The sequence below is a fragment of the Rhamphochromis longiceps genome, linkage group LG12 (genome assembly GCF_057381845.1).
Source record: "Rhamphochromis longiceps isolate RC_006_pf linkage group LG12, R_longiceps_female_GT1.1, whole genome shotgun sequence".
Classification (NCBI taxonomy): Eukaryota; Metazoa; Chordata; class Actinopteri; order Cichliformes; family Cichlidae; genus Rhamphochromis; species Rhamphochromis longiceps.
In genome coordinates this window covers 40,461,367-40,705,159 of record NC_140568.1, presented here as the reverse complement: position 1 = coordinate 40,705,159, position 243,793 = coordinate 40,461,367, and the positions used below count along the sequence as shown (strand labels likewise).

General features: G+C 39.0%; 8 protein-coding genes across 15 annotated transcripts; 6 read left to right on the top strand and 2 right to left on the bottom strand.

Annotated features, from left to right (window-relative positions):
- Positions 1–1,252: 1,252 nt before the first annotated feature.
- Positions 1,253–127,504, bottom strand: prdm6 (PR domain containing 6). Of its 6 annotated transcripts, none has more exons than XM_085426354.1 (9): positions 127,084–127,504; positions 124,816–125,558; positions 112,838–112,986; positions 111,913–112,071; positions 88,352–88,479; positions 40,336–40,460; positions 30,080–30,455; positions 12,355–12,531; positions 1,253–5,002 (listed from the first exon to the last, which is right to left on the bottom strand). In XM_085426354.1, exons 2-9 carry the CDS (start codon positions 125,540–125,542, stop codon positions 4,888–4,890), a joined length of 1,956 nt encoding a protein of 651 aa, XP_085282480.1. In that variant the 5' UTR covers positions 125,543–125,558; positions 127,084–127,504; the 3' UTR covers positions 1,253–4,887. The 6 variants fall into 6 exon arrangements, with proteins under 6 accessions (XP_085282480.1, XP_085282484.1, XP_085282479.1 ...); XM_085426358.1 differs by having other exon boundaries at positions 12,345–12,531; positions 124,816–125,555; XM_085426353.1 differs by having other exon boundaries at positions 124,816–125,555.
- LOC146657972 (GTPase IMAP family member 8-like) lies at positions 45,177–51,454 on the top strand. Of its 2 annotated transcripts, XM_085426350.1 has the most exons (4): positions 45,177–45,588; positions 46,078–46,152; positions 46,895–46,948; positions 47,411–51,454. In XM_085426350.1, exons 3-4 carry the CDS (start codon positions 46,939–46,941, stop codon positions 50,242–50,244), a joined length of 2,844 nt encoding a protein of 947 aa, XP_085282476.1. In that variant the 5' UTR covers positions 45,177–45,588; positions 46,078–46,152; positions 46,895–46,938; the 3' UTR covers positions 50,245–51,454. The 2 variants fall into 2 exon arrangements, with proteins under 2 accessions (XP_085282476.1, XP_085282477.1); XM_085426351.1 differs by lacking the exon at positions 45,177–45,588 and having other exon boundaries at positions 45,995–46,152.
- LOC146657971 (GTPase IMAP family member 8-like) lies at positions 53,114–60,643 on the top strand. Its single transcript, XM_085426349.1, has 3 exons — positions 53,114–53,214; positions 54,132–54,193; positions 55,377–60,643. Exons 2-3 carry the CDS (start codon positions 54,181–54,183, stop codon positions 58,379–58,381), a joined length of 3,018 nt encoding a protein of 1,005 aa, XP_085282475.1. The 5' UTR covers positions 53,114–53,214; positions 54,132–54,180; the 3' UTR covers positions 58,382–60,643.
- LOC146657970 (GTPase IMAP family member 9-like) lies at positions 68,502–69,287 on the top strand. Its single transcript, XM_085425220.1, has one exon. The coding sequence runs from the start codon at positions 68,502–68,504 to the stop codon at positions 69,285–69,287; it is 786 nt and encodes a 261-aa protein (XP_085281346.1).
- LOC146657969 (GTPase IMAP family member 8-like) lies at positions 81,405–84,584 on the top strand. The gene is made up of 2 exons (XM_085426352.1): positions 81,405–81,429; positions 81,760–84,584. The coding sequence occupies exons 1-2, from the start codon at positions 81,405–81,407 to the stop codon at positions 84,582–84,584; spliced, it is 2,850 nt and encodes a 949-aa protein (XP_085282478.1).
- An 8,130-nt stretch (positions 127,505–135,634) lies between the features above and the next one.
- Positions 135,635–144,061, top strand: ppic (peptidylprolyl isomerase C). The gene is made up of 6 exons (XM_085426348.1): positions 135,635–135,875; positions 137,750–137,863; positions 139,309–139,402; positions 139,510–139,577; positions 139,695–139,811; positions 142,496–144,061. The coding sequence occupies exons 1-6, from the start codon at positions 135,771–135,773 to the stop codon at positions 142,622–142,624; spliced, it is 627 nt and encodes a 208-aa protein (XP_085282474.1). The 5' UTR covers positions 135,635–135,770; the 3' UTR covers positions 142,625–144,061.
- A 61,167-nt stretch (positions 144,062–205,228) lies between these two features.
- On the bottom strand, positions 205,229–231,701 carry snx2 (sorting nexin 2). Its single transcript, XM_085426347.1, has 15 exons — positions 231,496–231,701; positions 226,896–226,995; positions 226,446–226,606; positions 224,587–224,653; positions 223,845–223,888; positions 223,355–223,496; positions 222,214–222,292; positions 219,271–219,346; positions 216,142–216,255; positions 215,354–215,447; positions 214,911–215,116; positions 214,342–214,485; positions 206,749–206,829; positions 206,584–206,655; positions 205,229–205,986 (listed from the first exon to the last, which is right to left on the bottom strand). Exons 1-15 carry the CDS (start codon positions 231,592–231,594, stop codon positions 205,936–205,938), a joined length of 1,530 nt encoding a protein of 509 aa, XP_085282473.1. The 5' UTR covers positions 231,595–231,701; the 3' UTR covers positions 205,229–205,935.
- A 900-nt stretch (positions 231,702–232,601) lies between these two features.
- rnf214 (ring finger protein 214) lies at positions 232,602–238,408 on the top strand. Of its 2 annotated transcripts, XM_085426344.1 has the most exons (7): positions 232,602–232,728; positions 232,824–232,954; positions 233,424–233,653; positions 234,207–234,340; positions 236,417–236,645; positions 236,738–236,947; positions 237,280–238,408. In XM_085426344.1, exons 2-7 carry the CDS (start codon positions 232,825–232,827, stop codon positions 238,102–238,104), a joined length of 1,758 nt encoding a protein of 585 aa, XP_085282470.1. In that variant the 5' UTR covers positions 232,602–232,728; position 232,824; the 3' UTR covers positions 238,105–238,408. The 2 variants fall into 2 exon arrangements, with proteins under 2 accessions (XP_085282470.1, XP_085282471.1); XM_085426345.1 differs by having other exon boundaries at positions 232,626–232,954.
- The last annotated feature ends 5,385 nt before the right edge of the window (positions 238,409–243,793 follow it).

The window sequence follows — 243,793 nt, the reverse complement described above, 5'->3', positions numbered from 1 at the left end:
GTTTGTTTTTCTTCCTTCACACTAACTGCTTCTAATTAAAACTATCGCTGCCATAATCTCATTACGTGTAATCTAATCTTGACTCACTCATGTGTTTGTCAGACATTTAGAAAGTGGGGGGAAAAAAACTCCTCAAACTTCTCGTTGTGGGATCATTTGTTTGGCTTCAGAGTTTGGATCAGTTTCCCACGGTGAAAAAAAAAATCCCTGTGAGTGATGTCTGAAGGCTCGCCTTGTGTTTGTTTTGGTAAAATTTTGTTGAATCCTCACAGGAATAATTTCAGAAATCAGACTGGAAAGTTTGAAAATGCAGCTTGCAGACTGACAGAGAGGAGGTCAAGGCAGGGCTGTGTGTGTCACACATTATTAGCAGTAAGTAGAGGCAGCTGGTGATTGAGGGATGGACCATCCTGTGTGACAAGAAGATAAAATATTTAAGCCGTGTGAAGGTGAAAAACTTCAGAAATTATTTAAAAATGGAATTTGGGAACAGGGATCATTTTAATCTGATTAATATCCGATTCTCGTCTGATCAGCACCTCTGTGACCACTTAAAGGTTTGACAGTAACAACTGACAGCACCAATACATGAAGGGTAAACACCAAAGACTGTATATAAAAGATGGCTGGGGTCTTCGTGATGTAACCATTTTCTTTCTAGATACATTTTGAAGGTTCAATGTTACCATCATGACCACTGATCATGCCGTTTTTGGGAGCCATACGTGATCATATTTGTTAGATACAGTAAAAAACTTTTCAGCTAATGATAGCAAGCTAATAACACCTTCAGTCATTTTTTTTACATTGCTAAAGCTACTTTCATAAACATAATTTAAATTTAATTAATGGAAAAGAGAATTTTCCCCATCAAGGACAAACTTTTTGGACTCCTTCACAAGTAAATCATATCATCTGTAAATATAATGTAGCAGCAATAAATCCAGATGGATGAGTTATAAAAAAGACAACAAAGAAATTCTATAACGATGATGTTACAAGAGGCTAAAATCATTTTTGTACCAGACCAGTTATTTCTGCTCTATAACAGGACATTTGGAGAGACTCACTTCTGGAAAGAGCCTTAAGCCAAGTCGGCTCACAGTAGTAATATTTTCTGTGCAGAGATGAAAGCGCTGTCAATTTTTGTTGTAAACAAGACAAATTTCAAGCTCAACAAATTGCCGCGGACATAAAAGTGGTTACATTTTTCTGTCATCCCCAGAAAGTTAATGTAGTGCAGGTGATTTCAGCAAACAATGTAAGACAATAAGATCACAGAGAGCATCATGGGTAAGAATCAAAAGTGGATGTCAGCTTTATTTTCCTCTGGAACAACGTCTTTTTGCTATTTGATCTCATTTTGTCAATCTTTTTAAAAAATGGGAATGGGAGGAGGGAGGGGAGCTGAGGGAATCATGCAAACAAGATTGAGCTGAAATTGGAGACTTTCTGTTTGACATTACAGAGCAAATGATCATCATCATCATCATCATCAGAGGCCCCAAGTAAGTTTCACTTTCTGTTCAGGTCATCATCAGAGTTTAACACTGAAAATGTCAGAAGTAGGACTTAGAACACAGAAGGTAAATCTTTATATTGCCTAAATTATTATTAGAATACTTACCTATTTAATTAGAAACATCTGTTGGAGCTACATTTTTCTCAGGTTATAGTGTTAAAGTCTGGCTTCTGGATTCTGAACAAGAAGTGAGCTTGGTCAAAGTTTCACTTTAGTCCCAACTGATCCACAGTTTGCATCTTTCTATATACATCGTTGGATCAAGCTGCGTTCTGAGTAAAGAGATATTTCTCTCAGGTGCAAAACTGTTTTACTTTTAAGAACACAAACGAGTCTGTAAGAGTTTGAGGGGCACCTCTGTCCAGATGCTCGACTGCCCAAACATCTGGATTTATTATCTTTATTGCAGAGGCTGGAGGCTGCCAGTTGCTAGGTGAAGTTGGATGCTAACAGGGTGCTGCACCAAATCCTCCTCATTGCTTTGGTCACTAGCAGGTTGCTTCTGTTGCCTGCAGTTTGCACAGAAGATGTGTCTGTAAAAACAGTTGCCAATCAATAGTGAAAGAAATAGAACCATTCACCTGCAAAAATAACAGTTTTCACCTTTGGAAATATGCCGTGTCGGCACTAATTTCATGGTTTTTTTACTAGTTTCTGGTTTGCATCACACCTTTTGGTTTTCTGCACAATTTACAGCTGAGAGCAGTAACCTGATAGAGGTCAGAGGAATCCCAAGGACGTGTTTGGTGTAGCAATGTCCACCAACCAGTGTGGGGTTTTTCTCTGGTAACCTGTGGTTTCCAGGTGGATTCTCACTGGTTTGTAGGCCTGTGTGACTTTAGCGATGATTCTGTCGTCAGCCTTCACCAACTGGTTGGGGAATAAACATTTTTCCAATTTCTCCAGGCCTGTGTGAGGTCTAAAGGTGCTCCTGACCTCTCTGAGACACGCATGTGATAAAAAATAAAATAGTTTCCCTGCAGTGAAACATCTGTTTGAGTTTTGGTTTGGACAGCAGAGTTACATCCACTCGGCCGGTCTTTGGAAAGAGAAGCTACAGTTTTCAGATTATTAACATTATTAAAGCTTTTTTAACGCTCAGGCACAAAAACCTATTTGGTGTTCATCTGGTATTAAATGTGCTTTTTACCCTCAGTCGTTTTAATAGAAAGTGAATCGTTATGACACAGGACTATTTACACAGCTGAGATCTGAGTGGATTCAAACTTGCATTGCGTAGCAAATATACTCTACCAGACAACATGATAAACTATTCTTCAAAACCCAAAATTTGTTAACATGTTTGTGCCTCATCTGAGATAAAAAAAAAAACAAACAAAAAAACCCATGAACTTAAGAAATGTTTAGCATACGAAAAAGAAATTAAACACATGCTGTCAACTTCATATTGAAACTTTTTAAAAAATTATTATTTCATCAAGAAAAAAGAAATTTCAATCATCGCATCCATCATCTCTGCACTATTTCCCTCTTTTCTTCATCATCTCTAATATTAAATTATAAACATTTTAAAACAAAAGTGCCTGAAGCATGATATGAGGAAAAAGATAAATATAATTTGTTTCCTTTGTCCTTTCTTTTTTTTTGTCTGTTTTTTGTTTTGTTTTTGTTTTTTTACAGTACATACTCTTTGTATGGTGTTCATTTTGTGATGTAAAACTCGAGCGTCATCCTCAGACGTTCGAGTCGTTGCTCACTGTTTGCTTTGGTCGCGCCCTCCTTTGGCATCACTGTTGCAAAAAGAAAAAAAGAAGTAAAGCTACAGACAGACCATTAGTCTTAATATTTTTGGTATTTCATTGTTATTGTCCCGGTTTCAGGAAAGAGTTTTCTTTGGAGGGAACCCTGTTGTGGATTCCAAAACGTCCCCAATAAATATTCAAAAGTTTGTTAGTCCGACTCCTCCGTCTGAATCTCTGCTGAGAAAAAAAAGAAGGAAAGAAAAGAGATCTTTGGTTTGGTTGAATCAGGAGTTTCTCCAGCAGGATGAATGTGGCTTGAATGCTGCTCCTCTCCAGAATTCTCAGTCAGTCAAGTCAAAAGTGTAAACAGTCAGACAAACGTTCCCACCAAGACAGATAAATCTGAAAAAAGTCTTAAGTAAAGACCCCCATCCACACAGAAACATCGGGAAAGCATGAAATCTGTTCCCTCTCTTCTTGTGTGCTTTAATAAAGAGCATTCAGTTTGTTTGCAGAGACATGTGACCTCTACTGTGTGTTTTCAGAAACACTGGACATATCCTGATATAAATCTGGTGACAGTTAAAATAACTGTTTTTTTAATGGTCACCTGACACTGCATCACTCAGGAGAGAGAGAGGCCCAAAAATGAGCCCAAATAAAAAGCAATAGTTAGTATTTATTAGGGGACCAACACATTTAACTCCCTCTGCTGGCATCAGCTAAGACCTCCAGGGAAAACCATCCTGATCCAGAATCAGCTACAAAGTGAGGATCTGACATTAGGAGCTGGTTATTTATCATACACTGACTCTTCTTCCCATCATCAAAAAAAAGTCTGCAATGGTCACGGCAGACAGCGCCAGCTCCCTGAGCCAGAGGTGTTTTTCCTGTTTAAAGGGAGTTTTTCCTTCCCACTGTTGCCTTTCTCATAGGGATCATCTGATTGTTGGGGTGTTCTCTGTATTATTTTAGGATCTGTACCTTACAATATAAAGCGCTTTGATGCAACTTTTGTTATGATTTGGTGCTAAATAAATAAAACTGAACTGAATTAAAAAGCCGTATCGTGTCCGTTAAAATGGGCTGATCTATTGGAAGCTAACAATGACTGGTGGAGAGTTTGGACATAAATGCCACAACCAGCAGCTTTTCTCTGTGTGTTTGCAAGTTTTTTACTTCAACCGCAGTCAGGTGGGTCAACACGACTGAAAAGTTACAACAACCATGACACTTCCTCTCATGTTGTTTGGTTTAGAGCTTGTTGGAAAGCTGTTATTGCATTACTGTGGTAACTTAAGGTGTTGTCATCAACTTAAAAGCAAGGAAAGGTGAAACAAATGTGATCGTAAATAAGACCAAAGTGATTCTCACACTACACTGAAATGATACTTGCCCAAAAAAATTTACCATACATTCACATTTTGTTGTTTATCCCTGGAAACTCCTGGAATTTGCAAACTTTATTTTTAATCCACACATTTAATTTAGTGCAGGTTGGAGTGATGCTCCTCAGGAGCTTTATTTCTGGAAAACTAAATTAGAATTAATATGAAGTGAGCGTCTTGGTGTGGATGGAGGTCCAAAACTGAAGAAAGAGTCACATTTTCATATTGAACTGTCTTAATGTGGACGTGGTCTCAGTCGGGAAACAGTCGGGGGTTAATCCACCTCGATGGACTCGCTGGTCTCGTTCACGGGTTTGCACTCGTTGGGAAGTCGCTGATGGCGGCTGAGCTGAGTGGCCTGTGTGAAGCTGCGGTCGCAACGCTCGCACCTGACGCACAAACAGAAAGACGCACAAAAGACAGCGATTAGAGGAGTCTGCACGTAGAGAAGCCTGAACAGAGCTGAGGAGAAATACACTTTAAAAGGCAAAACCTTAACATCTGCTGACGCACATGTACACAATCACGCGCACGCACACACCTCCCTGTTAACCCTAATATCCAGTGACAGTATAAAGTGTGTGTGAGGCCCAGCGGAGCAGCAAGCTGTAATTGTTGCCCTGATCCTCACAACCTGACCGACAAATTACACACAGTCCACCTGTCAATAATCTATCAGGCGGGCTGAGGAGGGTATTCCCATCTCACACACTTTAACACACACTCAGATATATCCAGGCCCGATAAGGCAGTGTCACTGTCACTTTCAATAGAAGTAGAGAAGAGAGGGAGCTTTTAGTGTGCGCTGGAGGGGGGTTAGGGGGCAATTTAAATGTATATGAATGTGTGTGTGTGGGGGGAGGCTCTTCAAAGAGAAAGCTGTGTGGAGATATTGGACTTAACAGCCCTGAAACAAGACTAACGTGCTCTCGGATAGATAGATAGGTTGAAGGGGAGGGAGGTGGTGTTAGACACAGGAGGAGAAACAGTGTGGACTGGACAGCGGTCGTTAGGAAGCTCTTTAACCAGAGCTTTTCCTCATTAAACCTCATAAACACGACACAGTTTTCTGATACAGCTTCTGCCACTACATTCATCACAGGGCCTGACTTTCTGTCTCGTACATAAGGTGATCACTGCCATAAACCGGCAGCAGGATTATTGGATGCAGGGTTGCTCAACTATAGCAAAAAACACTCATTATTTAGGTCAATATTTATAATAATAAAGTTATTTATTCCTTAAGCTTTGTGCATTTGCTGAACTTTTTAAAAGAGTATTTATCTGAGATTGCATATAAAAGATGGATGTAGCCACAGTGAAGTCAGCCGGTGTGTTTGTGTTGAAGTCAGTTCACATGTGGACAGCTAAGACACTTGTAAGCTGGATGGGTGCAGCGCACAAAGCAACAGCATCAGCATTATTCCCTCCGAAATGTTACTAAACCCACAAACTCTGTCATGATGTCTGGTTCAGTGGCTTGAGTTTTTTGAGGGAAGACAGCTTGTTGACTGCTGCCTGTGTCAAGATCCTTTCAATTCAAGTTGCCACAAGCTTCAGTGAAATCCAGGTTAAAAAAGAAGAAGAAGAAAAACTAAAGAAAAACCTTATTGAGCCCATACAGTTATTAAAGCTTTCTCCTTCTGTGAAGGTGGACATTTTAAAAAGGAAGTCTTTAATGATTATCTCACTTATGGCCTCAGCTTCAAGTGAAGTATATCTCAATTTCCGAACGGGGAATGCAGGGACGATATGGGTGTTCAACCATCTAGCGTTGACACCATTAATGTGGTGGAAAGTTGCAGAGACAGTCATCAACTGCCAAGAAGAGCAGGACAGGTTAACTGAACTGATGTCTGACGACGGGTCACATTTGTAGCTTTTTGGATTTGGTGGTTTTATGGTCGCTCTAATTAAAATCAAATGTTTTTAAATGTGTTATTTAAACGGTGTAATTTTAGCTAATGTTGCTGATCTGACTGACCACTGTAAACCAAATTTCATCCTAACATTTTGAATAGATTACTGTCAAACATGTTGCTCCTGGGCGAACCTAAACCTTAAGGTCTCAGAGAGAAGCATTTACCATGAAGGATCATGTACTTTGCATTCAGTTTTATTCCAAAACGTCTGCAACAGCTGAGACCTGAACTGGTTCTCCCCATTTTTTTGACACATTTTGTAAAAGCAGCTCTAGATTGAAAGTACATTAAAACAATGAAGCTTGTGAAACACGTTTTCAGTGGGTTCCACCTATGTTAATCTGCTTGGGTCCCTGTAATGTAAATTTCAGCATCAGTCAGAGCGTGCAGCGGTCTGCACAGACATCCACCCGCTTGCCTGTTTTCAGGTGTCCAGACAACGCTGCAGCGACTTCTGCCTTCTCATTACTTTGTCTGTCACTCTTAAATAACCAGTTTCTTTAAAAAAAAATAAACACAAACTTCTGTTTAAGCTTCACCAAAATTAGTTTGACAGAAACTGTTAGCTCGCCCCATCACATCACAGGATATGAATGTTTTTCTGTGATCACATGAATTTAAAGAAGTCCTGTATGTTTATATATATATTACATATACGTGTGTGCGTGAGGACCAGACTTTGAGCTGATGGATCTGAAATTATTCTCATTTTCTAAATTTTCTTGCAGCACAAGAAAAAGAAAACAGACCCCCGACTGCTCTGCCATTAAGGTGGATGTTCCTGCTGTCATTCGTCTGTGAATTTACAAAACCACAACAGCTACGGACTTCAAAGCTCCTCTGAAGCTTCTCTGTCACAGCGACTTATCCAGGCACGAAGACGGCTGTCCTGCACAACAAAGAGCAGAGCTGAAACGAGGCAGCTGCAGTCCGCTGGCTATCGACCAGCGGGCGTCTGTTAGCGGCCGCCGCCTCCATTTCTCAGCAGGGAAAAATAATGTTGAGTTGTTGTCCTGACAAAATGACAGAGGCCGCTTTAATCACTTTCCCTCAAGGATCAGTGAAGTTTCAGCTCACCTCTTATCTTAATCTCATCTGTACGGATGTGGATCGAATGCGAGATAAACAAGTACAGACTGTGTTCAGTCACAGACTGATAGAAGCTGAAGGGCTAGAAGAAGTACAGACGAAGTCTTCATTTACAACAACGTTCAGCACCGAGACCGAGCAGTTCAGACAAACTCTGACCACACCTTTACTTCAAAATCAAAGGCTGTGTTTGTGGGAAACGTGCAACTCTGGTTAGTAAGATCTCTTTCCTGAGGGAATATTTTTGAAAATAAATCATGATCTAACCATGCATTCATGTGGTGTTGGATTAACTGGAAAAGAGAATTTCCCACTGGGGAAAATCCACATGAACACCACCTTAAAGTTGGAAAACTAACTGGGAAAGTCCGAGAAATTGTTGTTGAGCTTTTGCAGTCACACATTAAAACATGGCGGATGAAAGACAATGTTTTGTTGAGTGCAAGAAACTTTTTCAATTATTGGCGCAAAACGCTCAAAACTTGTTTGGGCAGCACCATCGAAATGAAATTTCACGAACTGGTCTTTAAGGTGTCGCGGATAAATACAACAAAATAAAATGATACGACCAAGACAAAAACTGTGGTATTTTATAAATATAATGATAAACGCGAAATTCACTGTGTAATTGTGTAACTTTATTAGCAGCGTCCTCCTGAAATGCGCCAACAACACTGAGAGTAACATCCTCCTCTCTGCCCCTTAATGGTCGCTGTGGTAACGCGTAAATATTTCTTTCAAAATAAGACACACAAAGCGCATGAAAATATATAGGAAATTTATTCATAACACACGGGAAAAGACCCAGGGAAACTGAGTTAACGATAAAAACCCTGAAAATCACAAATTTCAAACCCGAGGCTGAACTCTCGCGTCCCGGAACCAAATAACTCGTCCAGGGCCCGGGTGTTGGGGACTGCTGCTCTGTGTCACGGTCCTGAGTCTGGCGACTCATTGTTTATGTTCTTGTTTATTATTATTCTTTGATTGAGTTAGTTTCCGCTTATACTTTAGTAATTTTTAGATCTCAGGTTTTGTTACTGTCCTTCTCTTGTGTTCCATGTGTCACATCAAGTCATGTCAAGTGTTATTGTCCGTTTTTTCCCCAGTCTCCATATTCATGCACCTCCCGTGTCAGTAATGTCTCCGTGTCGCAGTTTGTTATTGTCTCTGTGCTCCATGTTCTCTCTGTCTTCCCTGTCAGCCGTGTCTCCTTGTCAAGTCTGCGTTCCCGTGCCTGTGTTCAGTATTTCCTGTTTTACTTTGACAGTCTGGTGTTCAGTGTTTTCAGCTTTGCTTCCGCCCTTTCTCGTTTGGTCAGATTAGCCCCAGCTGTATCTCACTCCTGTTTCCCATTCCCTCGTTACTCCCTGGTGTATTTAAGCCCTGTGTTTTCCTCTGTCCGTTGTCACGTCACGTTACCCGTTTAAAGTGCTTTATAAATAATATTAAATTGAATTGGATAGCTATCTAGTTTCCAGTTTAGATTAGTTTCTGTGAGTTTTGGGTTTTGTTTGATTTTTGCTACAGTGCAATAAAGCTGCTTTTTTATTTCATCTGCATTTGGGTCCTTCATCCTGCCTGCCACACAGCGCTGCATGACAAATAGATTCAACAAATGTTTAAAGAAACATTGAAAAAATGTTTAGTTTTCCTAATTTATTACAAGAGGTAATGACTCTACCAGCATCCACTACACAAAAGCATAATCTCTGTGTGCTGGCTATAGAAATAGGCATTTGTTAGTCCTAAAGCATAGTACATATTAGTGTTTTGGGTTTTTTGTCAGTGTTCGCTCACTCTGAATGCTGTCTCTATGAAGCTTCACAGTAATAGAATCATAAATATAATGTACTAAGTCAAACAACTTTCTGTGGTCTCCAGGATGACATTTAAAGCTAAGACGTTGCTTCTCTGAACAAAATACAGAAGAACAAAAAGCGGAGCAGAGAAAACAGCAGCACGCTTTGACAGCCTGCACAGTCCAGTGAGCATCAGCACCGAAAAGCTGCCGACCACACAGAATCGCGGCCTCCGTCTCCTCAGTGGGAAAATAAAGTTGAGCGTTTTCCTCCTGACAAAGTGACAGTGGCAGCTTTAATCTATCCGCTGCACCGTCCGAAAGGAGATAACTCCCCGAGGCCATCGATCCGCTAAAGATTTCTGACGCACGTCCGTGATTGTCTTTGTCCCGCTCTGCCTCCACCGAGACTCTGAAGTGCTGATGAAAAGGTTCGGGGGTTTCCTCTGATTGCTTATTAAGAATGCTGATTTGGTTTAACTGAATTTAATCGCCACCGCTTGTCGTTTCACTTTTTACACCATGATCTCTTGTTCCTCCTTGCTCTCTCTCACTCATCCTTCTCGCCTCTTCGCTCTCCACGTCAATGATGACTTTGGATTTCTCTGATTGCTTATTAAGAAGGTTAATTTGATTCTACCCCCGTGTTCCCCCGATGCCAGTCCTTTAGATTTTGCACAACTCAAACATCTTATTTTGCTTTCTTCACTTTCTTTTATGTCTCTTACTCTTTGGCCCTTCTGGCCTCCACTTGAATGCTGACCTCTTGGTCCACTGGAGGAATCCTTATTGTCCTCTGTTGCTGATTAGATGACAGGATGACAACAACAGCATCCAGAAGCCTCGAATTGCAGCGTGGCATGCCCTCTAATTATATTAGCCTTAACCAGCAGAAGAAAATGGAAATGAGTGTGGGGAGATTCATTACCGGGCTGTTAACAGATCCTGTATTTACACTGGACAATCTGCTGATGCCCTCTGATTTACAATGAGGAACAAACAAGAGAATTTCCTCATAGTTTAACGTTACAGGCAGCCAACAGTAAAGCATCAAAGGTCAGAGGTCACAGCAGACATGATGGAAGTGAATGGAAGCAAATATTATCACGAATAATGAATAATAGAAAAGTGATTGAGAAAGTAGTAAGGGATAAAAAAGCAGTTTGCAAATGACTCTTATTATGATTTTGGTTTTTAGGACCAGAGCTAAATTTAGAGCTGAAGACCAAAAAGAAAAATGTAGACAACAAATCAACTGGTTTCTAAACTTCTGAAGCGTTTGGTAGTTTCAGTGAAAATGTGTTAGCCACCATCACGTTTGATTTTTGGAGGCAGAAGTGATGCGTTTGGATGGAGTGCTAACTTACCAGCTAACGCTAACTAGTTTGGTGAGCAAGCTGGATGTAAGTGTGTAATGCACAGACTAATAGCGGCGTATTAGTGCTTCTTATTAGTGCATCAAAACTGGGGCATGGACTTCTTAGATGGTCTTTTCTCATTTTTAAACTCCAGTGTCTCCTTCACATACCTTTAGATCAGGGGAGGGGAACTCAAGCCCTCAAGGGCCGGTGTTCTGCAGGTTTTAGACGTGTCCTTGATCCAAATGGCTCCCTTGAAAAAGAGGTCTTTGATCTCAACGGGACATTCCTGGTTAAATAAAGGTTAAATAAATAAAAAATGGCTAAATTAGCTCCTCAACATGTCTTGAAGTTCTCCAGAGGCCTGGTAATGAACTAATCATTTGATTCAGGTGTGTTGACCCAAGGTGAGATCTAAAGCCTGCAGGACACCGGCCCTTGAGGCCTGGATTTCCTCACCCCTGCTTTAGTTGGTCAGTCCTGGTATGTTAACAGCTGCCAAAGTAAAACTGTGACTCAGTTGGAATATTTACCTGTAGATAATCTGAATGGCCACTCTAGAACCTGCAGCACCATTGGAGGACGTGTTGATGTGTCTCTCCAATATTCATGAACAAGAACCTGAGTTCCCGCTGCTTTAGTGCATATTATTTATTAATTTATTTACTAAAGCATATCTGTGTACATCTGTTGACAACAATGAAATCCCAACCCATTTACTACCATTTTATATTTTTTTTCTTTTGTGCAAGCTAAAACCTTCAGGACTTCAAGCCCTCGGTGGCTCACTTTAGTTTTCTTATGGTGACGTAATTAGCAATGCTAATGAGAGAAAGCGTTGGTTTCAGGAGTGCTTGGGGAAATTGATTTAGCATCCAGACAAAGCAGATGTGACACTCTTTAAAAACATATTAATCATTTTATGATTCTACAAATTTGATGTCAATGACATGAAATCATTCCATTGATCTGTATCAGACTCATATGGGAATATACACCATAATTGCTTTTATTACTGATTTAAAAACCTGAATAATTTACAAGCTGGTGTAACAAAATATTTAGATTCACAGTTTAGTACCTGCTATTAGAGAAGTTCAGTCAGAGCTTTATTTGTTCTAAATCGTTCTCTGCTGTACCAACATGGGTCGCTGTTGATAATTACCAGTTTATGGGAACATCAGTTGCCATCCACATTAAAAACAATCCATGGTGCCTTTGACATTTTGAGCGGTTTAGCGGATCCCTGAGCGTTATATTGTCCTCTGTACAGTTTATTCAATGACCTCAAAGACATAATTATGAGAGACACAGAAAGACAGAGACAGCGCTCAAAGTTATGGAAGTGAAATTACTGGTGTCAAAAGTATAATTTTCAGGAGAGGAAAAACTTATTTGGGACAAAGTCACCCAATATATCTAAAGGTGAGACTTGCTTCTACAATAATTTTGGTGGTGACAGTTAAGAGCAAGTCGAGTGGTATTAGCTGGGTTGTTTGTCGCAACAGGTGGCAGGTGGGGGCAAGGTGGGTGGATTTTATGGGTGTTTGGGGGTACTCACTGTTACTTACTTGAACGGCTTCTCTCCTGTGTGTGTGCGGATGTGGTTGTTGAGCGTCGTGGCGCCAGCGAAGGCCCGGCCGCAGTATCCACATTTGAAAGGTCGGTCGCTGGAGTGCGTCACTACATGGTTCCTCAACTCTGAAGGCTGAGAGAAGGACTGGGAGCAGTGGCCACACTGGTATGGTCTGAGGACAAAGACAGTCGGATGAAAGAAGAAAACAGAAGGTGTGTGCGTGCGGGAATGGCTTAAATTCACTGCCTTAAATTTGCATTCTTTCTAACAGTCAGCAGGGGGCACCATTTGTAGTTGCAAAAAGAGGACTGCTACTAGTGCTCACTTTATCGAAAATGAATTTAGAATATTATTGTAAAAGGCGAGATTTTAAACTAGTGATTGAGGTGAGGTCATAGAGGATGTGAGCTGAAGCTTCATTTTCTCATAGACTTCTACACATTCACATCCTCTTCAGTTACCTGAGATGTCTCCCCCTACTGGCCATGATGTTACTTACCCGTAGGTCTATTGGTAAGATCATATTTTATTTTGTTAGCTCTGTTACTTTGTGACTCTTGTGCTCCATGTATTAATTTACCACGACATGAAAATTCATCAAAAAAAGAATTATTTCTTCATCTTCCCCATGAAGATTCTTCATTTTTATGGGTTTGTTCCACCTTTTCTGTTGTTCTTCCATTATCACAAAGAAACAATGATGCACAGATGAATTTTTCTGGGTGCTTGTAACTGGAGTGGAGCAACGTGAATTAACACAAAATGAAAATTTGGAGACATTTTGTTTACATACAGAAAAACATGAGCCTGCACACATTACAGCTCACTAAAAAGCAATATATATGGTCTATAAACACACGCAAACAGGGGGCGGGGGAAGTCGGACACTGCTCCGGTAACCATGGCAGCCTGACCCTCATCAACAATGCAGGCCTAGATCATGACTGGACCATTTATCATGGTGTGTGTGTGTGTGTGTGTGTGTGTGTGTGTGTGTGTGTGTGTGTGTGTGTGTGTGTGTGTAGAATAGCAGTTACAGAGAATGAGATAGAGACAGTAAGAGAACAAGAAAAGAAGAGATATATTAGGTTATTGTGTGTCAGTGTGTGTGTGTGTGTGTGTTTGGCCCAAATGGGAGTTAAACAAACAACCAAACAGAAGCTGTGTGTCTGCTAATAGAGTGTCCTGCTTCCATACAGCAGCAGATCTAATCTCACACTCCTTCCATTCGCTGAGCCGAACACGCAGCCAGCTGTGAACATTATCGAGGTATTTTGTTTTCACTTACAGGACACTTCAGCCTCTGCTCATATCTTGCATCTCCTCTCTTTTCCCCCATGATCATTTTCAGGCTCTGTGTGCAAACCTCTGTTTCCCACATACAGACTTTACTTAGGCAGCCCGCCCAAGCATATATGTTGATGCTTTTCTTTATTATCTTTTTGAGAGGATAATTTAGTACTGCTCAACCCTCTGCTAAACAAACTCACCCCGGCTCTTTTCTTCACGTTTTCCTTACAGGCTGTCTCACTGGCCACATTGCTATCTGTGTAGGTTTCTTGATATCATTTAGCTACGTCTTCAGAGAGGATCATCGTCCACCTCCCTGATGGCAGCAGTCCCTTCATCTGATCTGAAAACTTACTGAAGTGGAGAGTCAGTCTAACCAGAACACAGCAGCTGATTATATTGGTCCAATATATACATTTATCTGTAAGTATTTTGAAATGTCACTATTTACAGAGCAGAGACTTGTAGCAGTAGTATTTCACATGCCTTTTTTCTTCCACAGTTTGGTTTGCACATTGCATTCCAGTTTTATGGACTGCTTGTTTAAAATCACTAAAATTGCAGAGTGAGACCTGAAACAAAATCAAGCTTCGAGGCACTCCATGGCTTTGACACAGCACCACAGGAGGATGTGTGGTTAAAGTACATAGAAAGTCAGTTAGTGCCGTGTATCAGTCAGTGTGCATTGATGAGCCGGGAGCTCTGAGGTGATTAGCTGCTGTGTGTCTTCTGTCAGTCACATTAACGACCTCAGGAGTACACTGAGGATCCCGTTTTTAAAGCTACTTTAAAGACAGGGATCAGGGACGCTCTGGTGATTACCATTGGTACTTTATCTGCTACAGTCACACTTTAGCTAAGCATGGATATTATCATTAATTACTTTAATGAGTGTTATGGCTACTTTTACTCATTGTAATTGTAATCAGCATTATTATTGCGTCAAACGCAGGTGGGGCTCCTCTGTGTTTCATTTGCTGGTTCTTCCCATGTGTGGATTTTCTCCAGGAGCCTGGGAGACATTCAGGCCCAGGATATAAAAGAACCAGAGCTGGAGCCTATCCCAGCTGTCATAGCAACCTCTCACCCCACGAGAGCAGGGTTCACCTTGGACATGTTGCATGCTCACATTCACACCTACGGCCAGAGATGGGCAGTAAAACGTTAAAGGTAATGCGTTACTGTAATCTGATTACTTTTTTCATGTAACAAGTAAAGTAAGGGATTACTGTTGCAAAAAGGTAATTAGATTACTGTTACTTTCCCTAATATGGAGTGCGGGAGAGAGTACGACCATGCAGTGTTTAAAGCTTGGAAGCATTTACATCACTTTGAGTTTGATTCCATGAAAAGCGACAAAAACATCAGCGTCCAATGTACTCTGCGTGGGAAGAAAATTTCTTTCTACAGCGAAAAATTAAACTTCTAATCTGAGCAGGCACCTAGCACGCCGCCACGGGAATGTGAAATTTACAGAGAAACCCCCGGATCTCCCCCACTGACATGACTGCTGCGGCACTGGGCAAACCTCCACCTGCCTCACAGGACTCAGTGCTGCTGGATCTTTGAATGTGTGTTTTACTTGCATCTATTTGAAAGAGTGAGTGTAAACACAAAACACTTGATTTTATATGATGGATTATGCAGAAAAAAATTGAATTGGGCTGAAAGGTCTATTCTTTATTATGTATTTAGGTTGTGTGGCATGTTTTTGAAAAGTAACTAAGTAATAAAGTAACAAATTACTTTTGAAAATAAATAATCAGCAAAGTAATGGGATTACTTTCATTGAGAAGTAATCAATAATTAGTAACTAATTACCATTTTCAAGTAACTTGACCAACACTGCCTACGGCCAGTTTAAAATCACCAGTTAATCAGGCAATCATGGAATACACTGCAGAAGGATTTGCAGCTCTCTCAGCTGATTTCGCTGAGAGGTCTCCTTCTTCGGTGGTTTCTTTCTTCCTCTTTTTCTCAAATTTATGGATTAATGAAGTTTAGACCTCTCTGAGACACACTTTGATTTCTTGTCTTTACCATCTTTATCTCTCCGTAGTCCAAAAACATCTCATCAGACTTGTATATCCATCCATCCATCCATCCATCCATCCATCCATCCATCTTCGACCACTTATTCGGGGCAGCAGTCTAAGCAGTGAACCCCAGACTGCCCTCGCCCCCTCCACGTCTTCCAGCTCATTCAGGGAGCACACCAAGTTTATCCAAGACAGCTCAGAGACATAACCTCTCTGGTGAGTCCTGGGGCTGCCCCTGGTTCTCCTCCCAGTAGGACATGCCTGAAAGACCTCACCTATGAGGCACTAAAATCGGTTGGCTCAACCACCTTAAGTGGCTCCTTTCAGTGGAGGAGCAGTATCTCTGAAGGAGATCCCCTTCATGATTTCCTCCTGGTAGGATCTCCCAAGGCAAATTGGACCTGGATGAGGGGCCAGACAAAGAGAAATTCTGACAACCGCTATGATGACTAAAAAAACCCCCCCAAAAATCAAGGGTCCAGTTTACACTGTCCAGACAAGGTCACCAGAGGTAGAGGCTGAAGGTGCGAGCCTCTGGTGGCCCGGTCCAACTAGGCTTAGCCTGAAAACCTACATGAATATATAGAAGCCGCCAGGGGGGCTTGAAAAATGTTTAGTCATGAAGGAAATGGAAAAATGATATAGTTTTTTCTGTTTTTCTTTTCATATGGGTCACTTGGTTCTGTATTACTGTGTAAGCTGTTAAACTGACAGGATAAACTCCCATGTGCTGCCTGAAAATAAAGCGATTTTCATTCTGAAACTAATAAGACAAAACTCTGACATCAGTTCCTTACAAATGGGTAAATACCCCAGAACTAGAATAAAACAAATAGACCAACATCTTCACCACTCTAATAAATCACAAACACCCACAATACCCTGAGACGATGTAGACACACACACACACACACACACACACACACACACACACACACACACACACACACACACAGGAAAGTAATAAGAGTAAAATAGTGTAATATAAAATCGAAAAATTCTCACTTGCAGTTTTCCACATAAAAGGCGTCTCGCCGTGGGGGTCGGTTCATTTATCAGCCGGCCGGTCTATAAGTTCACGCCTCAGTGGGCCGCACCACTATTTATTAGGTGGGTTTTCTATGAAGAGCTGCATTGATTGTGAATAGTTTAAGTTGATGAATGTGTGGATATTATTTATTAAGGCAGCAGGCCGGGAGATTAATGCCCGGTTATTGTTTATTACAGGGAGGAGTGGAGGAGGAGGAGGTGAAGCATAAACACCTCTATCATGCACATAAACACACATGGACACACAGGTATGTGCATATGCAACCAAAATATGGGAACAGACAGGCAAATGCAAATACGATCATTCATGCATAAATTACCGCACATACTGTACGGTCTGGGTTTTATACCAGAAACACTGAACTTCTTTACCATGAAACACAGGGGTGTGCGGATAACACAGAGAGGGGAAAAAAGCTTTAGGAAACTTTAGTTTTTAACAGATTTCACTGGTGAATGTGACACTGAGCACTGAAATGAAATACAGATAATATTTCAAAATATCAAGGTTTTTCCTGGCTTTTAATGGGCGTGCTGAAAACCAGACTAGGTCTGCCTATAGCTAAAACAAGTAGTCTGTGTTTCCACGTTTAAAAGGACCCTTTTCCTCTCAATTTCATAATGAAATGTAGCTAGCAAGCTTTCTACTCTTGTTCTATGACAGCTGAAGTAATTAAGAAAAGTGATAGATTGACATTTTTTGCATGCGGGATAAATCCTAATTAACTCCCCAAATAAGTTCCTAGAGGACTGTTGCTGAAACGGCACATTAAATTTGTTTCGAAGGGGAAACAAATTTCAAACAAATTGTTTTACATTTTAGAATAAACTCATATTTTGATGGAAAAATAGGTTCTAGACAAAACTGAGAGTCATTCTAAAACCATTTTAAACCCAAAGTCAAAAAGCATGGGGAGAAAATATTCTCACAAAATAGGGTTGAACTCATCTTTATGACTCAGTGACTCAGATCATGTTCATATTATCAAAACAAAGCACTAGATGTCAAACATATGACACATCATCTCCATTTTAGGGATGCTCCTTGTGACTATTTTACTAGCAAACAGGATTTTAAAAAAGTCTAAAAGTAAGAAAACACTAACTAGGAGAACAGAGGAGAAGTGGAAAGTGTATCATGGGGTCTACAGCAGCATAACTAAGTGAGGCTCAGGGTCAGCCGATCAAGCTCTAACTATATGCTTTATGACAAAGGAAATCTTAAACGAAGACAAGGTCTGTCTCTTGAATCAAAACTGGGAGCTGTACAGGAGTCTGATAGCTGAATCCCTGCCTCCCATTCTACTTTACGAAACTCTAGAAACTGTTATGTGATGGCTATGTGCAGGCAGGAAAAGGACCTAAAGTGCAGACTCCGGAGACAGAAAGTAACTCAAAACAGCTTTAATGCTGAACTCAAAAGGGTACCAAAACTAAGACTACAAAATACACCTACACAGCTAGATAAGGGTAGATCGCGACAATGACAAACTGAAACACAGGGCTTAAATACATAGAGGGAGCAATCAGGGAATGGACAACAGGAGGGAAACACTTCTGGGGCAAATCAGAACTGACGAGACAAGGAAGCGTAAACTGATCACACTGAGGTAAGACAGAGACCTTCAAACTAAAACAGGAAACACAGACTGAACAAAGACACAGACTCACATGCAGGCACTACAACAGAGGGAACAGAGACGTGGGACCAGGGCAGACACAGACACTGACTGGACACGGGGGATATAGCGGACAGGGGAGACAGCAACTAAGGATTACACAGAGACAAACCATAAGACATGACTCTAACAAAAACCCAAAGACTAGAAATTATAAATAATATAATGAACTCAAAAACCCTGGGTCAACGACCCAGGCATCCTAACAGAAACCACAAGTAAGCCTGCAGTCTGAGGCTGATATGTCTACTTGGATATACTATCATAACATCATAGATGGAGCCTAATAATTATGTGACAAGAAGGATTTAAAATTTGGTAACAAAACACATTTTAAATGTTGCAAATGCCTGAGAAGTCCAACCTTTATAAACAGTCTATGTACACAGTTGGACATGCTTTTTACAAATATGAGAGATTTTGACTGCAATTTTCACAACTTTTATGTTTTCCAAATAGTGTTCATTATAATTTGTCAGAAGCTTAAGCTCATGTGTCAAAAAAATAGACACACTGGAGAGCATTTCACATTTATGATGAAAAATTCCTTATTTTACTGTCAAATTAATGAATTAATTTGGTATTAATTCTTGTAAGAAGTTGTTATTTCAGTCTTTTCTTCATCTTTGTTACAGCTGATCTCATGAACCTCTCCCCGTTTCTCTTTTTATTGCTACAAACGAAGCTGCTCCATTTGGACTGCTGGCTAACTGTATCACGTCTCTCTCGGTGGCCGTTAGCATCAAGTCGTTACTCAGTCCGATTGTGTCGACAGCACAGACAGCCAAATATGTCTAAAATCAACAACGCAACAAGGTAATAAAAACACCAAATGGACAAGTTAATAATGCTTAGTTTGGATACTCGATTAGCTGCTGTGTTTTTCACGCTTAGCTTAGCCTGTGTGTGTATGTGAGATCTGTAAAATTAGCCATTTTCAACACATCCGTGTAATACGGTTCAGGACAATAAACCTCGTGTCAGCTTTCAACACAACATGTGGTAGGAACAACAGAGTCAGAGTCAACATGTCGCTGTGTCCACACCTTTAACACATGAGCTGATGAAAGAGGCAGCGTGTGTGAGAGACCGACTGCATGCCGACCAGACCTCACTACTGAGACTACATGGGAATGAAACGTTCTGGCTCGCATACATGTTTTCATAGCATCAGAGAGAGGTCAGAGGTCAAGAAGGTGGACAGGCGAATGGAAAGTAAGAGCGTTGCTGATCAGATCTCTCGTAGACTGGAGAGAAAAACATTTAAACGGTGTGTGGTGAAGTGGGAACTTCACACGATGACAAAAACATGCAAATGACTGCTCTACTGCAAGACCGCAGGCAGTGAAATTATGGGCTTAAATTGTGGTTATAAATATTGTGAACTGAGTTTTGTAACCTTGTAAACAAAAATATCTGAAAATTTTACGTTTGTGCATCTATTTGTATGTTTGTAAAAAATATTTACACAAGTTGCTTTTTTTTTGTTAAGGTCCAGATACAAACCAAAGAACTACGTGTAAAACTCTGCGCTCACGTTCGCTCGCTTGCGTGTGAAATACTCATGACCACAATTTGAGCCCAGACGAAAAGTCTGTCCATCATATTGCTTGTACAGATTACTATGAAGCAAGGGCCTGTGGGTTAGAGTTTTCCCTTGTGACTTCAAAATAAAAGCCTGGGTAAATATAATCACTAAGACTCTAGACAACCTGAGGTTTGCAGTAGCGGTGGAAAAAACTTACAAAAACACTATTTGAAAGTCTATTTTCTAATCAGTTTGTAACATTTTCTTTGTCAATTTTAAAAAAAAATGTACAGATGTTGTAACATCTGTAAAAATTGTAGGATTATCAGCAAACAGTAAACACCACTGTGCTAAAAGTTGCAGTATGATCAGTGGCCATTTAAGGCTCCAAAAGTGAGTTCATCCAAAAAAACAAACAAAACCAAACACAATGCATCATTAGCATTACCAGGGGTGCAGCTGGTCTGACTGACAGGTGGATGTTCTGCTCTGACTGTAGGTTTCACCTCCATTAATTGGAGTCACTGAACTGGACCTTTTCACCATGTCTCTGCTGCTGCTCCTGCTGCTTTTGGACCTTCTTCAATAGAATTACCTTAGAGTTTGTGCTGTTTTATAGCAGGTATGCATTTGTGAGTTGCACTCATGCAGTTTCTGGATGCAGACTAACAAAGTGAGCGTGACAAGTGTTAGCTTGTAAGATTATTTTTACAGAAGGACAAACATATCTGCTTCTAGATTTAATAAAAACAATATTTAACCACTACATTTCTGACAGCATCACATTCATATTTTTATGTGTTTGGGGGTTAAATCGGTTGCTTGCAGATGATGTTTTCATTTTCTGAGCTTTTAATTTGATTTAGGACCTCAGTGACTCAGTGAATATGTGTGTGTGTGTTTATTTGCAGCGTGCAGTGATGCAGAGTGAAGTGTGTCGATTGACCCGCATGGACTCAGTCTAATCCATATGGAGTTATATCTGTGCTGTGAGGACGTCTCCTCTGTCTGCCTCATATGAAGACATTATTCCCTTGAGACCAGCAGCTATAAATCACTGCTCCCACATCGTCAATACAGAATCAATGGCCCTCTGAACACACATAAAAATATGTATGTATGTGAGTGGAGCACGGACATCCTAGCACAAACAAAATCACTGGAAGACAACCGTGAACACACACAACTCCTTTTTCTTTTATGTGCTGTTTTTTATCCTCCAGTATCCATGTCTTTTTGTTTCTCTCTGTCTTTTATTTTTCTTTCAAACCTTATTGACTGATCTATTAGAGCAGAAAGTTCACATAATGTCCTCTCATCAGCTAGCTGTACTCATCAAACCAACCTCATAAAGAAAACTAAGCAAACAGCCAATATTGTGTCATTGTAGATAATGCCTTTTGTGTGTTTTGTCTGTTTTAGTGTGTATGTGGTCAGGGAGTACTGAACATACATTATGGGTATTGTAGTTCAAAAGGAAAACATAGTTATTAAGAAGATCTACTGATGGGTCCCAAACAACACTGGGTGATTTTACCAATTTACCATTTTCTGTTTATACTCAATGATGGATTTCCCGCCATTGTAATATCTGCAGTAAATGTCAGCTTTGAATGTGCATTTTGCAACTTTTTTCACTGATGCATTTATGATCACGCCCTGAATGAACAGACCAATTTTATGTTAAAGACTCAGGATTGACGTGTATGAGTGTTTGCTATGTCTCAGCAATCCGGTCTTTAAGTCTGACGTCATTAGCCGTGTCTGGGCCCAAACTCCGCTGCAGGTCCATAAGTCAACGATCACTGCAGGATCGCTGAGAGTTGGAAAACTGTCTAAATTCTTTCATCTGTAATAAAATGATCAGTGTGGCTGCTCTACCAGGTGTAACAATTAAGTTTAACATCCAGGCATCCATGGAAATCGAATTTATTATCTCTCTGTAGTTAGAAGTTAGCAGGGAGGTGGCTCGCTAGTTTCCATCTAAATATAATATACCATGTCCTGACTGAAGGATTTCTGAAACAAATGAATTAGTGAATGTTTGAGTGGATATGCTAATTGTTTAGCTTCACTTTGACCAGTTAACATGATACATAAAACTAACCTATGTATATGCCATCATTTGCTTTCTAGTGTTTGCTCTCCAAAGCTAGCTGTAACTTAGCTATACAATATGAAGCTGGCACTAGAAGCTTTGTCACATCCAGTGATGGGAATAACGGCGTTACTAACGGCGTTACTTTTTTCAGTAACAAGTTATCTAACTAATTACTATTTCTATCGTTACAACGCCATTACCGTTACTAACAAGAAAATGCGGTGCGTGCGGTCGCGTTACTATTTTTCAACAAACAGACAGTTGAAGCTGTCTTCTGCTTACTGCATCTTATATCAGTTGCATGGAAGTAGCTGTAAGTAATCTGGGCGCTACAGCTTTAAGCAGCTGCGCGCGCTCCCATGGACGGTAATCACTTTCTGCCCGTCGATCACTTTTTGGCACAACACCTGGAGTAAGTGCAAAACAATCACATGAGTGCTGCTGTTTGGCTGAAGAAGAATAAAGTAGTCGTCGTAAGCCAATCACTTCAAGACGCCAAAGCAACAAGGTGATATATACCAGTTTTTAAATTGTGGTGATAGGCCACGTAAAACCAGAGTCATGATAAACAATATATACGCGGCGTTTTTCCTGAATAGTTTTGTCACGTTTACTGTCTAAAGACAGCGCTAGCAAGCACTCTCTGCTTATGACCAAAAAATAAATAAACAAATCAAAAAACCCTTTCGTGTTGGTGGAAAAATGCACCATGTCGACCAATCAAAAATGATATGGCAACATGACATTTGGTTGTTTAGGAAGACGGGGAAGTTTTAGGAGTAACTGTGTGTGTGACAGAGAGAGAGCCGAAAAAGAGAGAGAGCGAGTTTTGAGATGTGAGAGATTTGTGACGTTTACTGTGTTTGTAGTGTGTAGTTAATGTGTTGTCTTGTGTAGTTAGTGTGTAGTGTTGTGGATAGTTTTGTGTTGTGTGTCAAAACAATGAGATGACTGCTGTCTTCAGGTAGAGAACAGGAGTAATACACCTGCTGTCAGACCTGCAGGTATGTGATTTTCTCCTTTATAGTGGACAGAAATAATTTTTTTGGAGTGGCACAAATAATTTGTTTGGCATCTTATTTAATGCAGAAGACCTGATTGTTATGTAAATAGTTAGGGTAAAAGGTAAACGGCTGCAAATAACTTTGTTTGCAAAACTTGTGCATAGGATTTTAAAATTGACAATTTATATTTGCATTTAAAGTTATGAAATATGATTCAATAAACATGTTTGTGGTTGTTACAGTAAAAAATATTACTTTTTCTACTCGGATTTTATGTTTTTTGTCTGATTTTAGGTCAATTGAGTTAATACAGTAAGTCAAAATGAAAACATAATTGTAAATTCAGACACGTGAGGTTGTGCTGAAAAGAATGACATCAATTTTTAACACCAGTTTGTAAAGATATGACCAATTATACCCTGGACCCCAGAAGGTTAAACATTTTTTTTTAAAGTAACACAATAGTTACTTTTCAAGTAATTAATTACTTTTAGAATCTTGTAACTCAGTTACTAACTCAGTTACTTTTTTGAAGAAGTAACTAGTAAGAATAATTAATTACTTTTTCAAAGTAACTTGCCCAACGCTGGTCACATCCAAGCTAATGCTATTGTCATTATTCAGGTAGTATTCAACATAGTGATACATGACAGAGCAACTTAATTGTGCAAGGCAGTCTTGTGCATGTCTCAGCAATGTTTTTGTCAATGCCAGCTGACAAATGTGAGCAGCGGTTTACTGACTGCAGTTCACTTAACAGCAGTTCACTTAACAGCCACGGGTTTCATTTATATGATGGTCTGAGGGTACACTGAGCTTTCTGCTTCGGTTTTCAGAAATGGTGGCTGAAAATGTCCCAGGCCTCTAAGCACTGTAATATGACCAAACTACATTAAACAAATAAAAGCGATTACGGATAAGCACATGGGAACATTGGTGCATTTTAAACTGGAAAAAGTAAAACCACCTGAGACTTGAGGGTCTAAAATTTGCTCCAGTGTGCTCTGCCAGCCCACAGAGCTTTACTTACTGATACTAAACAAAACTCACTCGCATGCAGATGCAAAACAAAGTAGGTGTTTATTATAATGGCAAACATGACAGATAAAAATAGACTTTGAAGAAATTTCTACAAGCCCGTCCATCACAGTGATGAATCATTATCCTGCGGCTACACATTGAAAAGAGAAAAAAGCTATTTTTCAACACATCTGTATGTCCAGCAGGGACAACACACATCTGTGTTAGTGTTAAATGCAAATATGTCTTCACTGCCGGGTGATAAATCTCCTAAATGTCAACTGTTTAGTAACACAAAGAAACAGCCTCGTTATAGCCTGGCATGCAAACATTTTGAGTTAATTGTGTTTTGAGAATTTTCTCAGCTCACAGAGCAGCAAGTGAGACCCAGCTGAAAACATGAACAAGTGTGTTGGTTTTAACACTGATAAATCCATTACACTTCTGTAAAACATCTCTGAGCATTCAGATTCTTCAAGAGACAACTAAGGTTTAAATGTGTAACCAGTTACAGTGCAGTCCAGAGGTTTTATATTTATATTTAATTCACAGAGAAACACTTTCAGATGTTAATTACCACCACTGGTCCCCCCCCCCCCCCCCCAATGCTCCCAGTGAGCTATGGTTTACTCCGCTAAGATACAGGAGTGCAAGATATAATTAATTAACTCCATCACATGTCCCTCACCATCTAGCATTTTGACCGTTAGCTGGAGACAGTAATACTTGTTTTGCTTACAACAAGCTGGAGAAGCAACTGCCAAGTTGATTAGTTCTAACCAGAACGTGAGGCAAGCAGAGAACTGGTTTGATGCTGCAGAGCAGAGCAAGGACTATTTACACCAAGATAGTGGAGGTGGAGTCTGTGCATAGGATGACGAGCTTAGTGGAATGGTAGCTGATTATTGCTCCATTTTGTATTGGGACTAAGTTTATACATGGTATTATTCTATAATAACTATTTATTCAAAATGTGTACTACTCAAACAATGTTAGTGTTGGGAAGAGTTTAATTAGATCATTAGAGAAGGGTGATTGGACAAAACAGCAGAAGCTTAATGCAGTGAAAAGTGACAGATGAAGCTCCAAGAATTAAGGCCAAACACAGGCTGATATATTAATGAAGAATAGTCTACCAGAGTGCTAATATAAAGTCAGTGGCAGGTTTCTCAAACTGTGGGGCAGGCCCCTCTAACAGGACTTTAAATCATTGCAAATTGGGTTTGGCTGACCAGGAACAGAGTGAAACTCAGTTGAATAGATGAATTTGTGGGGGTAAAATTTCAAAAGATTACAAATAGATTGTTAATGCTTTGGTGATCTTTATTTTACTAAAATTGAATATTTTTATTTTTGATTGGCAAAAATTTTAGCTATTGGGTATGCTGGTTGGGTATCCCAGAAAAATGTTATCTGTAAAATCAGCACATTTACGTCAAAAATATTTGAAACGCTTATGTTTTTAGCATTAAATTAAAAAATATAAAATTGTAATCCTAAAAAATGGTAAGACAAAATAACACATCTTGGATTATTTTGGGGTTAAGCTAAATGAAGCCACCAAAAAAGGAGGAGCTGGGGTGGAGGTGGGTTGGTTAAGGCTAAATTTTGTATTTTAAGTAGGCTATATTGGATATGTCAACAATTATCAGATGAGCCATCAGTTGACCTGGACTGCCATTTGATCAACATTAACATCAAATATAATATATAAAAATACATAAATAAAAATCAAATCAAGTGGGAGTTAGGGTTTGCCATATATACTTGTACATATGATAAACACGATGATTAAAAATGAAATATTGCTATCATATTTATATTTTTCCTTTGGGATGCATGTCGGTGTAAAACAGACATAACAGGTGCTAAAAAAATTCACTACTTGATTAGCCTGTAACACCCAACCCATCAAAAAATAGCCTGAAAATTCTTATTTTTTTGGAACTGAGATGTTTATTAACCCTTATAACAAAATTCACAAAAGCTTTATTGCTATATCATGTTGTTAATGATATATTTATTATATATTTTTTGTATCACATTTGATACATTGGGCGTCTTTGGCAAGTTTTTGTTAACAACAATGTTAATTTTAGACAAAAAAAAAGAGTTTTGTACATAACATTTTGGAATTATGACAAGCATCAATCATGTTGATGAGCTAGAGGTCTCAGAAACTCATGTATCAAATATGATGCAAAAGCATCATAGGGTTAATAATCAAGTGGAGAATATATAATATCATGATGTCCCTCCCCAGTGGTATTATAATCAAGGAAAAAAAATATTTAACACGATTAATGTCTAGGAAAACTTCTCGCTCTATCAGTTATCTCGGTTCAGGGTTTTTCGGCTTTTCCACTGAGAAACATTAAACCTTAGAACATTTAAATGCCTCAATGCTCTCATTATTGTAGCGCTTACGTGAGTAATGGAGAATTTTAAATGTTTAACTGGGCTGCTGGAAAGCTGGAGAAATCAGGCCAAACCACCAACAAGGGATTGTTAGATGCCAGAAACAAATGACAGAAATTAAAATTTAATTCCTCCATAAAGTCGGGCTCTGTGATGATACACTTTCAATCGGCTGTAAACCTTCTGTCCTCCGATATACAAGCGTGATTGTGTCCATATACAAATACAGGCCTTACTCATAAACAACATCAGCCACCAGAATGAGACCTGAATTGTGAACTGTGGAGATCAAAGTGCTTAGCAAAAATATCCAACTTTCCCTAAAAGCACTAATGACTCCTTTAAACACCAGTGCGGTAAACACATCAATCATAAAAGGAGTGGTTATTAATTTAGTCCATTGCTGTGGTTTACACTGCACTGCTTTTGTAATATGTCAAGGCTATAAGTGGAAACGCAGGCCATTTATGATCTGATTTTTTTCCTGATTCATCACTCATTGCCATCACAAAACTTAAACAGTATCCTGTATCTCGACACCAGTTTAAAGCTGAATCGAAAGCACTTCCAAGGCCTCGCTGACATAAACAAACTGCTCCTCTGATGATGGATTCTGTTGAAATGACACACAGAGGGGAAAAAAAATGACAGAGAAGAAGAAAAAGTTCAGAAAAAGAAACAGTCAGCAGAAAAAAAACAAATCGGAAAGAGATGGAGCTCAGAGGAGGTGTGCAGTGTTTTTTCTTTCCCTTTTTTTAGGCTGATATAAAGAGCCATCAGTCTTCAGCTCCAAATGTTCCCATCAAGTAAACATCAATAAATATGTATGAAGGGGGAGAGGGAGGCCAGGAGAAAGTGAGGGAAGCTGTTAGAAATCAAAGTGAGAGATGAGCTTTTATTACTAGTGAAACCATACTGGAAGAAGAAACTAAACCTTACAATACTGGTAGTAGAATCTAAAGACTCAAATCTGCAGAGGAAAAACAGAAATCTGTAACTTACCCATCAAATATGCATCTGTCATTGGTGGCTTTGTCAACATCAAAGTCAACTCTGTTGTCATTACATCAATACTGATAATTTGCTTTTTTTTTTGAGGCAACGAGTTTCCATAATTTTTAAAAGTTAAAACCAACTATCAAATTTAACAGTGTTTGAATGTTGTTAGGGCAGTACAGCTGTTGCACCAGATGGTGGATTTAAAACAGGGACCTTCTTGCTGTGAGCTGCAATGATCAGCACTGTGTTGTCTCCCAACAAGAAGGTCCCGGGTTAAATTCCAACATCTGGCCAGAGGTGTTCTGTGTGTTTAGGTTGTTTCCAGGTACTTCGGCTCCTCTCCGTAGACCAAAGATATGCAGTTAGTGGAGTTAAACTATGATTCTAAATTGGCTGTAGGTGTGAATGTCAGTATGAATGGCTGTCTGTTTCTCTGTGTTGGCCCTGTAGGTTGTACCCCAACTCATGGTCTATGATAGCTGGGATAGGCTCCAGTCCCCCTGCAACCCTGAATTGAATAAGTGGACAAAAATGGATGGATGCTGTTAAACTTCATTTCAGAAGCTAACATTTTAATCAAATCGATATTTAATTGAACATTTTATTCTTCCCTACAACTTACCTTAACCCTACAACACTAACATGAGTTTTGTAACACTATCACTTTCAGCCGTTAGTGTTCTACGTTTAATCTTGGATATTTGATGTCAATGAAAAATTTCACACATGGGGTATATTGAGTGCTTGTTTACACTTTAAAGACCTTTACAGGATGTAAGAAACTAATACCAGTTTTGCATTATCAGCATGTCATGACTTGTAGGGATAGTGGTAGTTCATAGAGCGCATTTTTGTGAAACACCTGGCCAAACAGAGCCCACAGTGATACACTATGATGACTTATGAGTTGGTGTCCAACAGAAGCTTTTCTGATTTTCTTTACTTTCTATTATCACAACTTCATTCATATTATGAACTTAAATATAAAAGATAAGAGATGAGATAAGATAAGCTTCATTGTACTCATAAGCACAAACATGCAACGGAACTGGAAGCACTGCTGAAATCATTCTACTTGAATGAAAGAGTAATAAAATATAAAAATAAAGTAATAAATACATAGCTAATAATCCTAATGACAGCAGCTTTGACAATGGCACAGGTAGAAAGCAGAATAGATGATATCTAGAGGTATTTTAGCTATTGCACTTGTTCAGTGAATGCTTAGAGTTTAATTTGGGTGTTGAATAGCCTGATGGCCCAAGAAGCTATTCTTTAGTCTTCTGGTACTGCTTTTAGAAGGTGGCAAACTAAAGAGTTGATGGCCAGGGTGAGAGTGAACCTCTTAAACATACAGATTGACAACTCTTGTCCTTTGTACAATGAAGAATGGTGCAGCAGAAAAACATAAATTTCATCATTTGATGCATATAATAGTCTGGTTAGGTGCAACTTTAAGAAAAAGATTAGTGCTTATGTTGGGGCATGACTTTGCCTCATGGGCATACTGGTATAATTCCAGTTCACCTGAACGGTACAGTATGGCCTTGGAGGTCCAGGACTGTTTCTGTTTGGCTTGTTCAGCTGAATTTTATCTGCTCCTCTGTCCCATAAAACCTTCCTATTGACAGGCAGCTCCCCATCGACTCTCCCTCCCTCCTCCATATCCAGCCCACATTTTTCTTCCCTATGAGTATTAGTTTATTGAATAAGTGGCATCTGTTTTCCTGGCCCCGTCACCGTAAGGCGAGGTATTTCTCAGTGACGCACAGCGCTGATTTATACGCCGCTCTGACTCTCCCCACAAAAATAAAGCTAAGCAAAAAATTTCCAATACATCCTGTGTCCCCCTTTTGCACACACATACACACACTCCACGCATGCTGTATATAATTAACTTGGCAGATGTTATACACACTCAAACACTTTTACACACTCTTCACTCTCATCCCCAAACTCCCACTTTCTGTCACACACAAATAGTGCCATGATGGAACAATGAGAGTCATAAATCACAGCAAACGCATCAGATTTGCTGGCTTCCTCTGGGAAAACAGCAACAACTATCTGACACTTTGTCACTTTGAGGGTCATATTTTTTTCTTTTTACACAAAGTATTGTACACTATAATACAAAAGACATTGATGTGGTGAAGTGTCATCTTTGTGCCAAAAAAGTATTTCTTTTCAAGCTGCCAGTAGGTACAGACCAAAATCTCGAAGCCAAATTCTTGACTGAAAATGGCGTTTCTGGACATATGAGCACTTGGCACTTGCTACCTATGTTGATTATACACGTTATCTCTAGATCGTGCTTTGTTTACAGTTAAAATCATCGCCTTTATTCATTTAAAACTCATTTTAAATTATGCCGAAGTCCTTCTACCTTCTTTAAGGGCTTTGGTACAACACAGTTGCTTACAATGTTGATTGTAAGCTATCAAAAGATTTTGATCCCCTGAGGTTTCAGACATAAAGAAAAGTTTTTGGAGTCATTCTCAAACCAACACTGTGTCCCTTTAGTGTCAGTTTATCCTGCATTACAACAGCCTTGAGACAAACTGTCAAGTACCTAAAACCACTGTGTCTTACCGGTCAGGATTTTGCGGACACACATGCATCTGGAGCAGGATCCTCTGGGTGAAGGTCTTGAAGCACTGGCCACATTTCCACAGGTGCCAGTCGCTGAACTCACTGCTAAGCTGGCTGGTGGATGTGGGACTTGCCAGGACTCTCTGGTTCTTTGACCCCAACTGGCCAAAACTGGAGTCCGACTGAACCCCAACCTTATCCAACAGGGAGAAACTCCGAGGGCAGGGGGAGTGGGGGAAGACCATGGAGCGCATGAGGGTGGAGGACGGAGTGGAGGACGATGAAGAGGATGAGGAAGAGGGTTTGCCGTTTTTGCTGAAGGACTGGAGGGATTCCTGCCTCGTCATGGCCTCCACCACTGTGGCTGGGACATTTACTGGACACAAGAAAAACAGAAATGATTTGGTTTTAAGTAGAAAAAAAGAGAGTCCAACAACTGCCAACAACTGAGGAAAATGATGTAAGTTAATGTTGATGAAGATGTTCTTTAAAATTTTGACTTGGAGGAATAGCTGGAAGGCACTCAGAAGACTAGCAATGCTAACATGGACTGTTAAAGTTTTCAAAACTGCAGCACAGGATCAAACAAGAGTGCAAGACTGGAAAAATATTCTTGGCCTGAACACAAACAAATGGATGAAACCATTTATTCTTTCAGGTGGCCCTTAATGATATCTGTCCCTATAGGTTGGATTGTTGTCAGTGGGCTGGGCTTAATAGATAAAAGTATGGTTTAGCTGTTTTGATGGGAGGAAAGGAAAGGAAAGCCAGAACTTTATTGTCCTAACTGAGACCAGAGCTGGCTGACCAGCCCGGGGCAAACTGCAGCTCCTGGTATCAATGAATGGAATTATGGGAATTATGTTAGTACAGCGACTCACTGTTTTCCTCTCAGGGAAGACAGAAAGCTGCAAAAGCTATGTTTCAGGGTCAAAAAATGGACCTCCAGCATGATGCTACTACAGATGAGTTTTAATTTACAGAACTACTAACATTTCTACTTTAAACTTTGCTTTCATTCCAGAAACTCAAACATTCTAAAATGTTCCCTTCACTAGTTCACTGTTAAATCCAGAATTAAATTTACCAGTCCTTTTCATATAAAAAGTTAGCCCCCATCATATCTGAAAGATCTCATAGTCTTATACTGTCCCAATAAAGCATTTTGTTCTCAGACTGCAGCCTTACTTTTGGTACCTAGAGTTTTTAATAGAAGAATGCGACAACAAGCTATCATGAAGTTCTCCCAAAGAACCATCTCCAAGTTTAAATTTAGGAGACAGACACCTTCTTTACTTTAGAGATTATACTCAAAACTTTCCTTTTTAAGAAGGCTTACTGTTAGTGCTGGTTGAGTTGATATTGAAGCATCCTTTAGTTGTGCTCCTATAGACTCAAACTGCTGTGGGACTTCCCATAATACACACCCTTCCTTTTTCACTGCGCCTACAGAGCAGAGGTGAGCAACTTATTTATTGTTTTATAGAATTCAATTCAATTCAAGGTGTAGAAACCCACACAGATTTAGATAAAATAAGCAAAGGGCCCTAGAGTGATATTGCTAGCACTAGCATGCTAATAATTGCAACCATGGTTGCAGGTTACGATGAAAATAATACATTCTATGCAAATGTTGGCATTTTTTGGTTACACTACATAAGTGTGTCACTTGAATTGAGATTCCTTACTATAACAAGGCCTCTTCTTGATTTTGTGGGGTTTGATGGTTTTACCTTTACCTTATGCTGGTCAGATTGACCAGACTCGTGGGCCAGTTCTGGTCATTGGAGCTTTTTTTCTGATGTGGTTGGGCCCTTATGTTACAGTACAAAATGACTGCTTTGACATGACTGCTATATGGTGCTATATAAATAACACTGAATTGAATTGAATATAGTAAGTGCTTCAGAGAAAAAAAATGAACACAGGAGCTGGCATAATAAATCCATTAGACCGATAGGAAAACAGATTCTGGATAAAGTGTTGCTGGTGAATACAACAGTCAACTACAATGAGATTAACAGGAAAAAACACATTATATAAAAGTGTGTAAATTAGATTTTGGTTGATGCCAGCTGTCCTCACTTGACCCAGAAGTCAGCTGTGTTCTGTTTTGTGGTCAGACCAACTGACAGACCTGGAGTCCATAACCCTTCATCATGTTTGAAATTGCATTAAGAGGGTTGATTTACTTTAACTCACTGTGGAGGGTTTTGCTTTTCATTCTGTAAAACTGGTTTGCTTGGGAAAACTTGGCATGCAGACTGGGAGGAAGGAAAACTATTGGACAAGTTGTTTTACATCCTTAAACTTAACCAGACAAACCAGTAGATGCTCATAACGTGTTATTTAAGAAGACAAATAGCTTATTTTGTGACTTCTTTAGTTAGACTCATTTGGGTAATTTGTGAGTCCATTTTGTTATTATTATTCTTGGGTACATTTTTCCTTCTCTACCCACACACTAATGCATAAACAACAGTTCTGGCTTTCTTAGTTTTTCTGAATTTCTTCGCATCATTTCGATTGCATCATTTTACATGAGTAAACACCCCTCTCTCTGAGATCTGCTGCTTCAGTCGTCATAACCATTTTCCATCCCTCATCAGCTCACCTCTGCCATCAGGCCACCAGGCTCGATTGATCCTCTAATAACCTGATGAGGAGATAATTACACCATTTGTAAGTTGCAACCAACATTGCATATACAAAAAATGCAGGTCAATACGGTTTGGATTGCGTATGAAATGCATCATCAAAATGAGAGAATTATGCAGATGCAGCTGGCAACATTGCAGAGTTTGTATTTTCTTTCTTTATGAGGGGTGTGTTCTCTCCTACATGCCCCTCATAAAGATACAAATGGAGGAGATGCTGGTCTTCATCGCACAGAACAGAGTTTTAAAAGCAACTTCTGACACCTAAACTTGGAGTTTCATCTTCCTCTGTATTGTCTGCCTATCCATCAGTTCTGTGTATTCATTCAAACATTTTTCCATGTCATCTTCATTACGAGAATCATCTGAGGCCCTCTCCTCATCCTGTCCTCTTTTCCCTTTTTGTATCTCTCTCTTTGTCATTCAGTTTTACAATATATATGTTACAGCCATCAAAATGTATTATATCTAGAAGTTCCCCAAAAATAAAAAATAAAAATAAAAATCATGAGACTCATCTGTCAAAGGAGTTGGTGTTATCTGTTTGTAAATGTAAATGCAATCTATTTGTGGAACTATGGTGCTTAACAGTGATATAGTTGCTCTATTAAAGGATGAACTGATGTGTTCATATTCTTAGATAACAAATTAGACCACCTTATTTTGCAAACCTTCACCAGTCTATTTGAGATGGATTCCAGTCACTCCAAGTAAGAGCCCAATTGTTTGGAGACAATATCCCTTCCACCAAGGGCCTATCCAATTACCATACGTTACGGTTGTTCCACGATCAACCTTCGGGTCACCAGAACTACTTGCTCTTGGTAATTGGCAACAACAACAGCAAAAAAAAGTAAGAACACTGAGCAACCATTGTTGATTGTGATCAAACTATGAAAGGACTCTTTATTTTGATGACAAGAGTTTCACTTCCTGCACACCATTTAGATTGTCCAAGTTGTCCAGCGCCTCCAGGATGGCATAATTAGAGCCAACATCATATGTGCCATTGTAAGTAGGTATTGCTGTGTCTCTCAGCATAGTGTCAAGACTTAGGAGGATTGACAACAAATTGCAGTCAATCTGTCTGTATTAATCAGTGGAAGGACAATTATTTATTTATTATTTGTTAAACTTTCACCAATGTATTTGAGTGTAAATACAGTCAAGTCTGAGTCCGACTGTGATTGTTTGGGGACAGGCTGCCTGCTATCGGCGAGGCATCTGAGAAGGATTGCACTCCACAGACCATTGCCCTCTCCTTATCCGTCTCAACTGACTTTTCTCTGGTTTTGTTTTTTAATCAGTGTCCTTCTCATGACTAGTAACATGAGACAGTGACTGGAGGCCATTCAGGTCCTCCAATAGTTAAGCTCCTCCAGGGTAACCACACGTGCTGCCACAAGAAGATATGTTATGTCTCCCAGCATAGTCTACAGAATGAGGAGATACCAGGAGATGGACTGTCAACATGTGGATAGTTGGACATGGTCATAGAATTGAATATTCTCAGCAGAAGGACAGTTATCTGTTCCTTTGTGGAAGGAGGAACAGGCGGAGCACTGCTACAGCCCTACAAAATGACCTCTGGGGGCTACTTGACTTCATTAGGGTGTCATGAGAGACCAACATCCACGGATTTACATGAAATAAGTTAAAAATAATAAGAATATGCGTCAGTCTTGTACATTTATATCATACTGAATTAGCAGGAAGTTTGACTCTTGAGAGGCCACCGTTCGTCTCAGAGTGTCTTCCTCTCTTTACAGGAATGAAGTACAGTTCTGATTATGTTGCCAAATCTTTGCTGGGTAATCAATAACCATAACGTTACAGCCATTATAAAGTTTCATAAAATCAATGGAGGCAATTATAAGACTGGTAATAATAATACGTCACATAAAGAAGAGAAGTATGGAGGAGTTTACTGCAGAGGTGGACAAAATCAAAATCATTCTTCCCTCTCCTTTCTTTTCTTCAATCTTTTGCCTCTTTGACTCCTCCACTTTCCCTCTCATTTCATCCATTTTCCTGTTTTTTCCCATCATTTCTCACAGTTCTAGAGGATAAAGGGAAGTTGAAAAAACTAAATAAAGAGCAGGAGCAAAGAAAAGAAAGATAAAGCAGAGTCTTTCTGAGATGTTTCCTCGTCTGCTGGTGCATATGTTGCTGTGGAGCGTCAAGCCGACAGGCTGTGATTGGATGGAACATGTATGAGTAAACAACCATGGGGTGTGTGTGTTTTCTTTGTTGTGTGGTTTGGATCTTGATTCATCTTTAATGTATCTGTGAGTGCTTGAGCTCTGCACATAAGCAAGAGTATAGAGAAATGTGTGTTTAATGTTATGTGCGTGTTTCCTGTTGTTTGTCGTTTGCCTTTGTGTATATGACTTTACTTTAAGGGGTCCTATGATGTTTTTATTTATTTTCTGTACTACTGTTACATACTGTGGTGAATGCTCATATTTAACATGGCCAGAGTTCCAAATAGTGATCAGTAGCAGGTGTAACGCATTGCAAAGTAACACGTTACTGTAATCATACTACATTTTACAAAAATTCAGTTAACATACTAAATTCAGAAATCACAATACAGTTAAAATTATGTTATTACTTGATTTACAAAGGGTCTTCAGTTATCTGCACTGCAGCTGGAAATAATGAAAGAAAAAAACGTCACATGCATTTTCCTTCCTGCACACTTCACCTACAAACAGCTGATTTCAGTTTGTGTGCAGGGAGGAGGAAAACAGTGGATCAGTGTGCCGCTTTTTTGAGGAGAGGGGATATGGACATCCTTTTTATTTTTACTACATGAAAGAATAAGTGCGTAATAGTAAAATTAGGACAGAAATAACTACATTATACTGCTAACACAACACTGCCTCTCTGCAAGAATATGCACAGATAGCATGCTAGCACAGAGCTAGCCAAGAACCCAGAGTGATGTTATAGCTGAGTGTATGTCGACCCGTCCAGAGCACCAGTCCAGAGCCTGATCTTCAGCAGGTAAATAAGGCAGTGATGAGCAGCCAGGCTTGCAGCGTGTAGCCTCCAATTCTGCCTGTGCATGCTTTGAAAGTAGAGTCACTGTGGAAGATCGGTTTGAAGTCTCTTCGGATTGTTGTCAGCTTTGCATTTTTGTTGGTTTTATGTTCATACGGAAACAGCAACAGAACGACTGTATGTGTGTCCTACTGTAGCCTCAGGTTTATATAACGACCTGATAATTGTGCGGCAGTGCATTTCAGGTCATGTTATGGAATAGCACGAAAGTAACATAATGCGTTCTTTCTCTAACATATAATTAAGTAATATGCTGCACTGGTTTCAGGAAAAGTAACCAGTAGTGTCTAATCCAAGACTTGTTTTGTAGCAATAAGCCCAACACTGATAACGAGGACAGAGAATGTGTGAGTCAGTCAACTCAGATTGCTCTAAACAGTTTTAGACAGTTTTTTTCCTGCTCTTTGATATGTATTACATCAATAAGAGGGGATGTCCTTATATGGTCACCACTTTTAAGAGTTTGAACACTATTGTACCCAAACACAGCAGATAGAGCTACAGGACAATGTGACTGCACTGGACATTTCCCAGTCTTATTGTGTTCAGGCAGCCTTTGGAGCACTAATAAAGGTCAAAACTTTAAATGTCTGTTCCACTGAGGACAGCCTACTGTCTCCAGTGCAGTGTTTTGACGTCACAGTCATCCTTTGTGGGTACAATTACAAGATAACAATGCCACAGAAACTAACTGCTCCAATGCAGTTAGAAGCAAAATGTCTTTAATTTGGAGCAGAACTGCTGCTTTTCATGTTTGCACAAAAGAAGCTTAATCTAATTTCATTTAATTTTCATGTGAACAAACTTTTTTAACTGCAGGGTGGAACAAAAGCAAATCCTCCGGTATTTGTTTGTGCGATGCCAGGGTGTGTATGTGTGTGTATGAATGTGTGTTTGGTACATCTGGACTGCTGAGGACCAGATGCCTTCACATGAATAGAAACCATTCAAAGGTCTCAATTGTCATCCCGTAAATGCTGACAGTAAATGGTCCATGTCAACTGTGAACACACAGGAGGATTTTTAAAATTTTTATCCACTTCATTTATACTAATTAAGTCACTCTAATTAACAGAAACATATTTCTGTATAACACAATTTAACAACGTTGCTGACTATGTTTTTCAGACTGTTCATAGAGCTGAATTAACACCTCATCTCTAAATCTGATACTATTTCAATAAAACCTGAACAAATATATTTAGCGAGTTTTCAGACCCCCTTAGCGACTTTTTTGTCTAAAAAGCGACTAGCGACAAATCTGGCAACTTTTTCTGGTGTTATTGGAGACTTATGACTTTTGACGTGAAAGCACGTGTCGCTCTTACTGTCAACAAGCAGAGGGTGCTACTGTGGGCAGTTTGTTAACAATGTTATAGTTAAAAATATTCTTCTTTTACTGTTACTTTTTGTGGATCACAAGGTTTAAAACTACTTAAACACACACACACACAAAGATTGCTTATTTTGGGTCACTTTTGCCAGTACCAAGCCTGGATAAAGGAGGAGGGTTGGAATTGTGACATTAAAAAAAATAATTGCTGAAAGAAATTTAATTTTAGTTCTAAATATATTCGAAATGCATTTAGCGTGTTCTTTACTGGCTTTATGTCTCTTCCACGATGTTATTTCTCTCTCTCCTAAAGCTTCAGTTGCAATTACATAAGCATGACCAATTATGCAAATTAGGTGATGACATCATTTTGTGACTTCTAGCTACTTTTAGGACAGCCAATAGCGATTTTCCTTCCTGAGGAGTTGGCAACACTGCCTTTGCCTACCAATCAGGCTTAAACTTCTCTATGTGTTTGTTAAAATGTCTTATATATTATCAGAACTGATTTAAAAGACCAGCCTGAACAGATGGCCAGAACAATAAAAGTCAGGTTGTTTGGCTGAGGCTCCCTAAAGCCTGTGTTACTCGGTTGCAGACACGAAAAGCTGGAGACCTGATAGTGGAGTGGGGTCTGCTTGAAAAGTCTCCACGAACTAGTCCACATAGTCATAAAAAGAACAACAGTCAGGCTCGTGGATGTCCATCAGTCTAAAATTCGCTTCACATTTTTCACTCAGTTGTTCACAAAGTGGGATGAAACGTTCATATCTTCAGTGCACAATTCCTCCTTCAATCAGTGCTTTGTATTTGTCTCTGTCCCTCCTCTCCCCAGTCTTCTGTCTTTAGTTTCTTTCTTTCTCCCCCCTCTGTCTCTTCTCTATCCATTCTCTCTTTTTCTCTGTCACTAATTTGTTTTTGTTTACATCTCCTCCAGTTTTCTGCTCAGTCAGCCTGTTTATATCTGTTCCATTTAAACATTTTTTTCTCCTGTGGATTTGACAGAGCAAGCCCCTGCAGGGGGATAAAAACAAACTTTGACCAAAAAACCACACAAAAAACCAAACATGAAAAAAGATTTTTAATCTGTGGAATCTAAATTGAATTGAATTGAATTAGAGGCTCGTCTTTCACAGAGTCGCAGTGAAATGAGATCGTGCTGCTGATTGCAAATTAGAGACGTTTAGCCACAAACTGGTTTTACAGATGGAACAAGTCTTTTACATGCCATCGTTCATCATGGCGGGACTGTGGCAGCAAACTGCAAACGCACACAGTTGCATTACTTGTGTTTACAAAGACCTAAGCTGCCTATGCATTATTTTTAATTTCACCTAATTTAATCAAAACTCAGACATGAAACCTTTTAAGTATTTTAGTAAAATGCATGAAATAACTGGCTAGTATTTGCCCAAAAAAAGCACCTATAAAATAGGGATGGGTGTTGAAGTTTTTCTTGACTTTATTATAATCGTCGATTTTGCTCTTTGATCAATTCTCGTATTAATTCCTGAGCAGTTTCGTGCGTTTGTAGGAAAAGTAGATCTGTAGAAACAGAAACGAGGCTTGAATATGATTCAGCAGGGTTTTTCCTGGCCCACAATGGGCATTTGTGGACTAAGCATGACTCTTGCATACAGTAAAGGATCTGAGTCACTGTTACCTTCTTGATAAACATCTGTTCCAATGAGTTCAAAAGGATAGCGCCTAGGGGGGAATGATCCAAAAGATACTGAAACGATGACAAAAACCCAATACTGTAACAATATTTATGCTTTTTCCTGATAATATGGCGATAATATTAATACATGCACCTGTGCTTTGAGTGAATAAAACCTATAAAAATGGATGGTAAGGATTTCTTCATAACACTGTCAGGGAGAGGGGATTTTTCACAGTTCTAACAAAAAAAAATCCTGAAAAGGTGTGCAACAGCTCCTTTGGTATGAGTTTAACATCATTGTTTTGCAATGTTCAGCGTTCAGGGAAACACCTACACTGATAAAAAACACTGATAAGCTTGGAGACAGACAATTATGAAAGAGTGGACTATGTGGAACAGGTTCTCAACTCGTCCTGGTTCTCATGTTTTTGTGCAAAAATTCCTCACAGCGTTTTCTTATCTCATGGGGGAGAGGTGAACTTTTGATAAAATGGTGTTCTGCTGCTGCTAAAAACACAAGATTTGGACAACAAGTATATTTAAATTACAATATATAACCTTTACTCTGAAGGCAAACACCCTCCATTTTGGGAGACCACTCTTCCACTTTTCTCAGTTTCACTGCTACTCGCCAAGTGGTTTGAAGTAGTTGTTGCGTAGGTGCAGATCAGTCAGAGCCCCTGCCTGACTGAAGGTCGTGGGTTCGACTCTACTGAACGGCTACCCTGAGGTACCCCTGAGCAAAGTACCGTCCCTACACACTGCTCGTTGAACCCAACCTGCTCTGGAGTAGAGAGAGCTTTAGAAACGTGTGGGTTTTCAAAGAAGAAAACAATGAGAAGTCTTGATGGAAAACATCCTCAGTTTCATTTGACTTAAGGACAGGAAAATAGGCAAGTGTGTCAACACTAACCCACAGTGTGGCCACATTTTAGCAAATAAAAGACCTGCCCCAGTCCTGTTTTGGCTGGCTTGGTTTTTCAGACAAATAAATCCCCTTTTTTTTCTTTCTTTCTTTCTTTTTTTTTTTTTAAAGAAAATGCATTTGTATCATTGTTTTTGTGGCAGGCCAAAAGATTTCCTCCAGTTTAAATACTGTCAGTAATAAAAGCTAAGGAATGGCCAAAGAAAACAGCTGATTTTAAATGCAGGCAGGCCAGTTTTCAGGGCAGAGGTTTGGCTTATGTTTGGACGTGTCAGACATTTAGATATCATAGTCAAATTTACATCCGAGTCCATTTTTAGTGCTTCAGTTTAACATAGGGCAGCTGAAGAAGGTGAACCTATTGCTTCCTAGGAAACAGATGACCTTTAAACACATTTTCTTAACTATGTAAATAATGTTGTACTTCAACAAATTTGGAAGGTGTGACCTAACAAAGTTTGGACAGAAAAACACATTCAGTAAATGTCTTTTTGTTTCGTTTGCCTAAATTTAAGGCTTATATTAAAAAAATGTTTATCAATCTCACTATACGTATATGTACATATACATACACTAGACAGGTCAACTTAGATTATTGAGACATTTTCTCACAGTTTTCATCCTGGGCGATGCACTGCAGCGGGATACCGAAGAACGAGGTGTAGGAGTCGTTGTACCAAACCAGCAGCTCTGTTCCTCTGGGGATATCCATACATGCTCTGTAGAAGATGCAGGATCTACAATACAGACACAGGCATGTTTAGTTTGAAAAGTGCATCAAAAGTAAACTTCACCACTCTCTCAGGTCATGTTGTCACTTTTAAATTACAATGCAGGGTAGACATTTAGTGCAGTTTATTTATTTATTTATCCCAACATGTAGTGATATTTCTTGGGAGTTGCAGGGAGTGCATAATTCAGGCATTCATCCTGAAAAAATAAGGTGTTTTACTTGAGAAGAGCTGAAGGAAAACCAAAATATTCTCTAGCTGAATCGAAGTTAAGAAATAAACACTAAATAGATAAATGCAACCATTTTGATATATAAACAAATTCATTCATTGGCAAACCTGAGAACTGATTTGTGGATAAAGTGTGATGTTTCAAAAATATATAATTGAGCTTTGCAAGAAAATTACAATTTAGAAAAATAACTACAAACAAATAAAACTATAAAAACTTTAAAGTTATGAACACACAAAAAACACACCAAACTATATGCAAATGAACACACATATCCACATTATATGCATTAGAATATTGAGGTCAATAGTGGTTCAGTTAAAAAAAACAAACAAGCAAACAAAAAACTTTCAGAGTAATAATGCTGAACAAAAGTGAAAAGCATTAATGTTAATCTATCCCTCTGTGGATCGGCGCCCTACAGGTTACAGATCAGGTCACTGAGGTCGTCCTCCCAGCAGCTCCTCTCTGTCCCAACCTCACATATAAAAACTAAAGGCGTGCAGGCTTTCTGTTATTGCCAAAGCCTCTGGAATAGTCTGCAATTACACAAAGTCCACAAAGACTCGCCTATTGCTGTTTACTTGCTGTCGAGTCTGAGGTGTCTCATCATTTTTCTCAAGTTGAGTATTGTTTCTACAGACTTTTTATTCACTGATTTTTTTAAATTAATATAATTTTAACATTGCCAGCAATCACTGCAAAGATTTTTTTCAATCTATACGTGTTTTTCTGCACCATAGAGCACAGCTTATCTGCAGTGTGTCTCTTTGCAATATGGGACTCAAGCGACCTCCAACGTCCTATAGGTTGCTGAACACAGGTTTCAACAAAGGGTGCGGTTAAATCCATGACTTCTTGCAAAAGCAACATCAGTATATTTATGGCAGAATGTTTAGATTTCTGCCTTAAAACGTGGCTGGAATCCGAATGTGATCATTCAGAGTAAATTTCTGTGTGTGTGGACAGCAACAGGTTTGTCATTTTTCCCGGTTAATCACAATATCATCACAAACAGATTGGACGTAACTGCCAACTTGACCACATGTAGTCACAACGTGATAGCAGACTGATGCTGTAAAGATGTGGTCGCAGACCTTTCCATAACTTTGGTTGTGCAGAAGTCTTCAAGCAGTGGTGTGACTCTAGCATTAACTGTGTGCTGACTCTGGAGAGTGAAGGCCATTGTATGTACCTGGCTAAGAGGAACCCACCCTGAGGAGAGGTTTATATAGACTGCAGAGGTTTATATATAAAAACATACAGAGACAGCCACAGACCATTAAGTGTAAAGCACATCTTAAACATATTTTTCTTTTATAGGTACAGACCGCTGGACTTCTGGAAGGAAATAACTTAATTTTCCCTGCAAGGAGCCATGTAATTTTACTCTTTACCTAGAAGTGAAGCAGCACCAAAGCTCTCTAAAACAATAAAGAAAAGACATCGAAGATAAGCGCATGCCTGATTTATAGATGTGTGGATAACAACTTTGATGAAAATGTTGAACAAACTGTCCTTAAACCCTACTTCGGATAAAAACAGTCCTGGAAACAAGATGGTGTGAGGTGGTTGGTGACTCTTTCCAGGTCTGATTTTACAAAAGCTTCCCATCTGATAACAGCTTAATTTCACATCGGACCAAATCCGAATGATTTATGGGAAATATCTGGTGTCTCTCACTCTGTTCAGACCAACTAATCACCATTATATTGTTCAAACATGCAGCCACTGGGCTGTCGGTTCCCGGGTCACACCACCGCTAAAACAAACACCTCATCCACCCAAAAACATCTTTGTAACAACATGAGCGAAATCCACATTCAAAACCACATTTTCATACCCAGACTATTTTAAAACACTTTCCCACATGTTTTTCTCCCACCGGGGCCGTACAGTGTCAGACAGACCAGATTGTAACAGAGGTCACAGGTTCAACTCCCTCACGACTCCCTTGTTTTTTGTTTTTTTTTTGCCAAAGTGCCTTTGAGCCAGAAAACCTAGTCTGTGCAAACAGCTTGTGACAACCACTTAAAGTGAAATCAAATTACATTTAATACAAACCATAACTCCTTTTTCTTTTTTTAAATTTCCATTCGAAGTGCACCAAGTTCCTCAGTATAAGAAATGTTCAATTAATAAAATTTGACTTGATGTTTCAAAAACACCTCAACACTGAACCTGCTCATCCAAGAAACACTCAATACTAATAATGTATTTATTTATTTTAGATTGATTTTGTATCTTCAAGGAGACATCAGTTCTCCTGAAAGTATCTATAGAAAGATATACAATCAGAATTTAGGCAACTTTATTTTTTCTGGTCAAGTGACTCTCTGGGGAAGAAAGGGTTGAACAAACAGAGAGAGTTGGAGAATTTAAGGAGGACAAACGTTAAAGCAGAAAAACACACACACAAAAAAGTTAAAGATGATACAAAGCAAAATCAGACAGACAGGAGAGGGAGGTGGGAGTCAGCCAGTGACATTATGCTTAATTAATTAAGTTACGAAACATAAAACTAACAAGGGAGGAAATGGAAGAAAATGTAAAAATCAAACATAGAGACAAACAAATTAAAAGGAGGACTTAGAAATACAGAAATATGAGTTACATTTGCACTTAACATTGGGGGAGACAAAAATAACAGAAAACAGAAGCATCATAAATCTCTTTAAAATGGTCTTCCTCTCAGATTCATCAGTTTAAAAGATTTATATGATTTTTACAACATAAGATACTGAAACACACTGATGGCAACAATAACATCTAGAGCTCCCATGATCACCATGCATTCCTGCAAAAGTTGCACAATTTGAATGCATGATAACACTCAGCACAGCAATACTTTATTTTGGTTTAATAGTAGTTGATAATGACCCTGGCTCCGCCCCCCAAAGACACAGCTGTAGTAGTCTAATTTGTAAAAAACAAAATAAAATACAAATACTACTAAGTAAGTATTTCAAAGACGCCTATCAAGTGGCAAGATGTGTGTTTAGAAAGATTTTTATAGGACTACACTAATTAAATTCACTTCGGTTTATTAACAGTGCACACCTTTCCCATTGTCTACCGTGAAGTCCTGGCAAACTATTGCAGATAATTGCTATTATCAACTGACACTGAGGGACTGAAATGGACCTTCCAGGTTACGTGAGTACTAAAAGATCTGCTTATGTAAATGTTCATGACTATGATAACAGGAATGAGGCATTTCCCTCTTGTAATGTGTTATAATGTCAGAGAGGAGTTAATGAAGCCAGACAAGTCCTGAAGATCTGCGTTTAAGAATGTGTGTGTTTTATTAATTCTTTCCACACAGTGACAGGAGTAAGGTGTTTTTGGATCCATGTGAAAACACAGCTAGGAGGGACTGGGTTATAAATCAAACACACCCAATGACCTCCCCGGAAAAAAAGGAGAAAGAGGGGTGCACAAATATGCAGAAGCTTGTATGCATTAAAACAAATGTATGTATTGAAAACATGCGTATTGAACACATGCCACTACTTTCAGGTGGGGCTGTGTTATAAATCAAACACGCCCAACAGGCTGCGGTATGAAAAATAAAAACCCCTGCTGCCTTACAGCAGCCGACAGAGTTCAAAACGATTCGTCTGGCAGATCAGTGGGGCAGCGTCGTCAAGCGTCTGATCTTCTTCTGTTGTCTGTTTTCATAGAAAGCAAAGGTAAAAGCTTTATAATCAGGTTTTCAATAATAACACATGCCCGTCCATGTGCGCGGTTCAGGATTATAAATCACACAACTCCAACACCTCACAAGGAGTGCGTATGTGTCTTCATTTGCTTGAATGTGTTAAACCATTCGAGCTGACAAAATGTCATAAAGTCATGACTTCAGACTGAGTCTAAAGGATCAAAGACCGACTTGTAACTCGAGAATCTCGAGCACGAACATAAATGCAGGAATCCTGCTCTGTTGCCTCATCAGTCTTTTCAGATAAAAGCCTGTTTGTCTTAGAAGAGGATCATTTGAAAGCATCTCCAGGAACTCAACAGGGAAGTGAACTCATGTCCTGACACACCTTTTTTTAAAAATAGATAGAGGTTATTAAATGTGTAGTTTGATAATGTGGATGTGTCTTAGCTTGGATCAGTATTACCAGTTTTTCCAGCCCTGCACCATGCAAGCCCATTAAGGTAATTTTAGACTCTGCTGTGTTTTTAATGGGAGGGCCCTAAAGTTGGAGTTTCACTTCAGTCTAGTTTTTCTGATGGGAATCTAGCTAAACCCAATATATTACTATAAACAGAGACATTTTAAGAGACAGGCATGGTGCTCAATTATACATGACTTTTCTGAAAGAGCAACACTGGTGGTAGAAGAATAATGCCCAGTAGAAATTAGATTTGACTGGTAATTCTGCACACAAAGTGTTTAGATTTTCATGACCAAGATCAAGTTAAAGTTATTTTAGATAATGCTTTAAAACAGATGTCCAAATAAGTGTCTTTTCAGGATTTCTGCTCAATGGCAAGACTTTCTTATAACATACAGTAGACATGTTAAATTTACAACTTTCACTACATGTTTTTTCAGTTCCCCGTCACAGCTGTTAGCATAATTGCACGTTAGCATTAGACTTTTGAATCTATCAGGAAGATGTTTTAGTCACCTGACCCAAGGCTCTTTATAATACTGTGTCAGTAAAGTATTAGATAATAGAATGTATTGCTGTAAACATAATTGAAACTGAGTGGCTGATGGGAACCCTGCAGGGTGTCAGGTTTCTGTTGTCAGGCTGAACAATGAAAACATTTCATACTTTTTGGAATTTGGCAGGCGTTTGTCAGTGCATGTATCCTGCCGTTTAGGTCTCACACAAACTCTTCCTTGACATTATTCTATTTTGAAGCAGCTCTCCTATCTGGTATCTGGTAAGTATAAAACAGAATATCTGTGTGTTTAAATGCATATTGTTTGTGTATATCTGCAATCCAAATCTTGTTTAGTCATTCGTAACTTTCAACAACTGGAAAGAAAGTGTGTGGTAAAGCACTTAAGTGGGGTCAAATAAATACCTGCTGCATATTTAGTGACAAAAACAACGTAACTTACATAGGTCTATGGTGATGTCATTAGCATGTTTAGAAGTAATGATTATTTTCCAATAGAAATGTACAAAACTCTGGAAAATACATTTGTAAATCCAGTTTGTATTTCTGTCTATATTCTATTTCTACAGAGGGGTTAGTTCATAGATTAGTAAGACCTTTAAGCACTATTTACAAATGTAATGCATATTTGTAAATTTTTGAATATTTTTGCAAATTTAGCATTATCAAACATGAAACTTTAGTAAAATTCTAATAGAAAAAAAGTTGTTTCTTTTTTCATTATTTTCATCCTGGTTTCCTTGAAAACAGACAAACCGACATGACGGTGACTTCAACCAAAAATATGACAGAATGATGTTCCAGTAAAATATACCACAGCCTCAGGTAAGTGCAGCAGATTTTTACTTTGCAAAGCAAAATCAGTATTCAGCACGAAAGCTGTAATTCAGAATTTTTGTCTGAATTATAAATTAAATATTTGTTTGTTATCACAACTTCTGTCAAGTTAAAGTTTGCAGAAACTAAAAAGGTTGATACTCGTGCACTTGTTGAGTGTAATGATTTTGAATTATTTCATGTATGTGTTCAATGTAGCTTGCCATCACCAGTGTGTGAATGTGTGTGAATGGGTGAATGACTGGATGTGTAAAGCGCTTTGGGATCCTTAGGGACTAGTAAAGCGCTATATAAATATAGGCCATTTACCATTTTTTAAGTTATATGTTTATTGTATTTTATAGTATGGCTTGGTGCATGGTACTTGATACTTTGGCTACTATTATTCACTATTCCTATACTGGTCAGGTGAATAATGCCATTCTATATTTGGCGACATCTATGTTTAAATTCTATACATTCACCAGCCTCCAACTGTCACACAAAAGAATCTTGAATGGTTAAACATGTGAACATCTTATTCTTAAATACATTTGTTTATGAAACAGTTTATGATTTTTTGGAGAAACGAATTCTTCTCCTTATACTAACATTCACTTCTGAACATTTGTGCTTCTAGTAGAAAAATATTTTAGCTATATTGTTTGCAGTAATGAAACAATGAATTAATTTTGCTTTTAATCTGAACTGAACTCTTCATAATTGTATTTAATTTTTTCAAATTTAACAGACACTGAACTGAACTTCTGTGTGGTGGAGTTTTGTTTGCACAAGATGGCAACTGGTAGGTCCAGATGATGTTTGTGTGCAAGAATAATATAGGTCACATAAAGAAGAATAAAGGCAGCACACACACACACACACACACACCTGTGAGTTGGAGAGAAAATCGAGAAAATGTACACCTCTAACCTTGGCCTGTGTTACCATAAAATACGACAAGAGGTTCATGTCATTCTTGGGCTTTTCTTTACCGTATAATATGAAGTTCCTTGAGGAGACAACTGTTTTGATTTGGCGCCTAATCAACAAAATCAAATTGAATTAAACTGAATAAAGAGCAGACAAATGATCTACAATAGTGTATTCTGCAGCGCACAAAGCATTACTCTTTCCTGGGATAATAGCAATCCTGTTCTAATCTTGATATTAATAGAGAAGGGTTGATAATTTCCTGTCATAAAATTGCAGCAATATGTAATGCCTTTGTTTTCTTTTTTTTGTCCTCTGTTTTTGTCTTTTACAGTATCTGAACTCAGAATTGTGATTCTTGGAAAAAACAATGACGATAAGACAACGCTGAGCACTTTCATCAGTGAAAGATATGACTGTCCTTATCAAAAGAAAAACAAGCAGTTTACTGAAATTAAAGGAGAGTGGAGGAGAACTCCATTCACTTTATTGAAAACATCAAATATCTTCATTGTGCCTGCAGAAAGAGTGCGATATGAGATAAAAATGTGTATCGCACACTGCCAACCTGGACCAAATGTTCTGTTGCTCCTAGTAAATCCTTTGGATTTCACCGAGGACGATAGACAAAAAATGAAGTTCATCGTGAGTTTCTTTGGACGAGATGCTTTTAAACACTCATTGGTCATCACAACATGTAATGACAGGGGAGGGAATTCCTCAGTGAACCAACTCGTCCAAGACTGCAGACAAAGACAGCACAAAATCAGGCTTGATGAAAAATATTTTCTTGAACACGATCTTCAAGAACTGATGAAACAAATGGAGAAAATAGTAAGTGATAACAGGGGGTATTTAACTTTTACTGAAGACGCTGATCCCATTGTGGTGCCTACAACTACAAAATCCCCTCTAAACCTGATTCTGTGCGGGAGAAATGAAAGCTTGAAAACTTCAGCTGTTAATGCCATTCTGGGACAAAGAAAATGTATTCCATCTAAGAGCTCATCAGAGTTGACCAAACACCAGGCAGAGGTTTGTGGCCGTCGTGTTTCTGTGCTGGAGCTGCCTACTTTGCACGGAAAACCTAAAGAGACGGCGATGAATGAATCGTGCAAGTGTGTCGACCTCTGTGAACCTGAGGGTGTCCATGCCTTCATGCTGGTCCTTCCACTGGACCATCCTACTGATGAAGATAAGAAAGAACTGGAAGCCATCAAGAATACTTTCAAGAGTGTGATCGATAAGTTCACTGTCTTGCTTTTTATTGTTGAAAATCCAAATCTTGACCAGTCTTCAGCAGTGGAGAAGATTCTAACAGACAACAAAGACATCCAAGAGCTCTATAGGCGCTGCGGTAAACAACACATCGTTTTTGACATAAAGGATAAGCATCAAGTCACTGATTTGTTGCGTACTGTGGAAACAATGAGAACTGTCGGTTGCAGAAGCTTCACAAAAGATATGTTTCCAAAACCTCCACTGAAACCAGTTTCAAGACATGTATCCCTTTTAAAGCCAGAAAATTATAGACATCGCTGGACACCACCTATTAGGATGGTGCAAAGCAGAGAGCCTCTCAGGATGGTGCTGATTGGGAAAACTGGTTCTGGGAAGAGTGCCACTGGAAACACCATGCTGGGCAAACAGTGCTTTTATTCAAAAGTCTGTCTGAAGTCTGTGACAAGTGTTTGTCAGAAAGAAACAGGAGTGATTGACGGGCGCCCTGTCGTTGTGGTTGACACGCCCGGCTTGTTTGACACGATTTTGTCCAATAAAGAAGTTGAACAAGAGCTTGTTAAATGTATCAGCTTACTGGCTCCTGGACCTCATGTGTTCTTACTGGTGGTGCAGATTGGTCGCTTTACAAAGGAAGAAAAAGATACCGTGGAGCTCATCCAAAACTTTTTCGGTAAGAAGACAAAGGATTTCATTATTGTCATATTCACCAGAGGAGATGATCTTCGAGGTCAAACATTTGAGAGTTATATAAAAGAAGACAGCGAAGGATTCCTAAAACAACTGTCAGCTGATTGTGAAGGGCGATACCATGTCTTCAATAACAATGATCATAACAATCGTTCTCAAGTCAGTCACCTTCTGACCAAAATTGAAATGATGGTGAGGAAGAATGGTGGTGGCTACTACACCTCAGAAATGTTTCAAGAAGCAGAGGCAGCAATACAGATGGAAATGCAGAAGATCATGAAAGACAAAGCAAGAAAGATAGAGAGTGAAAAGAGGGATCTTATAAGAAAATATGAGGAGGAAATGCAAGTGAAGAGGAACAAGTTAACACACCTAACAGCCAAATTTGAAGAAGAAATAAAAGCAAACCAAGCCCAGGTAGCCAAAAAAATGGAGGGTTGCATTAAGAACCAACAGGAAAATATGAATAGAGAAAGAAAAAAGAGAGAAGAAGAACAAAGGACTAAGAAATTGGAGGAGAAGGACCAAATTTATAAGTGGGATAAAGAAGATGAAGCTCTGCAGAAAGAAATACAAAGACGAGTGATTCCTGATGGGATTTTATTACAGAACAGAGAAATAATAAGAAAAGAAAGAAAGGCTTGGGAAGAGGAAAGAAGAGCATGGTGGGATAAACAATGTTTAGAGGAGGAAGAGAGATTTTGGGAGGAACAGAGACAACTTAAAAAGCTCAGAGAGGAAGCTATGCAGGAACTAGAGAGATATGAAATCAAAAGAAGACAAGAGGAACGAATCGGAAGAGAACAAGAGGAAAGACAACTGAAAGAAAACTATAGGAAGGAACTGGGAGAAATGATGAGGAAACATGAAGAGGAGGCCAGAAAACAAGCTGAAGAATGCAATGAATTCAGACAGAGATTTAACCAGGATTTATCAGCTGAGATGGAAAAATATAGAAATGAAACAGAAGATTTGAGGCAGAGTCAACAAAACCAAAATGACTTCATGATAATGCAGCTCAGGAGAAAAAAGGCCTATGACAAAGACTTCGACAAGCTGCAGAAAAGACAACAAATTCAAATGACTAACCTAAAATTATCAAGTTTGCACTTTGACAGTAAAGAGCAGCTAAACAAGCAAATTGATGAGCTGAAAAAAGCGCATCAAGAGGAGATAAATGAGTGGATTCAGGAACATGTGAAGAAAGCCACACAAAATAGCGCTTGTAGCATTTTATGAGAAGTTTTGCGTTTCAGTGTTGTTCAGTTTTTCAGCGTTAGATGTATTATATGTAAAGTCTGTATAAATAAAGTGATCACCATAGCTAATGGGTTTTGCACATGCAGGTCAGAGTAGCTGTAAAAGACAGCCAGGGTGGCAAGTTTCACTTTGTAGACATTTTTGGATTTCTTTTCTTTTTTGCCATTCGACACAGGTCAAATGAAGTTTACTAAAAAGCATTTACTCTGTTAATATATATGTATTCTTTTTTTTAAAAGACAATTGGAAAAGGAAGATGCAGAATTGCTGACAAAGCACATTTATTTTTATTTCACAGGGAGCCTTTTATCCTTGAAAATTGTCACTCCGGTGATAAATTTATGTACAAAAATAGGCAAAGACTGCAACAACACTTTTGAAAAAAAAATATTGTTCTTATTTTCTTATATTTTCTCTTATATTCATGTTATTAATCACCATGGACGATCTGATATCTTCCTGTTGGTGTTGTTTCCACATCATCATAATAAATGTTGTTCCATGTTCAACATTGCAAGTGACCAATCACATTGTTGTGACGTCGCCCTTTTGTGCCTTTGAAAAATCTACTTCACTTGCGAGAAGAGAAACCGCTTCTGTCCGCCGATCCAGGAACTTGAATTCTTTGCATTTCAGGATACTTTTCTTCAATAAACGGTAAGCATTATACATATTGTCCTTACAGAGGCGGTTTCTCTTCTCTTCTCGTTTTTTTCAAGGTCGCGGATGACCTCAGGAGAAGGTGATTGGTCACTTGCAATTTTGAACCCGGAACAACATTATTTATGATGACGAGGGAACAACACCAACATGAGGATATCAGATCGTCCAATCACCACACTGGCAGAGAAAGCATGTCTTACACTGCAGTGCCAATCAGCTGGAGATTGCTACCGGTCACTTTGTTAAATTCGTCATAAAGAGGTGAAAATAAATAAGTAATGGTGCTGCACAGAAAACCACTTTGTGATTATTGATTTTACTTTTTAGCTGGTGTTTCTAGTTGAGCTCTGCACCAAAGGACAGCTACGACGAGGACGGAACATGTATGTGTGTCAGCTCTGTTGACTGTCAACATACAAACTTTACTTCAGTGTGTTATTACACTGACCTCTTCTTTTTGGCACACTCCTTATAAATGTTCTGGTTGCTTGTTTTGTTGTCTGTTATTATCAGCTTATTATTCATATGTAAATCTTCACTTTAAATCTCAATAGAATATGCTACACAAATTAAGCTTGACTGATTGAGAAAAAAAATCTTTACAGAAGTGAACATATTGAAATAAACTAATAAAAGGTGACTGACCTGTAGGACCACCTATTCTTTAGCTTGCATTGACTTGTATTATAAATTATGTGAATGGAATCAAACTAAAGTCTAAATAAACATGAGAGTCTAGTTTGAGACTTTTCTCCAATTGGCTCTTCATTACAGTAGGTCAGAGTTTTACTGCATCCTTGTATATTTTTACTGCACAGTAACTTTATATACTGCCAGGTAGGTTTGTGTATCACAAAGAAAAATAATTTATTAGCCGATTTGACATTAATGGATGAATATGATCTTATACCTAAATAATAACTAACTGTAGGAGACTAAAAGAAGAAAAAAGTACTATGTTACATTCCACCACTTCTTTCCATTCTGATAACGCAGAACATTGTCAGATTGAAAGGAAAGGGTTGGGCAGGTGCATAGTTTGACAAGGTGTTTCATGTTTCAGGCGTCATTACTGAAGAGAGAGAGAGAGAGAGAGAGAGAGGGGGGGGGGGGGGGGGGCAGGTTGGGTGCTGCCAAAGTTTGTTTTTCCTTCAGGTAACCACACCACTTTACTTGTTGAGTCAAAATCGAAACAAAACAAATCATGCTACAGATGTCACTAGCAAACAGGAAATGTCACCTGAACATGCATATTTTTTTTCTTTTTTTGCTTTGGTGCAAAATTTCTGTAAGCCAACAGGAAATGCTGAGAACAAGTCCAACAACTAACGACATGCTGCAGAAACCTACAAATCACTGACAGTGACACCCAGGAAGACGAGTCTGTGTTTCAAATGCATTTTGATATATATCCTTAATGGATAATAATAAAATACCTTAGGTCAGTGGGAAGGGTTAAACCCTTAAAACTCTTTTATTTGAACTGAAGTACACTCAAAAAACTGGTACAATATGAGTGCATACTTGGGATACATGGGATTATTATTTTGTTCCAGTTACACACAGATAAATGGCCTGCCTGCATTTGTATAGCGCTTTATTTAGTCCCTAAGGACCCCAAAGTGCTTTACACTACATTCAGTCATCCACCCATTCACACACACATTCACACACAGGTGATGGCAAGCTACATTGTAGCCACAGCTGCCCTGGGGCGCACTGACAGAGGCGAGGCTGCCGGACACTGGCGCCACCGGCCCTCTGACCCAAATTAATTGTATATGGCAACCTGTTTAGGTTTCTACTAATTAAATATAAATTGGTGTATGAAGTCTCAGCTTCAGTATCAGTAATTTTTTGCCCATTTGAAGCTGTGCTTTTAGAAATAGTTTCACAACAGCAGCATCATATCTTGACTGTTTGCATGCTTCAGATTTAATCCCAACACTTCATTCTCATTTCACGTGGGCTAAAGTTATGAACATCCTCCTGTGGACAGGTTATACTAGTTTTTACTGCCACACTTTGTTTGTTTAGAGCCCCTAACATTTGCCTTATGGTTGTGGAAGAACTTGAAAAAATAAGTGTAGAGAGAACAAGTAAAGTCACAGTCATAAAAATCCAGTATCTGTTTCCTTGACGTACCACAGTTGTCAGTCATCGTTATAGGTTAAGTCACCTGTCTGTCATAATAAGCACAGCTCCGCCTTAGTGAAGTACGTGAGCTGCTTTCCTTTTAGGGTGCTACCTTCATTATTAGCTTTGACACCATGAGGAAGTCGTCTGGTGAGTACTTACATTAAAGTATATTTAACAAAAATTTAAAATACATGGACGTATGTGGAGTTCAAATTGTTATCCTTAAACTGTAAAGAGACCAAAACAACAACAACAACCTTTTAATTGTATTTTTGCTTAGGTATATCAAAAGTAGTATTACCACATGCTCTGACAAAGGGACAATTTCAGTGCAGCATGTTTAAGTATGTCAATGTAATTCGACTCAAAATGTAATTCAGATATTTAGGTTATTTATGCTGAAGCCATTTAAGTCAGAGATTATTCATTGAACTGTATTCATCATATACATGTACTAATGCTTAATTATTACATTTGCCAAGATACCACAGAAATATAGTTTTATGCCAGAACACTTTATGTATTATCTAAGAATACATTTTACATTATTTAAACACTTGTTAGCTTCTTCTTGTGTGACAAAGTCAGCTGATTTAAAGAAAAAACTGCCCCATCCAAACGAACAAAAGGAGAGATACCTTAGACACACCCTGTTAAATGAGTCTAATAAGTCAGTGAGCAGATACAGAAGGACCTCTAATTCAAACTCTAATCAAATTAATGTCTTTAGTTCATGGTTCTGAAAAGCTCATTGTAGAAAACACTCCCATAAATACCACAGGTAGACACTCCTGTTTCATAAGGTTGTATCTGCTGAGTGTATATATACACATATATATATATATATACACACATATATATATATACACACATATATATATATACACACACATATATATATATATATATATACATATATATACACACACACACATATATATATATATATATATATATATATATATATATATATATATATATATATATATATATATATATATATATATATAGTGTCACAAGTTCATTGTTAATCCCTTGTTGTTGCTTTCATTTAACCCCAACAGATTCCAACATTTTGTCCAGCTGAAGTTTCCAGGTCAAAAAGGTGAAAACATGGCAGCACGTGGTGAGTTCAGCAGATGGCCAAAAATATCCCTGCATTCAGGATGGTTGCTATTTGAGAAAGTAAATACAAGCTAGCAACACTTAAAGATGTTTAAGTAACAGATCCATGAGTTTGAATATTTATTAAACACTGAAAGACTTCCCAAAAGAGTTGAAAGACTTTGACATCTTTCATTCCACACATTATCCAAGTAGCAAGTTCACTGTAAAGTCATTCACCAGGAATGTGAGCTTACAGGTATTTTTGGACCACCAAAAGACACTTTACTGTGTGTGTGTGTGTGTGTGTGTGTGTGTGTGTGTGTGTGTGTGTGTGTGTGTGTGTGTGTGTGTGTGTGTGTGTGTGTGTGTGTGTGTGTGTGCATTGTGTTTAGCAGCTCTTTTTTCCCTGATGATCCTTGTTTTTTTTTTCACCAGAACCCTCTGAACTTTTCAATTCTGTTTTATTTATATAGCAATAAATTATAACAACAATGTCCTAATAGCGCCTTATATTGTAAGGTAAAGACAGAGAAACAGAGAAACCAAACAAGCAGATGACCCGCTATGAGCAAACACTTGGGTGTCAGTGGGAAGGAAAAACTGCCTTACAATACAAAGAAACTGCCAAAAGAACTGGCTCAGGGAGGGGCAGCCATCTGCCATGACTGGGTGGGGGTGAGTGGAGGAAGACAGGACAAAGACATGTTGTGGAAGAGAGTCCGAGATCAATAATAACTAATGATTACAATATAGAGTGGTGGCAACCTTACTGTCCCACAGAGCAATAGGTATCTATGGAGTGTTATCCATGGGTTAAATTTGATCATCAATTAAATCTTTGTAAACCTAGTAACGGTCATTGAAACAAGGGTTGTGTTTACTGTACAGAAAAAAAACAATCACGTATTGCTGTTATTTAGACATCTGCAAACGCATCTTTTCAACATCTTATCACCGTGCTTTTGCCATGTTGGGATTTTTCATGACTAGCTGCAATTAATTAAAAAATGAAAACCTTAAAGTGACACCAAATGCAGATACAGACTTAACAAATGCAAGCTTTTGTATGACAGGAAGACCCCTATCATTAAACAGCTTCACTAGATCAATGCAAGACAAAAACACAAAATTAAAAGACAACTATGACACTAAGCAAATTGGAACAACATGGCATTTAATGTGTTTTTTGTGTTTTTCTACAGCATCTCAATTCAGGATTGTCATATTTGGGAAGAATGATAATGAAAAGACTGCACTAAGCAACTTCATCACAGGGAAAAAGAATCCTATTCGTCTAACATTACCGAAGAAATCTATAGTCCAAGGAGAATGGAGAAAAATACCTGTAACAGTGGCAAAAACCACAGACCTCTTCAGTCTGCCTGTGGAAAGAGTGAAACTTGAAATGAAGATGTGTGTGGCCCGTTGCCCCCCTGGACCAAATGTTCTCCTGCTCGTACTCAATCCTTCTGATTTCACTGAGGATGACAGACGCACTCTGAAGTCTATCCTGTGCTTGTTTGGTGGTGAAGCCCTTAAATACTCTATGGTCATCACAACACAAAAGGGTGAAGCAAAGAATACAGCAATAGATCAGTTTATCCAGAACTGCAGAAAGATGCATTACACACTGGACTTTGACAAAAAAGACTTCCGTGACTCAGATCGTGAAACACTGATGGGAGAGATGGAAAGAATTGTGGCTTACAACAGAGGAGGACATTTGAACTATACAGAGACTGCTGACTTACTTGAAGAACCACAAGAAGAATCTGGACATGGGACTGAAGAGCCTCAAATTCCCAATCAAAACTCTTCTTTGAATTTGGAACTGTTTGACAGACCTCGAGTTGATAAGGAAAACCTGCAAAGTCCACGTTTAATTCCTCCTTTAAACCCAGAACTGAATGTAAACCCTCAGGCCAGTATGGAAGTACCTCAAAGACAAAAACTAAAATCTTTGAATTTGGTGCTGTTTGGGAGATTTGGAGTTGGCAAAACTTCAGCTGCAAATGCCATCCTGGGAGAAAGAAAAGTAGAATCTGAATCATCTCAGTGTATTAAAAATGAGGCTGCGGTGTGCGGTCGTCTGGTTTCACTGGTGGAGCTGCCTGCTCTCTGTGGAAAACCTCAGGAGGAAACAAAGAAGGAAGCATTCAAGAGTATTTCCCTCTGTGATCCAGAGGGTGTCCATGCCTTCATCTTGGTTCTACCGCTGGATCCTCCAACCAGTGAAGACAAGAAAGAGGTGAAGACTATCAAAGATACACTGACATCCCAAATTGACAACTACACCATGATTCTTTTTACTGTGGAGTCAGATCCTACACACCCAGATGTTGTTAACTATGTAAAAACTAATAGAGAAATCCAAGAACTTGTTCAGAGCTTTTTTGGCCGATACATTGTCTTCAACATCAATGACCAAGAGCAGATCCCTCAGTTATTGGATGCTGTAGAAAAGATGAAAGGTGAGGCATCAACAGGCTTCAAAATAACAATGATTCCAAGACCTCGCCGAAGGTTTCCACTGCCCGGATTGAAACGTGAAGTAATGTCTGAACTGAATAAGAAGATACATTTTGAAATAAATATGAAAAAAGAACAAATTCCGAAAAAAGAACAAATTCCAAAAAACAGACAGATTCCACAAAAAGAAATTCAGAATCATCTCAGAATCGTGTTGATTGGTAAGACTGGAAGTGGAAAAAGTGCCACTGCAAACAGTATATTGGGAAGGGACTTCTTCCACTCGAAAGCCAGTATGAAATCAGTAACCAAGCTCTGCCAAAAAGAAACAACAGAGATTAATGGGCACCCTGTTGTTGTGGTGGACACACCTGGTTTATTCGACACAAGTCTGTCCAACGATGATGTTAAACAGGAACTCGTGAAATGCGTCACAATGTTGGCTCCCGGACCTCATGTGTTCTTACTCGTCCTGCAGGTCGGTCGTTTTACAGAGGAAGAAAAAAAAACTGTGGAGCTCATCCAAAACTTTTTTGGCAAGAATTCAAATGACTTCATCATTATCTTATTCACCAGAGGAGATGACCTAAAAAATCAAACAGTTGAGAGTTATATAGAAGAAGACAGCGAAGGATTCCTAAAAAAACTGACAGCTGATTGTGGAGGACGATACCATGTGTTCAATAACAATGATCGAAGTAACCGCTCTCAAGTCAGTCAGCTGCTCACCAAGATTGAGTCAATGGTGAAGAAAAATGGTGGCGGCTACTACACCTCAGAAATGTTCAAAGAGGCAGAGGCAGCAATTCAGAAGGAAATGCAGAAGATTATGAAGAAGAAAGAAGAAGAGATAGAAAGACAGAAGAAGGACCTTGAGAAAGAACATGAAAAGAAACTCCAAGAGGCACAGCTAAAAATTGAACAAGAAAGAGCTGCAAGAGAAAAAGCATTGCAAGAGAAGGAAGAACTCATTAAGAAAGAGGAAGAGGAGAAGAAAAGGATGGAGGAAAAGAGAGCAGAAGAGGAAAAAGAGAGGAAACGGAGGGAAGAAATTCAGCAACAACAGTGGGTACAGAAAGAGAAAGAAATTAAATCAAAACCGGAAGAAGCTACATATGCAAACCAAAGGAACGAAGAAATACAAAAAGAAATAGAGGCTTGGGAGAACGAACAAAAAGAGTGGGAGAAAAAACGACTTCGAGAAGAACAACTGAGACTGAACGAGCAAGCACGACTGGAAAAACTCAGAGCTGAATATGAGCAAGAAAAAAAAGAACATGAATGCAGAAGAAAAGAAGAGGATCGACTCAGAAAAGAACAGGAGGAAAAAGAATGGAGAGAATTGCAACAAAACTTAGAAAAGCAAGTGGAGGAGATGAGGAGGAAAAATCAAGAGGAAGCCAGAAAACAAGCAGAGGAGTTCAATGAATTCAGACAGAGATACACCACTGACTTTGCAGTTGTGGTAGCAAAGCATGAAAGGGAAGTTGAGAATATGAAACTAAAGCAACAAAAAACCAACGATTTAATGATTCAACAGCTGCGCAGGAACAAGGCATATCAAAAGGACTTTGACCTAATGAAGATGAGACAAGAAGAAGAAATGAGCGAGCTCAAACGGTATAGTCCAGAACCAAAACAAATTGATGAACTACAGAAAGCTCACGACGAAGAAATAAATGAGTGGATCCAGGAACACGTGAGGAAAGCCACAGAAAAAAACTGTTCCATCTTATGACTTTTTACATTGATATGCTGATATGATGACACTTTAGTGATGATTACTTGGATGTGAGCAACATTTGAAGTTATCACATCAATGAGTGTTTAATGGAGGCCATTTCCTTTGAAAGAAAAGAAAAAGAAAACAAGTTTCCATATGTACGTTTCTACATATAAACATAGTCATTGTCAGTGTCCTACATTAAAACCTCATGATGAATATAAATTTCCTAATTGCCAAGAAATGGTTTGCAGTAGAGATGAAAACGGCCTTTGACATATTTTTTTTCTTGTGTAAGCATATAAAGAAAACCACTCACTATGGAACACACAAGGATGAGCAATATGTAAAAAGATTTAATGTAGGCACTGTGCTTTTAGCTTTGACCAATAATTAAGTCGTTTGGTTTGTTTCTGGTTGGACTAACATTACATCACATATGACTTAATTTCCTTTTTGTGCTTACGGTAAAGCACTCCTGTGCTGCTAGAAAGTTCTATAGCTATCCGGTCGTAAAGTCTGACGTCACTAGTTGTGTCTGGGTCTAAACTCCGCTGCAGGTCCATATATCAAACGATCACTATGGCATTACTGAGAGTTGAAAAACTGTCTAAAGTCTTTCATCTTTAATAAAATGATCAGCGTTCTGCTCTACCAGGTGTAACAATTGAGTTTAACATCCAGGCATCCATGAAAACGGAATTTATGACATTTAACGGAGTTAGAAGTTTGCAGGAAGTTAGCTCGCTAGCTTCTATCTAAATACAATATAGCATGTCCTGACTGCGGGGTTTTGGAAACAAATTAAAACGTACAGCTCTGTTATCACTTCCAACATAAATGAAGACAGAAAACTAAAGAGCAGTGACGTTTGTAGGGTTACTGAAGTTTGGCTAGCTGGTATATAATGATGTGCTACGTGACCGCTAGCGACACAGCTATGTTAGCATAATATAAACAAGCTAACTTTTTTTCCACTCGATAAAAGTTAACGTGAGTGTTCTCGGTGGTCAGGAACAAATGTAATCGCATGGCAGGATGCTGTAAAAGGACCAAAAAACTTCAGCCAGGAGAAGAAGTGAGATAATCCATCCACAATACGAGGTTAGTCATTCATATACTGCTGCATGGGCTGGGCTGTAGTTACATCCTAAGGTTTTAAAAACTGAGCTTAAATAAATGATTAGTGGTAATAAAAGCCGAGGGAGGTCAACAGTGATCACTGACTGTTTTAGGAGCTTTTTGAGATTAAATAGAAGAAAATACATAATATTAAACATGTTAACAACACAAAAGCCATATTAAACGCAGACTACTTTAGGCCCGGAAGTAGGATTCGTCACGTCATCACTTAACGACAGGATAGAGCTGTAGGCGAACACAGTCACTGTTTCAGTACATTTCAGTCTCCAGGGAAAGGAATAGGCTTAAGTTGGGAACACTTGTGTTACATGTGACTTACTTAAGCCAGATTTTGAACATATCATACTGGTACAATTCTCTTCTCTGATTTTAGGTAAAGTTTGTGGACAGTTTAGGGGTTAGCACTATACTGCATACTCAGTATAACTGAGAAACAACCTAAATGTATAATTAGATTTAGGTTGTTCCTTTTGTTTAGTGACTACTTAATATGTTAGCAATTGAGTTTACATCAAAAACAGACTATAGGCATTGTTCTTTACATCACTTAAAATAACCAATGGACAAGCAGAGTTATAAAATTAAGCCTCATTTTGAATTTCAGTATCAATAATAACTGTTTTTAGTGTAATTTTGATATTTATATCAAGAAATGTAGCTTATTTACCAAATTAGGTCTGAGGAATACGTGAAAACAAATTAAGAAAGCTTAATAAAAATGTTTCTTTTTACAATTTTCATGAACTTTTATTGAAATATCTTGCAAAAAAAATGTTTCTCTTTTTCACTTATTAAATTATTCAGTTAGTGATGGATTCATAGGAATGTCATACAAAGACAAAGCCCAGCCCCCTGAATCATGTGAATTGCTTTTCTTGTGGTCGCTGTCATTTACATGCACATCTGACATACTTCTTCTGGTGAGTACTTGCATGAAAGTCAATTTTTAAAAAGTCTACAAGTACATTATTGATAGCTATCAGGTGCATTAAATGTGGTATTTTATATATTTATATAGCAATTTTGGTGAGAAATTGCGACATGTTAATTTATGTCAGTGTAAAGCAGTTTTGTTCTTTTTGCTTTGACCTTTGATGGTGACTACGACACGTCTGAGATTCAAAAGGAAATCCAAAAGATTATGAAGGAGAAGGAAGAAGAGATAGAAAGACAGAAGAATGAACTTATTAAGAAAAAGGATGAGGAAAAGAGAGCACAATAGCAATGGGAACAAAATAAAGAGGAAAATAAATACAAATTGCAAATAAAAAACAAAAAGAGTGGGAGGAAAAAAGCCTTCAAGATGAGCAACTGAGACTGGAGGAGCAAGTACGGCAGAAAAAGCTCAATCAATTTTGAGCAGGAAAAAACAGAGCAGAAGAATATAGACTCAGAAAAGAACAGGGGAATAAGAATGGAAAATATTGCAAGAAAACTAAGAAGAAGAATTGGAGGAGAAGAGGAGGAAAAATCAAGTGGAAGCCAGAAAACAAGAAGAGGAGCTCAGTGAATTCAGACAGAGATACATCACTGACTTTGCAGTTTTGGTACCAAAGCATGAAAGAGAACTTGAGAATATAATTCTGAGGCAACAACAACAAAAAAGATAAATAGATAGTTTTTATGTATTTGTACTGACATTTGCTTGCAGTGGAAGTCACCTGACTTCACCACATAAAAATAAACATATCAACACAAGCAGACAATATGCAGACATTTTCACTCTCTTTGGCCACACCAATTTAGTAACCTCTGTGTTGCTAATGTTTGGAGATGTGAAAACCTTGAAGAATAAAAGATCGATCCTGTTTTTGTGAACAAGGTGGGACAATAGTAATATACATATGAAGGAGACAAATGGATTCTTCACATGACATATTATTTGCTTTACTCCATATACAGGCCCTATAAATGCTTTCCATGCTTGATAATGCAATTCCGAGCAACTTACTAGCTTATTGTTACAATCATTTTAATGGCCCTTTTCTGTGCCTCAGAGACATCTTCCAATCAACAAATAACACAGAAAGTCAACTACAAGGCTCTCACATGAATTGGGCCTTCTAAAGATAAAGCACAACCCTTAATGCCAGACCCAACAGTGGCAGAATCAAAATATTATTTTCTATGGGGTTTATGTCTTTGGAAAATCAAGATCCACCACACCAGTGCTCTGCTCAAAGGACTCACACACACCACTCCAGCCTCAAATGAAGAGACACTAATTACTTTCACCTGTGCTTATAAAGGGAAGAAAAACAACTCAAACCTGCCCACAAGGAGTGGAGCTTGGTTTGAGTTGTTTTGTTGGGTGGAGCCTAATTGGAGTTGTTGGGTGGAGCCTAATTGTGAAAGGTTCACCTTTCACCTTTCACAATTAGGAATCAAGTATGGGTTTTTGTGACAGGCTGGTAGTAACAAAGTGCCTAAAGATGTACAGGTAAGACACAGCTTACAGGGTTGGGGAACACCCAAACTGTATGTACTCTTAGCTTCAGGAATTCTGCTTTTAAGGTTCACCTACAGAGTGTGCTATGATAAACTGCGGCTTGTACTGCACACTCACTTCTAACCTAACTCCCACCCCACAGCTGCATTTCTGTTTAATCCAGCAGTGATTACAATTACTTTGTTATCTTGGTGCATGCTCAATCATCCAGGTAAGGAAAATCCCAGAAAGTTGATTCTGTTCTTCTGCCCATAGCTTTTTCAGTGGGAGTGTCCCAGTTAAACATCCAGATGAACAGAATCAACTTTCTGGGAATTAGTTTGGTATGTTTTGTTTCTTTTTGTGCAACATTTCTCATCTGCATTTCTCCAGCATCTGAGTTGATTTGTCTATTGATATTAGTCATGGTTAATTAGTTTGCTTAAAACTTAAGCTGGGGGAAAAACTGACCAAGTACAGTTATAAAATGAAACCGCACAGAATGTGTACACTACACTATATGGTTCTACTTATTGTAATTTGCCAGTTACAAATATTTATCCAAAATACTGACATGACATAAATTATTAATTTTATCAATTTCAGTAGAATTCTCAGTGCAGAGGCTGATATTGTAATAAAATATGTTTTATTTGACCTGCTTTATTACCTAGGCTTGGTCTACTCACGCCAATACCATCTCCATTTTAATTTGTCTACCACCAGTTGGCAGCAAAGTCCTAATATTACAGGACTCAGTAGGAATGGTAATAATTGATGTGGCAGAATTGGTTTATTCACAAGAATCACTGCCCATAAAAACAGAAGTGGGGTCAACGGGAAAGAGTGCATAACAATGTTGGGAGCTATAGTAAGATAAAAGTTAGTGTTCCTAACACAGTGAATATAAAATGTGCTTGATTTTAAGTTTAAGTTTATTCCCATAAAATGTGAATGCAAAGTAAAAAAAACAAAAACAAAAAACTAAGGTTAATTTCCTTTATAGAATCTTGATATAGTTTGTTACTTCTTTAATTTGTGCAGTGTGAAAAAATATCCAGCACTTACCCCCGACAACCTAAAGCTAAATAAAAGCTTTATAATAGGTGGTTACACCCATTAAAAAGTCCTTCTACAAGCAAGTGTTGCCACGTGGCAGCTATAACTGTAATTTTAATGACCACTGGGACATAGATTTACACCACAACTTCAGAATACCAAGAATGCTACATATCTCATTTTTGCTATTAAGGATTTCGATAAAATTATATTCTCAAACTTTTTTGTGTGATGCGTCACTCTTTTTTCTATGAGTCTATGAGCTTTATTGGCTCAATTGCCCACTTTGTGTTATAATGGCAAACTGCTTGTAAAGCATCACGTGGTTTTGACATCTAAATGGTAATTTTTAAAGTCAAGGCATTCAGTACATATGGTGGACTGTTTGTGGGTGTTGCACTGATGTGCATAAAGGAATGTGATAAGACTGAGTTTCATTTTTACGATTTGTCCGCTGGTCTGACAACTCACAGAGATGAAAGACAAATGTTTAGTGATCTGATAATATTACTTATCTAGTAGCAAAAGGGTAACTTTGTTCAGTGCTGGCATTAAATAAGAGATAGGACGTAGTGACTCACAAGGAAGTAGTCAACACATTCATTATAAATTTTATCTCAAGGCTAATACCTGAAAGACTCAGCTGAGATATTCAGGATATTAGTGATAGGATATTAGTCCTGGGTGATTAAAGGAAGAAAAGAGTACTTCACAAGTTTAAAAGCATGAACACACTAAAAATAAAACCATTGGTAAAACAAATTAATGGACATTCGGGTGACATGGTTATATATTGTCCTAACAAATATCGCAAATAAGTAGTCGAGTGGTTACATGTTTGCAAAAACATCATTTGCAACAAAATGTAAGCTCAAATGAATTAATTTATAATTATTTTTGTTTTCTAAATGACAGACTGCATGATAATATCACAATGTCACTCACAGGGCATCAGTAATGAGCAATATGTCAGTAATGTTGTTTCTCAGTCAACCATAGCCATTTCATTGCTGTAATAGCTGAACAGAGCACTCCTTTCAAACTCTCCTGATAAAGGTTTGTTCAGCTGACCTGTTTTCAGTTTGGGTTTTTAGTTCCACTGTTGAACTTTGACAATATCATTTTCATCTTGTGAACCTTTTAATTACTGTACCAGCTGCAACAAGTCCTAAGTAGGCCTGTAACTTCAAACACTGCTCATATACTCAGATGTTCTCCAATCCACGTCCAATAAACAAGAGTGGTATAAAATATCATAAATGAATTCGGGTCAATTCGTATAATCCAAAAGTTTTTGAACACTCTCAACAACATGACATAAAAGAAAAATGGAACTGAAGAGGAAACACTATTAAGACAAAAGTACTGGGCCACCTAAATATTATACCTACATACCAACTGCTGTTAATTTCACAAGTTTACTTTATGTGATCTGCTACTTTGTGGCTGAGTTACTGTAGTTGCTTCCACTTTACCATTTATAATACCACTTATAACTGATTGTGGGATATCTAGGAGGGCATACATTTTACATAAACTAAATTGTTGATGTCTTTAGAACAACCCTATTCCTTAACCCTAGACTACTTTTCAACAATGTTTGTGAAGACTGCTTGATGCTTGAAGTGCTTAATTCCATACACGCATGGCAACATAATGAAAAACACCTAAATTCAAAGATTAAATGATATGACACCAATGCTTTTAATATTATAGTGTATATTACACCCATAAATCCAAGTAATATAATGTGCATTAACTGTAAATTACTTTTGGCCGTTTATTTATTATTTAATACCAAATAATTCTAGCAGGACTTTCCAACTCATATGGGTCAAATTATATTTAACTAGGAAACAGCTGTAGTAGTAAAAGTATGAACTAAATCAAACGCTGATACACATAGATTTACAAAGTATCATTTAGTTAAAAGAATGGTTTGCTGAATTAAATGGCAGGGCTGTATCAATTTAGAAACCAAAACCAGTTCAAATTTCTGTAGTATCTTATCACAGTTAAATCATGGCACCCAGATGGGGGTGGGATGCCAGGTTAAAGCATGTTTTTATAATGATACTGTAGCTGGTTCTGAGGTCTGGCTCTGTGTGTGTTTGGCTGCAAACTGGATACTTCTGAAGCACTGGTGGAGAAGAGGTCACCGCAGATTATTTTGTAGACCCTCTGCAGTTCCTGCTGAACGGGGAGTGAAACCCCTTCTCTCACAGACTGACCGACTGATTCAGCTTTGCTTTACATTCATCGGGTTTTGTATCAATTCAGTTCATCCGACAGTAAAACCATCTATCTGAATGTGTTCTATTCTAGTGTTCTGAGGCAAATTTGACCTTCACAAGTATTTGCTCCCTAAAATCCTAAAAGTTTATCGATTTTCTGTAAATATAAACCAAATTAAATGGTTGCTGTTTTGACACACTAGTGTAGATTCAGTTGAAAACACAAAAAATACAGGACATTAACCACATTTGAGATGTTTTAGAAAAAGAACATTTTTAGAACACCTTTCTTAGAACTCCTTTGATCTTACAGCGTGCATGGTATTTTACAGATGGACCAAAATCTACAGATTTCAGTTTTCTTCCCTTCAGTTAGACAAGTTAAGCCCCTTTCTTTTGGCCCATGGTTTGCTCATTGCCCTGGGTAGCAAGTGAAGCACTCTCAATAATATTTTAGTAAGCTAGCTGTAAGCCAGAATGGCCACGTGACTCGAGCTGATACTCATCAAACAGGAAACAGTCATCAGTGATTGGAGTCTTAGATAAGACCTTTACATGTCCTGTATGTTTTAGTTGATCAAAATAAGACTCATCCAAAAAATTTATTAGCATGCTAAAATGGATTAAGTATAAAATTATGAAACCATGCCTATGACTGATAGCTGACCTGTATCACCTTTTTTTAGGAAGGAAGATGTTTTGAAGACTCACTCGGTGGATGGAGCCTTTATGATAGACTTCAACTGATAGAAAAATTCTTTATGCTAAGATGCAACAGAGCATAAACAATGCAGAGAATGCTCTAACTCTATCAGATAGAGCCTTTACATTGCTGTCATACTTGTACAGGGCAACACCTCCCAATTCTGTTAATAAAAGGTACTTTCGAGTGACCTGATTCAGTTTGGATCTGCAAAGGCACATTTAAAACCGCTGAGGACGATCAGCAGTTTCACCCGGTAAGTACATTCACAAAGAGTAAAGGCAATGAATATAAAAACCTATAACTGCATCTGTTCTCGGTTTTGTAGGTCATGGTAGACTCAAGTCCTTAATAAAATCTGTAATTGTGCTACAAAAAGAGTGTGGTCTTAAATAGATTAGTCACAACTGTGTATATTAATTAAGTGTATGACAGCAATGCAGGTAAGTTAAAGTACCGCATTTTGTATATATTCATATTATACTTTGGGGTGAATGTTCTACAACATGATACGAGCAATACCAGACATGTCAGTTTTTAAATCCTACGTACAAAGAAGCTGACTTTAATTCTCCAAGCTGAATTTACATATAAGGTTCACCAGTATGAATAAATAATTTAGACTTACTTTATTTATTTTCATAATTCAACTTTAGTTGGAAGCCTTTTGATACCAAACTGTTCTGATGATTGTTTGCATTTTTTAAACATCCATTTTTTTTATACAACTGCCAGTTCTGCCTTATAATATTATTGCACTCACTGACAGACCTTTACCACACCACTATACTGCACTATACTACATATACAACACATTCTCAGGTCTTGTCAAAACTTTTTGACTTCTCATAACCATAGGGAAAACAATGTAATGACACTGCAATTGTTAAATAAAACATATATTTTGTACTCCAGTACCCGAGCCATTATTATCAAATCTGATAAGGAGAATATTTGTAGCCATGCTATCCACAGGCTGATCCTATAGTGGCAATGATATTGCACTTATTCTACCTGCTCCTGTGGCATCATATCCACCACACGATAGAGCCCACTGGAGTTTTAAGGTTTCTTCTAAAGGTCCATGTATTCAGATTCTTTTTGTCTGATGGTTTATTATTAGATGACAACTTTCTCTTCCTTTTTCTTTCATCCAACAGACACCAACCAATTTCTCATATTTCTATCACAGTGGCACTATGGCATCACAACCTCTTTCATCACGCGGTGAGTCTGGCGAGATTTATCAGAACATAACACAGATAGCAAGACAGAAAGAATGCAAGTATCTGAGCATGACGAGGACAGCTAAAATCCAGGTTAAGCCCAGTGCTAGGCAAAAGTCACAAGAAAATAAGGATGCGTTAGGGAGGATAAAGGTGACAAAGAAAATTATTAACAAAACCAGAAGCCACGTTTACTCCCGTTAACACACTTAGAATGACAGTTAGAAACACTAGTTATGTTGGCAGTAGGGACAGTTATGACTTTACCCAAACCCAGGGCTGGACTGGTAATCTTGCATACGCATAAGTTTCGTCAGGAAGAAGTGGCGGAGAGGTGGAGCTGGAAAACAAAATGAAAACAATAAAAAGAAACTAAAAATAGGTGCAGCTAATTGTAGTACTAGCAAGAACTAGTAACAAAGCTTTATGGAGAAGTGAGGAAGAAATCAAGGAATGTGAAATTCACAGGGTAAGACAACAATGAAGGGACATAATGGGATTAAAAAATGCTAGGACCAATTTTCTGACCCAGTCCAACCCTGACAAAAACACATATGCATTTTATGTATTATGAACATCCGAATCTAGAAACTTTGAAGCTGTTTGACACTTATCCCGAACATGTTACACGTTTCTAATTTACAAACTAAAGGACAATTACTACAGCTATAAAAAGCATCAACTCTCCCCACATTTCTTAAATGTGCCCCCTTGTGCATTAGTGAGACATACAAGCAGCTTTAGCACATTATCATTTGATGCACCAAAAATGTAAAAAGGCTGGTGTTCACACCTTCACAGTGGTTTTGGGGAGAAGGATAAGAGAGTTTAAAAAGATTATTTGAGCACTTCCCAGTAAAGAGTAGATATTTTTTTTACAAATAATTAAAAAACATTAAAGTTAAAAAAGAATAAAAGAAATAAAAGATATAAATATGTATGCATGTGCTGGAAAACATGTAATAATTTTTTTTGTTGATTTACAGCATATGAACTTCGGATTCTAGTTTTTGGAAAGACTCAAAGTAAAAAATCAATTCTAACCAACTTCATCACTGGGAAAAAAGATTTGACTGGGGATCTTCTGCAAAAGGTGTCCCCATCCACTACAGTCACTCAAGGACAGTATAGGAAAACACGCCTAACAATAGTGAAAACTTCAGATGTCTTCAGTTTAGCTGGAGAGAAGGTGAAGCATGAAATGAAGAAGTGTGTGGCTCTTTGCCCCCCTGGACCAAATGTTCTCCTCGTGTTGATAAAGCCTTCTGAATTCAGTGAAGAAGACAGACAAAAACTAAAGCTCATCCTAAGATTCTTTGGTCAAGATGCTTTTAAATATGCAATGGTCATTTTGACACATAGTGAGGAGAAAAAAACTTCAGCTGTGGATCAACTCATACAGGACTGTAGACAAAGGCAGCAGAGAATCAACTTTGACAAAAAAGATCTGCCAAAAAAGGATCTTCAAGAACTCATGGAAAAGATGGAGAGCATAGTGAATGAAAACAGAGGAGGCTATCTAAACAGAGGTGAAGAAGCTGACACCACAACTTTTAAACCGCCTCTTAACCTGGTATTGTGTGGGACATATGAAGTTCTGAAGAGTTCAGCAGCCAATGCCATTGTAGGAAAACACCAGTTTGGTAAACCTGCTGCCTCCTCAAAATGTGTTAAGAAGGAGACACAGGTGTGTGGACGTTTAGTGTCCCTGGTAGAGATGCCTGCTTTGTATGGAAAATCTCCTGAGGCAATAAAGAGCTGCAAAAAACAATGTGTTTCTCTCTGGAATCCCGAAGGTGTCCATGCCTTTATCCTGGTCCTTCCTGTGGGACCCCTCAGTGACGAAAACAAGCGAGAGTTAGAGATCATCCAGAATGAATTTGGATCTCAGGTCATCGACTTCACCATGATTCTTTTTGCAGTGGAATCAGATCCCACAGATCCAGTTGTTGTCAACTTTGTTAGTGAAAACAGAAACATCCAGGAGCTCTGTCAGAAGTGCGGAGGACGAAACATCATCTTCAACATCAAAGACAAGCAGCAGGTCTCTGAGGTGTTGCACACTGTGGAGAAGATGACAGCTATGGGATCTAAGTGCTTCACAAGACAAATGCTTGTTAAGCCTTGATTGATTAAACTCAAAGAGATGATAGTGGACTACAGGAGGTCTAACAAAGACAACTCTATCTTTATCAAAGGTTCTGATGTTGAGGAGGTAACACGTTTTAAGTTTCTTCATAAATTGTTGAAGACCTGACGTGGTCTTTATTTAATTCCTGTTAGATAAAGGCCCAGCAATCCCTCCACTTATTGAGCAGGTTAAAAAGGCCAGCTGTCTCTCTTGTCAATTTACTGTATTATACAAAGCATTATAACATCTTGGATATCAGACTCTATCCAGTGAAAACAGTTGTGCGACCTACAGACATCTACATAAAATGCTGTATCCAGCATGCACATAACAACACCCATGACCTCACTCATGTGCGCATGCGCCAACCAGCGTGCAGCCTGTTACAGTCGCTCCTGCTTTTCTCTTAGTTTAGCTCTTTTTTCTTACGTATTCTTTTTTTTTTTTTCTGACTTGTATTTTCCTCCGTTTTCTATCTCTTACTCAATCATGTGGATTGAGAGAGTTTTTGTTCTTCTGGTGGCCGTGGAACTGTTACTTTTATCATGGAACGGGACCGCGGCACATCTCCTACACGCACGGACTGTTTACTCCAGAGATCAGCTGATCGCCCTGATGCCGGCCGGCTCGCTGGCCAGGCCCGCAGAAGTGCCCGCAGAAGTACCAGCTGAAATTTGGAGGAAAACACATCGGGGATGCAGAGGTCAAGGACAGAAGAGAAGAAAAAAGGTGACGGTGAGACAGCGGAGGCTCGAAGTGAGGAGGAGGTTTAAACCGTGTCTGCCGTCTATCGTGATGGGAAATGTGCGATCGTTGGCAAGTAAAATCGACGAGCTCTCAGCACTGGTACGGAGTCAGAGGGAATACCGAGAGTGTAGCCTGATGTGTTTCACCGAATCATGGCTGCACCAGGTCATTCCCGATGAGAATGCTTCCGTGGAAGGCTTCCACACTGTTCGGGCGGACAGGGACAGCATCGCTAGCGGTAAGCGTAAAGGAGGTGGGCTTGCTGTTTTAGTTAACAACCGGTGGTGTAACCCTGCCAACATAACAATCAAAGAAAGGATTTGTTGCCCGGACACTGAACTGTGTGCTGTTGGACTCAGGCCGTATTATTTACCCAGGGAATTCTCTCACGTCATCTTGGTGGCTGTTTATGTACCCCCCTCTGCTAACCCCACAGCTGCATGTGACACTATCCACTCTGCCATAGCTCGGCTACAGACTCAGCACCCGAGTGCCTTTATTGTGATCTCGGGTGACTTCAACCATGTATCACTGGACAATACACTACCAACATTCAAACAATATGTGGACTGTCCCACCAGGGGAGAGAAAACTTTAGACTTACTGTATGCTAACGTCAAGGATGCATACAGCTCCTCCTCCCTCCCCCCACTTGGTAGGTCAGATCATAACCTGATTCACCTCACCCCCCGCTATGTGCCAATTGTGAGGAGGGAACCTGTGACCACCAGGACTGTTAGGAGGTGGTCAGAGGAGGCAATAGCGGAACTACAGGGCTGTTTCGAGGTGACCGACTGGGAAACACTCTGTGAGCCTCACGCCAAGGACATCAATGGGCTTACTGAGTGTATCACAGACTACATAACTTTCTGCACCGACTCCATTGTTCCAGCTCAGACTGTTCATTGTTACCCAAATAACAAGCCGTGGGTGACTAAGGACATCAAAGCCCTCCTCAACAACAAGAAGAGGGCTTTCAGAGGGGGCAACAAAGAGGAGGTGAGGAAGGTCCAGGTGTTACTAAAGGACAAGATCAGAGAGGCTAAGGACAATTACAGGAGGAAGCTGGAGTGGAAACTCCAGCAGAACAGCATGAGAGAGGTGTGGAGGGGCATGAAGACCATCACTGGATTCAGGCCAACCAACAGCAGGGGAGCTGAGGGAGGTGAGAATAGAGCCGACGAGTTGAATCTGTTTTTCAATAGATTCGACACCACAGTGTCTGCTCCCACCCCCACAACCTCACCTGCAGTCAGCCTGGAATCCAGAGCCACACCACTGTGCCAGCCTCTCTCTTCACATGTTGCCTCCTGTGAGATTCCTGACACCCCTCCCCCACCCATCACCTTCACTCAATACCAGGTTGAGATGCAAATGAGGAGACTTCACTCAGGCAAGTCTGCTGGACCAGACGGAGTGAGTCCCCTTGTCCTCAAGGCCTGTGCCCCCCAGCTGTGTGGAGTCTTTCATAAACTGTTTAATCTGAGTCTGCAGAGGGTCCCGGTGATGTGGAAGACATCATGCCTCGTCCCTGTACCAAAGACGCCTCGTCCCAGTGGCCCCCAGGATTACAGGCCCGTGGCACTGACCTCCCACATCATGAAGACCCTGGAAAGGCTCATCCTGGACCAGCTGCGACCCATAGTAAGACCACATCTGGATCCCCTTCAGTTCGCTTATCAGCCTCGTCTCGGAACAGAGGACGCCATCATCTACCTGCTCAATCGTGTCTACACCCATCTGGACCAGCCGGCGAGCACTGTGAGGGTCATGTTTTTTGACTTTTCCAGTGCTTTCAACACCATCAGGCCGACCCTCCTGGGTGATAAGTTAGCAGCGATGCAGGTGGATGCTTCTCTGGTGTCCTGGATTGTTGATTACCTGACAGGAAGACCACAATATGTACGTCTCCCACAGTGTGTGTCTGACAAGGTGATTAGCAACACAGGGGCACCACAGGGGACTGTCCTCTCCCCCTTCCTCTTCACCCTCTACACCACAGACTTCAGCCACTGCACAGAGACCTGCCATCTTCAGAAGTTTTCTGATGACTCTGCGGTGGTTGGATGCATCAGCAGGGATGATGAGACAGAGTACCGGGCTGTGGTCGACTCCTTTGTCACGTGGTGTGAGCAGAATCATCTGCAGCTCAACGTGGCAAAGACCAAGGAACTGATCGTGGACTTCAGGAAGACCAGGAAACACTTGACCCCTGTTTCAATCCAGGGGGTCAGTGTTGACATTGTGGAGGACTATAAATACCTTGGAGTACACATTGACAATAAACTGGACTGGGCTAAAAACACCACAGCACTTTACAGGAAGGGCCAGAGTCGTCTATTTTTTGAGGCGACTGAGGTCCTTCAACATCTGCCAGAAAATGCTGAGGATTTTCTATGAGTCTGTGGTGGCCAGTGCGATCCTCTATGCTGTTGCATGCTGGGGGAGCAGGCTGAGGGTCGCAGATGCCAACAGACTTAATAAACTGATCCGTAAGGCCAGCAATGTTGTGGGGATGGAGCTGGACTCCCTCAAGGTGGTGTCGGAGAGGCGGATGCTGTCCAAGATAAAGACAATGTTGGATAACACCTCCCACCCACTCCATGACATGCTGGTCAGTCACAGGAGCTCGTTCAGTGAGAGACTGAGATTACCGAAAAGCACCACTGAACGACACAGGAAATCATTCCTGCCTGTGGCCATCTCCCTGTACAACGCATCCACTTAACACACTGTTTGCTGCTACAACTACACATGTTTCTTTTCCAAATATTTATTTATAAGTGACTTATGTATGTATGTATGTATATATATGTATATATTGTACTATTCTTAGTTAGCGTATTGTCTGTCTTGTCTTAATGTTGGTTTAAAATGGAGCACTGTAACAAAAAATAATTTCCCCCAGGGATCAATAAAGTATTCTGATTCTGATTCTGATTCACCCTAGCAAAAGACAGTTTGAACCCCTGCCAATTTGGAAATGGTACTAGTGTCTCAGGGCTTGCACTACAAGTAACAGGTTTTTTTTTCACTCAGGATTGCAAATCTCTTAGACTGTGTTTCTGACCATATGTTCCTAAGCATTTTATTGATGTTTTGTATTAATGTTCAATAATGTTATTAAATGGACAGTCATGCACTGTATAACACACAATCACTGAAACGGGAACTGCCACATACTGACAGTTTATCAGCAGTAATAGACTGCTTATAATTCACTAATCTGCTGCCATTTTACAGCACACCCTGGACATCTTGCCCTACCAATGCAGGGATGAAACAGAGACTGATAACCATTCATGCTCCACGTTCACAGCTATGGGCAGTCACCAGTTAACCTAAATCCATCCATACCTTTGGGCTGTGGGAGGAAGCTCGAGTACCTGGAGAAAGCCTACGCAGACTTGCAGAGAACATGCAAACTCCACACAGAAAAGATAAATGATTAATATGCTATTTCTATTACCGTTTGCCTATTTCGCTCTTAAAAAATAAATAAATTTTTAAAAAAAGCTCATGTAACATGGGATAAGTATACTTTACATGTTAAGAGACCAAGAAAAGAGGGACCAGTCATTCCCCTAAATAGCCCATTGAACTTGGGTGCACAAATCAAACAATGCTGCACACTCTCTGCTTAAGACTCAGTTTGTACCTGATCCTTGTCACTGGTAGTTGCCAGTAGCAGCCACCCACATGTAACCGCACTCTGTCAACATATTCTGATAGTCTTGATATATAGAACATCCTGTGGTAAGCGAATATCTTGGTGTGCAAAAACTCTCACGTTAATGGAAGCTCTAGGCTGTACTCAACATCAGACCTTTGACTTCTATGCAGAAAAAGTGATCCAGATTGTAATGTAACTTCCCAAGTGCTTGTTTTGGATTATATGTAGATTAAACAATACTAACTACTGTCTAGAGTTTTAACATATACAGTAAAGAGAATACTATACAGTGTTTTGCCTGTGGAAGAGAGAAGTAAATAGCCCATCTTTTTTGTGTACCAGCAGATACTGGTACGCTGCTACAATATAACTGCAAGAACAAGCTCCACAACTCAACTTTGCAAAGAATTCTGAGTCAATGTTTAGGCAATACATTTTTTATGAGCCTTCTGATGCTCTGAATTTGGCTAATTTCTCTTTTAATCACTGACGATGGCAGAAAGGATGAAAGTGCATTATGTTTTGTTTCTTTTGTCATAATTTTCCCAGCATTCATATTTCTGTGTTTACTGTCCCTGTTAACATTTTTTTGTGTCTAGCATATGTCTATTGGCCATTTCCTGTTTACTGTGTTAGCTTTTCTTATCCTGTCTGGTTTTTACTTCTTGTCATTCTTAGTATCTTCACTTGTGTTGATTACTTTTGCCCGTGTCTTTTTCCCCACCTGTTTCACAGTGAACAAAGTCAGGTCTACATCATTGCCCAAGTTAGCCATTTGTTTTCTCTGTTTGTTTTTTCCATGTGGAAATTGCAGATTATCCTGCCAATTTGGAGCAGCATTTTTTGTTTCTCTCTCTCTTTTTTTTTTAAAGTTTGTATCCTGAATTTTCAACACCCCAGATTTGGATCATCTCTCTTGCAGCATCCTGACATGCACTTTGTCAAACATAAAGTCACAGACTACCGCTCTTAAAGTGGCAGACCATGAGATTCACTACAAAGCTAGAATAGTGAAACTGACATGGTAGGGAGAGTTACACTGCAAGGCAGCACTTCAAAATTCTTTAAAAAAAAAAAAATCATCTATGATGTGTTGGCTAAATACAGATTTGGTTGTTTCTCTATTGTAAATGAAGTTTAAAGGTAAATGAATGGTTAACTGGTATTTCTACTGCTGACTTTTTTTGAATAAATTACTGTAATGTGTAATGTGATAAGCATTTTTAAGTGTTGAGAGAGCAAACTAGTAATGATGGCTATTTTGCCCTAACAGAGCCCACTTAAACTTGGGTGCAAACATCAAACAATCAAAAACAAAAATACTCAGAAATGCCAATGAGTTGCCACAGTAGAAAGCCACTCCACAGTCTGTCAACATATTGTGATACTTTTGATAGATAGAACATCCTGTGGTAAGTGAACATCCTGTTGTGCAAAATCTGCAAGTCGTCTGCAAGTAATTTACTACATAAAATGAATAATGTGAGCTAAAACTTAAACGAAAAACACCAGCCCTTGAGCCTGACCTTTGTAAACATTTTCCTGATGGGGTAATGGGCTCAGTCAATCATTTAAGATTATACTGAATATATTATTAAGTCCATTTTCATTTATTAAACATTTTTAAAATACAGACATTCAAGAATTAGCAGAGAATCCTTTTATTGTTGTTGATGCTGTAATTATGAATTTCCATTTTAAAATATTTATAAATGGAAAATTATTTTTTCTAACTGCTGTGTATTACTGTGATACTATTCAATGAAAGGATTTTTATTTTATCTTAAAAGATTTTGGATTTTAGTAAAAAAAAACAAACACTGAGATTAGATCACCTTAGACAACCTTCTTGAATAGTTAAGAGGCAGGATATTTGTACAGACACAGTTTCATTTCCAATTCAACCGAAACTAGCTGACAGAAAATTCTTTTAAGAGCTCCAAGCAAGACGTTCTCACAGATCTGGTGAGTACACCTAACAAAGAACATTTAGCACTATATGCAACAGATCCAATGCTTATACAATATGACTGAACTGAGAATTAAATAGTATTCAGTGACTGAGACAATGCATAATACATAGTGCATTAACATAAGAAATATTAAAATCCACATGAGAAGTGAGGGGAAAACCATATCTTACACTTTAACGTTTTTGCTAAATTATTTGTCCGCTACAGAGGACATAAATAAATGGGTTGGGTCTCAGAAGGCTATAAATTAAATTTATTACGATCAAAAAGCAAGTATAATAGTAACAAATAATGGCTGGTGTTTATATTTTGTTAACATTTAAATCTAACAAATTGGTTGTTTGTTTTTTTAAGAACACATCTGTTGGAGGTGTAATAGAATCGTTTTGAATTCATTTTGAAAGAATTTATCCATCTTACGCAAATAAATAGCACTTGGAAAAAAGTTCAATTTATGGCACAATTTGTAACTTTGTGTGAGTAAGAAAAAATGTTCTCTCCCTGTCACATAGTGATCAGTGGTTCATCCCTGGTAAAGGCAAAAAAAAAAAGCATAATTGTGAGTATTATATGTATATGAGTTAGAGAACCAGCCCTGTTGCAAGACACTTCAATGATAAACATCCAAATTCACCATTATGTTTTTAGGCATTGAAGCCATTAAACTAAACCACAGAGGTGGTAATATTAATTTTATCCGGAAAAAAAGCGAAGCATTTTGGATATTTTGGATATAGAGTCTGCACCCCAGAGGTATGAATGAGGATTTTTCGAATCAATGAGTTTTTGTGAACTGAACCTTTTTTATTTTTTATGTTTTTATTCTAATTTTATCAGTTAAATTATTCACGCATGGGTAATGTTTATTTAATTAATTTTATTTATTTTTTCAGCAAAAGAAGGAGTAGCATTCTAGACATATTTTCTTAAGTCTACATTTTAAGTCTACTTTTTAGAGATTTTACATTTTAGAGACATAAATTAGGACCTTTTAACAAATGTGTTCCCATGTGATGATGTCCTCTTGTTTTTTAATTCAACTGCTAGACATACTTCCTTTTATTATCAGATACTGCCCTTTGTCCCTTTTTTTTGTATATTCATAGTATTCTTTTTATGTATTTCACACATCTGTTATTTTGAGACAGGTGGGGATTATGTCTCCACCCCCCGTCCTCATCATTAATGATCTAGTCCAGTATTTACTTGGGTGTGACTTAACCAGTTATATAACCTGTTATATGTCAGCTGATCTATCTATGAAGTTTTGATTGGTTAATTTGAATTTTTTTCTGTTTCCTGTCTTGTATTCAAGCAATTTTCTACATTCCTTCTTTTTAAGATTATTAATTTGGTCACTTTCAAAGTTTTTGATATCTCTCTGATTTTGTTTTATTTTGTTCTTGCAACCTTCATCACCATCTGGGCAGCTGGGCAGGGATAGCTCAGTAGGTAGAGTGGTTGCCCCATGATCGGAAGGTCGGGGGTTCGATTCCCCTTAACAGCTACCCTGAGGTACCCCTGAGCAAGGTACCGTCCCTACACACTGCTCCCCGGGCGCCCAATGGCTGCCCACTGCTTCACTGAGTGAATGGGTTAAATGCAGAGAGCAATTTCCCCACGGGGCTCAATAAAGTACAATAATGTACACACTTTCTTCTTCTTCTTCTTCTTCATCTCTTTGGACCTTCTATTGAGACCAAATACAATAATAGGATTATTTTTTTAAAAAACCCTCCCCGCTCGCCCCTGCAGCTAGTCTGTCCTTCAAGCTCGGGTCCTCTACCAGAGGCCTGGAAGCTTGAGGGTCCTGCGCAGTATCTTAGCTGTTCCCAGGACTGCGCTCTTCTGGACAGAGATTTCCAATGTTGTTCCTGGAATCTGCTGGAGCCACTCGCCTAGTTTGGGAGTCACCGCACCTAGTGCTCCGATTACCACGGGGACCACTGTTATCTTCACCCTCCACATTTTCTCGAGCTCTTCTCTGAGCCCTTGGTATTTCTCGAGCTTCTCGTGTTCCTTCTTCCTGATGTTGCTGTCATTTGGAACCGCTACATCTATCACTACGGCCGTCTTCTTCTGTTTGTCTACCACCACCATTTTGTCCGTCTGTATCTGGAAGTCCCACAGGATCTTAGCTCGGTCATTCTCCACCACCCTAAGGGGCGTCTCCCATTTTGACCTCGGGACTTCCTGGCCATATTCGGCACAGTGTTTCTGTATACTATACCGGCCACTTGGTCATGGCGTTCCATGTATGCCTTGCCTGCTAGCATTTTACACCCAGCTGCTGGATTGTCTCATGGGTGTCTTTACATAGCCTGCACCTGGGGTCTTGCCTGGTGTGATAGACCCCAGCCTCTCAGAGCTTGTTCCTGTGCTGCCATGATAAATGCCTCTGTGCTGTCTTTCAGTCCAGCTTTGTCCAGCCACTGGTAGGATTTCTGGATATCAGCTACCTCCGCTATCTGCCGGTGGTATATACCATGCAGCAATGTTCCCTCTAATTTTTCATGTGTCTGAGCGAACACACAAACTCCCTGAGCGGTCCCTTGGACCACTGTGAGCAACAGTAGACATCACGCCAGCACTGAATCCATCCAAGTTACATGGTTTATTAAAATATTAAAATTACAGCATTTACATTTATGTTAGACTACAGGGTGGGCCATTTATATGGATACACCGTAATAACATGGGAATGTTTGGTGATATCAAAGTCCTGTTTGTGGCACATTAGTATATGTGAGGGGGCAAACTCCTCAAGATGGTTAACTTCTCAAACTCCTCAAAGTTACGTTGAAACCAAGCACACCATTGTTTTTCTTGTGACATTACCAATAAGTTTGATGTGTCACATGGCCCTCTTCCTATTGAAAAAAAAAAAAGTTGTATCCAAGATGGCCGACTTCTAAATGGCCACCATGGTCACCACCCATCTTGAGGAATTTGCCCCCTCACATATACTAATGTGCCACAAACAGGACTTTAATATCACCAACCATTCCCATGTTATTACGGTGTATCCATATAAATGGCCCACCCTGTACTTTTAATTAAGTGCTTTAGCCCACTTACAATGAAAATTTAAAAAAAAATCTTGCTCATGACCTGTGTAGTATGTTAACACAATTGGAAGTAAAAATAACTTGAACTCCAATTTTGAAAACACAACTTTTTTTTTTTTTTTTTTAAATAAAGCTCTGACTTGTTTTAGGAGTATGAGTCTGTGGTCTGGGAGAGAGTCCTGTAACTCTCTGTCTGCAAAATACAGTAAATAATGACCAATGTTGGGCAGTTAATTACATAGTTACTGAGTTATGCAAACAAAGTTTTTTGCAGCTGTTTATTTAAAAATGCAGCCAAGGCGTTTTTTTTAAATAAAATTTCAAACTATTTACAGAACAATCAGCTGTTCTGCATCAAATTTGATGCCACACAAATTATTTGTGCCACTCCAAAAAATAATTTCTGTCCACTATGAGATAAAGGAGAACAACAGCCTGATACCTGCAGGCCTGACAACAGGAGAGGTATCACTGCTGTAACACCTGTACCATTCAGCAGTTGCCTCATTGTTCTGACACACACAACAAAACTATTGACTAGACTACACATTAACTACACAAGATTTGCGCTAAACGTCGAAAATCTCTCACATCTCAAAACACCACCGTCACTCCTAAAACTTCCCCCTTCCTAAACAACTAAATGCCCTGTTGCCATATCATTTTTTGATTGGTCGACATGGTACATTTTTCGACCAATAGGAAAGGGTGGGGTTTTTTTGGTTTTGTTTTTGCTCACAGGTGGAGAGTGCTTTCGAGCGTTTTCCTTATAAAATACCATTTTTACCGTTTCTTCCCGCAGTAAATATAAACAATGATAGTATTCAGGAAGAAAACCAAACATTGCAGATATTTTTATCACAACTCTGGTTTTACGTGGCCTATCAACACAATTTAAAAACTGGTATGAAGTCCACACTTTTTCCGTCAATTGTTCCGTCTGTCCTGCTCACATCTCCAATGGTTGTACACGTTGTCATTAACGTGGATTCACTCCACATCAGCCATGCGGCTTTGCTAGTTAAAACACCGCTGTCGGCACATAAGGACGCTGTCATAGCCTGTCAACGACGTTGATTAGCTGCGTATATACGAATGTGAATCGCATTATTGGCTGGACTATGGGATAAGGTTGCATCATTCTAATCCCATACGGGAGCAGCCAGTCACTTACTGACTAACACTGCAAAACAGAATATTTAAAGTATTTATTTGAATTTCAATTCAGGTTAGATTTTTTTGTGCGCAACGCAGATTTTCTGTGTGCAGAGACCGTGCCAGCTGTGCGCAATTGCGCACACACGCAGCTTAGGGGGAACATTGCCATGCAGGGGCCTGTCCTTTCATGATGGTGCCTCCCCTTCTTCCTCATTCTTGGTTTTCTGCTGCCTGAGGTATTCAGTGAGCACGCGGTCGGTTGGGGCCATCTTGCTGATGTATTCGTGAATGTTTGTTGTCTCATCCTGGACTGTGGTGCTGACACTCACCAGTCCCCAGCCCCCTTCCTTCTGCTTAGCATACAGCCTCAGGGTGCCGGACTTGGGGTGAAACCCTCCATGCATGGTCAGGAGCTTCCTTGTCTTGATGTCAGTTGCTTCTATCTCCTCCTTTGGCCAGCTTATTATCCCAGCCAGGTACCTGATCACGGGCAGGGCGTAGGTATTGCTAGCCCAGATCTTGTTCTTACCATTCAGCTGACTTCTCAGGACTTGCCTGGCCCTGTGCAGGTACTTGGTCTTTGCAGCTTTCCTAGCGACCTCTTCATGGTTCCCATTTGCCTGTGGAATCCACAGGTACTTGTAGCTGTCCTCTATGTCTGCAATGTTGCCTTCTGGTAGTTGGATCCCCTCAGTTATGACTACCTCCCCTCTCTTTGTTATCATCCGACTACATTTCTCCAGTCCTAATGACATTCCGATATCATTGCTGTATATCCTGGTGGTGTGGATCCGTGAATCGATGTCTCGTTCACTCTTGGCATACAGCTTGATGTCATCCATGTACAGGAGGTGGCTGACAATTGCTCCATTCTGTAGTTGGTATCCGTAGCCAGTCTTGTCAATGATCGCACTGAGGGGATTCAGGCCTATGCAGAACAGCAGTGGGGACAGAGCATCTCCTTGGTAGATCCCGCACTTGATGGCAGCTTGTGCTATGGGCTTGGAGTTGGCCTCTAGTTGGCCGCTAACTATATACATATATATGTGTGTGTGTGTATATATGTATTTTCAGGTCAGGTATTCCTCATCTTCCTCTTGTCAATACCCTTACACATTCTCTATTAGTTTCATTTCAAGTGACTGTTCTGGAAAATCAAACACAGCAATAACATGGTCAATTATTTAAGATAAGATAACCTTTATTAGTTTATTTGACCCACATGTGGGATATTTGAAATGTGTTGTTTGATAGTAGTTTTAGCCCTGTGAGAAAGTCCTAAGCCCTGCTGGAAAAGGAAATCCGAATCTGAGCTTGTCAGCAGATGACACAAACGTCTTTAAAATCTCCTGGTAGAAGGCTGCATTGACTTTGGATTTGATAAAATGCAGTGGACACATTTGTGTTTCAGTGTTATAACTTTTCTTTTTTTTTCCTTCCCTAAAATTCAACAGACACCTGCATATTCTGCTGCTGAACTGAACAAAATAAAATCATGGCAGGATCAGCATATAGGTCTGGTAAGTGCACAAAATATATATATTTTTGGGGTTGTTTGTTTTTTAAGTTAAAGAAACTTATTCAAATTTATTCATATTAGTCATAAATAAAATAATACCTAAAATGCTCCTTTTTGAGTTTTACAGCAGCTGCTAAATTTTTTTGTGACAAATTAACTGAATATTTTTCAGAGAGTGATCCACCATGAATATGAACTTGAAAATATTTGTTTAGCGCTCTGAAGTCTATTTCAATTTAAACAATGATTTAAAAAAAAAAAAAAAAAAATTAATAAAAGAAAATTGATTTGTAACAGTGTTTAATCATAATGTTTCTTGTGTCCACTTCAGCATCCGAACTCAGGATTGTGATATTTGGAAAAAACCAACATGAAAAGGCAACTTTAAGTAACTTGATCACTGGTAAAAGAGATTCTCATCCTCTAAAAATATTCAAGAAATCCATTGCTCAAGGACAATGGGGAAAAATGCCCACAACAGTGGTGAAAACCTCAGACATCTTCAGTCTTCCTGTGGAAAAAGTCAGACATGAGATGAAGATGTGTGTGGCACGTTGTCACCCTGGGCCAAATGTCCTGCTGCTGTTAGTGAAACCTTCAGATTTCACAAAGGAAGACAGACAAACGCTGAAGTTCATCTTGAGTTTGTTTGGTCCAGATGCGCTTAAATATTCAATGGTCATCATAACACAAAAGGATGAAGAAAAGAATGTGGCAGTCGATCAATTTATCCAGGACTGCGGACAAAGACAACATAAATTCAACTTTGACAAAAAAAACATTGACTTTGATTTTGAAATACTGATGGAAAAGATCAGTCAAATTGTGACTGCCAACAGAGGAGGACATCTAAATTTTTCTGAAAGCGCAGAGCACCTTGAAATACCTGAAATGCCAAAATCAAAAAATTTAGCACTATTTGGGAAATGGGAAGATGGGATTGAAGAATCTGAGAAACCAAAGCCTCCTGTGAAGTTAGTAATTTGTGAGAGACCTAAAATTCTAAATCTGAAACCTATGAATTTGGTACTGTGTGGGAGGTTTAGAGTTGGGAAGGCATCAACTGCCAGTGCCATTTTGGGAGACAAAAAAATAGAATCTAATTCATCAGCGTGTGATAAAAATGAGGCAAAGGTGTGTGGTCGACTGGTTTCAGTAGTGGAACTGCCTGCTCTCCATGGAAAATCTCAGGAGGAAGCAGTTAGTGAAGCAATCAAGACAGTTTCTCTCTGTGATCCTGAGGGTGTCCACGCTTTCATCCTAGTTCAACCCTTGGATCACCTTACTGATGAAGACAAGAGTGAGGTGGAGACCTTCAAACAAATAATGAGCTCTAAAGTCAAGGACTTTACAATGGTTCTTTTTACTGTGGAGACCGATCCTACACACCCAGGTATTGTTCACTTTTTAAAAATGAACACAGAGATCAAAGAGCTCTGCGAGAGTTTCAGTGGCCGATATGTTATCCTCAACATCAAGGACAGACAGCAGATCCCTCAGTTATTGGATGCTGTGGAAGAGATGAAAACACCATTTAAAGGCTTCAAAAAAGAAATTATTGAAAACCCTTTCATGCAAAAAAGCGCAGGAGATAAATCCAAAATGGGAGAGTCAAGATTTGAAAAAAAGAGCCAGGACTGTCTCAGGATTGTGATGATTGGGAAAACTGGAAGTGGAAAGAGTGCCACTGGAAACACTATTTTGGGAAAAGAACACTTCCATTCGAAACCCAGTGCGAAATCAGTGACCGTGGATTGCAAAAAAGTAACAGGAGAGATTGATGGGCGCTCTGTTGCTGTGGTGGACACACCTGGTTTATATGACACGAAGCTGTCCAATGATAAAATTAAACAGGAACTCAGGAAATGTCTCACAATGATGGCTCCTGGACCTCATGCGTTCTTACTTGTCTTGCAGATTGGTCGCTTTACGGAGGAGGAAAGAAAAACTGTGGAGCTCATCAAAGATGCTTTTGGCAAGAATTCAAATGATTTCATCATTATCTTATTCACCAGAGGAGATGACCTAAAAAATCAAACAATTGAGAGTTATATAGAAGAAGACAGCGAAGGATCCCTTAAAAAGCTGACAGCTGATTGTGGAGGACGATACCATGTGTTCAATAACAGTGATCCAAGTAACCGCTCTCAAGTTAGTCAGCTGCTCATCAAGATTGAGTCAATGGTGAAGAAAAATGGTGGCGGCTACTACAATTTAGAAATGTTCAAACAGACAGAGGCAGCAATTCAGAAGGAAATGCAGAAGATTATGAAGAAGAAAGAAGAAGAGTTACTGAAAAATAATCAAGAACTTGAAAGAAAATATGAAGAGAAAATCGAAGAGAAGCGAAAAATTGAACAAGAAAGAGCAGCAAAAGAGAAAGCATTAAAAGAGAAAATTGAATTAATTAAGAAAGAGGAGGAGGAGAACAAAATGATAGAGGAAAAGAGGGCAGAAGAGGAAAGAGAGAGGAAACAGAGGGAAGAAATTCAGCAACACCCGTGGAAACAAAAGGGGAAGAAAATTCAATCTGAATCAAAAGAAAAGACAATTACGGGCCAAAATTTGATACAAAATTCAGAGAACATCAGAAAAGAAAGTGAGGTTTGGGGAAAAGAACCAAAAGAGTGGCAGAAGAAACGACTTCAAGATGGCCAACACAGATTGAAGGAGCAAACACGACTGAAAAGGCTCAGAGAAGAATATGAACAGGAAAAGAAAGAATATCAAATCCGAAAAGAACAGGAGGAAAAAGAATGGCAAGAATTACATGAAAACTTTCAAAAGCAAGTGGAGGAAATGATGAAGAAAAATCAAGAGGAAGCCAGAAAACAAACAGAGGGATTTAATGAATTAAGACAGAGATTAACAGCTGACTTTGCAGTTGCGGTAGCTACACAAGAAAGAGAATTTGAAAATATGAAGCTAAAACAACAAAAAACCAATGACTTCATGATTCAACAGCTGTGCCGAAAAAAGGAAAATAAGAAGGACTTGGATCAAATGAATAAGCGACAAGAAAAAGAAATAAATGAGCTTAAACGTTCTTGTCAAGCCGTAAAACAAATTGATGAACTGCAGAAACAACATGAGGACGAAATAGATAAGTGGATCCAGGAACATGTGGAGAAACAACAATTTTGTAAAGTTTTATAAAACATTTTCTGACAGCAGATTTTAAATGGGAGCAAATGTGTTTTAGTTTGATATTTCCCTATAAATTGTCAATATAATATTTTCATTTTTTCTAATTTTGAGAAAGATTAAAATTGTTAATTCTCTATGTATTCAACTACCATTAAAGTTACAACTTTCTCTCTATTAATTTGGACAAGAATTTTAAAAATGACATCCTGGAGGTAATAACAAGATGGTTGCCAAGTGACAAGACTTACCTCCAATAAGCCTTGGCAGTTGATAAAGACAACTGAGTTATTTTATGAGTTAATACTTTCTGAGGCAGCTGTCCACAAAGATAACCTGTTTCTTATGTGGCCCCTTGGGAAAATTAATTGCCGACACCTTCAGGAATGTCATACTGTTATTGCTTCAAAATAAGAAGTAATACGCTTCCATTATAATAGTTGTAGATTTTATAATGTCAGGCATAGGAGGAATCTTGCAAAGATGCCCAAATTATTTGAAATCAGTTTTGCTGAGACTGATAGTGACAGTGTCCAAACAATTATTAGCTTAGTGCAGCTAAGGCCAGCTGCATCAAAGATACCAAACCACACCAGACCATATGGTCATTCATCAGAAACTTTATTATTTGCATCTTGTAATAATACAAAAATTATTTTCTAAGGAAAGAATGTACATATTTCTTGCTATTCTAGCTCGAATCCTTGATGTATAGTGTGCCAGTGTATAGCAGAACTGTCTTAACAATTTTCCAGTTGCTACTGCATCATAATACATTTGAAGCATACCTTAGAAGCAAGTGCTGAACTTCAGACAGTATAGCTAAATGAGCATTCTATTGTTTTAAACATGTTACATGTAAAGAGGCAAGGTGTTCTAAGAGATCTTTGTAAAATCCTATTTCTTTTTTTCTCCATTTTCATTATATACACTTAGCAGAAGTTTAATAATAAACCAAGTGCACTTTTATTCTTAGGTGAAGTTCAAATTACAAACCCGTAACCTGAAATTCATTGGTATATTACAATATACCGATGTCATTACATCTCTGTGTAAAGTGTGAAAATGTTTGGGGGTTTTTTTACCTAGTATTTACGATTATCAGCAGGTTTTTCATAATAAGTTCAAAGGGATGTCTCATCTGCACTCCTGCATTTGAATCGCACGGTATGGGGTTTGATTAGAAACAACTGCAAGACAGTCATTGTGAAAAAAAAAATGTAAATGATAGATTCCCTGTAAACAGAATAAAAAATGGCACCATACTAATTCAACTGTGGTTGTGGTTTTTTTTATAATGTAATGCTAGTGCATAAAGCTTGCCATTTCGTAATCAATTTTCATCTCTAAAAATTGGGAAAGAGAAGAAAAAACCCAAAAGCTTAATTCTCTTAGATCTCTACTCTACTGGACAAGAAAAAGAAAGATGGATAGAGATGTATCAAAAATGGAGAAATAAAAAAGTATATGCAAAAGTTTAACCTTAGTTTTCTACAACTAAAAGAAACCAACAACTCCTGCAGCTAGAAAACACTAGGATATAAATAATTACATTGTACATATTATTAAGGAAATTTCTGTTGACTTTAATAAATTAATATATACATGCTAAAATACATGAATAAATGAAAAGGAGTGAAAACCTCAGACATTACCAGTAGATAAAGTTAAAAACCACATGAAGAAATTTGTGGTTTATTGTCTTCGCTGGACCAAAGGTTTGGCTGTAGTGATGTGAAACCTAATTTCAGGGCAATACGCTTGTGTCCATTTTGGTGTAGATCATTTTAAATACTGCACTGCTGGCAAAGACAAGGAATCAACTAAACCAATCATCAAAACCAGCACACCCAATCTTAGTCTACATTAGACTAAAACATGCCCTATCATGATACTATATGTGGCTCTGAATCTGAACTTTGCAGCTGAAACTCTCATTCATGTCTTCATTAACTCCTGCCTGGACTGCTGCAATGCAAAGCCCTGGACATGTTCTATGTTCAGGACACAGCTGTCAGAATTGTTACCCACAGCAAGTCCTAACAACCTACAAAATGTAACTACAAAGTCTCCTGGTCTTCTGTATCTCCTACAAAATCCTTCTCCTCTTCTACAAATCCTGACACACCCCTGCTCCCCAGTACTTACTGGATCTCCCCTACACTGCATCTTAGACTCTAAGATTTTAACTAAGTCACCCATTCTCCATCCCATACATAAGACAGGTCTTTTGGGGCAAAGCCTTTAGTGCTGCCCACTCCCTGAAACATGCTCCCGTGACCTGTTCATTGAGAAATTTGGCCTTTGACTATTTTCTTTTTCTTTTTTGTTTATAAAGATAAATTTACATTGTGCTAAATATGCAAAAAGCTAAGAGATAAGGAAGGGAGCTAATACATAGTGCGTTTCAAGAAATCCAAACTGCTGTTGTTAGTAGTCGTATCAGTATTAGTATTACATTATTTAGATCTATTTTGAAATTTAGCTGGTGAAGCAATCTATGAAAATATAACAAAGAACTCCAACCATCCATTATCCTTGTCAGGGTCATGGGGTGAGGGCTGGAGCCTATCCCAGCTGTCTTAGGGGGAAAGGCAGGTTACAGACAGGCTAACACTGCGGTCCCCAACCTTTTTTGCACCACGGACCGGTTTATGTTCAACAATATTTTTATGGACCGGCCTTTAAGGTGTCGCAGATAAATACAACAAAATAAAACAAGTACCGGTACCAAAAATAAATAAATAAAATGTATTCATAACACACAGGAAAAGACACAGGGAAACTGAGGTAACGATAAAAACAATGAATATTAATGATAAAACAAAAAAAACCTGTAAACCATAAATTTCACACCTGGACCTCAACACTCGCGGCCCGGTACCAAACGACTCATGGACTGATACCGGTGCATGGCCTCGGGGTTGGGGACCGCTGAGCTAACACATAGAAACAGACAACCATTCACACTCACACCCACATTCATACCTATGAGTCTCCAATTGACCTAACCCCACTGACTGCGTGTCTTTGGGAGGAAGCCGGAGTATCCGGAGAGAACCCACGCAAACACAGGGAGAACATGCATGCTCCACACAGAAAGGCCCCGGCGTGATGTTGGAACTGACCTCAGAACTTTCTTGCTTTGAGGCAACAGTGCTAATCACTGTGCCACCGCGCTGAATCAGATTTAAAAAATAGAGAAAATACACTAGACATTGTTCAGCTTTTTGTTTGTGCATGTATATTGTTTTTGTTTATGGTAAATCGTGACAGTAACACTATAAATGCAAAGAATGTCCAATCATTTTAGCTAAGCATAACTTATCATTTATACAAGTTTATACATATTTACCTTACCTTGACATTTATTATAGAATAAGTTGAACTAAGGTTTGTGCTTATAACTCACTAACAGGTGTTAGTGAGATTCGTCTTAAAACAAAAGGTCACAGACAGAGTAGAATCTCAGTCCAACCCAATAATTAAAGGTGGGTTTTTTTCTGAAAAAAGCACCACGTCTTGGTGACACCTTTTGGTGTATGCATAGTAAAATATAGTCCGTGATTAGGTGTCTTTTTGTAATATTTCTGGGAAAATTATATTTACATTTTTAAAGGAAATCCAAATCAAATTTTATACAGAACCAGTCTAAAAAACTTGCCTTTGTTTTAAGTTACTCAATATAAACATGCAACAGTATAAGTAACTGTTCATTGTGTGCTTTGAATCTACACTGTGAAAAATGAATACAAATAACATGTAAGACCTGCACCTACCTGTACTGTACAACCATCATGTTCTGCTCCCCACAGTGTCTCGCACAGCGAATATACCTCATCCAGCTGGATTTACTGGGATCATTACCATCGATGAAGTGCTGTAACGTTCCCTCTGAATCGTAGATCTGGAAACACAAATGATCAGAGTTGAAAACAGAGACATTAATTCAGGATAGTATTGATATATCTGAAAACAGACACCCTTCAGAGTTAGAGGTAGTACATGTATCTTTTTCATCCATAAAAGAAAAAATGTCAGATACGAATTAGACACAACTAACTTTTTAGTAACTGTAATTGTAGCTACTGTAATAACACCTTGACTGTAAATTTTAATTGTATAGATTGATATACGTATTGAAATCTACTTTTACCAGTCAAATAATTTAGCTCATTTTCCAAATTGGCAGTGAAACCAACCTTACTTAACTAGGGCAGAAAAATGTTAAATATAATAATTATTAGTTTTAATTATTTAATTATTTTTATTATATATTATAATCTTATAGCTCAGTGTAAATCCAATTCAAAATAAATCTGAATTTGTATATTTGCCATTACAATCGTATCCTGTTAAAAATGAGGTAATAGTAAACAAGGTTATTATAGATAACTAAAACTAAAGACTCAAACTAGAAATAACCACTCTTTGTGTCATGGTTTGATCTTTAGGGATATTTAGGCGTTTTGTAGTTTTGGTTAACATAAACAGTAAAGCTGGAGGACGAACGCTAATGAACGGAGGACTTTTTTCCAAAAGTTCATGTGAGGGTTCCCAATGGTTAGGGGCAAATGCAATCGCATGGCAGCATGCTGTAAACGGACCAAACGTCAGTCAGGAGAACCACCGAGTTAATCCATCCACAATATGAGGTTAGTCATTAATATACTTCTGCGTGGGCTGGGCTGTAGTTACATCTTAAGGGTTTAAAAACTGAGCTTTAAAATGATTAACGGTAATAAAAACCGTGAGAAGTCGACATTGATCACTGACTGTTATTAGGGGCTTGTTGAGATTAAATCGAACAAGATACAAAGCATTAAACATATTAAAAACACAACAGCCTCATTAAATGCAGACTACTTTGGGCCCGGAGGCAGGATTCATCACGTTATCACTTAAAAGACCAGATACCGGCCATGGAGGCTAACAAGGACTGCCCAAAGAACATGTGGATTAAGACATACCGCTTAAAAAAGTTTTGGTTCTTTACAACAAATGCTCTCAGTCGCTGTTGCCATTGGCAAGCAGTAGCCGCATAGACACCAGTTGGTTGCCCTCACTCTCTCGTCCTCGTGCAACGGATTGTTTCCATCTTCATCTAAACTAGGTACTGGTAGACTATTTTCATTCTCTCTCGGTTTGCTCTGGTTCAAACTGGAAAGTGTCACGGGTTGCCGGGGCAAGCTGTGTGTGGATTATTTAGGACCCAAGATGCGGCAGCTCTGGTGCAAGTGAGTTTATTAACCAAATGTGGATACAACAGAGATGGCGGGGGTGAACATGAAACTAAGAAAACCTAAACTGGGAAAAACTAACAGAAACTAACCAGAAACAGAGATGCAGGGAGGCACAGGGAAATACACAGAATGACGGATGGAGAGACGCAGACGAACCAGCCACGAGGACGAGGTAACACATATGCACACACCAGCAAACAGGAGGGCAACACACCTGGAAGACATCACAGCTGACGAGGCAGGGGAACGTAAACAGAACGCACTGACATCAGACAGGGACCTTCAAAGTAAAACAGGAACACATACACGCAAAGACACAGACTAAGAAACGCGAACTAAACACAGAGACCTTACTACACAAAAGGGGATACACCAGCAGGGATGACACCAAACAGAGGGAACACAACTAAACCCTGGGAAACCAAAACACAACAGTCATAATACATAAAACTATCAAAAGTAAAAGTACAACAACCAAAAACACTGGGTTACTGACCCAGGACCATGACAGAAAGGTTGAACAGAAGCCATTTCCAGTGTGCTGTTAACTGTGAACTGGATGCGGTGCAACCGTATGACGTCACTACCCAGAGAAGTAAGTAACAAAAAGTTAGTAAGTAAGTAAGTTAAGAAGTAAATAAAAATGGCGGCCTACTGGTAAATTGGTTTTATATAAAATGTGCTTAAAAGGAAAACATTTGGCGTATTTTAATACCACATATGTGTTACTGAAAGCACAGTACATATTTTAGGCAAACAACTCTTAATAGCCGGGGTTCCCTTTAAAAAGAAACATAAATTGTACATAGATGAGAATAAGATTTCTAATGAAATCTAGAAGATTATAAGTTGTGGGGCGATCGTGGCTCAAGAGTTGGGAGTTCGCCTTGTAATTGGAAGGTTGCCGGTTCGAGCCCCGGCTTGGACAGTCTCGGTCGTTGTGTCCTTGGGCAAGACACTTCACCCATTGCCTACTGGTGGTGGTCAGAGGGCCCGGTGGCACCAGTGTTCGGCAGCCTCGCCTCTGTCAGTGCGCCCCAGGGTGGCTGTGGCTACAATGTAGCTTACCGTGAATGTGTGCGTGAATGGGTGGATGACTGGATATGTAAAGCGCTATATAAATACAGGCCATTTACCATTTGTCCTATTAGAACTGTCACTTCCAAAATTTCATCCAACATTGAAATTTATCTCAGCGTTTAAGATAGCATCTCTCGTGACACTGGTAGGGAGTTGCAGATTCAAATGTGAACTGAAATTTTTTTTTTTTTTTTTTTTTTTTGCTAATTTACGATTTATAGTCTGATGATGTATCAGCCTCTTTTCATAAGAATGAACCCTTGCAACTGAAAACGATATCGAGTTGTGCACTTGCAGCTCAGACAAATAACTTAATTTGATTTGAAATGTTTTAAACAAGCTTTTGCAACTACTCATTAGGCTCTTATCCACAGTCAGCTGGAGCTGTGATGATTACAGCCTGCTGGGTGTTAAACATTACACAGACCTGATTTACATGTGCACCTGCTTAAAAGCCTTACAGCTCTGTCTGCCAGCTTTAACATCGAGGCCTAAAAATACTTTTTCACAGCAACAGTGGAAGGCTGCACATCAAATAAGAAAAATGGAGCTGAAACGTAAACCAAACAAGGGTCCATTAAGAGGAAGAAGCAGCTTGCTTTTTTTCCTGTTGCTCCTGGCTCAAAGATGAGATCTCTCAGTCTGTTCCCCTAAAGAAAACCACAAGTCCTACTTTTAAACGGAAAACATTAAAATGAAATGTTTGAACTGGTGGGAAATTTGCTGATCACATTCCCCAGAGATTTAATGTTTCTTGTATTTATAATGACCCAGTGACCTCTAGTGCCACCCTCAGGCTCAATGATTTCATTCTCTATTCAAGCTTTCAGTTCCTTCAACAACAGATCTTTTTGTTGCATGGAGAGTCTGAAGTTATCATTTTACATTGATTTGAGAATGTGTAACTTAAAGGATCACTAGTATTACTGGACCGATGTAAATGGTATATGAGAAGATGACATCTAGATATCTGCTGCAAAGGCAACAGGGATGAGACAATTAAAAATGAGTAAATAAATCAACAGAAATCTGAAGAGTGCACAGCTAATAGTGATCATAAGCACTTAAAAGCAGTCGATCTCCCTTAGCCTCCGTCTGTGTGTGTGTTCATTATTAATCCATCCCTCCGTCCATCCGTGGTAAAGATGCAGTGTGACTGTATTGAGGCGGCGTTGAGTGTGTTTATAAGGTGATGACCTGAGCCAATAGCCTGCCTCTCTGCTGTCCATACAGCCAACAAACAATCAATGCAGTAAATGACTGTGAGAATCAGAGGAAACAGCTTCATTTATTATTCTCTGTATGTAAGCACTTTACTGTCTGTCGCTGTTGGACTGCCTGCACACTCTCCTGCCTTTATCCGAATCTTTGTCCATTTCACATAAACTACTTTATATGATTAAGTGTACATTTTTTTCTAGGTTGTTTATCTTGTGGCCTGAAACTCTTTCCACGTTTACTCTGTTTTACATAATTAAGACACAAAAACTTCCAAATTAGCTTTTTTGTGCTATGCACAAAGATGTTGAGTTTGCTATGATAAATACTATTTAATTTATGCAGTAAACCTTCACATGAGAAGCTGGTGAAAAAAACAAAACAATCTATGATTAATGCAGTTACGGACTGTATATAAAGACTGTGAGAGGCATGATGGCTTTGCCCATTTGTTTGGGGGCATTTTATAGCCTCATTCTCATATTTTTTCGGTGGGAGGGGGTGGGTGGGTTCAGGGGGTGGAGGAGATTACTATAATTAAACAGAAATGGTTAGTTACCAACTTTGGTGAGCTCGGTTAGCACGCTGCATTCATAAACTATATGAGTGCAATGCAGAGACATAGACACCTGCTATTTACTGCCAAGTCGCATCCCAAAAATCGTTTTTAGTACATGCACTATAATGTGAGAATGTTTATTTCTGCTGTAAATCTGGATATTTTTAATATGGGAATCTATAAGAATGAACTCACTTTGGAGTCAGCCTCAAGTGGACATTAGAGGAACTGCAGTTTCTGGCACATTTGTTTTTCTTTTTTTTCCCCTTTTAATTTTTTTTTTTTTTTAATTCCAGGAGGTAGCCACTCAGTAAAGTTTGTTTTGTTTTGTTTTAAATAAATGAGGGCTCATAATTATTGTCTACACCAACAATTCTCCTGGGGATGACTGATGAGGTGCTTTATTTATAATTTTGCAGCATCATGGAGATTAGAAGCCTTATATATTTCACATTAAACATCAGTCACTTTCAAATATCACTGTTCTGTTCTACTCAGAAGTTTACTTGTTCATTTTTTTAACATTTAGATTTTCCAGAGTAGTTTTTAAAAATTTAGCCTGCTGGCTTCACATTCACCGTGTACAGTAGTGAATGAGTGTCATTAAAAAAGTATTTTTTCATGATATTTTGGTTTTTTGTGGGGTTTTTAATCTTGTTTCAGATAATGACAAACAACAATGACGTATCCAGCACATTTGTTTTTCCTAAAGCTTTAAAAATGCACAAAGCAAAATATACAGGAAAGTAGTTCAGAAAATATGTTAAAACTTGTTTCGGTATTAGTCCTCTGCATGCTATGATCCAATGGTGTTGTGCACTGTAGGATTAACAGCACTCTAGTCTGACTCTTGGTAAAACTGACCGATTAGCTGAATTCTATTTTTTGTTTTCGTAGACTTTTAATTTTTGTTTTCTTTTTGTAATTTGTGTCCTTGCCTCATTGAAGCATTTTGAATTTCCTGAAATGGTTTTAGCATTCATTTCTTGTCACGAATCTGTGCTGATTTAAAGTTTTACCCTTGCTATTATATTATGTCACTTTCTCATTGGCAGGGCCAGCTTTTGCTGAGTTTACATATGACATCTGAAGCTCCAGTGAACTTGGGCCTCTCAGACCAGCAGCTGGTTTCTAGCTCGATGCTGTTCTGTCAAAGACGTTTTGGCCGCCTGTGTTTATCAAATCCATCGCTACAAAATTCCAGCCATAAGATAAACGGCCAAAGAGAAAATGTTGTTTAGCTGAACAGACAGAAAATGTTGCAAACATTGCCAGGCTGCCGGATTGGCTTCACGGCTCCAGCTGTCATTTTTCCATCTGAGCACAACAGTCGTCACAAAACGAGACTTTTTTTTTTTTCTTCGTAGCTTCAGTCTGTTGAAGCTAAATAAATTCTCCTTGTTTGACCCTCAGTTTGTTCGGGACAGATGACCCTTACAGCAGCACACTGGTTTATTTTCTCACACTCAGACCACACATAATACATACTATAAGTGCTGCTTCTGCAGAAAGCGCAGTGTCTTGGGAGCTTTATTCAAAGAAACTGCAATGACTAACACGCCATTTCATCTTTGTTTAATCTATTGAATAATTCTATGTAGTTTATGAAACAGTAGAAAAAGTTCACACCACATCATATCCACACTTACCTTGTTTTTCCCGACACAGCAAAGCTTTCCATCTTACTCCCATGTATAAATCTGCAAATGCTGGAGTTTGACAGCTTTTCATCACAATTATAACATTTTAAGATTTTATCTTTCAATTCTGGTAAAAATCCTGATAATATTGAGAAAGCCATGCATGACACACTTTCATGTGGTAAAGCACTATGCTCTGACAATACACTTAAAGGTACTTATTTAAATTACCCTCTTTCACCACCAAGAAATTACATTTTACATATAGGTATGCAGTATGAAGACATTTCCTCCCTTTAAGGTTTTAGATTAATAATGTAACAACATACACCGCAGCTCTAATGCAGCTTCATCTGATATCTCTTCAACACAACACATTTGACATTTATCAGTAAGTGGTTGTTTTGTTAATACCTTTAGTTAATGTTGCACAGAGTGCTGCAGAGGTGTAAAATCCACTTTCAGACATTTCTACTACTATTTCACAATTTTGTTTAGAGAAGGATTGTTCAGATCTGCTCCTTACTTTGAGTATTGGATGTTTTCTGTCCTTATTATTGTGGAAAGTGTGGCAAGTTACATAAAGTCAAGCAAAACTGATTATTTAGTTTTAACTTTTCAATAGAGCTGAAGTGGAGGGTGAGAGAGCCTAATCTATCTGCATCCGCCTCTTTGGCTTTACAAGAACCAGAAAACTGGAGGTAAGAGGGGAGAATAACACACACACAGACACACACGTGCAGACGCAGAAACCAGTGACAGCTTGTGTGTCTTTTTAAGAGAGTGGATTACAGCTCTCTCTTTCAGTCATTGATCTCTGCTGTCAGGTCTTCACTTACTGCTCTGTCACTGTCCACACACACACACACACACACACACACACACGCACACACACACACCAGGCTATACTAAATAGATGCTCTTACTTGTTACCCTGGAGCATGGATGTATGTAGCTTTCATAGATTAAATATTTAATAATTAATTTTTGCTTTCGAGCTCAAGAATTTGAATTTGGACGTATTTGTGATTGATGGCTGTTAATGAGGGACCTGCACAGCCTCAATCAACACCCTGGAATGCACACATACACACACTCACTCTCTCTCTCTCTCTCTCTCTCTCTCTCTCTCTCTCTCTCTCTCTCTCTCTCTCACACACACACACACACACACACACACACACACACAGGAGGAGAGACTACAATTTACCAACAGTGTTTTGACCTTCTGACCTAATTACAGAGAGTAAATCTTCTCCTTGTCTGGGCCAAGAGCAGAGATACTCTGTGATGTGTCTGAGTGTGTGCATGTGTGTGTTTACAGACAGGAATGCATTTCAGCTATCAGTTAAAAACACTTAACTGTCGCTCTGAACCTACACTGGCATGTAAATGGCCACTTCGCCGTCAGACGACGATATGAGTGAGACAAGTGTGTGCGTGCGTTAAATGCATTTATCACTTTGTGTGTGTCAGTAAGTCACTAATGCAGCTGTGAGTTATCATTTCTGAAGGTGTTACGACACTTCCTCTATCACACACACACACACACACACAAGCATATGGGAGTGTGTTTGAAGCTTTTAACAGAGAACAGTTTTGTTTGTTATGAAATGAAGCTAATATTAGGTGATATTTGGTGTGACAGTTCAGTTTTTCCATCTTCAGTATGTCAACACACACACACACACGCGCACACGCACACACACACACGCACGCACGCACGCACACACACACACACACACACACACCAAGTGTCAACAGACTTCAGAGTCTGAATTCTCTCTGCAAAACAACAAAAACTATTTTATAACGGACCCTGTATATGTAATAAGTATAAAAAACAAAAACAAAAACATACTTGTAACTAATTAAAACCCCTGGAACTGGATAATTAATACCATAACCTTTGTGTTCTTAAAGGTCTTGGGGAAAAAAGGGTGGAAGACTGACTTCAGGAGTGAGTTATGATTGCTGGGGGGAAGACTTTTGCATCTTAACAATGTTAGATTTCTTTGAAAATGTAAATGTTCTATTTAGGCCCCAAAACACTGCAAAAAAAGGGGAAAAACCCCAAAACAAACACAAACACACTTGAAACATAAATTTCTTTGTTACTCAAAGCAAGCAACGTGTGGTTACACTTGAAATGAACACTACCATTTTATGGTGTTAAATGATGTGTAAAAAAAGTTAGGGTTAAGGTCGGGGTTAGAGTGCTGCTCACAGCATGAAAAGAAATAAAATTTAAAGATGAGGGTCCTAAACAATTTCCTTAACACCATCTTACAACATAACAGTTTCCCTCTTTGGGGGCACTTTATCTATATTTAAGATCTTTTAATATATGCCATGTATCCAGTTGAATAATTGAATAATTGAGTTTGAATCATTTTGAATTGATTTTTTTTTGTCAAAAGTAAAAAGCAATGACCAATATTTACTGTATGTCCTGAAAGTAGCCTTAAAAATGTAAAAGTTAAAATAAAAAGGTGCAGTTTCTCTACTGTGAGTTGATCTTGTCCTGCACTTGGGGCTAACTCCAAAAGTGAGTTAATCTCCATTGACTTTCATGTTAAAATGTGCAAATTTAATACAGAAATAAAAGTGCTTACAGTTATTATTATGGTCTTTACAACTAATTTCCCTCCTTTATAACAACTGAGTCCATCTCACCTATTAAAGGGCAATTTTTTTTAATAACCCAACCATTTCAAACTTATGAAGGCTTAAGGTAACAAGTGTGATTCCTGTGATTGACCTATGCGTTGCATCCACAGCTTTTATGACATCCCATTCTAAACAGATCCCTCCCTTGGCAGCTCTAACAGCTTCCATTATTCTGAGAAGGCTTTGCACAAGATTTCAAGCAGCGTTTGTGGAAACTTTTGCCCGTTCATCCAGAAGAACATTTTTAGGGTCAGAGTTCAGGGCTCTATGCAGGTCAGTCCAGTTTTTCCACACTAAACCTATCCAACATGCCTTTATGGAACTTGTTTTGTGAACTGGGGCACAGTCATCCTGGAAGAGAAAAGGGCCTTTCTCAAACTGTTCCCACAAAAATGGAAGCATAGAATTTTTCAAATTGTTTCTGGTAAGCTGAACCATTAAGAATTCCCTTCACTGGCGCTAAGAATGCCAGGCTAAAACCCAGATCAAGATCAATGATCAGGGTAGCCCAACTTTTGTCTTTATGGTCCATCAGCTAGGCCTCATCTCCACTGTGTGCTGTTGGTTCATTTTAAATACAATTATCTGACAAATAATATGGCATAATGTATCATATTGCCCACCTAGGTCGTTTGTGGGGGGTTTCTGTGAATAAATTCCTAGTATTTTTGTTAATTAGCATCAATTAACAGGAAATTATCTGTACGTAACCAGCCAAGCATGCTAGCAGTAGCTGACTGAACAACTTAATATGCCACCATCTAATCCTTATATGCTATGCTAACTTCTAGCTCCAAAAAACCCCAATATGGTGGTGGTAAAAACAGAGGCTTCAAAAGAAAAAGACCCAGAGACACACAATGGCTGATTCCACTTTTTATTTCATAATATACACACACACAAAACACTATGTAGGTTTTGTTTTTGTTTTTTTTGCAAACCTGCAAAGTTGAAGTAACTGCAAGTCACAAGTCACAAAATGTAATCGTGGTATTTATAGCTGAAAACAATAAATCACAGATTTCCCTCTGAGGGGTTTTCCAGACTGTAAATCACACAACAAATCAGCCCTCAGACCCTTCATGCAGAATTAATGACTGTGCAATAAGTTTAAAAATTTTTTGTTTTGATTCAAGATCTATCACACAGGTAAGGAAATCGCAGAAAGGTGTATATATATATGAGTGACAAAGCAGTTCTCCCAGTGAAAATACTACAGCCAGATGACCAGACTTCCTGCGATGTTATATGAATAATGAACCAGCTTAACCTGTAAGTTTCCAAAAGCTTACAAATCAAAACTACACAGTGTGTAATTTAACGTCATTTGTAATAATTGAACTAAAACATGATAAAGCTTACATGCTAATAAGTATGTAGTCTTGATATGGTAACATTAAACCACAAACGCTCTTCTTTTATTCAGAACTCAGTCTGACCAACCACATGCTTTTCTCATCAGCTGACCACATCTGTCAGCTGTTATAAAAGACAAACATCAGCCTCAGAAAAAGTCAGCCTCTCCACCCTCTTCTTCTTCTTCTTCTTGTACTAAACGCACCGTTTTCTTCTTCTCGTTCTTCTTTTTCAGTCCAAATCCTGTAAAACTGTTCCTGAGAGCGGATCAATGCTTGCACACTTCACTTTTACAGCTAATCAATGATTATCCGCTAATTCCACTGTTATCTGCTCTCTTCATCTGCCTCCTCCTCCTCCCTGTTATCTTACCATGTCTCCTCCTCCTCTGTCCTCACTCACACTGCTCTCCTCCTTCACCTCTTCCTCCTTTTTCTAATTTTACTATAAAAGATCTCTGCATTCACAGCTTGCACAATTGACTTGATTACAGGACTGTGGGGCCACGTCTGCAGTGATTTTGCATCTCTTTTGTCATTTTTGTGTCTGTTTGTGGTCATTTTTGTGTCTTTGTGGTCATTTAACCTCTCTATTTGACTATTTTTCTGTCACTTTGTGGCAATTTTATTCATCTTTGTGTTCACTTATGTTTTTTATGGTGATTTTTGATCTTTATATAGCCATTTTGTGTGTTCGTGGTCATTTTTCTCTTCATGTTCACTTTGTCCCCCTTTGTGGCCATGTCTGTGTCTCAGTAGTCATTTAAGACCTCTGGTAAATTTTTGCTTCTCTTTGCGCTCATTTTGTGTTTCTTTGTGGTCAGCTGTGTTTGTGCAGGCCTTCAGTAGCCCTACATTGTCATTATCTTTGTCTTTGTGGTCATTTTGACTCTATTCATATTCCTTTAGTATCTTTTTTAGTCATTTATTCATTGTTACTCTGCAATTGTTTTGGATCTCTTTGCCTTGATCTCTTTTTCCTCAACCTTAGACAATACGTCCCATAAGGGTAGTGTTCATATCTGTAGACATTTGATTCTCCTCGTTATTGTCACTCTGTTAAATCTTCCATAGCCACATGATTTATTCAGCCTGCCAAAAATAAATGGAAGGTTAAATAAAGCCACAGTCCTGCTTATTCACCCAATCTGACACACTGCTATTCAATCGTTCAGTTTCTTTAAAAACACTACATGTCGCTGAGGGGTCCATTTTTCAGCACTAAGCCTTATAAACTGTGCTGCCATTGCTGCCATCACCACCGCTGCCATCATGCCCAAGAGCAACAGTCTGGGCCTCTGCACACAGCCAGAGCAGCCTCACCATCTGAAACTGTGTTTTCAGCAAGCAGCGAGCAGAGTCATAAATCTGAGGGCTAATAATCGTTCAGAGAAACGGATAATATTTGGATAACCGACGCTGATTCACCTCAACGTCAACAGCAGAAAGTTCTTGTCTGGAAGCAGAGGTGCTGCTTTCTCACACAACAGTAAGAAGCAGAGGGGGGCAGCAGCCCACCACCCAAAAGGACAGAGACCACCACCCATCAGAACACCTTTGTCTGTGCTGCAGTCCATGGCACAACTCAGCTCCTTACAACAGTCCTGTTGACCCAAATTAGCCAAACCATAGCTCATCTCCAGCAGCTCTTCATCATGCTTTACTTTTTCAGCAATTTTTTTTTAAATTTGAGTTGACTAATGATTCTTTAAATGTAGTTTTAAAGTCTTATGCGACTCGCAGTCTTAAGTGTTTCGAGTGGTCAGTGAGACTGGAAAAGTGCTCGATATAGATGCGTAAAGGTTTTTGCAGAAATGTGACAACCAAGAAGACTGCAATAACTTCAATAAGGAATCTGCTTTTTTACTTTTAAATTTTAAAGTTTTGCCTCTAAAAAAAAAGCTCTTGCCTCTTTTACGCCAACGTGTTGCCATTTCTGCCTCTTTGCCTTTTAAGAGCCACCCTCCATATTTGCAGGTTTAAGAGAGAATTATTAATGGGCAAAATATGTGGGCTGCATCTGCCAATCATTGGTAAATTTATTGCAGTAGCCCCTCACTTAGACGTGGTTTCAGAGCGTCCAAATTTAGGATCATTTATTTTGTTTGCAATGTGTGAAACAGGGTTTAGATTGAGCATTGTCTGCATCAGTGGAAAAGACGTAAACAAGAGTAGCAGTTCCACATTCCATGCTAATGTGGGGCATAATCGCTGCATTCACTGAATCCATTCCTTCACGGTCAAGAGCTCAGGTTTTTCTTTTAATTTGTCAAAAGTCTGTGTTTGTATGTCTTAGCCTGAAACATTCTAATCAGACAGAAACAATAATTTTAGAATGAGTCAGTTTTTCCATGCACACCATGACACTTTTTTTTTAGCTATTATTATGACAGAACAGGAACGCCGGGAGAGAGCAGGGGAAGACATGCAGTAAATGGCCCAGAGCGGATATGAACCCGGGCCTTATGGCATCTGGGTCACCAGCTCAACTAGGTGGGATAGAATAGCACCCACAACAGACGAGTTCAGGCTTAAAGCCCTATTTATTAAAACTAAAAAAAAGGCACTATTTATATCATCCACGCCTCATTATTCCAGGCCTTCATTTATATGCAAGTCACCTATCAAATCTCAATGATCTAGCCAAGTTTGAAGCACAGATTTAAATTTGTGAAACCTTTGTATAATCATAATCTTGTTACAGCTTTGTTGGATAAAAGTAATTTATAAAATCAGCTCATAAGTGCTACCACAAACACAAAATTTTGAAAGTTGCCAAATTTCAAACACACCAATGTATTTGGCCAGGCTAACAAGCATGCTAACATGTTTGGTCTTGTGGCCTTCAGAGCATGAACTGCTTGCTCCTGTCACTGTGCCACTCTGATTTCGTCTCACCCCTGAAAGTCTGATAGCTCGACCACAGGAAAGGCAAAAGTCGGGAAAGCTAAAATTGTCTTTTTGGATAATAATATTGAGAAATTGGTGGTGATTTCCCTTATCACATTTCTGAGATTTGCATACCATTTTCTTTTCTGTTTTTATACTTTTTCACACTTTGTGTCATTTCCACTCTGTCTTTTCTATCATTTCTTCTCTCGTCTTCTTCCTATAAAGCCCTGCTGTTTTCCAAAGAGCTAGATCAATAGAGTTCAATCCTCCCTTCAGCAGCTGTCTTCAAGACCCAACCCAGAAGACAGCCTATTGCACATTATGAGGCTGCTTCAGCATCCAGCTGACCCATCTGTAGCCATGACCTCTGATGCTACTTCTTAAAACTGACCACTGAAAGAAAATCCCAGCGTAACTGAGCTATTTCGAGGATTTAAAAACTTTCCAGTAAATTAAAACTGTTTTACTTGTTTTAAGCTCCAAACTGAACAACAATCTCTCACTTCCTTCAGGGCATTTCTAAAAAATGTTTTTCCCGACACAAATCATTTGACACAAATCATAAAACTGAATATGAACAAAAAATGTTGTGAAAAAACTGTTTGGTGATTTTGAGCAACCACCAATTACCAATAAAATCATAGGGATAGTTGTGGAGAAGGCAGACATGCGTGCACACACACACACACACGCGCGCACACACACACACACACACACACACACACACACACACACACACCGGAGAAAAGAATGCAGAATCGTATATCTTGGGATTATTTTCGCTTTAAATCTTTCTGGTGAGATTAGATAAGAACACATGGCTAGCTTACCTAGCATGGACTCCAGGATAACTTGTTAGCTCAAAAATTTATCTGACACAGAGCAGACACATTGCACACTGGTGCTTTGTTCGATGGTTTTTAAACACTGACCAGTGCTTTCTTTGACAGACAGGTGGGTGATAGCAGAGGCAGCTATAGCTGCTAGCTGTCTGCTGGGGTTCCCCTCCACTAATTGGAGTCACTGAACTGGACCTCTTGGTCAGGTTTGTGCTGCTGGTGTCTTTGAGTATTTTTAACACAATTATCTGACAAATAATATGACTTTCTGTGTGTTTAATTATAAGAACAAACCACCGCAGAGTTCACGAACCCATGAATAGAGTCACAGTGGTCTGTTCATTTGTACAGCTTATGTGCACAACACAACAATATAAAATTAGATAACCTATACACATAAAAATAATAATAATTTAGAAAACCCCCCAAATTATCTCATCAATCAATTCTAACCATTAGGAAGGTGAGAATAAAGAAAGTCAGTGTTTGCAGAGTAATATATAAAAAGGATCTTAAGGATAGCAGGAGTGTTGGTAACACTGAAAAAAGAGAGAGTCTGCATTAAATTTCAGATTTGTTTTCACAAAGTACTAAATTATAGTTATAATTTAAACCATATAATCATACAATACTGCCTGAGGTGAGCTGAAAGAAACGATAAATGACTGTGGGTACTACAATGAACTTCAAACATTGGCTGAAACATGTGGTATGAAGAGAGTGGACATGTTTGTACTATAGCTCAGCACAGCAGGTGAAGCCTCCACAGAAACCAGCACAGGAGAGGAAACAACCAGCGGCTCTGACGCTGGAAAAACACTCTGATCAAACATGCTGCTGGATTATGAAGAGACTATATACATGTACACACACACACGCACACACACAATGTTTTTCTAACATGTAGGTCTGGGTGGAAAACCCCAGTCTTTGTTCTTGAACCCCTGCTGTTACCATGCCTACAGGGTAATGTCACGCAGAGCAAGAAATGAACTGAGTTAACCCGACTCACCGAGTGGGTTTAACCAAACAGCACCAGGCTGAGTGGTGGTTTATAACAGCCACAGTTTGACCTGCAAGGCAAATGATTCCCCGGGGTATTGAAAGAGTTTTTAACTCAGAAATGACAAAAGAAGAGCATGAAGATGGGCAGGAGAAGAATTCGAGAAAGGTCTCTGGACAAAGTTTGGTTTGGGTTTATATAGCAATGGATGGGAAATGGTATCAGATCATGATGCAAATGCACCTTCCAAATAAATTCCATCATTTGATACATCCAAGAAAAAAGTGATGCAATACCAAATGACATAGAGGCTGTATTGTACAGATGTACGGAAATAAATACAAACATGTCTTAAATTTTCTAGCTTCTCCGTTAGCATGCCTTCGGCACAAAAAAACGGTCTACAAACTCAGACCAATACAAATGGTAAATGGCCTGTATTTGTAAAGCGCTTTACTTAGTCCCTAAGGACCCCAAAGCATTTTACACTACATTCAGTTATTCACCCATTCATCCACACATTCACACACTGGTGATGGCAAGCTACATTGTAGCCACAGCCGCCCTGGGGCGCACTGACAGTGGCGCTAGAGTTTAAACTTGAACCCAGTTGGAGGACTGTGGATTCTGCTGAATTTTGACTGGATCCGGAAGAAGGCAGAAGAAACAAAGCAGGTGTCCTCAGTCATGCTAGCAACTCCAAGATGTTTCATTGGGAGCATGGATGCAAAGATTAGTACTAACATCACATCAAAGTAGTACTATTCTACCACCACGCTTTTATATTCCTGCATATACTGGGGTAGCGTTGCATGATTCACAGCTCAAAATAGTCCCTGTTGATCTTATACGAGCCCTGATGCAGCTTTTCAGTTCAAAATGAGTTGTTTTAGCTCCTTCCTCCTCTTCTCCTTTAAGGCTATCTTCCCTTTGACTCAGCTTTCTTATAGCTTTCCTATTGGCTGGTCTTCACAAACAGAAGGTTTGTTCTAGTAGTCTGCTCACAACTTGAGCTCAAGACCAGTTTTGTTCACATTTCACACCCTGTTGGGCATCTTGGGTACCCTCTAGAACTGTGTGCCCAAGATGACCCTATTAGGTATATCCCAGCCATCTATGGGATATACCTAATACAGCCTTAAGTGTCGTCTCTCTATATGATATCACAGAGTGACAAAAATAGAAAAAAAAACAACTTGGAAAAACTGGGTAGTAAGAGCAGCAACCTGATCTCTTGGCTCACAGAGATAAGTTGTGCAAGGGACTTTATCCACCAACTCCTACAATTCAAAAAGAAATCAGGACCCTTATAAATATGTGCCTCTTGCTTGCTAAACGTCTAATTGCATTGTATTAGAGAAAAATTGATAGAGCAAAACCGGGCATTGGTTACGGGACATGTCCTCATCTCTGGCTATGGAAAAGATAACCTATATTTTGAAAGGGAAGAAGGAGCTGTTTGAAATTGTCTGGAAACCTTTTATATTAAACTTGGAAGGAGTGGAAATTTCACAAGTGTTGGTGGAAAAGGGGAACCTGGAGTCACATAATTTGGAAAGACATAACGTGATATAAATATGAGGGATATGGTGGAATGATACTTTGTATAGTTCATCTGCTTTTTTTGTTTGTTTGTTTTGGGTTTTTTTTTTGGGGGGGGGGGGGGGTGTTTTTTGTTTTTTACGTTTTTTTCCTGATGAATATTCTGTCATATTTCTGTATACGATTTATTTGACCTGTATTTTATGTGTTCTAAAAACTCAATAAACATATTGTTGCAACAGAGATAAGCTGTGCATACACTGGCCTCATTGTTTGAAACTTTGTCCATAGTTATTGTGAGCATCCAACACTGGAGCAGTTTAAGTAACAAAAAATAAGGAAAAGTCTCCAAAAAAAGTGTATATGGACATGACAGAAGCTCTCATCAATCGGAGAAACACCAGTTTTGTACATTTCCTTTTTAAAGTTTTGTCTATATTTATATAACAATAATTTGTTGTTCATTTATTAAATCAAACTTTTTCACTGAATTCTAAGTTGAAGGAATGCTACTGTCATTATCAATACACATAACTTGCTTTAATCATTGGGTGATTGTTTGAGGAATTAATGTCACATCATGGCTTAAAAAAAAAAAAAAGCTTTTGTAGTCGAGTGCCCAAAAATCCAACGATATTGAGTTTATGGTTTATGTGGAAAATTATTTCAGGGCTTTAAGACTTTGTTCCTGCCATCTATCTGACGTCATATTATCAGTGTGAGCGTTTCTGCTTTATTAATAAATTCCAATGATAAAAACGTACTTGCCTCACTGAAATCCAAGCAACACGAAAACCACCATATGGAATTTGCCATAAACCATTTCTGATTATGTAATCAAAGCGATGATGTCAAAGGCGATCAGGCCCTTTAATAAAACCCAGAATATATAAACATGAAATAATGACATCAGTCAAGAAAACATTACAAAGCCTTTACTGGATGCTGTGACCACAAACCACTAAAAACATAAAGTCAATGGGAATTCTGCACTGATGGACGGACAGGAAAACACAAACGGACAGACTGACAGCCAGGAACAGACAAAGAAAACAACCTCATGATGCAAAAAGCCAAGATGCCAACAGGCATTTGGAATTTTCTGAATCCTCATGTGTCCCATCAACATCCCACACTAACAAAATATTTTGCCTCAAACTGAGCAGCTCCAGTTTTTCTTTCTCTGCGGCTCTGAAGTTATGATGTTTGGGCCATATTCACCGACTCGGCGCTGACAGCTCATCTAGTCTCTGATCTGTCCAAAAAGAAAACTCCTGTAAAACCCCAGAGGACGAGGTCAGAGGACGGCGCCCGTGTTTTTACTGCACATTCTTTTCAATCAGAGCGTACTCGAGGTTCAGATAGAGAGGTCGCCGGTTCGAGTCGAGAATGAGAACCTGTCACGCTTTCCCTCAAAAAGAAACTGAAACTCAAATTGGGAATATTTGGATGTGTATGAGATTTTCCACTGCTACATCCAGGATTGTAACAGGATCTTCTTACTAGAACTTCTTACTAAATCATCTGCAAACAATCTAACGTTCTGCTGTAGCCACAAATAGACAAATTTGTTGGAAGAGTTTACATTTAACTTCATTCATACCTTTTGGCTTTATAGTTTTTCACTTAAAAAAAAAAAAGGGTGGAGCCAGTTACTGGGTCTCCAATAACTGGGTGGATGTTCAGAAGCCAATAAAGCAATTTAATACCAGTTTCAATAAATAATACAATAGAATAGAATGCCTTTACTGTCACTATACAGTTGTACAATGAGATACAGACCACCTCCTACTCAGTGTAAACATGCTTGGGGGGGGGGGGGGGGGGTACAGTTCTGCAGCACTATGTACATATGGACAGTATTAACAAAGGGAAAAACATATATATATATATATATATATATATATATATATTAGGGGTGCAACGATACACAAAATTCACGGTTCGGTTCGGTTCGATACTTTGGTGTCACGGTTCGATATTTTTTCGATACAAAAAAATGTTCATGCATTTTTAATTTGTCATTTATTAAAATTATATAAAATTATTAAAATTATAAATTATATATTTTAACTCAAAAGTACAGTTTTTAAATTTAACCCTAACCCTTGTGCGTGTTTTTTATTTTGACAGCGAATGCGCACCTGCGGACCACTTATGTGCAGCCCTGGTTATTTAGCTCGTCATATTGCAGCCACAGAAATTCTTTTGTCCATGAAACCATAAAGCTGAACTTTCTTTTTGCCTTATAGTCTGATTTGTCATAACTTCTCCGTTTTGTGGTAAGCTTTTCTTTGGCTGTCACTTCTTCACCCCGACCTGTCTTATTTGGCTCAGCAGAACTGAAATGCTTTTACACACGCACTCACATAAGCTCAGCGATTCTCTGCGCGATCAACCTCTCACATGTTTAAGCTTGCTGCGGGAGATTTCACTTGTCATGTTTGCATAGTAAGCTAACGATTAATAAGACGATGTCAGAGGAATTGGTGCACAAATTATCATCACTCACAGATCAGTGCTGTCGCTCTCTATACACAGTTCGCACGATTGCAAAGTGAAAGCAAAAAAACAAGCGCAAATTCAAACGCGATTTCAATATGTCACATATTGACAGTGGCTCACCAATGCCAATGACATAATTACCCAGCTACATTTCTGAAAGAATGCAAAAGCATTGACATATATTTTTCCTTCCTACAATAGCCCGACGGGCAGGGCAGAGATAGATTTTGGTAGCCCGACTGAAAAAAATCGCTAGCTCCGGGACGTCGGGCTAGCGATATTGCAAGCCCTGTATCTGATTGAGGAATCACTCATCTTTGGAAAAGAGAGTTTATTACAGAGAAATGGCTCTTTCCAAAATAAAAGCTATACTATCCGCTTCTTCTGGGCTATATTCTCAGCAGCATAAGGAGAATCATGTGCTAACAGCTGTCTAAATGACTCGGCTAAAGTTAGTAGCATGCTTGTTGTTTTTGTCTTTGCACTAGGATGATGTCGGCGTAAATGTGCAGTCATATTCGTTGTGTTCCCACTAGTGCTTTCAGGTTAATCTCGTTGAAATGACCTTAACGCCACAACACGGCAAATCTCCGTTAACGAGCTACCGCCGATCGCTCCGTGCATGGGGCTAGACGGCCAACACGTTAACGAGCTAACTGCGCTAACACACTAGTTCACACCAATGTAATTGAGCATTGCATGGCACATCCAACATACTGTTTTACTTTAGTCCATGACTCGCTTACCTTCAGGGTCATACGTCACATGAAAACCAAAATAATTCCAAACGCCAGATCTGAATGAGGTTCAATGCCTGTTGCAAGGAGAGCTTAACTTCTGTCCCGCTAGCTTGCCCTGCGCTCTTCCTTCTGACTATGCTGTCTGTGTTGAGCGCTCAGTGGATCTGCGCTGGACAGTGCAGCCTAGGCGGAGTAGTGGAACACAGATTCACTGAGCGCTCAACACAGACAGCATCGTCAGAAGGAAAGTTGATAAAATAAATTACAAATGTTGTATTGTTCGACACATATGCGTACCGAACTGAAAGCACTGTATCGAACGGTTCAATATCGATACGAATATCGTTGCACCCCTAATATATATATATATATATATATATATATATATATATATATATATATATATATATATATATATAATGCACAATATACAAGACATAAGTAATATGTAATAAATAGTGTTATGTATATACAGTTGAGTAAATAAACACATAAATAAACAATAAAAACAAGCTGGAGTGAACCAAGACTTTCTCCCTGGGTTATGGCATTAGTCCTGTCCTTCCTTCTTATCCCTTTTTTCCTTCCTTCCTTCCTTCCTTTCCCTGTCCTTTTCAGTCTGTCCTTTTGTTCCTTTTCCCATCAGCTTCACACCCTTCATTATCCCTTTCTTTCCTTTTCCATCTTCTTTGTACACTTTATTTATCCTTCCCCCACCTCCTGCCTTCCTTCCTTCCTTCTCGCCTTTCTTCATTTCTCTGTGCTTTCCATCAGTTATAGCAGCGGTCCCCAACCCCCGGAGTCATTTGGTACCGGGCCATGTGAGTTGAGGCTTAGGTGTGAAATTTATGGTTTTCAGGGTTCTTATCGGTTTTTATCATTATTTTTTATTGTTTTTATCGTTAACTGGGTTTCCCTGGGTCTTTTCCCGTGTGACTTTTTTTTGGTACCGGTACTGGTTTTATTTTGTTGTATTTATCTGCAACACCTTAAAGGCCAGTCCGTGAAAACATTGTTGGACCTAAACTGGTCCGTAGCTCAAAAAAGGTTGGGGACCGCTGACTTAGAGCACTTATTCATTGCTTTTTCTGGCCTTTTCCTTCACCTTCCATCTTACCATCTTTTCACCTCCATCTGACTCTTCCTCCCTTTTCACTTTTTCCATCCAACAAGCAGAAAGGACTTTCTGAAGTTTTAATTAACTCTGTGAATATATTTTAAAATCTATTTATCTATAATAGCATAAATCAGTGAATCAGCATTTTCAGAAAGCTTAAGGTAAGAAATTAGGAAAACTGGACTGTGGGAACTGCTTAACCTACTCAGTATTTATTTTACTTAATTGATTAACTCATCAATGTAGCCCTAAATAAAACTTTATTACAAAAATTACATTTACATCAAGATAAAGTTCAGTTTTAGCGCTCTGCTCCTGACTTCTCTGCCACAGCGCTGGAGTAGGGAGTGATGAAGCTGCCGGTCAGATAGTTCAAGAATTATTCCACCATAAAGTTGGACTCCAGCACTGAGCTCTGCCTCGGAGGGGATCGATTTGTCGAGCAGTAAAATACTGCCGCTCCAGAAAACCCTCTGCTGTTCCACTCAGATGTAACGGTAAGTGTCTTAATTAAAACTGGCTCTTCTAGGATGCCATAGACAACATGACACCAGCTCCCTGATTGGCTATAGGACAAGCATCTCTTCCTGTTTTGGGAGGCGTCAATAAGTGAGTTTAACAACCAGTGAGTTTTAATGGAATCTGTGTGTAAAGCTCCTTCATCAATAGGCCTAATGGCCAGTCGTAGCCTGGCAGCCGGTAATCTGCCGGTTAGAGCTGGGTTATCTGACCAGACCAATTTCTTCAGGGTTAGTGAGTTTAAAAAGCTGGTTTCAGACCCCATGGAGGGTCACTGACAGTTTGTGCCAGGTCCAAATAATGAGCTGCAGCAGCAAAACAAAAATTACATCCAGGATATTCTTACATCTTAGCGCCAGAATATTCAGTTTCTACACTTTGTGTTGTAGATTTCATTTTAAACAGGCAAATTGTCTCAGATTGTCAGTTTTAATTAGCCTTAATATGCAACTAGAACAGGACCATTTAAACTAACTATTTAAAATCAGCTGTGTTCATTATTCATGCTGCACATCGGGACAAAAACAAACTCTTGAAGTCTCCACAATCTTTACCTGATCACAGAAGTGTATAACTGTAGACACCAGACCAGCCCAGGCATCAGGGACAACAGATATAATATTGATATTATGTTCCTGCCTTGATTCACAAAGACATTCGATGGCGCGCTGAGTACAAAGATACACTTCTTTATAGTCTTCCAAAAAGCCAGTAACTACTCAACAGGAAGTGATGGCATCCAATTGTTGAAATAGAGTAGTTCACATATTTATGAAACTGCCCCCTGGTGATGATAAACAGCTACAACAAGCAGACAAGGCTTTGCAAAGCTCTACCAAAAGCATAGCATGTAAAAGGGGAGGTGTAGTAGATGGGTTAGAAAATGACCTGCAGACGTGGTGGTCATAAATAAGTTTGCTGCTGTCTGTCACTTGGCAGATTAGCTCTTGCAGGTCATACTGTTGGGCACAACAGATTTAACTGCAGCTTCATATTGGGTTCAACAGGAGTTAACATGTGAAAGTAAAATCTGCTCAGTGATTGTCTGCATCAGATAAACTCATAAAAACATGTCGTCAGTTTAATCCTCATCACTTTCATGTTCTTTTTTCCCCCCAAGCAAAGACCTGGTGGCCCTGCCGGACTTGGCTGATCATGTCTTCTGTGCCCCCTAACCTCTGACCTGTGATCCTCTACAGCCTCCCACCACCACAACCAGAAGCCCCTCTCCACCCACGCCCACTCCCACGTCCTCCTCCTCCACCTCCTGTCCCACTGCAGCCAACAGCAGAGAGACTGATGTCCGGTCAACCGACGTCTGACTGACCTTTACCAGCTCAGCCACACGGGACTCATCTATCTCTGTGTCTCCCTGCATGCCTCAGTCCACCCTCCCTCGCTCTCTCTAATGCTAATGCAGCTGTTTATAACTGCCACATTGACTTTCTCCTGCCACTGTATGTAAATACAATCTGCTCTGATCAATGGACTGAGAGGTGACATGACGCTGACCACAAGCACACACGCACAGAAAAAAATCCACACAAACAGGCAGACACACAACTAAGTGCAAAATGCGAGAACAGGATGAAATTTAAAAACCTATTATTTGTTGAATTAGTATCAGTTTCCCCCCCCCTGCAGAATACAACAGGAACTCCAAATGATGCAAATAATACAATTACTTGAATAGGAAGCCTAACATAAATGAATCGGTCTAACAATTCAAGTTAGTTAATTTAACATTTTAACAAAAGGAAGTCTGGTCCTCATTCCCTCATTTCAAACTATGTGCACATAACATAACCCCCTTCTATATACTTCCATCATGTGATAATGTTGATAATGTGGTTGTGATGCTAAAACCAGTGTTATAGTCACAGATAAACATGAGGCTCCATGAGGACATCCCTGTACTCTCCAAATGTCCGCAAGAGACTACGCTTTATTCCACCAATTGCCCATACATCATACAAGCAGACTCCAAGTGCACATGAAGAACGTATAACAGGCGCTTGACTACGGTTTCATGGTTTTTTCACATGTATGTCAGGATACAAGTATAACCTAAGAGTACCTCCAGCATCTAGCTAGCTATTTGTTGTTTTCCATTTCCTCACTGCACCGCTAAAACTCGATTTAATGAGCTAACCACCTGTAAAAATGCACCATTAATTCCTGGGTAAATAAGCAAAAAGCAACCCCAGTAATGTTATTGATCTCAATTCAAAGATACATTTCAAAATGTGTGTTTACCAGCCAAAAATAATTAATCTTCCTCGTATGGGTTTTGATTCCTGTGCATCGGAGCAGCCATGAATCTTTTTGGAAGGATTTAATGACACTTATTGCACAAATGCACAAAGCCATGAGGCAATCGTGGGTGCACGCATAGATATAAAGCTCTCCCCTCCTTACCTCCCACAGGTGTCGGGTGTTCCTGACCACTCCAGACTGCAGTTTTTCCAGCATCAGGGGGACTCCTTGAAACGGGCCAATCCAGGTTCCCTGAGGGATCCTCTGAGCTGCACAGATTCCGTAACCCAGACCAGGAACTGTGCTGGTGCACAGACACACCTGCATACAGAGGTCAAAACAACGTGACACCAGCAGCTGCAGTCAGCTAAAGGTGAGACGTGTGTAGTTTGTTCTGTAGAAGAATTTACTTACAAACTGTAGCTGTGATTTATTATATCATGGTCTTACAGCAGCCTACTTATCAGACATGTATCACCCAGTGGAAGTACTAGTTTCACAGTATTTGTATAGTTTTATTTATTTATCTATTGTGTGTTTTTTTTGCAGTGACTGTGTGTTGTTGTTTTTTTTACTAAGCTATACTTTCCACCACTGACACCTCAATTCATCAACCAAAATGACCCACACCTGTTTGAGCCCAGTTACTGTGATTGACATTGTGTGTGGCCAATAAAAAATAAGCATTCCTCGGGCTTGGACCAGTTGGATACCTGGAAGTAGAGATGAACGGACTTCACCCAGATACAAAGCAGAGGTAGTCATGATGAAGGTAGATGGCAATGGAAAGATAACCAGCAGGGGATTGATGGGTGTACTATGTAGATGTTATGATTATTAAGCTTTTAAAGCTTTTTGGTGGTGTCAAATTAGTAGATAAAGATATTAAATGTTGCTACCAAGTGGGTGCACAATGAGGTACATTTATATGATTACTATTAAATATAATTTTGCAGGCACTACATTGAATTTAAGTATTTTTCAATAAATAATGAACCACTCAAATATCAGAGAAGAAAGGGGGATTTTACTTGCTCTGAACCAAACTGTTTTTAGTTAGAGGCTGCATATAGGAAGTGGGGGTCACCTCTCTGGGCAGGTCTCTCAGCCAATCAGGGATGTCTGGTAGGGTGACAGGTGCTGCCGTGCTGCTGGTGCCGACGAGCCGGCGCAGAGAGTGAAGAGGGCCGTGCATCGGACACTCACCGTTCCTGTTGTCTGCACACATGTCACAACCTGGCAAGGAAAGAGAGACTTTTTAACACCAGCAGATGGAAAACTGAAAACAAAACAACATAACATACCATAACTGAAGACATTTGTTTTAAATATGATGAAACTCATTTTTAAAAGGGCAAAAAGTGTTGTTTGGGTCCTGGCTGCAGGCTTTCAAGTGTTTACACATGTGTACTCTGTCTTCATTTGGAGATCAACACACTTATGAACCGTTGTAACCTTATGACAACTTGTGTTCCCAGACTTTTAATTAATACAAGAGCATGAAAAATGTGTTGCTTTTGGCACAAAATGTCAAAATCATTTCTCACTGAAGTTAAACTCACTTGTGCTCACTCACTCCTTTAAATTAATATTTTAATGTTTTGCAGTTTTCTAGTGTTTATTATTTATTGTTGAAAAGAGATAATTTATTTTGAAAATCTAGGAAGTTCCCTGGAATTTCCTTTCAAAATTTATTGAAGTTTTTGTTTTGATAGCATAACAAAATTTCAAAATCCGATTTCTATGTGAACCTTCTGATTTAATAACTGTATGAATGCATTTTATCCGTTTGGATTGTTTATGCAGAATTCCATTAAAAACCTGCAAATTCCATTTTGAAAACACCAATTGAAAAGTTTTAACTGGAAATGTGACTGAATGCTGGCACAGTTATACAGATTTTGTACTGATATATACTTTTTATTAATTACCAGCTATTTAAAAAATCCCCTTAGCACACACATTAAGTCCCAAACCTCCAAATTGCAGTTCATTATGATGTAAGTGGATGAAAGACTGACATATCTTTTTGTATTTTTACTTGTAACTACACGACTGGAAGAAAATCCACAAAGCAGTCATTGCAAATCTAATCTGGAATCTTTATGTAACAGTAAATAAACAGTTTCAGAGTCAAAATTGAAGTACGAATGATTAAATCTTTCTAAGCAGTGGTTAATCCTTCAGACTGAATGAAAAACTGAAACTGAAGAAAAAGCAAAAGAGGAATAAAAAGCAGGAGCCCTGATGAAGTCCAAATGAGGGGGAAAAAGTCCTCTCCTCTGTGTTTTTCCAGGTTAAATGTGGCAAAGAGCGTATTGCTGGGAGTTAGCGAGTGTCAACATTTACTCAGAGATGCAGTCTGACAGTAATGGATGTTAATTGACTGTAGCAACATAATGAGAGATTATTATCTGCGCAGAAAACTCCCACAGAACAGAGCAGCTGAGAGGAACAGGATGTTAATGTTGTTTTTCTTCTGTCTTTCCCAAAATTAAATATCCGTCATTTGATCGACTGACGGCTGCTTTTACACCATGATGGATTGAAGTTAATTAAACCATATTATGGTCATTTATAAAGCAAAAAATGTAACTCTGGGTCACGGTCGAGTAAATGGGAAAAATTCTCCAGGATCCTTGACTTATTAAACCGAGATAAAATAAAAATGTCGCTTTTATTTCAGCTCAGGGGTAAAAGTAAAGTCTGCGACAACGAAAAACACCACAGAGCAGCCACTTAAGATATTTCCTCTCATGACTGCTTCATTCATGTGGGTAAACAAACAAACCAAAGAAAACAAAAGAAATAACTAAGTAAATACATATGTGTGTGTAGGAGTCCCGACACATGAGCCAACAAAAGCTCAAAGCGGAGCCTTGACAAACAGAATAACTGAAGCAGGGAGAAGAAAGATTAAATCTAGATCGCATGGAAAAATGAGAGGATTTTAATAAGGTGCAGCAGCTAATGTTTGGACATAGAGTATGTCTTCATCAGCATGTGAGGAGGCAGGGGGCATGTGGATGTTTAAACTTTTACCCAAAGAAATATTGAACGCTAAGAAGACATATGGAATAACAGAAGAAAAGAAAAGCATCTTGATTTTTTTAGGGTACAAAGAGATCCCAGAGGCCCAGGATTGGAGGGCTCTGGTCTTCACCTGGAACAAAAAGAAGAAAACCACAAACACAAACATGATCTTGAAGACCCAAAGACAAAAAAGCACCAAAAGGAAACACAAATGTGAGCACTGTTACTTAATTTAGGAGAATAGAAAATACATACAGAGTGAGAGTCAAATTCTATATATAAGAGTTGGACATAGCCGCTGTGATGTCACTCTCAGGTTTAATTTATTTTAAATTTCAGCTCCCTTCATAGTGTTAGTAGAAGAGAGGACGGAGAGTTGAGTTGACAGTTGTGCAAGCTGTTGCCTGAGAGTGCATGGGAGACACACAAACCCATCCATCCATTTCATCTTCTACTACTTATCAAGCCACAGGGCAACAGTCTAAGCAGAGATATTATTTTTCGGTCCAAGTGACCAAAATATTTTTGCACCCAGATGTAAATATGTTGATTTCTGCTGTAAAACTTAAAAGATTTATTATGTGAGTCTGTGGAGATCAACTGGCTTTTAGAGCGAGCCTCCAGTGGCCAATCTAGGAACTTCCGCTTCTGCCACTTCCTCACTGGCTTCATTTTTCAGACCCAGAGTTTGTTCCTTACTTTAAACACGCAAAAAGTCCCGGAGACATAAATCTACTGGGGTGCACTGGCCCAAACCTGGGTGCTGAAACCGAACCAGGCCTGTAAGTTGCACATCTGGCCACCATTGTCAGTGCTACATCCATCTGACTGCTAGAAACACAAAGAGTTTGAGGCAATCTCCTGATTCAAACTTGTGATCCTATAAATCTGATGATAAATATCACTGGTTCTCAAGTTTGTGGTGTTCCAGTTTTAGCACATGAGAGGATCCTTCAGAGGGTTGTTGTATTTAAGTTGAAGTTACCCAGGTTTATATTTCATATGTGCGTGTGTGTGTGTGTGTGTGTGTGTGTGTGTGTGTGTGTGTGTGTGTGTGTGTGTGTGTGTGTGTGGTTTCTGGAATAAAAACATAAGAGAAACCACAACAATAAACAACAATGCTTTGGCTGAATAGGCCTTTATGTCATCTTTGCAAGCTGTCAGTCCTGCACGGCTGTCGATATCTTTAAGAATTTCAAAAAAAAACTAATACATATAATAAAACTACTATAATGCCAAGAAATTAATATGCTTACGCTACATTGGATGTTTCTATCTGAAGCACACGAATGAACCACATTTTACCAACGAGTCTATCAAAACACATCAAATCACTGGACCTTCTGCTTCGACACTGAAATAACAAATGTAAAGCATATTTACATGTTAACTAAAACATACAATCCCAAACATCTCCATCAAACAGAGATCAAACAAACTATGAGCCAGGTTATCAGTTAACCCCTCAGAGGAGCTGATGGACTCCTGACATGTGTGCACACACGCTGAGAGAGAAGAGACTGTGGTTTATGAATCTATGAACTACAAACCTTCTTTACAGAAACAATACAACAAGATAGCAGGGAATATAATTGTGGCTTATGTATACTTTTTTCCTATTACTTATCATTAACACATACTTTTACATGTAAGTAACTTTATAATCGATTCATAAACACACAAAAAAATCCCAATCCTGTTGTAATGTATACTAGTCAAATCTAATTATACATAAAAAGTAATAAAACTAAGATTTAAATTAATTCATGCTAAATATTACAGGATATGCTGTGCGTCAATACACTAGAACCAATCCTTTTTGGACAGCCAAGACCATTGTGGAGATGCACAGTTCCACACTTAAAGAAAATTAAAGAAAGCATAACAGCGCTAACACTGAATACAGACTGTCAAGCAAGATGATGGAGGGGTGAGGATTTTGGATCGTTTGATGCTGCAGTCATTGAGTAATAAAGTACTCCAAAGTCAAATATGAGGCCATCTGTCTGAAAGCTAAAGAAAGTAGGAAATTAGGATTGCTGTGCTTCATCCTAAGCACAGCAGCAAGTCTACAGCAGACTGGCTGAATGAAAGGATGTGAAGGGACTGTCATAAACAAATGCCCACAATGAATGAAAGCAACACTGTAAAAAGTTGGGCCATTGCTCCACAATGATGTGAATACGGATAAAGTCACATGGGAAAATAGCACTACAAGTTATTGCCAGTAAATGTGGTTCTACAAGCTATGTATGTTTGTTTTCACGATTGCATGTCTTTTTCACATGACTGTATGCAACACACACAAAGATGCATGCTCATATTAAATGTGACAAAGATATAATACGGTCAGAATATGTGTGAATATCCTTGTAAGCCAAAAGCTCAGACTTCAGACTGCTCTAAAGGCTCAATTCTGTATGATGACATGAAGATATCCCCAATATGTCATCTGAGACACTAAAGCTCCTTGACCGTAAGACCTTGTTTTTATGAACGTGACCCAATCAGAAGAAAGTTAGCTGAAATGGGGAGGAGCTAAAATTGTTTGTCTTGACAGATGATTGGTGATAATATCACCAGATGCGCCAAGGTCCAGAATGAGATAAAGATTGTTTATTTTAAATAGAGTCCAAGAACACAGGTCCCCCTTTAATTTGACTCTGTTGTTATCACTACTGAGACTACGTCTGATACTGCTGCTAATTCACCGCATACAGGAGCAGACTTAAATCTGTAAAAGTGTCATTGGTGAACATATCTTCTGTTTCTTCTCTATCCTTCACTCCTCTCTTCCTCTCTTCCAGACTGATGAACTGGCTGTGAACTTGTTATGGCATGCTCTCCTTGCTACCCATCATTCAACCTCAGTATTCTGTTGCATCCATCGCCAGTGTTTAGACAGCTCCGCTCTGCCTCTGATCCCCGAGCTCCTTCCAGTGAAAATGGCTACAGGCACTTCTTATTCTGCTGCTTTATGAAGTGTTTTGTTCTCATAAAAAAAGATTTTTTAATAAGTGTGTTTGACTTTGATATCTCTTATCTCTTTATTATCTCTTTAAACTCCACGCCGAGTTATTAATCTGCTCCATTTACGTCTTAGTAACAAGCATTTTCATGTTTTGAAACTTTAAGGTGCCTCTTTCAGTCTCCACAGTTTTTCTTATGTCACTCTGATCTTCAGCAATAACTGTAAGAGTAATATACATTTTGTGTTATTTCCTGACTTTCTGCCATTACAAGCATCAAAGAGCAAGAAATTTGAGTTTCGGTGACTTCTCTTTGGCAAAATCATCACATTTGATAACAGCTGTGGATGTTAATAGCACAGCTGTGAGTCCAGAGGAGATGGGACCACACAGTGAGGCTTATACTTACTGCTTCTACGACCAGAACTATACTGCTACACTTTTTAGCTCTCAGTTATCCTCTTTAGGTTAGAAGGAAGTGGTTATAGAAGCAGATATTTCTCTCAGGATTTTGCTTTGAGACTATAGATATTAAGTGGACACAAAAAGACATTCTGCTTTTTTGTTAGCTATATCAACTGTCATGTGGAGTTTGTGGTGAGTCTTCTGCCTCCTAGTGGTCATAAATTAGATGGTACAGCTTTAATCTATTACATCAAAGTGAACTACACACATATATCCTGCAGCATCTTTAATATAAAGCCAGAAATACCTTCTTAAAACAAAGGCATATATTGCATTGAGTGTCTAATAGTTTGTCTTAATTTTCTAGATCAGGGGTCGGCAACCTGCGGCTCTTTAGTCCTTATAGTGCGGCTCCGTGTGGTTTGGGAAAATAAATTAGAAGTATTTAGCTGAAGTGTATTTTATTTATGTTAGTTCTTTTTTAACTTGTAGTTCTAAATTGGAAGATTATTGTGATATTGAAATATAAAAATACTATTATATTCTTTTATTTTTTCATCGCTCAAAATAAGCGTCACACTCGCGGAAGCCAGTGTACCCACCGAAACGCCGTGCATTTATCAAGACTTTCAACCCCAGGTAGGCCAATTATGGACCTTCAGATCCACATTATATCAGCAGCTGTTCTCCACCGTGAACTATGTTAAAAACAAACACCGCTCACGCCTCACAGATGACAGCTTACAGTCCTGCGTGAAGATGAAAGTGACTTCGTACAGCCCCGATTTGCAGACGCTGTGCGCAGAGGTTCAGGAGCAGAAGTCCCATTGTAAACATATCACGGCAGACCCGACGATGTTTGCATGAACACGCTTTTCAGCATCTCTTTATTGACCACTTTTCACACACGGTTGCTGTACGCATACAGCCGGCTGTAGCTTTGCAGCTCACAGCCCGACACACACCAACACAACAGCATAGATGGCACAGACGTTAAGGCGGCGAGGCGTGATTGCGGGTGCCGCTCAGGTGCGTCCGCCTCCCCTGCAGCGGCGCTGCAGACCACGCCCCGCCACACACATTAACCAGGTAAAATACATATTTAGGCAGAATTTTGCAAATATCTATTTTTTATCTTTTAGCAGCATAGTGCTTTTTTTTTTTTCAACTATTTTTTAAAAGTCAGGTCAAGGCTCCAAAAGCCCAAAGGCGATATGAGGGTGGCAGCACAACAGTTTTTGTTTGCTACATGGATCATTTTAGTTCAGCTGGGTGTCTTTCCTTTTGTTATATTTCTTTAAGAGTTCAAATGTGTTAATTACATAAATAAAATGTAATTTTCTCTGTAGCACTTCATGGATTTCATAAGCAACACATCTTAGTTGTTCACACAAAGTGGCTGTAGAGGCAGAGTCCACTTAAAAACTAAGAGTTGTTGTTGTATTAGGGACAAATTCAGACTCCAAAGTCAGCATTTGCCCAAAGAGTGAGGTTTATAAGTGAATAAATATATATTTCTGTAACATATTCAGTATTCTTGAGTTTGTTCTTCCACCTCGTAGTGGTCAGAAATCCTTGTGGACATCTTAAAAACACATTTAGGTAGAAAACCCTTCTCCTGTTTTTGGTTCTCCTTTTAAAATAAAAATAAAAATGCTTGTACAATCATAAAATATATACATAAAAACTATTAACATTCTGTGATTCTTTTCTTTTTCTTTTCTCAAACCCATTTGAAAGACAGAGGTGTCGTCCTGTGTCCAGTCTGGGAGGTCTACACTTTATGTATATACATGTTAAACATAACAGGCTTGACTGCTGTACTGTAACTATGAATTTCATAAATGCAATTATTTATTTTTCTTCACTTGAATTACATCGATGGCAGAATATCAAGGTCTTTAAATGATTTTCTAAGACAGGTCTGGTTATTTCCACGATTGATCATAATCAGGAAAATCAGCTCTGTGAGGTCTGTTGTGAGGTCAACATCAGCTCTTACACAGAGAATAATTGTATCTGGAGCTCTGTAATATGATGGCTTTTTGTTTTTTGTAGGAGAAACACATATCAAACACAGGAAATACTGTCATGGTTTAATATTAAACATGTCAACAAACCATGACAGGTTTAGATTTTAAATATTTAATGAAAACCACAATCTTTTACTAACATGCATGATTCTGAATCCTTCTCCCTGCATCAATGTAACCAGATGAGACATAATCCAGGCAGCAGTCACAGCATGCTGCCTTTAAAATGCGATCGCAGCATCAGTCAGAACTCTATGCATGTGATTTTTCAAGAATTGGATTTGCACAGAGCATACGTGACGTACTGCTTGCTCCTCGTCTTTACAGAAGGTTTGGATTTCATTTCAAGCCTCTCATTAGCACTTAAAGACAGTAAACAACAACTTAACCTGCAAGCTTGTCGGTTAGAGAGAGGTTAAAGTGTGATTTGCATTTAATATCTGTCACACAGTATAATGTGTGTGCTAAAGTTGTTTTGAGTGACTCCACACAAAGTGACAGAGGCTGAAAATCAACATACAAGCAGTCAGAGGTCTGTGTGTGTGTTCAGCCGTTATTAAATTACTGTAAAACTGTCAGCTGGTATTAACTCCAGATGTAACTCGGAAGAACTGATCTGTGTTTCCTATCAAAGCAGAATGCATCCCAGCTGGCTGATAACTTCCAGCCATTTTTGCTGTTGGGAAATCGACATAAAGCTTTAAAATTTATGTATGTATTTATTGAACATAAAATTCCAGCCTCTTTATGTTTTCTTTCAGTTTGTTTTTCCACTTCTGCTCAGTCACATCAAACTGATGTGAACACAGATGACTTAAACATCTAAAGGACTGGGGGAAATATGGCTGGAATTTAATTTATTAAAAATTATTAATATTTTATTAAATTAATAACTAAAAATGTATATATTTAGGCAATAAACCAAAGGAACTAATTGTATGCTAATCCGCCAGCATGTTAGGTAAGTCTGCTTGATTTATCTGTATTTTTTGCTTGTAATAGCAGCAACTAATGGAAGAATTTGTCATTTATTGATCATTTTTTAATCTAGAAGTAGCCAAGAATCTGTGAATACAAACATTATGATTTTTAAATACAAATGAGTCACAATCCAAATGTTTGAGAACATTTTGACTCATGTAACAAACTCACAAATTTTGGAGCATTTAAAGAACTCGGTTTTCTCACCACCAGTAGTTTTACTCAGTCTGTTGAAAAAAAAACAAAAAAAAATCTCTTTGGAAAATATTTTTATAAAGTCTTAAAAACTACCTCGAATGATGTCACAAAGGCATCCTCATGTTTATCCTGGGTTAGAAGCTTCTAACAGAAAGCTCATGTAACAAAAGCAGACTGTGATGGGCTAATGAGAGGTTATTCCATGGCATAATGGCAAATGTGGGATCCAATGTTGCTGGACTTTGAGGTACACCAAAGATTGATCTGTGAAAGCTTTAAACTGTTTTAATAATTATTTAATTTAATAATCATTCAATGTTTGGAGAAAAAAACATCTTTTAACTGATCAATCAATTAGAAAATAGTGAAAAAACAACAAAAAAAAAAACAAGTGACCCTCTCTTCTTACATGTAAGAGGTAAACATTTGCAGTTTTCCTCTCTCAAAAAACAAAATAGTGACATAATAATTTATGTCACTCAACAAATCATTGCAGTCAATCATTTTAATAATAACTTCATTTATTTTAAACTGTATCAACATATGGCGAGCTAGACCTTCAGTCAGACCCGCATTCTGTTGGTGGATGCTTTCTACATTTATTCTTCTATTAGTGCGAGAGAGAAAAAAACATTCTACGTTTTTGAAAATATTTATCTAAAGACGTAAGAGCCCTAAAAAACCAAGCGTGAAAATCAGTGCCATAAATATTCAGATAGAACCTGTTAGCATAGCAAAGAAGGATAAACGACTTGCAGTTATTGAACTTAAATAAAAATAAAAATAATAAAAAAAATACCCCCCCCCGCCCCACCCACATTAAATAAGTAAAAACGTAAATGGATAATAATTAACCATCATCATCATTATCATCATCATTATTATTATTATTATTACTGTGATTAATAATCGAGCTGTGACAGTGACACATGAAGGAGTGCGTATGTGACTGCTTTATCTACACCCCCACTCCACCCACTCAAGCACACACGCGCGCGCGCACACACCCAGGAGACCTCAATACGACCGTGTTGGGATGATAAATAGCGGGCCGGTAGGTCGGTGGATCGATCCCCCCTCCTCCTCTCTCACTCTCTCCCTCTCTCTCCCCTCCACAAACACAAAACTATATACGGCAATTAATTCCTGCTTGTCCCTCCATCCCTCATCGGCCCTGCCGGCGCGTATCGACTCAGATTACTGCTGATGGTCCGTTTTATCACCGCGGAATATACGCGCTCACACACACACACAATCTGCGTGCTGTTTAGGATCGCTGCCATAACGCCTGAAAGCAGAAGCGGCGGAGATGAATCCCGAGGTTACGGCACAGACGCCAAAGCGCCAGATTACAGGATTATTACAGCAGAACGAGACAGAGCGGTGACGCTGCAGCAGCAGAGAGCACGAAGTTTAACGTTTAAAGCAAAAGAAATAAAATGAAGTCCTCGTTATTCTCCTGCAAATTCTGAACACTTAAAAAAAAACCCCAATGAGATCCGACTGAAATTAAGATGGATCACGGTGCAGCCACTTTACAATCACCTTTTTTTGTGTGGGAATGTTCTGGAAGTCGGAGATTAGAGTAATCAAAAACGGACCTTTTTTAAAGCAGTGAGCGAAAAATTCCTCCATAATGTTAGAAATGTTGTGAGGACATTAAAATAAAACTGCGCGACAGCAAAATAATAAGAATCGGGCTAATAAATGATTAAATTACAATAATAAATAAATTCTGACTGTAATGTTAAACTAATGGCAAACAATGCGATTTCAAAAACTTAAATTACGCTTGAACAAATCTGTTCAGTTCAGGATTTAACTCACTCGGTGAAAGTTTGATTATATTCAGAGGGTAATGCACATCACAACAGAAAACTGAATCACTGATATATATGAAATTAGAAGCATTTTTCTGGGTATTTAAGTGATTTCCTGGGGTAGATGTCAAACTTTCCGAAACTTTAAATCAATCTCCACGTGCACAGCGGCTGTTTTCAGCGCTGAGCCTCCACCGTGAAGTATGCGTGTGTGTGTGTGTGTGTGTGTGTGTGTGTGTTTCTTTTAACGGGACGTCCCGACAGCACTGAAGAAACGCACCTCTAGGCCAGACTGGCGAGATTTTAACCGGCGTGTTCGTGCGTCTTTTACGCATGACAGCGCCTCGTCGATATCTGTGTAAACGTGTGCGAGGATTCACAGCCGATATCGAAGCTGGAGTTTAGTCGGCTTTAGAGTGAAAAATATCCGTTTTTAAGATGAAGATTGTCTTTTTTCGAAGAACACAAAAAAAGTAAAAGTGAAAAAACATTCAAACTAAATAAAACTAAGAAAAAAAATCTCTAAATGTTTCTATTTTTTAATATAAAATTTTATTACTTTTCGGGAAATAATCCGCAGCTTTGACCGGAGTGAAATGACAGCGCACTCTAATAAACACCCTTAAATGGTGCGTGAAGGCCGACAGGTGCAGAGAAAAGAGGCGTTTGTTTTTTAACATAAGATCCAAATGGACTCTGGTTAATATTAACTGTGAGCTGCAGGACTGCTGCTGTCTGAGAGCGTGATCCCAGGCCAGGCTGCTGACCTTTGACCTCTGACCCTCCAAGCCAACCACTATCCTCTCCTTCCAGCTCCTACTGTCCAGCACCGCAGCTGTCAAACCAACTGTAACGTCTCACACAAGTGCTGCATGACACGCTTTAAAACTGCAGTGAATGAAATTAAGTCTTACATTAGTTAAATCATGTTAGATTTGCTCGTAAACTTAAGTTACAAGTTTACTGCACTTTAATGACCAAATAAATCTGAAATTATGTGCAGTTTAAGGAGTGAATCACATGTCGAGTGATGGAGGAGATTTAAATACATCCTTTTATTGGGAATTGTCTGTATAAATTATTGTAATTTTAAGAGGTTGTTTAGGTGGAAACCGATGCTGGCAGCATGCCACATATGTGTGTATTTTGAAAGAAATGCCGCAAAACAAAAGAGAAAATTATTGTGGTCCAAAAGAGCAGACGTTATGTGTTAATTTATCTTTAAAATTATAAAATATATATTTTAAAAGATTAGTTATAACTTTTCAAAAACGAATAAATTTTTTTTTTGCAGTAATAATACATAAATATTCATGGGAAATTATAGAAATAAGCAATTTTTTAAAATAAAAAATTATAATTAGCAACACTCAGTGGTTAAACATTTTATTAAAAATTTGTTATTTTAGTTGTAATAATAGGATTAAAAAACACCTGAAACGCTGAGCAGATGATTTTAAGCCCGACAGAAACACTACAGTGTGATTATAAGTACTTGATAGTTAAACACTGAGTACACCAAAAGGTCAAAGGTCATGGTCGAGCGCCATAGAAGGATTGTTAGAACTGAAGATTACAGGACTGCTTCTCTAAATAAAGCGTGTGTGTCAGTGTGTGTGTACGTACGGTTGTTGAGCTCTCCCGTGTGGTTGCTCAGCGGGATGATCTCCATCCTCTGCTGTCCGTACAGATAGTAGTCCAGCTCCTCTGCCGTCAGCTTGAACCTCGTCACGGTCCCTTTGCCGCCCTCCTCGCTGCCTCCGCTGCTGCTGCTCTTCACGCTGGACGACACCACTCCAACCCCCACCCCTCCGCAGCTCTGCTCTTTGGCCTGATGGAGGAGCCCAGCTGCTGGGTTGAGCCCCTGCGGGTTCTCTGGAGGGACCACCACCACTAGATCTCCTCCTCCGCCTCCTCCTGGTCCTCCTCCTCCTCCTCCAGGACCTCCAAGTCCAGCGCACACTGGGGCCAATGCCTGCCCAAAAAGTGCGATCTGCTGGGGCACAGGCAGCTGGGAGAGCCCTGCGTTGGTGGAAATGGAGATGGAGGTGGACGGAGTGAGGGCTGCCGCTGCGGCTGCTGCTGCGGCTGCTGCTGCTGCTGAAGAAGAAGCTGCTGAAGAGGAGGAGGAAGAAGAAGAGGAAGAAGTGCAGTGCGTGGAAGCTAGGAGGTGGCTATGCAGGCGGGACGGGCGCATGGTGTCAATAGGGATGGAGAGACGGTCAGGTGGGGGTGGCGGAGGAGCCAGAGGAGCTTTTAGCTGAGCCTGAGGGAACAGCTGCTGCCAGTGCTGCAGGTAGGACGGGTCCACCTTAAGGAAGGCCGAACCGCTCGGGTCGCCCGGCTTCAGCATGGCTGTCCACTGACTGCTGGGAGGAAACATCAGAGAGAGCGGCATCAATCATCAGGATCAAAAAACATATAGAAACATTCAAGAGGTCAAAACATGAAGCGCTGAACATGCAGGGGTTCCAGTTTGTTCACTTCAAACACGAGAAATACAACAAGTGTCAGATTCACTACAGACAAATTTTTTTAATTGTGTGTTTAATTAATTTTTAAACATATTTGACAACTTTAGTGAGACATTTATGACTTTTTAAAAGATAAAATCAGTGCTTTAAGTTACTGCGTTTTTACATAAATCAGTTTTCAGGGACTTAAGAGAGAGCTCCACTCCAGAACTCAACTGATGACCGATGTGTTTGCTTGATTTTTTTTCTGCAGAATTCAGTCTCATTGCTCATTTCAAAATCTACAACAGATCACATCTGATTCACACTTTTTTTTTTTTTTTTTTTTTACCAGAAAGCGTTTTGTTTCAAACAATTTATTTTCTGAGGATTCATCCAAAATTACATTTGTGTTAAATTTGTGAGCACATTGAACATCAGCCTGCTGATCGATAATGTTTTTTTTTTCTTTACTTTTTTTCCTTTTTCTTGCGTTTTGTAAAAATTGTAAATGTAAAATGGTGCAAATTGCATTGAAATGTTTTAGGTATAAAGTTTAAAATGACAATTTATCAACATTACATGTAGTCTGAGTTTTTTTTATCTATAAATTTACAAAGCAGGTGTTTCACTTTTCTACAACTTTGATTGCAAACCAAATCTCAAATAAATATGTTTCACAGTCTGGCTTCTGCTCTCCTTTCAGTCACCCTAATGTGTTTTTAGGCTTCAAACAAGCTAAAAAGGATAAAATCCGATACAAAATTCCAAATTTAAATTTATATCCGTGTTTATAATTAAAAAAGAGTGAGAGGGTCATGCTTCAGATGTTTTTGGTGATCATGCTGAGTTTGTTCAGTCTTAAATACTCCACTGGTTCAACCTGAATTCTTTCACAGAGGAATTTCAAAGGTGGATGTCCACACTGGTGTGTTTTTTGTTTAAAAAAAAAAGAAAAGAAAATCTGCAGATCTAAATTCCAATGATAAGAATTAGGTACGATTCTACACATCTTAAGAAGACATTATTAGAAAGTAGAAAGAGTTTTTATAGTGGTGAATATTGGCGAATATTAAAAAGAGGAAACAATTACATCCACTGAAATAAGCAGACGTAAACGATGTACAAATAAAAGAATCTTCTGTATGACTTAAAATAAAATGATCTTATAACTGAATTGTTTGCCTCTATTTGCAGTTTTTTTTTCTTCTACGTTCTTTTTAAAACTCGTGACGAATTAAGTCTCACCAACCAAATAAAAGCATTCAGTTTGGAAAATAAACTTCGAACACCAATAAAACACCAAATATAAACTGACTTCTGCCTCCTTCCTCTGCTCCGCTGTCTCTGTCTCGGATGGTTTGTTTTAGCGCGGATTTTACGCACACCGAGCGCAAAAAAACGCGTTAGAAAAGCCAACAAAAGCCGTTAACGCACTCACGTTCACACTTCCGAGTAGTTTACAGTGTAAACCAGTTCGTGATGAATAGTTTCATCTGAATAAGTGAGCAGATGATCCGGATAAGTCCCTGGAAGCTCGGCGATCTCGCGTGCTGATCAAGTCCAAGCAGAGGCAGCGCTCGGCGGGCAGAGACGCGGAGAGGCTCCGATAGGTTTTGCTTGGAGTTCCCTTTGATGTTTTCCCTTTCTTTTTATAACGTGAAAGTTGGCAAAGCAGCAAAGCCTTACAGTTATCAGAGTGTGTGCGGCTCCTGGGCGCCGATTTCCGGGCAGCGGTGGAAGGTTTGTCCCTCCTCCGGGCTGCGGTGAACCATCGAGAGGAGCCGGGACAGTCCGCTGCGTCCAGCGCGTCTCCGGAGCCAGAACTACCGGAGAGTGTTCTACACGAGTCTCTCTCTCCCACCCCCTCTCTCTCCACTTCCATTCACTTATCCTCTCTCCTCCTCTCTCTCCGCTTTTCTCCATAGTCTCTCTCTCTCTTTCTCCCTCAAATTCACACGTATCCTTTCTCTCTCACTTCTCTTTTCTCCATCCTCCTTTTTCTCCAAACACTCAGTTTTTACTATCTCCCTCCTTTCCCCCCCTTTTATTTCTTTCATGTCTTCTTTACAGTGCTTTGCTTCAGACTGGACTCTTTTTACTTCATTCAAATGATCTTTATTGACACTATGAACAAATGCCAATATGGTGAAAGCAGCACTGGCTACATGCAAACCTCTCTCATGTGTCTATCAAAGGTTGCTGGTGATTTGTAGTAAATCAGTTGAGCACACCTTTGTGTGCTAAAGATTTGAGTTTGTACAACTAAGCAGTTTTTCTTTAAATCAGTGCAGTTTGGTTCATCAACCAAAGGTAACTGAAAGTTTTTCAAATATCAGTTCAGTACATATACTTTGTTACCCCTGGAGGTCATAACACCCCGTAACCCTAATAAAGAAATGCTGTTTGTTCACTAATGTCACTCAAAGCTGACAGAGCAGAATCATTCCACTTCCTACTCATTGCCCAGCAGATTGTTCTTGATGTACAGAATCACAAAAGATTTATAGTTTTTTCCAAAAACAGTACAGATAATGACTAAGTCATGCTAAAGTAAACATCTTTGAGCAACATCTTTGCAAATAGGAAAAAATAACTTTCTGGTGACTGGATTTATTCTTTTTTTGCAAGTAGTGTCGGCGACCAACTAGTACCCCAGAGGTGAAAGGTGTTGCATGCTCAGCCTCTGGGGGACCGCAACATGATTACACAGGTCACTTGGTGGGAGGCAAACTGCCATTCTACAGCAACTACATCACTCTTTGTGGAAGAAGTTCAGACTTTCTGTTTCAACTCTATGGGGTTCTAGCTAGATTATGAACATCAGTAGTGAAAGCGAATTTCTGATTTTTTGTGTATGTAGACATCAGCAGACTTATGCTTTTAACAAATCTGCTACTAATGAGGTTTCACTGCAGCAATGGAGGCTATGTCTACAACCTGGATTCTCTATGTAGACAAGCAATCACATCCATAACCACAAGAGGTCTCTTCTCAGGAAAGATTTTTTTTTAAAAATTTGTATAGTTTTTGAGCTTCTTGTCAGTTATTTTTCATTCTCCTCATTCATCCACCGAAGAACTTTCAACAATCTAAAATCTTGTTTTTCTGATATTTATTTTTATTTCTGATCTTATAGGTGGTCATTCTGCCAGTTCAAATCGCTCAGCTTTCATCCACTGTGTGTCTGTGTAATGTATGTATGTGTGTATGTGTATGTATGTGCGTGTGTGTGCGCACGTGTGTACCAGTGAAGATAAGACAGATTACAGCCGAGCTCATTGTGTTTTGGGTCTGACTTGTTATCCATGACCCCAAGCTTTCCCACCCGTCTGCTTCACAAACACGCACACGCACATGCACGCACACACACACACACACCTACACCTACACACGTAAAGCATACAGTATGTGTGTGTAAATCAGTCATTGTAAGCTGCTGTGGATAAGAACAGCTAAGAATCAGCTAAATGCCTGAAAATGTAAATGTGTGTGTGTGTGTGTCAGTATGAGTGTGTGTTGTTATGACTGGCGTCGCCCTGACAGGACCCATTTGTCATCCTCGAGACCTCTGGTGGATTGATAACGAACAAAAACACAAACATAAGCGTCTGAAAATGAACTCTTGTCGGCTTAAAGCGACTTTTTCAGCATGGAGGAATGTGGAGCAGCAACAGCCCGTCTGATTGGCTGAAGCACAAGTTCAGGGTCGACAGTAGCCCGCAGAAAAGCGCAGGGTTGGTAGTTCAAATCTAGGGTCTTCTTACATGTAATTTTTCACCTCCAAGGAGGTAGGTCCTTATTGTTAGGAGATTGGGTTTTTTTTTACGTGGACTCAAAAAGGCAATTTTAATCACAACATCAGTCAAAATGTCCTTGTATGGTTGGTTGTTCAATTTGATGAAAAAGGAATATTGTTTTAACAGTGAAGGAAGCCAGCAGCACTGCAGCCCAATCCAACTTCTTTACTTCCTTTTTCAGTGATTTGTGTGTCTTGTTCTAAGGAATTAGCTGTTAGTCACTGCTGAAGAGTCAAATCGCTGGCATGACACTTCCTTTTAGATCTAAGGCTTTTCTTTTTTTTGCATCCAAATGAACAATACCGATGAATTTTTAGTGCTGAGTTTTAATAAAACGAAGAAATCCATAAAGCTGGGAAAAAACAACCTGAGATTTATTGTTTACATTTCAGTGACTTTTTAGACTTCCTGCTCCTGGCAAAAACTATACAACTATACTAGTGAACAAAAAATATTTGGTGCATTTTACATTTTGAGTTTAACTGCTGGCCAAAAATGTCATGATTATAATAGTTAATATTAGTTTTACACTTACAGATTAATTTGTTTAATGTTAATAAACTACATTTTACAATGCTAGCACTTGTCTCAGATTTGTTTTTATTTTATACAACAATAACAATGCACAAATATATAAAATTAAAACTCCAAATTCCTATTGGAGAATTACAACACCTCATAGTTGCATAGACGAGAAATTCTTTTCATTCAGTTTTCATTCTTATCTATATAAAAGTAAATAACTGCAGCCACAAAACAACATCAGCTGAGTTCTTCAGTCTATGAGCTAAACTTCCTTTGCTACACTGAGCAGGAAATTGCGCCCTCTACCAAATATGTTTATTTTGGTCCTAGCTTACTTCACCACTAAATAATTGTCTGGGACAAAAAGAGCCCAGTGTGAGGAAAACTAAGCCCCAAATGCACCTTTAAAGACGCCAGAGATGATCTGAAAGTTCACTTTACTATTTTTTTCTCATGTTTCTTATGTTCTGTTATGAATTATTGTAAGAATTTATAATTTATCATAACATTTTACATTTAAATGCTGGCTTCCTCTTCACTGTGCTCGCTGTGTACAATAGTCAAAAAGCTACACTTTGTGCATTTGTTCATCATAGTTTTTTGCCCTCTTGTGTGTACAGACTGTTGACTGACAATATATTGTTTTAACTTGTTCATAAACATTACCAATGATAAGATAGTGGAGGTATTTCAATGTGAGATCAGAAGATTGCACATAAATAACACACCGCTTCTGTCATGTTTTGGTTGTTATACTGAGGTCGTTTGTGGTGTTAAATGAGAAAAACGTTTAAAAAAACCCACACAAAGTAATGGTAAATGTGAATATTATTCCTATACACTTGTTATTGTCATTGTCAACTGTTTAATTTCATCTTTGAAAATGAATTTTTAGCATTTATTTTCATCCAGTTATGATATTGTAACACCATTCACTGGAACAAATTCATAATATTTTATATAAAGGTCTTTTTTAACATCAGCATGACTCCCACTTTAAGCTAAACTGAAGCTGTGGTGTTTGTTTTTATCATTACAAATGTAACATTGAAGCAAATGTTCCCTAACCAGCAGATATAAATGATGAATTCATGGTACTTTTTATTCTAAATGTACATTTCTTATATTTCTTCTCCATCACCATCATTTTTAGTTCATAGTTTTGATTCGTCTCCATAATGCCGCGGGGGATTTTCCATTCCAGACAGAATGCATAAAGAAAGAAAAGAAAAGGGGGGAAAACAGAGCAGGAGTAGAATTAGGTGTTTTCATCCATTGATTAATGACTTTCTAAAGCAAAGCACATCGAAAGGAGCCGGACGATCAATAAATTAACTGCCCAAATTCATCATTTTCTACAACAAAAGCTAATTATTTAGACGGCTGCAGGAAAGGAAAAAACACAATATAAACAAGAGTTCATTTAGCAAAGCTGTGTATTCCTGCATGTGAGAACATTGCAGGAATGCAAGAGGAGTTTCATTTTCAACAGCGACATGGACGCAGTTTAACTTTAGATTACAATTATTTAAAAAACATGCAAACTCAGATATGGCCGTACAATAACTGCGCAGTAATGTATATTAAAGGATAAAAGATAAGTGTAAATAGAACCGATACAAATGAGTGGCAGCAGACCTCGGACGAGAATCATCCTATGAATGTAGCCATCCATGGAAAAAATGAAAACTGTCCACTGCAGTTACCTCCTTTGATTCTCATGCTGTACTTTTGATTGTTGATGTATTTTATTTATTCATGTATTTATTTATTGAGTTGTTGTTTTCTCCTTGGCACACGGGTACATCTTAGGCCCCTGAGGGTTCTTATCTATATCAGAAGTTCTGACATCATCTTGTTACCTAGCAACCACCTAGCAATGAGCTAAAATGGCCCATTTTCTGCATTTATTCAGCTATAACCTCATAAAAGCAGTGTATCATTTTTATTTCTTAACAATAACATCTAATTTTTAAAATTTCTCTCAGTGTGATTAAGTATATCAGTTTGCCAACAGCACAAACAGGCCAAGCAGGGGCATGCACGAGTGTTTTTGAAAAAAAAGATTGCTTACAATGAGATGCTTGAAATTAATGAAGTGAATAAGAGTCTTCTCGTGTATACGGTACAGTCCCTGATACCAGTGAATATAACTTACACCACTGATATGTTGTTATAATGGCATAACTACATGCAATAATATATATTGTCTTTAAATATAAAGTTGCTTCCAGAGAGCAGACTTCATGGTAAAAATGGCCACATGAGGACATCCTCATATAGATTTTACACAACATTTTATCCACTGTGTTACTAACGAGGTCATCAGCCTGAATTCTCTATGTAGACACGTAATCACATTTATGACCACAAGAGGTCTCTTCTCAAGGAAGATAAAAACACTTTTAGTTTGTTTGTTTGTTTTTTTAGAGTTTTTGAGCTTCTGTTCCTCCTGTTGAAGGTGAGCTCAGTTGTCACTCCTTTTGCTCTTCCAGCACAGTTTTTAACCCCATCTGGATCGGACAGCGTGTCACCCACGTTGACTTACATGCTGTTTGTTATGTGCATGCACATTATGTATGCAAGCAAGGTTGGAAATCCCTTTAGGCTCTACGCAGGCAAAAAGACCAGTCGTACCATAAATTCTACATTTGCCCCTCCTGAAAACTGAACTCAACGCAGAACTGCCTTAAACATGTTTCTTTCTAATGGACAGCAGGTGAAGATCCTTCTGGTAACAGAAACTCTAAGAGAAAACCCAAATATTCACTTGACTTATGACCTCAATAAAGATTCTTCTGTTTATAAACCACCGAGAGGGAACATAGTTTCTTTGAAAATGTGTTTAATTAGATCTATGCATGTTACACATGGGTTCATAAAATAGTTATATTTATTTCAGATTTGATGCATTTGGGTTAAAACTGCGTTAATTTAGTTCAAGCTGTAAAACAGCTGCAGGAATTCAGCTGAAATAAAAACTATTTTATTGAACAACCTAATTTATAAAAATAGCACCAAAGGACAGTATTAAAGGTCAACATAGCTTTTGATTCTGAAAGTGAAGCCAACACTAAAATGGCTAGCAGGGGCCAACATGACTTTTTAGCAGTTGTATCATTTTTATGGGAAACGTAGCCTCAGGTTTCTTTCTCTGTGAAGAAAATGTGTCAATTTTCTAATTTATGGTCATTATTAGAATCAGAAAGGAGAATTATTGAGGTTATGCTAATTGGCTACACATTGACTTACTTCCCATTAGTCAGCAAACATGGGGTGTCCTTGGTTTCATAGTCAGCTTCACACCTCACACGTGAAGTCTAGTTTGATCATCCTATATTGCCTATGAGTACTAATATGAAAGACTACAGAACAATGCAAAATGAAGGTCCCAAACTGCTGCCAGGAACACCTAGTAGTTTAAAAAACAAAACAAAACAGTGTTTTAATAGAAACACTATTAATAGAGGGGATTTTTTGTGCCCCAGGCTGGTATGGAAGTACTTGTGATGCACACTGTCCCAAAAGGATTTCCCCACTGTTGAATTATTCCCAAGAAAATTGACCTCAGGTTTTGCTTTACAAGTAAAACGTCAATCCATCAATCCAACAAGTTTTCAAGTATCAGACAATTATTTCAGTTGACTTAGTTTCACTTAAAGGAAGTCAGAGTATGACTAATACTCAAGCTCTATGGGTTCCATTTCAACTGCCTTTACACAACCCATCAGTGACAGAGAGAAATCAGACAAAATGATCAACCAATCAAATCTTGATTTGTTGATAAAAACGATCATCTAATTTACTTGTAATTAATATGGCTACGAATCACTCTTGTGGCCATTAAAGTCTGGAGATGTTTACAGGGTTCGCTTCCACTATTGGTTGATTGAAGTCTTACTGGTTTAAATGCATGGGGCCAATTAGTACACAAGTGGTGTTAATTCAATTAAAATGTTTGTAGTTACGCTGTGCAACACACACACACACATGCATAAATACATGACTGTGACCTTGGTATAAACCCACATGTAAACCCACAGGTTTAAAGCGGTGTCACTTTCATTTACATAGGAGCATGTTGTTAAGGTCCTGCTTTGACATTCAATTAAAACGTTTACATTTCTGCTTAATTAATTCGGCGGACGGCGGCAGGAAAAGACGAATGGACGGGCTGCTTTGACAGGAGGCCGATAACCGTGTGTGTTTGTGTGTGTGTGTCCCTGCTGTGGTGTTAAGGTCACGGCAGGCTGACTATTATAATTCATCTCTATAGACATGTATTCAGCGGGGACTTATATTCTCTTTTTCAGCTTTATTTCCTGCAGCTGAAGCCAAGCCCAAGCAGACCTGAGGTGTTTTTAATGCAGTAAAGTATTTTAAAGATAAAATACTCTGCTGTATGGACTTCATTATCCTTCATTTAGTGTTAAAAACGAGCCACTGCACCTTATAGATCACTGCATGCTGGAAAATGCAACTCTTTGTCAATTAGTCAAGAAAAATATAATCCTCTGAGCTACAGAATCTTTTTTCCCTGTTTTGAGGTATTATTATTCTCATTGGAAAATAGTAGCTTGTGTCTTTAGATTTTTTTTATTCTGTATATTAGACAATCTTACAGAAACATATATAATTCATCTATTCTTTAACATACATAAAGAGCCCTGCATAATTTCCATAAAACTTTTGTTATTAATGACACACATAGCAAAGTGAACTTAAGTGAGAAATAAGATGCTCACTATAATATGTGCTATATGTCATGTGTCTGCACTGTATACATGATTATCATAGAAATGGACATGCCAATGTCACCTGTGTCAAATATATGGTGCATCCAGATATACGTTATAGCTAGTTGGATAACTGTGTTGGCTTTTATGGTATCTGACGAAGAAATCAAATGGATACTGCACCCTAACATATTAGCACTAATTACTTACAAGGTAACTTTGCACTTATGTTTACCCCGCTTTGGGGTCAAACTGAGAACCTTCACAGACATTTTACCCCGCTTTGTTGTTTAGTTTACTTTAAATGGGACCAACAGTTACAATTTGAACATATTTTTGTATTGAAGAAAGGTTTGAAACTAGCAACTGACACCACAAACTCATCATGAAAGTGTTTTCTGAAGTCACAGGTGGGAAAGGCTGGCGGTGGAAGAAAACTCATCTCCCGTTGGTCAACAGAAAGAATACATGTTTACATTGCCTTCACTACTTCACTACTCAAACACAGATGCTTCATCCATCTTTTATATACAGTCTATCACTAATATAAGCACAGATTTTTATTACACATGGCAAAATACAATCCTGACAAGATAACATTTTTGCTGTTCTGAAATCTGTGTAACAACCCAGTGGAGGATTTGACTATAAACCACATGTACACTGACAAACAACTTTCTGATCACAAGTCATTAGCCAGTATGCATACTCTGCATTATCCTCCTTCATGACACTATATCATCATAAACTATAATCATCAAAATTGGGTTTAATGTTTTATTCAACATTAAACCTCTTTCTCAAGTCTTAACATTTATTTTCTCTGCAATTCTTGTTTCCTCTTCAGTCTCGTCTTTTCCTTTCACTCTGTCTGCTCTCCTCTCCCTCTCAGTAGGCAGGTCTTTGGTCCAGACTCAGCCCACAGGGGGGAGTGGTCTTATGATGTAGCCGGGTTATGAGCGCCGTTCCCCGGCCAGCCTTCCAGCTGTGACTTGCTGTGACTGCCTCTTTATCCTCTCGCCCTTTCGGCGGTTCTCGCAGCAGGGGCCTGTCTCCGTTAATCAAAGATGGAGCTCCGGACGAGCCTCCCCGCTCTCCTCTTCCTCTCTGCCGTCGTCCTGCAGTCGGTGTCCGGCGCAGTTTCACGGACAGGACCGAAAGTCACAGAGAAGGTGGGTGCATATTTTGCCGCATTTATTTGCATTAATCCAAAACCGCGTAGGCTTCTTTTCCGCGTGCTCGATCTGCATCTTCTCGTGGGTTCACGGCGATCCCGCAGAAGTGCTGTACTACAGGAAGGGCACGCGCGCACGGTCACCCGGAGTGCGAGGGGAGACGTGTCCGGTAACGATAGGAGGCCAAGGCTTCTGTCTCCGTGATTCTTCGAGAATATGTGGGACACACACACACACACACACACACACACACACACACACACACACACACACACACACACACACACACACACAGCTGTATACGTGTCCATTGAGATTAACTTAATGCGCAATGCGTTTGTCCGCAGGCGAACACACGCGCACACTCTTAGATAAATGTGTGACCTCCTTACTCTGAGGCTGTAATAAACATGCACAGACCCTGAAAAGACATGAGCCACCCAACATCTGCAAAAGCCATCTGTTAAACTCACACTCTGTTATTCAGCCACATTCCTGCTTTTACTTTGAAATTCATTTAAACACGGAGCTCGTGCATGAAAGTGTATAAAGAAAAAGCACCAGTGATTTTCAATAAAATTACCCGTATATCACCCGGCATGCCTTTGGCTATTTTTTGACTGCAGGATTATTCTCTTTTTTGCATTTACAGTTGCATCTACATGCATCAGATTTCTTACATAAGGAACATTTGGTGTCTAAGTGTCTTTAGCTTTTCTGGCACCATGTTGGTATTGGCTAACCTCTCAAAAAAGCTATACTTTGGTTGAGGCCTGTTGACATCTTGCACAGATACAGACCATCAGACAGGCAGCACTTCTTTTCTTTATTTGGTTTCTTCTCAGTTTTCACCCTTGTTAGCCTCTTTAGTGTCAATTGTAACCTTTGATGTTACATACTCTTTCAATTCTCACCATACACCAGGTGTGCCAAGGAGTGGATTTATTATTATTATTATTATTAAGATGGAAAAGCTGCATAAAAAACACAGCTGAACTTTTAGAACCATTTTGCAAACACTGTGTTAACATATGTGGAGCTCAAACCCTGATGTACTCTCTAAGACGATGTTAAGGACCTTCTTTGAACAGCCATGAGATCCTTTCTTGACATTATAGCTGTTGTATTATAGCTCTTTTATACTGTGCTTAAAGGGTGCATAGCTCTAATTAAACCACACATTTCTGTGATATGATGTTCTAAAGTAGGAGCTCTGGTCAGTTTTTGGAGCCACAGAAACCTGATACTTAAATGCAACAGAGATGGCAGAGGGAAACTGACTCCCTATTACGGCTGATACGGCCTCTGGTTGCAAAGGAAAAGTAGCACGCTTACATATAGACACAGAGGATGAGTGCTCAGTATAAACTCAGAGTTAAGTTTGCATAAGAGCATGGAAGTTTTTTTTGACTAAATTAATGTTGACATCCATGTGCTACATGAAGTTTTATCTGAACCTCTCCGGCTTATCAGATGGAGATGATTCCTTTGGCGTCATGTTTACAAGTGCTCCTACTATTTGCAACAGTGGGATGTACATGAATGATCTTCTAACTTCAGACTATAAAAAGTAAATGTAGGAGACGGCTAAATTCACATGGTATCTTGAACTCAGTCTCTTCAGGTGAATATGGCTTCTGGAAATGGGTTTATTTTAGGTAAGGTCATTATCTTGAAAGTGTGTACAAGAGGAATGGCACTGGATGACGACTTGCTTGGTTTTCTGTTTTCACAGAAGCTTAGTTCGTCATCACATGTCTAGAAAAGTACATGGCTGCAGTACATGTGTGAAATGATGGCCATTAGTGAGCTGATTGGATGACAATACGTTGTATGACGTTTTATTAAATGACAGCTGTTTTATTTTCCAGGTATTTTTTGACATAACGGTGGGAGGTCATGAGGTGGGGCGGATCGTCATTGGTCTGTTTGGAGAGGTCGTCCCTCTAACAGTGAATAACTTTGTCGCACTGGCAACTGGAGAGGTAGGATGATGTTGGACAAATACACATTTCCACGCACACTGATGTGATTATGGTAGATATTCAGCAGCCACTTCAATTGATACACCTTGCTAGTACTGGGTTGGAACCTCTTTTGCCTTCAGAACAGCTTGAATCCCTTGTGGCAAACATTCAATAAGGTACTGGAAACATTCCTCAGAGATCTTGGTTCATATTGCCATGACAGTTTCATCCTTGATTTGAGTTTCCCATTCCACCACATCCTAAAGATGGTCTGGTGGACTGACATCTGGTGACCTTTGAGTGAATTCATTCTCATGCCCAAGAGAACAGTTTAAGATGATTTTAGCTTTCTACCCTGTTGGAAGCAGCCATCAGAAAATGAGTAGACTGTGGTCAGCAACAATATTCTGTGTTGTGGCTGTGGTGTTAAAGAAAGTGCTCAGTTTGTATTGGTGGGGGTGGGGTGGGGTGGGGGGGCAAAGTATGCCAAGAAAATATTCCCCCACGCCATTAAACTGCCACCATCAACCTGAACTGTTGATACAAGGTACATCCAAATATTGTAGCAGAAACCAAGACTTATTTAAGCAGGCAATATTTTCCAACATTGGAAAAATACAATTGAATCCTGCATGGTCTTCTGCTGCTGTAGCCTATCTGCTTCAAGGTTCAGCAATCTGTAAATTCAGAGATACTCTTCTGCATACCTTGGTTAGCTATTCGAGTTACTGTTGCCTTTCCAGGAGCTTGAAGATGTCTGGCTATTCTTCTCTGACATCTGGCATCTAAAAGGCATTTTTGCCCAAAACTGATGCTCACTAGATATTTTCTCTTTAAACACTGGAAATGATTTGGCAGAAACAATCCAGTAGACCAAAATACTCCAGTACAACGCAAACAACCATGCCACATTCACTGAAAGCAGCTTTCTTCCTCATTCAGTTGCTCTGATGCTGGTTCGAACTTCAGCAGTCTCCATGCCTAAATGCACTGAGCTGCTGTCACGAGACTGGCAGATGAAATATGTGTGTTAGCAAGTATTCAACAGGTGTAATGAAATAATCAGTGAATGTACATAATCTTTACAAATTAATATGTCAAATACAACATGCATGTGAATAGACAAACAGATGAAAACACACACATAAAATTTAACGGTAGTGATGGTGATTAAATGTAGCCATCATCATAACCACAACATGTCAGTCAGGCCCCATAAAGGCCTCAGAAAGTTAGAAATTAGCGTTGACATTGTTTCCAAGGTTACTTGTACAACATGTTTATATTTTAAGTTCTATATGATGTTTGGGACATACAAATGTATCCACAGGTGGAAAAATCTAGTTTTCACATCGATCAATTCTTTTTTTTTTTTTTTTGTTTTGCAGTTTCATAATTGTGTATCACTCTTGATGCACAGTGGTCTTTGTGTTGCAGCATTATGTTTTTACATGTCTCTGCAGAAAGGTTATGGGTACAAAGGGACGAAGTTCCACAGAGTCATCAAGGATTTTATGATCCAAGGAGGAGATTTCACATCTGGTGATGGGACTGGAGGTGGGAATGAAAGACAAAGTTGTACCTACACATTAAATTTAAACCTTTTTCATTTTAGGAAAAAAAATCCACCAGAGCTTAACTGAATCTCCTTTTTTAAAATCTAGGTCACAGCATTTATGGAACAACTTTTGCAGATGAGAACTTCAAACTGAAGCACCTTGGAGCAAGCTGGGTGAGCACACTCTCACTAGCAATTCATGTATTGGAGAATAAGGTAGTTGACTCAAACTTAAATATGACAAGTTATGACATGACGTAACAAAGAGTTGTGTGTGTAATTGTGTACTAGGTGAGCATGGCAAATGCTGGGCCAGACACCAATGGGTCCCAGTTCTTCATCCTAGCTTCCAAAGCTCCGTGGCTGGATGGGAAACATGTGGTTTTTGGCAAAGTCCTGGATGGGATGGTGGGTGGAACTTAAGATTTTTTTCCATTAATCTTTTTCTTACATCTGGTTGCAGGGGAGGAGAAGGTGTGGGTTTATTTGTGCAAATGTGTCCTGACTGTGAAATAATCTGTTAACAGCCTGCAGGGTGAGCGGTGTGATACACAAGTGGGCCTCTGAGCAGAATCTCAAAAAACGTCAGAGATGCATAAAATGACCTCAGTGACAGCAGAGAACTAAAAACAACCCCAAGAGAAAATTAAAACAAAGCCAGAACAAATTAAGCATAAAATATATGAACAGAAATAGAGATGGGAAACTGTCAGATTGCCAACCAACCAATATTACATGCTGAAATGTTTTTCTTTTCTTTTTATGGTCGTCTTTGTGCCCTCTTAGATGGACCTAAAATGTTGTCCAGACTTTAATTTGTAATTGGCAAAAAAAAAAGCCTAATAATAATTGAATGGGTGGAAAAAGGCAGAAGCAAGGTGTCGACGAACATCACCTGCGAAGAACTATGAGTAATTAGCAGTCCCATTCAAACATGTCAAAACATAAACAATTCAGCTGAATGAGCCATAAATGGAGATCAAAATAAGAATGACCAGCAAGATGAAAAATCACACTAAAGAGAAGCATTTGCATGTAATGCACAAAACTCCAAATTAATACAAATTGCACCTAAGAGACATTAAACTTGTATAACTTGTGTGTTATACTTGTATAACTATGCATGTGACAAATAAAGAACCTTGAACCTTGAAACAGCTGCACATTCTCACAAAACTGGACCCTCCTACTTAAAAGGATAGCTGGGGTAGGCATTTTCCTGTCTGCTCAGAGGGCTCATAAAGTTCTGTTTCCTTCTCCCTTTTTTATTTATTTATTTATTTTTCTATTTTTAAAAAGAGTACTGATGTTTGAATAATATTAGCTGAATACAGCTGGCATGGGAGGACTCTGGTTTTCAGGAAGCTCGAAGACTCTTCACTGAGAGCTAATGAGTTACTAAATGTACAAACTATTAAAGAAAGTAAGCTCACATTTGATTCTTTTAGTCCTTGTATTTGTTCTGAAAGGTCTGCCAAAGGCGAACTAGTTTCTTGTATAGATTCAGGAACTCCACCCGTACAGGAAATAATCCAGACTTGGGCTGCATTCAGCAGGAGCAAAACTTGGCAAAGCATTAAATCAAGTAGAAGATTTTAATCTTGAGGTACAAGGAAGCAACAAAAGAGATGAGCACAGGTATGCAAAGGCTAGGGAAGGTCAGTATTAGCAATGTTCTGAGGTGTGGGGACTCAGCAGAGGGCAGGAAACTATTACTTAGGTTTCTAAAATTTACTGGGCTTTCTCTGAGAGTGTAGTAAAGTCAAAGTGCTGAGAAAATAATGAGTGTAATGTAACAAGGGACAGAATAAGATAAGTACTACACATGGAAGCGGAAAATATGTTTTAATTTGGCAGGTTTTGTTCATCATTATCAGACTGAATCTGTCCTGGGTAGAAGAAGGTAGGAAAGGAAGGACATTTTCTAATCGTGTGCTGTAAAGGATTTCTGATTTTAGAGATATTATGCAAATAGAAGAAAGAAGTCCTACTTGTTTGTTTAGTATGTGCATTGAAGGACATTTCCTGGTCAAAAATGACTCCAAGGTTCCTCACGGTAGTACTGGAGGCCAAGGTAATGCCTTTCGAAGTAAAAATAGGGTTAGATACCATATTTCTACGATCTTTAAGGCCGAGTACAATAACCTCAGTTTTATCCGAATTAAGAAGCATGAAGTTAGCGGCCATCCAGGTCTTTATGTCTTTAAGACATTCCTGCAGTTTAACTAATTGGTGTGTGTTATGATCAAATTGGAGTATATTAGATAGATATGATTCAAACCACTGCAGCGCAATACCTGTAATACCTACAGCATGCTGTAATCACTGTAATAAAATATAATGATCAGCACTGAGGTCCACTGTCAGAGGCCATAAGAAGATCATTTGTAACCTTCACTAAAGTTGTTTCTGTGATGAGCTCTGAAACCTGACTGAAACTCTTCAAATAAGCCATTCCTCTGCAGATGATCTTTTAGCTGTTTGACAACTACTCTTTCATAAAGTTTTGGGATAAAAGGAAGGTTGGCGATTGGCTGCACCAAAAACCTTCTAGTGATTGCTTTGATTCCTATCAGATTTCTGCATTTATCTGTAGTTTTCTATTTTTGGCTGCAAATACTTGCTAATTAATAGTATAAATGTGACAAAGTGTGAGAATATTTGCAGTTGTTTTAACCCCACAGCCAGTATGTTTAAAAAGGTGCAATTTTTCTTTGAAGGCTTTACTTTCAAAGTACTTTATTTCCGGTTTGGGTCGTACTTTCCATAGTTTTATTAAAGCTCCTGAGAATAGCAAGACATTGTTTGCAAGTCCATCACTTGCATTCCAACTAAGAACACAAGAATTAGGGAATGTCCGTTTTTTTGTTTTTTTTGTTTTTTTTTCCCCCCTCACAACCTGTGGTTACCAGATGGTCAAATGCTAGTTTTAAGACCTGTGTGAATGGGACTTTAACGACTTGATCCATTGTCATGTGTTTAGTGGAAATACTGCACTGCATGTTAAAGGTGACACCTAAAACAAACTGATGTGTGATTCACTGTCACTAAAATAAAGTATCTAACCTGCTTCTGTGGATCTCCTTTTGCAGGCTGTGGTTCACACCATTGAGCTTCAGGACACCAACGACAGGAACCTGCCATACACAGAGTGTGTGATCGTCAACAGTGGCAGGATCCCTGTTAAAGAGCCCTTCGTAGTGGAGGTGGAGGGCTGGTAAATGCCAATGGTGCAAGACTGTCTGTAGGAGAAATATATTAATATTTATATATTAATCATTAGTCCCACTGAAAGCGTGCTAATTATTATTATTATTTATTTATTTTTTATATTCCTTTCGTATGTTAACATGCTCTTTCTGGGGTGCTAGCATGTTGGATTGGGTACTTTTTAACACACTTATAACTAAAAAAGTCTGAAAATTTCACCAAGCAAGCTCATACGATGCTAACTGGGAACATATTAACTCACAAGCTAATGTTTACATGCTAACATACACCAGTGGCTAATGTTAACTAAGAGGTACTATACATATTAAGTATTGTAATTCTTAACATGTATAGTAATAATGAGCTTGCTAATGCTACCTTGCTAGCATTTAGCAATTGTGGGTCAAGTAGTTAAAGTAGATCGTGACTTCTGATTGATTTCCATTGTATGCAGATGTAATAAAAATTGGAAATTTCTATTAAGTTATTAACAGAAATTGTTACAGTAGCTAAATAACAGGTGTTAACTTTCTGAGAAAACAGGAAAACCCTTCAAAATAAGGTGTTAAACCTGGATGCCAATGTACAGGTTCAAATATTAGTATTAGCATTGTATTAGTATTAATTAATTGTTATTAATATTCATATTAATTTGTCATTCTTAGACCATCAAATGGAAGCTTTACATTTCCGAAATGACCCATTTCAAAGTCGTGGCAGGGAAAAGGAAAAACATATCAAAACCTCAAAACACAAAGTCTTTAACAGAGGAGTCGTGGCAGTGTGTGAGTCGATGTGTTCAGTATTTATCAGGTTCACTGTGGTAAATGCTAATGGTTTTACACATTAGTATACTTCAATACTTTACGTGGATGATGCTAGTTAGTATCATCTAGTATTAGTAACAAATAATGAAGACACTGTATAATCTGCCATCAGAAACACTTATGTAGCATTTGTTGCCAAATCATTCTTTCTTTGCCAAATGCATTTCCTATGCATCTATTTGATAAATATCAGAATTTTAAAATCCGTTAACATGCATATGCAAAAAATATGTAGCACATGTCAAGTGCCAAATGTTTTTGTTTTTTTTAACATTGCATCACTGTAAACATAGAATTTGCATTGTGCTTGGGAATACATTATGCACCATATCATGTTTGCAGAAACTACAGCACAAACTGCACAGGATGAAATGGTTCAAAAATTGTGAAAATGAGTTCTGTATGGACGCTTTTCAGTGACGTTGGTGAACTGTCACAGTTCTTTTGTAATGACCCCAAAACTGTCATGGTAACATACTGTAGAACATATTCTTGTGCCACTGCAGCTAATACAACATTTAAACCTCTTCAAGAAACATTTTTTTTTTCTTTATTTCAGCAACAATAAAGGAAAGTGCCAATGAGTATGTTTTCTACAATAAAAATGTTATTGCAAAACAACCAGAACTAGTCTTTATATTTGTTACTTCTTGTGTCTCTAGCTTTTCACCATTCGCCTACCATCAGCCATCAGCTGATCCCCTTTGCTAATTCAGGTAGCTGTACTGATGAATTCTGTGTCATATCAAGTGGAACAATTGAGAAGCCACTAAATTATAATAAAATTAACATTATAGCCACTACATTGTAAATCACATTTTGGGTTTTTTGTAAGCCCCTAACATAAATGACTGTTTAGGTAGTTTCTGACACATGCTACGAACACGACCCCAAAAATATACAACAATATACCACCTACAAGCAGCAAAAGCATAAAAGTCCCTTTTTAAAAACTGTAATTCGGATTAAATATGCTTATCTCATATGGATTCTGATGTGGTGAATTTTCATATGACAATGAAAATGGCTTATTGCTTGCTGCACAGATGTTGGTAAGGACCCATTCAATCCACACATGCAAAGAGACTAACCATACATGCTCATGGAGAAAAGCAGGTGCAAAAAGGTATGGAAAGTCACGACACTCGCCAAAGTCTATCAGTAATTAGAAAGCAATCCTGCCACTTTGCATAAATTAATATCAGCTGCTTCAGTCCCAACTGATGGCCTATAAATAAGTGTCACACATAAAAACTGAGCTCAAGACCTTCACAGCCTTATTTTTGCAAAACACACTGATTGTGACTGACACTGATTACAGAAGATTTTCCAGTGAGAACTGTTGGTGCCATAATCCGAACGTGGAAAGACCATCATTTCACCATGAACCGGCCATGACCAGGTGCTTTTCACAACATTTCAAACAGAGTAGGGAAAATAATTATCAGAAGAGTTGTCCGAGAGCCAAAGGTCACTTGTGGAGAGCTACAGCAAGATCTGAAATCATCAGGTACAATTATTTCAAAGAAAACAATAGGTAATGCACAGCCCATAGCCTCTATGCACGCTCACCGTGCAAGACTCAATTGCTGAAGAAAAAGCATACTGAAGCACGTTTAAAGTGCATTTAGACAAGCCTGTAAAAACTGGGAGAATACAGTATATACACCATGTTTGGAGGTCAAAAGGTATCTCACCTTAAAAACATCATACCAAGAGTGAAGTTTAGAGGTGGGAGTGTCATCATGTAGGGCTGTTTTGCCAGGAAATGGCACAAGCACGCTTCATATAATTGATATAATTGTGCTGTATATTAAACCCTACGGGTGGCTGTTTGAGGAGCGTTGCAGTTAAATGGTGTAATTATAGTTGGTAAAAGGTGAAGCTGCAGCGGAAGGCCGAGAGCTGACAGCTGATCTCTCAGCACTGACACAAAACTGCTGCTAATGAGAACTACAGCGGGTGATTTGTTTTCCCCTGTTCTACAACATACACACATACACACACTGATACAAACAGATAAACACACACGCACACACACACGCAGGGGGGAAAACATCTTCGAACACAAAGGTCAAAATGGAGCAGAAATCTCTGGAGGAAGACAGGAAGTCGACAGAAAACAATGAAATATATCACAGCCGTCTGCTCAAAGCCTCCCGCCTTCTGAAAAATCAGACCTTCACAAATTAACAAAATAAGAGAATAATTTCACTGACACCTGTTTATAACAGAGCAGCTAAAGATGAACAGAATATGGGAGAGGTATTTAAATAATCAGAAAGGTTGGTTTGTTTGCTCAGATTGTTCACATTCATTTCCTGTCATGTTTCTGGTTTTTTCATTTGATTCTAAATGTCATTAAACCTACACGTTTTATCTCGCCACAATTCAACAGTTACCGTAATAGATTACGTCTAAAATTAACTAAAATTACTGCTTAAACATGACACCGAAGATTGATTTCTTTGAGCTGTGGAATATTGGATACTTTGGCATAGAGAAACATATTTTTGTGATTTCTTACAATTTTTCATCTACCTCATTCTTTCCGATTTCCTGGTTTTGAACTTCAAATCAGCTCTGTAAGTGGTGTAAAACTGTTTCAATTTTTACATAACAGATCTTACGGCCTCATTGTGTTTCTGAGATTATGTGCTGCTTGGATTATTTTTTGGTCTCTTTGGTTTCTTTGCTCAAACTCTGTGGTCTGCTAAAATTGTCAAGCAGAGAGCAATGAGAGGCCAGAGTGTTTTTAGAGACCACAGTATAAGAAGAAACGAGGACTATCCCCTGATTGCAAAAACAAATCAGACTGTATCACAGTCCCTGCAATTACCCTGCTTCAGTCAAAGTTTTTGCTTTGATTTATCACCTTGGTAAAAACTTCTTGATGAACTTATGGTTTCAGTCTTTTTTATATAACCTGATTAATTTGAACCTGGTTGATTTTCTAAATTATAATCCCATTAAGAGCTAAATTACACATTACAGAACTACTTCACATGTGGAGTCTAAAAACCGCCTGGTTGAAATAATGGTGGTCGTGTTTTTTTTTCTATGTGTACTGCATGTCTTATTTTGTCCATTTGTTATGAATTCATGAGTAGTTTTGAATGATTTAAATTTGAGGACATGTAAATCCTGGCTTCAAGTTTCCATTCTTTTATGTTTTCAGTACTTAGTCACGCTGCTACAGTGCATATCAAGCTGTAAAGATGACTAATAAAGAAATTGTGGAAACTTAGATTCGCTTAGGAAATCCAAACCTTCATTCATCTCATAATTTTGTTAAACGATCATCTGTAGATGCTTAATTGTATGTGAGCAAAAAGTTTTCCATTTGAAACCAGTTAAAACAACTTTTGTAATTTAGAAACCGTTCTGACCTGCAACTCACTGTCAGCGAATTAAAGGTAAATAGAGACATTTAAAATAATATATTTTAAAGGTTTGAAAGCCACTATGTGCTAATAAAATAAATAAGGGCTCTGCTGGTAGCCTGTAAGACTGGAAGCTTATTTTAGATGTAATATAAACTCACTCAGAAATGTCATTTTTTGATCCTGTTACTTTCCTCTCTGTGAAACTTCTCAGCTGAGTCTATATTTCCTAGCTGGGTTGTTTTATTTTTCCACAGGAACACCAGGTGAGACGACGGACAGATGGACAAACTACCACCTTAAACATCCACCACCTCCACATCGGCACGCCGTGGAGAAACCCCTTTCTGTTTGTCAGCCGATATAACAAGACTGTCTGAACCCAGCGAAGGAGCCAAGAGCCGGAGATGGAGGGGGGTTTAGGAGGATGGAGGAGAGAAACAAAACACGATAGAGAGACACAGAGGGAAAGAGACAGAGAGGCAGAGGACAGAGAGAGAGAAAGTGGTGGTAGGTTTTTAAATGGTCCAGAGGGATACGTGTCGAGGAGAAGGAGGAGGAGGAAGAGGAGGGGAACGAGGGGATGCTCCCACAGTGACTGCTAGTTGTTATATTGGGGATCTGTTAGTGGATCAATGAAAAAAGAAAGAAAGAAAAGAGAAAGAGGGAGGGAGGCTGCGTGGAAGGATGACAGGCCTCATTACCACCAAACCTCAGACAGTGATGCCTCTGTGTGTGTGTGTGTGTGTGTCTGTGTGTGTGTGTGTGTGTGTGCGCGCGCGTGTGTGTGTGTGTGTGTGTCTGTGTGTGCGCGCGTGCATGTGTGTTTCTAGTGTTTTTGTGTGCACATTTTTACATGTATACTGTGTGAATCCCTGTGCTGAGAGAACCCTATTTACATGCATGTGAGTGTGTTTGTCTCTTCTTTCTACCTCTGTATAATCCAGTGTGTGTGTGTGTGTGTGTGTGTGTGTGTGTGTGTGTGTGTGTGTGTGTGTGTGTGTGTGTGTGTGTGTGTGCGTTCACTCCCAGTGGGCCTCTGTAGGAGAAGCAGAGGATGATGGGACAGAGTTGTTTAAAGGTCAGCTGCAAACACATCATCAGACAGAGAGAGTTGCTCTGAGAACTAACAGCTAACCTGCGCACAACCAACCCCAAATTAAACTACCCACAACAGCTTATACACAACTGTGAGGCTGTATTCAGGCTGTTATTTAAGAATAATTATTATATTTTTTTCCTTATTTTTATATTTTATTAAACAATTCCTGTTGATAATAATGCAAAAAATATACAATTGAAAAAATATGTTATCACCCTTTTTTTCCCTCTACAGTGCTGTAGCACTCACCCCAGAGGATAATATAACACCATTAAGTCAGATGCCTTCTCAATCAGTGTGCAACAATATTTGCCTCCATGAGATAGCAGTCATTTTTAAAGACCTATGTCTGTGTTACGGGGTTGGCATGTTTACAGTAGCATAAATCGCTGACTTGTCAGCCAGGAGACCTTTGTGTTTTGCACTTTGCTTTCTTTTCTTTTCTGTTTTGTTTTTCATTTCACCTATTGGTTAGTTTTCAGTAATAGAACTCCTCGGTTTGGGTTAAGAAAAAGATTTGACCTAAAATATGCCCCTAGCAGTGACCCTGCTCTTTGACAGATCTCTGGAGTGGCAATCCTCCTGACAAATGCCATAGCTCGGTGTGTTCGAGCACAAACGCCAAAAGACGTGAACACCAGCCACACCACTGATCGAGGTAGGAGAATGGGCCCTCCTGTAAGGTCTTTACTTTATACTGGGATTTTTATAAAAAGGAAAAGGTGTCCTTGACATATTGGTAGTGGACACAAAAGTCACAGCCTAACCCTCCTTACAGTTTGTGGACTTATGTTGCTCTCTGAAGCAGAGCCAGTTTTTGGTTATGTCCGCAATAATTGCTCCTCACACTGTTAGGGTTTCTACTGTGTAAACTAAGTGAGCAAAGTAATTCTCACATTTTTTATTAACTTCTGTTTCTACAAAATCAATTTAAAAATCTTTGGGAAATAGTCTTCAGTAAAACAATCTACAGTTTGAACTCAAACCTTTCAGCCTTTTGAAGTGAAATGTACTCTTTTCTAAAGCTCTTTAAGTTATAAAGGACATGAGATTTTTTTTTAGAGCTATGTATTACTGGAGAAGTGCATTTTGAGGCCAGTGAAGTCATAGACAGGGGACAAGCAAAGCCTGAAGTGTCCCAGGTGTAAATGGTGATCATAAAGAAGGAAATATTATACTCATTTTAGACTAATTGTTCTTCTCGGACATTACTTTGCATTATTTACAATTAAATTTTCTGCTTTTATTTTTTATTTTCTGCAATATTTGCTTTATATTGGGGCTAGGTGTACCCATAGACAATAAAAGCTGGATGGAGCTTCAAGTGAATCCAACCTGCAGAGCCTCTATTCTGTTTAATGGCCAGCAGCAGGCAGTTCCTCTGGTAACAAAACTCTTTTGGTTGTACAGAAGTCTGTAGAAAAGGGTGAACTCCCTTCATCTGTGACCCCTGTTAGCACTTTCCTGATGACTTTCTGGGCTCAGTCCCTAGTTTTAAGTGATAGTGAATAAAACTGTGACCATATTAGGGATATCTCCTTTAATTGACACCATACTGAACCATCTATAAAAAGCTAACATTAAACACTAACATTAGAATTAGAAAATTTTGCAATGCTAATATGACAGGATATATTATTTTTGTGAGTACATCCAAAAGACGGTGGAACTGGATTCAGTCTTACTTGAGTAGAAGTCCAGAGTTTTCCAATCTACAGGTTTTTTCGAACTAAAACATAATAACTAACAGTCATGTTCTTTCCTCACTTTTACCTATTCAGGCCCACATTTTCAATACTCTTAACATGTGCAGAGGAGTCTCACACTCCCCTCCATCCTCCTTTAAAGCGACAGCTTCCTTCTTTCCCCCACCTCATCCTTCCTTCTCATCTCTGACTTCAATTAGAAGCAGGAATAATCATATTGACAGGACTGACAGGTCGGGGCAGGAGAGCGGGAACGTGAATAGTCACATGTCTCAAAGGCAGAACAAGCCAGAGGAGGAGGATGGGCGGTCAGTTATATCAGTGTGTCTTATTGTAGCTTTGATATTATGGCAATGACACACAGTCAATTCAAATTCAGAATCGCTGGGGCCACCAGCTCTAGTAAATGCCCAGGAATTAGTCTGCTGACATTTCTACCAGTCACTTTGACATCTAACACTGTAGAACTGAGCAGACTGAGACTGCCACTGAACCAAATTACATATCGACACACATGGACCAAGAGACTTCGTGCTTGATATCAGCTGCCTGTAAAATTATAGAGCTAATCACAAAGTTGTTGGATAGATCATTCATCTTGAAGTCAGCGAGTTACTTGAATTGTTTTTTGGTAAAAGTCCCACCTGTGGTATAGCCCCCCATTTTCAGATGCTCAAAAGTAATTGGAATATATTTAATTAGGAAAGGTGTTTAGTGTTTTTTTCATGTTATTTCGATTTTGCTTCATTTCCTTGCACACACATATATGTGTACGTGTACATGTATAGGCAGGTATATATATTGATTTGATTGTTTTATATGTCCAAAATGAAAAGTTGTCATCCTCATCGTCAGACCTAACCCAATAACCCTAACCCTAAACTTTTATTCTTATCTAATCTTATCTTATTAAGATAACATAAAATACGATTTTTAAAAACTCTGTGGGACCTGAACTGTTTTTTTAGTTATGTGAGTAATGAAAAGATTTCTTTTGCTTATAAATGTGGATCTTTTCTCTCTTTACAAACTGAAAATCTTTGATTGCAATATCATTGTGATGAAGAACGCAGTAAACAAAACAAAAATGGGAAAATGTGCAGATTAATAGGTAATGTGTCTTGAATATTTCACATATATGGGGAGTATGCTTGTTTAAAATTTTACCAAAACTTGCGTTTACCAAAAAAACCCCAAACAAACACAAAAAACGTTGTTTCAATTTTGAGAGGATTTACAGTTTAAAGTTTCTTCTTTATCTTTGTGCATACATTTGTGTATTACATTTTTTTAACTGTAGTGTGTCTTGTGGGAAGGTTAATGTAAAACTAATTTCTTCTCGTTTAACTGTGTGCATCAATTCTCCCGTGATCTTTGTCCCATTTAAATTCAGCCGTGTATTAAAAGCTTATTTTCCTCTGCTTCTTTCTTACAAACGCTATTGCATTAAACCCAAATTTCTCTCTCTGTATGCATTTTGTCATTAACACCTAATTGTCCAGTAATTTTGCTCCCATCTGTATGCGGCCCTGCGTTGAAAGCCTCATTCTGCCTCCACTTCTTTCACCACCCACACATATTAAAAGCTATTTCCCGACTCTGTTTCTGTCTTAACTACATGCATTCCATCATTAAAAGCTAATTTTCTGACAGCCTCGCTCCCATTTATATGCATTGCTGCGTCGAAGCCTAATTTTTCTACTTTCTCTACACCTCCTCTCCTCCCGAGCTCCATCAGTCGGTGGGAGCCGGCCGGGGAAATCGTTAGAGCGCCTTCTCTTTAAATTGGGGAGGTGGACGGCAGGTGAACATCGCATTGATCGCCCTCTCAAGGCCTCATTCTCCCCCCTTCATCCCTCTCTTGCACATCCCTCACCACCAATTGTCTGGCCTTTACTTCCCCCCTCCTCCCTCATCACATCACCACCAATTGCTGGCCATTTTCTCTTTCCCTCCATCTCCTCCTTCTTCTTTTCTTCAGATGCTTGCGGAGCTCACAAATTTACAAGAGAGAGTTAAGGGGAGGGTTTGTGGGGGGTATTGCTTTCTATCTGTCTAACAGCCACCATCATGGGGCGGAAAACAGAGATATGGGATGGGGTGGGGTGGGCGGTTAGATGGGCCAGGGCAGCAGGGGGTTATGGGACAGAGATGGTGGGTGGCGTGGGAGGAGGGAGGGGCCGGTGTAAACATAGTGATGATTTCCCCTGAGTTTCGTTCATCCAGACCAATGAGGAGGGAGAGAGAGAGAGAGAGAGAGAGAGAGAGCAGCTGCTGTCCTGTCACCACTGGCAAGTACAGTTGTGGTGACACCTCCTCCACCTTCTCCTCCTCCTCTTCATCCTCAAAACAACCAAGAAAAGAGAGGGATGGTGCAAGAAAATCGAAATGCTGACACACACACACGCACACACACGAACGCCAAACAACCTCAGCGGGCTCCTCTCATCGTCCAATTAGAGTCCTAACTGAGAGGAGAGAAGAGGAGAGTTTCCTCTGTCAGACATTGTTTTATTTAAAGTGCTCTTGTTTTTCCAGGTTTTTTCCTTTAGTTGTTTTGAGTGAAAAGCTTTTGGTTGTTCGGACCATTCTTTAACTCATTAAGTCTTTTTTAAAGACCTGGGGTCAAACAAGACACATTAGCATCCCTGTTCTGTAACTCAGTGTTAGCTTCACACACACATCAAAATGTTTGTACTGGCTGTTCGTAGGCATCACAGAATGGTACATCAGATGTTGCCTCCTCCTCCCACAAGGGCTCTTTTGGCTTCTGGATTGGCTTTATGTCTCCAAACCTGCCTTTACCAGGAAGCTTTCCTATTCCTGATGACTTTGAGGTGTTGAGCTGTTGAGGTGCCCACTATTCCTGCGGTTGTGGGCACCTCAACAGCATAATGATACCACTACCATACTTTGCTCTACCACCATGATATTGTCACGTAATCAGATCTCCTCAGAATAGCTTCTGTCAACCAGATCAATGAAGTAAATGGTTTCTTAAATGCTTAAACGGCTGTCCTTCTAGTAGGTTCTCCATCTTTCCAGAGGACTTCTTAATATCTGATAAGCAGAGTGCTGGGTTTGTGGTCACCTTCCTCACAGGGGCCTTTCTTCCACAGTTACTCAGTTATTCTTCCCAGAGTCCTGGCGGCCTTTAGATTCTTCAGAGTTGGAGGCCGGGGAACACTGAAAACTTTTGGAAGCTTTTATACTTTTGTCATGATCCGTCTCGTGACAATCTTAAGTGATCTTGTGTGATAATCTAAGATAATCTTAATTGGTCTGACTTTGTGGTTTGGTCTTTGTTCAGACATGCAGTGTAGATCGGGAGTTCTTACACAGCACAGGTGCTGGCTTTTCTAAACTATACATAAAATTAATTTCACAGACCTTTAGAGTAAATAATATTAACCGGACTCCAATTTCAAGCCACAGGAAGGGGTTTAAAACCTGTGTAAAAGAAACAAAGAAATCCTTCTTCTCATCCAGGTCCTGATTTCATGGGGGCCCGTCTAAGGAGGGCATGTCAGCCCAGAGGTGTAATGTCTCCAGCCTCACCGGAGTCTACTCTGGGATCTGCCATCCTGCCGTGGCGTCTGCATTCGTGTGGTCAAAAAATGTACACATTTAGTGTGCACAGAAGAACAAAGGCATGCAGCAGAGTTGAGGGAATTTGTAATGAATCTTTCTTTACAGACACCTCGGGAATTTACAAGAGAACTCTGCTTTACATTAATTCACGCGATCAAAGACCTATGAATGTAAAAAAGAAAAGAAACCATAATGTGCCACCCTCGACCCTGCACAGGCATTAACACGTGATATGAACAGGACTCTGGAAATGGTCCAGAGTCCTGAGACAAACTTAATATAGACATAACATTCATTTAAATTTAAATTAAATAGGTCTTCTTGTGCTTATAAAATCAAAAAACTTTTTGCATTGCACCTTATCTACATTAGTATTAAGCTTCAGTAATAATAACACTATAAGCAGTTAGTCAATATGTAATTTAGATGTATATTGGTACTAGTAGATGCAATAAAATAAATGTAGAAGTAATTCCATCTGGAAAAGTGTTACCACTGCATATTGATACTCACAGCAGCAGTTGTCGTAGCTGTTACAGGTATGCTATATAATTAGGTTAACCCTCGATGTAGTAAGAGTCATTTTTACTAAACTCTCCATTTTCTCTCTCTCCTCCTCATGTGTCCTTTCGTCTCCTCTTTCTTTGCTCCTCACCCTCCCTCACCCTTCTCTGCTCTCCCTCTGAAACTAATTAGCAGTGAAGGCCGGAGCAGAGGGAGGAGCGAAGGAGGGAGAGATGAAGAACGAGAAGGGGACTGAGAAACCAGAGGAGGAAGATGAAAAAAGATACTAAAAGTGGAAAAAAGATCCATATTAGATGGCTTGAGCCCTGGTTCATCCCGAGAGCTGTAAATAGCCTCTTTCTACATGTTCTTGACAACTGTGCTGCTCACGTGCTAAACTTAGAATTGCTTTAAGATGTCCGTCACCTTATCCATTGAAAGCAATTTCAGTTTTCATGTTTCGTGCTTAACAAAGCCAGCAGGAAGAAAAATGTTACTGTTAAACTCCCATGGGTCAAATTTGGAGAATAGGGACAAACAACAACGCTGGGCTGAAATGTTGTGTATGACGCACTTCAGTTAACGGATCGAGCATCGTACTACTGTAAAACTGTCACACTTAAGAAGAGACAGTTAAAAAAAACAAAGGCCCATATTACTTGTTCACATAGTTATATTTTATTGTTTGTGAAACTGACGCCACAAACACAGAGTCCAGTTTACTAACTTGAATAAGTGGAGGCAATGGCTAGCTCCTTGAGCCATCTGTGTTGATGCACCTGTCAAAGCATAGCAGCAAAAAAGGATTATTTATCCATTCACCCACTATACAGTTGTTATAAAGGGGCGATGAAACTAACAAGAGCAAAACCATATTTTGGTGCAGCTGTACACATGTGGATTTTTCAAACAGTTACACTTGATGTTAGCACAAAAGATATTTTAAGATTACTTTTGGAGTTAACGTGGCAACAGGTCAAGGTCAACGAGTATTTTGTGGTACAGCCAGCATGAAACAGGCACACATTACCTAAACTCGTATAGTCACAAAAAAGAAAAACAAGAGCGCATCACTGCAGTTTCTTATTCAAATCAATAATAGCAGATGTAACAAAGGAATACCTAAATTTATTAGTCCTGAACTGTGGAAATTTGTATCTGTGACCAGATGGAAGCAGCTCAAAGGGTGACACGAAACAGCAAATACTGACTGAGCCTTACTTAGAACCCTCAAATCGCCCTCAAAATATAAAGCAACACGTTCTCATCTCAACACGTAACATACGGACACTATGTGACAAATCATCGGTATGTTATGCATTGGGATGAGAATGCTCTGTTTAACATGGTTCCTGTCACTTTGAAACATGCATTCACACACCCTGAAGTTTTTTTGTTTTGTTTTTAATGTTAAGGAAGTCATACCAACTGATAAACGTGAAGGCAGGTAGGTGAGCGACATCTGCATAGCATTGGAAAGGTGTGCAGTATTTCCTCAAGAAGGCATTATGTGAGAAGTATGGGTCCTAACACAGAACCAAGGGGAACTCCATGATTAACTTTTGTGTAGAAGAAAGACATAACATGTGTGCGAACAAACTGCAACCTGTCCTATTAAATCATAACAATATCCTCCTGAGAACCAGGAGAACCAGCCTTCATTTATGTCCTCTGTAATGGACATTTGTTTTTGGTCTACATCTTTTGACTTTTTGAGCGACCCTACTAAGTCCTGATATACTAAATAGAGAACATCCTTGAGTTTCCATTGATATCTCATGTGTTTGGGTGGCCTTTTTAGCTCCAAAGAGGAAGGAAATCACTAAAAAAGCTCATTGGGTTGATTCTTTTCTCCTCAGTTCTCAGGAGGATATGTCCACCTTCCCAGTAATTCAAGTTAGGAAAGCTTGTTTATCTGTCAGCGTGTTGAAAGTTAGAAACTTCCTACCTCCCACATCAGCAGAGAAAAGAATAAAACAGACTAAAATAGGCTCTGGTCTCATTGCATCTCTTCTCCCCACTTAAAGCTTATTTTTCTGTCAGTAAACAGCTGATGGGCTGTGTAAAGCTACAGCTGATCAATAACATTATGCAAAGCGCGAGAAAATATATAAAGAGAAATGCTGGAGAGGAAGAAGAAGAGGAGGGATGAAGTTGAAAGGAAATCAATCCATGAACCATTTTAAACCCCGCGTCTGGTCATATATGTATACTTAATTTTGTTTATGCACGTCGGGTGTCAGCGAGAATGCAAATAACCATCAAAACAGGCTCTTTGCTACTTTCTGTCAAGTTTGGCTATTTTATTTCTGTTATCTAACCACGGAGCAGTAAAACAACAGTTCCTTATATCGGATCTGATTCTTCATGCCTGCATTTCTCACTCACAGAAAAAAGCAACAAAGCTTTCTTTGACAATAGTGACAGACAGGAAACATGAGGAGGCAGTTATGTAACAAGCTGCTCTAACAGTGCTGTAAATCTGCTACCATTGGGGACAGTTGAAAAAAACATATATATGGCTTAATTTTGTTCATGTTATGCTGGAGCATGAAGATGAAGTTTACTTCTCTGATGAATATCTCATAAAGTTTGAAGAATTTTGAGTGTATGAAGTATCACTTCATAAACTGAAGTGATACGTCTTTACAGTTGTAGTGAGGAAGAAGTTGATGCAAACCAAATTTAATCAAAATTACTTTTTGTCGAGGTTATAAAGAACAACACCAAAGCTGACGGCTGAAAAATGATGCAAACTTGGAAGAAAAAAAATGAACGGTAACTCCCCTCCATCACAACTACACAGAGGGAAATTCATTAATAACTCACATATTCAAATTAATCATAAGTAGAAGAATGGCTGCACTTAGCAACTGGTGGGTGTAGACACTGGCCACTGTAGCTGCTTGTTGTTATTTTAGAGCTGCTAAAAGAAGTTTTTGGTGCATTTTTGTTAAGTAAAATTCTAACTAGCACTAGCTGATAACTTAACTGTCCACCCACTTATCCACCGCCCATTGGTCCATTCTGCAGCCTCATTTTTGCTAACATGTGTTAGTTTATTAAAGCCAGAAATTACATATTAGCACAAGAGGGAATAATAAGTTAGCAGCTCGCTAGCTTGGTTAGCAAGCTGCGTTCATAAACAAAATGGTTGTGATAAACAGGCAGATACGTGCTAATCAGTGTTGAATAGCAGATTAAAAACATACTAGAATTTCACTAACCCTAAATGAAGCACAAACTTGTCCATCTGTACCACACAACAAGCCATAATGAAGCTTACTGTATGTGTAAATTCAGTAAGGAAGCACTGTCCCTGCTTTCCTGGGTGTTGAACTGCTAGTCTATTCTTTACATCCTGACATTATTGCTCTAGTCCAATCATTTTCTTACTTACTTTCTCCACCTTGAGCCTCCATTCTGCTTGTTTAAAATCTCAGTGCTCTTCTGTCATTCTGCCTTTGAGACTCTCATTTGTGCAACATGCCTCCTCCCCGTCTTTACCCCATCCTGGTCACTTGGAGCTTCGACTTCATCTTCACTCCACCCGTGTCTAGAAGTTGGGGGATTCTGTCCTAATTCATATCACTGCTTGGATTCCATTCTGCTCTGAAGGGTCATTAGAGTCTAATCGCCAGGTAGCAAACGATTTCTTCTTATTGAAACATTAGTCAGATAATCTATTAAAATGTTTCAGAAAGCATTAACAGCACAAAAATAAAAGGACGGTCTAGCTCACTGACTCCAATTATTGAAGATGAGGCCTAGAAGACAAATAGTATTATAGCTGTGTTCTCCTGCCAATCAATGCAGTCATACCATGCACTCTAGTAGCCAGCTGCATGAGTCAGTAGACACAGGTTAGCCAACCCTTGGCAGGTTATGGGAAAAAGTTTTATTCCCATACTAGTTGGTGAGTAATTGTTAGAGGTTGTTTGCAGGTACCAGGTGAAACTGGTCAAAAACTCCATCGAATACCTCCTTGCAGACTGCTACAGTCAACCACAGTTTGGATGGAAGACTGATATTTACTCCGAAGACGAAATTTCCCAGTTTCTGGCTTCTGTTGCTTTTTTTTTCTTCTTCGCTACAAATTGGTGACTAGTTGCAAATTTTGAAGCAAATACAGTTGACCACAGCAATCTGGTAGTGACCAGAGCAATCACAGGGATGTTTTTGATGTAGGACTCTCACCGGTGGGGTGGTTGTATATCAGGAGATAAAACAGGTCATCCTGTAATTGGAAGGTTGGTAGTGTAATCTCTGGCTGCTCCTGTCTGCATACGAAATATCCATGGTCAACATTCTAACCCCAGGTTGCCCTCCGATCCATCCACTGGAGTGTGAATGTGTGTGAATGTTAGATAGTATGAATATCCAGAGGTGTGGACTCGAGTCACATGACTTGGACTCGAGTCAGACTCGAGTCATTAATTTTATGACTTTAGACTTGACTTGAAAAAATGTTCTAAGACTTGTGACTTGACTTGGACTTTTACACCAATGACTTGGGACTTGAATTGGACTTGAACCGGTTTACTTGAAAAGACTTGATATTTTACCCCAAATACAAAATTTAACATGCATATTATATAGAGATTGAAAATGTGACGTCATTCACGGGTAGAACCGCAAAGGATTCTGGGAACTCGTGGCAAGCGGTACTAGCGCACGCAGGCTTTCAATTAAAATCAGTTATACAGCGATAAAAAGAAACACAAGCCGTTGTATTATTAACTGCAATAGCCGGTCGCATGACAGCCACGGGAAGCCGACGGGTAAAGAGATCGGTTGTTATCGGATTACCTCGTTGAAGAGAAATTGTTCGAGCCATGTTTCCGAAGTAACAAAGAGGCGACGGGTGGCCTGGATTGCAGCCATTCAAAGGTCAAATATAACGTCCCAGAACCCTCCAGCTCACAGGTTAGTCTGCTCCAAGCATTTACACGAAGGTCAGTGTTTTTTAGTAGTTAATACGTCACTTTCATAACATAACTGGTGATATAGGTTACAAGCAAGTCTGGCGCTGAACAGAAATTGTCGCGCTATGCTCCTTTATTTATTGTGTTTATTGTGCATAAATAGTGAATTGTCCTGACACAATATTGCGTTTCGCTTCTGTTATTATGGTACATTGACAAAAACATATACTTTTATTCACAGGATAAAACAGGTTTTTTGTATCACTAATTGCCCAGTACGATTACAGCATACAGTATTATTGTCACTGCTACATTTCTGTGATGCTACCAGAAATTATTTCCACTGCTAATTAATTACCGTTGAGCTCAAAGGTCCTATTAATAAACGGTTAAGGAATGTGTATTTATGACGACGATTTGTGAGACTGGTAAACTTATGATACGTACGATGGTCTTTACTTTCTACACGGTGCATTTCAAGGTCCTGTACCCATCCGTCGGTAAACTGTACCTGGGCTTGTTGCAGTGACCTGAAGTTACTAAACTTCATGAGTGTATGCACTCACTCCAAGAAGCGTATAATTATAAATATGCATATAAATATGCTAAGATGAGATAGCTGACTTCATCTAACTAGCAAATGTTGTCCAGGCTACGTTGGTGATACAGTTTTTTTTAATGTGTATGATATTTTTGTCATGCGATTTTAAAGCCGGTCCTACAACCGCATCCAAGAATAACATGCAGCTTATCTCAGAAATGTCGGTGAAAATTATTCTTGGAGCTAAGTTTAATTGAGCTGCATTTTAAAGAGGTGCAATTTCACAATTTGTGTATATTTTCTAAGTTCACTATTTTGTCATGTGTTGAGAAAAACACAGATTTTAAAATTACATGGTCTAATATTTACATTTAGCATAACTGCAACATTATTTTTTCGTTTTTTCGTTTTTTTTTAAAGACTCGAAAGGACTTGAAATTCAAAGTTTCAGACTTGTGACTTGACTCGGACTTTTACACCAGTGACTTGAGACTCGACTCTGACTTGCCTGACATTACTTGAGACTTGACTTGAGACTTGAGGATAAAGACTTGAGACTTACTTGAGACTTGCAAAACAATGACTTGGTCCCACCTCTGTGAATATCTAAATGCATTTAAATTGGGCGCTCATGTAGAGCAGAAAAGTTTCTCCCACTGGAAACGCTACGTCCAGATGAACAGAATCAGCTTTGTGGGACTTCCTTACCTGGATGATTGAGCATGCATCAAGACACTATATAAGAACTATTCTATTTTTCCATTGCAACCACTTTCACCCAATAAAAACCAGCAACCTTCAGTAACCACTCACCAACTGATCAGTACACACGCTTCCTGAGTCCACAACCAGCCTTTTGGCCTGTGTGACTGTGGTCAGTAAGAGAAACCAAAACTGTTTTGTGTACTGGGCCATAAACATGTTTATTTCTTCTTCGGGGTTGGTTAAAAAAAACCCTCTGGTGGCCATGCGAGGAACTGCAGTTTTTAGCACCTTTATGTTGGCTTAAAGTGTGCAACATGGTCACTTCAGGTTTTTGGATGATGGATGGACTTTTAAGTTTCAGCTGCTGTTGTTTTTAATGAGACCTTCACGATGTCTCAGCTGTTTCTATGTCTTTGATACTGGCTTGTTAAAACTGAAACCACCTACAGAGAGAGAGAAGATTTTTTTGTAAGATGATGGAGCTCTCTCTCCTCCCCCCCTCTCAGTGGGATGGATGGATTTTTCGTCCTCCTCCATCTCTCTTATTGTTTTCACACACCAGTAGGACGAGATGCTCCACTGAATGGCCTTAACACCCCGCGGACACGTGTGTGTGTGTTGGTATTGCTGATGTTATGGGGACATTTATATATTTACTGTGTAGACTGTATTTCATTTTGAGGGTAAAAAGCAGGTCTACATGAGCTAGATCACTGTCATTGTTATTTTTTAAAAAACATTTTTGTATCAAGACTTGGTTTCGAGTTTAGTTTAAATCACCTGGGAACAAGTGGAAGTCAATGTAATGTCCTCTGAAGTGAAGGAAAATCTACTTTGGGTGTGTCTTTGTGATCTTTACTCACAGCTGGAGGTCTGAAGATCGAACACACACACACACACACACACACACACACACACACACACACACACACACACACACACACACACACACACACACACACACACACACACACACATTTTAATGCACTTTACTGGCATGATTGTTAAAGAGAAACAGGAAATGTGAACCCATACACACAGACACATGCGCAGTGATAAATGCAACGCTGGCAGCCGATCAATGATACCAAACTTTGGTTGAGCAAACAGCGATCCATAAAGAGGACTAATGCTTGTTTTTCTATCACTCCATCTTTACTTTTATTTGTCTTTCTCAGCAGTCAGTCGTTGTCTTTCAAATCACCCTGACTCTCTTTTTCTACATGTCCTACATGTCTTCTTGAAATGTTCTCTTTTTGTACTTATAATCATGTAAAATCCTGTATTTGCTGCTGATGTTCTTTTAGTGCCTCTTTTGTCGTCTGTTCTTCTTCTCTTCTTTTCTTAAAATATTTTATGTTTATATTTGTGTGTGAATCCTTCAAATTTTAAGAATAAATGCAAAATTGAGGCTTATATTGTAATTTAAATGACCATCAAAATAAATGAAATCCATATTAAAGAGGTATAAAATAATCTGCAAACACAAAAGATAATATTTATGTCCGTTATCTTGATTTTTAAACTATAAACAAGAGACAGAAGGGGGAATTTGGCTATGTACATGTTGAACATTGATAGCATCAAAATAAAAAAAACTAGAAAACAACAAAACTTGCTTTTTCCCAAAGCAGCAGAAAGACATTTTATCTTAGGTTGTCCCAGAATCTCCCAAATTTAACATTCTTAAATTCCAAACAGTCATCATTAAATCTCTGTCTGCTCTAATTTTCCTGTAGTTTCTCTCCTAGTGAATCCATCCATCCATTGTGTTCTTGCGACCTCCACCCTCTGTTCTTCCCCTTATTTTCTGCTTTGATGACTCTGTCCACCCTTGAAAGTAAAACCAATGTGATGGAGCTTCAAAAGGAATATCTTCCACTTTTTTTGCCCTCACTTCTCCTTCCTTCCTTCCTTCCTTCCTTTTCCTTTCTTCATGTCTCTCCTTTCTTTTATCTTCCCTTTCATCCCTTTTTCTTTGTCATTCACACCCCCAATTCCCTCCCACCCATCTAACCCACCCCTGTGGCCATTTCTTCCTATTTTCTCTTTTATTGTCTTCGTAATGTCTTCTCCTGTCCTCTTCCCATTCCTTCTTTATCACTCCTAACTCCAGATATTGCACTTCATAATGTTTCACACCCTTTTTTCTTTCAGTTTAAATCATCTTCTGCTCCCTTTTGCTTCACTTGTCCCTTTATGTCCTTTCCGCTACACCTAATTTTTCCTCTTATCCCTATTAATTTCCTCTTCACCTTTCCCTTTCATCCCAGTTTCTACATCTTTTATTCTCCTTATATCTCTTTTCCTGTCCTCCCTTCCTAGTTTCCTCTTTCATCTTCCTTCCTCCTCCTACCTCCGTCCGTCAGATATTGTTTAAAAAGCGGAGCTGCAGTTTGATGGTTAAAACGCTGGCAAATCGATACCTTCACACATGACAGAATGCCGGCAGACGACAGGACGGCGGGCGAGTGAGGAAGGGAAGAACAGACAGTGAGAGAGAGACTGAGGAGGAGGAGGGAAAAATAACAAGCTGACAACGAGGAGGCCCTTATTTCCACAAGCTGAGATGGATGGATAGCAGGGGGACGAGTGTGTGTGTGTAGCTTTAGTCTTCCTCTTGTTTCAGTCTATTACTTTTTATCTTTTCTTGGTTCCCTGGCGACACCTTCTCCGCTCTGTCTCTTTTGCTGTCTTTCTTTTCTTTCTTTCGGACTTTATCCCTTCATCTGTCTCTTGCGCTCTTTTCCTCCTCTTCATCACTGTTTTTTGTTCTGATTGTCATCCATTACTCCTCACATTTTTTCTTAATACTTGCTTTTCTTTTCCATGCCTTCATTTTCAGCTTTTCATTCTTATTAATTCTTATTAAATCTATAGCCTATCAATTTGAGGATTTTTTTCTCTCACCTATATTGTTGGGCTGTCTAAATGACAGATAGAAGAAAAATAAACACTCCAAATTAAAGAAGATAACCTGAAAACTGCTGAAGATACCATGGATGTAACGTTCTCTGTGCTTTATTAACCTCATAACCTCCATCATAACCCTGCCTGTGAGGTTGGGTCATTTAGGCATTCTGTCATAACACGTTCACTTGAGAATACCATGGGCATTAAAATTCCATATGAAGCTGTTGACGTGAACTTATCCCTAATCCTTATCCTCAAATTGTCGGCCTTGTGGATGTTAAGTGGTTAACATAGCGCAGACCTTTATATGTCAGACTTACATAGTGTATATAATGTTTACTGTCCACAATAAAAATGGACTACCTATTGATTTAAATTCTCCTCAGCAGAATTATGCATAAAGTTCCATCCAGCAGGAAACAAAGTCAAACTCGTGTGCAGTCCTGGTAGATCAGGTTATCTCAGCTTATCAAGCTCACATCACCTGATGGGTTGGTGGATACCCTTCCATACATTAAATTTTACCTTTAGCATAGCTCCAACAGCTGTAGGTCTGCAAGCCACTTTGCAGCGCACCTACACTCCAGCTCATATTTTCCCTGCTATTGTAATCAGTGCCATGATGATGCCTTCTCTGCTGTGTGCTGGAATCTTTCTGCTGTTCTTCATTCCCCTGATTTTCCATATATGCGCACACAGAAGGGCTTGGAGGTCCTAGAACAGAGGCGTGCCACAAATAAACTGTAAGATACTGCAGATAGAAATCACAGTCTTTTAAGTGTGTTGATTGTCACTAATAACATTTTCTGGTTGTTATGTAGGGAATGGTAGGGTAAAAATCATCATTTAAAGTTGGCTGATCTGACATTTGCGATGATCCTCTTGTGGACATCTGGACTGTTTCCAGAGTATGTGCTATTGTTCCCGCTGTATCCTGTTGTTGGCACAGTTCGGACTGACATTTAAATTTGTCCTATCTGGCCAACTTGAGAAGATTTTTTTGAAAATTAAATTGTCCAGCTTTAAATCAGGTAATGTTTATTGCTACTAAGATTTTGAAATTATTTTTCTTTAAATGATGTGAAATCAGTTTAATAAAGACCAGATTGAAGCTTTTCACCTTTGACAGTTTTTCTCAATTCTCAAAGCAAAAAGTCGTTCTTACCAATCTTCATGCAGTTCTCAAAACTCTTAAGGCATTTTTCATAACACAGAGTCACCTGTGCAAAAAGACACAGCAACAATAAAAAACAATCAAAAACAATAGCGTGATGAATAAAAAATAAAAAAAAACTTTCACCACCCTTTGAAGACCTTTAAAGTCATCAAAATGTTTTTTCTTTCTCAAAACCTTACTGACGAGTTCACATAATTTAGAGTAAAACAATTCAGAAACAACAATTAAATGTGAATTAAATGTGTTTTTTTTAAACGTTATGAAATTAATGAAATGGAAAAAAGCAAAAATAATGATCATTAAACTAAAAGGATCAGAAAACAGACACAATCTGAGAACATAGCACCAACTACTGTATAGTCCAAAAAAGTCACACTACACATTCAGCAGCCACTTTATTAGGTACACCTGTTCCACTGTCACAGTAATCCAAATATCTAATCAGCCTTTCACATCAGCAGCGACTCAAACCATTTATCACCTGCTGAAGTTCAAACCGAGCACCGAATAAGGAAGAAAGATGCCTGAACGTGGCTTGGTGTTGATGTCAGATGGGCTGGTGTATTTCAGACATTGTTGATGTACTGATATTTTTCCATATAACCATCTCAGGGTTTATGGGGAATGGTGTGAATGAGAAAATATCCAGTGAGCAGCAGTTCTCTGGGTGAAAATAGGTTGTTGATGTCAGAAGTCAGAGGAGAATGGCCAGAGTACTTTGAGTTGTATGGAAGGCAAGAAAAACTCACCCAACCACTCATTACAAACACGCCATGCAGCAGAGCATCTCTGAAAAGACAACACATCTGACCTTGAAGCATATGAGCTATAGCAGCACATGACCACACCTGTGGGGCCGCACCTGTCAGCTAAGAGCAGGAAACAGAGCCTAAGTTTTGCATAGACTCACCAAAAGACAGCAGAAGACTGAATAACACTGTAATGGTCTCCACTGTCACCAGAGCTGAGTCCACTGGAGCATCCTTGGGATGTGCTTAAAAGAGAAATTTGGGTGAGCGGCTCTGGCACAACAGTGAAAATCTGTATTTCAGTGTGTTATTGTATTTGCTCTTTTACACATATTTGAACAAAACTTGAAGTAACTAGATTGAAAACACTGCAATGCAGGACAGTCTTTGGGAAAATGAGCGATCTAGAGCTGTGACTGAATAAAGTACAAAGTGTTTTGATGAGTTGTCATCAACACAGTGACAAACATCTTTGGTAGCGAAGTACGTGTAGAAACAACAGCAGTGTGGATAAAAACAATTTGAATGTCTAATGCGGGTGAGGAAATCTGTTACTGATTTGAGAACTGCATTAAAAGTAGTTCTTTTCTCTTTCTCATTCTTTTCTCACAGCAGAAAAGAATGACTTTTCTGCTGTGAGAATTGAGCCAAAGCAATCGAGATAAACTGTAATTCCAGCCTCTGTACTGTTACTGTTATTGAATCCTTCGCCATTTTTATAGCTTGCAGAGGGCTGCACATTCAGTGAAGTGACGGCATGGGTCTACTGCATTTTCCAACGGCCTTAGATAGCTATGAGGGTGTAATTTAAACCCTAATTTGTAGACTTGATTAGATGGAAGTGAAATAGCTGGTTGAATGTTTCTCCTAAATCCTCCAGACCATCTCTTTTTCACAAACACGAGAATTTTCATTTTGATCTTGCAGTTTTGAAGATATTTCTGAAATAAGGATTTTAAACATTTTTATTAGGTGGAAATACCATAATACAGTTCAATTTTTTCTTTATGTGAAGGTGACAGAACAAAACAAAAGATAAAAAATATGAAAATACGTAAATATAAAAACAGTTGTTTGAAGGAGAAAAAAGAAAATGACAGGAGAAGGGGGGACAAACACTGAGAAAGAAGGGGGTGCATAGAGGGAAAGAGATGAAAAATAGAAAAAGAGAAAACGGGAGAGAGCTGATTAACCCTTTCTCCAGCTATTTGACAAATGAATAAAATCAACAGGAGCCACACTGCATTTATCACTGCTGAAACACACACTCACACACACAATCACACACACAGGGGGCCCCAGAAATAACTAGTTTCTGCTAATAAACCCAACTAGCATGCCAGGACACATTACTCTGTCATAGGCCACACACACACACATCCATCTTCTGCAAAGAGGGCAAGAGAGAGAGTGTCGGGCGGGCGATCGAGCTCTACTACACAGGCAGGAGTGATAGGGACATTTGTTAAGGATGTGGTCCGTTCAATAGCAGTCATAGACCACCGCCGTCACTTTAAGGCCTCATCCATCTCCACCACCCCGTTTTTTTTTGTTTTTTTTTTTAAATAAAAAGCCTTTGTGAGGAAATATGACTTCCTATTTTTATTGTTTCATCATTTGTTAAAGGGCTCGCCAGCAGCCGGGTGACTGGATGCGTGTCTCTCTAACGGCCACGAGGCGTCGATAACTTGCTGCCGCCGCCTCAGAGTGGATCTGTGCGGAGCGAGGAGGCCGATCACAGGTCAGGGCTGGATCTGAAGAACAAATCCATCCAGCTTGTTAGCTGAAAGCCACTTCTCTGTTGCTCTGATCCCAAATGTGTGTTCAATGTTCAGACCAGAGACCATTTATATATCTGGATCAGTGTCAGATATCACACATTTAAATTATAAACTTCACCATTCGTAGTGTGAACTTTTAGACTAACCATAAGCAGCACTTTATGTATAATTAATGTCACAGTGTAACAGCAGTACTTGTCTATTCCCATAATCTAGGTTTTAATTAAAGCCTCTGTGATAAATATTTTTATAGCAATGAATTAAATTAGTGTGCGATGTGAACTGAGGAAACTACTCTGCCACCATCACGGCACTTGATTTTTAAAAAGCTAGCTGCGGCTAACTCCCCCAAAAAACACTAAAAATAACAAAGACTTTTGAATCCTAAAATCACAAAAACATCAACATCAAACAACAACATCAACAAATGTGAAAACACAACAACAAAACAGAAAATATCACAGGAAATAGTCCGACGTTATCTTAACTCTGTTTTAGCTCCGATTTGGTCTCCACCAACTCATAAACTCATAGCTGGTCATTGACAATCACTGACAATGACAAACATACATTGTACAATTATCTGGAAACAGCACATAAATAAACACACACACCAACATAGTAAATACATACACAGCTCCCTGTTGAAATAATCAAGTTATATAGTTGGTCTTGGCTTCAACGTTTAAGTTGCTGTGATTCATTTTTTTCAGGGTGGGGCTATTTTTCCTTTGTTGTTTTTATTTCTAATAAATTAGAGCTCCTTTGTGAGAAAATTGTTGTTTTTACATTTGAGGAAGACATTGTTAAGCTGTCACAGCCTACACTAAAACAACAAAGTCAAACCAAAGGAACATGAATCACTAGCCTGGAAGACAGAACATGAAACATGCTAAATGTTAGGCCATCCATCCACCCCAACCTCCTCCCTATCCCCACCTTGCTGCTAGTTAGCAACGTCACCTAACGTCCCCCTTTGTTCCCAATAACAGTCACAGCAGCAGCTGTGAAATGTGTTCATAAGATCTGTTAAACTGATGAAACGAATCATACATCAGCTATTTTCTGAACAGGAGTTTTCTGAGCATTTTAGAACACAGAAACTCATAAGATATCCAAGAGAAAAGTAAAAAGTTGACCCACAAAAGAAATGGACTCTGTTAAAAAGAATCACTTACCGTTGACCCACTTTTAGGTATCTAAAAAGGTTTCATCTTTGGAAATATCCATTTTACAGGATTGATGATTTTTATAACCACAGCTCATTAGATCTTTATATTTGTTTTGTCAATATTCACAACAGCTGGAACTATATTATTTCTGAATGCCCTTTCACTCAGACAGTGGGGCCACTTGGTTCTTAGCAGAATGTTATTCTTCTATTTTGAAAGAGGAATGACTTTTTATTTAAGACAATATTTAACAAAAATCATGATGTTGAAAGCTCAGGGGAAGTGGACATTAGTTTAAAGTGTTTTTAAACGGCTGTTTGTTGGTGGTCCGACCCTGACAATCCTTTATAAATAAAAACAAGTAAAGCCCTTCTGGTTCACCGTGGTTCACAGGGTTTTGTTGGTTTTTCTGCTGGCTTGTGTAACGGGCTCTCAGACACATCCATCACTGCTCACAGTCACAGCGCGCCTAACGTTGGCAATCTGCAGCTAACACGCCCTCACACCACAAGGTCAATTAGCCTGACCTGGCTAATTACACGACCGGTCAGCTGGTGCGTGCACACACACTTGAACGTGTTCACACATAAGCACAAAGACCTTCATGTATTTCAGGACACACACACACACACACACACACACTCAGGTCCATTAGTACTATGTGTTGGCCCAAATGAAGACCAATGGCCAGGCAGCTTTAATCTGCTGCTCCTAATGAGGAAACAGAGGAAATAAAACAAGGCTAAATGATGATACAACTCTCCTTCAACTGTTTGTGTTTGTGCACGCTCGCCCCAGTAAAACACTCAGCAATTCTCCAATCTGATGTTCAGGTTTGCTTGAAGCTGATTTCAGACCACAGCAGTGACCACAGAAGGAAAACGATGCAGGAGATAAAGTTACCGTACGAGTCAGACTGGATGCAGCATGCAGCAGTGGTGCAAAGAGGTGCATTTGCACCATGAGTCTTTTACTCCACTGTGTTTCTTCATCTTTAGCCACTAGATTTTTGCAGATTCTGATAAAGAAAAGAAAAGAAACTATTAACTCATCACTAAATGTAGAAGCTAATCAGCAAGATAAAGTCAAATGAGAACAGCTCATTAATATATTGCAAAGATAGTTAGAATTTAACTACTATAGTTTAATATAGACCAGTATTCATAGTTAACTAAGTTTTAATGTATTCAAATGGCAACTTTCTGACGGGCTTTCTGTTGTTATAAAACGCTTGCGATAATGTGAAGGTAATGCTACAAGTTTTAAAGGTTTTGTGCAGATAATAGGTGCAATAGGAACAATCACTGACAACTTTGATGGTGATTTTGTTATCTTGCCTCTGGGCTTTTACATAAACCTCTGTTTTGTTGATTTTCTGCAGTTCTTTGAGTTCAGTACAAATCATAAAGATTTCACTAGGACTTCTGTTAAGATTTCAAAATCCATCCAAACAGTGAACAGTTCATTTTTGGTACAAAATATAAACAGTAAATGAACAATAAATTAAATCAAACACTCAGGAGAAGATAAAATAATGTAATTAGCTTAATTTGATAATAATCCTGTAATTGAATTGACATTATTTGGAAATATGCTATTCCTAATAGAAGTCTCAGTTATTGTTGAGTTTCTTGTCTGTTGGGTTTTTTGGCTTTTCTCAGTGGCCTGTGTAAGCTCAAACTTCACATAGATGAGAAAAAACCCTAATAAAAAATAGAGAAACAAAACAAACAAACAAATTATAAACAACAACAACAAAACAGGTTGCTACAATGCAAAGTAAGATCTAGCAGGCTGAGTAAAACCTAAATAATGTAATACACATTCAACCAAAATATTAACAAGAGGGTGTTTTTCAAACAACTCAACACACACACACACACACACACACACACACACACACACACACACACACACACACACACACACACACACACACACAGTTTCCAGAAAGTGAAGGCAATCCAGAGAAAGAGGAAGGAATTATTTTTTCTTTATTAAGAGAGCTGCTTTCCTCCGGGACAACAAACACAACACACATTAATCTACCTGCTACTGCTGCGTTTGTGTATGTGTGTGTGTGTGTGTGTGTGTGTGCGTGTGTTTGTGTCTGAGAGGTTGAGTCTCAGGAGTTTTGGCTGTTGCAGAAACGGCGTATTGGCTCTCTCCTCAGCACAAAGACTAATTACTCCGAGTGACGTGGTGGCTGCACTCAAGCAAACACACACTCACACACACAAACACACATAAACACACACAAACACACATCTCAGTGAGTCAACAGGTGTGTCACGCTGCTGCAAGTTGTGGAAACATTGCAGCAGAGAAAAGCAGACACACACAGAAAGCAAAATTCAGCTTTGTGTGTAACAGTCAGCATTAAATTGTAAAACAGGTTTCCTGTCTTTTCACATGCAAACTGCATTATAAGCCATATTATAGATGCCATTAGTGACAATGAGACACATTTAGCACTATCCCCACCAATGACAAAATATCCCAGCGTGTTCAACACCAATCCTTCCACATCACATGTGTCGATCTCAAGGCTGAAAAGCCTTCAGGGAGCTTCAGGTGACTTGAAAGAAAAATTATTTGCTTCCATATTAGCACCTCTTTGAAATCCAAAATTAAATTTAAGTATTTAATTTTAGTAAATGAGCATCCTTACATACAACCTGCTAAAAGATCAGGCCATATCACATCGTAAAGAACCTTTGGGATGTAGGATCCCTACACAGCACTTTATTAGTTTCACAGGCTTCTCTCCAGGAGTTCAGGAGATGGACGCTTCACTTTTAAGATTAGGCTCAAACAGTTGGTTTTTAGCTAGTTTTAGTTTCCATTAGTTATGCTCAGGCTCAGGCTGCTGGGGGGACTTCGTGGTTTTGTTGAAGGTCTCTTCCTGTTAAAAGGGAGTTCTTGCTCCCCAACATCACCACTTGCTTCTCAGACGTGATCATCTCAACGTTTGCTTTGATATTGCACAATTTTTATTATGTAAAGCACTTTTTAAAAAACTGTAACACTAAAGATATTTATTACAAAGTTCATATAACTGAATAAGTTGCTCAAATTGACTCTGACAGATAGTACACTCGATATTTGTGTGTCAATCATTACAAGGCCTCGCTCACCAAGGCTGGAAACCCAGAAAGCGAAAAAATAGAAATGGAAAGAATGAAAAACACATTTTAAAAGTATAAAACAGAGAATGTAACGTCAAAAGACAGAGACGTAGCTGTATGTACAGAAAGGACAGACAGAAGGAAAGGTGAAATGAACCAAAGCAGAGGGGAGAAAAGAGAAGAGGAAGACGAAAATGAACCCAAGCAGATAAAGTGGAGGGAATTAGACACACACGTACAAGCACACACACATCGCGGCGTAAATCGAGCGAAACAGTGATGGATTTCAGTTATTAGCCAATCAGAAAGATGGATGGCGCCGCGCTCCGTCCAATCAACATCATCATCTAGATCCAGTTAGCAGATAGCGCCTCGCCGCTAATCAACTTATTAAAGTTCCTGATAATATCGCCGCAGAATAATCTCACACGCGGGCGCACACAAACACCGGCTGAGGAGTGGAGAGTCGATAAAATCACTTGAGGCGAGGGCGAGCGCAGAGGTAAGTAATGACGCTGGAGGTCATTAATATTATTTAACACCTGCAGGCACAAACACTAATGAAGAAGAAAAACTGGGCCGCCCGCTTCCTGCTGCCTCATTCTCCGGCTGTGAAGAGAGAAAGAGTGTGTGTTTTATTTTATGTATCTCAGGTATACCACACATGTTGGTTTGAAGGGTTTCTTAATGTTTAAAATAAAACAAAATTAAGCACCTAGCCATGTAGTCTGCCTTTACAAACATCTGTGAAAGACAACACTGCTGCAACAAGTCAGTTCATGAACTTTCCCTTCTAGATCTTTCTCCATGGATTGTAAGGTGCAGACTTAGAGAATTGTACATAAACCATTCAACATTATTGCTTTATATATACTTGTCCAAATATTTAAATAAATAACCATTTGAGAGTGGTTTAATTGCTACCTCAGCCAAAAAGAAATTATCTCTTAAAGAGGCACTCATTTCACTGGAGGGGTCAGAGTTCAAAGGTCACCATGAAGCCTGTTTTGATTCAACAAGGAGGAACAGAAAGAACGGAAACTGCAACCATGCAGCTCTGGAACAATGCGAAGCACTTGAAAACAGACAGGACGATGACGGTGTACCTTCTCACTGTCAACGCTGTTTAATCTGAATAGATGAGCTGCTATTAGTGTTAAAAAGGAAAATAGAAAAACAGCTTTTCTACTCATTAAAGAGACTCCTAATTGAGTATCAATTCTACTTCAATGAGTTCTTGTGTTTTGGCTCTTCTGCTGGACGTCTAGGCTCTGGGAGAGGATGTTTGATTTCCATACAGATCAAAGCCTGAGAACTGGCTGTGTTGGACATATTTGAGAAGCTGAAGTCTGACAGGAAACATACATTTACTACAATATACTGTTTTGAAAACATAAAGTAAAATTAATACAAACAGACCAGTTAGAAATATATGACAGCATATGAGGACCATTCTAGGAAGAGGGTGGACATATTCTGAAAAAGAAGAAAATAATTTAAGATTAAAGTGTTAAACCCATCCATATCCATCCTTTTTCTGCCACAGACTAAGAAGACATGCCCACACCTTCCTCTGCCTGCCACCTACGCTAGGTCTACTCCACCCGAGAGCCTCTCTAGCATGTTCTCAGTCTGGGTGCCTCACACTGTTTTAAAGAAGGACCCCAGAGTCTTTTGTGTAAGCCTATTTTTTGCCACTTGATCTCATTCTTTACGGTGGCCCCAAGAGACAAAACACGTACAAACTCCAAAACATGTACAAACTCCAAAAAGCACGCACAAACTCCAAAAAGCACGTACAAACTCCAAAACACGTACAAACTCCAAAAAGTACGTACAAACTCCAAAACACGTACAAACTCCAAAAAGCACGTACAAACTCCAAAACACGTACAAACTCCAAAAAGTACGTACAAACTCCAAAACACGTACAAACTCCAAAAAGCACGTACAAACTCCAAAAAGCACGTACAAACTCCAAAACACGTACAAACTCCAAAAAGCACGTACAAACTCCAAAAAGCACGTACAAACTCCAAAACACGTACAAACTCCAAAAAGTACGTACAAACTCCAAAAAGCACGTACAAACTCCAAAAAGCACGTACAAACTCCAAAAAGCACGTACAAACTCCAAAACACAACGGAAGTGCTCCAGGACACTAGGGGCAGTGTTGAGCACTGTTGAGCTCCATAAATGGCAAGTTTGTTGCAAACACATGGAGTTGGATACCAGCTGAAAACACCTGCAAGGATAGAACAACCACACTTTATAAGAAAGGTAATTTGCAAAGTGTTGTTTGTTTGATTTGTTTTTAATTACTATGAACGCTTGGCTTATGGTGCAGTCTAATCTGACCTAAGCTCACAGTCAGTGTGCTTTGCCCACAGAGAAGCTCAACACTGCCCCTAGCGTCCTGGAGCACTTCCGTTGTGTTTTGGAGTTTGTAGGTGCTTTGTTTCTAGGGGCCACCGTACATTCTTTTGCTCCTACCCACAGCTCGTGACCATGGGTAAAGGTATGGCCCAGTAAATCAACAGATTCCATGTAAGTAAGTAAGTAAGTAAATAAGTAAAATGTATTTATATAGCACTTTTCACAGATAGACACAATAAAAAGAGATATAAATAATAATATAAAACAATGAGAAAATTAATTAAAAGCTTGTTTGTACAGAAATGTCTTCAGCTGCTTTTTAAAAGAGTTAATGGAGTCTAGACAGCGTAAAGACAACAGAAGACAGTTCCACAGCCTTGGTGCCAGTGCCTGAAAAGCCCGATCCCCACGTGTTTTGAACCTAGTATGTGAGACCAACACTAACTTCTGACCTGAAGACCTCCATGTCACTACAGATCCTCTACCATGTCGTATGCCAATCTCCCAGTCCATTCTTCCCCTAGCTGTGGACAAGACCCTGAGATATTTAAATTCCTCCACTAGCAGAAAGTCCTCCCTAACCAGGGAAGGGCACTCCAGCCTTTTCCAGCAGAGAACCACAGCCTCAGATCTGGAGGTGCTAATTCTCAGCTAAGCCCCTTTGCATTTGGCTGCAAACTGTGAGAGTTTGAGGTCATCGCTAAGTGAAACAAGTGAGATGAGATTCTGAAGCCGGTGAACTCAACTGTCCATAAAAGTTATGAACAAAATCTGTGTTATGGACATTCTGCATGCGCCTCACCAGTTGGCATGGACTTATCTTTATCTGTTAAGGTAGAAAAATATGTTCGCATTTTTTACATTTAGTATTTATGTGTTATATGCATATATATGCAACTTCCAAATGAGTAATGATAATTTGTTGAATCTACCTCTGGGGTTTCCCACATTTACCTCTGCTAACTTCAAACTTCTGCCTTCTGATGGGGCAGAATGAATGATGTGGGCTAGGAGAAAAGGTGTTGTTAATAAAGCTAGTCATTTTCATTCTACTACTTTTTGTAGTCACAAAGTCACAAAAAACATAGAATATAAAGTCAACATTTCATGGAAAAACAAAAAACAAGGCTTTTTTTGTCAGTGAGGGTGACCCTTCTTTGCAAATTGAAGTGATGTCCTTCAGCAGCTATTGGTCTAACTTTACAGTTCTTTAAAAGAGCCCCATTAGACGTTATCCACATTCTTCACAGACACACACACACACGCACGCACACGCACACACACACACACACACACACACACACACACACGCACACACACACAGTCTCCCAACATGTCATCCATTTACTAATGGAGATAGTTGGGATTTGATCCAGGTCAGCATGGAGGACAAAAAGGTTAGGAGCGATGGCTGTGTCACTGCCCAGCAGGCTGACGTCGACAGCCATCACACTGGGAAAATGACTGTCACATTACTGTCACATACCTGAACCTTCCCCTGTGCGTGTGTGTGTGTGTGTGTGTGTGTCAGACATTGACGTGGGGGGGTCAGGATCCTGGTGTGACCCCTTAGCTGGATCGATAGCCGGCCCATCAGAGCTGACAGATGGCAAACCTGAGCCTGACTCTCCACCAGAGAATTTCTGCCACATCCGGCCACTGACAGACAGCGAACGCACCACAGTGCCCCGCCCCCCTGCAGCACCAATACCTGCCTGAGAGTCATTCTGCTTTCAGACCAGCTGTGAAAACATCTATTTATCACTTTATATAGTCTGACTCTAGAATCTGTTGCTATGTTTAAAAAAATGTGATTTGTATTTTATTTTGTTATTTGTTAATAAAATCTTGTCAGAGGACAATATCTTAAAAATCTTGTAGTTTTAGAATTAATTTTAAAAACTTTAAAAAAACAAAAACAAACCCAACACACTGATCTGTCCCTCCAAATTAAAAGCAGCCTTGCTGTGTGGAGTATTTGTGCCCTACTGCTTGTTATTATTATGACTTTTGTCACCATGGCAAATTTCCCCATTATTGTCTTTCTTTTTTTGGTCATATCCCACCCCTCTGTGGTCATTTCCCATGTATATATGTCACTTTTTCTGGTCATTTGGTGTGTTTCTTATCATTATCTGGAGAATTATGGTCATTTCGTGTCTTGTTATTGCCTTTTTTGGTGTTTGTTTTGCATCTATTGGTTCTTATTTTAGTATTTGCAGTCAGTGTACTTTATATTTGGGTTTGTGTGGGGGTTTTTTGAAGCTGTTTATCAGCTTTTGTCATCTCTTTATAAGAATTTATTGTCATTCACCGGTCATTTTCATTTTTATTTTGTTGGTCTGACTCTCTGTGTTTGTGTTGCTTTTCAGTCAATGTACCTCTCTTTGTAGTCATTTCATTTCATTTTTCAGCAGTTTTGAGGCTTTTGTCACTGTATAATCAGTCAGTGTTCTTTATTTTTCAATGTTTGTCCCTTCAAAGCATTTTTTCATCTGTTATGATTTTGAATCTTATTTTTGGAAAGTTTGTGTTTTTGTTGTTGTCAGTTTGTTTCTGCCATGACTCACTGAGATCATCTTGCATCTCAGTAAAGATCACTGGTATTATTTTATTTCAGCAGTGTTTTTGTGTATCTTTGGGGCCATTGTGTCAGTTTGTCGTCATTGTGCATGCTTTTCAGTGTGCCTTATGTTTCTTCCAATTAATTTTCATTTATACATTTTTGTCTTTTAGTGGTTGTGGAGAATATTTGTGGGGGTTTTCTTCCCTTTTGGGTGTTTTTGCAGTCATTTCATATCTGTTTTTGGTCATTTTATGATTTATGATTTTATGATTTTTGTTTGCACGTTTACGATTTTTTTCTGCATGTTTGTCCTTATTTTGAAACTCACTTGTTAGCTCCTTTCTGTGCTGTTAGTCATCCATCCTGTCTGAGTCAGTGAGGATTAGTTTTTCTGTCTGAGCTACTTGAAAAGACAATTCACGACAAATATCAGCTAAAGCAACCCTTCACGCTGAGATATACAGCTCCTGACCAACACACACATTTACACAAACAAGCACACACACAAGCACACACAGAGGATGGAGTGTGCTGTGGTTGATGTGTGAGGCTCATTAACACCATTGTCTCTGTAAGGAATGGTGGACACAACAACAACAACAGCAATAACGACAGCTACATCCATCCTGTGTGAGGATTTACACACTCGCTGTTTGAACCGCCGCCTTATTTTTAACTTTCAGCCAGCTGCACCGTCTGCCAGCGTTTTAGCCTCCTTAACAATTTCTGCTCTTTGTTGTTTCTTGTTATTTTCTTTAAACTGCATTGTTCATTAAAACGCATCGGTCTCATCTTTTTTTATATTCAAATTCCATTTTCAGTGTTTTACTTTGTTTTAATCATAATTAATAAATAATAGGAAAGTAATAAAAGGATACAATTTTAAAATATATCTGGCTTTGTATCAAGAAAAATATAAAGTAATTGATAGAAACACCATAGCTTATTTTGGTTTGAGGTAGCTGGTGTTACACTCATCATTTTGATCAGAAATAATAAAGCGGACTCACCCAGATAACAGCAGAAACATGGAGCCATCACTCAGAGTCTGACAGAGCAAATTTTTTTCCCCCAGTTTATCTAAATAACTTCATTTGGAGGTCAAAATCAAAGTGACCCGAGCGAGACCCAAGTGTCAAGGCCTTCCCCCACAAAAAAATGACCTTGTAGGATTTATCACTTGCATTTTACTGTTAGTTGATCTCAAGCTGTCGAGATGAAGATGATGAAATGAAGATGATGAAATTGCAGAATGTAATATCTCGGGAGAAGGGATTGGAATATTGAAATATTCCCAAAAATTTCATTGACATGCTTCAAAATCCAGGTAGCAATTGTCCAACCTTCCAAAGTGATTTGTTATCGTTCCTTAACAAAATGGAAAAACACTAGATATTAATTTCTGCTTTAATAAAACTACTTTACAAACAGTATTTTTAAATTTGTTTGTTTTTTGTTTTTGTGGTTTTACTTTGTAGAAATGAAAGCATAAAATACTGGTTAAAATATTAACTCTAAAATAAAATAAAACACAGTCACTGAAATTCAGAAAATAGAATAATGACAATGTAACGCATTGTCATCAGTTGTATCTATCCAATATCTAGTGAGCATGAGCAGCATGTACTGGACGCCTCCCACAGGCCTTACACCACTCTGATGATGACCCTCGACATGCTCTACTGAGAAGATGGGGTCAAAGGTCAACATCAAAGCCAAGAAGGCTAGTGCGCGTGTGTAGAGTATTCAGTGGAGTAGTGAAGGGGGAGCATCGATGAAGACTCAAACTTCCCCAACAGAAAATTGTAAGATTTTGTTCTTTCAGACTGCTAAAACCTGTGACCCCTGCAGGAGGGAAGAAAACTGATGAAACAAAACAATCTGCATCTTCTCTCTGGAAGCAATGCTTCACTGGGAATAATTATTATTTCAGAATTTTGATTTCGATTCTGGTTTTCTTAATTTAAAAGGATCAAATAAATTCATCAATTTGTTATTTTGTTTTTTAGTGCCCAAATTCATCTGATTTAAATACGGTACTGTATGATGGGAATTCTAGTGACAAAAAGAGAATAGACTGTTTTTTTCTACTCTGCTTCAAACTGCTTCATGATTTATTCACCCAAACACTTTTAAAAATAAACATTTGCACACATTTAAACTCTCAGGAAAAATTCAAGAGTAAATTTCAGTTCAGTATCTTAGCATACTTTGGCACGCAGCCTGGAGCAGCCAGGGACTGAACCATCAACTTTCCAATTAGTAGATGACCTGCTCTGCCTCCTGAATGACAGCTATCCCACAAAGTAAAAGTAAAAATGGAGAAAAACTGCAAAGCACTGAATGGAATTAGACAAACTCTTTGTTAAAGATAGACTTAAGATGGAAAATAATCTAGAAGTGTAAAAAGAATAATGATTAGTGATAATAATCACCAAAACCCCATAATTAAAGTGAGTAAAGAGGTAAAACCACCAAATGGGTTAATTTTATAATGTGTATTTTTGGGGGTTATTCGCTCTTGCAGACTTTGACTGCTCTTAAAACATCTTGTTTCTAACACTGTTTTTTTTCTCTCTCTCCAATTCCCTTGTCCCCCACCCCTATAAAAAATACTCCCACCATCTCCTCCATCTTTCCTCCCTCCCAGACTTTGCTGCTTCTAAAAATAAGAGTTTCTGGCCTCCCCTTCTGCTCCTCTGCCACCCCCCATCCTTAACCCCGTCCTGGTCTGCAGCTGATCTTCCTCGGCCGGACCCTCAGGTACCGGGCTAACCGGACGCTGAGGCTGAGGCATGCATCACTGTCAAGCTAAATGTAGAATCAGCATTTCTGAGCCCGCCAAACCTCCGGCTGGGCCTAACCCTTACCTGGTCAGTCCAGGGGAGACGCCGCGGCCCCTGAAGGCTCCGCACTGCCCTGGTATTGATTTCTTTCTTTTACGGCAGAAACAAAGAGACTTTCTCTGTTACATGATATATCATAATCACGTCATTTGTAGCTTTGAGTCCACAGATGTACTAGAAACAGGCCAACATTATAGTGAGAAAGAAAGAGACCTAGATAAAGAGGTCTGACCTGTCTCAAGGTAAAAAACTAATTGTAGCATCAGAATTTCTGCTCCATTTCTTTGAGCTTTCTTCTCGGCTTCAGTTGTATGTGTAGTTGAGACAAAACTTTATAGTATTGTCTCAAAGGATCTGGATTAAAGCACACTAATTATAATGTTTTTGTAAAATTATTAGTGTTAGAGTTTAAAATAGAGACTGAGGAGCACAGAGCTGGAACAAGCTTGTTCGAGCTCCCAAGTTAAACGTTCACATTCTGGTGTTAGTTTAACCCTGGACACCAGCACAAAGCATCCTGACCCTCTGAATTATACATCACTTAAAAAACCTCACAATTCAAACTGTTTAATTCATTCTTATAGACCAACTGCACAACAAAGGTTCTTTACTTTGGAAGCTAAACTGTTGGATGTAAAGACATCAAAACTCTTTCTTTCAAACTTTTGGTTTTATTTTAAATGAGTCAGTCCTCATACACTCCCTGTTAAAATAACCAGTTTCAGAAAATAATGAAACTTGTTCACAGTCTGACAGAAAAGTGTTTCAAACCCAGTGTTTGAAGGCAGGATCTTTCAATCCTCACTCTGTATCTCACTATGCAAAGCACCCTTTAGCATGACCAGTCATGGAAGCTCCACTGCCACTATTATAAGGGGGTCCCTCGACATCACATTACATTTTTCAGTAAATACTTTTACTTTAATTACTGTAATTACTGTGCTAGATTCTGTATTCTTTGCAGCTAATAGAAGAACTTTATCTGTTATCTGTGCAGATAGAAAGAAAAAAACATCAGACATGCTTGCTTTTCAAAACCAATAGAAAGATCTCATGTGTGTCCTCATTAGGATGTTGATTTGTTTTGGTTTGTGGGAAAATATAAACAAGTTTATATTGTTTACTGGTAATTATGTGACAGTGTATTTCGGGTAATTTTACAGAGTACGATAAATTAATGTAACAAGTAGTGTAACAAATTACTTTCTTCGGCGAGTAATTAAGTAACGTACTCTTTGTAATACGTTACTCTTCTTGAGTAATGACCACAACACCGCTGCTGACATTTGGTTGTCTATTGTTGCTGGCATAGTTGTCATAGCAACAGCAATCGATAAGAGATGAGTAAGCTAACAGAGAGTTTAGCAGCTAACGTGAACCAAGCTAGCCTCCTGTTGCTAAAAACAAACTTTTAGTAATTATCAACTTCTTCATCCTTTCAACACTAAACAACATCTGTACATTAACTTCACAGTTTCAGGATATACCCATAATGTGATTTTATTGACTAGAGGTAATGTTGGACCTTTCTTACTGAATACAATTTCTCAACTTTTCAGAAGCAAGTCAACAAATCCACTACTTGCTGTAGCAATATTTAGCATCACATCACTCACAGCAACTGAGAGCCGAGACCACTTAAGCTTGAAATGGATACACGTGAATCCTCCCTAACATGTTGATGTCTTCTGCGCGGGTCAGCTAAAGACCATATTATTATTTTTAAATCATTGTTTTGAAAACTTCAAGAACTTCAAGTTCAGTTTTTCTAAGCAGCTTAAACTTTGAGTTTAAAGCTGTTTTCAGAGTAACACTAGCTCTTGTTATCACAGAGGGCTGATTCCATGAAAACTCTTTAAATAGATCATTACTCAGAGAGGTATGCTGGGGGGAGGGGGAGGGGGGCAGTTAAAGAATCACTGTTAATATTCTGCCTGATGACGAATACCTCTAAATTCTTTGTTTAATGCATATTTTGGCAATGCGGGACAAAGTTGCTGACACGTTGCCTCCCCGTCTCCATTTATAGATTATATTTACTTTAAACCTTAAGTCCTAACAGCAGCTTCTTCATCATAATTGCAATGACCAAAAAATCTTTCTTTACTCTCCTGATGGATTCAGCCGTGTAAAAATGTCCAAGTACAATATTACAACCAGGTTTTTCTTTTTTCATCCAAAGCAGAAATACATGAGCACATACCAGTAAAAACACACGCACGCAGTCATGACCGGGATGTCTTTTTGCCAGAGTGTCATGCTCAAGAATATGATGGATGGTTTCCAAACAAAAACCGAGTTTGAGGAGCGCGCAGCAGAGAGACTACGAGCTGATGATGGATGGATCAGTCAGCTGCATTGCCTTGCCACAGCACACAGTGCTCACAGCACAACACATCATGCCACCCCACAAAAAAAATAGAGAAGAAATCACCAGTTTTGGCAGGAAACACCCCTCCTCCTCCACACACACACAAACACACAGACTACAAAATGACCTCACATAGACTTTTTTAAAATACACAAACTCCGAGCACTGCATGTGGTGTGTTTACTGTACGACGCCAAGCGTGAAAATTTAATATCCGTTCAGGTGACAGAAAACCAAAAATCCCCCAGACAGCATCAAAGTTGAGCTTTAACATCAATGTTTTTGGTCAAACATATGAACTCCTGAGGAGGTCACGCTGCCTGCTGCTCTGCAAACTCAACTTTAATGGAGGCTGAAGGCTTTCACTGAGGCTACAGTGGATTCTGGGAGACACACAGAGCATCTCAGTCCTAAGAAAAACATTGATGATGCAGGCACCTAAAATTTAGTTTAAAGCCAATGTCTCTGCATAAATGAATCATTAAAGCTTAATGCTTTATTAAGCAAATTCAGGGCACCACTCGATCTGTCCTGTAATTAACATATGCTTCATACATCATGAGTAGATCAGATCAGATCTGATTTTAACCTGCCACCATACAGAAAAATGGAAGGCTAAGGGTAGCAGTGCAAACTTTGTGATGGCTCTGTTCTACGAGCAGACATAAAATTACTACAATATGTACACATTTAAGTGGCCCGACGTGGCCTGGGTGTTAAAGGTGACTTATACGCATTGTTTCCTGTCCCACAGTGGTATTCATGGACTCTAGTAGAGTGCCTTTGCATGATTCAGAGTTCAAAAAGTTCCTTTTTATCTTTTACAGTGTCTTGGTGCACTCCCACAGTCCATCCTTTATCTGAAAAAAGCTGTTTTTGTTATTTTCCCTTTAAGTCAGTTACAACCCCAACTCCAAAAAGTTGGGACACTGTGCCAAATATTCATTAAAAAAAGAATTCAATGATTTAAAGATGCCAGAAATCCAAATCTTATTCACAATATAACATAGAGGAGACATCAAATGTTTAAAATGACAAAATTTACCTTTTTAAGAAGAACATGAGTTTATAGCACCCCGTCTTCTTTTAACAACAGTCCATAAACTTCTGGGAGCTGAGGAGACCAGCTGGTGGACCTCTGGGGCTGGAATGTCATCCCATTCTTACCTAATATAAGATTCTAGCTGTTTAACAGTCCAAAGTCTTCTTCGTTGATGCTTTCTAAGCTGAGTTTCAAATTTTTATTTGTACGAACACAGAACAGTTTTCCACTTTGCCTCAGTCCAATTTAAATTAGCTTTGGCTCAGAGAGGGTGATGTTTACATATGGCTTCTTTTTTGCACAGTAGTTTCAAGCTGCGTTTGGGGACAACACAGCAAACTGTGTTTACAGACAGTCATTTCTGGAGGTTTTCCTGAGACCATGCACTAATTTCCATGTACTGTATATGTTAAGACTTCCAAAGTCTTTGCAGTTCGAGATTGGTGAACCTCTGCCCATCTGCACGTCTAAGATACTGTGTCCCTTTACGTCATTCGTTTTTATAACCAATCATAATACTGACCTGTTGCCAGTTAGCTGAATTGCTTCCTAAATGTTCCTCCAGCTGTTTCTTACTTTTCCAACTTTATTTCCCCTATAACAACATTTTTAAGAAGTGTTGCTGTCAAAATGAGATATTTTTCATGAAATGTACGTCTCATTTTAAACGTTTGATATGTTTTCTACGTTCTATTCTGAATAAAATGTGGCTTTATGAGACTTTATCAGACATTGTACACAGCATCCAAACTTCTTTGTCAGCCCCTCATAAACAACAGGTTGGAACAGCAGGTAGTTGGGACTTCTGTGCTCACAACTAGAGCTCTGTGCCTGAAGTCTTGATTGTAGTTCATTGTGGACATGGATACAGGTAGCTGGAGACCGGATGGCTGAGCAGTCCTTCTCATTATACTTCTTTAAAGTCTGCTTGAGATCTGCTGCCTTAGGTGGATGCTTAGATGGTGAATAATGTAAATTCTCCTCTGACGACTCTGCATGATCACAAAAACGGGCACGCACATAGACATCTGCACAGGTCCTGATAAAATTTGTGTCACCTACACCCACAGTGAACCTTATCGGACTTGGATATGTGGAAATTATAATCAGTGCTCATTATGACCATATTAAGAATACGCTCGCTCTAAGATGTCACGCAGAGTAGAAATAAACTGTCAGGAACTGAGTGATTACAGCAGCATTTGGCTCAAAACACAAAATAAAGATAGCGGGTCAGTTTGAAAAGATTCATAGAGTCTATTCTGTTCATTTTAATAAAAAAAACATCTTCATTTTGAAGTAAAAATCACTGTAATCCTTGACTTTGATGCCTGCGTGTGCGTGTTGGCTCTGAAATCAGAAATGTCATTAGCAACAGAGCCTAAGGCCAGCTGAACACTGGGTAATACCTGTCACAGAGCGTCAGGGGAAAACACATTTGGTTGTTGAGCAGAGCGACTCTGACTCACTTATAATCAATACGAGCAGATCCCGGCGCCCCGCGTCCCTCAGAGGCTCCAGCATTTACATTTTGATTCGGGCCCTTGATGAGAAGAGGAGGGAGTCATCAGAATAAAAAAGGTTAACTCTGCAGCCTTTTAACTCTGCTCCTCCTCCTCCCTCCACAGAGCAGCTCAGAAGATGAAGGCGGGTTGGATCTTCCTCACAGGCTGGTAGCAGCAGCAGGAAGCATACAGAGATGCCACGGAGCATCAGAGCCATGCAGTTTGCCTTCGACTCTCCGACAAGTCTGAAGCACTTCTCTTGATCTGTGCCCCGCTGATGGCTTGTCAATATATGGATCCCCCATCCCCCCGCTCTCTAATTCAGTGAAAAAATCTAGTTTTCCATTAGTCTCTGCCTCGCCAACGTTACCCCGAGCCTCTCCACCTGTAATTATTAAAGGCAGATTCCCTGAAAGCAATCAGCCCGCCGCCATTTGTATCTTTGAAATCTTAATAAGCCGAAGGGAGGGACGGGAAGGTGAACAGGAAAAAAAAAAGAAATGGAAGAAGTAATGAGAGGGAAGGTGATAGGAAAAAGTAAAGTGGAGAGGAGATGAAGGAAAGAAAAGGATGAGTTAGGGGAGAAAGAAAAAGTTTGCAAGTGACGAACAAAAGGAACGACAAATGGGAAAACAATGAAGAAGCAAATGAAGCACCAACGAAGGAAAAGAAAAGGAGACAAGGAAGAGGGTAGAGAGGAAAAGGAGAAGGGAGACAAGGTCATACCAGAGGATATGGAAGAAGAAAAGAGGAGAGAATGTTTTGAGGTGGAAGAACAGAAGGTGATGAGAAAGAAGTGGAGAGAAAGAGATAAGGAGAAAAGAGGAAGAGGAGAAACCAGAGACACAGAATGAGGTACTGAGTTAAAGAAAAAGTTTAGAGCTGACAGGAGGAAATAAGAGAAGGTGTAAGATGACAGACTAGAAGAGGAAGAAGGCTAAAGTAGAGGAGGAAGGGGAAAATATAACGATGCCTGGGGAATGAGAGGACATAAAAAGAGAAGATGAGAAAAGTTGAAGAAGGGACAGAATGAAAGAGAGAAGAGATGAAGATGCAATGTTCAAGTGGATAAAATGTGTCATGGTCCTGGGTCGTTGACCCAGCATTTTGCGTTTTTTCTGATCTGTATTAGTTAGGGTTAACCTGAAGTTTGGTGTATTGTCAGCCCTACCTGTGTCTGTCCTTGGTGCTCTGTTCATGTCCCCGTGTTGTGTTGTACATCAGTCTGTTTCCTGTTTTATTTTGAAGGCTCGTGTTCTGGATTTCCTGTTCTGTTCTGAAGGTCTGTGTCTGTTATTGTGTTCAGCTTGTCTCCTCCGGTCCCCAGGTGTATTAGGTTCAGCTGTTCTTCCCTCCTGTGTGTGATTACCTGATTACCTTGTGTGTGTATATTTAGTGGGTGTCGGTCTGTGTTCGTTGTCGGCTCGTCTGCGTTCATCCATGTATCACTGCGTTCCTCCGTGTAGCTCTGCATTCTATGGTGTTTCGTTCCTGTCTCTGCGTCTCTCTGCCCCGCACCCCTTTTGTATGGTCTCAGGTTTGTCTTTAGTTTCTCCCAGTTTAGGTTTGTAATTGCTCATGTTGAGTTGCCTGTTTTTGCCACCACCACCACCTTGTAAATAAACATCACTCTGTCATCAGTTCGCTGCATCTTGGGTCCTCCTTTTCCTCCACACCACACGGCTCCCTCCGCCAGCCGTGACAAAATGATGTTAGCCCAGCATCAGGCCGGTGACCTGTCCAAGGTGTATCCCACCTCTGACCCTATGGAAGCTGGGACAGGCTTCAGCACCTGGATTATGAGGTCTTTGTTACTATTTTCTCTCTCTTTGCTCTTTTTGCTTTTTTCCTAATTTGCTGTTTCTCAGTTTTATGCTCTAGCAGACGGGGGTGAACTTTACCGAGGGTTCTTTCCCCATTCACATTCCGTCAGGATACACCGAACAAACTTTGTAGAAAAGGTCTTTCTCTTGCTTTTTTTTCAGATTCCTTTATCTTCAGAAATATCTGACAGACAATGGTACGTGCAGAAGCCCCAAATTAAAACTAGTTACTGGCAAACAAAGATCATCTGTGATAATGCTTAGTTCTGATTCTCTTGGGTCTGATTTTTGACAGCCTTTAACCTTTCTAGTACAACCTGAGCAAGAGCAGACGGGTTTATTTGAGGACAGCAAAGGTAATTATACTATTGTTACGTGTCCTACCTGCTGCTCGCTCTAACAAAACAACAGCCACAATGTACCCACGTTGTAGACTGTATACAAAAGATGGACGTAGCCACGGTTTGTCTTGTTTGTCTTTTTTTTTTTTTTTTTTTTGGGGGGGGGGGGAATACATGTACCACCATTACGTATTTCAAATACAAGATATGAGTAACTGTATTCCATTACAGATACCGTTTAAAAAGGTGGTATTTAGAATACAGTTACTTTGTTGAAAAAAATGGATTACACGGCGGTATTTCCCTGGTTCATATTGTGGCGGGTCAGGACTGTTTGGGTTTTGTTTGACAGCTATGTTCTGTTGTTCCAGGCGGCAGCGTTACGGTTGCCATGGTTACAGGGTGACGCTCTCTCTCTGCGTGTTTCCTGGGTGAGAGAGCGCCTTTTTGTTGTTGTTGTTGTTGTTGACCTTCAGTAACAGTAATAAATAACAGCAATAGTACATTCATGTAGTTGTAAACAGCATGATAATATGTTAAGTAATCCAAAGTATTCAGAATACGTTACTCTCATTGAGTAACGTAACGGAATACGTTACAGAATACATTTTGGGGCATGTATTCTGTAATCTGTAATGGAATACATTTTAAAAGTAACCTTCCCAACACTGCAGACTTCTAACTAATCAGACTTCTTTTGCAGTCAGAGGTGTTGCCCCCTGCTGGCCATTTTTGTGATTGGTAAATTTACTTAGTTACTCAAGTTCTTCGGCTCCACTTCACCTACCTGGTGAAAAAAAAATGGTTTCCTGTCCCTGTTTTTATGGCAGCATAGTGAAAGTGAGGCTTACAGGCAGCCGATCTGACGGGTCCTTTGCTTTTTGAATTGATTGTAAAATGTTGTGGCTCTAGAGTAACTTGCCTAAATAAATTCAATTAATATTTATTTGCCTTGTCAAACATTACCTGCGTCTTTAGGTTCGGGTGATCAGTGTCATTTTCTTGGCTTAACACATATTTTTCTTATGAGGTAAATATGAACCTGAGGAAAATGTAAGAGCACACGCTTTTGTGGGACTTGCATATGTAGTTTTCTGTGTGACTTTTGTTAGCGGTGTTTTATATTGTTCGTGGAGTGGGTTTATTTCTCCTTTCACCATCTTAACAGTCAGAACTTAAACCTTTTTTCTGACTTTGGTGCTTCTCTGTGTAGAAAGAGATGAACTTTACCAAGTGTCCTTTCACATCCTCATCTTGTCAGGACGGAGGGAGAAAACTTTGATGGAAAAGGTCTCCCTCTCCATCTCTCTCTCTGTCGGCCTTCTGAGAAATGAGGCCTTCACCCCGTTTATTGCTGAGCTGCGGCGTTTTCAAGTGGCGGGGCCCGACAGGAAAAGTGTCAGGCCAGTTTCTGACATGAATTTGCATCCCTCAATGACGGGTGACAGCACTGAAAGGCCAGGAGAAAACCGGCGCATCGATTGATTCGTGGAAACTATTCAAAGAAACAGATGAGCTGAAGGACCAGAGGGCTTCTCATACCTCCCTTCCATCCCTCCATCCCTGCAAACCACCACTTGCTTTAAAGAACAGAACTTCATTAAATTGTGCCACTCGGTGTTTGTATCACGGTGCGGAGGGGGAGTTGTGGCGGGGATGCGTGCGGGGGCGTTGAAGGATCAGAGCTTTGCCACAGAAGAGCTATTAACTCGACCCCGTCATCAGTGCTGGTCTCCTGCATACGAAAGTAGCAGGTTGTCACAGTGCGTTCCCACAACGAGAACACCAGGAGCAGTGCCAGGTAATGAGGGAGCACACACACAAACACACTCAGATGTATACATACAGTCAAGAGCGCACACACATAAGCGCAAGCATGCTAGTAGACAGAAAATACTGCAAAAGAAAAAAGTACACACACATATGTCTGAAAGTTGGAAGGGAAGAGCTAAAACACTGAAACACTGAAAAATGCAGATGACAGCAGCAGAGTCTGAGTAAGCGTTACACTTTTGGTGTTATTTGAAATAAAGGCAATTAATAAAAATGTAGGTATTGTGTGTACTGAGTGTTTGAGGTGGTTTAAGCACCTGCTGTTGGTAGTCTACCAGGCAAAGCCAAACGATAAGAGACCCTGAGGGGAAATGTTACACCAGTTTTTCTAGAACTGGCTCCAGGATGAGCTGGAGGACAAAGAGCAGAGAAAGAAAGGCATTAACAAAGTCTAAAGCTTTAAACATTGTCAGAGGTTTTTGTCTTTCCTTGATTAACATGAATAAGAAGTACAGATTCTTTGAAGCAAAATTATTCCCGTTGGCTTCGAGCAATTATAAGTAATGTTATTGTTCTTTAAGCCTTCAAATAATCCCAAAACAGAGCACCTAAGTCAATTTTGATTTAGCCAATATCACTTTTGGAAATAAGCTTTTTGTTCTTTACTTCTTCTCAGGCTGTTTAACACCACCTGGGTTGCAGCTGAAAGAATACACACCATGAAAAAGGATGTGGGAAACACATTTAATGGAATAGAAAAACCACAATGATAGTCCGATGGACCCATGATGCTGATAAATCTGTTAACTCGCACAGTGGGTTTTGTGCAGGATTATATATATGCTTTGTTAGTAATGGCACTTTTCAGTACACATATGTATGTATACAGTATTCATACTATTTATATTATATAGCATTTTTATAAGTGAAAATAAAAGATATGACATAGGGTTACACAGGATAACGTCTGTGCTTCCAGAGCCAAGATTGGAACAAAACTATAACAAATATGGTGAGAGGGTATCCCTTCAGATGAAAGAGTGCTTCAGTGTGAAGTGAGTACCTGCATTTATAGGCAGGTGCAGTATAGGTAGCTGAAGTAAATGAAAAAACAAACAAACAGTTAATTAATTCTTAAATTTGATAATCGGATTTTGCTCTCATGAACCAATAAGAGAAAAAAAGAGAACAAAAATGCACAAAACAGAACAGCATATGAAAACCCCGTATACAGAGACACACACATGCGCGCGCACACGCCCACACACACACACACACACACACACACACACACACAGAGGAATGGCTGGACTGACAGAGCCAGCTGTGCTCTCTCACTCTTCAATTAATTCTCTCTGCCGCTTTGACCTTTTCCTTCGACAGAAACAAAGAAACTAGATGCTACTCCAGTTGTCGCTCACACACACACACACACGAACACACACACACTGTGTGTGTGTGTGTGTGTGTGTGTGCACATATGCAAAGAAAGACACAGACACTAATATAAAGAAAATGATGCCTAAACGTATAAACCTCCTCACATATTGCACACAAAATCAAAATGTTGAAATTCTGACATACTATTCATATTTTTTTTTATGAGTTTACAGATGTTTAAAGTTTTGAAATGACTGCTGTGTTTGGTGATTAATCTCAAAGCCCAGATCTCCACTAAATTAACTAAATAAACCAGGTTTCAACAAGTTTTAAGAAGATGATTTCAACCCCAGAGAGTCTCTTGCATGGGTGGTGTAGCACTTCCTGAAGGCTTCAGATTAGGCTTGGAGTGCTGACCACATTCATTTGGTCACGTATGCCAGTGTTTTCAGTTCTTTGTTGAACATCATCTTTTTGAACTTGAAAATGCAGATTATTGCCTGATAATAATCAGCAACCCAAGACATTCATGGATGACAACAAAGTCCCAGCTTTGTCATCTATTTCTGCTTTAGATATATGAGCAGACAGATGTGCTTACACTTAATACTGTTTGCAGCACTGTGTAAGCTGAAGACGTGTGTTTTTTCTTGCGTGGACAGTCCAATTTGTCTGAGACAGGATGGTGCTTCTGGGCTCCCTGCCCAAAACAGTAACACAACAGCTTCTGCCAGTTAAAAATATAAAATGTCTTCCAATTTTTATTGATCACTAATTTTAAAAGAGGACACTTGAGAGCCAGAACAAAAAGTGATGAAACAAAGTCCAGACAGGAAGTTATTCAAAAGGACAGTTGGACATTTATCAATTAAATGCATTAATTATGTTTATTTGTTTAAAGGTCCAAGTCAAAAGTTGACAATTACCTAGTCAGTATCACCAACTGCAACGGAGTGCAATGGATTCCTTATTTACTGGACAGTGCAACTAAATAAAAATGACAATTGAGTAATATATGTTTTAACCAAACCTGATCTAACAAACGGCAGGTATATTAGACCATGATAGGTGGGAAACAAACTTAAAACTAGTGTTTTGTATTTTAAAATACTAACAAAGTGTCATTCCTACTGCTGATCCCACTCAAAAGCCCACTGTGTAAAGCTGTAAGAGTGAACATTGCCTATAGACTGTAAAGAAAAGATGGCAGTGGCTTCTGGGTCTAAAATGTTCAGCCAATGGAGAAAAACCTTGAAGCTGCATTCCTTCTAATGGCCAGCAGGGGACAGTAAGAAGTCAGACTGTATAGAAGACAAAGACCCCATTTCAATCCAGCCTCCAGCTTCATCCACTACATGTCAAGTCTCTTCTGTTTCCCTTCACCCCCAACCAGTCAAACCAGTCACCTCCCTAAACTTAGTTCTGAGTTTTATTTTCTTAAAAGGGAGTTTTTCCTTCCCACTTTTGCTTGATTATAGGGAGTCATGTGATCATTGGGGTTTCTTTCTTGGGTCTTTACCTTAGAACATAAAGTACCTTGAGGTGACTATTGTTATTAGGTGGAACCATATAAATTGATTTGAAATGAATTTAACTAAACTAAGTGTATCTCTACAGGGAGTCACATTTACTGTACAGCTGCCGAAAGATCTCTTAATTAAGATAATAATCTTAATTAATTACCTGGGCCTTACTTCACCCTTGATTTTATGGTGTCTGATGCTAATTTCAAGTCTTATGTAAAAAGCTTCCAAATGTTTCAAAATTTCAGTCTAAATCCAAAAATGATGATGCCACTAATTTTCTAACTCCTAAACTCCTACATAACCGTTTACAATTTACAAAGTCACAGTTACTACAATGTTCTAATTAGTTTTTATTTTCATTTTATTTTGAGTTTTAATTTGTTTGTTTGTTTAGTGTAGTTACAGTTATGTATCCAAAGTGGGTTTGCTCATTTCAAGTTTCTCATTTTCTAGTTTTCGTATTATTTCAGTTAACAAAATTATTTTATCACACGCATATTAACTTTTTAACTTAACAAATTAAAATAACCTGGGGGTGTTCAGGGAAATATACCCTACTTTTTGTTCAAGGTGTTGAATAAAAATATGTCAATATAGTCTGACAGACTCACTGTTAAAAAGCACTAAGCTGCTGTTAAAGCTAACATGAATTTTTTTACAGTGCAGTCTCTCAGCCAGTCAGTCAGCAGCTGTGCAGCGCTGTCACACTTCATCAAAGCTCCATCACCAATGATAATGTGACCTGGCCGACTCAGCACCACTGCTCCCCGCTGCCCAGAATATTGGCAAGTGTCAGATAGCCAATAGATTTATGTATGCAAATCAGCCCGATCGATACGTTCTGCCACGGCCCGAGATCTACAACCGCACCGCATCGCCTGAAATATTTCCTGTCAAATAAAATCCACTGGCAGAGCACAGGGAGGGAAAAAAAACTTAATATGAAAGGAAAAATGATTTGAAGAAGAGGAGAGGAAAAGTGGAGTTATAATGAAGAAGGCTTGCTGTCAAGGTGACGGCAGACGGCCAATCATCAGAGAGAATAAATCAGTGCAGGGTTGTCATTGGAGGAGAGAAGAGCAGCCAGGAGACATAAGAGGAGGTTTTACTCTGTCACAGTCCAATTACATCTACTATGTCAAAATGTTTCATTTAGCAGATCTGTTTTTATGACATGTCACACATGTTTGAAAGCAACATCTCAAGGAAAAAAAGCTAAAAAGAGATTAATCATTTCTATTTAAGAATACAACACACTTAAAATGTCACCATGGTTAACATATCTGCCTGATAAATATTGCTTAGTTTGACATACTGCGTTCACGACATGTAAAGTTAAATTTAAAAATTCAAATTTTTCCTACTTAATCTTTAGAATCTGCTATTGCTAGGATGTTTTTCTTTTTGGAAAACAGAATAAAAAATCATATATATTTAACACTGACTTTTAGAGAATATCTATCCTTACTGTCCGTATAATAAAGAATTTACAAACATTTGAACATGAAAGCCTAAAATATACTGAAAATATCCAATCATGAGAAATACAGAGAAATTGAAATTTTAAACTTTGAGGATTGATACCATTACATTTTTGACCAGGATATGTCCTTCAACGCACATATTAAACAAATATGTAAGACTGCTTTCTTCCATTTGCGCAACATCTCTAAAATGCAGGCCATTTAAAATGAGAAATATCCTGTCTAGTTCATGCATTTATTACTTCCAGGCTGGACGACTGTAATTCATTATTATTAGGATGTCCTAAAAACTCCCTGAAAATCCTTCAGTTAATCCAAAATGCTGCAGCAAGAGTCCTGACAGGGACTAGAAAGAGAGAGCAGATTTCTCCTGTTTTGGCTTCCCTTCATTGGCTTCCTGTTAAATCCAGAATTGAATTCAAAATCCTGCTCCTCACATACAAGGCCTTAAATAATCAGACCCCATCTTATCTTAATGACCTTGTAGTACCATATCACCCTATTAGAGCACTTCGCTCTCGCTCTGCTTACTTGTTGTTCCTAGAGTATTTACAAGTAGAATGGGAGGCAGAGCCTTCAGTTTTCAGGCCCCTCTTCTGTGGAACCAGCTTCCAGTTTAGATTCGGGAGACAGACACTAGCTCTGCTTTTAAGATTAGGATTAAAACTTTCCTTTTTGCTAAAGCATATAGTTAGGGCTGGATCAGGTGACCTTGAATCCTCCCTTAGTTATTCTGCAATAGGCCTAGGTTGCTGGGGGATTCCAATGATGCATTGAGTTTTTCTTCTCTCACTCACTATGTGTTAACAGACCTCTCTGCATTGAATCATACTTGTTATTATTCTCTGTCTCTCTTCCACAACATGTCTTTTATCCTGTCTTCCTTCTCTCACCCCAACCAGTCGCAGCAGATGGCCCCACCCCTCCCTGAGCCTGGTTCTGCCGGAGGTTTCTTCCTGAGGGAGTTTTTCCTTCCCACTGTCCCCAAAGTTCTTGCTCATAGGGGGTCATATGATTGTTGGGTTTTTCTCTGTATCTATTATTGTAGGGTCTACCTTACAATATAAACCACCATGAAGTGACTGTTGTTTTGATTTGGCGCTGTATAAATAAAATTGAATTGAACTGAACTGAATGTGGACATAATTTACAAAATGTGTAAAAGAATAAACACACTGAATACATCCAAATATTCTTTAAATTCCTTTATAGAAAATCTTGTGGATAATTTTATAGTTTGTAGAATTTAAAAATGTAATGAATTACTAGTTGCCGGAAAATATTTTCACACAGTGATTTTCAAAAAACTACCCGATGCCAACACATAACAATGCAATGAATTAAGAGCATTAAAAATATTCTGTAATACTGGGCAATTGATTTATTCATTTTGTTAAAAGGACACTGTATGTTTAATTGATTTAAGTGATTTAAACCCAAAGGGGATTTTACGTTTAACTTATATTATGACATTTTATCTTCTAGCATATCATCACACACACCTTGGAGTGCATTAAGCATTTGCTAGAACAGTGATCTATGCCATGCTCACGGGCACGTGTTTTATTCCCTCCTGCTCTGACATTTTTTTAAGGTTTATGATTTAAATTGCAAACTACAAAAAATACAAAATAAGACAATTATGACAGACTAGATACAATATTAGAATTAAAAATGCACTGAGTAGGTTTGTTTTTTGTTTTTTTGTAATTTTGATTGTGACATTATGTTGTTACAGAGCATTTCAGGAAACATGTTTAAGTTTTATGTGAGCAGCTCCAGCAGAGCAAGCAGAGCATCCCACTCCTCCATCACCTTCTTCAGCATCCGGAAGGCCAGACTAAGCACAAGGAGGGGGGTCGGGTGGAGCAGACAAGGAGGAGGGGAGGGATCATGTCGGATGCCTGTCGGCGTGGCAACAACTGTGGTGTCACCACCTCTCCCCGTGGGAACCACCCGTCAAACGGAAAGGTTGTGCCACATCTGCATAATCATTACCACAGCGACAGAAAGTCATTGCGGGAAACAATCAATGTTGTTTTAAGGGACCCAAAAAAAACAGAAAGAGAGAAAAAAAGAGTTGAAGTGTCTTAAAGAAGATCTAGTGTCTCAGACTGCCGAACGGCAGCGCTGGCAGTTTTACCGGAAGCTCTGAGTCTCTGAGGTTTTTGGAGACAAACAGTTGGAACCTGTTTTTCAGTAAAACACAAAGAGTGAATCAGGGGTGAGGTCTGCCAAATACACTGAAGAAATGCAGCAGTTAGCTACCACTGCTGTGGCTGTACTCTACATTTCTGTTTTGTAGTGGAGTTTTTCTGGTTATGTGTGAAGTTAGAAAACACACAGTTGCTGTCCAACACATTTCTTTCTATAATGAAAAATTTAGGATAAAAGTTTAAAACTGTGTCCAAACTCTGCCCACTATCAGTGGAGCTGTTTCCACAGACAGACTTTACTATGAGCACTCAACTGATTTGAACAACAAGTTAAAAGCCTTTAAAACTTTAGTGATGTTTCAGTTTATGCTAATTTTTTTATTAATTAGAAAAAAAATTAAGATTTTTTTTTTTAATGCAGAGACCAAAGTGAAGCAAAGTCAAATCCCTTGTTTGTGTGCCAAATAAAGATGATTCTGTTTCTAATAAGTTGCTTCTGCAACCATCTGATTATGTGTCTGGTGACTTTTAAAGGTAAGCAACATCTAGCAGATGTGTGAATATGTGCAATTAAAGTTTGTGCAGGTGCTGTCACCTTTATTTAAGGTGGAATATAAGTGTGAAGTAAGACAAAGAAGAACAAGAAAAGAGAAAGGAGGATGAGAACAAGAACCGATCTGTGACAAGACAGAGGAAATGAAGAGAAAAGACAAAAAGAAGAAGATGAAAGAAGAGCAAAGAAAGAAGTAAAAAGGAGACTAACGGAAAAGGAAAGTGATGAAGAAGCAAAGGAAAGGAGAGGAGGGAAGGAGTGCAAAGGAGGGGAGAGAGGGTCCTCCACTATCAGCAGATAAGAGGCAGAAATGGATGAATTCTATTGGCCGGCGAACCTCTTCCAGTCTCTTATCTGCTCGCCTTCATGAACTCAGGACACATTTCATAGAAATTTGCGAAATCAGGAAAGCTGGGTATCGTGTCATCTATCACAGAGCGACGCTAGCCCATACATCCTCCCAGCTTCACAATAAAAGCCACAATTGACACTCTTTTTTTGGTTTGTTAACAATTATATGCTGCAGTCTCTACAAAGTGGCTTTGGGCTTGTTGTTTTCAAGGTCAAATAAACTTGGCTGAGTTTCAGTTTGAGAAATTTGTTCATAATTCACCCTGGAGCTAGAAAAACACTAATTACATCCTTTTTATTGAAATGTCTGATTATTATTAGTTCTGATCAGGTTTTAAGTGTCAAGTTAAATTATATATGACGGATGGAGTAGGACAAAGAGCAGAGAAATGTTGTCAAAGTCTTGAAGCACTTACCATCAGCTGATCGACATACGCACGACGAGTGTGTGAATACAGAGAGTGCTCAGAGAGAGACAGATATACATGCAAGACTGTTGTCAAGAGAATAAAAAAACATGAGGGAGAAAACAAAGAAAAGAGCAAGAATGCAAAGAGATTCCAGCATTTTCCTATTTTTTCCATCTCCACCTGTACTTGAATAATTGAGAATTTCCATAGACTATATTTAAAAGATGGAAGGAGCTAGGGTACCACCCCCCTCTGATGTGTAGGTTTTACAAGCACACCTTAACCTTGAGGTCAATACCATCCTGTTTTCTCCCACCAGAAGTTACCATATTTTGATGAGAGGCTAATGTTAGTAGGCTTGATTAGGCCGCTACACCCATAGACTACACAGGTGCAAAGCACAGACACATGGCTCGTAATGAGTGTTAAGTAAGAGGCTCCATCAGCCAAAACTAGAGCACAAACTTAATTCTTTTAATTATTGTTATTCTTTGAAAACAGTCGACAATACCACAAACACAGTTGAGAGGTCCAGTTCACTGAAGCTGATTTGAGGTGACACGTAACACCACATATTATGAGACATCAAGCTCACAATAATTAAAGTTTTAAGGAGAATTTACACAGGCCAGTTCAGAGTTTGACAGTTGGTGATTTCTAAAATATCTTTTTCTGCCATATAATAAAGCTGATTTTAAACCCAAAACTCATTGGGACATACAGTATGCCTACTTGATTGAGTAATTTGGATAAAACTTTGGGAAAAAAAAACAGCTGTACTCATCGATCTTCCAGGTCAGTGATGCATTCACATAAACTTGGAATCAGTCCTTTAAAAATACATCAAAGCAGGTTCCAGTTTGTACAAGCCGCCATGTCTCTCTTGCCATCTTGAATACAGGGGCCAAGACAGTGTTTATGTATGTGACCAGAGACCAGCCACATACTACTGTAGTACACCTATAAGTTACTTTTACTTTCAAAATCCCAAACACCTCTTTGGGTATCCTGGTAGCATTTAACATTTGTACATGTATATTTTTATCATCTCTTTGTCCTCCTGCACTCCTGCTCCTTCATTTCTGCCTCTTGATAAACTGGCACCTTGCTTTTTTTTTACTCAACAACACACTGCTGGACCTCAGTTGCAAGGCCACAAGTCCTTACAAAAGATTTATATCAGAAATTTAACTTGAATTTTTGTGATTTTAAGAGACCTTAGGAAGATAAAGTGCGACTGCAACAGTTAGTGAGATTAGTAAATTGTCTCATGGGAATACAGAAATCCATTCAGTGTCTTTAGCTCTTTCTTCTTTAAAATATGCTGCCTCTTAGTTTCAAGACTAGCTGGATGACTCCAAAGTAACCTCGGTAGACTATTCTGAGGTACAACTTAAGCGTTGAGCCTCACAGAGGGTGGCACTTCGAGAGAAAGCACAACTACTTTATTTTGTTTCAACATAATAGATTGTAATCGATTGAACATATCCTTAACCCTTTAAAACCGGTCAGAGTGGGGCTCTGTTTTGCATAACTATTTTTAAATCCTGGTAGCACTGCAACCACGTGAGCTAGCGCAATAATTTTTTTTGCATATGAAGCCGGAGGAGTTGTACTTACATCTTATGCCATCAGCTTGTCCTAGGTCACGCTTTCCTTCCACATATAGCTTTGCAAAAACTGCATAAAAACCACTTGCAGCAACAAAAACATAAAATTCCAGAAACATGCTTTGCCGATCCGGTCAGCTGTTCATAACACTTCCTACATTGGAACAGACGTCAGCGCGAACTTTCGCACGTCTGCCATTACTTGCCCGAAACCGGAAGTGACGTCATTTTCGCGGATATGTAGTTTTTTACCATCAGGGACTCATAAAAAAAACAAAAAACATCAGGGCCTCATGAGCCTAGACTGGTGTTTTTAAAAGTTATCTTTGACTTTATGACTTTCTGTGTCGTTTCTGGGATGCTTAGGACTCATATTGCACTGCTGGAAATAGTTTATTTTGATGCATATGCTGCTTTTTTGCAAATTTGCATTATAATATTTATTTTCGTTTTTCCTGCAGTGTATAAAAATTGGTGTATTTCAGAAATAAAACTATGAAGACACTCAAAATAAATTTCCTGTGGTGGGAAACTATTTTGTGCAACTTTTTTTGTATTCACAGTTTTGAGAGATAAGCCTCTTAAATTTCTCTAACTAGAAATATATGTTAAAAAAACAAAAAATGATTTTCAATTTTTTTTGTAGTTTATTGCACTTTTTTGCAATTTATGTAATTACTATGCACTTAATGCAGACATATTATTAGAATTTGGGCTATAATGGTTGTATTGATGTATAGCAACTTGAAATGCTCCCAAAAATGGCACTACAGCATGTAAAAATATAATATAAGCTCTGGTGGACTTAGTTCTATGGTAGGTCTTAAAGAGTTAAAGAATATGTGAAAAGTAAAAGAGTAAATAATATTTAGTTGACAAATATAAACTTTCCAAGTTGGAAATATCCATATATACAAATCCAACAACCGCTCAATTGCCATTTTCTTTTAATAATTTTTTTTTTTTTACTGAAACATAGTTTCTTAGCCCCATGTGGGTCTGGACCCATGTGAATCAAAGAGTTTGTATAAAGTAGGCTATATCTGTGCTTTCAACATCCAAGTGAGGACTGAAATTCTACATTTCTCCCCCATCTAACTGTGAGTGGTTTCTGTGTTACCAGTAAAGTTTGAATTAAGTCCTATATGGTCTCACAGATGTGTGTGTGTGTGTGTGTGTGTGTGTGTGTGTGTGTGTGTGTGTGTGTGGCAGTTCTGTGCATGACAAACTGGTCCAATTTCAAGCGTGTCGCGGCGCCTGGCTGATATTTGTCTCGCTGGTGTTGTTGTTGTGGCCCTTCCTTCCTTCCACCACCTCCTCCGCTTCTTTTTTAGTTTCCCCTCAGATTTGAATCGGCACGAGGGCCTCGGTCCGTTCCCTCTCTGACAGCGCAGAAATAATTACAGTACAGCCTTCCCCACAAGCTCGCTGTTATATTAGCCCTCTTATCAGGCTGCTGAGGGGGGTAGTTGATCAACTAAGGTCACTGTATCCTGACCACAGCACAACAGCTACACCGCTATTTGGAGATATGATAAATAAAAGGCGGGGGTGAGGCCGCAACAACACTCTTATCTGCTTCTGAGTGCTTTTTGTTCCATTCTCTTCCCTCCTTGCACCTCGTCTGTGTTGTTGTCCCTGGGGGGGCAGCTGGAGTTGGCACAGGAGAGAATATGGAAACCTGCGATGCTGTGACGATTTAGTGCAGCTGATTAGCTGAAAAAATAAATTCCCCTGCACAGTTTTAAAGTTGCACTTGTAGGTTTACATACACGGCCTTTTATTTATTTCCTAACCCTGTTAGATAACATGCGAAGTTAGGAGGGGAGGCCCATTCTTTGTAAATGCAGTTACATTATTCTGAAAACGGGTCGTAGACAGCAGCGCTGGTGTGAGCGGAGATAATAGATGCACCTACATTATCCTGAAGTGGTGGGGAAATTGAGGGGTTAGGAGGGTGAGCACAACAGATGTGCCTACATTATTCTAAGGCCAGATTGATAGCGATGGGGGTCGCGGCGGGGAGTGTGAAAAGAAATACATCTACATTATTCTAGAGTCATGTGAGAGCGAGAGGTTAGCGTGAGCAAGGAAAACAGATGCAGACGCATTATTCTGGAGTCGGGGTGACATTTCTAGAGGTGGAGGTGAAGCTGGAAAACTGAATGAACCATTACTCTTCAGACAAATTGATAGTGGGAAGGTTAAGCATGCAGGTTTACCTGCATTATTCTCAACCTGAGAGAAGAGCTCAGAGGGAAATCACACAGCAGTGGTTCCACTGGTTTTACTGCAGCCAAACTTGACGTGACACCGCTGAGTGACAACCACAAATCACCACTACATACTGCCTCCAAAATCACATCAATCCCAGTAGACTCCCATGTAAAAGTGCCCACGTTTTCATCACACTAGCATATCCAGTAAAATTGTCATCAAGGTTTAGAGTTTTGCATTATTAAGGGTGTAGCTACATGAAGAAACCACTGAATGCTGAAACAAGTAACTATAGGTAGGTCGCATCTCCACTAATTAAGCTCATTAAGGAATCATCAGGAATGTTTTACTGTGTTTGTTTTTACCTTTGGGGGCATTTTAATGCAAATACAGTTGTGGTCAAATTACTATACAGCATCTTTACCAACTTTAAAAAAACAACAACAAAAATACTAGTTGGGTACCTAAATTTGAATTGGTTTAGAATTTTTCTTAATACATACAGGCTCAAATATACACATCCATTCATTTAAATCTTTGGATTTTTGTTTAAGCTTCTACAAAGTCTTTCAACTTGACAAAGCCAAGAGCTATTTACATCTCATCAGTGATCATTATAGACTACAAGGTAGTTTCTCTTTGCCAGCATAAAAAGGATTTGTTTGACTACACTCACTGGATTCACCAATATTCAGAATGTTAAAACCTAAGAACAGTGAACCAGCTTTTGAGTATGGTGGTGGTAGCTTCATGTTCTTCTGCTAGTGATACTGATACTTTATTTAAAATGTCCAGAAGAACAATGAGCCCAACACAAATCAAAACGGGTTTGGAATGGATGAATGTGCGGATTAGAGAAAATCTAAAATAAATTCAGACATACACCTGGTTTATTAAAGATATATGTCGTGTAATCATTCCACCCTGGGGGAAAAAACAGTTAAAAGAAATCATTAAAAGTCCCAAATTACATGTCATGTGTATGGAAACAGACATCTTGCTCTGGGGTCAGCTATAGACAATCCACGTAAGAAGTCTGAGATTAATTTTTGATGGTGACATTTTAAACAGCTTTTATTTTGCTCTGATTAGTAGATACACTGTATCAACAAAAGCACTGTGTCTCTTGATTTATAATTTAATCTGAAGTATCTCATCTGTCTCTTAATCTTTCACTTCACATGTTTTCGGTTTCCTTTCTTTCATGAGTGTATAAGGTTGGGCACATAGCCATACAGTCTGCTTTTATAAACATTTGTAAAACAATGGGTCATTTTAAAGAGTTCACTAAATTTGACCATGGGATGCCACAGTTGGAACAAGTCAGTTCATGAAATTTCTTCCTTCTAGATATCCATGATCAAATGTGTTATCAGTAGAGGTGGGAATCACCATACATCCCACGATACGATATTATCACAATACTTAATGCACAATACGATATTATTGCAATTTTTAAAAATATTTTGCGATATTCAGATTCTGTACATAAAGTTAAACTTTATTAATATTCATTTTATCTAATAACAAAGTCTCACTCAGTCTTTCTCTCATTTCAGTCAGTTTTATTGTTGACAAACTGAACGGTTTATATTACAGTCTAGTCCAACTTAACTGAATGCAACCATCTGGCACAATTATAGCTATTATGAACTATGCAATTTATGAAACCTTCTTCAGCAACTGAAGAATTTGAAAGTAAATTAAAACAAAATATAATTTTACATTAAATAAAAAAGTTTTAAACGTAATTAAAATAAAACATGTCTTAAATTAAAATAAGTAAACTGTCATGTTTATTGCTGCCATAAAAAAAGTTAAACACATTTGGACAGTGTCAGGATTCTTGCTCAGAAAAAGGAGCTGATCACCATGCTCTGAAGTCAGAGCACGTTCCAGTCCACAAAAACTTTTTTGCAACAAAATATCGATTTCTGCTGTCCCTGTATCGATACATTATTAGCAAACAAAATATCACGATACTACACAGTATCGATTTTTTCCCCCACCCCTAGTTATCAGTGAGCATTGGAAGTGTTTGGCAGCCACAGCAAAGGGCAGACCACGCAAAGTTAGCGCTGGGGTTCGTAGTGTCACCGATGCTCAGCTGGCTCAGTAACTGCAGATTTCCAAACTACTTTTGCATTAACATCAGTACAAAGACTGTGCATCAGGAGCTTCATGGCATGGGTTTCCATGGCTGAGCAGGTTCTGTAGGAGTAATGCATAGATGGCCCAGTCCTTTTGTCTATATAGTGCAATTAAATGTAACCAAGCAAGATGCACGGGTGTTACTTCACCGTCCTGTTCAGATGTAATCACTTCTGGCTTCAAGAATGAGGCAGTTCATACTGCAGTAGGCGTCTTTTGCTATCACTCACTCACACACACACACACACACAATCAAAAGGTGATAACACAGCCAACCATGTTATCACAGCTGGTAATTCTTTTTAAAAGATAAACTTATGTCAAACAAAAGCTGAAATGAATGAAAACACCACTTACACTCACTTAGAGTGGGTGTAAATATTTGCTATGGTGTCTCTTAATATAGTCAAGTGTGAATTTGTTTGCCCTCTGCCAAAACCTGAAAGCTGAATATGACAGCTAGTCAATCCTGTCACAGCCACGATGCAAAGTACCGCACAGCCCACTTTCTGATATCACTCTCCCTCTGTGCTCAGTCTGTTCTGTATAAGCAGAGCTGGCGTGAAGCCTCCTGACAGGCTGTGTGAATCGTTTTCAGTCTTGGCATCCTGATTATCACTTCGAGCTTCTGAGGAAAAACAACGGTTTGGATGAAAAAACAGAGCCGGAGGAGAGAAACACATGTAACAGAGGACAGCTGAGGACTGACTGAATGTAGGCAAGGACACGATCCAAAATCACTGGAATCACCTTTTGCTACCACAGTGTTAATGAGCTTCATAAAGATAATGGCAACAATTTAATTTAGCACTTTTTTAGTACTTTAGTCATTTGTGTCTGAGAACGGTGTAAATGTTAATCTAGAAAAAGGCCGCAGTAGACGAACCTCCAGTAATAATTAATGACTCCTGATTAGCACTGACATTGGGTTTTTGTTAAATTAGCCCTTTATTAGACAGGAAACTATTTATGGTAACTTGATTTTCAATATAACAAGTAAAGAAAAAAAAAAGACAGAAAAAAAGTCATATCATCATCCGATAACCTTCCAATTTATTAGTATTTGTGAATGTGTGAAGTTTAACTTTCTAAAAAATAAATAAATCTAGTTTTTACATTGTGACATTTCTTACTTTATGCATTACAACATTTACTCTTTGTTAGTACTCTTTTACTTTAGTCTACTACATTTTTCTTCATGTGATATCGTACCTAAATACCTTACACTCACAACAATCTAGTTAGTATAGCTCACCTGTTAAGTAACTATGCCCACTTACAAGAGGTACGGATATTTTTGTCACAGTATTATAGGATTTAAACACTAGAATAAAAAACACGTTCTTTCATTCAATAAACTATGTTATATGCAATAAAAACTATATTTAATTACATTTAGCAAACATTTGATAAATATTTGGCAAAATATTTATCTGGAAACTTGTTGTGTTTCCAGATGTTGTTCTCTGACAAAACACACTGAGAACCATGTATGTGAAAGAGAATTTGGAGTGAGAAGCAGTGGTCGAGGTATATAACAGGGTATTCAACTAACCTTGATTTAAAGTTACAAAATATGAGACTTACATTTTCATATATTTAATGCACACTAACTGCAGTTTTGATTTACAGTACAGTATTTACAGTATTTGGATGTATAGAATATGAATATGTGTATGTATGTATAGAATATGCTGTGAAAACTGAGCAACTTCAAACTTGGTTTGAATGACCTCTTTGAGTTTGATGTAAATATACTTATCTAAAGTCTTTAGGAAAAAACACATGAAAAACAAAAGCTCATAATAATGATAATCTTACTGTAATTTAATAATATATAATAATCTTACTGAATCAATTAACCTCAGTTTATTATCTGACCTATACTTTTTGTTATACATTCACAGCAGTAAGCTTTTACAAGCCTTACAATAGGTTAAAGCTTAGGTTTACTTTAAAAATGAAGATAAACTGATGCTTAACCAGTCAGAAGATAAATAATTGAAACCCAGTCCAACCATGGATGAGATACATTCCTTTATTGTACTCAAATGTCTGCTCTGTCACACTTCAGGAATGTCACATCAAAACCAAAATGGCTTTAAAAAAAAAATCTCAGCAGATAAAGCATTTCATCATCAGTGAAAAAAAAAAAACTAAACAAAAACTAAAATCAAATAAAAAGTTCTCAACCATTGCACATCATTTGGTGGCAGGAAATGAGGAACAAAACATGAACAAAAACACAACAATCAACATAGTTTTGTAGAATTTAAGACTGAGGAGTAATGTGGGCTGAGCACCAAAAGAAAAGTCAAAATCAAAAGTAATTCCAGTTTTACGTTCTGCTTGTATCAAATAAGCTAAAATATCTGATTTGTAGATTTTATGACAGACGTTGGATAGCAAAGTGTTCTTTGAATTCAACAAAAAATAAAATCAAGGTCATATTCTGCAGGATTTTTAAGTCGTCACCTTAATTAACAAAGAGTAAAAAATTAATCTCACAGTCTGAGGCTGATCTCTGGACGGACACCTACTCAGTCAGCTGACAAAGTCTCACCTCCACCAAGCCTGAAACTACTCAGACGCTCCGAACTCCAGATTTATTATCATTCCCTGAAGGAAATCCTTCATCTGTAATGAAGAGCTTGGAACACCACAAGCTTCCAAAACTCAGAAATACTAACAAGCAGTTTCTGATTGATTTAATCAGTTCTTGTTAATTTAAAACTCAAAACCTTAAAGTCTCCTCTCTGCGCTGAACATGAGCAGCAGGAAGAAAACCACCAAGGCCCAGTTCACACTGAAGCTTCATAAGGTAGTAATTAAGTGTATATTAAGCATGATTTCACAGAGATAGAGAAAATCTGCCACAGAGGGGCATTCTCGCATTATCGTTTATTCGTATAATGATTTCAAGTCGTAAGAAAATCAACATTCACATTTTTTTATGGCTACTAATGTTTCATTCGATATTGCAGCTCTTGTAGATTCACATTAGAATTGGGAGAAGCAAAAGAAAACAAATTTTCTCAGAAGTTTGACTTAGTAAGTTGAAATTTTCAGATAATCTGAAATTTTGACTTATTTAGACTTATATTTTGGCCAAGAAATTTGGTAAATTTGTCATTTAAAGGTGGAAAATATTAAAAGAAGAAAATGTTTTTTTTATGTCACAGTGTCCACTGAAGCGTATTAAGTTCTATTCATATTCAAAAAGGGTTTCAAACTAACTGCCCAAAAAACTGTCTAAAAGTTTTTGTTCAGAAACTTCCATCCATAATTTCTCGAGAACAGCAATGAACCAAACCAGCATGTGAGAGTCTTCCTTCTCTGCTCTTGTTGGCTCAGAGAGGACAGAAACAGAAAATGTTGCCTTCACTTACGATCATACAGCAACAAAAACACAGGCTCTTGTTCTGAAAGGAATGAGAGGAAGTGAAAGAACAGGTGGCAGGAGGTAACAAGACACAATACACAAACACGATGCAGTCGGTCGTCCTTGATCACATACTCTGGATCGGTTTCACAGCTCATGATCCAAACTTCAAAATAAAAGCGCATATTCTGACTCAGCAGTTTGAACTGTTTAAAAAAAAAAAATAGGCAAAAACTTCCTCCAGTAAAATAAACTGGTGACTTAAACTGGATGAAATTTAACTGGCGATAAGGTAAGCTGGGCATAGGGGTCCTGTTTGTTTTTCCCCACAGGTCACTGGGAATGGCAGATTAAAGTTGGAGGTGCAGAAATCCTAACATCCTTAACTGCCAGCACTCGTGGGTAGTAGAAAATCAGAAAAGAAATGAAAAGTAAATATCTTCATTTAACTAAAGACACAATATTTCGGTTGAGAGGATCAAAACGCTTTCTTCAAAGAAACTGTTCTTATGAATTCCTTTTTTCAAAATTACCAATTTATTTTTCATTTATTTATTTATTTATTTATTTATTTATTTATTTAAGGGAATATCTTGTTTTATCAGTTCAAATCTCAAATATATGTTAATTATGTTCCACATTTTTAAGGTGGAAACATGCCTTCAAATGCTAAGCTTATGGAGAAAAACAAAAACAAAAATTTTCTTTAGTCAAAAGTTTGAATATTGATCATTATTGTGTAAAAAGCCCTTAAATAGCTTTCTGCAATCACCTTTTTCCTCATGCACAACAAGGAAAGAAACAAAATCAACCAGAATTTTTAAAAACAGAAAAAAAAAAAAAGAAAAGAAAAGAAAATTCACCAGGGCCATAACCCGTGCTGCGTTCACATTATTACGAAAATACGACTTTTCAACCCAAAGAATTGCTCCCTGCAGATTTTAGACTTCATAAAAATGAATAAGGGAACTCAGAAATCAGTTTTGGTGTATCAGCATTCCTAAGGTATTATTCTAAATGTTCCAAAGCCTCAGTCGTGACATGAACGCAGCACAGCGGGGGGCGGGGGGGGGGGGGGGGGGCAGGAGTTAAACATTGTGAACTTTATCAGATTTCAGCTGATTTGCTGCCTCACTTCTCTTCTTTACTCTGAGCTTAATAAGGAGGAGCAGGAAGGACCCAGGAGGACATGTGCATTATGGGTAGTGTAGTTTGACAAGAGCCAGTCAGGACTGTCTGTGAGTAGATCGGATTCTATGAGATTGCCTTGGCTTCAGGTAAGAAAGCCTCCCAGTATTTTATCAGCTGAAAGAGGAAAAAAAGTGAAGAAATATTCAGTTAGGAGACAAACACAAACACAAGGCATTTTCTTTCATTTTTATGGAAAACTTGTTTTGTTCGTTCCATCCACACTATATGGAAGCCTGTAGGTGCCAGTTTTGTTGTTTTGGTTTTGGGTTGTAATTTCCTTACTTTTAACTGCATAACTGTTCCCAAAATAACAATTAAAATGGAGACAAGTGCTAAATATTTGTATAAAGCATATAACTATTTATATTCTAAATTAGAATCCGTGTTTTTAATCTTTCTTTGTCAAATAAAAGACACCAAAATTTATAGCTTGACATCAGTCCTCAGTACTCAGATATGCAATTTATTTTATCTTATATTCTAAATATGTAATTACCTTTTCTGAAAAAGTGCAATTTTCAGACAGTTTTTACACAAAAAATATGTATCTTGCTCAAATGAAAATTAAACATTTTTTAATTTTCATATCAATAAATGATATTTACAAAGTTTAACACAAAAGTTTTTTTTTTAATTTAAAGTTTATATTTAAAAGAGCGTTTCGAGAGTATTTTAGTTGTGATGAAAAATGTCACTAACAGTTTTGTTTACCTGCTGTTGTGTCTGAACCAGAGACTCCAGGTATTTGATAATGATTGTTTTAAAGTCCTTCACTCTCTCTTTCTGTTAGAAAATGACATAAAAAGTATATTTATTTGCCCACCTCATTTCATCATTTAACAGTTCACCGATTCATATTCACATTCACCCACGCACCTCAAACCTGCTGACTTCTTTGCGGATGGTTTTGGAAATCTGCTCAAAATCTCTCTCGCCCTGCTGGACCTTCCCTTCCAGCTGAAACACACATACATACAAAAAAGGGAAAAGAGAAAACTACATTTAGAATATTTCTGTAATTCTAAATTTCATTGTCATATTTTAGAAACATTGCTGGTTATTATTAAGTGTTTAATGCCTTTCTGCAAAAGTGCAGCTTTAAAAACTGCATCATAATTAGGATTGTTCTAGATGACTGATTTCACATGCCAGTTTAAATAAGAAAAAAAACAATATGACAATACCAATCAGTAATTACTGATGTTGTTACTGATAGTTTGAAGTTTACAAAGACATATTTTAACCAAAAAAAATCAGATTTGACTTATGTGCACCTGTAACTTGTATGTATCTTAAGCATGAAATTTGAAAATGCCCACTTTGTCTATTAAAACTCCTGCTGGAAAAGCTGGAACAGAAACAATGTTCTGAAGTAAATCCAACTGGGACTTGATTTAGAATGGGATCTATGATTTAGAATGGGATCTATCACAGGAAATGTTGTGAGCATATTTGACACATTGCAAATACCTGAACACTGATTATGTCAGTAACAGGTTCATCTACACGATATTTTTCATGCCAACATTTCTGCGCCCTAAATATAACAGGAAGAACTATTTAGTCGTACATAACCTAAAGTGTTCTATACAAACTAGTTTCCTTTGTGTTAAAAAAAAAGGAATTAAGAACACAAAATAATGTTTAAATGAACGACTGACTGTGAAAATATATATTTTTAATATATTTTTAAGCTAATACAGGAAACAAATTAATGTCATACTTTTATTTTTCATCCTGATCTTTGATCCGGTGCTCATAAAGACGACTTTAGCATTTTATTTGTTTTCGTAAAGAGCTTAGACCTAAATCACATTTCCCTGTTAAGAACTGACTCAGCAGAGCTGACTTTTATACTTTACATGTTTTTTTTATTAAGGTTACTAATATTTAATTAACAGACAGTTGTAGTTCAGTAAGTCTTTAAAAAGGATAAAACAACAATGAAACTTAACTAAATTATTATGTGTTATGTGGTCATGGATAAAAAAAACTAAACTAAACTAAACTAAACAAGAAAAACTATGATGTAAGCTATGAGGATGCTTATAAAGACTTTGATTAGATCAGCGATTCCCAACCTTCCTGCCGGATGTACCCTTTGATAAGGTCGCAAATATTCTCATTTAATTCAATTTGAACCGAATACTAACACCACTAATTATATAAAAGCTAGATTTCGATGATATTTTTCAGACAACTGAACAGTCAGTCTGTAATTCATAGCTTGCTTTCATATAAATAAGGCACTTTGGTCCAGCTAGCATTGTTTATTTGAGCAATTACCGTATTTTCACAACCATAAGGCGCATTTAAAAGTCTTAGATTTTCTTCAAAAAGTACGGCGATCATCGAGCAAAGAACAAGCGGGAGAAGCGTTTCGACGGTCACCATTCGGCTAAAAGCAGTTTCACTTTCACTTTTTATGAAACGGTGCCATTTTTCCATCCGGACCAGGACTACGGTAGCGCAGCAACTTCCAGCGGATTATAAGGAAAAGCTGGCCATCTTCCGCTCCTACTGCAGCAAACACATCGGCGACAAACACATCCAGCGATGGATGACCGATGGAGACCAGTTTCACCAAGAGTGGAAGGCAGCGCCAGGCGAGTTACGCCACAATTTGCCAATGGATTGTAGATGCTTGGGCTAACATGTCTGCTGGCACTGTTGTTCGAGCTTTCGCAAAAGCCGGCATCATTTCCGAGGAGCCGCACGGCACGGAAAGTGACTCTGACAGTGAAGAAAGTGAACCTGGCATGTTTGATGGAGATTTAGCGCAGCTGTTCAATTCAGACACAGAGGATGAGGACTTCGATGGGTTTGATTGATGATAAAAATGTGAGTACCAAACTTTGTTTTGCTCCTGCTTTATTTTTAAATACGCACACTTGTATGCTTGTGTGTTGTTGATGATGACGATTACTGGTAATAAAAATGTGAGTAAGGTACCGAACTCAGGTTTGCTCCCGCTTTATTTTTAAATACGCATACGGTACTTGTATGCGCCCTATGATCCAGTGCGCCTTATGTGTGTGTTAAATACAGTAATGGCACACATAACTGAGACTGCGCCTTTTAGCACAGTGCGTCTTATGGTCGTGAAAATACGGTAATAAGGTACGTTTGGCTTTTTATTTGATTTAGCTACCATTTTTTCCTGTATGCTTAACATTTAATCCACACTTAAGTTGGGCATTCTCAGTCTCAATAGCTGCAGATGGCTCAAATCACCAAAGCGAACCTGATCTGTGGTACAAGCGTGTCTGGTTGGGTATCACTAGACTACTCGATGTCACATGAAAGAGTTTGTCCATTCACTGAAAGTTTTGAGTCAACATTTGGTCCCAAAGAGAGAAACTTTAAACTGGTTCAAAACCTGATGGCTGTAAGAAAACTCTTCAGATTGACGGTCTGATTCATGTGACGGGCCATAACAGCAAAACAGAAAAAAAAAGGGTAACATGACAATATGCCACAAATGAATACTGATAAATATGAGAACTAAACAGCAAAGAGAAGCAACTCAAAGGTGTGAAGCAGGCGGTCGGGCAGGTGAACACAGAGATGGATGGACAGACAGACAGGGCAGGTCCTACCTCCTCAATCTCCTGGTTGCAGGAAGGCATGGCAGGAAAAATGCAACAAAAGTTAAGAGGCAGGGAAAAAAAATGCTCAGAGCTTCCAAAATCATAGAGGAAGATCCAGAGACATGAGCAAAAACACAGAGGAGAAATGCAGGCACTGAAAGGAAAGGAAATCCTCCCTCCAACACAAAATAAAAATGCTGAGCATGTCTTTACATAATTTATCAGCTTATGTCTAGTTAGATAGTTGCAGATTTAATTCAACACTTTGATCATGTTACTGTATTTTCATACGTCTCGCTCGTGATTTTATCTAATGTGACACATTCACTGGAAAATATTATAATATAAGTATTTTATGGACTGAAATATTCAGATGGCTCTAAAACATAAATCTGTGTGTTCACTATGGAGTGATGTTAGCCTAACTTAGCATAAAGACTGGAAGGAGGAGCAAAAAGTTCACTAATTAACATGTAATTTTAAAAATGTAATCAGTGTATAAAATATTTCTAATCTAATACAAAACAGCTTGATTGTCCATCCACCAGACATTCACTAACAGCCTAAATGTTTTTCTTTTAAATGCTTTGAATACCTGTGATGTCTTTTTTGCCAGTTTTTGTTGTACTGCTCCAGCAGGCAAATGGCCAAAATGACATCATCATAAAAGATCAGTAGTAAACATGATGACAAAAAGGTTTAAAATTTCCTGAAGACATTTTTGGCTTCTTCCAGATTAGCTTTTCATGACTCATAGTTTAAAATAATCTTCATCTTGGGGGGTGCATTTGTGTTCCAGTGTACCCGCTAACTATCTGAAACAAGTTTTGGGCCCTCCCCTTTAAGGACACCCTTCCTTTAAACCAACTTTTGAACGACTGCCCCAAACAAACCAAAGGTCTGAACAGCAGGTTGGTGAGGGCTCTTTGTGCCCGAGATGACCGTATATGGGATATCTGCGCTCACTGACACCATTAAGAGCCAAGACAGATTCGAGCGGTCTGAAGCCTGAGCTTTTGGCTCACAGGGATTTTGCACATATACTGACCTCATTTGAAACTTGAGTATGCACCACTGTAACAGCATATATGTCTCAGAAAATAAGAAAAACATGTAGCCTCTCCATCTAGAAAGTTTGTGCTCTTGAAAGGCCCATCCTAATTATTTTGTATGCAAACTAAATTAGTATAAAAGATATCTCTCTATATAAATAACACGTTCGTAGAAATAAAGATGAAGTCTGGGATTTTAGGTTGTTGGGAGGAATGGTTTCCTTGCTATTTTTCTCTGTTTTACAAGAAAAATAAGTGTTCAATTAAATGCATATCATCTTTAATGTACATGGGTTTGTGTAGATGGACTTGGTGAAGATGTCTGCAGACAGGTATAGACATGAGAGTACAGAGAGGAAGTATTTTGTCTCCACTATTTATGTAATCTGGTTACTTTATTCCTTAACTGTAGTTACTCAAAAAACAAACCAAAAATAATCTGATATAAAACTGGGGAAAAACAAAACAATCAGTCAGCACCACAACCTCAGAAGGGGCATTTTTAAAAGAGTAAAACCATCCTACAGAACTTAATTTAGACCCAAGTCCCTCTGGACCCTGTAGTGCAAACACAAGCAGAACAAGTGAGTTCCTTAAAAGGCTGTCGTACCACGGCTGGAAAAGATGAAGAGTGAGCGTCTTTCACCGAGAATGGTTTCTAAATACGAACCTTCTGATCTCATCTAGTGAAGAAAGGAAATCACCACCACCAAAAAAAAAAAAAAAAAAAAAAAAAAAAAAAGAATCTATATATATTATATTTTTGTTTTAGCTGTAATGTGTTAAACATCACACAGGAGGAAGACTTGTTTCTTATAAAACAACGTCAAGTTTCCTAAACTGAAGAAAGCCCTTAATCGAAAAATTTAAAAGTCTGTTAAAATATCCTGTTAATTTGGAAATGAACTAATTAATTATTTGGGGTTAATTAATAGTAATTGTGTGTCCCAAAAAATTCCCTTCATGCTCTTTTTTTCTTTACCTTTCAATAATAAGGATGAAATGTTGTTAAGCATAAAAATGATCAAACCATTCATGCAACTCTTTAAAAAAAAAAAGACAAATTAATTAGAAAGAATAAAAGCTTTTTTTAAAAATGGGAATAAAATGACTCAGAAATGATCATTTGTGTTATAAAATAATAATTGAGTGTGGGGAAAAAAAATGTGTTGGCGCAAAAAAAAGATTATTTAGATTATTTTAGAAAAAAAACTCAGACTCCGATTCACAGACTCTGATAGTTATTTCAGTGTGTTGCCCACAGGGGGCAGTGTGGGTTAAAAATCTGACTGTTCACCAAAGACTAGTCCACATCTCTGTGACAGAGGAAACTACAGCCCAAAATAACACCAATTATACATAATTTTCATAGTTGATTTTCATCTACTGAGTCATACTGACATTAAATAGACTCTTGTATCATAGCACACTGTTAATGTGGCCATAAATGTACAAGAAAGCTTTTATTGCTACATCCACTGTGCATCCTTTTTCCAGGCAAAGCTGTTTAAAGGCAAACTTAAACTTATGATGACATTCAGGTTTGAAGTTAATTCTGTGTGTTAGAATAAAGAAGCCAAGTGGAATATAAAAAAAAAAAACCGCTGAAGGAATGAGAGGAAGTAGAAGTGCAGTAAGAAATCTAGGTCAAAATCACACACATGGGGGCAACTTTTGTCAGACTCCGTTTAGGTCAAACAGCATTCAGGTATGGATATAAAGACCCAGTCATGAGCTATTAAACCATAACCTCTGATATACTGCATTTCTTTTTGTGTGATTATTCATCTTGATCTGGAATATGGAGGTTCAGCTCCGTCATAGCTTTAAAAAAACAACTTCCTTTCACTCTGACATTATATTAAAAAAACCCCAATATGATTCACTTTGTGTTGACTGTTCACGACAGCTGTTGTTTTTAACGGATGGCAGTAAAGCAGAGACCCATTAAGCTCCACAGTCAACTTCCTTCCTTATGTAATCTTTCAGAAATGTTTCTTCCACATCACTAATGCTGCAAGCACGGGCACAGAAAAACACACAAATTACCAAAAACTAATAGAAACTTAAAAAAAAAACCAAAAACAACATTTACCATTTAAAAAAAAAAAAAAAAAAAAAAAGAAGGACATCCCTGATTTTAAGTTCTCTTTAAATGAAGCGCTGGGATTGGATAAAACAGATTTACCTAAAATCCAGCAGAGCGTAGTCAATGTTTAACATGATGTGTGCAGCGGTGGTTGAGCAGCAGCGGTTCAGCAGCAGCAGCGTGCTGTAAAACTCTTTTTCTGGACTTTAGAAAAAGCTCGTGTGTGTTTTCTGTTGGCTGTTGTCAAAGCGTGAACCAAAACCCGACTGACAGGCGGCAAAACTCTCGTCGGCTCCAAATAAATGTTGGTTGTAACTCTACTGTGATCTGTCCTCGTCTGCAGCTTCTGACAGCCTCCCCCACCTCACCCAAAAAACCCCCCCTTTCTCCACCCAAAACCCCACATCTGACAGCTGCTCGGCTCTAATGCGCAGACCCCCCCCCGACCGTCTCTGTTTGTGTGTGTGTGTGAGCTGAATCCTGACAGACAGCACGGAGGATGAATTTGTGTGGTGACAGCTTCAACAGACGCTCTAATAAAGTACTTTTCTGTTCTCTTCTGCTCTTGTTTGTCGTACCGAGTTCAAGTGAAGTCTGCGGACGAAAAGAACAAAATATTTTCACATGAATGAACCGTGAAGGTGCATTTATTCGACCTGACCGGGCATCCCATCAGAAACAAAACCACAGAGAGAGGAGAGTCGCTCCTGAACGACACCATATGTTTTTAATCATACTCGGAAGGGTTTCAGAGTAAAAACCCAACCTTAGAAAGTAATTAGACGGGAATTTGGTCCAGGTGGAATAAAGATGGCAATTTGAGATCAGAGAAAAAAAAAAAAAAAAAGCGAGCAATATAAATAAAATTTTAAAAAATTATGTGTGTCGTGTTTTCATTTTGGAAACTAGACGGAATTATCAGAGGGTGACGCATCAGAGGCCTTGACTGACAGCGAGGATGTTAAAACGACGCTCCTGTGCAGGCAGCCCACCAACTACAGAAAATAGAGCTAACTGCATCATAAAAGCTGTCAGTCTTATAGCTTCAGGACCAGGTGTATTATCTTTTGGGAGAAGCTGGCTAATGATAAGGTGGTGCCAGGTAAGACAGAGGAATTTGGAAATCAAGGATTTCCTCTGAAATTTGGCTTCAAGTGATTGCTGCGTCTGATCCAAAAGCAGCAAGACCAACAGCTGGACGCCGATTAAGCGTTTGGAAAGGTGACAGAAAAAAAAAAAAAGTGAACAAAACGGGTTGATTTAAAAGAAATAAAAAAGCCACATAAAATTGCATAAATTGTAAGATTCCCCAAAACACAGTCTGCAACAGGTGGATGGTGCTTCTTTAACCCCCCAAACACAATGAAATGTCTTACTTTTCTAATATTATAACCAAATTCAGATTATTTGCTGAAAGTTCTAATATGTAAAGTAGAGTTGTGACACTAATGCACAAATTGTTGGGCTGTAAAAAGTGCCTTTGTGTGGCAAAACAAAGATGTCAGATGACACGGTGTGGGTGTGGGTGTGCTTTCAAACTGAATTCCCATTTGTGATGGGCAAAAAGTCTGAAAATCATTGCATCAAAAAAAAAAAAAAAAAGCAACAGTTTTGATGACCAGATGAGCAAAAATATCAAAAATGGGATGATCCCATGTGTTCTAATGGGATATTTTGTCATTTCTATCATAGTAAATGTTATTTTTGGTGATGATGTTTCACAAAACGACCGTCTTACCTCTTTGATCTCGTCTTTGGCCTGCTGCAGTTTGTCTGGTTTGTTGGTGAACTGCAGTTTGGCTTCAGCTTCCCGTTTCTTCTGCAGCAACATCTGACTGTCCTGCCACTTCTGCCACGTCTTCATACGGTGATCAAACACACCCTGAGCAAACACACACACTTTTTGTAATTTCTGTTCTTAAAACCATCAAAAATGAACAAAAGCTCTCAAAAGAACATGAAGAAACAACTGCTGTGACCAACAAGTCTGTAATGTGAATTAGTCTAAAACCCACTTGTACCACAAGATGGCGCAGTGATGTAACCTTTATGCAGCCATTAAGAACACATTCTTATTTGTAACGATGAAAAAATGAAAATCTTATTGAAGAAAATAAGCTAAAAAACAAACAAACAAAAATGTCACTTTCTATCGTTTTATCCTCCATTTATCAGACATACAGTCTTGAGCTACATCTGGTCGCTCAGATGTAGCTCAGATGTAGTTCTACGCTTCTTAGCTCCAGCACGTCCGGATTAACCTCTCATTCGTTTGTAGTGGGAACCTTCGGCAGTCATGAGTGGTACCTTCACGGCGGTGAGCAGGCGGACGTAGTCACCCAGCAGCTCGGAGAAAAGGTAGAAGTCAGCGTTGGCCTGGTCCTGGTGCAGCTGATCGATCTTCTCCTCCACCTCAGCCAGCTGGGACAGAGCCCGAGACAGAGCTGTGTGGTCCTCGCTGTTCCCCAACATGGCCGCCGACTTGGCAAACTGCGCCGTGTTCACGGATAGCTCTGGAGGGGAGCGAGAGGAGGACTTTAAGAGTCAGCCACTTTACAGGGTCTCTACTCACAAGCAGAGGAAGAGTTCGGACATTTTATCAGAACTTTTATTTTTAACTTCTATGTTAAAAACTTTCAGGTGTTTTCTTTTGTTGGGCTTAATACAGTTTTCAGCCTCTGTCTACATACGGAAAACAAAGAAGACAGTGTCAAAGAGAACACATTTGTTTTGGTAAACACTAAGCGTACCTTTCCTGTGACAGACCAGAGACTCCACGCTGGTGTGAAGTTTCCTCAACTGAACGTCCAGATTCTCAAAATGCTGCTGCTTCTCCTCAAACCACTGACACAAACACAGACACACCCAGCCATTAAAACAGTCTTCATTTATCCAGTGTTCCCATCTGATTTTCATTCCTTACTGTTATCTTTCCTACTTTATTTCCCTTTTCTTGTCACTTTCACCTCTGCCTCCATTTCCAATTCTTTGCTCATCCAGCTGTTTCTTTCCCTCCTTATTTAATTTTCCTGCTTTGCTTTACATTCATTCTTTCCTTCCCCCAGCTCCGCCCCACTTCCAGATTTCTTTTGCGTTTCCTTACTTTATTTTTCCCAATCTTCTGTCTTTTTGTCCTTCCTGTCCCTCCTTAAGTTACTGGCTCACTACCATCTGTTTATACTTCCTTCTTTCTCCCTCCTCCATCTTTTCCCTATTCATTTCTACCCACACCTTATATTTTAAAATGCATTTCACTTCCCATTTTAGTCTTCCTTATTTTCTTGTTTCCATCCCATCTTCCCTCCTTCTCATTTCACCCTTCTTAATCTTTTTTCATTCCTCATTTTCAGTAGTACCTCTCCACACTCTTTATTAGTCCTTATTCCCCCAGTCGAGTTTCTTCTTTCCTTCCTTCATGATCTTTTTCCTCTCTTTTCTGTCTTCCTTATATTCTCCCATCTTTCTGTACATCCTTCAGTCTCTCTATTCATCCCTCCTCCTTTCCTCCTTCGCCCCTTCCTCTCTATTCGTCACTCACAGCATCGGACTCGTTCATCTTGATGGTCATCTTGTTGACTGCATCTGCCGCCTTGTTGACCATTCGCAGAAGTCCGGCGCTGCTCAGAGCCTGAGTGCTTACAGCCCGCGGCAACTACACAACAAGCAAACAAACAAACAAACAAACAAACAAGCTCAGGTTCTCATTACCTTTATATTTATTTGGCTCATTTCTTCATACATTTCAGCTTATTCCTGCTTTTCGTTAGTCTCATCCTTACTGCATGTGTTGCGTTTAATAGCCGTCTCTTTGATTTAGATTGTTTCCACCTTCCTGATCACTTTGTTCCTTGAGTTTTTTCCCCTGCTACTTTTCAATTCCTATCGTTTCTCGTTCCGGTTCCGTCTCCAAACATCTCTGGTCTTTTCTCCTTTCCTCTCTGATTGTCTTGTCTACCACATTTTAGCTACAAACAGGTTTAATGCAGCTTCTTTATGTGCTGATCGTCTTTTACGGCTACAAAATCCATCACAGAATCCTTTGCATCAGAATGAAAAAGCTGGGACACCCATTTGAAAACAGCCTCATTTTTCTTCATTCTGGAAAAGTTTACTTTTTCCAGACATACAGGGTTTTCCTGTGACGGCTTACTCCCCCCCCTACTCCAATCTCATTTAGCAGGAGCAGCAGCAGCCGGAGGACGGCGGCGTCCCCGGGGCCCTCAGTTAAGGGGGGGACGAGGGTAAATGAGTTGAGGTGGGAGGTGAAAATAGCTTTCAATTGCAGCTCGGTGCCATTCACCCCCTCCCTCCACCTCTCCCTCCTCTGGTTGTGTTTCATTAAGCGGGCCAGACGGACCGACACGCTCGGTCAAGCGTCCGAGCAATTCACCTGTTAAATCTGTGACACAAAGCCATTTATTCTGGACCCAACGACTGCAGCTGTATCACAACACAATCCCACCAACAGTCAGGTGGGTAGCAGGGGAGGAGAGGAGGGAGCGGGGCGGGGGTAGGATAGTTTGAATCCGATGTTGCCGAGGATTTGTCGGAGTGGACAATAAAACAAGGAAACAGAAAACGCCGCAGGCTGTTAAGCCCCGAGGCAGTTTTTGGAAAGCTCTGTTCACAGCAGCGGCTCTGGGCTTTGACCTGGTTGGGACATTTTGCCACTGGTTGGGAAAAAGAAGTGAAGAGATTGGAAAAGTGAGGACCTGTTTTTTGCCTTTTTTTTTTTTTTTAAAGGGTTTTATTTGTTTTTTGCTCTGTTAGGGCAATCTACCTTCAGGTATGATTAAAGAAAGATGACATTTACATAGATGCCATTAGTTCTCACAGGCTGAATCAAAATAGTACCCTGATCTTTCAACTATGGTCATCCTGTAGCTCTGTTTCTAGCAGGCCTATGGACATTCAGATAAACAACCTTTATGGGGAACTTGTTAGGCAAATTGTGGTGGCTCAATAACAAGGCGGCCCACCATGATCGGTCGAAACAGTGCAGATGGCCCAGTTAAATATGCAAAAAATATATCAATTATAGCAAATGAAACTATATAAATAATACCATATGCATCCAAATTATGCACGGTTTAATTTGTTTGATTATTGATGCTGAAAGAGTTTTTCAAATCAGATTGGTACAGCAGTTGTTGGGTTAGGACATCTTAGTTTCCCTGCAGTGTAATAGTAGATAGTCTCTTATGGATGTGAGGCTCATTAGCAGTTGTTGCTGGTACAACTGTAGATGCAACAGCAGTCCAGACAGATATAACATGTCAGCTAATTTGACACATTTAGCTGAATCTATTTCTAGTTTATTTATTTCATTGTTCCTGTTGGTTCATCTTTATCAACCACTTCTTATACACTTAACTCTGTTCTATGAGGTGTATGAGCACACAGCAGTTGTGTTAAGAGATTTTAGTGGATAATCCAGTGTCAGTGAAAAAAAAAAAGAACAAATAGGCAGCTGTCATTGCCTGTATAACTTGCACTGTTTTTAATGTCCAGCAGGGGGCGATGCCCAGATTCTAACAGTGAAATCATTCAGCTCATTCCTCTAATCGTCACTTGAGACTGGATTCAAAAGCAACTGAGAAGCTTCACAGTCTGGCACATCTTTTGGTTTTAGTCTTTATAAAGCTGTGGCTGCTCCCTTTTACTTCATTTGCGACAGCTTTAAAAGGTATATGGTTTTTCTCGCTTTTACTTATGCCTTTAAATTTTATTAAGGCCTGTTTGAATATCAAATCTGTATCAACTGCGTAGCTAGCAATCCACTAGACTTCAGCCAATGAGAGTGAACTGGACCTCTGTACAGTGTTTGTGCTGTTGGTGGATTTTGTTGAGTGAAAGTATTCTATTATGTACTTGGCACTAATTAGCAGACATCTGTGTCTGTGTAATGCACTGTGCAGGTAACCTTAGTGTGAGATAAACTTGAATTAAAATCAAGACTTCAAAACGAGACTTCATTAACGAGTTAGTGACATCACGGTGGCTAAAACCATCTTTTCTATACAGTCTATGTTTACTATTCTGCAGTCTCCAGCTTTAGCGTGATGCATCATAGAAATCCTTAAGCACTGGATATCGATACTCAGCTCCAGCTACTCATAGAGTTTGCTGCACTAAAGGTTTTCTCTCAATTAAGGTTTAGTGTGGAAGTGCTCGCCGTTTTTAATGCATGAAATACCATCTCTTGTTTGTCTGGAAAATAAATGGACAAACACTTGTGTGGGGAAATAAATTGATTTTTCAGCTCACCTGATTCAAAAGTTTCACCGCAAACAAACTGCATGTTATAACTGAACGTGCTGCTCAGAGTTTTAACTCAGTTTTTAGCGTTAAAGTAAAAATTAAACTCCAGAAATAGAACAGAGAGGTCTGACTCCAGGTTTGCAGGTTGTGTTGATTTTCTGCAGTGGAGCGTTGAAGCAGTTTCTAAATAATGATGCAGACTGGTGCCCACCGCTACATTCAAAAGACACTGGGCTGCAGGAAGTGCTGCTGTTAAAACTACATCAGTTCAGTAGGGAAAAGTGGAAGCGCAGGGATGTGATGATAATGAACAAGTTTGCTGAGGTTTGTCGGAAGTCCTGCCTGCACTGACTGACGCTGATGAGTCCAACATCTCCAAGCAAAAGGTGTAATTTTTCTTATTTACCTCCGAGCTCTCCAGGAATTGCAGAACGTCAGGATCCTTCAGCAGGATGGGATGCTTCACCGTTCTCATCAAATATCTGAAAACAAGAAGAAATATGAATCAGAAGATAAACTTTTCTTTTTATGAAGTTTAGTTTCCGGTGCCATCCCAGATGACATTGAGTAATCAGCTTCTTCTTTGACACGACTGGCTGGTGTTTAAACTCATTATTTTGCAATTCTCAGCTCTGTTTTTATACGTGCCATTCAAGGAGCTCTAATTAAAGAAAAGCACTGCCTTATGCAATGAATCCAAAACAGACCACTGGAGTTTTACACATTTTCTGATCTGACCACTGCTGTGAAATACTTATATTTGATGATGCTCCTGATATTACAACTCTAAATCATGGGCAGCTTATAGGTCAAGAACTGGCAGGATCATCAAGCTTGCAACGTTTGCATTTCAGTCTGGATTTTGGAATATTGTCTTAAAATTTATATTATAAGTCGGGGTTGTCACAGTATCAGACTTTTACTACAAATCACCATTCCTAAAAAGGTAACAAGTTAAAAAGAAAAGCATCAAACTGCAGGGAGTCAATCAGACCAGTGACAAACTCATGTCAGGGAACAGTGGTGCATGTATAGGGAGAAAGCAGGCGAGAGAGGAAGAGCAACAGCAGCAAGAAAAGGCAAGAAATTTTTAAATTAAGAATGAACACCTCAGCAGTCTCCGGAGCTTTATTCAACAATGTCACAGTACACCAACTCACTGAGTGGGTTTGTTCTGGGAAGTGAATCTTCCCTGTTGTGTGAGAGAAGCTGCAGCCGCCAGAGAAAAATAAATGATTTTAGTAATTATGGCTCTTCTTTAGTCATCTTTAAAGTGTGGCTGCAAACTTAAAGTCAGTTAAACTTAAGAGATATCAATCTGCCCCTCATTTGTTGCAAATGATAGTGACAACAGGTGTGCCAGAGAGGCAACAAGAAAACCCCCCATAAGGGGAACGGTTCTACAGGTGGTGGGCACAGACTCTTATCCCTCCTGACAGGATTTTCTCTACTTTTGCTAGTGTCCTTGTCATTACTGGTAGCTTGAGACGGGCCTGCCACCCATTCTGGTTTCTCATGTAGACCATCTTTTCATCTATTTGTTACACTTCTCGACTCTCTTATTAACTGATGCCACACCTGACCTTGAGAAATGTCTGATCCAATAATGCTAAACAGGCTTTACTTTTTCGGCACCACAGTACAAAGTCCATGTCATGTCCAACTGAGCCCATGTGAGACTAGCAAAGGTAACTGCCTGAGAACGCAGTGAGCTCTAGACGGGCAGCAGCCCTCACAGGGTGCTAATCTTTGGGCTCTGAAAGCAACACGAGTGCATGATTTAATGAGCTAAATTTATTCCACAAAGAGAGGTATTTAACATTTTCAGCACATCGACGATGGCTTCTATTCTGCCATCGGACTGTTTAATCCTCCAAAAGTTTACATTTCTATATTCTGGAGACACCCCTCCACCTTCTCCCATTGTTGGTTTGGTGTTTGCACAGCATTTGCTTTTGGAGGGGAAAAATGTGTTTTTCAAACAACGTATACTTGTTTTTAACTTTACAAAATTCTATTAATGTGATCTTATTAACTGTGTGTGTGTGTGTGTGTGTGTGTGTGTCCGTCCATCAGGGTGGAGTTCTGAGCAGCAGCTCTGAGCTCCATCAGCTGTCACTGGCTGACCTTCCTGTCAATCAAACAGCATCAGTAAATGGCAGCAGAATGTCAGCCCCGCCCCACCCGTCCTCCCTCCACCTTACTGCTCAGCATTCAACATAACACACACAAACAGACACAAACACAAAGATGGAGGTTTTGATAATGATGCACCTGATATTTGTGGTTTAACCATCATTTATTTACAGTCTGAAAACACTAACAGCTACATTCAGTTTAGCAGCTTAAGGTTCAGGCAAATTAAAAGTCTCCTGTGAAAAAGGCCTGAATTCCACGTTTGATACAACAGCTCTTCAGTTCTTTTTTTTTACATTTCCAAGTCATTTCTTTATATTTGTAATCCCCTGTTTAAGGTAGCTCTGTTTCTCTCACATTTTTAGACTTTTGAAACACCACACAGATTATAATTAAATACCTATTTCATCATCATTCTGGGTGAACAATGACAGAAAACAAACTGTGCAGCTGTACATAACAATAACTCTGATATAAATAAAAATTTAGCACATCTACCACAAATACAAAATATCCAGAAAGAGACTAAAAGCATCCACAAAAAAGTTGCAAATGTATTGAATTAACTTGATATTTCTGATACAGTCCTGATCAAATGTTTAAGACCACTTGAATAATGGAAAAAAGTCATATTTTGCATGGTTGGGTTGTAACAAGATTCCAAGTAGAGCTCCAACATGCAACAAGAAGAAACGGGAGTGTGACAAAACATTTTTTGAGCATGCAATTTATTGAAAATAACCCTTAAACTGAAACAGGCTGATCAAAGGTTTAGGCCTGCATATCTTTAAGAGGCCAAATCTATGCAAAAATGTGGATTCATTGTCAGGTAGTCACACTGCATGACGTTCTGAAAAAAAGTCAGGTCAGGTTGTCTAATAATTTAATCTATATTTATCCTCAAATATTCTTGACTTTCTAACACATTAAAAAACACAAAAAAAGGAAAACAAACAGTGTTTAACAGCTGATGTGCATTTTTAGACCTCCATTAGTGTTTGAGAGCATCAGAGATAATTGATCTAAAACTGCTCCCAACGTTACATCATCACCGCATGATAATGATACAATGCAAATGTGGGCTGTGATGATTCATATTTCCCAGTAATCTGATTTCTATAGATAATAAACCAGAAAATGCTCGCTAGCAGGTCACTCATCACACACAAACACTCATTTTTCACGTTAAATGTCTGAGGACAATCTTTCATACCTCTCGAGTGCCGACCTTCTCTTCTCTACAAACTCGTTGGATGACTGGTCCTCCTTCCCCACCTTCACCTTTGTCATCCCTGCAAAGAGGAGAAGCTCATTAACATAACTGAATAACAAACAGGTTAAGGACGGGACATTTACATGAACACATGCATGCATATGTTGTCAGTTTTCTCACAGCCTCCTCATGCTTGTAGTCTTTTCCTCTCCGACATTAATATTGTTTTTCAGTGTATTAATTAAAAATTAAAACCACGTAAGTGAATATTTTGCATTAATACATGAAATTTCCTGTAAACATTATACATATTAAACTTTATATATTAATAACATTATGACAATAAATTACTATTTATTTAAAGTAATATCTTTATATATTAATAGCAGTGTTATGGACCACATGCTCTTTCATGTGCTCATTATACAGATCTACTGTCCTTTGCTAAATTAAATGGTTGGCTAGCTAGATGTATTTAAGGATATTTTTAATACAGATAATCATGCTCCAGGGAGCACAGACACATTTGTGTGTCTAGTGGTTCAGGGTTCAGTTCACAGGGCATTCCCTGACAGTTAATTTGGGGCTTTATCTCAGTGCAGTTTAACTCTGGGCAGCCCACATTATCTTGATACAAACCCTCTGACAGGTGTGACAGAAAAGCATTGTTAAGTATAGACACTTTGGACAGCGTCATAATTGTAAATTGCCAAAATAGATTTGAAATGAACCAATCCAGACGCGGTTAAAGAGCAGACCTTCAACTTGAAGTCACGGGGTTGGAATTTCAGACATTCGTATACATAGACAGTTCTGTATTTTCAGGGGTTCAAGGTAAATTCAATAAATCATAGATTGGTTTCTTTTCACATAATAAGTTAAAATTGTTACACTTTTCAAACATTTGTGGACTTCACTGTAAATGGTTGGTGAGGAGGACCCAAATGCTCTGTTCTTAGTGAGGCTGAGGGATGAGTATCACGTCCCAGTGTTGTGACTAATGACTGATTTGCTTCATCTGTGCAGGTCTTAGACTGCAGTTAAAATGAAATTAATGAAGAGATTTTTTTATTTTTTTTGCAGATACTGAAATCTGCCCAGGAGTCGAGCAGGTGCAGCATGTCGCGCTGCATTTACTCACCTACGATGCTTTTCTCCGGTGCAGGGGGGACGATGTAGCCTATGTGCAGGTACTTGGAGGCCAGTTTACTGTGCAGACCCAGAAAGTCACTGAAACGCCTTTTTACAGCAAACTCATTTCGCTTAAACAAGGATATGGAGGTCTGAAGGAGCGACATAAAAGGAAAGACAGAGAACGATAAATTATGAGTAGAAGAAAACAACATCTGAAATATAAGTTTGGCAGGCCTCTAAAGCTTTCAGCCATCGCTGCTTTTAGGAAGAGTTAATTTAATGAATACTTTTTGTAAAAATATAACTAAAAAATTTGATTTTTTGATTAGTAAAATGTTTTTCTCCTAGCTAAAGATAACTGAACATTAAAGCAATGTTTAAAAAGAGAATGATAAGTCCCCCTTGCTATACCACCTTTATGTTAGAAATATAAAATGACAAAAATAAATGTTAAACAAAAATCAACATTATATGAATATGTTGTATAAAAATCTCACCTTGGTCGTCACTTTGTAGGCCATATATGCATTCATCCCATCACCTGGAACACACACAGAAAGCTGATTCACACTAAAATAATTACTCTAATTACTCAATTGCATCACTAGTATTTACACAAACCAGTGACACACACACACACACACACACACACACACACACACACACACACACACACACACACACACACACACACAGTTAAAGAAGTAATTATACACCAAGACAAATATCTGACTGATGTAACAGGAATACACTGATCAGGTGCCAGACTAGTTAAACTGGTTTCATGTGTTTCCTTGCGGTGATAGACAAGCATCAGCAATTTACTGTTTAATGTTCCTTGTTTGACCTTTATATTTATTTAAAGGGACTGTGCCTGTTGAATAACTAATGACAGAGTTTGTTCAGGGATCTAGCAGGGCTGCAAAGCTCCAGTGCTAATGCTTAGTGTAATAATTTCCTGCATGATGACCAAGATTGTGATTAAGCAGACTGTTGGTGTCTCCTCTGCATTTTTCTTCATCTCTCAATTTGTGGTGGAAGCTGATGAAAACAGAAGAAGCTGATGTGAAACGGACGAGAGGAAATGCAGAGTAACAGGGGGCTGATGGGAAATGTAGGCTTAGTGAGTGAGAGAACCGTCTCGTAATGCTGCCACTAAAATCAGTTGCATTTCTGGCTCTGGGAAGCATCTCGGAGATCTTTGCGTGGATATGTTATGATGTGAAGCCATGTACTCACCAACTTTCTCTGGGTCAGACACCGATATGTGAATGTCAAAAGAATCTCCGCCCTCCTCTTCTTCAATCTACAGAAAATAGGAGCAAAACGTTTCCCAATTTTATTCCTCCAGGGAAATTGTGTTAGTGTCTGACATCAGCACAACAGCAAGATGAATATTTAATGAAGACAACAGGGAAAAAAATGCACTTTGTATATTTAGCAACTGATGTCCTTTAGCTACTAACCGATAATATTACAATAGAAATGTGAATCAAATCGAAAGTTATAAAGTGTAATCTGAGACTTTTTCAAAACAACATTTCTGATTTATTTATTTTTTAGACTCCACTCAACACTCAGAAGTATATGTGTGAACAATTCCCCATTCAGCAGGGATTTCTTTACTTTCTGCCAAATACTTTTTCTAAATAAATGCAGGTTTTCTTTAAGAAAGGATGAAAAAAAGTACTACACCTTCCAAAACAGAAGGAATGCAAGCTGACCAATAAATGTAAGTTTTGAAACAATGATTCCAATTTTAATTTTTAGCACCTTTCATGCAAAGTAACCCAAGTGGTTTACAGATAAAGAAAATAACAATACAATAAAACATTAAAATCCTCACCATTCAAACTTCTAATACTGCTCAAAATGCAATTAAAATACAACAAGGAGGCCATTCCACACTTCAGTGCCATTAAATTCAAGAGTAAGGCAGTATAATCAAAGAGGCATTGTTGGTACATAAACTGAAAGGCAACTGCTGACAAAGGAAGCTACTACTTCATTGAAGGCTTTATAAGCGAGTAATTGGAGTTCGAAGTATAGCAGGATTTTGAATTAACGCCAACTGTCAGCATTCTTAAGGTGTCAAGTACAAAGTGAGCTGCAGTAACCTAAGTCACTTGTAAAAGTATGCGTCAGCATTTCAGCAACACTGGAGTTAAAAATTGTCTCATGTTTCGAAGTCATTTTTGTCACTGTATTAAAATGTCTAATAAAATTCAGGTCAGAGTCTAAAATTGTTACCAGATCTGGACCTTGTGCCTTCAGACAGAGCAGCTGCTTCAGTCTCTGTCTTTCTGGTATTTTAATTCCACATGTAAGACCTCTCTTTATGTTCATGACGTTCTAAAACATTTTTACGTATACAAGCAGCAATGACAATATTATACGTAATAATGTTGCTGAACACATACAATGAAAAGAGAAAAGGGCCAAGAATACTTCCTTGAGGAACACCATATTCAGTGTCACATTAACCTGCGAAACTAGTCAGGCGCTACACCACATATCACAATATTTATATGGATTTCTCCAGCACTTATAGTCATCTCGATATGCCAAAAAGATGCAATTTAAATTTGTCAAAGTAAAATAATTTAAATCTGTGCTAAACCTCTGACAGTCTACCAACCCACTGAGAGTATACCTGCCTCTTGCCATAAAACAGTTATTAAATCTGGTAGTTATTACACACAATTTGGAAATCCTTTGTTGAGATAACAAAGAAACATTCAAGAAGTTAAACGACCTGCGGGCCTTTATAATTTGATGATAAAAAATGCATTAAAATGAGCCTTTCAGAAAATGCATTTGCTCTAGAACAAATAAACAAATTTATAAGAAGAAGAAAATAGAATATAAATATGTCACAATAATAAAAGAAGAAGAATAGAATAAAATTATGTCACAGATGTTTTTGTTCTTTTAAGTCTCAAACTCATGAGACTGAAATTAATCTAAATTAAAATAAAATGTAGGAACTAAATTTTTGCTCCAATTTGAAAATACACAAATACACAAGCACTTTGTTTAAGAAAGACTTTAGAGGAACTGCTATCAGAGTATTAAAAGCCAGTTTTGAGTGCCGTTACCTCATCAAATGAGGAGTGTGTGAACATGTCGTCGTGGGTGTGGCCAATGCGAGGGGTGATGACGGACGTGGGAGGGGTGATGGGGGTGATGGCGGGCGATGGGCCATCGGACAGCAGAACGTCTCTCTCTGGACTGTCCAACGAAACCTCCTCTGTCGCTTCTATAACACCACAGAGACACAACAGGAAGTCACTGAGACTCTGTGTGATTCAGGCTTCATACTTCCAATGACTCATCTGTTTTGACTCTAATGGAACCATAATTTACTAAATGAATATCATTCTGTATTCAGCAAGACGGGAATCCAGCTCATCAAAAGCTCATCGGGAACAACTTTATTGAGGTCACAGACGGTGAACAGTGAGGTCCTTTTTGCATAGATTTCTGTCCTTCTCTTTGTAGTCACTGGAGTTTAATTTTAATGTGAAAGTGAGTTTGTGGATTCCTACCTGCAAACAGATCCTCTGGATCGTCATCAAAGAGCGAGTCTTGCTTGGGTCCATTTGAGTTGGTGCTGATGTCCTCAGCAGCTAAACTGGCTGGTTGGGACTGCACATTAACACAGATGCAAAAAAGTGTGAGATCTTGTGCAACAAGGAACAAAGGAGCTTTGACCTGATGATAAATTATATCATGTACTAATTCTGTGCACAATGACATCTTATTGTGCAGAGATTTGAATTATTTACCATTTCATGCCTTGCTTCCTTTCATCGCCTATTGATTTTGGTAGACTGAGAATCTATCATTGATATTTCAGTTAAATAAATACTTTATTAATATCCAAGTCTGGAGAGCTTTCTGTATTGCAAAGACTTTAATAAAAAAAAAAAGTAGTTTAAAATGTCTCGAAGTAGCATAACAAAACTGTTTTGTCTGTTTTCTTCTAAATCTCCGCTTCTACAATCAGACTTCATATTAACTCATAAGAACCCAGGGTCACACGTGTGTCATCGCCTCTTCACACATGGAGGAAAGTTCCTGTTAAAGTTCCAACTTTGACTGTCCCGAAGTTTTTTCCTGACAATAAAAATGGGTCTGGGCTCTAATGGGTTAATATGTATCTGTTAAAAGGTGACTAATGCAGGCACAGCAGAAATTTCAACAGCCTACATCTGTGTAGCAGAAACCACTGAATTCCTCTTAAAACTGAAGCTGGAGTTTGCACTTTACTCCACGTTGTTTCACTTCCAGCAAACTTCTGAACTCCACAGAGCCTGAGTGTCATTTTCACGTCACAGCAGACTGACTCAAATTTAAGTTCTTTCCTGCCAGCGCGGAAGAAAAGTGGAAGGAGAGCAGCTGCCACATCTGCACAGAAGCTGTGCAGACTCAACATATTCTACAGAAGAAGCAAGGCAAAGAAAAAAAAGAGAAAAAAGAAAGGTTCCAGCAGTGTGTGTCATCCATCCTGCTGAACCACAGGACTTCCTGCCTGGGCCAGCTGCTCCACAAACACTGAAGGTAAAACTGATCGATCAGCAGCACCAACAAAGGCTGAACAGGCTGCCTCCTCCAGAGAAACAAGAGACTTCAAAGATTAGAAATGACTCATGCCTCACTACAGACATCACAAGGACTTCAGAGAAATGGGCTACACCATCACTGAATCTGATATCTTGGATTCTGCAAATACTGAGTACTGATTTGATAGCAGTGTCAAATTAATAAGCTCTATTCTTCACAGTGATGAACTGACTGGCGGTCATTTCTTTATGTGGTCATCATTGTTCTACTCAAGAACCATTTACCTGCACGCAACCAGAGCGTGCTCAAACGTGATTGTTCAGACAAGAAGAAGACACCAACAATCCTGACTACAGACTCTACATATTCATATGCAGTCTTCTGACACTTCCGTTGCTTTTTCAGGGAAGAAGAAAGTGATTCTCAGTGACCTAAACACACTCCTTCCCAGCATAAACTGTCAACTGCACAGAGCAGTTGACAGTTTATGAATCACTTGTGTAGAGTGTGTCGCAACTTTATTGCTTTAGGAGTGGAGATTATTTTATGTGCAGGTTTCCAAGTTTAACGCCTGATCTCTAACACGCTGATGACATGACTAGAGAAAAGGTTCCGATTAATTAGGTTTAACTGATTCACTGTTGCCTCACAACAACAAGATCCAGAGTTCGACTCCCCCTCGAGGGTCTACCTCGCCTCTCGGCCCGTGGTAGCTGGGATAGGCTCCAGGCCCCCCACAAAGTTGGATTGGTAGTTTAATCAAATGCCAATGTGGGCAACAACATCGAGCTGTCTCTGTGAGGGCTGTTCTGATTGGCCGGTTATTAGGGTGGCAGATGGAGCTTTCTCTGGTCAGTGTGGTGGTAAAATACTGAATGAACCACACCTGTACAAACAGAACTCAGCTGGACTCCCAGAAAGAGAGAAGTGGGAAGAACGAACGAAGGAGAGTTTTTAGCTGAGAGGACAGAAAGAGTTGAGTGTGGAGGCAGGAGGAGGAAATGAGTGATGATAACGAGGAGCTTCCTCCCTCCTTACTCAGCAAGCAAAGAGGGGTCAGAGGAAACACCGCACGCACACAAACACAGCAGAGCAGCTGCTTCCATTCAACAACTAGTGTTTCAAACTTGCACAGTTCCAACAAAACTGTGAGGCTTTAAACAAACTTTGAGGAAAATCACAGGAAACTGATGGATAATTCATGAAAACAAAACTAACCGCTGATCTGGACCCTGAATCAAAATCAAATGCGAAACTTACAAAAAATATGACTCAAATGTAATCGTTAAAGGGCCTCAATTTACTAGAAACTACAAGAAAATAGAACAGCAAAACCTGCAGCACAAAAACATGAAAATTATTGTTTCAATCAACATCTTTCTAAAACTAAAACCAAGTGTGACCAGGGGTGGGTTTTCTGAAGAACTGTCAGACTGGATCGCAGTCGTTTAAGGAAGGGGGAAATGATAATAGGAGGAAATACATAGTGGATTATGATCAGAAACACACAAGAGAGAATATGCTTCACCTTCCTGCAAACCAAAACAAAAGCGGGAAAGAGGAGGAGTTAAAACGTTAGTGGTCACTCTGTCAGTTTACTAGTCCTTCTGAAGAAACATGTGGGCCATGAAACTGTACCCAGGCTGCTAAGATGGGGAAGTGCAGAAGTGCATCACACACACACACACACACACACACACACACACACACACACACACACACACACACACACACACACACACACACACACACACGAGTGCTGTTGTGACACTCAAGAAAGGCAATCATCACCGGGAAGAAAAACCAGAGTGTTGACATGACAAAAAGAGGCCCGTTTAAGAGAACCTGTGTGTGTGTGTGTTTGCACTTTCCTGCTGCAGGCTGGTAACTTTGTTTCTGATTTGAGGTTCCAACACTATGAAAAGCTCCTGTTTTTCTATATGCAAATTCTTTAACATGGTTTGTAATTTGTTTTATTTACCTCTTAATCATAGAACAAGAGAATATAAATTGCTCCTTCATTCGTTTTTCTGCACCTGCCTGTTTCTATTTAGGCTGAAACACGCACCACAGTGATTCGGGTTGGTCAAAAATGGTCAGAAAGGACAAAGATGGTATAAAGAACACATCAACAAATGTAAAAGCTGAACAAAAAAGCTCTCTCATGCATGCAGCAACCTCTGGGAACAGGAGGTGCAAAAATCTATAATTCCTCAAAGGGCCACTTGGCGCTTGTCAATACCCAACTTTTTTTCCTCCCATGATCATGAAGTTAATAAGGGCACGGCCACTTTCATTGACACAAGAAGCTTTAGCTAACTGAACTGGACCTCCCGATCAAGTTGATGCTGGTGACCTCTTCCAATTATCTGAAACATAATATGGTCTGCTGTGTGGCACACACAGGAAGCTTTTGCTTCAGTTTGTTTTTAAAAATACTTTAAGCTAACCAAGCTTCATACTGTTCACTCTTCATACATCTTGCATGTCACCCTCTCATCCAAATACGTCCACTTGTGCCTCCAAAAACCTGACATGGTTGTGGCCAAAATGCAAAAAGTGAGGCTTCAAAATGGCGAGGGCTCACATGATGCCATCTTTCATTTACAGTCTATGCTTTTAATGCCATTACAAATGTTTGTGCTGCAGCTTTGTTGAGCTCCCTTTAAAAACAAACATTTTAACACTAATACGAAAAAAAAATGATTCCGTTTTCAAACAAATCTAGTCAACACCAAAACACAGAAATGTTCAGCTTGCTGTCATGTGTCACAAAGTACTGTATCCAACCTTTAAGTCTAAGAAGCTGCAGACAACAAATATTTGACAGTAATTACTCTCTGGATATTCCACTGATCAAACAAAAGGCTGGAATAATGACCACTAATGCCATCTAAATCTTATCAAAGCCAAGCCCTATACAACAAACTAGTTCAGCATTAGTAAAACTGCCGTTTTACATATTATTACTCAACATTTTGACCTTGATATTTCTTCTTCTTTTGTTTGTTTTGAGTATCTTCGGTGTCCCTTCACTTTGTCAAAAAACTATAATCTGCCTGCTGGATTTTCTGGGCTGCTTTCACCAGTATATTTACATAATTTTGACAAATAATAATTTCAAACTTTAACCACTGTCTTTAATCAGCTCAGATACACAAACATAAAGAAACAAAGAAACTTTAATCTGCTAAACTATTGTTTTTCCGTTTTTTCCAATCCGCCTTGAATGTATCATTTACACCTGTGTGACTGTCACCTGACTGCAAGAAAACACACCTCCATTGCGCTTTTTCTCAGCCCAAATAGACCTTATCGGCTCCTGTAACAGTGGCTTAGAAGGCCACCGTCTGGTGTATCAACACCTCGCATTTTTAGCCGTTTTCGTGAATGATGACAGTGCAAAGATATATGCAATAGAAGCCTCCACACACGCCAAACTTCATTCAAAAATTAAGCGATTTTAAGGTGTCCAGCCTGCCTGCTGCCCCTCCTCTAAGTTTCCATCTGTTGTCAGCTGGAGGCATCACGCCCTGCCTGCCACAGCTCCCCTTCGGCCTCCCCTCATCACCTCCTCCTCACCTCCTGTGTTGTGGCCGGCTCCGGGAACAGTTCCTCCCCGTCCTCCAGCTCATGGAAGTCGGTCTGCTCCGGTGGAGCGTCCCTGGCTGTATCTGCCATATCCGTCTTCTGTTTCTGCAGTTTATTGTGGTGATGATGGCTAGCAGCTAGCTAACAGACACACACACAGCCCTAAAACAGTCGACTGACAGGGCGAGAGGAGGAGGAGCGGGGAGTCAGGAGGTTTTCCCAGTTTGTCATGTGACCAATAAAAGGAATCCCTATGGGAGCCAGCGCGGAAAGAGAAGAGGACTCACTCCGCCACGAGTTTGTGGAACCTCTCTGCGAAAATACGAAACATAAATTGAAAGAAAAATACCTTTTCTTTGAAGTTTATTTGTATCATTATTTAATTTTTTTATTGTAAATACTATATTGAAAATTATAATAAGTAGAAAAAGTAAATATTTAAAATGGACGGATTTTAGTTCATTTAAAGAAGAAAGAAAAACCGAATTAAACTGAAATATATAAGCTACCAGTAGAAAACTACAGATGTGATTTAGTCATTTATGGTATTTTTTCTTTAAAGATCATTTAGAAAAATGCAATTAAAAAGAAATGAACTGCTTTTATAAATGGTTTTATATAAAATAATTATGCACTATTATAACCATTGTATGTGCGCAGAGGTACTGCTAGATATATGAAAATCAAAATTTTAGAGTGTACAGATAAATACTTAATTACATCAACTAGTCAGGGGAAAAATAAAGAAATAATTTGCGACTTTATTCTTTAAAAAAAACATCCAATATCCAATAAACATCCATCTAGTGATTTATTCCTTTTTTAAATGTATTTTTGTTACTTAAACAATATTGTATTTTCTTATATTTTAAAAATAACAATGTAGCAAATAACAGTTCTAATTATTATGAATTTATTCCTTACAAAGTCACCAGCTTTACATTTCAATTCTGCTACTCCTGTCGTATCTATGTAGTTGTAGTTTTTCTATATGTCCCTATGCAAATAAATAAATAAATAAATAAATAAATATTTCTACCTAATTATCTACCTACATAGAAGATCTTTGTTTTGGAACCCCTGGACAGTTGAAGTGTTTCAGCCGGATTACATTTAGGGGTGCACACATTCGTAGCTGGCGCCAGGTGTAAACAGGATCTTAACGGCAGCTGATATCGCCGAAGTTTTATTTTAAAGAGCCTTTGTGGAGCTCACTACGTTGTTGTAAGTTCGCTCGGTGTTTACAGAACACGTAACGTTTGTGTCAAGTTAGAAAAGCGAATCCAAAAGACTAAGTTTCGTTTTTGTACTTCTTTTAGCATGGATGCTAGCGCGGAAACGGCTATTGAGGGTTCAGACGATAAAGCGGAAGACCATCATGTAATACAGGATGGAGACCCGGACTTGGACCTTGGCCTTGAACTGGATTTCGCCAAAATGGGAGTGACAGGTAAAGCGCCGGAATTTTACAATGACAGCTGAACAGTGAAGAATACCCGGTGGAGCTTAACAACATCTGGTGTCGTGTTTTCTAGATGAAAGGGGAATTTGAGAAGTCTGCACATAGTGGTCTTTGATAGACTCAAATAATGTGGTCCAGATAAGAGAAAGTGCAGTGAACTCGCCGTTAAAGAGTTTTGTAGCTGGAAATGGTGATTTATGAATGTGAAATCTAGTTTTAAGCTGTAAATTCACTGTGTTTTTACTTGTAGACAAAACATTTTATTAAACAGAAACTGTATTTCACAGGCTGTTTAGTTGCTATACCAGGTCTGTTAAGTGTGGCGTGGCAGTTTGGCAATTTACAAAAATGCAATAGATTTTAGAAACCATAAACTGCTTTTTAAACTCCTTAAAGTCTCACTGTTACCATAACTACTTCTGTACCTAATAAGTTGTTTCCTTGTTGTCTTTTGTAGATCTGAAACACAGAGCTCAGGCTGTGCAGACAGACAGCATGACAGCAGAGTCCAGTGTCAGCACAGAGCCCGACTGGGAGAGTCACGTGGCGGCCGTGTTTCAGTACACCTCCACCCTGATGGAGCAGTACGACAAACTATTGAAAAAACAGGATCAGGAAGAGGTGGAACACGAGAAGTACAAACAACAGCTGCAGAAAAGAAAGGAGGAGGCCACTCGGCAACACCAGGTGAGACACCACACACACACGGATGATCTGATATCCTCGTGTTGGTGTTGTTCCCAGACCATCATGAAAATGTTGTTCCAGGTTCAACATTGCAAGTGACCAATCACATTGTTGTGACGTTATTCTTTTGCGCGCCAAGCCATTCGTGCATTTATGAAATTCCAATGTTGCAAGGACAATATCAATTCTGCTTACTGTTTATTAAAGGGTTACGGTTAGGGTTAGGGTCAGGGTCCGTTGATCGGCGGACAGAGGCGGTTTCACGCAGCTTTAGTACAGTTTTTTGTTTTACGCTGGTTTTTCCCGAAGTCGCAAAAGTATGACGTCACAACATTCTGATTGGTCACTTGCAATGTTGATCCTGGAACAACATTTAGTATGATGATCTGGGAACAACACCAACACGAGGATATCAGATATCAACCCACACACACACAGCTATGCAATGCATGCATGTGTTTATGGTTCTGAATCTCTTGTGGGATTGACAACTGTGTGTGTGTGTGTGTGTGTGTGTGCGTGTGCGTGTGCGTGTGTGCGCGCGCGCGTTAAGGGTCTACTGGACAAACTGGAGTCTCTGCGAGTGAAACTGCAGCTGAACAACTCCAAAGCCACCAGGAAGAACTTCTTAGCCAAGAAAGCAGAGATGACCACTGAGAAAAACAGAGCAGAGGAGGAGAAGAACAGGTAAGACTTAAACCATATTCCCAACAAAACAAATTCTGTTCACTTTGTATTGCTGCATTGTGATCATAGACTGTACATTAAAGATGCCTATACAGTGGGGCAAAAAAGTATTTAGTCAGCCACCGATTGTGCAAGTTCCCCCACTTAAAATGATGACAGAGGTCAGTAATTTGCACCAGAGGTACACTTCAACTGTGAGAGACAGAATGTGAAAAAAAAATCCATGAATCCACATGGTAGGATTTGTAAAGAATTTATTCGTAAATTAGGGTGGAAAATAAGTATTTGGTCAATAACAAAAATACAACTCAATACTTTGTAACATAACCTTTGTTGGCAATAACAGAGGTCAAACGTTTACTATAGGTCTTTACCAGGTTTGCACACACAGTAGCTGGTATTTTGGCCCATTCCTCCATGCAGATCTTCTCGAGAGCAGTGATGTTTTGGGGCTGTCGCCGAGCAACACGGACTTTCAACTCCCGCCACAGATTTTCTATGGGGTTGAGGTCTGGAGACTGGCTAGGCCACTCCAGGACTTTCAAATGCTTCTTACGGAGCCACTCCTTTGTTGCCCGGGCGGTGTGTTTTGGATCATTGTCATGTTGGAAGACCCAGCCTCGTTTCATCTTCAAAGTTCTCACTGATGGAAGGAGGTTTTGGCTCAAAATCTCACGATACATGGCCCCATTCATTCTGTCCTTGACACGGATCAGTCGTCCTGTCCCCTTGGCAGAAAAACAGCCCCATAGCATGATGTTTCCACCCCCATGCTTCACAGTAGGTATGGTGTTCTTGGGATGCAACTCAGTATTCTTCTTCCTCCAAACACGACGAGTTGAGTTTATACCAAAAAGTTCTACTTTGGTTTCATCTGACCACATGACATTCTCCCAATCCTCTGCTGTATCATCCATGTGCTCTCTGGCAAACTTCAGACGGGCCTGGACATGCACTGGCTTCAGCAGCGGAACACGTCTGGCACTGCGGGATTTGATTCCCTGCCGTTGTAGTGTGTTACTGATGGTGACCTTTGTTACTTTGGTCCCAGCTCTCTGCAGGTCATTCACCAGGTCCCCCCGTGTGGTTCTGGGATCTTTGCTCACCGTTCTCATGATCATTTTGACCCCACGGGATGAGATCTTGCGTGGAGCCCCAGATCGAGGGAGATTATCAGTGGTCTTGTATGTCTTCCATTTTCTGATGATTGCTCCCACAGTTGATTTTTTCACACCAAGCTGCTTGCCTATTGTAGATTCACTCTTCCCAGTCTGGTGCAGGTCTACAATACTTTTCCTGGTGTCCTTCGAAAGCTCTTTGGTCTTGGCCATGGTGGAGTTTGGAGTCTGACTGTTTGAGGCTGTGGACAGGTGTCTTTTATACAGATGATGAGTTCAAACAGGTGCCATTCATACAGGTAACGAGTGGGGGACAGAAAAGCTTCTTACAGAAGATGTTACAGGTCTGTGAGAGCCAGAGATTTTCCTTGTTTGAGGTGACCAAATACTTATTTTCCACCCTAATTTACAAATAAATTCTTTACAAATCCTACCATGTGAATTCATGGATTTTTTTTTTTTCACATTCTGTCTCTCACAGTTGAAGTGTACCTCTGGTGCAAATTACTGACCTCTGTCATCATTTTAAGTGGGGGAACTTGCACAATCGGTGGCTGACTAAATACTTTTTTGCCCCACTGTAGTTAAGATGATGTTAGACCTGAACACCTAAGTTTGCCTCGAGAACAAGGTAACATACAAGCTTAAAATTGATACCATAGGTGCATCTACTTAAAATGTTGGACGAGTTGGAGTGACCTCGACCTCAAGGTTGAGAGGACAGCATATGATTACAGTGATATATCTGTGATATGGCAATATCGGTAGGCTAAAATGAGGTTCTAAAATTGCAGCTAAAGTCACACTTTTATAAAACCTAAGATAATGCCTTAATTCCTTTTGACAGAAAATTAAAGAAACTAGAATATATTTAAATTTTAAAAAGAGGAATTTGTTACAAAATAATTTTCTGCTTGCTAACTCTGCTCTTCTCTTTTCATCTTCCTCTGGCAATCAGGCTGGCCACAGAGCTGGAGGAGGGTGAAAAAAAGCTGACAGCGCTTACAGAGGAGCAAAGCGAGGAACAACGGAGGTGGCAGGAAGAGCTGGAGGAGCTGAGGCAGGAGATGGAGCGAGTGAGGAAGGAAGCACAGGAAACTCAGCTTCGGGCCTTGCAGGACGAGATTGCAGCTGTGGAGAAGCAGAGAGACGTAGCCATGGCTCGCATTGAGGCCTGGCTGAAAGAGGTTTAGACCCCAGTTCTAGATAAACAGATCATAATCTGTCAGGCACCTTATTTATATAAGTAATGATAATCATGAGACTGATTATGTCCTAGGTGGGGCAATACCTGAATGCACTCAGGGTGGAGTTCCCACAGCAGTATTCTCATGAGAGACAGAAGTGGGAGAAGAAAGAAGCGTTGGTCAAGAGGAACCAGGCTGAGCTCCAAAGCCGCTTCCAGGAGGTTCTGCAGCAGCTTCACCAGGGGCGAGAGTTAGAGTCCCTCCCTAGGATCAATGTGCCTTCTTTACCGCAGGTTCCCATGGTGAGAGACTCAAGCGAATTCAGTGAAATAAATATACTACTAAATGTACCACATTGTATCAACTTGAGGCTCTAATTTCCCTCTTTATTTACTTTACTTTGTATTAGTTCCCATATTTGTTCACCTTTTTAAATCTTTATTTCTGTTTCATCATGATAGAAAGGGTTTAGACTTATTTTCACCTTGTGTTTTCATGTCCATCCCACTCTCCCATCTATGTTATCAGATTTCTCTATTCCTTTGTGAAAGATACTGATAAATGCTACATATGCTCCTTCATAGACGACTGCTTGTCATCAGCTCTGTTAGTAACTACGCGTTTTCTCGAACAGGCTGAGCTGCGATTCGATCAGGTGATGCAGTCACTGGTTCAGCCACACATCATGGCCCCGCCTCTTTCAAACCCAGCTCATCGACCCCTCCAACAGCAGAGGCACCCACAGTATTACCAACAGCAGCAGCAGCACCATCACCCTCACCCGCACCATCCCCAGTACCGTGCCCCTTACCACCACCCCCCACCCCCGCAATACTTCCAACCCTCCCCATCATTGCAGGATCAACCTCCACCTCAGTTCCAGCCTCCCCCTCAGCTTCTGCCTCACATCAGAGGCCCAGTGAGGGTGACTCCTCCTCCTAGTCTGTCCCCCTCTCCCCCCTTTCAGGCCACCCACCCTGTAGCTCCTTCCCCACCACCCCACGCTGTAGCTACTACTGCAGCTTCCTCTGCACCGGCAGGCAAACTGGACAAAGTCCTGGAGAAGCTCGGTGCGAGGTTCCCACAATGCAACAGGGCTCAGCTGACGTCTCTGCTCCAGCAGGTAAAAAGCTCTCGTGGTACCTTGGCCGGCATGTCCATGGAGGAAGTCATCGAGCAGGTTGGCTTCAGGCTGGCCCAAAACGAGAGGTCAGCCCTGGGGCCCATTAGCCGGCCCACTCCCCCAGGCCCCATCCAGAGGCCAATGAATCCCATTCAGAGAGCAGCACCAAGTGGACACGCTGCCGGGCCCCGTAAACTCTGCCTGATGTGCCAGAACCATGTGGACCCAGAAAGCCGCCACCCACTGAGCTGCTCTCACACCATCCACAAAGACTGTATCCAGGTGTGGCTGCAGTCCAGCAAGAACAACTCCTGCCCCTTCTGTCCAGCAAAGTGACAGAGATGACAGTCAGCTGTGACTCTCATCAGTGTCGTTCCAAATATTAGTTATGTTATTATAGTGTTATGATATATTCAGTGTTTAATTAGTTGTCTGGATTTTTTTGGCAATGTTTAGCATGTAGCTGAGTAATCTGTAGTGTTTTGACTGCTAATACACTGGATTTAACTGGGTGAATTTTTAAACACTGAAGTTTGGGTTACAGAAACGAGTTTGACTACAAAGCCTTAAAAATCAAGTTAGTCTTCTCAGTGTCTGTAATGTTATTCTGCCACAGGATGAAAAATACAACTGCCTACAACTCTGAATCACACTGATCTGTAGGTCTAAATAAATAAATAAGGAAGAATTAATTTGAGATCTTTTTGCTTTTCATCACACCATCATCAACATTGGGTCAGCATAAAGTTAATGTAACAACAATCTTTGTGAATTGGGCAGCTGTCAATAATTTGCCCCACGTATAATTTTGCAATATTTTAACTCCGTTAATTACTTTTTTGAAGAAGTAACTATAACTAATTACTTTTTCAAAGTAACTTGTCCAACACTGATCACAAACATAAATAAACAGTAATAAATTAAGAAATTACTATTATCACTAGTATCACTATTTTAAATGGTCCCTTTGTGGGTCTGCAGTTCACAGTCATAACTCCAGAGGCTCCTATTAAAGATGGTCTGTATCAGTTTAAAACTACTTTTATCTCCTCTGCAGGCTGGTTTTAGAGTGTGCGTGTTTTTGTTTCGGTGTTATAGAGTGTCTCCACGGTGCAGAGGTATTAGTGATGGTCTGCTGTGTCTCCAGTGAATCCTGTGACAACTCTAATTTTGGTGTGATTTACAGACCACTGGACAAACAAGCATCATTACTGCAGCCTGTAAACTCGGACCCGACCGACTGCTCCCAAACTGTGGTCTGGGGACTCTCGAGGGTCCCTAAGAGGCTCCCGGAGGACCCCTCAGCAAAATGAGAGAGTTTTATTTGACTATTATTTCATTCAGGAAGAGATAACGGAGTGAGTGAGAATGAGCGATCAGAGGTTTGGGTCTGAGTACATGACAGACTGAATCCTCTCGGACTGAAGTTTTTACAGTGTGAGAGTCCACGCTGTGATCCACGGCAAGTATTTAAAGGAAAACTGAGCCATAAAACACACTACTAAAAACCAGCTGCTGGAGGGTTGGGTTTTTTTTGGATCCATTTTACAGCAAAAACAAAAAAAATCATTTGTATCAAGTCAAGCTTTTCTATAATTGAGCCCTTAGTGTTATTTTCTTAAAAGAGGTGAACTTGTTTTGAGGAAATTGTTGTTGACTCCAGTGTAGCTAACCAACATTATTTTATGTTACTTTTTGAAACAACTGATTTAAGTCTCGATAGAACGACATCATGATTTTTGTTGCAGCGTTGGGATGATGAAAGGTTTAGTCACATGATTCGAATCACATGAATGAACAGCAGGCTCTTCAAGTTCATGTTTTACTCTCACAACATGCCACATAAAGTAAAATAGATAAATGACACAGACATTCGTTTTCATATCTTAGTGAGGACACCTCACTGACAATGCTTTCCCTAGCCGCTTACCCTAACCATCGAACATGAATGCCTAATCCTAACGCTCAGCCTAAACCTGACCATAACCTAATTGTAACCCTGACACTAAAACCACATTTTGAACCTCAAAAATGCCTTCAAACTCGTGGGGACAGGCATTTTTTAAGTGGCTGTTGGTCCCCACAAGTATAGTAGCATCCCAATTTTCTTTCCTTGCAAAGACGTCTAAACATGTACACACACACACCCTGCTACTACTATTATGACTGGATCAGTTGTGGGTCAATGACACCCATGAATGTCCAAGGAGACAAACCCCCACTAGGGGTTAAACATCTGTAACTCTCCACATTCTGTTTTTAGAACCAAAGAAGCATCTCAGATGAGAGCAATGACTGTCTGAGAGGTGAAACGTCATCAAGAACCTAAAGAAGAACAGTTGACTCTTTTCTGTCAAGATCTCTAGAAAACAAAGGAACTATCAATTCCAGCCAGCTGACCCAACATTAATAAAGCATCATACAAGCGCTTACCTCCTAGGAGTAACAGAAAACAAATGGCAGCTCGCCTTACTCTTTCTAGACCCAGATCAAAGCAAAGTTTAAAACAATCAGTGGTGTGGCTGGTTGGATAAAGAGCTACAAATAAACCTCCATAGATTGGACCCTTCTTGTCTCATTGAAGCCAATCATTTATATGCTGTAGTCCTGAAATGCCAGTCCCAGCCTGGCTCCTGCACAGTCCAGTCAGCATGCCTTCGCCCCATGCACTGCAGACGTCATCATGATAGGAAACAGCAGTTATGTGAAATGAAACAACAGGACAGCCATAACTCTTCTGTTTATGTTAATTATACGCTCTACTAGGATTCATGCAGTCAGTCAAATGCTGGAAAAATCGAATGAATGGAGGTTCACAGTGCCATTAGCTAATGAGGCAAATCATACTATAAAAGCAAGCCAAGATATTCCCAAGGCAAATAAATGGCAAGAGATTTCACAGTAGAGCTTAAGTTTCAGTGACTGAAGAGAAAACTGAAAGCACACATCAAATCAACCAGCTGCTGAAGGTCCTGCAGTAAAGCTAGTAATAAATAAATAAATCATTTTAAAAAACAAAAACAAAAAAAAAAACAGGGTCATGTCCAAATACTTAGAGACTCAACTGACTGTTGTAAATGCTTGGATCATGTAAATTCATTATCCTAATCTTAATAATGAAAAATTAGTATGGAGGTTCATATTTGGAGTTTCCATCGCGTTTTATTCTAGAAACATCAGGGGAAAGTGTATTTTAGTAGTGCACATACAATTTTAAAGCTCTGAGATTTTTATCACACAGTTCTCGTATGTGTCTGTGCGCGCGCACGCGATGCTGATGTAACATTTGAGATTCTGTCTTCAGAGAACAGAAATACTCGGATGCTCTCTCGTGTTAAAACAGATAAATGTTAACGAGATGTTCCCTCTGTGGCTATTTCACGTCTGTGTGCGGAGGGAAAAGCAGCTGTTTATTAAAGAACCTCTCAGCTGAAAGCTTCCCGCTTCCACAACATTTTAGAAATTGGGAGGTGGGGGGGGGGGAATCAATCATCTCTTTGGGTGTAACACTCGCGTGTTTCTGACATTTTACAGAACATCATCAACGATCGCCTCGTCGTCTCCGGGGTCACAAACTGTTTGTGCACAGGGAAGGAAACTGAGCCCACTGTCAATTATAGAGGCAAAAAAAAGATTAAAATAAGACACCGGTTTACTGCAGGTTATTCGGGATACTTGCTCCCAGCGAGCCGGTTCTCCGGGGACAAACAGTCTGCAGGCCGAACAAACACTTTAACAAGGTGCCGCTGCTGTTTTCATGCTCAGAATCAACAAAATTGACTGCGTGAGAGAGGAGGTAAATGCCAAACGGCTGCTGAAGAGCGAAACTGCTGCTGAGGGTCAGTTTGCTTCTGCAGCGGCTTAAACTCTGCAATGCTGCCCCCAGCTGGCCGTGCAGGGGGACTGCATGTCAGCTGACCCGAGCCTCGGTTCACTCGTTTTCCAGATAAAATATAAGATTAAAAAACGATGAGTAATATACAGAAGAAAAAAATATATATAAATGAAATACAATGAAAGATGTGTTGGAGTTAAAAATTGAAATTAAAATTGAAATAATAACTTGCCCGCTATTTTTTCTTCCTGGTAGTTTCTTTTGTTTGCTGTAATTCACGTCCATGTTTGTGCCAGGTTAATTATAATCACTGGAAAATATCTGAACTGGTTCAGAGGCTTTCAGCACTTCATCACATTCATCCTTAAACATTAGCTACTGACACCAGTAAACATTATTTATGTGTTGATATCAGTCAAAAAGGCTGATATCCATGAACATCAGCAGTGATAACTACAATTAAAAGTTTTCCTTCTAAAATCATTTTTAAGAAAGCTCAAGACTTAAATAAAGGAACAGAAAAAGGTCTAAAACCACCTGTTTTGGTTTCCTTAACCTTTAAAACTCAGATTGTTTAATTTTTATATTAAATTGCATTTAAAAAATGTAATAGATCCCATGATTAATAAAAAGCACATAAAAATGCAAACAATGAGGAAAGAAAATACTGATAGACCTGCAAGAATCATTTTCTCCTGTCATTTTGTGATGAAGACTTCTGTCTTTTCTTTCTTTGAGCTCTTGTAACTTCCTCAGTTTAAAGCCTTGTTGTAATTTAACTATAACATATGGCAGCTCTCAGCTGGGAGTCCCGTTATCTCTCTGAATGATGATGGTTTTTTTGCATCTGCCAATATCAAAGCTGAATCATAAATGCTGCGCTCACAATATAAACCCTGAACTCCACTAACAGGCTGAACTATCACACTGTAGATCACATGTCCAAAGATATAAAGGTGACAGTAAAATGATTTGAGGAACATAAATAAGTGAAACGCAATAAAACTAAGCAGGTCACTATTTACATTTTTTAAAAGTGAATTTGATCTTTTTAATTTTTACATTAGGTACACAGATTTGTTTCTGGTTGCAGCAGCTTGTACCAAGCTGACTGATCCACCACACACCAGACCTTGTGTATGCCATCAATATTATCATATTCTAATAACACTGCTCAGATGAAACAACGTGTTATTAAAAGGCAAAATCTAAGTAAAGGCTCTGTCTGTGTCCGTGCACACCTAGAACAACGAAAGTTTGACCTGAACTAAATGCACCTGTTGTTGAACCACTTCCTGTCACACCAAGCTTCAGGCTCATCTCTGGTTTGGGTCCTGTCATTCATCTGTCTGTGCATTTCATGTGTTTCAATGTGATGCATTAAGACTGAAACATGTTTTTCTGCCCTACATGCAAAGATTCATTTGGTTGCTCGTTCCACTTTTAGATAAAAGCCTGAAGCAACTCTAATGGGCGTCATAACAGTGTAAGATCACACTTAATACAAAACACATGGATGGAAAGCACAGAGTGCATATACAAGATAGACTAGCATTGTGAGCCATTGGTTTGGCATTTTGGACGCTTCCATGTTGGATTTTGTGCAACCATATGTGGATGAGAGTTAATCAGCTAATGCTAACAAGCTTACTTAGCAAACTGCTACCATAAACAAGTGCATTAGCCACATTTCAAGTAATCAGTGAAGAAAAATAAATAAAATAGTAGCATTTACCTCACTAAAAGTAAATCATAAGCTTTTTAAAGCTTTTTACTGCCTGAAAAGGCATATTTTATGTCAGCATAATGTGATTAAAATGCTTGAAAAGGCAGCAAGAGCACAAATTCTGTCTGTGTTAGATTGTTGTACCAGGAGCTAAGCACGCTTTGTAATGCTGTGCTAATGCTGTGAAGATTAACTCCCTTTTGAGGCTATTATTGGAACTCTAGTGTTTGGCACATCCATGCTGGCTTAATCTTTCAACTCCTAAAGTTGCCAGTTGATGAAAAGGCATTTGAGTTGTTTGAGGTTGGATGGTGAATGGAAGGCTATAGTCCTGACAGGGGTGAAGTGTCAACCAGCCTCTAAAAAGCCTTATAAGGACACGCGGATAAAGACAAGGGGGAAAAAAGGACCCGAGAACACCAGGGAACACTTGAGCTCCATATATTGATGGAAAACCTTTGAAG

Coding starts and splice junctions, on each gene's coding strand:
- LOC146657970 (XM_085425220.1), top strand. CDS start 68,502: ATGGTCATTTTGACACATAGTGAGGAGAAAAAAACTTCAGCTGTGGAT.
- LOC146657969 (XM_085426352.1), top strand. CDS start 81,405: ATGGCAGGATCAGCATATAGGTCTG. Junction 81,430..81,759: donor AGGATCAGCATATAGGTCTG/GTAAGTGCACAA, acceptor TGTCCACTTCAG/CATCCGAACTCAGGATTGTG.
- prdm6 (XM_085426354.1), bottom strand. CDS start 125,542: ATGCTGAAGCCGGGCGACCCGAGCGGTTCGGCCTTCCTTAAGGTGGAC. Junction 112,072..112,837: donor TGAGAGACCTGCCCAGAGAG/GTGACCCCCACT, acceptor CTCTGTATGCAG/GTGTGTCTGTGCACCAGCAC. Junction 5,003..12,354: donor ACAGGAGAGAAGCCGTTCAA/GTAAGTAACAGT, acceptor TTTGTGCGTCAG/GTGCGAGCGTTGCGACCGCA.
- ppic (XM_085426348.1), top strand. CDS start 135,771: ATGGAGCTCCGGACGAGCCTCCCCGCTCTCCTCTTCCTCTCTGCCGTC. Junction 139,403..139,509: donor ATCTGGTGATGGGACTGGAG/GTGGGAATGAAA, acceptor TTTAAAATCTAG/GTCACAGCATTTATGGAACA. Junction 139,578..139,694: donor AGCACCTTGGAGCAAGCTGG/GTGAGCACACTC, acceptor ATTGTGTACTAG/GTGAGCATGGCAAATGCTGG.
- snx2 (XM_085426347.1), bottom strand. CDS start 231,594: ATGGCAGATACAGCCAGGGACGCTCCACCGGAGCAGACCGACTTCCAT. Junction 222,293..223,354: donor ACCGGAGAAAAGCATCGTAG/GTGAGTAAATGC, acceptor TCCTCTTTGCAG/GGATGACAAAGGTGAAGGTG. Junction 219,347..222,213: donor AGAAGGTCGGCACTCGAGAG/GTATGAAAGATT, acceptor TCTTGTTTTCAG/ATATTTGATGAGAACGGTGA.
- rnf214 (XM_085426344.1), top strand. CDS start 232,825: ATGGATGCTAGCGCGGAAACGGCTATTGAGGGTTCAGACGATAAAGCG. Junction 232,955..233,423: donor CGCCAAAATGGGAGTGACAG/GTAAAGCGCCGG, acceptor TGTCTTTTGTAG/ATCTGAAACACAGAGCTCAG. Junction 233,654..234,206: donor AGGCCACTCGGCAACACCAG/GTGAGACACCAC, acceptor GCGCGCGTTAAG/GGTCTACTGGACAAACTGGA.